Source organism: Oncorhynchus masou, chromosome 1 (assembly GCF_036934945.1).
Source record: "Oncorhynchus masou masou isolate Uvic2021 chromosome 1, UVic_Omas_1.1, whole genome shotgun sequence".
NCBI lineage: Eukaryota > Metazoa > Chordata > Actinopteri > Salmoniformes > Salmonidae > Oncorhynchus > Oncorhynchus masou.
Window position 1 is genome coordinate 46,298,969 of NC_088212.1, and position 288,358 is coordinate 46,587,326.

At 42.8% G+C, this 288,358-nt stretch overlaps 8 protein-coding genes and 1 long non-coding RNA gene across 23 annotated transcripts; 2 read left to right on the forward strand and 7 right to left on the reverse strand.

Annotated features, from left to right (window-relative positions):
• Positions 1-7,863: 7,863 nt before the first annotated feature.
• LOC135526619 (kinase suppressor of Ras 2-like) lies at positions 7,864-21,424 on the reverse strand. The gene is made up of 3 exons (XM_064955526.1): positions 21,257-21,424; positions 8,813-8,848; positions 7,864-8,411 (listed from the first exon to the last, which is right to left on the reverse strand). Exons 1-3 carry the CDS (start codon positions 21,402-21,404, stop codon positions 7,864-7,866), a joined length of 732 nt encoding a protein of 243 aa, XP_064811598.1. The 5' UTR covers positions 21,405-21,424.
• Positions 21,425-22,527: 1,103 nt separating this feature from the next.
• On the reverse strand, positions 22,528-32,536 carry LOC135527538 (kinase suppressor of Ras 2-like). The gene is made up of 2 exons (XM_064956404.1): positions 32,022-32,536; positions 22,528-22,677 (listed from the first exon to the last, which is right to left on the reverse strand). Exons 1-2 carry the CDS (start codon positions 32,196-32,198, stop codon positions 22,528-22,530), a joined length of 327 nt encoding a protein of 108 aa, XP_064812476.1. The 5' UTR covers positions 32,199-32,536.
• Positions 32,537-34,480: 1,944 nt separating this feature from the next.
• On the reverse strand, positions 34,481-35,400 carry LOC135545335 (uncharacterized). The gene has a single exon (XM_064972954.1). It carries the CDS (start codon positions 35,320-35,322, stop codon positions 34,849-34,851), a length of 474 nt encoding a protein of 157 aa, XP_064829026.1. The 5' UTR covers positions 35,323-35,400; the 3' UTR covers positions 34,481-34,848.
• On the forward strand, positions 35,384-57,082 carry LOC135545347 (replication factor C subunit 5-like). Of its 3 annotated transcripts, none has more exons than XM_064972975.1 (8): positions 35,384-35,633; positions 41,295-42,102; positions 42,292-42,425; positions 50,413-50,485; positions 50,884-51,004; positions 51,131-51,212; positions 56,273-56,328; positions 56,465-57,082. In XM_064972975.1, the coding sequence occupies exons 2-5, from the start codon at positions 42,006-42,008 to the stop codon at positions 50,919-50,921; spliced, it is 342 nt and encodes a 113-aa protein (XP_064829047.1). In that variant the 5' UTR covers positions 35,384-35,633; positions 41,295-42,005; the 3' UTR covers positions 50,922-51,004; positions 51,131-51,212; positions 56,273-56,328; positions 56,465-57,082. The 3 variants fall into 3 exon arrangements, with proteins under 3 accessions (XP_064829047.1, XP_064829035.1, XP_064829042.1); XM_064972963.1 differs by having other exon boundaries at positions 42,038-42,102; XM_064972970.1 differs by having other exon boundaries at positions 42,038-42,102; positions 50,416-50,485.
• Positions 56,856-64,550, reverse strand: wsb2 (WD repeat and SOCS box containing 2). The gene is made up of 9 exons (XM_064972945.1): positions 64,217-64,550; positions 61,795-61,963; positions 61,403-61,614; positions 61,166-61,297; positions 60,914-61,017; positions 60,570-60,766; positions 60,380-60,469; positions 60,178-60,294; positions 56,856-58,122 (listed from the first exon to the last, which is right to left on the reverse strand). Exons 1-9 carry the CDS (start codon positions 64,254-64,256, stop codon positions 57,912-57,914), a joined length of 1,272 nt encoding a protein of 423 aa, XP_064829017.1. The 5' UTR covers positions 64,257-64,550; the 3' UTR covers positions 56,856-57,911.
• A 1,242-nt stretch (positions 64,551-65,792) lies between these two features.
• Positions 65,793-73,423, reverse strand: vsig10 (V-set and immunoglobulin domain containing 10). The gene is made up of 9 exons (XM_064972935.1): positions 73,058-73,423; positions 72,574-72,876; positions 71,727-72,032; positions 71,272-71,420; positions 70,995-71,145; positions 69,774-70,058; positions 66,591-66,704; positions 66,203-66,364; positions 65,793-65,939 (listed from the first exon to the last, which is right to left on the reverse strand). The coding sequence occupies exons 1-9, from the start codon at positions 73,137-73,139 to the stop codon at positions 65,854-65,856; spliced, it is 1,638 nt and encodes a 545-aa protein (XP_064829007.1). The 5' UTR covers positions 73,140-73,423; the 3' UTR covers positions 65,793-65,853.
• A 9,304-nt stretch (positions 73,424-82,727) lies between these two features.
• On the reverse strand, positions 82,728-184,754 carry taok3a (TAO kinase 3a). Of its 2 annotated transcripts, none has more exons than XM_064972983.1 (21): positions 184,611-184,754; positions 126,144-126,240; positions 115,378-115,605; positions 113,419-113,490; positions 112,687-112,788; positions 112,100-112,145; positions 111,313-111,409; positions 108,265-108,378; positions 106,457-106,548; positions 104,639-104,732; positions 101,822-101,903; positions 99,363-99,530; positions 98,684-98,878; positions 97,321-97,452; positions 92,733-92,969; positions 92,155-92,283; positions 88,244-88,447; positions 87,087-87,326; positions 86,461-86,673; positions 85,792-85,974; positions 82,728-84,241 (listed from the first exon to the last, which is right to left on the reverse strand). In XM_064972983.1, exons 3-21 carry the CDS (start codon positions 115,507-115,509, stop codon positions 84,080-84,082), a joined length of 2,694 nt encoding a protein of 897 aa, XP_064829055.1. In that variant the 5' UTR covers positions 115,510-115,605; positions 126,144-126,240; positions 184,611-184,754; the 3' UTR covers positions 82,728-84,079. The 2 variants fall into 2 exon arrangements, with proteins under 2 accessions (XP_064829055.1, XP_064829062.1); XM_064972990.1 differs by lacking the exon at positions 184,611-184,754 and adding an exon at positions 184,100-184,303.
• A 15,289-nt stretch (positions 184,755-200,043) lies between these two features.
• LOC135545388 (sin3 histone deacetylase corepressor complex component SDS3) lies at positions 200,044-227,279 on the forward strand. 12 transcript variants are annotated; one of them, XR_010456461.1, is made up of 13 exons: positions 200,044-200,240; positions 207,242-207,311; positions 207,641-207,696; positions 209,833-209,904; positions 210,102-210,121; positions 210,247-210,403; positions 210,863-210,958; positions 211,184-211,270; positions 211,492-211,597; positions 219,923-220,126; positions 220,476-220,516; positions 220,616-220,700; positions 222,073-222,098. XR_010456461.1 is itself a non-coding variant. In XM_064973051.1 (12 exons), the coding sequence occupies exons 4-12, from the start codon at positions 207,642-207,644 to the stop codon at positions 222,169-222,171; spliced, it is 777 nt and encodes a 258-aa protein (XP_064829123.1). In that variant the 5' UTR covers positions 200,204-200,240; positions 204,533-204,635; positions 207,242-207,311; position 207,641; the 3' UTR covers positions 222,172-227,279. The 12 variants fall into 12 exon arrangements, 6 of the variants coding, with proteins under 6 accessions (XP_064829070.1, XP_064829095.1, XP_064829123.1 ...); XR_010456462.1 differs by having other exon boundaries at positions 219,923-220,088; XR_010456458.1 differs by having other exon boundaries at positions 219,923-220,516.
• LOC135545443 (uncharacterized) lies at positions 203,039-204,541 on the reverse strand. Its single transcript, XR_010456465.1, has 2 exons — positions 204,069-204,541; positions 203,039-203,948 (listed from the first exon to the last, which is right to left on the reverse strand). It is a non-coding gene; the product is annotated as an uncharacterized LOC135545443 (long non-coding RNA).
• Positions 227,280-288,358: the final 61,079 nt, after the last annotated feature.

Sequence of the window (288,358 nt, forward strand, 5' to 3'; positions counted from 1 at the left end):
AGTTCAAGATGACGGACAATCACCCTCGGTCTGGGGCTCCATGCAAGATCTCACCTCGTGGGGCACCAATGATCATGAGGAAGGTGAGGGATCAGCCCAGAACTACACGGCAGGACCTGGTCAATGACCTGAAGAGAGCTGGGACCACAGTCTCAAAGAAAACCATTAGTAACACACTACGCCATCATGGATTAAAATCCTGCAGCACACGCAAGGTCTCCCTGCTGAAGCCAGCACATGTCCAGGCCCGTCTGAAGTTTGCCAATTACCATCTGGATGATCCAGAGGAGGAATGGGAGAAGGTCATGTGGTCTGATGAGACAAAAATAGAGCTTTTTGGTCTAAACTCCACTCGCCGTGTTTGGAGGAAGAAGAAGGATGAGTACAACCCCAAGAACACCATCCCAACCGTGAAGCGTGGAGGTGGAAACATCATTCTTTGGGGATACTTCTCTGCAAAGGGGACAGGACGACTGCACCGTATTGAGGGGATGATGGATGGGGCCATGTATCATGAGTTCTTGGCCAACCACCTCCTAAGAGCATTGAAGATGGGTCGTGGCTGGGTCTTCCAGAATGACAACGACCCGAAACACACAGCCAGGGCAACTAAGGAGTGACTCCGTAAGAAGCATCTCAAGGTCCTGGAGTAGCCGAGCCAGTCTCCAGACCTGAACCCAATAGAACATCTTTGGAGGGAGCTGAAAGTCCGTATTGCCCAGCGACAGCCCAGAAACCTGAATGATCTGGAGAAGGTCTGTATGGAGGAGTGGGCCAAAATCCCTGCTGCAGTGTGTGCAAACCTGGTCAAGAACTACAGGAAACGTATGATCTCTGTAATTGCAAACAAAGGTTTCTGTACCAAATATTAAGTTCTGCTTTTCTGATGTATCAAATACTTATGTCATGTAATAAAATGCTAATTGATTACTTAAAAATCATACAATGTGATTTTCTGGATTTTTGTTTTAGATTCCGTCTCTCACAGTTGAAGTGTGCCTACTCAGAAAAGGTTGGTGACCACCACTGTAGACTCAGATTAAAGATATGACGGATACGAGTGGCCATAGAGTCAGCTATCATCCTCGGTAGCATTTCAGCTAAGTTGACAATGCCAGGAGGTTGTCATTATCGATCAATAACAATCATTTTTAAAACCTCTCCAACACTAACTTTACAAAATTTGAACATACATTGCTTTTCTTTCATTATTTGTTTTTTAATGCATGAATACAATGGCTCAATATTCGCTGTTGGCATTTCCTGTCTCAGTTTGGCCATTTTGCCAATGATTCATTAATCATCAGAATAATTGCCAACATCAAATGGTTTTGTGATAAATAAGCCATCTAATTCGATGGAGTGGAATTTGTCTTTCTGCCCATCATTTTATTTAAAGTACTCAAAAGTTTTGATATAATTGATATTGGCTTAATAATACAGTTTCTCCTTTTTATTGAGTTTAGTCACATCATTTCTCAATTTGCAGTAAGTCAGCCAGTCAGATGTGAAGCCAGACTAATTAGCCATTCCTTTTGCCACATCTCTTTCAACCATACAGTTTTCATTTCCTCATCAATCCATGGAGCCTTAACAGTTCTAACAGTCAGTTTCTTAACAGGTGCATGTTTATCAATAATTGGAAAGAAGCAATTTCATAAATTCATCACGTGCAGCATCTGGATACTCCTCATTAATCACATCAAACCAACAAATATTTTAAATTCATCCACATAAGAGTCACAGCAAAATCATTTGTATGATCTCTTATACACTATTTTAGGCCCAGCTTTTGGAACTTTGGCTTTTCAGGATATAGCCACTATATTGTGATCACTGCATCCAATGGGTTACACTGAGAATCTTCCTCTTGTGCGGACAACTTGATGAAAATCCATCAATATTCAGATCCCCAAGAAAGTAGACCTCTCTGTTTACATCACATACACTATTAAGCATTTCACACACATTATCATTATTTTATTTGTTTCATTTTAGAATAAGTCTTTACATTAACAAAAAGTGGAAGAAATAAAATTCCTCAGCAATCTACTCACAATACTCCATAATGACAAAGCAGAAAAAGTTTTTTAGAAATTGTAGCAATTGTTTTCCAAATTTTCTTACGTTAGACTTATTCTAAAATGTATTAAATACAAATAAATCCTCAGCAATCTACCCACAATACCCCATAATGACAAAGCGAAAACAGGCTTTTAGAAATGTTTGCTAGTTAATTCAAAATGATAAACAGAACTACCTAATTTACGTAAGAATTCAGACCCTTTGCTATAGGACTGTCACGTTCTGACCTTAGTTCCTTTGTTTTGTCTTTTGTTTTAGTATGGTCAGGGCGTGAGTTGGGTGGGTTGTCTATGTTAGTTTGTCTATGATTTTCTATTTCTGGCCTTCCTGGCCTTTCTGGCCTGGTATGGTTCTCAATCAGAGGCAGCTGTCAATCGTTGTCCCTGATTGAGAACCATATTTAGGTAGCCTGTTTTCCATTGTGTTTTGTGGGTGGTTATTTTCAGTCTTTGTGTGTCTGCACCAGACAGAACTGTTTCGGTTGTTTCTCTGTTGTTTGTTATTCAGTGTTCAGTTTTTTCATTAAATAAGATGAACACTTACCACGCTGCACCTTGGTCCTCTCTTTCTCCCGATGACAACCGTTACAAGGACTCAAAATTGAGCTCACGTGCATCCTGTTTCCATTGATCATCCTTGAGATGTTTCTACAACTTAAACTTCTACAACTTAAACAATTCAATTGATTGGACATGATTTGGTAAGGTACACACCTGTCTATATAATGGTCCCACAGTTGACAGTGCATGTCAGAGCAAAAACCAAGCCATGAGGTCGAAGGAATTATCCCTAGAGCTCTGAGACAGGATTGTGTTAAGGCACAGATCTGTGGAAGTGTACCAAAAAATGTCTGCAGTATTGAAGGTCACCAAGAACACAGTAACCTCCATCATTCTTAAATGGAAGAAGTTTGGAACCACCAAGACTCTTCCTAGAGCTGGCTGCCCGGCTAAACTGAGCAATCGGGGAGAAGGGCGGTGATGAAAGAACCCGATAGTCACTCTGACAGATCTCTAGAGATCCTCGGTGGAGATGGGAGAACTTTCCAGAAAGACAACCATCTCTGCAGCACTCCACCAATCAGCCACTCTTCAGTAAAAGGCACATGATAGCCCGCTTGGAGTTTGCCAAAGGGCACCTAAAGGACTCTCAGACCCAACCAAATTCTCTGGTCTGATGAAACCAAGATTGAACTCTTTGGCCTGAATGCCAAGCATAACGTCTGGAGGAAACCATGGACTGGGAGACTTGTCAGGATTGAGGCAAAGTCGAATGGAGTCCAGAGAGATCCTTGATGAAAACCTGGTATGGAGCACTCAGGACGTCAGACACAGCCAATACAAAGCAGGAGTGGATTCGGGAAAGGTCTCTGAATGTCCTTGAGTGGCCCAGCCAGAGCCCGCACTTGAACATGATCGAACATCTCTGGAGAGACATGAAAATAGCTGTGCGGCAACGCTCTCCATCCAACCTGACAGAGCTTGAGAGGATCTGCAGAGAGGAATGTTAGAAACCCCCCAAATACAGGTGTGCCAAGCATGTGGCTTCATACCCAAAAAGACTCAAGGTTGTAATCACTGCCAAAGGTGCTTCAACAAAGTACTGAGTAAAGGGTCTGAATACTTATGTAAATGTGATACATCAATAGTTTTTTTTATCACAAATTTGCAAAAATGTTTTTTTGCTTTGTCATTATGGGGTATTGTGTGAACTGTAGATTGATGAGGATTTTTTTTAGACTGCATGTAACGTAACAAAATGTGGAAAAAGTCAAGGGGTCTGAATACTTTCTGAATGTGCAGTATATAGCAAGAAATCCTCCACCATAAGAATTCCTGTATCTTCTATAGATGTTATATCCTTGTATTGCTACTGCTGTATCATCAAAGGAATTTTCTAAGTGAGTCTCAGAAATGGCTAAGATATTAATGTTATCTGATGTTAACAAGTTATTGATTTCATTAACCTTATTTCCAAGGCTACATATATTAATATGGGCTATTTTCAGCCCTTTTCTGGCTAGCTTCTCAGAGATAGACATCTTAGGGAAAAGAACAGTTTATGTATAGGTGTGTGTGCTGTGGGGTTGAAGCTAAGAACACATAGGCTTGGCTCTCTCCTCCCTTCAAGACTTTTGGGAGGGAGGGTGGACAATGAGCCTGTCATAGCGGATGTCCCCACACATTCTGGCAGCTTTCATGGCTGGAATAAGTTATTTTCTCTTCTTGCGCACAGCTTCAGGATAATCCTCGTTGAGGAAGATGTACAATCCTCTCAAGTTCTTGGTTCTTTCTTGAACAGATACCTTGTCCTTGAACCTCAGGAACTTGACCACTGTCGTGCCTGTCACCTGGGCTAGTGGGGTTTTCCAATCCTGTGGGCGTGCTCCACTTCAATCTTCCTGTGGTCCATCTTTAGTATCTCCGTGATCATTTCCCTCACTTTGTCCTCAGGTCTCATGTGGAGATTCTACAATTCTGCCCACAACAATGTTGTTCCACCTTGATTGTCCCTTTAGATAATCAGATTTCTCCATCGTTGTTATAATGGAATCACATTCAGAACTGATGTCCTTTCTCAATAACTTACAGATTGCTGTCACCTTTCCGTTTTCCTATTTAAACTCATCGAGCTGACCCTGGGAGAAGAGCAAACGGTTCTTCAGGTCCTGGACCTCTATGGTCAGGCTGTCCATTATTTTATTAGGTGACTCCACCAGTATTTGGACACAACACTTGAAGCTATTTTCTTGTTAATGTAACAACTGCTTATAGAATATACACTACCAGTCAAAAGTTTGGACACACCTACTCATTCAATGGTTTTCCTTTATTCTACTTTGTAGAATAATAGTAAAGACATACAAACTATGAAATAAAACATATAGAATAATGTAGTAACCAAAAAAGTGTTAAACAAATCAAAATATATTTTATATGTTAGACTCTTCAAAGTAGCCACCCTTTGCCTTGATGACAGCTTTGCACACTCTTGGCATTCTCTCAACCAGCTTCATCAGAAATGCTTTTCCAACAGTCTTGAAGGAGTTCCCACATATGCTGAACACTTGTTGGCTGCTTTTCCTTCACTCTGCGGTCCAACACATCCCAAACCATCTCAATTGGGTTGAGGTCAGATGATTGTGGAGGCCAGGTCATCTGATGCAGGACTCCATCAATCTTCTTCTAGGTCAAATAGGCTTTACTCAGCCTGGACAGCGTTTCGCTGCAGAATGCTGTGGTAGCCATGCTGGTTAAGTGTGCCTTGTCATGGAAAGAGCAGGTGTTCCTAATGTTTTGTATACTCAGTGTATAACCCACTGAAGAACAAGGGGCCATATTTACTTTGTACCTGCCCAAGGTTTGCCCCTACTATTCTAAGGAGAGACTGAAAAATAAAGGTAGAACCAAACATGAAATCAGATTAGGAGAAACAACTGAGCTATTTGAACCAAATGTAGACTTCTACTTATCCTCTGTGTGCCATGTATAATGCAAGCAGAGGAACAGCACTAAGCCAGTGTTTCCTATGCTTTCAATAAACCAAGGGCTAGCTGATTAATCCACTAGTTCAATCAGGTGTGCTAGTTCAGGAATAGATTGGAACAGTATAACTGGCTGGGGGAACCTGAGGAGAGGTTCGTGAAACACTGTACTATGCTACTCCCCACTGTGTCCAGATCAGTCCTGGGTTCAAATACATGTGCATTTGAGAATTTGTTATTAAATCAAATTGTATTTGTCACATGCTTCGTAAACAACGGGTGAAATGCTTACTTTACGCGTCCTTTACCAACAATGCAGAGTTAAAGATTAAAATTTAGATAAAAAGTGGAAAAAAAACAGTGAATAACAAATAAAAATAACAAGTAAAAATAACATTCCTACATACAGGGAGTACCAGTGCCGAGTCGATTCAAATTCAACTACTTGTCTTTTCAAATAAAAAAATACAACAAATACTTACTTCCAAATGTCTTTAAAAGTAATTGAAATACCCTAAATAGTATTTGAACCCAGGTCTGGTCCAGATGAATCCTAGTGTTTCCAGGCATGGTCCTGTACAGTCATTGATTAGAGAACTTAACTCTGAGCCTGCAGTCTATCAGTGCTCAGGGACCGGTAATCAATTCTCTAATGCTGTGTGAGTCCCTATTCACTGCCCTGCTTATACACTATCTCACAGGAAAGACAAGTACGTGCACAAACACAAACAAACACACACGAACTGGGGCAGAACACAACCCAGATGGCGGTCATAAAGAAGGAATATAACCTTCAAATATGAACTCACCAAAGTAGGCAACGATGGGCCACTGTCATAATTGTATTATAAAAATGACCGTTACTCTCCTGAGGGGCACTCCTTTCCTGGCTGCTGATGGTTCCTGATTACCCTGGGTACTCTGGTGGATCCTCTCTGGCCTGGCCCGTTAGTAGAGGATACAAGCTGATCTGATCTGATCAGCATTGCACCAGACCAGACGCACGGTCGGTTTGGTCAGGAACTCAGCGCCTTGCTCCCAGCCAAGCTCTCTGTTATCTCTGTTCTGTTGACAGGCCATTGTTTTTCTACGGGCGCTGGTGGACGTGAATTCAACTGAACGAATTAAGCTGATTGGGCCTCGGGCAGGAAGATAGAGGAGTAAATAAAGTACTGTGAGTGAGAGAGATAGAGAGAGAAGCAGAAAGGAGCTCCATCTTGCATTTATTGTCTAAGTGTTTTATTAAATGCAGTTAGAGACAATACAAGATTTCCTATGAGTGCCCTCTTCCTCTCTTTTATATAGAAGTCTATCTTAATATTATTCTTATTTTATTAAAACAGTTTGACAGTAAATGCAAGATTGAGTTGTTTTCCTGGGAATGGCCTCTGTCTTAAATAGAACTTAATCTTACTATTTTTTAAATACTTGCTGTATCAAAGGGCTAGAAATCAGATTCTGAAAGTTTAAAGTGTGCCTCAAGTGGACCACCTCTTGAAGCAAGTTAACTCCACTATATATAATTGTACATGCTTTATTATAAAAACATATAAAACATTTTTGTAACTTTGACCACTTTTTCGTGGTATCCAATTGGTAGTTACAGTCTTGTCTCATCGCTGCAACTCCCGTAAGGACTTGGGAGAGGTGAAGGTCGAGAGCCACGCGTCCTCTGAAGCACGACCCAACCAAGCCGCACTGCTTCTTGACACAATGCCCGCTTAACCCGGAAGCCAGCCACACCAATGTCCTGGCACGCCACAGGAGTCGCTAGAGCACGAAGGGACAAGGACATCCCTGCCGGTCAAACCCTTCCCTCACCTGGACGACGCTGGGCCAGTTGTGTGCCGCCCTATTGGTCTCCCGGCCGCGGGCGGCTGCGACAGAGCCTGGACTCGAACCAGGATCTCTAGTGGCACAGCTAGCAACTGCGATGCAGTGCCTTAGACCACTATGCCACTCAGGAGGTCCATGCTTTAGTTTTATTGTACTGACTGCAAGCTCTCTCTCTTTATCCATAAACTCATTGAAACCCTTGTCCCCCAGCAGAATCAAACTTGTTGGTACAACAAACAAACTGCTCTAAAATCACAACCAAAAAGCACAATTGTTATTGTAGTCGACCAATAGCCCCACAAAAGTCAAACACTTTATCACAATAGTTGCCATTTCTGACAATTTACTCAAAATGGCTGTTGTATCATGTGGGCAGGTCACCCTGTGTGGTGCCTTGCAAAATTGGTTTCTAACCTAAAGGATCCAGATGTTTAAAAAAAAATGGAATAAAAAAAGACTCACTTGAGTGTCTGCATGTCAGCTGCCTCCAGACCTATGCGGTTGCCCTGCTGGAAGTCGTGTGACTTGGAACGGTGCAGCGCCGTGAAGCCCGGCAGCAGGTGGATGAGCTTTCGGCTGGGCGGTGGGGGCGTCCCGGGGGCCTTCACCTTGTTTCTGCGCCTCATGGGGGGCGTGCCCGGGGGGGTCATGGTGTTCACCACCAGTGGAGTCCGGGGAGGGGTGTGGGCAAAGTGCCTCTGACGGGGCGAGGGGGGCAGGGATCGATGACCCGTGTCCATGGGTGTGAAGGCCCCCAGTCCCAGGTGGCTGTCCACGGTGAGGCGGTCTGGCTGGACATAGGGGCCATACGGATAGGGTAGCAATGACTGGGGGCTGTGGCACTGGCTGTGGTGCTGCTGGTTGTACTTGGCCTGGACCATGGGGCTTTGGGAGAGCTGGAAGCGGACCCACTGGCTGGGTTCTGGAGAGGGGAAGGGAGTGTTCTCCTTGCCAGACTCAGAGGTGGGCCACTGGATGGACCAGTCCTGCTTGGCATGGCTGCCTGCTGTGGAGGAGGAGAAGGAGAAACAAGAAGGAACATGTTACAGATAACATTTAACCACAAACAATTACCTGATACCTTGACCCTGCTTAATTATTTACATTTCTACATGTCATTTAAGGATAATAAAAACTCATATTTGATTAGAAAGAAATGGCCTGATGATAAGAGCAAAAAAGCGAGAGAGCTTGGATCTGACATCAATAGCAGACAATGTAGCATGGGCTCAGATAGGAGAGGGGTGGAGGAGAGGGATGCTTGATTAACCACAGCCACCTTGATCCCTAAACATTAGATGAGAAGCTGGAGATGAGGTTCATGTTGAATAAGTGAGACAGAGGAGTTTGGTTTGTGAGAGCAGAGAAGAGAGAAATTATATTTTCAGCTTAAATGGAAATATTCACCTCCGTTATTGGGCAATGAGTCATCCTCGAGTTGTTCTTGAAAGAAAAGAGAAGGAAACAAACGTTTAATTGATTTGATAAAAAGATGGCGAAAATATTGTTTGTTTCCTCTCTCTTTCTGTCCATCAGAGACCCAGCCATTGTACTAATCACAGTCTCTAAAACTCAACTCTGATCTGAATGCAGTATCCGAATTAGCTCAACAACACTAGTGGCTATGCATTCTCCCGAAAGTCTTGAAGGAAAAAAGTATTCCTTAGGAGTATTTCTTCCCTGTGATGTTTTAAGACTTTAAGACTTCTGGAGGGACAGGGAGGGGGATAGAGAGATGTGGAGTAGAGGGAGACACATTGGGAGAGGAGAGAGAGAGGGAGAGGGCTGAAGTAACAAGAGTGAGCGACTGAGCGTCTTCTTAAGGCCTCTCGTCTTAGGTCAGGGATCAAAGTTTATCTTCAGCGCGAATGTACATGTTCCCTCCGCGTCTGACTGAGACACTCCTCAGGACAGTACTGTATACACACACACACACCACGCACAACACTCCACCCACGCACAGCGAGAGACAAACAGTGTCCCCGGGATAGTAGAGTACAGTGTATACTACATGTTCAAAACATTAGGAATACCTGCTCTTTCCATGACATAGACTGACCAGGTGAATCCAGGTGAAAGCTATGATCCCTTATTGATGTTATTGATGTCACCACTTCAATCAGTGTAGATGAATGTAAGGAGACAGAAGGATTTGAGACAATTGACACATGGATTGTGTATGTGTGCCATTCAGAGGGTGAATGGGAAAGATAAAATATTTAAAAGCCTTTGAACGGAGTATGGTGCACCGGTTTGAGTGTGTCAAGAAATGTTTTTTCACGCTCCACAGTTTCCTGTGTGTATCAAGAATGGTCCTCCACCCAAAGGACATCCTGTCAACTTGACACAACTGTGGGAAGTCAACATGGACCAGCAACTATGCGGAGTCAACATGGACCAGCATCCCTGTGGAATGCATTCGACACCTTGTAGATTCAATGCCCTGACAAATTGAGTATGTTCTGGGGGCAATAGGGGGTGCAAATCAATATTAGGAAGGTGTTCCTCATGTTTGTACACTCAGTGTACACAGACTATAGGAGTCCTAAGGGATGTGTCCACTCATAGGCACAGACTGGGACTGGGAGACGGGTTGGTTGTTAAAAGACATCACTCACGACTAGCAGAAAAGTCTGTATTTTAGAGGGGTATTTTACAGCCAGGCCAGAGTTCAAACTGCACTGGACATTAGAATTAGTCATTGCAGTTCTATGGTGGACGTAATGATCTGTTGTTCAGATAAACAACACTATGGAAGGTTTACGATCTGATCACATAGGCTACAGTGGACTGCCTGCTTGCATGGCTCTCCAACACACAATCACTATCAGTGCTGCACTCAGTCTCAACATACAATAATACAACGTTGCACATAGTTACTCATGGTGTTGCATATTAATCAACTTCATGCATAAGCCCACATGAGTTAACCCCTGAGATGAGAGAGACTTCTAACTATCGAGGAGAACTGTATACGGGGTTAAACAGTATACAGGGGTATTGGGGTGGAGACGGCCTGTTTTAATGGAGTACCTCTGTGCTCTACTCTCTCCTGGAGAGGCACTAGCCTCCTTCCCGCACTTCAAACACACACTGTGGGGACTCTGAAAGTGTGCTGCACAGTGCACCAAGCTCCTCAGACAAGACCAGGATGCAACAGGGAAAGAGCCAGACGGAGCGCTCCTCAACTGCTCAGAAAGGAATAGAAGGTTGAAGATGACACACGATCAAGCCTGCTTCATTAGCAAAAACGTACGACAAACAAGCCACTCGAAATTAAAAAGTTTGGCATCTCCTCACTTGAAATGTTTCGAAATCATCAAAGAGCCTTCTTCACCCTTGAATGCCAGTAAACTGACATGGGGTCTGTAAATATAGATGATGACGAAACACACACACACACACACGCACACACACACACACACACACACACACAAAGCTTGCGATACTGAGGAGGATTTTAGTCAAATTACTAATTAAACACAAGACCTGCATAATCCAAAATGATTTGCAGACATCCATGTGACTGATGAATAGTGTGAATAGTCCACGTCTTAGAGTATCCATTTCCTTGGTATTCATTAATGATATGTACCCACTGATTCTTGAAGAGCATCATGTATTAATGCCTCATGGGCTTAGTTTAACTGCCGTACCCCATCAGAACCCAAAATCTAAGCTTGTTTTACTCCCATGTCATGTTTGTAAACAAAGTCAATGTAAACAAACACTTTATAGCCTCAAAACATGGCCCTTGCATCCATAGCGCTGTCTATGAATTTGAGAGTGGTTACATTTCTCCAGCTCCATCTCTCAGCTTTTTACCGAAACAGGGGCGGGGAGACGCTTTGTTGTTGTTTCAACTGCTTATTGGCCCTTTAATTTACCAACCATACTAGTATTTTACTTGCTCGGCTAGCCATCCACTTCACTCTGGCCAAACGCCAAGCCCACTAACGTTTCTTCTCCACGATGAGTCTGGAATTTATCTCCTCATCGTGTGTATGCGAACACATTCAAAAAACTGTTCTGATTCATCCCAGAAACCAATGAGTTGGGCCAGAGCCTGAACACAAGTGTGGAAAGCCAGAGATAGAGAAAGGAGGAAATACGAATCCTATTGGGCAATGAATGAAGGAACATATAACACCCCACCCATCACACTGTCGACAAATCGCATTCATATTGTCATGCTGCATCATTCAATTGCTAAGCTAATCGTCGCACAATCCCTTCTCAAAGTCAGGCTATCAGTCGAGAAATCTGCCTATTTTCCTCTAAAATAACTAATGTCACCATTCCAACGCTACGTGATATTACAGAGAACAAGTTAATTACCTCACATCTCAGAAAATATTTGTAATGTACTTGTTCACGAAATTCATTCTAATGTTGGGTTTTTGAGTTTACGCCCAATTAAGTTCCATTCACTCCTTGAAGGAGTGCTCTCCTTATCCCAGAATCGCCCAGAATGCACCACGCGGCCTATTAATGACGCATGGGCAACTTACAAAATGGCTGTTAAATACGATTCCAATGGAGTTTCCCATCTCCTCCAAAGTGTCTCTGGTAACGTGCCATTTCGGGAAATTAGTCAATGGCTTGGATCCTCTGATTGTTAAGAGATGAGTCTCAGACAAATCTATGCAGTGACAGATAGAACAGGGGAATACAATTCAATATGAGTCTTAGCAAATGGTCAATCAAAATTCTAACAGAACTCGACTGCAGTTAGTTCATGTGATCTCACTTGTAATAACAACAACAAAATATATATATTGTTCATTATGTAGCTCTTCTTTATCCCATTTAATCCTTCTCTATGGGGCTCCCTATTGCTCAACAAGACTCCCCCATAGCTTACAATGACGTTATGTTGCACCCTATGAGTCCCCATAGCTCACAAATGTTCCAAAGCCCATTCATTCCAGTACTTTGGTTCCACCTGTCTGTAGATTGGCATGTGCAGCCAGTGTTCTCTGTGTTGACACTTTGCAGTAGCAGAGGCCCTATACAGTACAGTAGCCTGAATTACCTCCATAGTGCTTCACAACACTTTAGCTCAACAATACACCAGTCAGAGGAGATGTACTGTATGAGTAATTATCCAAGATAATGATTTTTGGTAAATGGCCAACACATTATACATCCCCATTGTCAATAGGAGATCTTTACATGAGGACAGTGTTGGGAGAAAAGGTGGTTAACAGCATACTAATTGGACTAATTAGGACCAGGCTTTCGCTGTTGTGCGGTAAATGGCAGAGAAAGGCCACTGGGATTCTATCTGGTCCATTAAACTGCCATAATAAGGCTGCATGGCAAATGACACCCTATTTCCTACATAGGTTCCTACATAGGGCCCATAGGGCTCTGGTCAAAAGTAGTGAATAGGTTGGCATTTGGGATAAACCCTTTGTGAAAGGATGCCATATGCTCCTCGGGAAGAATCCCTGGAAGGATTGTTTTTTAATTCGTCTTTTGAATTGGATGACTGTGGACGATGGTGGTTCTACGGCATCATCAGTAGCTAGATAGCACTTTATGTTGGCTAACTAATCTATCATTGTCCAGGTGATAGGTAACCTAAAAGTTGTTTCTCCACCTTCTGGCATCTGTGAACATCCCCTGATTTCTCTCCCTTATTCTCGCTCTTCATTCTCCTCTCATAAATGGAAGAAACTTGCTCTCCTTTCCCTACTCCTTCTCTCTTCTCCCCTGTTCGCTTGTCCTCTCTTTTCCTCCTATCGTCTTCTCTTCTGCCATACTCCTTCCCTCTCCTCCTCTCCTCTTCTCCTCTACCATACTCCTTCCCACTCATCCTCTCCTCTTCTCCTCTACCATACTCCTTCCCTCTCCTCCTCTCCTCTTCTCCTCTGCCATACTCCTCTCGTCCCTTCTACCCTACAGCTTTCCTCCTCTCCTCTTCTACCATCCTCCTTCCCTCTCCTCCTCTCCTCTCCTCTTCTACCATACTCCATCCCTCTCCTCCTCTCCTCTTCTACCATACTCCATCCCACTCCTCCTCTCCTGTTCTACCATACTCTTCCCACTCCTCCTCTCCTCTTCTACCATAATCCTTCCCTCTCCTCTTCTCCTCTTTTCTTTGCTGCTCCCTCCTTTCCCTTCCCCATTCACTCCTCCTCTCTTCCTCTCCTGTACTGTCATCTCCTCTCCATGTCTCTTCTCCCATACGCCTCTGCTCTCCTCTCCTAATCTCCTCCTCCTCTTTTTTTTCTATACTCAAAGATGGCATTTGAAGACAATTAATAGTGAGTGTAATTGAACCGGTCTTAAGGCATGACAAGCGTGGGGACAGTCCATTTAATGACGAAAAGATGAGTGAGGACAGATACTGAATCTGAGACTTCAGGGCACGAATTGTCTCTCTCATGTAAACTTAACTCTAAGCGTTAGGACTAGATCAATACTATTAGTAAGGACAAGCCAGGATGTTGGGTTTACAGTGTGTGTGTGTGTGTGTGTGTGTGTGTGTGTGTGTGTGTGTGTGTGTGTGTGTGTGTGTGTGTGTGTGTGTGTGTGTGTGTGTGTGTGTGTGTGTGTGTGTGTGTGTGCGCGTCCGTGTGTGTGTGTGTGGGCGCCTGAAGAGGGGCAAGCTGGGTCATAGAATGTGTGGATATTGCAGCAACACAGAGGACCGACTGACGAACCCCTAGCTGGAATAATATGAGTCATTACTAAAGCAACTTGTGCGCTGAAATACAAACCAAGAGCTTTGTTGAAAGCGACAATCACCGTGCATTTGTTTTTAGCGTAATAAACCATTCTAAGCTATTCTACGTGTTCTTAATAGCTGACATTCTCATTTACTGTGTTTTACTTAACTCACTTTTTACTATGCATTTATGTGTTATGCTTCTCTATTTGACCCTTTAAAACCTTTTTATGTATGCAACTGTGACAGACATCCCTGTACTTCCTTAACCATACGTCTTCCCCACTAACAAGCTCACATAGAGACTGAAACGCGGGACCTCTGTCTCCGCAAACACACCCCACTGGGCACAAAATGGTGGAATCAACGTTGGTTCAATGTAATTTGTCAATGTATTGTGAACGTGGAATCTACATGGAAAATACATAGGATTTTTTTTAAGTCGTCAACGTAAACTGCTGTTTCGAGGGTGAAATTTCAACCACAGGATTGTCATCATGGTAATCAAATGTTATATATATATATAATGTTGAATTTGTACCTTTAAAACAATGTCAGATTTTTTTATACACACTATCAGAAGAAGAAAAGACAGTCTGGTCAGCATCTCCTAATGGAGGACTGATCTATCAACTGCTACCCTTTAGACTCCCATCCAAGGTTTTAACCAAGCCCAACCCTACTTAGCTTTGATATTTGTCGCTAACTATTAGCAATGTGCTATTGTGAGCATGATTGTTAAGAAATCTCCCATTAAAAACTAAATAGATTCACTTTTGCTATCGAAGTCAAGGGAGCAAGAAAAATGTTACCATACTTTATCACACATCAATGATGATATTTAGGCCTACAGTTGAAGTTTACATACACCTTAGCCAAATACATTTAAACTCAGTTTTTCACAATTCCTGACATTTAATCATAGTAAGAATTCCCTGTCTTAGGTCAGTTAGGATCACCACTTTATTTTATGTGAAGTGTCAGAATAATAGTAGAGAAAATGATTTATTTCAGCTTTTATTTCTTTCATCACATTCCCAGTGGGTCAGAAGTTAACAAGTTAGTATTTAAATTGTTTAACTTGGGTCATACGTTTCGAGTAGCCTTCCACAAGCTTCCCACAATAAATTGGGTGAATTTTGTCCCATTCCTCCTGACAGAGCTGGGGTGTAACTGAGTCAGGTTTGTTGGCATCCTTGCTTGTACAAGCTTTTTCAGTTCCACCCACACATTTTCTATAGGATGGAGATCAGGGCTTTGTGATGGCCACTCCTATACCTTGACTTTGTTGTCTTTAAGCCATTTTGCACATCTTTGGAAGTATGCTTGGGGTCATTGTCCATTTGGAAGACCCATTTGCCACCAAGCTTTAACTTCCTGATTGATGTATTGAGATGTTGCTTCAATATATCCACACATATTTCCTGCCTCATGATGTCATCTATTTTGTGAAGTGCACCAGTCCCTCCTGCAGCAAAGCACCCCCACAACATGATGCTGCCACCCTGTGCTTCACGGTTGGGATGGTATTCTTCAGCTTGCAAGCATCCCCCTTTTTCTTCCAAACATAACCTTGGTCATTATAGCCAAACAGTTCTATTTGTGTTTCATCAGACCAGATGAAAGTACGATCTTTGTCCCCATGTGCAGTTGCAAACCGTAGTCTGGCTTTTTTATGGAGGTTTTGGAGCAGTGGCTTCTTCCTTGCTGAGCGGCCTTTCAGGTTCTGTCGATATAGGACTCATTTTACTGTGGATAGAGATACTTTTGTACCTGTTTCCTCCAGCATCTTCACAAGGTCCTTTGCTGTTGTTCTGGGATTGATTTGCACTTCTCGCACCAAAGTACATTCATCTCTAGGAGACAGAACGCGTCTCCTTCCTGAGTGGTATGACTGCTGCGTGGTCCCATGGTGTTTATACTTGCGTACTGTTGTTTGTACAGATGAACGTGGTACCTTCAAGCGTTTGGAAATTGCCCCCAAGGATGAACCAGACTTGTGGAGGTCTAAAAAACATTTCCTGAGATCTTGGCTGATTTCTTTTGATTTTCCCATGATGTCAAGTAAAGAGGCACTGAGTTTGAAAGGAGGCCTTGAAATACATGCACAGGTACACCTTCAATTGAGTCTAATGATGTCAATTAGCCTATCAGATGCTTTTAACGCCATGACATAATTTTCAGGAATTTTCCAAGCTGTTTAAAGGCATGGTCAACTTGGTGTCTGAAACTTCTGACCCACTGGAATTTGTGATACATTGAAATAATCTGTCTGTAAACAATTTTTGGAACCATTACTTGTGTCATGCACAAAGTAGATGTCCTAACCGACTTGCCAAAACTATAGTTTGTTAGCAAGAAATGTGTGGAGTGGCTCCAACCTATGTTGGACTCCAACCTATGTGTATGTACACTTCCGACTTCAACTGTATATAGCATTTGCAAAGTCATCAACAGCAATTGTTGGAATTAAACCAGGAATTAAACTAAAAATAGACAACACAATATGCTTAGGGTTTCAAGCTCTGGTTGATTTCAAATGTAATGATATTTAGGGATATTTAATTATATTTGGTTGTCAACGCAAACAAATATCAACATATGAAGAAGATGAAGAAAAGTTTATTTAACGTTCATTTGAAGTTTGACTTGATTTAGTCATATTCTATAACTTAGATTTTAGGTTGAGATGGAGACTTGAATCGAACCTATCAATTATTAATTTGTAGACAAACTGGAATTAAATCCAGACTAAGTCAGTGGCACAAATGGAACTATCCAAGCAGAAGATACATGTAAATGTTGATATGTGGTTGCACTGTCAACCAAACACAATTCAATATTACCTTTGATTACAGCAGATAGCCTACAGTTAAGGCTATCTTACAAACTAATGTAACATTCAACCTTAAAATGAATAACACATCCACGGCCACATTTTGATGTTAAAATAACTACATTTCTTCTTATCTAATCATATAAAGCGCAGGTCGGCAGAGATCGTCGCAATTCCTGTAATAATCTGCACAGAATCTCTTATGGCATTAATCAATCAATCACTCAATCAAGGAAATGTATTTATAAAGCCCTTCTTACATCTGCAGATGTAACAAAGTGCTGTACAGAAACCCAGCCTAAACCCACAAACAGCAAGCAATGCAGGTGTAGAAGCACGGTTTCTAGAAAAAGCTCCCTAGAAAGGCCAGAACCTAGGAAGAAACCTAGAGAGGAACCAGGCTATGAGGGGTGGCCAGTCCTCTTCTGGTTGTGCCGGGTGGAGATTATAACAGAACATGGCCAAGGTGTTCAAATGTTCATAGATGACCAGCAGGGTCAAATAATAATAATCACAGTGGTTGTTGAGGGTGCAACAGGTCAGCACCTCAGGAGTAAATGTCAGTTGGCTTTTCATAGCCGATCATTCAGAGTTTCTCAGAGTATCTCTAATACCTAAACATTTGAACTGTGTTGTGCTTTTAAAATGGTTGAAAGCGCAGTAATAGATATTTTGGTGACAACTAAACCAAAAATCTGACATTTGTTTTTGCTTTTAGACCAACACATTGGATCTTCATCTAACTTTTAGCTGTCTTTGTCAGTGAGTGAATATAGGTTGTAATCTCATCGATCAACGTCTCAACTAAATATTACCCGATGAGCCACATTGAAATGACGTAATGTGCCCAGTGGGGGCGTTATACTATCCCTTTTGAAAACATCTTAACCAGCTACGCCACCAAAAAGCTAGCAATTCAGCTGTGCGGGTGGAGATTTTTTCAAGCTAAAGAGTCTGAGTGAGGTTACAAATCCTGTACACCACAAAGTCCTCACTAGTCACTGTCTGCTGCTGCTGGCCAACAAAGTCTGCGATGGCCTTAAGAGTCCTTACAAAATAATGTGACAATTATTACTTTTTCATGTGATTCGAGGCAAGAGAATATTCTGCGTATTCATGTTCTGCGTAGGAGTTACAAAGACAGGCTTCCATAGAGGACGATGACGAATCCTCCCAACGGACCCCGTTCCTCTCAGATCATTTAAAAAAAAATGTAATATTTAAAAGTGGTGGCTGAGCGTGATGGTGTAGTGATGGTTATATTCTTTCCCTTTAGGGTTTAAAGAAAGGGCTGGGAGATAGAATAGGCCTTTCTCTCCCCTTCGCTCTGAGTATGAGTGGCCATTATAGCAGCAGCGCAGTGTGTGGTGTTGCTATTACATTCACACCTCTCCCCAGCCATCCGTTTGAAAAGAGCCCATTAATGTGTGTGTGTGTGTGTGTGTGTGTGTGTGTGTGTGTGTGTGTGTGTGTGTGTGTGTGTGTGTGTGTGTGTGTGTGTGTGTGTGTGTGTGTGTGTGTGTGTGCCCGTACTAGTGTGTCTGTGTGTGTCCGGCGCCTTTTGCTGCCTTTGTGAACCAGGAGGACTGGAGAACAGGCACAGCAGGAGTAGCAGCATTTTCTAATGGAACTGTCTGTATAACACAGAGCTACAGTCTTAGTTATCCATGTTGTGCATTGCTATCTAATGAATAGCTGGGGTGAGTTGGGCTGGGTTGAATCTATTTCATGTATACACCTAGCCTATGAGTGATAATCTTTCAGGCTTGACGCACAAACACGCAGAGAGAGAGAGAGAGAGAGAGAGAGAGAGAGAGAGAGAGAGAGAGAGAGAGAGAGAGAGAGAGAGAAAGAGACACAAAACATACACACAGAAGAAGCACGAACACAAGGACACACACACCCAGCTGGACCCTGTATGGGCGTCCTACCGCCTTGCCGGCTCCTGTGGAGGAAGTCAGAACTCAGTCACCAATCAGCTACCGGCTACAATCTAATCATGCCTCAGGAACAGACTCACAGACCAGGCCAGACCAGTGTGTGTGTGCGTGTGTGTGTGTGTGTGTGTGTGTGTGTGTGTGTGTGTGTGTGTGTGTGTGTGTGTGTGTGTGTGTGTGTGTGTGTGTGTGTATATAGCCACTATCTCACCCCAGCCCAGAGCCTATTCAACACCCACAGGTTACAATGAACCTGCCTACTGCCTTGCGTAGGGTGCCATCTTTCGGATTGGACGTTAAACGGATGCCCTGACTCTCTGTGGTCATTAAATATCCCATGGCACCCTACGCAAGGCAGTAGGCAGGTTCATTGTAACCTGTGGGTGTTGAATAAGCACTGGGCTGCGGTGAGATAGTAGCTGGATATACACACACATACACACACACACACACAAAAGTAGGGGTGTTAATCCCGGTAACCTGGCCCCATTCCATCATGGCCACCTAATCTTACCCTCAATCCTAATTGGCATATATCCCTCCTTACCGCTCCACCATGCTCGCTGAGTGTTCTGGAACAAAAAATGGTTGCCGTGCAATACCCAAGTGGGTGCCACACATTAGTGGTGGATGAGGTGTGTTTCCCCCTTCCCCCTTATGTAAAGCACTTGGTGTACCTCAGTTGGTAAAAAGGTGCTGTATAAATCCAATTCATTATTATTATTATTATTATTATTATTATTACTGGAGTTAGCTGTGTGTAGAATCAAAGGAGGGAAGGGCAGTGAGCCGATGATGAGCATTTGGGCCGACGGGGCGCTGTGTTATCTGACAACAGTTTGGTACGTGAACAGGTTTTCCTGAAGCAAGATCTGCAGTCCTTTTTCACTTGGAGAAAAGAAAACTGTGTGTTATGGCTTTAATGAGGAGAACACTGGGGTGACAATGCAACTCTTCTCAGCTAGGCTTGACAACATGTCCTAAAGTATTCCCAGTGAAACATATGAGAGACACATCTGATGGGCATTGATTCAAACATTTAGGTGTGTGCGCGTGTGTGTATGTGTGTGTAGGAGGAACACACAGCATATAACATGACAGGTTATCAAACCGAGTGATAGTGCTGGTTTCCTGGTGGTCTAGTGCCCCCTTCTGTTCAGCCCGCAACACTACAGCACTATGCTGCTCAGTTCAGAAAATAAACATGTGGTCTTTGCTGCCCTCTATTGGACAAAGTAGCATTGGACTAAATGCCCTGTGTGCTCAGAGGGTGCATCACAATAGTCTACAGCAGTGGTTCCCAACCTTTCTCAGTTACAGTACCACCAACAAAATGTTGCTCTGCCCTGAGTACCACTGAAGTACCCCCTCAAGTGCATTATCCCCTCGTGTGCATTTTACCAGTAGGCCTATGGTCTCATGAATCTTCTCAAGTACCCCTTGTGGATAGGCCAAGTACCCCCAGGGTCCTAGTAACCCTGGTTGGGAACCACTGATCTACAGCAGCCTCCTCTCCTCGTATCCACCCTTCATCTATGCTAATCTGAAAACACTGGACAGGTGAAAGCAAAATGTTTCACCTGTCTGATTATTTTACAACAGTGGAGATTAAGAAAAGGAGGCTAGGAGAGCCTTTTAACAATTGAGATACACCCATGGAGAGGAATGAGGAGACAAGACTACTATGAGAATATCACTCAGTCACAGATAAGGGGTTGACTAGCTCTACTTGTTACAGTTTATGAGGGCAGAGAGACTAATGCTGAATTAATACAATAATGGCAAGAGTTATTAATGACTCAATATCGATCATTTATCCCCTAGATATTTCCCTTTCTGTTCCATTCTGGGCTTTTGCCAAATCAAGCCTTGTATTATTTGAACCTTGCAGGATTTTGCCCTAGTCCAACACAATAAACTAGCAGAATCAACAGATTTTTTTTGACAGTTTCCACACTGAATGCACATTTCTGAGACTGCAGCCTACTGAATTCATAATATCTTGCAAAATCTGGTCAACAGGGGGCGACATTCACCATATTATGAAAACTCATGAACTGTACGTATAGATAGCCTAGTACTACCATCCTGATCGCACGAGCTACGTAAATATGTTTTGCGTGTAGCTTGTAGTGAAACATACGTAAGCTCGCGAGATCAGGAATGGTAGTATGAGGCTACTGTATAGTACACTAACTGAAAGCTCCCCAAGAACTGGCTGTGGGCCTTGCTGAGGCAATAACAATCTGGAGAAGAGTCACGGTTACATTCCAGAGTGCCCTCCCTCTCTCTGTCCCTTCCTCAGCGATTGCATGTGTTAGGGCCCTACCTGACATGTCCCCACTGTCTGCCTTTCATCCCTCCCTCCCTCCCCCCTCCCTTCGTGTGTGTAGGGTTCCTACCGGACTGGTGGGCCTTCCTGAGGCAGGACAGAGAGGCGTTGAGCCGGGCACACTCCTCGTCGTTGGCTCCAAACTTCTCCATGGCCTTACACACCTGCTCATCACTCATCTCCAGCAGCCCCTCCAGAGTCACGTCGCCCGGATCCATCTCCTACAGAACACACACAAATAACCTGGTCCCAGATCTGTTTGTGCTTTTGCCTACTCCATTGTCATTGACAATTCCATTAAGGAGCTGGCAAAAAAGCAGAAACAGACTGGCACCCAAGGGTAACACTCAAGTACTATAAGTCAAATTCCAGTTATTGCAGGCAATAGCGACTGCAGGTTATAATTTCTCACACACAGGGAGTCAGCATACCTGGTTTCCCAGGTCTAAATCAGACACTGATTTAAAGGGAAAAAACGAAAACCAGCAGACTACTAACACTCCTGGGCCCGTATTTACAAAGAGTATCAGAGAATGCTGACATAAGACCAGGTTTGCCTTTTACATGCTCATCATTATATGGACTTGTAAATCCTTGATCCTACATCAGCACTCCTACCATAAGACACTTCGTAAATATAGGCCCTGGTCTAGACCCACTGACACTGAGTGGCTCCATTCCTATTGTAACTGTGTTGATTCCATCCCTCTCCTTGCCCCAACATATCTTTCTCCTTTGTCAAATAAAGTCTTGATTATTATATTGCTGAAATTCCAATTTGAATCTTTTGATCAAGTGGTTATAGCCCGCTGTTATACCTGACATATTTGTGTCAAATTCCTGTTGCACCCCATCATTTATTAAAAACCATTTGAATGCATCAGTTTGATTTTTCCCATATAGAAGTGTTCTGTATAGATATGTCGCATTTATGACAAAACGCAACCTTGTTGGTGGCAGCCGACCTGAACGTATGGCCTATAGCAGTTATTTATTCAGATCCACTCAATCCTCATGAAGAGAAGTGAAAGCCGTCTGAGCCTTATTCGAGAGTCCTATGTTTTATTCAATGTTAAGAAAAGTCACCCATGAAAAAGGTCATGTTTCAGCTTCTGTCATGCATAGAGCACTATCTAGCCATTTCACATCGGCTACACTACCAGGGTAACACCCCCGGCCCAGACCCATATAGTGTCTTTCAACCTACTGCCAGAGGGATTTCAATACTAAAAACATAACTATTTTCTTGTTTTCCCTTACTCTTACTGGCACAAGTTTTGCAGACCATCGGCTATTAATAAGATGGAATTCCTTGCATTGATAGAGATACGTAGATGTAAATCAATGTACCTCAGTGACCTCCTTCCTCAGGTTGACGATGCGGAACCAGTGTCCCAGTCTGGGGAAGTCCTGTAGCTCAGTGTTGTCCTCCTGTGAGGCCACTCTCACCTTACAGGACAGCTGGCGACTGAAGTACTTCACCAGCTTTCCCTGCAGGGGGAGACAGATGGACATGTGTGAGTTAGAGATGGTGGAGCACAACCAAAAGTTTTGGATGCATGGAATCATAGTCCATTAGAGCAGTACTTTTCAAATCTCACTTTTGGGACCCCAAGATGTTTCACAAATATGTTGTAGTGCTGAACTAGTTTGATAATTAGTTGATGAGTTGAATCAGGTGTGCTATCTCTGTAATTGTTCAAATACATGTAATGGCCGGGACAGGTTTGAAGTAGGCAGCATTCAATAAAACATATTGTGAAGCTATACATTGTTTGTTTACAAAGACTTTAATGACCTCCAAAACAATAGAATAATATACACTACATGACCAAAAGTATGTGGACACCTGCTCGTCGAACATCTCATTCGAAGATCATGGGAATTTATATGGAGTTGGTTCCCCCTTTGCTGCTGTAACAGCCTCCACTCTTCTGGGAAGGCTTTCCACTGGATGTTGGAGCATTGATGCGGGGACTTGCTTCCATTTAGCCACAATAGCAGTAGTGAGGTCGGGCACTGATATTGGGCGATTAGGCCTGGCTCGCAGTCGGCGTTCCCATTCATCCCAAAGGTGTTCAATGGGGTTGAGGTCAGAGCTCTGTGCAGGCCAGTCAAGTTCTTCCATGCTAATCTTGACAAACCATTTCTGTATGGACCTCGTTTTGTGTAAGGGGGCATTTTCATGCTGAAACAGGAAAGGGCCTTCCCCAAACTGTTGCCACAAAGTTGGAAGCACAGAATCACCTAGAATGGTATTGTATGCTGTAGCGTAAAGATTTCCTAGCCTGAACCATGAATAACAGCCCCACACTATTATTCCTCCTCCACCAAACTTTACAGTTGACATTATGCATTCGGGCAGGTACCGTTCTCATGTCATCCACCAAACCCAGATTCATCCATCAGACTGCCAGGTGGTGAAGCGTAATTAATCACTCCAGAGAACGCGTTTACACAAGTCCAACGGTGGCGAGCTTGGCCATGGAAACCCATTTCATGAAGCTCCTGACGAACAGCTCTTGTGCTTCCAGAGGCAGTTTGGAACTCGGTAGTGAGTGTGTTGCAACCCGAGAACAGACGATTTTATGTGCTACTCACTTCAGCACTCGGCGGTCCTGTTCTGTGAGCTTGTGTGCTTACCACGTCGCGGCTGAGCCGTTGTTGCTCCAAGACATTTCCACTTTACAATAACAACCCTTACAGTTGACCGGGGCAGCTCGAGAAGGGCAGAAATTTGACGAACTGACTTGATGTAAAGGTGGCATCCTATGATGGTGCCAAGTTGAAAGTCACTAAGCTCTTCTGTGAGGCTGTTCTACTGCCAATGTTTGTTTATGGAGATTGCATGGCTGTGTGCTCGATTTTATACACCTGTCAGCAACGGGTGTGGCTGAAATAGCCAAATACACTAATTTGAAGGGGTGGCCACATACTTTTCTATATACAGTGTATTCAGAAAGTATTCAGACCCCTTGACTTCCACATTTTGAAAATTGATTAAATAGTTTCTTTTCTCATTATTCTACTTATAATAACCCATAATTACAAAGCAAAAACTGTTTTTTTGAATTTTTTGCAAATGTATTAAAAACTAAAAAATGAAATTTTACATTTACATAAGTATTGTGTTAATGACTGTACATTTGTTTATGTGTAACTCTGTGTTGTTGTTTTTGTCGCACTGCTTTGCTTTATCTTGGCAGTTGTAAATGAGAACTTGTTCTCAACTGGCCAACCTGGTTAAATAAAGGTGAAATATAATATAAAATAAAAAGTATTCAGACCCTTTACTCAGTACTTGTTAAAGCACATTTGGCAGCGATTACAGCCTCGAGTCTTCTTGGGTAAGATGCTACAAGTTTGGCACACCTGTACTTGGGGAGTTTCACTCATTCTTCTCTGCAGATCCTCTCATGCTCTGTCAGCGATTTTCAGGTCTCTCCAGAGATGTTTGATCGGGTTCAAGAAAAACATCCCCACAGCATGATGCTGCCATCAAAATGCTTCAGTGTAGGGATGGTGCTAAGTTTCCTCAAGATGTGACACTTGGCATTCAGGCCAAAGAGTTCAATCTTGGTTTCATCAGACCACAGAATCTTGTTTCTCATGGTCTGAGTCCTTTAGGTGTCTTTTGGCAAACTCCAAGTGGGCTGTCATGTGCCTTTTACTGAGGAGTGGATTCTGTCTGGCCACTCTACCATAAAGGCCTGATTGGGGTTCTGCAGAAATGATTGTCCCTCTGGAAGGTTCTCCCATCTCCACAGAGGAACTCTGGAGCTCTGTCAGAGTGACCATTGGGTTCTTGGTCACCTCCCTGACCAAGGGAATTCCCCCCGATTTCTCAGTTTGGCTGGGCGGCCAGCTCTAGGAAGAGTCTTGCTGGTTCCAAACTTCTTCCATCTAAGAATGATGGAGGACACTGTGTTCTTGAGGACCTTCAATGCTGCAGAAATGTTTTGGTACCCTTCACCAGATCTGTACCTCGACACAATCCTGTCTCGGAGCTCTACGGACATTTCCATCGACCTCATAGCTTGGTTTTTGCTGTGACATGCACTGCCAACTGTGGGTCCTTATATAGACAGGTGTGTGACTTTCCAAATCATGTCCAATGAATTTAATTTACCACAGGTGGACTCCAATCAAGTTGTAGAAACATCTCAAGGATGATCAATGGAAACAGGGTGCACCTGAGCTTAATTTCGAGTCTCATAGCAAAGGGTCTGAATACTTATTTTAACAAGGTATTTCTGTTTATTATTTCTAATACATTTGCAAACATTTATAAAAACCTGTTTTGGCTTTGTCAATACGGGGTATTGCGTGTGGATTGATGAGGAAATGTTTTTATTTAATCAATTTCAGACTAAGGCTGTGATGTAACAAAATGTGGGAAAGGGGAAGGGGTCTGAATACTTTCCGAATGCCTTGTATAGTGTAGTTTGGATTAACTACCAACTACCAAAACTGCACTCTCAAAAAGTGAAATCCATCTATTCCATACTCTGCCCATGTTCATTAATCACACGTGTTAAAGGTTCAGTGCAGTAAAAATGCATTTTCCTGTGTTTGATATACTATTGGACAACAGCTGATGAAACTAACACTGCAAAAGTGTGAAAAAATGTGATCATTGTTATTTCCTGGTAGTTGCTGGTTGAAAATACAATCTACACAGGACCTTCTAATCCCTACTACTGCAAATAATGGTTATAATAATATTTGCACATCAGTTCTGTGAACAGGATATACGGCAGGAAGTTAGATATATAAAATAATGACCCTGACTTCTGGTGTATTTGCAGAACCACATTAAAGGTCTCGACCCACTTTGCCAGCAGCATACCAACCAGCATCCCACTGCTGGCTTGCCTCTGAAGCTAAGCAGGGTTGGTCCTGGTCGGTCCCTGAATAGGAGACCAGGTGCTGCTGGAAGTGGTGTTGGAGGGCCAATAGGAGGCACTCTTTCCTCTGGTCCAAAAAAATAATATCCCAATGCCCCAGGGCAGTGATTGGGGACATTTCCCTGTGTAGGCTGCTGTCTTTCCAATGGGACGTTAAACGGGTGTCCTGACTCTCTGTGGTCACTAAAGATCCTACGGCACTCATCATAAGAGTAGGGGTGTTCACCCTGGCATCCTGGCTAACTTCCCAATCTGACCATCAAGGCCACCTAATCATCCCCAGCTTCCAATTGGCTCATTCCTCCCCTGTTCTCTCCCCTGTAACTATTCCCCAGGTCGTTGCAGTAAATGAGAATGTGTTCTATGTCAACTTACCTGGTCAAAATGTATAAACTTTACACCAAAACAGAATTTCTCTAGGCCTTTATGAAACTATCATTTATTTGTTCAAAGCAATTTGAGATAATTCACTCTCAATTAAATGTCCTTTACTGGCTGTGCCAAAATATCAATAGAACAACAACAAATTCCTGGACAAACTGAACGACGGTACATCTCTCCACTTTACCCTGCCCATGGCATGGATTGACATTGTTAAGCACACTGATTACCATCTATTTCCTTTTTTTAACCATTAGAAAACAAAGTCTGAATCGTAAATAATGAAATGTCCCTTTGGTAAAGCTATGGTGGCGCGTCCCAAATGGCACCCTATTTCCTATACAGTGTACTACAAAATACACTACAAAAATTAACTGCAACAACTAGCCACTAGCACTACAATTACTGAAACAGGTCTAAGCTATTGTACAATATAAAAGTAAAGTAAAGTAAAGTAAAGTAAACATTTGACATGGATACTCACCAACAAAAACATAAACAATCTAGCAATATTCCATTTCATGACATTTCTCATGGGAGGAAGGAGGACTGCTATCTCTAACTCATTACACACAGCAATTGAATTATCTAAGTCTAAAACACTAAACCTCCACAATGTGAATCTTTTATATGTCAGTAGATCTCTAAGGAGCTTGGCAGATTCATAGACACTTGTTCCTGTGCTCGCATTGCCATGAGAATACTTTATTGGTTCGACAGTTTCTACCCACATCTTTAGTTGAACCAAATTTTTTAAAGATCTTGTTCATGGGCATGGATAGTGGTGTATGAATCGTCCTCTGTCCAATTGTATTTTTTTTAGAACTAGGTCAAAAGCTTGTTTTCAATAGGAGAAGACTCCATTATTCAAGGGGTGAATGGCAAAAGTGGGTAAGCAGCAGTCAATACCACCAGAGAAACAGAAGTAAACACTGGTTTGTGTGAAGGTTGTCTTTTCACACTAATCCTAGGACCCCGTGAGTGTGTTTGAGCTCATAACTAGGGTGAGGAGTTTTCAAGGAAGCGTGCAGTAAAGATCATCATCGACCACGCCCACCCCGGACATCCCCTATTCCAAAAACTCCCCTCTGACAAATGGTTCAGGTCAATCATGACCAAAATCACCCGCCACCTGAACAGTTTCTTCCCCTGTGCTGTGGCCATCACCAACCGGCCATCGGGCTCATAGGGATAAAGAGACACTGCACTCTGTACCAAACACTGCACCTTGCCATCATTGACCTGCAAAACGAATAACTTCACTATGCTGCATTTGCACTATGTATACCTCTGCACAACACTGGTTATGCACTGGATATATACACATCATGGCAGCACCCCACCCTCTGCATATATACATATATCCCCACTGCAAATTGTATATCCTCACTGTAAATCAGCATATACTCTGTTTGTGTTTATTTTGTATTTTCTGTTTGTTGAATTTGTGTAAATTCCTCTGTCTGTGTTTTGTCTGTACGGTTGTCTATTGCTAGCAGCACCAATTCACTGAGTCAAATTCCAGGTATATGCAAATGTACTTGGCAAATAAAAGTGGATCTGATTCTGAGAACCTAATCAAAATCTTATATGATGAAAAAGGCATCTGAGATACAGTATAGTCAAACCTATCCCACGTGCATCTTACTTTACAACAGAGAGATAATGGGAAACATACTCTGACACACATCAGGCCTATTTCTGGACTAAAAAGCAAGCTCAAAGGAGAATCACCAGTGAAAGTGCTTTTTAGTCCAGGGCTATAGGCTTAATCTGCCAGGGAAACCGCCCCACAGTACATTAGATGAGCCATCCAAACATCCAGAAACCTCCAAGGGATAAATTAAGTTGTATTGTATTGAATTGTACTGTACAATGATAACTTTGGTTTAACAATGGTTAAATTGTCCTTCAAATTAGCATTGCACAAAAAGTCAAGACAGCTCTTTTGTGCACAACTAAAAAATCTAAGTGAACCCAAAGCTCCTCAAACCTGTGATGTAAGAACAAGTTCAAAGTATTGAACAGTGCAGGTGGACATTTTACAAATGAAGTAATATCCCAAAATTGCAATGCTTTCATATTCGAAATAGTAGTTTCTATAATAATGCATATATCAGGGTTAACACAGGACTTTGTCCGAAATTCAACAAAGAAGCAACAAGTGCAGCAAAGATATATGGAGTGCAACTGGTGCATGATTCTGCTATAAGTGCATAAGTCACCTGCCAATGAGTCTACACACTTGACCCGACTTGGAGGAGACAAGGTAAAGGGGCAATCTGCAGGTCAAACAATAACAAAGCATACATACTGTACCGCCACCACTTTTTGCCACTGTTATGGTAAAAAGCTGAGGGATGGGGCTGGAGAAATGTAACCAATGTCATAGACAAAGCCATAGATGCAAGGACTCCATGATATGTATTTCCACTATGTTTTTAAGCTAGGCCTACAATATTTGTTTACATTACATTGTTTACAAACAATGGAGTAAAACAAGTTTATTTTTAGGGCTTGAAGGGGTACAACAGCTATATGTAAAAAAAAAAAAAAAAATGGGTATACAGTGCCTTCGGAAAGCATTCAGATCCCTTGACTTTTCCCACATTTGGTTACGTTACAGCCTTATTCTAAAATTTATTAAATAAATGTTTTTGCTCAGAAATCTACACACAATACACCATAATGACAAAGCGAAAAAAAAAATTTAATGTTTGCAGGTGTATTCAAAATAAAAGACATAAAATACCTTATTTACGTAAATATTCAGACCCTTTGGTATGAGACTTGAAGTTGAGCTCAGGTGCATCCTGTTTCGATTGATCATCCTTGAGATGTTTCTACAACTTGATTGGAGTCCACCTGTGGTAAATTCAATTGGTTGGACATGATTTGGAAAGGCACACATCTCTCTATATAAGGTCCCACAGTTGACAGTGCATGTCAGAGCAAAAACCAAGCTATGAGGTCGAAGGAATTGTCTGTAGAGCTCCGAGACAGGATTGTGTCTAGGCACAGATCTGGTGAAGGGTCACAAAACATTTCTGCAGCATTGAAGGCCCTCAAGAACACAGTAGCCTCCATCATTCTTAGATGGAAGAAGTTTGGAACCACCAAGACTCTTCCTAGAGCTGGCCGTGCGGCCATAAAGGAGAAATCGGGGGGAATGCCCTTGGTCAGTGAGGTGACCAAGAACCCGATGGTCACTCTGACAGAGCTCCAGAGTTCCTCTGTGGAGATGAGAGAACCTTCCAGAAGAACAACCATACCCTACCAATCAGGCATTTATGGTAGAGTGGCCAGACGGAAGCCACTCCTCAGTAAAAGGCACATGACATCCCACTTGGAATTTGCTAAAAGGCACCTAAAGACTCTCCGACTATGAGAAACAAGATTCTCTGGTCTGTTGAAACAAAAAATTGAACTCTTTGCCCTGAATGCCAAGCGTCACGTCTGGAGAAAACCTGGCACTAATCCTACAGTGAAGCATGGTGATGAAAGCATCATGCTGTAGCGATGTTTTTCAGTGGCAGGGACTGGGAGACTAGTCGGCATTGAGGCAAAGATGAACGGAGCAAAGTACAGAGAGATCCTTGATGAAAACCTGCTCCAAAGAACCCAGGGCCTGAGACTGTTCACCCTTCAACAGGATAATGACCCTAAGCACACAGCCAAGACAACGCAGGAGTGGCTTCGGGACACGTCTCTGAATGTCCTTGAGTGGCCAGCCAGAGCCCGGACTTGAACCTAATCTAGCATCTCTGGAGAGACCTCAAATAACTGTGCAGCAATGCTCCCAATCCAACCTGACAGAGTTTAAGAGGATCTGCAGAGAAGAATTGGAGAAACTCTCCAATTACAAAAATGTCTAAAAACTTGTTTTTGTTATGTCATTATGGGGTATTATATGTAAATTTATAAGGGTAAAAAATGATATAATCCATTTTAGAATAAGGCTGTAGCGTAATAAAATGTGGAAAAGGTAAAGGGGTCTGAATACTTTCCGAAGGCACCGTATGTCATTAATTGAAAAGTCCAAAAATGGATGTACCAATCACAGATTGTCCTTTTTATGTAAACAATCTAAAGCTTTTGTCCAACACAATCAATCAACCAATCAAAAAAATAATAAGTCAATGAAATGTATTCATAAAGTTCTTACATCAACAGCCTGCGAGACAGGCAACTGCTTGACCACTTGTGAATACATTATTACATCATGCTAAGGAAGTGTTATTAGAACTAATCAGGAAGAAGAGCAACTTTATGTAAATCCTCTACTGTGCCCTCTGCCTCAGAAGGCCCAAACAATGTGCATGCAAACACCTGCACATACACTACACCTAAATGGGCCTTAAGAGGCCCATTGTCAATGGTAGAAATTATTTTTTTTGTTTTTAATGCGACCATGTTTTTCCTGACTGAAGATACTTGCATGACACAGCACAGTTTCGCTGAGTCAAACTATTAGCCCTACATTTCAAAGTGGTGTTTTTGGTTGGTAGCTAGGGAGTGAGGAACTTCACACTGTGAACTTCTGTTAGATCAAATAATTGTGGCAGCTAGACATATCATGGTATCTATTCAGCATGTTCTATTCACACTAACATGTAGGCTAATGAGTTAATTTGTGGCCATACTGAAGGCCTAGTTATATATGCATACTATTCCTTAATCTGTGGTCACGTAAACGTCATTATACATTTATTGCAGGCCAATGCCATCTCATCATGTTTAGGATAATGAAGTTTCCCTATTTTACTCACACACATCAAGTCCCATCACATTGGGCCTCGGGTTTATATAGTTCCATTTGAAATCACCGCCTGGAACACACCAGGGAATGTCTACGTAGTCTAAACCACATTGGGGCCTAAGTGCATCTGAAATGTACACAGGGTATGCAGACCCTATTTTATTAATTTGACAAACAAATATATCTATGTTTTGATATTAAAAAACACAACATTGGATTTGGATAATATCTTGGCCATTACATAACGCAATTTACGGAATACCCTGTGGGCCAATTAAATCAGATGACAATTTGAAGCAATTTCACTAATACACACTTGCATAACAGTCGTGGCAATATAGCCTGGCGGATAATAGAGGCGCGAGCTGATGATAATGGCAATGATGACGATAATAATATATATCATACACATATCATGTTTAGGCCTCAAAGTTCTCATGGAGAATTCGGGTGGAGAAGAGTGCACGGTGCTAAAGCTGAACATTCCACCTTCCTTCCACCACCTGCAGAATGCGCAAGCCCACAACAGCTCGCTCACTGCAGCTACAGCTTCTTGATTTATTACACTGCATAAAACACATTTAGGCTGTAGGCATATAACATATAAATAACACAGTATTCCAATTGTATAGTAGTCAGCCGTTTCAACGACATTGAATAATGTACATTGATGTTGATTGACAGACGTGACAGCCAACCCCACATTGATTTAGATCCAAATGCATAGCTTGGTTAGCCTCAATGTAGCCGTAGCCTATTCATTCTACAGAATGGGTGCTTTTGCTTACCTCCAGCGTTCGTATTTCTTTTTGTGTCAAGTCGTTGGATGTGGCACATTTGGTCCTCAAACCCTCCAAGCTGGAAATGCTTATGTCTATCATATTTTGAACCAACTCGCACTGCTGCAAAGCTTTTTGCAAACTCAAATGCTGCTCGTCGCTTTGTGTCATATTCTCCTCGTCCATAGTTTGCGAGCAGTGGTCGTTTTTATGTGTACTTCAACAAACAATACTCTACTCGGGGACAAAAAGGTGGAAATAGCTCCATGTAATAAAGTACCCTGCAAAACGCCAGCCAACGTGGTGTTATAATCTATTATATACACTGGTTTAGAAACGAGATGTGATCTATGTGAAAGTCGACTTCATTGTAATAGTCCTTGTATTCCAGGTGGTGGTTCATCAAGGTGTTTCTGATTGAGCCTGGTACTGATGCTGAGGGTTATATCGTCAAACACATTATGCAGATAGCCTAGGCTATACCTCCTCAACAAAAATCAGAACACAACCGATCAAGTCTTATCTAATAAATCCAGTCATAACTGATCAATAACGCTAAAGCAGCTTCTTATAATCATTTTTAAAGTGATGCTGTGTGGATTGGGTACAGGTTCTACCGTCACACATGCCAGCAGCTGCATCCCGGTTCGCTCCCACCACCACACCGACATGTTTCACGTCAATCAAATCCACAGCAACAGCATTACCCATGGAAGCTGCGGGAGAAGGGGGGGCACCGTTTGGGGCACCATCAACGAGTGATGCTGCGTGTAGGAGGAGTTATCGCGAGATTATATCAGTGCAGTGAGCGTGAATTCAGTTTTAACTTCATATCAGTAGGTAGTTTCCATCATCAGCTCCACATTATAATTGTAATATATTGTCAGTCTGGTAGGGCCTGTATGTCATTGGATTGGGAGAATTTTTTTATCTAGGCTTTTCTAAAACTGCCCTTGTAAGGCTACTTGTATCTTGGTCAATTGACACACACACACACAGATGTGGTAGTAAAAAAGAACTGATCACTGCTTGCAGTGAAAAAGGTTTATACCTTCAATATATTTTTTTTAACAAAAGTGAGCAAGCTGTTGTGCAAAAAAAGTACTTGTGTTTACCCTCCACTGCACACACACACAGACAATAACCATACATTTTATGTTACAATTGTATACTCCAAATTCACTGCAACAGTTATTGCCTGTCTGTCCAAATTAAATCACAGAACGATGAGTGAGCCTGAGTAGGCCAGGCCAACATCTCTCACTGAATTATACTTTATGACAGCTCTTTCTCTTGTGGGTGGAAATAAACAGGGGGGCAATATAGAGCATTTACAAGTGAGTGTCATCTTGAATGAGGCAGGGTAGTGGGGAACCAGTGATTTTTATGACATTTCCTCCATCATCTGCAGAGACAGACAGCATTGTGTCTCACTGCTGGACTGAACAGGCATGGTGCTGTGCTGCCTGCTGGAAATCCCTCATCACACAATTAAAAAGTGATACTTGGCTTCCAAGGCTACACTACATTGTTGCCCAGTTTCTAGTGATTTCTAGAATGAGTGTGTTGTGCCCCATGTAGAGTATGTGATCAGAAATACAGCTAATCAAGCAATCAAAATAGTTTATTGTAGGCTGTCAGCCTCCAACAAGACAGGATTCTTTAGGTTAATGATTTTTGGCACCCTGTGTTGTCTCTTGAACTAAATACTTTGATTCAACTGCCAGATTAAAAGACAAATGTCAATCACTTTTTGATAAGAGCACATCTAAGTGCTACTAGGCTACATTTGCATGTATTTCAGTGAGTCAAATTTATTCACAAATTATTGATTAGCATAACTATCTGTACAATCCAAATGGCAGTATACATTGCGGTCCACAATTAGTTTTGAAACTTGACCGCACCAACATACTTTGTTTGCATTCATGGTCACGATATACCCGATTTTGCCTTTGGTAACTAGGGGAAACTGGCAGGGGGGGCACAACTAAATTTAAGTCAATCGTGGGATTACCTCTCCCACCAATGCATTCTACAATGGAAAGATGACCTTAATCGTAAAAGGCTTTGGCGTTTCGGTAAAAAATAAGACACGCTTATCACAAAGGGAGTAGCTTCTGGCGTGTTTTTGCTATTCACCGTTGAACTGAAAATTATCCTAGCACCGCCGAAAGTGATTACCACATCCGCTTTACTTCCGGATTGAGGTTCGTATTGTTTGAGAATGGGCGTCAATACTATGTAAAATTTATGAACACCGCGTGGTCATTTAGCTAAAATATGACCATGTCAGAATTTGCCCCATCTACTACTTTCGAGTGAGTAGTCCTTTTCGTCGTTAATGGACCGATCTCTTGAATGTGGTAAATCTGTAGTGAATAAAATGCACAAAAACCGTATACATCACATCAACGCTGTTTCGTTAATTTGAAATGGCAGAATGGCTTCACTAATGACTGGTGAGATATGTTTCAACAAATCGTTTTAATAGGCGCAATGAAGACAATTGACAAAAAATAATCTTAAATGTTGAGGATACACAGACCAGAAATACAAAATCGCCCCCAGGTGGAATGTTATTGGGGCAAGACCATGAACATGGTTTGTAAATCAATGGCCGACACACGTGGCTAAATGTAAAGATGCTCGAGCTAGATACTTAAACACAGAATAGGACTAAGATTACAACAAAAGTCTTTCGGTCAACACGGACATTTCTTGAAGAGTCAGCCAAATGATCTTGAATCGGAGTGTTACTCGTTTACAGCATAGCTAGAGCTGTCGTAACTGTCCCTTTAGGAGCCTCAAGAGGTACCCGTAGCATCCTTAGGCCCTAATTATTGTCCCTGTAGCCACCGCCGGAGGAGTATCCACCGCCTCGGCCTCCACCACCGCCGCCGCTCCTGTATCCGCCACCACCTCCGTAACCCCGGTCTTCGCCGCCATAGCTACGGCCACCGCCGCCACCATATCCACCACCGCCGCCACCACCATATCCACCACCGCCTCGGGAACCTCTGAATCCACCGCCTCCTCCACCGCCGCCACGACCGCCACCCTGGCCTGCCTCATTCACACGGATGGTTCTGCCGTCAAGAGACTGACCGTTCATTCCCTCCATTGCGTCCTTAGCATCCTCGGCATTGTCGTACTTCACAAAGCCGAAACCACGAGGCCTTCCTGTTTCTCTGTCCATGATGACATCACATTTTGCGATGTTTCCGTACTTGGAGAAAGCTTCCGCAAGAGATTGCTCTGTGGTGTCGAAGCTCAGGCCACCGACGAAAAGTTTTCCTTCGTCGGACATGTTTCTTTGTCTTTTACGAACAGAACGAGAAAAGCTGCTGCTTGGAGAGGTACGTCGTCGGAAAAGAAATGGAGGCTTGCCGCGAAATATTATAAAGATTAATTTGACTCCGCCCACATTAAATAAACGGATACGATTGGTTGCAAACATGCCGTAAAACCTAGTTTAGTGACGTAAAACACATTTTGTTGAAGTGAAGCGCGCCAAGAAAATTTTGCCGATTAGTGAAGCGCTCTTTTCTTGCTAACTAAATCAACGATTCAAATGGCAACGACTAGCAAGATACTGTTGCAGTCAAGAAATTTGCCGTGGTAAGTTGAATCAGCAAGCTAGTTTACGTTTTGCCAGCAAGGTAGTTACGTTACGTTTAGCAGGATTTAGCTAGGGTTGTCACTAGTTAACACAGCCACAAACTCATAATTCTGGCTAAACCCCGCCCATTTCTACAAGTTATCTCCTTAAAATGATTTAAGACCTAACCACACTGCTAATCTTATGTCTATCTATATTCATAAATGAAGACTACATAGCTAATTGTTGTAGCCAATGTTTATTTTGTGGCTGTGTAATGACTGTGGTTGTGTTATCTAGTGGAAACCGTTAGCTACTGTAGCTCGCCGAATCAATCAATGTTTCGCTTGTGTGTGATGAGTATTTTAGCTGACTTGTAAACGTTATTGTCATGAACATCTTACCATGCATGTAAGATGTCAATGAATATGACGTTACTTTTCGTACCGCTCCCTGACTTATTGTCCGACACATACCAGCTCTAGCAAGAACTGGTCCCGCAATGTTATGTTAAATGTATGTGACGCAGTCCCGGTCCCAGCAATTTTTCAACCCCTAGTCAAGATCAAAATGCTCAAAAGAGATTCTCACGTAGCCAAATGTATTAGGCTATCGGTATTATTGGGCTTTATCAGCCAATAGGGTAGAGGAAGTTTGAAAGATAGAGTTGGGGCGAAATATAGGAGATCAAACACTTGACTTGAGCTACACTTTACATAACATTTAGAAGCGGAACAATTTGCAAACTGAGTAAAATATATGTGTTATTAATATTTAATTCCTGTCAATGTTTCATATAATGTTTTTCTGAATCAAAACGGGCTTTAGGTGGGCGTGGCAAAGGGCGCAGTCGCCATATGACCTACAGATGCACATGCGTTTTGCAGTATGTTGTTTTTGCCGGATGTCTAAACCCCATTTTCCGTACGTGATGCACACGTGCTTCGCAAGGTCAGTTGGCGAAGAGCAGTTGAGCCCTGTTCGACCAAAGCTAATATTAGAACAGATGAACGTTATTATTTGGTCGTTTTACGGGTTTCATATGCTAGCTGAGCTACCAACAGACTGGCGCGTACAATGGCGCATTACAACAATTAATTTATTTATATTCTTCTGTCACATTCATCTCTAGCAACATCAATAAATTGAACTGGTTGTTTTCATATAGAGTAGTGATTTCAAATCACTAGCTTGCCCAGCATGATGGCATGCTAAATTATGCACAGAACAGTTGTGTGTATTGATTTTGCACGCCATTATGTTGTCTGGTTTACAGTACCCAAGTGTAGTAATGATGAATTGTCCCAGTGTCATTCTTACAAGAGACACATTTCCATTTACACAATCGTCATGATCATTTTGACCTCTGTATGGTCCTTCCCAATAGATCACTTTTACTTCCATCTGTACCGCCGCATGGTAATGCCACACATTATTGGGCACAGACAACACCACAAAGGGCAAGAAGGTAGAGATAACTATACATCACGCGAAGCAGCCACAACTGTCAGTATGAGTGAGTCTTTGAATGAGGAGATAGAGATAAAACTGTCCAGTTTGAGTGTTTGTTGCAGCTGGTTCCAGTTGCTAGCTGCAGCAAACTGAAAAGAGGAGCGACCCCAGGATGTGTGTGCTTTGGGGACCTTTAAGAGAATGGGACTGGCAGAATGGGTATTGTAAGTGGAGGATGAGGGCTGCAGTAGGTATCTCACATAGGGGGCAGTGAGGCCTAATAGGGTTTCATAAAGAAGCATCAACCAGTGGGTCTTGCGACGGGTATACAGAGATGACCAGTTTACAGAGGAGTATAGAATGCAGTGATGTGTCCTATAAGGAGCATTGGTGGCAAATTTGATGGCCGAATGGTAAAGAACATCTAGCCGCTCGAGAGAACCCTTACCTGCTGGTCTATAAATTATGTCTCCGTAATCTAGCATGGGTAAGATGGTCATCCGAATCAGGGTTATTTTGACAGCAGGGGATGAAAGAGGAGCGATTTATGATAGAGGAAACCAAGTCTAGATTTAACCTTACCCCGCAGCTTTGATATGTGCTGAGATAAGGACAGTGTACCGTCTAGCCATACTCCCAAATGCTTGCATGTGGTGACGACCTCAAGCTCTAAACCCTCAGAGGTAGGAATCACATCTGTGGGGAGAGGGGCTTTCTTCTTACCAAACTACATGACCTTTGTTTTGGAGGTGTTCAGAACAAGGTTAAGGGCATAGAAAGCTTGTTGTGCACTAAGAAAGCTTTGTTTTAGAGCGTTTAATACAAAATCCGGGGAGGGGCCAGCTTAGTATAAGACTGTATCATCTGCATATAATGGATGAGAGAGCTTCCTACTGCCTGAATTTTAGAGTAGGGTCTATCTGCAGATGGCGTTTACTACATGCCGGGGGCCTCTACACGTCATAAACGACATGCTTTACCAACTGCCACTGAGGCTGCTAGCTAGCTAGGACGCCGGCACACACTGTGCAACAAAAGTTCAACATTCACCTTCTGCTACCATTTTTGTCAAGCCGTCTTTGCATACAATTTGATGCATATATTCGATAAATCCAACATACGCACCACACAGAACACACTGCAGCTGCCTCTGCAACGCAATGCTGCAAGGCAAACACAGCGTTTCATGGAAATGAATGTACTTATGGTGTACCAAAACGCATGCTGGTGTGACCGAGGCGTTACAGCGAGGGTAATCACTACCTGGTGGTTTGAAACTATTCTGTGAAATACGGTTTGATTAGTGGAAGGAATCAATGTGATTTGGGTTGGCTCCACTAGCTAGCTACTTCCCTTGCCGCAACATTAACATAATTGCGGAAAATCAGTGTTCGGCAGGCAGGGGCAAAAGACACTGTACCGGCGTCCCCTAGCCTAGCTAGCTAGCAGCCTACTTCGGTGGGTTTTTTCGGTGGTTGGCATCCAATGTTGGTGCATTACTGCCACCTACTGTGCTGGAGTGCTGGCCAGAGATGGCGCTAGCAGCCTCAATGGCAGTGGGCGCGACATGTAGTTAGTGACACATAGTGGGCACAGAATGTAGTGGGGGCGTGGCATGTATACTGAACAAAAATATAATCTAAAAATGCAACAATTTCTTTACAATTTTACTTAGTTACAGTTCATATAAAGAAATCAATAAATGTAAATAAATTGGGCCCTAATCTATGGATTACACATGACTGGGAATACAGACATGCAGCTGTTGGTCAGAGATACCTAAAAATAAAATGTTTTAACAAGTCAGCATCTGGTGTGACTACCATTTGCCTCATGCAGTGCAACACATTTAATTCGCATAGCGTTGATCTGGCAGTTGATTGTGGCCTGAGGAATGTTGTATCAATCCTCTTCAATGGTTGTGCGAAGTTGCTGGATATTGGCGGGAATTGGAACACGTTGTTGTACATGTCGATCCAGAGCATCCCAAACATGCTCAATGGGTGATATTCTGGTGAGTATGCTGAAACATGAAGTGATGGCGGTGGATGAATAGCACGACAATGGGCCTCAGGATCTCATCACAGTATCTCTGTGCATTCAAATTGCCATTGATAAAATGCAATTCGTTGTCCGTAGCTTATGCCTGCCCATACCATAACCCCACCGCCACCATTGGGCACTCTGTTCACAACGTTGACATCAGCAAACCACTCGCCCCCACACGACTTCATACAGTTATGACTTCTGCACACGACTTCTGCAGCTATGAGGCCGGTTGGACACACTGCCAAATACTCTAAAATGACGTTGGAGTCGGCTTATGATATAGAGATTAACATTACATTCTCTGGCAACAGCTCTGGTGGACATTCCTGCAGTCAGCATGCCAATTTCATGCTCCCTCAAAACTTCAGACATCTGTGGCATTGTGTGACAAAACTGCACCTTTTAGAGTGGCATTTTATTGTCCCAAGCACAAGGTGCACATATGTAATGATAATGCTGCTTAATCAGCTTCTTGATATGCCACACCTGTCAGGTGGATAGATTATCTTGGCAGAGAAAAAATGGTCACAAACAGGTATGTAAACACATTTGTGCACAGAATGAGAGAGAAATAAGATTTTTATTTCAGCTCATGAAACATGGGACCAACACTTTACATTTTGCGTTATTTTTGTTTTGTGTAGTAACCGCAGTCTGCAGATAGACATTTTTAGAATTTTAGAGAACATTTTAGAGACCTCCATCTTGGTGGTGTAGAGACATTTTTGCATTTTAAAGCCAATTTCCTGCAGTTCTACACATTTTGTTTTTTGCTCAAACATAACACCTAAAACGGTTAATTCATTGTTTTTGGAATTTTTCATTTTCCCTGACTGACTAGCTTCTTTTTTTTTGGTGATTGTGGAGTTCTCAAAGATTATATTATAAAAAAAAATATAGGTCCATTATCTTTTCTGCATACTTTATTTTAGTTGTTAATGTTTACAAAGAAAGTGTTTTTCAATCCAAAATATTTTATATTTATTTATTTTTACTAGAGGTTGACCGATTATGATTTTTCAACACCGATACCGATTATTGGAGGATCCAAAAAAACGATGTCGATTAATCTGCCGATAATTTTTTTTTTTTTCTTTTTTTGTAATAATGACAAATACAACAATACTGAATGAACACTTATTTTAACTTAATATAATACATAAATAAAAATAAATTTAGCCCCAAATAAATAATGAAACATGTTCAATTTGGTTTAAATAATGCAAAAACAAAGTATTGGAGAAGTAAAAGTGCAATATGTGCCATGTAAAAAAGCTAACGTTTGAGTTCCTTGCTCAGAACATGAGAACATATGAATGTTGGTGGTTCCTTTTAACATGAGACTTCAATATTCCAAGGTAAGAGGTTTTAGGTTGTAGTTAATATAGTATTTATAGGACTATTTCTCTCTATACCATTTGTATTTCATATACCTTTGACTATTGGATGTTCGTATAGGCACTATAGTATTGCCAGTGTAACAGTATAGCTTCCGTCCCTCTCCTCGCCCCTACCTGGGCTCAAACCAGGAACACATCGACAACAGCCACCCTCGAAGCAGCGTTACTCATCGCTCCACAAAAGCCGCGGCCCTTGCAGAGCAAGGGGAATAACTACTCCAAGTCTCAGAGCGAGTGTTGTTTGAAACGCTATTAGCGCGCACCCCGCTAACTAGCTAGCCATTTCACATCGGTTACACCAGCCATTAGGCTGATAGGCTTGAAGTCATAAACAGTGCTGTGCTTGTGAAGAGCTGCTGGCAAAACACACTAAAGTGCTGTTTGAATGAATGCTTACGAGCATGTTGCTGCCTACCATCGCTCAGTCAGACTGCTCTATCAAATCATAGACTATATTGCCTGCTAACCTGGATTTCTTTTAGCTAAATATGCAGGTTTAAAAATATATACTTCTGTGTATTGATTTTAAGAAAGGCATTGGTGTTTATGGTTAGGTACAGTCCTCCAACGATTGTGCTTTTTTCGCAAATGCGCTTTTGTGAAATCATCTCCCAGCATTGCATCGATTATAAGCAACGCAGGACACGCTAGATAAACTAGTAATATCATCAACAATGTGTAGTTATAACTAGTGATTATGATTGATTGATTGTTTTGTTATAAGATACTTTTAATGCTAGCTAGCAACTTACCTTGGCTTCTACTGCATTTGTGTAACAGTCTTCTTGTGGAGTGCAACGAGAGGCAGGTGGTTATAGCGTTGGACGAGTTAACTGCAAGGATACAAGATTGCAAGAATGGATCCCCGAGCTGACAAGGTGAAAATCTGTCGTTCTGCCCCTGAACAAGGCAGTTAACCCACCGTTCCTAGGCCATCATTGAAAATAAGAATGTGTTCTTAACTAACTTGCCTAGTTAAATAAAGGTATAACATTTTTTTTAAATTGACGCCCAAAAAATACCGATTTCCGATTGTTATGAAAACTTGAAATCGGCCATTCCGATTAATCGGTCGACCTCTAATTTTTACACTATTTGGACTTAAGTGACCCAAAAGCCCAAGGATTTACATGGCATAAAAACCCCTCATATTTAGGAAGTTAAAGGCAACTGCACCGTGCTTCTCCGCTCATATATCCTAGTCTACAGACTATTTAAGTGAGACCACACATATAGGCGCACTTGATCTCGCACACCCAACAAAAGAGAAGAAAGGTAGGCTACTGAACTTGAAGCAGAATTTTCCTTTGAGAGTTTTGAATAGTACGACAAAGATGTGCTTTTATTACAATATATAATGCATACTAAACAGAAAGACAACTGTTTGAATTAATCTGTGGGACACATTTTTTTTCTTCATATTTTCAGCAGGAATGCAGCTCTCTATTCCCACCTCCGCTTCTCTGACTCTAATGTAGGCACTATGTGCGGATGCTGGCTGACATTTTTGCACATATTTTTAGGGTTGAGAAATACAGACCACAGACCCTAGATGACTTGATTTCTCACAAGAACATATTAAGCACCAGTAAGTATGTTTTTGTTAATCTTTGAAACAGCAGGGACGGAACGACTATTGAAAACCTGACCCTTATCCATTCCAGCCACAATTCAATTGTATGGTTCAAGTGAATGTATTCCAAATAATGTTTTCATGCTCAAATGAACTATAACATGTTTTGCATAATTTCTATGTAACAACCCTGGCTTTCTTCAGTCCAGAAGTTTATCAGTGAGGACAAACTGCCACATCTCTTCTATGGACCTCCAGGTACAGGGAAGTCGTCTACTATTCTAGGTACTGCCAAGCAGCTCGACAAGGACAATGAGTTCAACGCTATGGTCTTGGAGGTACGCTCCAACTCAGCACGTAGAATTATCAGAAATAAATGTAATGCTCATAACACTTTACTTGAGGGTTGTCCTGTTTTCCAGTCAGCTAGATTGATTCTTAACATTTAAATGTTAGTGTGGGGCATAAAGAATTGTTCTCGGTTGCAATCAAGGTTATGTTCCAATTTACAGTGAATTCAGAGAGTATTCAGACCCCTTAACTTTTTCCACATTTTGTAACATTTCAGCCTTATTCTAAAATTGATTAAATGTATTTATTTTCTCATCAATCGACACACAATACCCCATAATGACAAAGTGAAAACAGGTTTTTAGATTTTTTTGCAAATAAAAAAATACCTTATTTACATAAGACTTGCATACCAAAATTGACATGCTAATAACTTCAGATCTATTGAATGCTCAAAAATATCTGAAATTCATTACACAAAGTGAGAGACATGGCATAATTACACAATTATTCATTTGGTGTGATGGATATCAGAAATACTCTTTGGAACTCTGTGTCCTTTGGAAAAAGTACAATATAAGGTTTTTGTCATTTGTTTTGCAGCTTTTCACTTTAGCAATCCGGTCCCTTGGTATCACCCAGGGCCTACACTCTGCAACATCTCTTTGTCGTGCTAACGTAAAGGACCTCCCATTGATTGGGAACCATTTGGGGCAGCCTCCACGAGGATAATTCCTTTGACATTCAAACTGTGGCCATTTGACGGCCAGGTTCTTTCTTAGCTGGTTGTCTTCCTGGATGACGTGAAGCCATTGAAGAAGAATGGGGATCTTTCTCCCCCATGGAGAGTTGTCTCCTATGAATTGAGGAGTTTTATTGTCACATTCACTGGATAGGTTTAGTGAAATGTGTTGTATTATGGGGTCAGCCATGGTAGTAGGGGGCCCCTGGAGCAAATTAGGATTCAGTGCCTTGCTCAAGGGCACATCGACAGATTTTTCACCTTGTTGGCTCGGTTACTGGCCTAACGCTCTAACCGCTAGGCTACTTGCTGCCCTAGTAGATGCCTCAATCCTGTGTTGACTGTAGATGTTGATTGGAAGAAGGTGTCCTTCCGAGTCAGATGGTGTGGACGAGGTCGGGGGGAGGGGGGGGGGGTGTGACTCTGCTCTACCGCCTCAATCAGATCGACAGCGTCATTGCGTTTTGGTACACCAGCTTTGGATTTCGGCCCCTTCTCAAAAGTGAAGGGTTTTGACCTTTTGAAACTTTATGGAGCAGAGCTCTGCTCCCGCTCCAACTGAGTGCAGCTTGCAAAATTATTGCTGTCCTTCTTGTGAAATTATAACTTTACCCTGTTCATGTACAAATGACCAATGCACTGACAACTGTTTAAAGCAAAACTACCAAAGCTACAGTGCCTTGCGAAAGTATTCGGCCCCCTTGAACTTTGCGACCTTTTGGCACATTTCAGGCTTCAAACATAAAGATATAAAACTGTATTTTTTTGTGAAGAATCAACAACAAGTGGGACACAATCATGAAGTGGAACGACATTTATTGGATATTTCAAACTTTTTTAACAAATCAAAAACTGAAAAATTGGGCGTGCAAAATTATTCAGCCCCCTTAAGTTAATACTTTGTAGCGCCACCTTTTGCTGCGATTACAGCTGTAAGTCGCTTGGGGTATGTCTCTATCAGTGTTGCACATCGAGAGACTGACATTTTTTCCCATTCCTCCTTGCAAAACAGCTCGAGCTCAGTGAGGTTGGATGGAGAGCATTTGAACAGCAGTTTTCAGTTCTTTCCACAGACTCTCGATTGGATTCAGGTCTGGACTTTGACTTGGCCATTCTAACACCTGGATATGTTTATTTTTGAACCATTCCATTGTAGATTTTGCTTTTTGTTTTGGATCATTGTCTTGTTGGAAGACAAATCTCCGTCCCAGTCTCAGGTCTTTTGCAGACTCCATCAGGTTTTCTTCCAGAATGGTCCTGTATTTGGCTCCATCCATCTTCCCATCAATTTTAACCATCTTCCCTGTCCCTGCTGAAGAAAAGCAGGCCCAAACCATGATGCTGCCACCACCATGTTTGACAGTGGGTATGGTGTGTTCAGGGTGATGAGCTGTGTTGCTTTTACGCCAAACATAACGTTTTGCATTGTTGCCAAAAAGTTCAATTTTGGTTTCATCTGACCAGAGCACCTTCTTCCACATGTTTGGTGTGTCTCCCAGCTGGCTTGTGGCAAACTTTAAACAACACATTTTATGGATATCTTTAAGAAATGGCTTTCTTCTTGCCACTCTTCCATAAAGGCCAGATTTGTGCAATATACGACTGATTGTTGTCCTATGGACAGAGTCTCCCACCTCAGCTGTAGATCTCTGCAGTTCATCCAGAGTGATCATGGGCCTCTTGGCTGCATCTCTGATCAGTCTTCTCCTTGTATGAGCTGAAAGTTTAGAGGGACGGCCAGGTCTTGGTAGATTTGCAGTGGTCTGATACTCCTTCCATTTCAATATTATTGCTTGCACAGTGCTCCTTGGGATGTTTAAAGCTTGGGAAATCTTTTTGTATCCAAATCCGGCTTTAAACTTCTTCACAACAGTATCTCGGACCTGCCTGGTGTGTTCCTTGTTCTTCATGATGCTCTCTGAGCATTTAACGGACCTCTGAGACTATCACAGTGCAGGTGCATTTATACGGAGACTTGATTACACACAGGTGGATTGTATTTATCATCATTAGTCATTTAGGTCAACATTGGATCATTCAGAGATCCTCACTGAACTTCTGGAGAGAGTTTGCTGCACTGAAAGTAAAGGGGCTGAAAAATTTTGCACGCCCAATTTTTCAGTTTTTGATTTGTTAAAAAAGTTTGAAATATCCAATAAATGTCGTTCCACTTCATGATTGTGTCCCACTTGTTGTTGATTCTTCACAAAAAATACAGTTTTATATCTTTATGTTTGAAGCCTGAAATGTGGCAAAAGGTCGCAAAGTTCAAGGGGGCCGAATACTTTCGCAAGGCACTGTATTTCTTATGGTGAACACGCCAATCGAAAAGCTCCAATCAGCAGTTAGATGTGAGTTGTGTCCACTCCGATAGCCTAGCCTACACAACTTCACTGGTAAAACACCATTTTCTACACCGCATTTGGTAACAATGACCGAGCAAATTACATTGGATGTCACCCAACTAATAAAGCCTATGATTTGACATTGCGAAAGCCATTTTACAAGCATTTGAATGCGGAAGGTGCTGCACAGATGTACAAATATTAGATCAGGGATAAGCCTACCTCTCGTTGGCACGAGCAGCTATGCTCTGTGCGCACAGCTGTTAACTGACTTCGAGATCAGTGACTGTTATGTACATTTACATGCTTAATTAAATTTTGGCTAATGGTTGAGATGATGCATAAATTCAGTCACAAAAGATTAGATGTATTTTCAGGGGGGGTACAATTAAATGAGTAAAACATTTTAGTGAACTGGCGGTTCATAATGTTTGAATTAATTTTCTGATGACACATGCAACTTTTGGATCGGTTTGGGCTCCCATGGACCCGGCACACTCCTATCTTAAACGATCCATATCAGTAAATTGTTACAATCCCTAACAATAATCCTTTTAGAGAAGTATATCTTTTAGCTACCATATCGCAATCAGTTTCCCAGTCTTTTCAGCAAGGACAAGGGAATGTATGTTTCATGATTAGCGACTCATGGTGTAATTGTAACAGCATACAAGAACTCAAGTCCTTTTGTTCACCTGACCTAGAATTCCTCACAATCAAATGCCGACCGTATTATCTCCCAGGAGAATGCTCCTCTGTTAATGTCACAGCTGTGTATATCCCCCTCAAGCCATTACCACGGCCCTCGATTAACTTCCCTGGACTTTATGCAAACTGGATACCATATATCCTATGGCTGCATTTATTGTAGCGGGGGACTTTAACAAAGCAAATTTGAGAACAAGGCTACCTACATTCTATCAGCAAACTCTGAATCACTGCTACTCTTTCTTCCGCGATGCAGACAAGGCCCTCCCCCGCCCTCCTTTTGGCAAATCTGACCACGACTCCAATTTGTTCCTTCCTATAGGCATAAAATCAAACAGGATGTACCCGTGTTAAGTAATATTCAATGCTGGTCTGACCAATCGGAATCAATAAGACATTTAAAAGTGTTAACCCTCGCAAGGCTGCCAGCCCAGAAAGCATCCCTAGTCGCGTCCTCCGAGCATGCTCAGACCAGCTGGCTGGTATGTTTATGTAAATATTCCATCTCTCCCTGTCCCAGTCTGCTGTCTCCACATGCTTAAAGATGGACACAATTGTTCCTGTACCCAAGAAGGCAAAGGTTTTATTTTATTTATTTATTTCACCTTTATTTAACCAGGTAGGCAAGTTGAGAACAAGTTCTCATTTACAATTGCGACCTGGCCAAGATAAAGCAAAGCAGTTCGACACATACAACGACACAGAGTAACACATGGAGTAAAACAAAAATACAGTCAATAATACAGTATAAACAAGTCTATATACGATGTGAGCAAATGAGGTGAGATAAGGGTGGTAAAGGCAAAAAAAGGCCATGGTGGCAAAGTAAATACAATATAGCAAGTAAAACACTGGAATTGTAGATTTGCAATGGAAGAATGTGCAAAGTAGAAATAAAAATAATGGGGTGCAAAGGAGCAAAATAAATTAATTAAATACAGTAGGGAAAGAGGTAGTTGTTTGGGCTAAATTATAGGTGGGCTATGTACAGGTGCAGTAATCTGTGAGCTGCTCTGACAGTTGGTGCTTAAAGCTAGTGAGGGAGATAAGTGTTTCCAGTTTCAGAGATTTTTGTAGTTCATTCCAGTCATTGGCAGCAGAGAACTGGAAGGAGAGGCGGCCAAAGAAATAATTGGTTTTGGGGGTGACTAGAGAGATATACCTGCTGGAGCGTGTGCTACAGGTGGGAGATACTATGGTGACCAGCGAGCTGAGATAAGGGGGACTTTACCTAGCAGGGTCTTGTAGGTGACATGGAGCCAGTGGGTTTGGCGACGAGTATGAAGCGAGGGCCAGCCAACGAGAGCGTACAGGTCGCAATGGTGGGTAGTATATGGGGCTTTGGTGACAAAACGGATTGCACTGTGATAGACTGCATCCAATTTGTTGAGTAGGGTATTGGAGGCTATTTTGTAAATGACATCGCCAAAGTCGAGGATTGGTAGGATGGTCAATTTTACAAGGGTATGTTTGGCAGCATGAGTGAAGGATGCTTTGTTGCGAAATAGGAAGCCAATTCTAGATTTAACTTTGGATTGGAGATGTTTGATATGGGTCTGGAAGGAGAGTTTACAGTCTAACCAGACACCTAAGTATTTGTAGTTGTCCACGTATTCTAAGTCAGAGCCGTCCAGAGTAGTGATGTTGGACAGGTGGGTAGGTGCAGGTAGCGATCGGTTGAAGAGCATGCATTTAGTTTGACTTGTATTTAAGAGCAATTGGAGGCCACGGAAGGAGAGTTGTATGGCATTGAAGCTTGCCTGGAGGGTTGTAAACACATTTACATTTACATTTAAACACAGTGTCCAAAGAAGGGCCAGAAGTATACAGAATGGTGTCGTCTGCGTAGAGGTGGATCAGAGACTCACCAGCAGCAAGAGCGACCTCATTGATGTATACAGAGAAGAGAGTCGGTTCAAGAATTGAACCCTGTGGCACCCCCATAGAGACTGCCAGAGGTCCGGACAGCAGACCTTCCGATTTGACACACTGAACTCTATCAGAGAAGTAGTTGGTGAACCAGGCGAGGCAATCATTTGAGAAACCAAGGCTGTCGAGTCTGCCGATGAGGATGTGGTGATTGACAGAGTCGAAAGCCTTGGCCAGATCAATGAATACGGCTGCACAGTAATGTTTCTTATTGATGGCGGTTAAGATATCGTTTAGGACCTTGAGCGTGGCTGAGGTGCACCCATGACCAGCTCTGAAACCAGATTGCATAGCAGAGAAGGTATGGTGAGATTCGAAATGGTCGGTAATCTGTTTGTTGACTTGGCTTTTGAAGACCTTAGAAGGGCATGGTAGGATAGATATAGGTCTGTAGCAGTTTGAGTCAAGAGTGTCCCCCCCTTTGAAGAGGGGGATGACCGCAGCTGCTTTCCAATCTTTGGGAATCTCAGACGACACGAAAGAGAGGTTGAACAGGCTAGTAATAGGGGTGGCAACAATTTCGGCAGATAATTTTAGAAAGAAAGGGTCCAGATAGTCTAGCCCGGCTGATTTGTAGGGGTCCAGATTTTGCAGCTCTTTCAGAACATCAGCTGAACGGATTTGGGAGAAGGAGAAATGGGGAAGGCTTGGGCGAGTTGCTGTGGGGGGTGCAGTGCTGTTGACCGGGGTCGGAGTAGCCAGGTGGAAAGCATGGCCAGCCGTAGAAAAATGCTTATTGAAATTCTCAATTATGGTGGATTTATCAGTGGTGACAGTGTTTCCTATCTTCAGTGCAGTGGGCAGCTGGGAGGAGGTGTTCTTATTCTCCATGGACTTTACAGTGTCCCAGTTAACCTGTTGAAACTCCCCATCCCGGATCCGGGATCGTGACTAAAGCCTCAGGCTCATTAGCATAACGCAACGTTAACGATTTCTGAAAATCGCAAATAAAATGAAAATAATGCGCCTGCTCTCAAGCTTAGCCTTTTCTTAACAACACTGTCATCTCAGATTTTCAAAATATGCTTTTGAACCATAGCAATTGACTAATTTGTGTAAGAGTATGCTAAGCTAGCTTAGCATTTTGAGTAGCATTTAGCACGCAACATTTTCACAAAAACCAGATAACCAAATAAATAAAATCATTTACCTTTGAAGAGCTTTGGATGTTTTCAATGAGGAGACTCTCAGTTACATACCAAATGCGCAGTTTTTCCTGAAAGCGTCTGTGTGTAGGAGAAATCGCTCCGTTTTGTACATCACATTTGGCTACCGAAACTAACCGAAAATTCAGTCACCTACAATGTCAAACCTTTTCCGAATTAACTCCATAATATCGACCGAAACATGGCAAACGTTGTTTGGAATCAATGTTTTTTCACATATCTCTTCATTGATATATCGTTCGTGGAAGCCTGCACTCTTCTCTAAATTCCATGGAAAAATACTTGCAGCTGACTTTTGCGCACCAATTTCGGCGCAGGACACCGGGCGGACACCTGGTAAATGTGGTCTCTTATGGTCAATCTTCCAATGATCTGCCTACAAATACGTCACAATGCTGCAGACACCTTGGGGAAACGACAGAAAGGGCAGGCTCATTCCTCTCGCATTCACAGCCATATAAGGAGACAATGGAAAACAGAGCCTCAAAAATCCTGCTCATTTCCTGGATGCCGTCTCATCTTGGTTTTGCCTGAAGCTCACGTTCTAGGGCACGCACAGAAAATATCTTTGCAGTTCTGGACACGTCCGAGTGTTTTCTTTCGAAAGCTATCAATTATATGCATAGTCGAGCATCTTTTTGTGACAAAATATCTTGTTTAAAACGGGAACGTTTTTCATCCAAAAATGAAATAGCGCCCCCAGAGCATCAACAGGTTAATAATTGATTCACTAGTCACTTTAATAATGCCACTTTAATATTGTTTACATATCTTGCATTACTCATCTCATATGTATATACTGTATTTTATACCATCTTTTGCATCTTGCCTATGTCGCTCTGTCATTGCTCATCCATATATTTATAGATATATGTTCTTATTCCATTCCTTTACTTAGAGTTGTGTTTATTAGGTAGTTGTTGTGGAATTGTTAGATTACATGTTAGATATTGCTGCACTGTCGGTACTAAAAACACAAGCATTTCGCTACACTCGGAAGAACATCTGCTAACCACGTGTAAGCTACCAATTAAATGTGATTTGATTTGAACACGTGGTTATTTAAAGTCCCCGTATCCTACACAGGCAGCCCTTACTTCAATTCACAAAATGTGTGTTTATTTTTTTGTCTTTGTCTTCCAAGAAGGGTTTCAAGTTGGTGATACTGGACGAGGCCGATGCTATGACCCGGGATGCCCAGAATGCATTGCGGCGAGGTAACCATCTGCTTTGATGTGGTCACCTGCTGTGCACCAACTGGCCAAATGAGCTGCCTGCCAGCTATCCAGTCATTTCCAGTCATTCTCACTGATTAAAAGATGTGCTTACTGTAACATGAGATAAGAGACGACAAACAAAATGTTGAATGCATTTAGGAGGGGGATACTGCATATTACCCTGTTATTACTACTTATGATTTACAATATGAATGTGCTGCAATTGCTTGTAATTGATCCCACTGATTTAACAGCGGGTTAATATTTTGTATTTTACATTTTTATGAGGTTATGTCCGCTGATCTTCAGAACATTGACATCCATTTCTCCCTTCCTCTCTCTCCTCTTGCTTCCATCTCCTCCCCGATCTCCTCCACCTCGCTCTTCCACTCCTACAGTCATTGAGAAGTACATAGAGAACACGCATTCTGCCTGATCTGTAACTCCAGATGCACCAGGTTCCGTCCTGTCTCAGGACCAGATGATCCCCAGGCTGGAGTATGTTATCCAACAGGAGAGGTGAGGGGGTCTAGAGAGGCCAGAGGGTATCTGTAGGGGCAGGCTTTTAGTGTCCCAGAAAGACACTCTGTGCTGGGTTTTATTCTTGCCTTTTAATCAGAGGTGTGTCTGATCTTGTCCCCGCAGCATTGATATAACTCCAGATGGAATAAAAGCTATTGTGACCCTATCATCGGGAGATATGAGAAGATCACTCAACGTACTGCAGGTACGGAAAAACCTATTACCAGTGTGTAGCTAAATGTAGTCAATTGCATCACTGTGTTCAGTTTTTATTGCTGATCAAAATTAATGAATGTATTAACTAGTGATGGTCACCAATATGGAATATCGATATTAGTAGCATTTTTTCGATTTCATATTGATGTATCAGTTTGTAAAAAATACATTGCAACTGTGTGAATGTTCACTTTTCTGTAAAGTCTAGACTTCTGCTTGTGGATTGCCCATTGGGACAGGTTTAAATGTTCTGGTAGCATAAACCTACCTAACCAGTTTGAATACAATGGGAAGCCCACAGTTGATGGCCTATCAGCAGGTAATTTAATATGCTAATTAAAGAACCTGCCTTGTGAGAAGGTCTGTGAGAGGGTTTTCTGCATACAGGAACAGTCATTTATACATTTTTACAGAACAGTGTAGGTTAAAGCTAGAATCCTTCATTTCAAAATATCAAAGTGCCTCCCCGCCTCTGTTTTGGTAAAAAGCTGAGGGATGGGCCTGGATAAATGTAACCACTGTCAAATTCATAGACCGAGCTGCCTACGGGTGCAAGGACTAACCATCCATGATATCAAAATTTGAATTTTAATCAAACATTGAGGCTATACTGTTTTTATTTACATTGTTTACAAACATTGGAGTAAAACAAGATGATATTTTGGTTTCTGATGGGGTATGATAGTTGAACTAAGCTCATGAGGTATTTATGTTATATTCTCCAAGAATCAATGGGTATATATCATTAATGTATAAATCCAAAAATGGATGTAGCAACTAAGGATTATAGCTTTAAAGACGTCCTCCAGAGATTTTTTTAATGTTCCAGTGGAAAAGCGATATCCTAAATAATGTACACATTAAAGGTAAAACAATATGTTTTGAGCAAAATAGTGATGTTTTTTTGACACAACTGCAAACTTTTAAGGAGTAAGGCATTCAAGGAGTTGGTCCGATGTGATGTCATCGGCCTCCCACTTGCTTGAGGAACAATAGAGGACAAAATAGGAAAGGCCTACCCACTGGTGTCAGATCATACCTGGACCACCTATTGAGATGTACCTTTTGTTAAGTAAATTTGGGTGTTTAATGAGGTCAAAAGGAGACTGGAGTAGAACCTCCTGTCAAGTTGGTTGTTGATCATTGCTAGACAGCCATTTTCAAGTCTTGCCATAGATATTCAAGCCCATTTTATGTCAAACTGTAACTAGGCCACTCAGGGACATCGTCTTGGTAAGCAACTCCAGTGTATATTTGGCCTTGTGTTTTAGGTTGTTGTCCTACTCAAAGGTTACTAGTCCAACTCTCTAACCACTAGGCTACGCTGCCACCCCTTAAGACATATCATTTTTTACATTTTAAATTAATTTGTAAACATTTCCAGAAACATAATTATACTTTATGGGGTATTGGGGTATTGTGTAGGACAGTGACACAAATTCTCAATTTAATACATTTTTAATTCAGGCTGTAACACAACAAAATGTAGAAAAAGTCCAGGGGTGTGAATACTTTCTGAAGGCAATGTATATTGTCATGTTATATTTGGTAGATCTATTCTAAACAGACACAGTATATGAGAGAAGACCTACCAGGCCAAAATTTGATACTATCTGCACTGTGACTAGATGTTTTCTTGGTCTGGTGTCCTGAGAGACCCCTCGCGGTTGCCATGACTACCAGTGTTTTCACGGTAGGAGGAATGGCTTGCCCTCGGTAGTGTGGTACGCACCACTACTGCTACGATTTTGCATTGAAATGAACAATATAGCGAGATTTAGTTTTTTATGATTTTGAATAATTGTCTTATTTCTGAGGTTATGCATTTCTGTTCTTATGTAATTATCTTGGCAGATTCATCAGGCCTTACCATAGAGGACTTTATAGTTATTTATAATTCTCGTCAATTTTATGATACACTTCTGTAGGGTATATTAAAGAGGTGTCCCTCGATATATAAAGAGGCAATGGTGATAATGTGGTTTGTGGTTTGGTTATTAGTTATGAAATATACGGGGCACCGTCCATAATCTTGAGGCTATGGAAAAAATCTGGTCTTAAATGAATCTTTTATCAATTATCATCCAAGACATCGTAAATACTTTTGAACTGTTTGGTACCAGAACCACACGCTTGTAAACACGCAACATCTACTAACAGATCAAACAAACAAACGATGCAAACTGTAAAATGATGCAGAATAAAAGAATGGGGTTTCCTGAGTGGAAAACAGGAATGGGAGAGCTACATGTAAGTCAGCACTTGGCAAAAGGTGTAGGCAGAGGCATACATTTGAAAGAGAATGGCTCGTCTGTGGGACATCATACATTTATTTTATTTTAACAAGGCAAGTCAGTCAAGAACAAATTCTTATTTACAATGACTGCCTACCCCTGACCAAACCCTAACCCGGACAACGCTGGGCCTATTGAGTGCCGCCCTATGGGACTCTAGGCTTGTGATACAGCCTAGAATCGAACCAGGGTCTGTAGTGACGCCTCTAGCACTGAGATGCAATGCCGTAGACCGCTGCGCCACTTGGGAGCCCAGATGATGATCTAGTGATCTATTAGCATTTTCACTGTAGCAGTCCGGTCCCTAAAAAGTGCAGTACATTAATCAATACACAAAATCATAAGATTAGGCCTACAGTTTAACACCAATGCATTTGAGGAAAGTAAGGCAATCCACTTGTATACTTATTCATCTGTGTTGAAGTCTGATTGGCCAAGCTTCAGATCACTCACTCACTCGAGTCCAGGTGTGAAAGAAGTTGTGGTTTAGTTAGGTTTAGTTATATATATATATATTATGTCCATAACGGTCTGTACCTTCTTTGTGCAGTCACAAAATTTATTTAAATTTCATGTAATTTCCTTGTGGTTGACATGGCAATAACTTAATATTCATGATTGCTTGAAAATATCTGAAATTCGTTACACAAAGTGAAAGACATACAGAATTACAGTCAGTAATTTGTTACGATGGCTATCAGAAATAATAGTTTGTGTCTTTTCATTGTAGTCGTCCAGTCCCTTGGTATTACCCAGGGTCTTCACTCTGCTACGTCTCTTCATTGTGCAAATGTAAAGGACCTACTATTGATTGAGAACCATTTGGGGCAGACTCCACCGAAGCTAATTCCTTTGACATTCAAACTGTGGCCATTTGACGGCAGGGTTCTTTCTTAGCTGGGTGTCTCCCTGGATGAAGTGAAGCCATTGAAGAAGAATGGGGATCTTTCTCCCCATGGAGAGGTGTCTCCTGTGACTTAAGGAGATTTGTTGATGCCTCAGCCCTGTCTTGATTGTAGATTTAACATATTTTGATTGGAATAAGGTGTCCTTCCTGGTCAGACAAGGACGGTGTGTGTGTGTGTGGGGGGGGGGGTTCAGGCCGACAGCGCCATTGCGTTTTGGTACACCAGAAGTACATTCATTTCCAGCAGAACACTGTGTTTGCCTTACAGCATTGCGTTGCAGAGGCAGTTGCAGTGCGTTCTGTGTGTGTGTGTGCCTTCGGAAAGTATTCAGACCCCTTGACTTTTCCACATTTTGTTACGTTACAGCCTTGTTCGAAAATTGATTTAAAAAATAAATTAATAAAAAAAACATTTTCCTCATCAATCCACACACAATATCCCATAATGACAAAGCGCAAACTGTTTTTTAGAAATGTGTGCAAACGTATGGGGGAAAAAACACCTTATTTACACAAGTATTCCGGCCCTTTGCTATGAGACACGAAATTTAGCTCAGGTGTATCCTATTTCCAGTGATCAGCCTTGAGCTGTTTCTAGAACTTGATTGGAGTCAATTGATTGGACATGACTTGGAAAGGCACACACCTGTCTATATAAGGTCCCTCAGTTGATGAAACCAAGATTGAACTCTTTGGCCTAAATACCAAGCATCACTTCCAGAGGAAACCTGGAACCATCACTATGGTGAAGCATGGTGGTGGCAGCATTATGATGTGGGGTGATTTTTCAGCAGCATGCTGGGAGCAAAGTACAGAGAGAGAAAACCTGCTCCAGAGGGCTCAGGACCTCAGACTGGGGTGAAGGTTCACCTTCCAACTGGACAACGACCCTAAGCACAGGCAAAACAGAAGTGGCTTCAGGACATGACCTTGACTGACCCAGCCAGAGCCCAGACTTGAACCCAATCAAACGTCTCTGGAGAGACCTGAAAATAGCTGTGCATCAACGCTCCAACCTGACAGCTTGAGAGGATCTTCAGAGAAGAATGGGAGAAACTCTCCAATTAAAGGTGTGCCAAGCTTGTAGGGTCATACCCAAGAAGACTCAATGTTGTAATCGCTGCCAAAGGTGATTCAACAAAGTACTGAGTAAAGGGTTTTGAATACTTATGTAAATATGATATTTCTGTTTTTTATTTGTAATAAATTAGATAAATTTTCAAAACCAGTTTTTTTTATTTTGTCATTTATGGGGTATTATGTGTAGATGAGGGGGGAAATATAATTGTATCAATTTAAAAATAAGGCTGTAACGTAACCATGTGGGAAAAGTAATGTGGTTTGAATACTTTCTGAAGGTATCCAAGGTATGCATTGAATTGTATGTGTACATTTCCCAAAAAACATGCGACTGTCTGCACACGTGTGGTAGATACATTAATTCAGTATAGTTGCATAGCTACTAGGGCTGTTACAATATCAGTATTGTAATATTTTGTTCATGGGAAACCATGAAGCAGACCTAATTCTTTGGTACTTTAAAAACCTATGGAAAATGTTGTGCTATAGCTTAGAAAATAAATATGACTCCAAAAAAACAGCCCAACTCCAGGGCTGTGTTCCTGAAGAAGCTAAATCCACTTTTTTTTGTTTCCTTGCCATGATACTAACGAGTTTCGAGATACTGGTGTCATCCCGGCTGAATGTTCCACATCATCGATGCTGTCGGTCTGAGGCGTAGGATCAATGCGTGACGTTGCTACACCTGTTAATTTTACAATGCAATGTTTTGAGGTATTTGAAACACTTTTTTGGTATAAATTAACCATGTATTTTGGTTTCTTACAGTGGGCGTTTCATCCAGTGTTTCAGATGGGTTTGCTTATCAAGTTGGCAGATATTGAGTAAGTGCTTATGTATCTTCAGTATTGCTGTTGCTTATATATCCAACAAATTGTAAGTCGCTTTGGAACACAGCGTCCGTTAAATGTGAATTAGGATGACTATGTTACACTTTTTTGATGTGTTTTGTTCTTACAGGTACCGGCTGGCCTCGGGACTCAACGAGAAGACCCAGTTGTGTTCGATGAGAGAGAGATTTGGGTTAATGATGCCACCCAGACCAGTGGTCCCCAAACAGTCACAACCATCTAGTACAGTGCTTCCCAAACTGTGCCCCTCCCCTCAAATATTATTTTTTTATTTTTAAGGAACTCAGTGCAGCTTTCAACTTACTCTTAAAAGTTGTAATAGTAGAATGCACAAGATGCAATTTCAAAAATGGGTAGTGCATCAGTTTTCCTCTTGTTATTTCAGTCATTGCATACCTTAGCTATTTATAACTTGTCAGAAATGTCCATGTCAGCTAATGTTTTTTTAGCCCATAGATTTTGTTGTAATGTTTGAGACTCAAATAACATAAATACACAAGACATGGTAACATTTTATAGAATTCCATGAAAATGATTGAAACCGCAACATTTTCTCTGCACCCCTTCACAAAATGTTTGAATTGCAGGAAAAAAAAGCTTTAAACTTGCCACATTTTCTCTCCAAGAGGGGTGTGAACAGTTTGTCATGAACAGTGCTTGTGCCCAAAGAACTAGTCGTGGCGCAAACGAGGGAGGGGGCGGCTGTTCCCCATTGCTGGAAGGGGGGCCTGAGTGAAAAGGTTTAGGAACCGCTGATCTAGTACACATTGGTCACCTACCAAGTTCTTGGAGAGCTACGGGGTGTGCATGATTTTGTTCCAGCCCATCTTTAACACACCTGATGCAATTAATACATTGCTGGTCGAGACCATGGTTACTTGAGTCAGGTGTGTTAGTGTTGGGCTGGGACAAAAGGCCTGCGTACCCTGTTCACTAAAATATAAAATGTATCAATGAAAGCGACAGGGGAGAGAACTCTTGAGACTAACGTCATAAAGACACACTTGTGTTGTCCCCGTTTGCTCAATATTCCTTTATGTACATTAAGTTGAATTTGTGTTTAATAAAATTGTAATTAGTGTATTTTTTAGACTGTCATGGAATTATGATTTAATAGACCAATTTACACAATGCAAAATTACACAAATGTCACTTTACATACTATAATATATCCGTAGCACAAAATATAGATCGAGTAACTTCCATTTTTTTTGTGCAATTTATGTAAATTTCTTAAGTTCATCTATAATCACTAGCTAATTGCATCCAGGTGAATTTCCATTTTGACATCCTGAGAGATTTCCTTGGACAAATAGCTGATCAGACATGACTGATTTTGTGTAAACCACAAAGTATCCACCCCACTCAAGGTCCTAAAAAGTCCCATCATTTCAGTCAGACAACATTCCCACCAACTCTTTATGCATTTGTAAACGAGGCAAATAATAAGCTCTCCTCCTTTGACGGTTCCATCATTAATCAGTCAATACATCCATCAACTCAAATGCATTACAAATGGAGTCCAGAAACATTCCCTCCACCCATTCCAAAAGTCACTATTCCTCCTCATCCGAGGAGCGGTCAGATCGTGCTTCTGAGTGGTCCGGGATGTCTCTGTAGGTGAGGAACTCCAGGATCCTGCGTGGTATGGGGAGGGCCTCCACCTGGTGTGTGGAGACTGAGTGGCGCAGGACGGAGCGGCACAGGTGGCACAGACTGGGCACTGCCCGGGGAACCATCCAAAACCTCACGTGGCCATCTCTGGTCCTGCAACAATAACACACAGGGTATTAGCCCATTTGTTTGCCTCGTTTTAACCTTCCTACATGGATATGCTAACTAAATAAGAAACATTTCTAAAAAAGACAAACTGCAACAAAACTGGGTGTCGTGTCCAAAATCTGTCTTGCCCACTACTTACTTAAACTGCATACTGTGTACTAATCATACTAAATACTATTTAGAACGTATGGTTTAGTATGTAGTAAGCAACTAATATCAGCATACTAGGCTCATCCTAATTAGAATACGTCATCTAATGTGCAATTGCGTTCCTTCCCAACATTAGTTTATTTTGGTACAGCGCGTCCCCTCAGCTGATTATAAGCTGTTGTCAGACTAGGGTTGCAAAGCTACTGGTAATTTACTATAGTAATCTTTGGTAATTTTGGTAATTAACATAGATTTTTTGGCAATCTATCGTAATGGTCATTTCTACTTGAATAACTTTTAAAAACTGTATTCATATATGATTCATTTTTCATCTGTGTCCATATTGTCCATGAGTTTCTAGTAGATAGACCATATGGTTCAAGAGAAAATCGCCTAATTAATGAAAAAAGCATCGACCTAACAATGGCATTATCAATTAACTCTATAATTACAGACACCTGTGATAATCTGAAGTACTCAGAAGGGCCACTAGATGTCTTGTGATATATTATATAAAATCCTTGAAAGACACCAAAATTCTAGTAGTTTACTGGTAAACTTTGAAAGTTTCCAGTAATATACCCATGTCAGACACACATGGGTCTCAAAAGACGATTCCCTTAATAGTGTGCAGCGAACTGTATGAAAATTCCAAATGAGTATGACATCCTGGCATTTAAAGCACACTAAACCTATAAAACAAAACAATTCTGCATACCTAAAATGCCTACTATTTAGAAAATGCAAGTACAGTTATTCGGATACGGACAGGATCTTAGAGGTGCATCTGAAGGAGCTTTCTTTCCTTGTTTCCTGATCCCCATCTGCACTGCTATGAGAGACAGGTGAAGGCAAATTCCTAGGACCGTATTCACAAAGCCCTCTGGAAATTGCTTTCAACAGTCTCACAACAGTGTAAAAAAGAGGGGTATTGTCTTCCCCATCTCTCCAATGTTATTAACTCTACCCTTATAATTCATAGTTGATTATATCCAGGCCTGACAGCTTGGATGCATCTAAAATGAGTTAGTGGTCCAAACACACCAAGACAATCATGAAGAGGGCAGGACAACACCTTTTCCCCCTCAAGAGACTGAAAAGATTTGGCATGGGTCCCCAGATCCGCAAAAGAGTTCTACAGCTGCACCATTGAGAGCATCCTGACCGGTTGCATCGTCGCCTGATATGGCAACTGCTCGGCAGCTGACTGTAAGTCTCTACAGAGGGTAGAAAGTTACTACTCAGTACATCACTGGGGCCAAGCATCCTGCCATCCAGGACATATATACTAACCCTATATACTAGGCGGTGTCAGAGGAAAGACCAAAACAATGGTGAAAGACTCCAGTCACACAAGTCATAGACTGTTCTCTCTGCTACTGCACGGCAAGCAGTACCGGAACACCAAGTCTATGACCAAAAGGCTCCTTAACAGCTTCTACCCCTAAGCCATTAGACTGCTGAACAATGAATCAAATGGCCACCCAGACTATTTACATTGACCCCCCCACCCCCCCCCCCCCATTTGTTTTTACACTGCTGCTACTCACTGTTTATTATCTATGCATAGTCACTTTACCCCTACCTACATGTTCAAAATGACCTTGACTAACCTGTACCACTGCACATTGACTTGGTACCGGTACCCCTTGTATATAGCCTTGTTATTGTTATTTTATTGTTACTTTTGATTATTTTTTACTTTAGTTTATTTGGTAAATATCTTTCTTGAACTGCATTGTTGGTTAAGGGCTTCTAAGTAAGCATTTCACGGTAAGGTCTACCTGTTGTATTCGGTGCATGTGACAAATAAAGTTTGCTTTGATTTGTAGGAGGCTCATGTTTGTATCAAGTTATTCTAATGAGAATGAGCCAGTAAAGTAAATCTACCCTGTGACTACGACTCCCCCTTGTGGATGGAAGTTGCAGCACAGCCCATTGGAGGTACGGTCCTCCTTGGTCTGCATCACCATACCCCTCTGTCCTGGCTCCCACATCTGGAGGGCTCTGTGAAACACATGAAACAGAAGGCCTAGCACTTTCTCTTTTAAATTTGTTGAGAAGGGTGCAAAGCTCTTAACTAAACTCTTACCTGTCTTCAGTAACAATGGCCAGTTGCAAACCCTCGGGGGAGAATCTCAATGATGAGATTTGGTTCTGTCCATACATCTCAGAGCAATCCCTAATTGGAAAGAAAAAGCAACAATGTGTCAACTAATGCACCACACATATCACACCATTATCCTGCTACACATATCAAGTCATTATCCACACAGATGTACATTAGAGAAGACAATTTCTGTGCAGTGTAGGGATCCCACAGATCGATCCACCAACGGGAACCACTGAAGGCTGCAGTGGCGAGCAGTGCCCCATCGGGAGAGAAGTCACAGGAAGCTAACAGGTAGAATGTCTTGTGGTTGATCCCCGTTAAGTTCCTGATGAAGGTGTATGACCGCAGGCTCCATAGACACACCATCTGGTAAAATAAAAAAACTTTTATAGCCTTTTCATACTACCATGCTGAGTCAAACCAAACTCTGCTTGCTCAGACATTTCCTTTTCAGCACAGTTTCAGCAACTATTGTGATTCTCTTGGAGAGTCCTCTGCTGAGGGGCAACTCACTCTGTCAAACCTGCCTACCGATGCGATCATGCTGCAGTCTGGTGAGACACTACAGCAGCTGACCCAGTCCTTGTGGCCAGAGAGGACGTGTGGCTCCTTTTCACCTATGGAGGGCAGAGAAAAAGATACCGTATATAGACGTTTAAGGTAAATTCCATATGCAATAAAAAATTAACATGAATTTCAGCATTGAAGAAGATGAGAGAAATGTCCTTCGGGGGAATGATTTTTAGATGTATAACAATAGCTGACCTTTCTGGGTTAGATCCCATATCCTTAAGGTTTTGTCTCGAGAGGATGATACAAGGGTGAGCTTTTCGTTGGGAGTGAAGACCAGGTCCCTTGCAATACCCTCATGTCCTTTGAGGTCAAACCGAGGCTGACCTGAAAATGTAATCAGGGCACTGTGAGTTGCACGTTAACATTAGAGACTTGGCATCATGTGGTCAATAAATGAAATAGAGCATTGTCCTAAGTTGCATATCCCACCAGTTTCAACATCCCAAATCTTGATCACTCCATTCTCTAAGCCAGTTGCCAGAAGCAGTCTGGATGATTCTCTCTCACAGGATGCTGCCTTTTCTCCAGGTGCTGGTGTCTTTGATGGACGTGGTCCAAACGCCAGCCCCCACACTGTCTGACCACAGTTCAGGGTCTTGTCCTGTCTGTTGCTCTCTAGGGCAATCTCAACCCTATTGACCCTATATGGACAAGCATTGACAGTAAACAAATGAAGAATAAAACTCAAGAGTTGCTGATGAATAACATCAAGACCTTCAAATGAGGAAGGAGAGGAAGCAAGGAAGAATGTTAGGAAGGAAGGAAGAATGGAAGGAAGGAGGAATATTTACAGGCCTATAGTCTTTAAAGGCTCGACATACTTATCATGCCGAAGCGGCCAGGCAATCACCCACACAATCCCGTGTCCCATGGACCATGCAAACCAGGATCCATCTGGAGAGAAATCAACGCTCCACGTCTCGCAGCCAGCGCGCCCCTCCAGCGATGGAGGGTGGGCGGATTTCAATTCCAATATCAGCCCATCGGAAGCTGTGAGAGGCGAGAAGTTACAATAGAAAAAATGTCTGTTGTTGGACTACCACAATGCAGTACATTTGAGTGTATATTCCACATGAACTCAGCAAAAAAAGGACCCTGTCTTTCAAAGATAATTTGTAAAAATCCAAATAGCTTCACAGATCTTCATTGTAAAGGGTTTAAACACTGTTTCCCATGCTTCAATGTACCATAAACAATTAATTAACATGCACCTGATGGACGGTTATTAAGACACTAACAGCTTAGACGGTAGGAAATTAAGGTCACAGTTATGAAAACTTAGGACACTAAACAGGCCTGTCTACTGACTCTGAAAAACACCAAAAGAACGATGGCCAGGGTCCCTGCTCATATGCGTGAACGTGCCTTAGGCATGCTGCATGCTGCCCGCTGCATGAGGACTGCAGATGTGGCCACGGCAATAAATTGCAATGTCCGTACTGTGAGACGCCTAAGACAGTGCTACAGGATGGACAATCGATCGCACGTGTAACAACAAGTACACAGGATTGGTACATCCGAACATCACACCTGCGGGACAGGTACAGGATGGCAACAACTGCCCGAGTTACACCAGGAACGCACAATCCCTCCATCAGTGCTCAGACTGTCCGCAATAGGATGAGAGAGGTTGGACTGAGGGCTTGTAGGCCTGTTGTAAGGCAGGTCCTCACCAGACATCACCGGCAACAACGTTTGGAGGTGGAGGGTCTGTCATGGTCTGGGAAGGTGTGTCACAGCATCATCAGACTGAGTTTGTTGTCAAACGCTGTGCGGTACAGGGAAGACATCCTCCTCCCTCATGTGGTATCCTTCTTGAGGGCTCATCCTGACATGACCCTCCAGCATGACAATGCCACCAGCCACCCACCAGCCATGTGCGTGATTTCTTGCAAGACAGGAATGTCAGTGTTCTGCCATGGCCAGCGAAGAGCTCGGATCTCAATCCCATTGAGCACGTCTGGGTCCTATTGGATCGGAGGGTGAAGGCTAGGGCCATTCCCCCCAGACATTTCCGGGAACTTGCAGGTGCCTTGGTGGAGGAGTGGGGTAACATCTCACAGCAAGAACTGGCAAATCTGGTGCAGTCCATGAGGAGGAGATGCACTGCAGTACTTAATGCAGCTGGTGGCCACACCAGATACTGACTGTTACTTTTGATTTTTAGCCCCCTTTGTTCAGGGACACATTATTCCATTTCTGTTAGTCACATGTCTGTGGAACTTGTTCAGTTTATGTCTCAGTTGTTGAATCTTGTTATGTTCATACAAATATTTACACATGTTCAGTTTGCTAAAATAAATGCAGTTGACAGTGAGAGGATGTTTCGTTTTTTGCTGAGTATATTTGTTAGTGCACCAGCTGTTCAGTTAGCAATTTTTCCCTTTCCTTTCTACCAATTTCTACATGGGATTGACTGTTTCTGAAAGCTATAAAGGAAACAAAAACATAAGGTGTGTTAACAGGGTATTTGGTCCCTGCGAGGCGCCAGAAAAGCCTTGGCATAGATTCTACAAGTGTCTGGAACTCTATTGGAGGGATACTACACCATTATTCCACAAGAATCAAAGTGTTAATTTGAGTTGAGATCATGGGATATGGTTTACATCAGGGTTCCCCAACTGGCGGCCCCCATTTTCTTTGCCCCCACCCCCAACAAAAATAAAATAAATAACACACCAGCAAATCAGCTCCAAGTGATTTTACTTTTGGAAATCTGTTCCAAAGTATTCCCACCCATAATACAGAGATATATGTGATCATATACACATGACAGCAATGTTCGAAATTATTGTTTTAGTTAGACGTTATATCTGTGTGGGCTTCTTGCGGTCAATTTGCAGTCTACAAACTATTGGTAATTATGTCCGTCTCCTGACCATCCGCTCAAAGAGAAAATCGTCCCGCAGCTGAATCTAGTTTTACATCGTTTTCATGCTCATCAAATCATTCATTGACCACCACTTGTGCCCTTTGAATGGGGTCATTGTCATCCTGGAAGAAACCATCTATCCCACCAGGATAGAAATGATTAATCATAGGTTGAAGGTGATCCACTCAGTATGGCTGTGTATGTATTTATTGGCGTTTACCTTGCCCTCAGTGGACCTAAACCATGCCAGCAAAATGCACACCACACCATAACAGAGCCGCCAGAACCCTAATTTACTTAAGTGTTTCCTTTATTTTGGCAGTTACCTGTATATTGTTTTATTATAGTCCTATAAATTAAATGGAACGTACCTGGCCGTATGCGCCGAATGTTGTCTTTCAATGAACACATTTTTGCAAATTTTAGATGTTGACGGAAGCAGGTTATCACATTCTTGATCGGGTTACTGTCTATACTTCCTGATTATCTAACAATGACGTCTAGTCAATAATCCCATGTTAAAATGCCATATTCCGAGAGAAAAATAGAGCGCATACTGTATATTCGGAACGCTAAATTACGTGATATAGCCAAATAGTGTTTTTTAAGCTTTCGGTAGAGAAATGTAAGTCAAAGAAGAATTCATCTGATTTCCTGTACAGTAAAATTCCATCCCTCAAATGCGATAGGATTGGCTACCTTGCCACACGTGCCCTTGTTTTCTATTAAGTAACATGGACTCGTCATGGGCTTGTTTGATCTATTGATAAGCATACTCATTCACAGGGACATGTCCGCCCCACATTTTGAAATTGCATTTTTGTCCCCACCAGTTTTATCATTGTAATGTCATACAAAATAGGGCTCCGTGAACTTTAGGACCATGCGGACGTCGGGTAGGCTGAATGGAGTGTTTATCCAACTGGATACAAAAATGAATTATGTTCCCACCACTTCTTAAACTAAAGTTGCACCCCTGCTCATTACAACTTGTAAATTGTATACGTTGTTCATTAATAAAAAAGAGAGAGCAAAACAGTGTACAAAACATTAGGAACACCTGCTCTTTCCATGAAATAGACCGCTCATACTTAACTCTGGATCTCGAAGCCAGCTCCTCTTCATTGTTTCATTGTTCCCCTCTAATCAGGGATTGATTTAGACCTGGGACAACAGGTGTGTGCAATTCATTATCAGGTAGAACAGAAAACCAGCAGGCTCCGGACCTCGTAGGGTAAGAGTTGAGTATCCCTGAAATAGACTGACCAGGTGAAATGCAGGTGAAAACTATGATCCCTTATTGATGTCACTTGTTAAATCCCCTTTAATCAGTGACAATGAAGTGGAGGAGACAGGTGAAATAAGGAGTTTTAAGCCTTGAGATATGGTTTGTGTGTGTGCCGTTCTGAGGATGAATGGGCAAGACAAAACATTTTAGTGCCTTTGAATGGGGCATGGTTGTAGGTGCCAGTCAGTTTGAGTGTGTAAAGAACTGCAACGCTTCTGGATTTTTCACACTCAACAGTTTCCCGTGTGTATCAGTAATGGTCCACCACCCAAAGGATATCCAGCCAACTTGAAACAACTGAAGCATTGACATCAACACGGGCCAGCATCCCTGTGGAACGCTTTCAACACCCTTTTTTTTGTCCATGCTCCAACGAATTGAGGCTGTGCTGAGGGCAATTGGGGGTGCAACTCACCCTGCCTATGCTTTTTTTTATTCAGGTTTATTTTGTGTTTGAGTGATACAAAATGTTATGAAATGTTACATTATTGTGAAAAATGTCATTTGAGACGAATGGCAACAATTCATTTAAATAACCCTGTTAATTATTAATTCATCAGCCAAAAAAGTGAAATGGATGATAAAAAGCTGACCCATACATCTACATCGGCTACTGTGAAAGCCAACCACCAATAATTACGCATTTTTTCAGTTTCATAGGTAGTAAAATGTTATCTTTGATATTCTTTAAAACATTACATGAAAACAATCTTCCAACACCTAAAATGTGACAAGTTCTTCCATATCTGTATGTTCTAGCTGTAATGGATGTTCAACAATTTCTTCATCTTCATCTTCATGGTCATCTGAAAAAGAGATGGGTTACAGATTTGGGTTTGAGCTGCATATACAGCATGAGGTCAATACAAAACAGAAACAGAATAGTTACAGTTCTATCCACTGTATATTACAGATACATGCAATTACAACATTACAATCACATTACTTGCCTTCATAATGTAATATAGAACAGGCCTACACCTTTTCAAAACAATTATATGCAGCTAGTACCCCAGTGGGCAATCCTCCCCCCCTCTACAAGCAGGGAGCAGCTAGAATCATGTCTTACTGGATGAGATTCGATGTATTTGTACAAGTGTAGTAGTGTTGTGTCCGTTAGTCAGAGATAGAGGTGGCAGTCTGGGTACTGCTTCAGGAAACACTTCTTCATCGGACTCTACCAGGCTCAACACATCTTCCCTGTCCTCCTCCATTCGCTCAAATCCATTACCTGTAATCAAATTTGGCTGTTAGTATTTAAATATATATTTGAGCAAGTCAGTAACTTTCCCAGTCAGTCGTCATCAAAGTATATCTTATCTTTAATGTTAGGTTGATGGATCTTTTTCTTTCACCTTTCATGAAATGACACAATAACAAACAAAGACAGATGAGCGAACTTAAAAGCTCTTGTAAGAAAAGGGACAATGCAATTCATGGGGAAAAAAAGGTTTTACCCAAGCAAATTCGGTCACGGCTGGAATATACTGTTTTAGCGATAACAATCCCAGATCCTACGATCAAAATGGCTAGGAATATCCCAATGATTGCTCCAGTGTATTGAGATGAGGCTGAGAAAGAAAAGAAAAAACTAGATTAGACATGTTTTCGTCTCTCATTAGGCATGTTTACATGTCGCTTATGGGACATGAATGTACAAGAATCTCTCACAAGGAGAGGCAACAGGTTCATCAACATTCCAAAGAAGGTGTTGCCTTGCTACCTTCCTGCACCTGCCTTTGTTAGGTTTTGTTCATAAGTATGATCTTCTGTGTCTATACCTCTATTACAAATCAAATCAAATGTTACTAGTCACATGTGCTGAATACAACAGGTATAGTAGACCTTACAGTGAAATGCTTACTGACGAGCCCCTAAACAACAGTGTAGCTTAAACAAAATATATGGATAAAAGTAACAAGTAATTAAGGAGCAGCAGTAAAAAATATATACAGTGCCTTGCGAAAGTATTCGGCCCCCTTGAACTTTGCGACCTTTTGGCACATTTCAGGCTTCAAACATAAAGATATAAAACTGTATTTTTTTGTGAAGAATCAACAACAAGTGGGACACAATCATGAAGTGGAACGACATTTATTGGATATTTCAAACATTTTTAACAAATCAAAAACTGAAAAATTGGGCGTGCAAAATTATTCAGCCCCTTTACTTTCAGTGCAGCAAACTCTCTCCAGAAGTTCAGTGAGGATCTCTGAATGATCCAATGTTGACCTAAATGACTAATGATGATAAATACAATCCACCTGTGTGTAATCAAGTCTCCATATAAATGCACCTGCACTGTGATAGTCTCAGAGGTCCGTTAAAAGCGCAGAGAGCATCATGATGAACAAGGAACACACCAGGCAGGTCCGAGATACTGTTGTGAAGAAGTTTAAAGCCGGATTTGGATACAAAAAGATTTCCCAAGCTTTAAACATCCCAAGGAGCACTGTGCAAGCGATAATATTGAAATGGAAGGAGTATCAGACCACTGCAAATCTACCAAGACCTGGCCGTCCCTCTAAACTTTCAGCTCATACAAGGAGAAGACTGATCAGTGATGCAGCCAAGAGGCCCATGATCACTCTGGATGAACTGCAATGATCTACAGCTGAGGTGGGAGACTCTGTCCATAGGACAACAATCAGTCGTATATTGCACAAATCTGGCCTTTATGGAAGAGTGGCAAGAAGAAAGCCATTTCTTAAAGATATCCATAAAAAGTGTTGTTTAAAGTTTGCCACAAGCCACCTGGGAGACACACCAAACATGTGGAAGAAGGTGCTCTGGTCAGATGAAACCAAAATTGAACTTTTTGGCAACAATGCAAAACGTTATGTTTGGCGTAAAAGCAACACAGCTCATCAACCACAACACACCATCCCCACTGTCAAACATGGTGGTGGCAGCATCATGGTTTGGGCCTGCTTTTCTTCAGCAGGTACAGGGAAGATGGTTAAAATTGATGGGAAGATGGATGGAGCCAAATACAGGACCATTCTGGAAGAAAACCTGATGGAGTCTGCAAAAGACCTGAGACTGGGACGGAGATTTGTCTTCCAACAAGACAATGATCCAAAACATAAAGCAAAATCTACAATGGAATGGTTCAAAAATAAACATATCCAGATATTAGAATGGCCAAGTCAAAGTCCAGACCTGAATCCAATCGAGAATCTGTGGAAAGAACTGAAAACTGCTGTTCACAAATGCTCTCCATCCAACCTCACTGAGCTCGAGCTGTTTTGCAAGGAGGAATGGGAAAAAATTTCAGTCTCTCGATGTGCAAAACTGATAGAGACATACCCCAAGCGACCTACAGCTGTAATCGCAGCAAAAGGTGGCGCTACAAAGTATTAACTTAAGGGGGCTGAATAATTTTGCACGCCCAATTTTTCAGTTTTTGATTTGTTAAAAAAGTTTGAAATATCCAATAAATGTCGTTCCACTTCATGATTGTGTCCCACTTGTTGTTGATTCTTCACAAAAAAATACAGTTTTATATCTTTATGTTTGAAGCCTGAAATGTGGCAAAAGGTCGCAAAGTTCAAGGGGGCCGAATACTTTCGCAAGGCACTGTATATACACAGGGGGGTGCCGGCACAGATTCAATGTGCGGGGGGCACCGGTTAGTTGAGGTAGTATGTACATGTAGGTAGAGTTATTAAAGTGACTATGCAAAGATGACAACAGAGAGTGGCAGTGTGGAGAGGGGAGTGGAGGGGGGGGGGGAGACAATGTAAATAGTCTAGGTAGCCATTTGAATAGATGTTCAGGAGTTTTATGGCTTGGGGGTAGAAGCTGTTTAGAATCAAATATAATTTATTCATAAAGCTTCTTACATCAGCTGATATCTCAAAGTGCTGTACAGAAACCCAGCCTAAAACCCCAAACAGCAAGCAACGCAGGTGTAGAAGCACAGTGGCTAGGAAAAACTCTCTAGAAAGGCCAGAACCTAGGAAGAAACCTAGAGAGGAACCAGGCTATGAGGGGTGGGCCAGTCCTCTTCTGGCTGTACCGGGTGGAGATTATAACAGAACATGGTCAAGATGTTCATAGATGACCAGCAGGGTCACATAATAATAATAACAGTGGTTGTCGAGGGTGCAATAGGTCAGCACCTCAGGAGTAAATGTCAGTTGGCTTTTCATAGCCGATCATTCAGAGTATCTCTACCACTCCTGCTGTCTCTAGAGATTTGAAAACAGCAGGTCTGGGACAGGTAGCACGTCCGGTGAACAGGTCAGGGTTCCATAGCCGCAGGCAGAACGATTGAACAGTTGAAACTGGAGCAGCAGTTTCAAGCCTCTTGGACCTAGACTTGGTGCTCCGGTACCGCTTGCAGTGCGGTAGCAGAGAACAGTCTATGACTTGGGTGGCTGGAGTCTTTGGTCAGAGGCCAAGCCGTTGCCATACCAGGCAGTGATGCACTAAGCATTTTCACAAATGGTTTTGTTCTGATAAAGATCCCCCACACCTGGCCTTTATGTTTATAAACAAACTATCACTAGGGCCATAATCAATCTCTAGATAAGTTTTCTATACAATTTCCCATAGTCCCACAATTTTCTTACAGGAAGGAAAATTAGGCGCATGCACACACAGACGCACCGACACTCAACTCAGTCTTAACTCACTTTTAACTGTTAAATAGATCTCCAGCTCGCGGACCATCAGTGGGTTCTCGCTCCTGCAGAAGTAGAGGCCCTCGTCCTGCTTGGTGATGTTGACTATGGTGAGGGTGAAGGTGGGGCCCTGTCGTGACAGGACATACTTGGGGCTGGGTACCACGTCCTCCTGCTGTGCTGTCCTCTGCCAGGTGGTGAGGGCTGGAGGCATGGAGCTGGTCTCTTTACAGGTTAATGTGATGTTGGTGCCTTCGAGAGCTGTGACCAGTGGTTCCCCTTCAGGATAGGGAGACTCTGGGAGATGAGAAGAAACATGGTGTTAGACTGGGCCAGGGATATAATTACACATAATTACAATTGAGCCAGAAGCATACCACCCTGCATCACACTGCTGGCTTGCTTCTGAAGTTAAGCAGGGTTGGTCCTCGTCAGTCCCTAGATGGGAGACCAGATGCTGCTGGAAGTAGTGTTGGAGGGCCAGTAGGAGGCACTCTTTCTTCTGGCCTAAAGAAAATATCCCAAGGGCAGTGGTTGGGGACATTACCCTGTGTCGGGTGCTGCCTTTCAGATGGGATGTTAAACAGGTGTCCTGACTCTCTGTGGTCACGGAAGATCCCATGGCACTTATCGTAAGAGTAGGGGTGTTAATCCTGGTGTCCTGGCTTTATTACCAATCTGGCCCTCATACCTAATCATCCACAGTTTACAATTGGCTCATTCATCTCCTCTCCCCTGTAACTATTCCCCAGGTTGTTGCTGTAAATGAGAATGTGTTCTCAGTCAACTGAACCGTTAAAATAACGGATAACATTTTTTTGTTTGTTACATTTAGATTAGATATAAGGATGCACACACGCACTGGAGAGGTGTGGCTGAGTAAGAGATTCTTTGGCACTTTTTCATTGTTCATTGAGTAAACTTTCATGGTGCTAAGATAACGCTTCAAAATATCCCTCGGCACGCCTTTCTTGAATTGCAAAAACACACTTGCTGTGTGCCACTGAATGGTTTCATACCTGGCTAACATTCTGAGCTTTGTACAGTTGCAGAAACCATAGTTGTTTATAAGCTGAAATAAAAAAAGAGTTGAACTGAACTGAAGTGAACTAAACATTGATACGTTTCAGGGCGTCTTTCTACAGTATTTGGAATACAGAAACCATAAATCTGAAAAGTAAACAATCATAGCAGATGTTGACTAGTTTGCATGGTGCCTCTTGTATGTCTTACTGAGCGTGAAGGAGCAGAACTTCTCGTCTTCGGTACTACTCATAGGATGATGCCCATCACACTTCAGCGTCTGCCCCTCGAACAACAACGACCTGTTCAGATTTACCACTAGACGGTCTGTCTTCTCCGACCTCATCAGCTGTCCAGCCACCTAAGAGGACCACAATGGAAATAAGTTGTTACACTTTTGTGTTACCATCAATGATTTCAAATGCATTGTATCCCATTAAATTGTGTTTTTAAATTGTCCACCAAAAAAAAACACACAAATACACACCTGGTTCCCCTGGCTCGATGGCACTTGATGTTTCTCCCCCCAGAGTAATGTGGGAGAGGGGTAGCCTCCAAACCAGCTGCAGTTAAACTGGACATGGGACGGGTCCTTCCCAATCTTCCACTGACACTCCGGGTGCTTCTCTGGGGAATCTAGAGGAGAAATGGAAGCAGTTCATTTTACGGTGTAGAATTGATTTGGTATTTGAGTAATTACACAGTAATAATAAACCAGGTACCATTTAGATTTTTATGATAATATGATTTATTATTTTGGTTAATCTAATCAATTAGGGCACCATTTGGTGCCAGGTACCAGCCAGTGGCATCTGCAGATAAACAAAACAGTAATGACATTGAGATTTTATTTCATTTTATTATCACTAAGCCCATGGCAATCACAGAAGACAGATCCCAGTATCAGAGACAAGTGAGTCTATTACCCTTATAGCCACCTACAGTATACAAGCAGCTCTTTGCTCCAGCCAACTTCCTTCTGGGAAACTGAGTTCTGGGCTCTACATATGTAGTTCCCCTGAGCTGTGGGTTGGATGTCCTCTATCCTGAAGTCCAGCCAGGACCCACTGCCCGCTGTCAGGGAGTCATTTCTGGACACCACACCCTGAAACCCCCAGGACAGACGCTGGGAGGGATAGGACCAGCTGGAGCAGTTGAACAACACCGTGGAACCCCTGTGGACGATGAGGGTTCCATTGGAAAGGGTTGTGGCTGGGTGGATGTCTGTGATGCCATTGGCAGGACCACCTGATAGAGGTCAACATAAGGTTGTTTAGTAGGCATACACATTCCACTTGAATACAGTGTTCACATTATCCCCAATCAAGCATTGTTACAGTGTTTCATTAATGAGCAACATACACACGATAGCACAACATACACAAGAGGCATTCTCTTTAGAGATCCTTCACAGTCCTTATTGGTTAATATCAGACAGTTCAACGCTCTTCAAGGTACAGTATTTAAGCTCACCCGCAAATACCCTCTTATCACGCTCATTCAAATGGCTACAGGATACATGAACATACTACTACAGTAACGGTTATCCACAAAACTAGCCACTGCAGCAAATATTCCGGAAGAACCAGTTTCAAGGAATTTGGAGCCAGGAGCAATAGACCAAAATACTCGATTCTATACACCTGTCAGCAAAGGGTGAGGCTGAAATAGCCGAATCCACTCATTTGAAGGTGTGTCTACATACTTTTGGCAATGTAGTGTATATACAATTCATTATACAATAATGACACCAACACAAACACTGTTACATTAGGAAACATATACTTACTGACTATTTGCAATGTCAGACTTGTTTGAGTGTTGTTGTCATGGGGTAAGGAATCACAAAGATATATCCCCTCATCTGATAAAGCTAGTCCATTGATGTACAAGCTTTGATTGTACATTATCGTCAGGTGCCCTTCACTTGAAGGTGTTAGAATTATGGAATGATTTCGGCCAATGATAAACTGTCCATTCTGCATCCATCGCGTGAAGGTGGGAGTCACGTTCATCGCAGTGTTCCAACACGGAAGTAGAATATTCGCCCCCACAGTTTTAATTACAGTAGTTTTATCTGAGCGCCCATTTGCTGCAAATTTCATAAAAACAATAAGCAAGAGATGAGAAGATGATCAAATAGTAGAAGTGAGCACCACATAGATCAAAACATTGACCTAATATAAACTAATTTCACTGTATCACTTATTAGGCTAAGTCCACCTTTTAGGTTACATAGTCTATTCATAAACATGTCACAAGTGGACACTCACCTGTCTGATCCATGAACAGAAGAAGAAAAATTGCAACTGAGAATGCCTTCATGATTATTCCTGCTGTATAGCCCGATTTCATGTTAAACAAAAGCTTGGTTGCCAATGTCAGCAGTTTACCTGATTACCTGTTGTACGTGCTATGATACAAGACAACTCGACACGTAGTTTACAAGAGACTGCTTAGAGTAAATAATAGATACACAGGCCATCATTTAACATGTCTCTTTTCCATGGAACTGCCACATGCTACACATTTTAACCTATTTGACTACCTGGCTGTTTACTCCGGGAGAGGCATTATGGACACGCCTCGTGCCCAAATGGATGACGCATGTCGCGTAGCTGAGTCGAGTGTGGAGACAAAACGGTTCAGCCCGTTGTCCGGATAAGCCCTACCCAGTTGCAATATGTAACCTTTTGAGCGACCAGACCAAATTCACATAGACAGAGTTATAGATATGTCATTCCCATTGACAACAAGTCTAACAATTATGTGTTCTATGTGCTGTATTTCTATGCTTCCCGAACTTTTGTTTCGTTTTTGCATCTTTTACTTTCAGCTTTGTACACCAACTTCTAACTGCTGAAAATACTATATTTTAGGTTATGGAAAATATATTTCTCACCGGTTAAGATGGTAAAATGAATATCTACACAATGACTGCTTGTTTTGTCACAAACTGAAATTAGGCGAACTATTATAATTTTAGCATCCAGAAATTCATGGCGGCGCGATTGCCGCATAGTGCTTGTTATCTGGCTAAACCAAGTTATCTAGCACTTATTAAAACTTGTAAAGTGATTATGTCGAAGGGCGAGGGCGTAATAACAATAAGTATTGGTCACCATCTGGATTTGATCATCATCTCCAATTTGTTCCATCCCACTTGATTTTATTTCAAGTAGGATAGCAGCTTACACAGATGGTAGTAGGTATAACTATCTGGATTTCACCATAAGAGTCAACACTGCTCCATAAGAGAGTATACGCTGCAAGCCGACAACACAGGGCACCTTATTCGCGTGCCGCAGTAGGGAAGTATCTAGTGTAGCCAATATCAGGCCAGGGTGACAGCTAAAGCACATGTATTGTATTGATTTTCACCGAAAATATACAACTAGGCCATTAACGTCTAACGTTACATTTTTGTTAAAAAACAACTAACAGTTACACTACATGACCAAAAGTATGTGGACACCTGCTCGTGGAATATCTTATTCCACAATCATGGGCATTAATATGGAGTTGGTACACCCTTTGCTGCTATAACAGCCTCCACTATTCCAGGAAGGCTTTCCATTAGATGTTGGAACATTGCTGCAGAGACTTGCTTCCACACAAGAGCATTAGTGAGGTCGGGCACTGATGTTGGGTGATTAGGCCTCGCTCACAGTTGGCGTTCCAATTCTTCCAAAAGGTGTTTGATGGAGTTGAGGTCAGGGCTCTGTGCAGGCCAGTCAAGTTCTTCCACACCGATCTCAACAAACCATTTCTGTATGGATCTCCCTTTGTGCATAGGGGCATTTTATATATATATATTTTTTTTTCACCTTTATTTAACCAGGTAGGCCAGTTGAGAACAAGTTCTCATTTACAACTGTGACCTGGCCAAGATAAAGCAAAGCAGTTCGACACATACAACAACACAGAGTTACACATAGCATAAACAAACATACAGTCAGTCAATAATACAGTAGAAAACATTTCTGTATACATTGTGTGCAAATGAGGTAAGGCAGGCAATAAATAGGCCATGGTGGCAAAGTCATTACAATATAGCAATTAAACACTGGAATCAAATCAAAGTTTATTTGTAACGTGCGCCGAATACAACAGGTGTAGACCTTACAGTGAAATGCTTACTTACAGGCCCTAACCAATAGTGCGAAAAAAATGTGTTTGTGTGTAGGTAAGTAAAGAAATTAAACAACAGTAAAAAGACATTTGAAAATAACAGCAGCAAGGCTATATACAGACACCGGGTAGTCAGGCTTATTGAGGTAGTATGTTAGTAGGTATGGTTATAGGGACTATGCATATATGATGAACAGAGAGTAGCAGTAGCGTAAAGAGAGGGGTTGGCGGGTGGTGGAACACAATGCAGATAGTCCGGTAAGCCAATGTGCGGGAGCACTGGTTGGTCGGGCCAATTGAGGTAGTATGTACATGTATGTATAGTTAAAGTGACTGCATATAATAAACAGAGAGTAGCAGCAACGTAAAAGGGGGGGGGGGGGGCGCGCAATGGAAATAGTCCGGGGAACCGTTTGGTTACTGGTTCAGGAGTCTTATGGCTTGGGGGTAAAAATGTTGAGAAGTCTTTTTGTCCAAGACTTGGCACTCCGGTACCGCTTGCCATGAGGTAGTAGAGAGAACAGTCTATGACTGGGGTGGCTGGGGTCTTTGACAATTTTTAGGGCCTTCCTCCGACACTGCCTAGTGTAGAGGTCTTGGATGGCAGGCAGCTTTGGCCCAGTGATATACTGGGCCATATGCACTACCCTCTGTAGTGCCTTGCGGTCGGAAGTCGAGCAATTGCCGTACCAGGCAGTGATGCAACTGGTCAGGATGATCTCGATGTTGCAGCTGTAGAACCTTTTGAGGATCTCAGGACCCATGCCAAATCTTTTTAGTCTTCAGAGGAAGACCCCAAAAATAGTTTAATCCTATTAAAAATTCCCTTTCTTAGGTCAGTTAGGATCACCCCTTTTTTGAAGAATGTGAAATGTCAGAATAATAGTAGATAAATCATTCTATTTTGGCTTTTATTTCTTTCACCACATTCCCAGTAGGTCAGAAGTTAACATACACTCGATTAAGTATTTTGTAGCATTGCCTTTAAATTGTTTAACTTGGGTCAAACGTTTCGGTAGCCTTCCAGAATAAGTTGGGTGAATTTTGGCCCATTCCTCCTGACAGAGCTTGTGTAACGGAGTCAGGTTTGTAGGCCTCCTTGCTCGCACATGCTTTTTCAGTTCTGCCCACACATTTTCTATGGGGTTGAGGTCATGGCTTTGTGATGGCCACTCCAATACCTTGACTTTGTTGTCCTTAAGCCATTTTGCCACAACTTTGGAAGTATGCTTGTCCATTTGGAAGACCCTATGCGACCAACCTTTAACTTCCTGACTGATGTCTTGAGATGTTGCTTCAATATATCCACATAATTTTCCTTTCTAATGACGCCATCTATTTTGTGAAGTGCACCAGTCCCTCTTACAGCAAAGCACCCCCACAACATGTTGCTGCCACCCCCGTGGCATGACAACGATGGTCATTATGGCTTACAGTTCTATTTTTGTTTCATCAGACCAGAAAACATTTCTCCAAAAAGTATGATCTTTGACCCCATGTGCAGTTGCAAACCGTAGTCTGGCTTTTTTATGGCAGTTTTGGAGCAGTGGCTTCTTCCATCCTGAGTGGCCTTTCAGGTTATGTCGATATAGGACTCGTTTTACTGTGGATATAGATACTTTTGTACCTGTTTCCTCCAGAATATTCACAATGTCATTTGCTGTTGTTCTGGGATTGATTTGCACTTTTCACACCAAAGTACGTTCATCTCTAGGAAACAGAACGCATCTCCTTCCTGAGCGGTATGATGGGTGCGTGGTCCCATGGTGTTTATACTTGCGTACTATTGTTTGTACAGATGAACGTGGTACCTATAGGTGTTTGGAAATTGCTCCAAAGAATAACCTAGAGGTCTACAATTTTTTTCTGAGGCCTTGGCTGATTTCTTTTGATTTTCCCATGATGTCAATCAAAGAGGCACTGAGTTTGAAGGTAGGCCTTGAAATACATCCACAAGGTACACCTCAATTGACTCAAATGATGTCAATTAGACTATCAGAAGCTTCTGAAGCAATTACATAATTTTCTGGAATTTTCCAAGCTGTTTAAAGGCACAGTCAACTTAGTGTATTTAAACTTCTGACCCACTGCAATTGTGATACAGTGAATTATAAGTGAAATAATCTGTCTGTAAACAATTGTTGGAAAAATTACTTGTGTCATGCACAAAGTAGATGTCCCAACCGACTTGACAAAACTATAGTTTGTTAACAAGAAATTTGTGGAGCGGTTGAAAAACGAGTTTTAATGACTCCAACCTAAGTGTATGTAAACTTCTGACTTCAACTGTATATATACACAGTGCATTCGGAAAGTGTTCAGACCCCTTGACTTTTTTCATATTGTTACATTATAGCCGTATCCTAAAATGGTAACAAACAAAGTAATCTACACACAATACCCCATAATGACAAAGTGAAAACAGGTTTTGACATTTTTTCTAATTGAATAACATCTTTAAACAGAAATACCTTACTTATGAAATTGAGCTCAGGTGCATCCTGTCTCCATTGATCATCCTTGAGATGTTTCTACAACTTGATTGGAGTCCACCTGTGGTAAATTCAATTGATTGGACACAATTTGGAAAGGCACACACCTGTCTATATAAGGTCCCGCCGTTGACAGTTTATGTCAGAGTAAAAACCAAGCCATGAGGTCAAAGGAACTGTGTCGGGGTACAGATCTGGGGAAGGGTACCAAAACATTTCTGCATTATTGAAGGTCCCAAGAACACAGTGGCAACCATCATTCTTAAATGGAAGAAGTTTGGAACCACCAAGATTCTTCCAAGAGCTGGCCGCCCGGCCAAACTGAACAATCGGGGGAGAAGGGCCTTGGTCAGGGATGTGACCAAGAACCCAGTGGTCACTCTGACAGAGCTCCAGAGTTCCTCTGTGGAGATGGGAGAACCTTCCAGAAGGGCAACCATCTCTGCCGTACCCCATCAATCAGGCCTTTATGGTAGAGTGGCCAGACGGATGCCAGACCTCAGTAAAACGAATTTGACAGCCCGCTTAGAGTTTGCCAAAAGGCACAAAGGACTCACACCTTGAGATACAAGATTCTCTGGTCTGATAAAATCAAGATTGAACTCTTTGACCTGAATGCCAAGCGTCACTTCTGGGGGAAACATGGCACCATCACTACGGTGAAGCGTGGTGGTGGCAGCGTCATGCTGTGGGGATGATTGTCATTGGCAGGGACTGGGAGACTAGTCAGGATCAAGGGAAAGATGAGCGGAGCAAAGGACAGAGAGATCCTTGACGAAAACCTGCTCCAGAGCAATCAGGACCTCAGACCGGGGGCGAAGGTTCACCTTCCAACAGGATAACAACCCTAAACACACAGTCAAGACAACGCAGGAGTGGCTTCAGGACAAGTCTCAATGTCCTTGAGTGGCCGAACCAGAGTCTGGACTTGTACCCGATCAAACATCTCTGGAGAGACCTGAAAATAGATGTGCAGTGACGCTCCCCATCCAACCTGACAGAACTTGAGAGGATCTGCAGAATGTGAGAAATTCCCAACATACAGGTGTACCAAGCTTTTAGCGTCATACCCAAGAAGACTCCAGGCTGTAATCGCTGCCAAAGGTTTTTCAACAAAGTACAAGTACAGGGTCTGAATACTTATGTAAATGTTATATCTTGTAGAAATGTCAAAAAAATCTGTTTTGACCTGGAAATCACGATCACAAGGCATGAATTAACAGGATGTATAGAGCAAACATCACAATTACATAACACATGTTGTAATATGACATTTTTTGGGGGAGGGAGGGGTTGACTTCCCCAGTGATTTTAACCATGCACCGCTACTGCTTTGTAGTTGGCACTTTGCATTCGGGCAGGTAGCGTTATCCAGGCATCCACCAAACCCAGATTCATCGGTCGGACTGCCAGATGCATGATTTATCACTCCAGAGAACGTATTTCCACTGCTCCAGAGTCCAATGGCGGCGAGCTTTACACCACTCCAATCAACGCTTGGCATTGCGCATGGTGATCTTAGGCTTATATGCGGCTGCTCTGCCATGGAAACCCATTTCATGAAGCTCCTGACTAACAGTTTTTCTGCTGATGTTGCTTCCAGAGGCAGTTTGGAACGTGTTAGTGAGTGATGTAACCGACGCTTCAGCAGTCCCATTCTGTGAGGTTGTGAGGCCTACCATTTCGAGACTGAGCCGTTGTTGCTCCTAGACGTTACCACTTTACAATAACAACACTTACAGTTGACCTGGGGCAGCTCTAGCAGCGCAGAAATGTGATCAACTGACTTGTTGGAAAGGTGACAGTGCAACGTTGAAATTCATGGAGCTATTCAGTGGAGCTATTCCATTCTACTGCCAATGATAAAACTACATGCCACCCCCACTTCGTGTCACTTTCTACATACCGAGCCCACTGTCATTGAGGCTGCTAATGCTGTCTCTGGCCCATACTCCAGCACAGTAGCTGGCGGTAATGCACCCCCCACCCAGCACTGCTTTCCCACAGTTCTGTTACGGCAAGGGGAGTAGCTAGCTAAGGCACCGGTGCCCTACAGTGTCCTTCACCTGTGCCCACTGCCATTGAGGTTGCTCACGCTGTCTCTGGCCCACACTCCAGCACAATAGGTGGTGCTAATGCACCAACATTGGATGCTAACCACTGAAAAACCCCACTGTAGAAGGAGGCTGCCAGCTAGCTAGGCGACACCTATACCTCAGTGCAGTGTTGCCAACTTAGCAACTTTGTCCCTATATTTAGCGAGTATTCAGACCCCTCTAGCGACAAATTTTCAAAAAAGCGACTAGCGACAAATCTAGTGACTTTTTCTAGTGTTTTCGGAGACTCTGACTTGAAAGCACCTATCGTTCTTACTCTTCTCAATGAGCAGCGGGTGCTGCATTGGGCCCCACCCCTGTCCCAAAGCACTCACAGGCGGCCCAGTCCTTGCGCAGCAGTCCCTCCCAGCTGCAGTCAGAGCAGGAGATGTTCACCCCTCTGCGCCCAAACTGCAAATTAATCGCGCCCAAACTGCAAATTAATCGCGCATGCGGGAAGCCGCCACAGGCTGATCCCGCCCTGGTTTACATTAACATTTTTTTTTTACCTGAATTAGGGCCAGACTAGTTACCATAATTTTCTCACATTGCCATTGACAGTTGTTTCTATTCTCTCTTTTTGGTCCATTTAGATTGTTAATGTAGATTGCATACAAAAAAAATGTAAAAAATGTTATGGTTAAAAATGTTCATGTTTTACTGTGACTTGTTGTAGGCTCCTACGTGGACCATAAGGTTAAAAACCAAACCAAATTAAGAAAAAATAAATAAATAAATAAAAATAAAAACAATTAAGTAACACCACCAGTGTCTCTTTTGGGTCACTAGCCCGGATAAAGGAGGGTTGGAATTGTGACATAAACAAAACAAGAATCGACAGAAGTTAATTTGTAGTTATAAACATATTTAGTTTTTTTTACTCACTTTTTATCTCTCCCACTGTGTTATTCCTCTCTCCTTCAGCGACCATCACAATTACATGCATATGGACAATTAAGCAAATCAGGTGATGACGTCATTCAGCGACTTTTAGGACAGCCAATAGCTACTTTCCTTACTGAGGAGTGAGTTGTCAACACTGCCTCAGTGGGGGACACCGGTACACACCGCACTGATCGAAGAGGCAGGGTTACTCAAGTTAATTGACTGGCTGATAGACAACTACTACTGAGAATAATTATAGGCGTTCCTGACAATGACCAATAATTGTTGGAAATAGGACCTCCCTCCCTCTCTGGGATTTTTCCCCCCCAAAATAATAATACAATCTGGTCATAAAAAAATACATACATTATAAGAACAAAGTGCCATTATCCCGAGCCTATCAGCAAAACGTGACAACTCAAGCAAGAGTGGGGACATAAATCTAAAAATCTAGAATGGCAAATTTGGGTCAAGCAGTGCGCTGTTGAAGTGCAGTGAAGTGAGAGAGATTGATAGCACTTGTGATTGGCCAAAGGTTCTAACTGTAGAGCTAAACATAATGTGATTGGCACAAAGGCAATCCATATGACAGTCCGGCCTCTGTCTTAGTAGTGGGGAGATGGATGTTGAAGTCTCAATGAGCAAGGCAGAGCCAAAAGGACTGATATGGACAGTGGTGATGCAGAGATGGCAGCAGAAGTGGAACAGAGACACTAAGCCAGGACAGGCATCCATTCCGAGGAATGTTGGGTAGGGGAAGACGGCAGGAAGAGACAGAAGAGAGGAGGCCATCTTTACAAGACTAAGTGTGGGACACAGCCGGTTGAATACGACATTAAATATGATAGGAAAGCATCCAACAGGAATGTATGATTTCTGGCAGGAAACAGAGAAAGTGGAGCATGTACTGAAACAGTGTGGATATGAGCGGGAAAGAGAGAATGAGATCCAGTATAAGGGAGAAGGGGATACAGAAATTGAGTTTAAAGAGCATACTGAGTAGAACATCATTAGATACAGTCCCAAATATATTTTAAGAGAAACAGGGCTGGCAGGTAGGATTTAGTTCCTCCCTCTCTGGCCCACACTCCAGTACTGTAGGTGGCGGTAATGCACCATAACATTGAATGCCAACCTCAGATAAACTCCACTGAAGAAAAAGTCAGGCCTCTGTCTGCCACCTTGTGTTGTTTTTGTGCAACCAAATCCAGTGTGCAGCCCCCCGAATCAGTCCTTGCATTTCCTCATTCAGGAAAATAACTGCTTTGAAATGGTATGGGGGTAACTTACTCCTTCCATAATCCTTTTAGAGTATACTAACACCCTCTATCCATCATTGACCATGTCACATCGCTGGTCCTGTCCATCTGTCCTCCATGTCTACACAGGTATGTCTGGTCTATGAGCAGTCAGGCTGCCTCTTCTGCACCGAGCTGGTCCTCACCAACCTCTCCGGAGACAACCCTGAAAAGATCAAGATCCAAGTCTTTCGACAGACATACGGACTGGGAACTCCCGTAGTTGGGACCTGCTATCATCCAGAATAGGATGACTATGTCCCTAAACTCCATGAACAACTGTCTGGAAAATAAACAAGACTTGTGAGATACATGAGTATCCTGAAATTGGCTGCAATATAAATTGACTTGTGAGTATCGTGGGATTCACATTATGTAGCTAAACTACAGAAACCCCAACAATTAAGCCTTGTTTGTTTGTGCCACTCGCTTACTTTACCATTGTGTACGGTGAGCAATGACCTATATTTCCTCATTATGACCCATTGAAAATTCATCTCACTATCCCCATGATCAGTCACAATAAAACAACTCAATCTAGAGTTGTGTTCTATTCTCTGTAAGCATTCTCATTTACTAGTGTGTTTACAGTTTGAATTAGTTACTCCCTATAGAATCAGTTTTCCTTTTTGTAGACACAGGCAATGGTGCTGCAGATAATTCATATGAGAACGTGCCGAAGTGCCCCTGAAAATTAAACCTGAGCCTGCACAAGCCATGGAACAATTCCAAAAATAGAAAATGCATTCAGTAGTGGACCTTGAATGTGGCCAAGCTGACCTGTATCTGTAAAATAACAATCAATGTCAGCTGACAGTATATGTGAAAAAAAATACATATTTACTGCCTTGCACTTTGAGCATTAAGGTGCTGTTTATCTATTAAACATATACTTTACTGTAACCAGTCGGATCTAATAAATCATCATCTATTAAATACCCATAGTAATAAACCACATGGGAGCATAGATTGCAGTGTGAGGAGTCTCTCTACCATGTGCGGATAAGGAAAATATTAAAATAAACATCCAATGAGGTCAAATCTTTGTGTGATGAGCACTTTATTTACAAATATAATTAAAAGCTTGGATGACAGACTCATGCTCTCTCTTAATCCTGAAAAACTAAATTAAAGTGCATGCAATAATAAAGCATTTATTTTACTCATCTGGTTTATAAGAAAATACACAGCTTGTAGAGTGTGGAGGTTACAGCAAAAATAAGGATTCATTTCGGTTGGAAATGTCAGAGCAAGAAACCCATTGCCCGATTGATTCGACTTTCAAATACTGAACGAAGAGGAAGGAGAAAAATGTAATTATTATTATTTTAAATCGATTTGAGTAACAGTTAAAATAGTACAATACGAAAATAAGTAAAAGCTCTCCAAAAAAAATCATTCTATACACAAAATACATGTCCCTCCCCAAGCCCCGACAAAGCCCTTTGTACTACCTGGGAGTAGGGATTCACATGTGTCTGTGTCTGGAATGACACCCTATTCCCTACATAGTGCACTATTTTATATACTATATAGTGCACTAACCAGAGCCCCAAAAGTAAGGCACTACATAGGGAATAGTGTGTCATGACTCAACCATGTGGTATTCACATTACCTGCCAGTGCAGAGAATCAGTATGATACAGTGGTATCAGGGTGCATTGCAAGTCTCCCTCTTCAGTGTCTCATGTCAAGTCAATAATCAAATTCTCTCCAAAGGAGGACTCACATTTATTTACTGTACCATTACATAGACTATGACTTTAAACATGTTCTCAACCTATCAAATTGCTTTAAATTTTCCATAAAAATTTCCTGATGAATATAAAAAGCAAAAAGAGTTGAAGGAACTGGAAGCAGGGACAAGAAGACAATAAGGCTGCAGAAGGAGGACCAGTTTGTTTTTAGTTTTTCGGCTTTAGGTTTTTGCACAGCTTGAACAAATTATTAACCTCTAATGCATGATTATTGAGCAACACAATACTATTCACTCCTATTGTCCTCTTATTCTCTCCCTCTGGTTTCCACTTTCAGTTACACTAAAAGTGTCATCATTGCACAAGAAACAGGAACACCGTGACAATGTAATGTTATTCTTTAAAACAAAGACAACCTCGGAAGTTATCCAGCATTTTTTCTGTCATCTTGTGACGGACACCACGAGAGAGGGGGGCCCGTTGGCTATAGACCAGCGCAGGCACTGGGCTGGTTTGTATGTGGCTGGTGTGTGTGTGTACACACATTTATGTGTATAGCTGTGTGTGTGTGGGAATCAGTAGCTAAAGACCCTAACTGCCCGGTCCAACCAAAACCAGACCAGGTCACGAGGCTGAGGAGGAACAGGAGGGTCGTCACACCAGACGACGAAGACGAAGTCACCAGGGCTGACCTAGTCATCTGTAGTCATCCTTGGGGGGGTCCAGGGCCCCCAGATTACCAAAGCCCAGTCGGAGGCTCTCCATGTCGAACGTGTCGATCTCTCTCTCCTGGCGATCCAGCAGGTGCTTGATCCTCTCTGTACGCTCCTTCTGAAGAGAAGCCAGCTCCTCTTCAATCTAAAAAAACACAACTTAGTTAATTAAACTAGTGGAAGCAAGAGCGTTTAGAACCAGTAAGGTATGAGTATTGCAGAGTTCGACCAGCAAGTGGCACTATAGTGTGTGTGCAGGCTTTTTCAGTTTTTTGCTTAGCTTAGATGTTTGGGTCAGCGTTGATTTGAAATTCAGCATAATTCTGTAACCACTCCGTCAACTAACTACAGACAGAAATATGCCTGAACTAGCCATGAGTAGAGCCAGACACAATTTACTGTCAATCAATCCATTACAGCCGTTGTCTGCATCTTAAATCAATAAATATTAGCTGTTCATCCTTCATTTTCAGCGTTTGGTACAGATTGATTCCATTCCATAAAGCCTCTAGATACAGATTACATCTGGCCCCTGCGACACGCTATCTAGACAGTGGATCGAAATCAGCAGAGAGCACTTCTCTGGAAGTGTATAAGTCTGGGGTGTGTTCATTAGGAACCAAATGGAAAAAGACAAACTGAAACAGGGAGGGACCACCTGAACTGGTCCAATAAGAAATGCACATTTTTGTTTTCCATTGCAGAACAATTTAAAACATCTTCTTTTGTGTGTCCTGATGAATACAACCCTGATACAGGGTTAACAATGATGTCACCTGATCCAGAAAGCCTGCAGGGCAACAGATAGTCACCAGATGGCGCCACACCACCACTGGTTGCATAATACTGTAATGATACTACTATAGGCTACTGCCTGGGCAACAGAAACTGGATCAGGGCTGCATGTTCCTTTGTTATCAAGGAGCGATATAGCGATGACATCATTGCCTTGGAAAAACATATTATTCAAGAATAATCTTTTTTTTTTATTCTGACTGATAAAGTGGCCTACAGTGATTTGAATGTATGCAATGCCAGGCCATCAGCATCCACTGTTCAGATGTAAATTGTCAACAGCGGTGTACAGAAGAAGTATTGAGTGGGGAGAAGAGGTGAGAGAGAAGGTGTTGTGACACCAGACTGAAGAACACAGAAAGGAGTGCATAACTCAATGACTCAATTAATACAATAGTAAGTAAAGTCTTATTGTTATGGAGGACCATGTTACATAATCTAATATCATAAATCAATTATTCATTTTTAACACACTGGGTAGGATTTAAATATAGAGTATGTTGTAAGAATAATACAACACTAACATGATATGATTTTGCAACCAAAACTGAGTGCATGACACATTTTCTGGGCCTCAGTTACAAATTAGTAGAGTGAAATGTGTGTCAAATGAAAGTGAAGTCTGTCTCTGTGGGTGCATGTTGATTCTGCTTCCAGCACATTGTGCTCCGCAAAGGCTCTGCCTGCATGAGTGTGAGTATGTGTGTGTATATCTGTGTCTGTCTGCGTTCTGCGCATCTGTCTGGGTATCTGTATCTGGTTTTGCTCCTCCCTACCCCTCAACCTTTTGTTCTAGGTGGGCTCTGTGTGTGTGTGTGTGTGTGTGTGTGTGTGTGTGTGTCCGTATAGGTCCGTCTCTCTCTCCATATCAGTCTGTCACTCCCCCCTCGACACCTCTACCTTTTGTTCGAGGTGGGCTCTGCGCAGCGAAACCTTCTGCTCCAGCTTCTGCTGCTCTCTGTCGTGCTGGGCCTCGGTCTGCATCTTGATCTTACTCTGGTAGGCATTCAGCAGCTCCATCTCCTGCTGCAGCTGCTGCCTCAGAGCCTGGCACTCGGCTTCCTGGGCCTCGTCCAGACGCAGCTGACGGGGAGAAAGAAAGAGAAGAACCCAACAGAGAAAGGGGGAATAAAGAGAGAGTGAGAGAAAAGGAAACACAGGGGGAGGGGAGGGTGAGGAAAAAGGGTGGGAGAGAGAATAGAATAAGAGTGGTGAAAGAGATGAAGGGAGAGGGGCAGTGAAGAGAAGAGAAAAGAGAGGAAGAAGTGAGGAGAAAAGGAAATAGAAGAAGAGACCGGACGAGTGATGGGAATAAGAGAAGCAAAGAGGGTTACAAACTCCTACAACGACCTAATCTCCTATGCCTTGGGGCCTAAGATTATTTCATTCCCATATGGAACTATTCTTAATGTCAAATATTAATAAGATATGTGACATTTATATGAATGAGTTTTTTGAGATTGTCAAAGGAAAGGATCAAATATTAACTTTCTTAGTTACAAAAAAAACGTAGTTAGTAATCCCAACTCGGTCATCAAATCACCCGTTCTCCATTTTGTGCTGACTCACCGCCTGCGATGCCATCATCTCGTTGATGCTCTGTTCGTACTGCTCAGCCAGGATGGCCAGTTTCCTGGTCTGCTCCTCCTTCAGAGCCTTGAGCACCGTCTTGTGCTCGCTCTTGGGCGTAACCTCCATCTGGTGGTGTCTCAGGGCCTTGTACTGCTTGGTCTGGACCTTACATGTGTCCTGGAACTGCTTCTTAATCTGCAGCTCCATGGCCTGGTGGAGATGGAGATTGGAACAGGTGAGGTGAATGAGGAGAGTGTTAAACACAAGCACACACACAGATGGATTTGAGGGATCCTGTTGACCCATTAAATTCCGTTTCTACTGTATGTTCTTTGCCTGTCGTAACACGGTGCAACTTCTGATGAATGCAATGGTTTGTTACATTTAAGTGTTTTGTACCCAACAGTTAGGATTTCCCCCTTTCCAGGACTGAGTGCACTGGCTGCACATCCCTAACCCTCACCTTGAGGTTAATGGTCTGCTACTTCACTGTGTCTTGCTCTATATAATCTGCTACCTGGTTAGATCAGAGCCTGATCCTGGAGAACACCGAATGTAGCTACCAATGTAGCCATCACATTACCAGGGTTGCATTTGCAATCTGTTCCTGGCCTCACCCGCACCTTGAGGTTCTTGGGCTGCTGCCGTAGCTCCAGGACGTGTTTGCGGTGGAGCTCTCTCTCGCGGCGGTTGTTGTACTCTATCTGGTTCTCCAGTTCTGTCTGGTGCTGAAGGCGGATCAGGTCCATGCGGAGCTTCTGAAGGGTCTTCAGCTGACGATGCTCCAGCTCCTGGGTCGATTCATCGTGTCTGATCAGCATGGCATGCTCCATCTCCTTCTGGGTCTTCTTCTTGTTCAGCTCCTGATCAGAGTGGGAGAGAGAGGGGGAGGGAGCGAGAGATATGGAGAGATAGGGAGGGATAAATTGAGAGAGAAAGGGGGAAGGGGAGGAGAGGGAGGAAGAGATGGGAATTATAATGGTCATCCATGACACAAACTTTGCTTTTGTATGAGAAAGGACTGGCGCATCAGTGTCACGTGGTGTTGCCCTTATGGACATTGCAGACACAAGACTACACTTCAATTCTTTGTGCATTTGTTTTCTTCTTTTTCAAGGTTCCTATTGTTCTACTATGCTATGGCAATGTCACTAGGTAAATAACATCTCAAGCACAACAGTGCCACCATACAATTGGCAATAACACACAGACACTATATCCAAATACTCTTAAAAACCTCCCTCGTTTCTATCCTTCAAGCCTATGAGAGGAGAAGTTTCAGGGCTGGCTGGGTTTTGGTAGCCTGGTCCCAGGGCTGTTTGACCAGGCTAGCTTTAGGGTATCATCCAATGTGCCCCTAGGTTTCGGATGGACGCCCATATAAGGTCTCAGACCTCCTAATATTTTCCTACCCCCCCCCCCCTGATTTACAGAGCAGATTAGGAGATTACTGCATTGTTGCCTTGCTTATACTTTCTAATCTGCTTTCCACGAGATGCAAAACCCATTTTCACAAAACAATTGGAATACTGGTATTGGTCAAAGGAGTCTATGATTTGGCAACAACATTGGCCATGTGAATGTTATCGATAATCAGTTGGAGTTGACAGTCATATCCCTATTGGATTAAATAGTGTTCACTGCACATCACTACAGACTGAACTTGAACTAAAATGTGTGTACATCCAAAAAAAACACACATCCCACTGATTCTCCACACGTCATCCACTCCTTCTCGCCTCTCGTTTGAAATATCTATCTGTACATCTATACACTGTACCTCTCGTATCTGCTCCTGTTCAAACTCATGCCTCTTGATCATGACTTTGCGTTTGAAGCCTCTGCAGTTCCTGTCGTAGAAGACTCTCTGTTGGCCGAGGAGATGGGCCTCCTCCTCAGCCTGGCTGTGCTGCAAGTTCTCCTTGTGCTTCGACAAACGCTCCTGTTTCTCCTTCTTAGGGGTGTGGTGGTCTTCGTTCATCTCCTGAAGGGATGGAGATTGAAGACAGATTAAGGTTAATAAATATATATACACAATTCTCAACTTTTTCATATTTTTTGATGTTGAATATTATCAGATCTTCAACCAAAAAATATTATTAGATAAAGGGAACCTGAGTGAACAAATAACACAACAATGCCATACTTATTTAATGTATTAACAACACCCAATGCCCCTCTGTGAAAAAGTAATTTCCCCTTACACTCAATAAATTATTGTGCCACCTTCAGCTGCAACGACTCCAACCAAACTCTTCCTGTAGTTGTTGATCAGTCTCATGTCGCTGTGGAGGAATTTTCACCCACTCTTCCATGCAGAACTGCTGTGGGTTTTCAAGAATGAACTGCTCGTTTCAAGTCCTGCCACATCATCTCAATTGGGATTAGGTCTGGACTTTGACTAAGCCTTTCAAAAACTTCAAATTTGTTGCTTTTTAGCCATTTTCGTGTAGACGTGATTGTGTGTTTTGGATCATTTGTCTTGCTGCATGACCCAGCTGCGCTTCAGCTTCAGCTCACAGACAGAGGGCCTGACATTCTCCTGTAGTCTAAGACACTGCATCTTAGTGCAAGAGGCATCACCTCAGTACCTGGTTCGAATTCAGGCTGCATCACATCTGACCGTGATTGGGAGTCCCATAGGGCGGTACACAATGGGCCCAGCGTTGTCTGGGTTTGGCTGGGGTAAGCCGTCATTGTAAACAAGAATTTGTTCTTGACTGACTTGCCTAGTTAAATAAAAAACAAAGGAAAAAATTAAAATAATTATCTGACAGAGCAGAAATCATGGTTCCTTCTATTAAGGCAAGTCATCCAGGTCCTGAGGCAGCAAAGCATCCCCAAACCATCACACTACCACCACCATGCTTGACCATCGGTATGAGGTTTTTATTGTGGAATGTAGTGTTTGGTTTTCGCCAGTTATAATGGGTCTGAATCAAAATGGCTAAAAGCATGGTGGTGGTAGTGTGACGGTTTGGGGATGCTTTGCTGCCTCAGGACCCGGACGACTTGCTTTAATAGAAAGAACCATCCTTTCTGCTCTGTATCAGAGAATTCTACAGGAGAATGTCAGGCCATCTGTCTGTGAGCTGAAGCACAGCCGGGTCATGCAGCAAGACAATGATCCAAAACACACAATTAAGTCTACATCAAAATAGCTATAAAGTAACCGTTTTGGAATGAACTAGTTAAAGTCCAGACCAAATCCCAGTTGAGATGTTGTGGCAGTACTTTAAATGAGCAGTTCATGCTTGAAAACCCACAAATGTCTCTGATTCAATGCAGTGGGCCAAAATTCCTCCATAGCAATGTGAGAGACTAATCAACAACTACAAGGAAGCAGGTGGTTGCAGTCATTGCAGCTACAGGTGGCACAACCAGTTATTGAACGTAAGGAGGCAATTCATTTTTCACACAGGTGACTTGAGTGTTGCATAACTATGTTAATTAAAGAAATTAAAATTAAAAAAAAAGTATAAATATGCTTTGCTATTTGTCAACTCAGGTTCTCTTTATCTAATATTTGGTTTTGGTTGAAGATCTGATAACATTCAGTATCAAAACTACGCAAAAATAGAGTAAATCATAAAGGGGGCAAATACTTTTTCACAGCACTGTACTTTGTTCCTACATCTTTATTTGGACTAATGGTCAGGTGTGCAGCAGGTCATCTCATTATCTAAGAATGTATTTCAGGCAAAAAGACAGCAATAGATAGTGGGAATTATAGACACACTCACTCAAACACTTTTGAGGTGTAAATACAGACATATTTTACATTTTGGGGTGAACTATCTAAATGTATAGTAGTGTAGAAAACAGAGTAAAATAAATGATCAGTAGCTGTCGGAGAAGCCAGACGTCCCTCTGTCACCATATTCGGACAGGCTGTATCACAGAAATTCAGTTTTTGGGTGAACTATCCCTCCAGATCAGTGGAGGTTGCAGAGGGTAGGATGAATGGAGTCAATGGAATGGTGTCAAACATGTGGTTTCCAATGGTTGACACCATTCCATTGATCCCATTCCAGCCATTACTATGAGCCATCCTCCCCTCAGTATCCTGCACTGCTACAGTTAGTGTCTGTCCCCATTCGGTTCCATGGATGTTATGATAAATCCATGGTTGTATCCCAAATTGTACCCTATTACATTTTTATTGCACTACTTTTGGACTCTGGTGAAAAGTAGTGCACTATATAGGGAATCCATGTCTTAGTACACTCTCAAGCTAAAACACTTTGTTAAGTGTATTAGATCCCTGATCTTTCTGTGTGGAATGACTCATCTCTACCTACAGTTTGTTGGGATATATATCAGTCCAGGCCAACAATGCCTGCTAACGGAGATGGCCTTGTTCCTGTCACTAAATGAAACATGATGTATCTAACAATCCACAACAATGGCTCCTGTTTTGAGAAACAGTGTGTCAATGTTCTTAGAAACAAAAACACAACTTGTGTGTGTGCGCGTAGTGAGTAGGAGGGGTGACGAAGGTCTTCTTTTTTTTTACGGCCTTTTCCTCCCCAATTTTGTGATATCCAATTAGTAGTTACAGTCTTGTCCCATTTCTGCAACTCCCGTACAAACTCGGCAGAGGCGAAGGTCGGGAGCTGTGTGTCCTCCGAAACACGACCCTGCCAAGCCACTCTGCTTCTTGACACACTGCTCGCTTAACTTTAAGCATCAGCTATCTGAGCAGCTTAACGATCTCTGCAGCTGTAAATAGCCCAACAAACTACCTACCTCATCCCCATATTGTTTTTTATTTACTTTTTGCTCTTTTGCACACCACTGTTTCTACTTGTACATTATCACTTCAGTGTTAATTTGCTAAATTGTAATTACTTCTCTACTATGGCCTATTTATTGCCTTACCTCCTTACTCCATTTGCACACTGTATATAGATTTTTCTATTGTGTTATTGACGGTACTTTTGTTTATCCTGTGTGTAACTCTGTGTTGTTTTTTGTCTCACTGCTTTGCTTCATCTTGGCCAGGTCGCAGTTGTACATGAGAACTTGTTCTCAACTGGTCTACCTGGTTAAATAAAGGTGAAAAAAATAAAAAATAAACGGAAGCCAGCCGCACCAATGTGTCGGAGAAAACACTGCTCAACTGGCGACCGTGTCAGCATGCATGCGCCCGGCCCACCACAGGAGTCACTAGAGCACGATGGGACAAGGGCATCCCGGCCGGCCAAACCCTCCCCTAACACGCTGCCTCATGAGTTTCCCGGTCGCGGCCGGCTGTGACACAGCCCGGGATCGTACCCGAATCTGTAGTGACACCTCTAGCACTGTGATGCAGTGCCTTAGACCGCTGGGCCACTCGGGAGGCCAAAACTCAGCTCCTTCTCAGTAAAAGGCATGACAGAAATACTGTACTTGTGTATTTGCAGGTTTGTGTGTATGTATGTATGTATGTATGTATGTATGTATGTATGTATGTATGTATGTATGTATTTGGAGGAGGGCTGATTCCATCCAGCACAAAACACAGCGTACCAAATGTATCATTCTATAGTCTGTTGTGATTCAGGGTGCTGAGATCAGTCATACTATACAAGACGCAGGGGAAGAGGGGGTACAGTGGACACAAACAGCTGGTGGACACAAACAGACACACAGCTAGAGGCTGGAAACAGGGGCTGGCTAGAGGACATAAACAAACATAGCGTTGCGGACCTCTTTAATCTTCTCCTTGCAGAGCTTGTACTGCTTCTTCTGGTTATCTAGGAAGGTGGTGAGTTCCTTCTTCTGCTGGGCCACTATCTGCTGCTGGAACTTCTTCTCGTCTGCTGACGTCGTCTTCATCTGAGGGGAGATAAGACGACAGGGGGAGAGATAGGCAGAGATGTTAGTGAGCTGTGAAGGGGCCTCATATGGGATAGAGGAACGGAGTGAGAAAACACATGCCTAATGTTGTTTCGCTAGCTAGCCTTCTGGCTTATATTCCTCCAGGTGTTCTTGTATGACAAGGAGGGCATGCTGGATCATGGATGTTAGCCTAGTCTGCAGAGTTACAGATGACCTAGTTAGCTTTTTAACTTCTACTCGACATTGGGTGGCAGCAATGCCCAACCCATAACATGAGTGAGTTGCCCTCTCCCCAAAGTAAGAAGGTTAACAATCCCCCCCCGCCCCCCCTCCCAGACACCTTTTCTGTGAGGACGGCATGGCACTTCTCTAGGACAGGCCAGCTTCTCTAGGTCAGGACCCCCAACCACTCCCCTCCCTGGACCCCCCCACCCAACCAACCCTACCTCTTTGTCACAGTGGACGGTGTGTCTCTTAGCCAGTTTCTCCAGCTCTATGTAGGCATTGTTGGCCTGGGTCTCCACCTCCTTCTGCAGCTTCAGTCTGTGTTCATCCATCTCAGCCTTCAGCTTGTTCTCCAGAGCTATCAGCTGCTTCTGGTGCTGCCGTCTCATACGTTTATACCCCGACATCTGCTCCCGCAGCTCATTCTCTTGCTCATGCTCATGGATCTGCTTGGTCACCTGGCGAAAGGAAAGGTTCAGTGAGGCCAATGAGGGCAGAGATCAGAGGTCAAGAGTGAAGGTGTACAGCCAGGAGCGGTATACAGGAAATGGATGGTATGCAGGCAACCACTAGTGGGGACACTGGAACGGAGCCCTAGCAGGTATACCATGCTACGCTAGGAGAACCTCCACATTTGGTCTTCAAGGTTTAGCAGTTCCCTGTTCATGCAGATTTGATTTCATTCTAACTGGTTACTCAGCATAGATTTTCCTTATGAGTGGACTAAGATGTAATGTGAACCATGAATGAAGTGACATCTAACTGCAAACAACATTGGATGCATTACCAAAGCCCGGATCAACATTGGGAAACATCAAAGCAACACCAAGCTAGAGAGCATGGAGTTAATACTGTAAGAAACAGGACAACGCAACAAAAAAACATCTTAATCTGGCAGTCAAATATGTACATTGTAAACACTCAATAGGACAGAGCTGGTTAAAGAGGTTTGAGAGGCTTTAACGAAGTCACACCGACCGCTTAGCTTATAACACCGCCCTGCCGACGGATCAATCCCCCTATACAGTACAAAGCCAACCAACACCAATGCTCTTGACCGCTGCATTATTACCGGCCTCACAACAATCTAACAGGTGCAACCTGTAAAAACTAGCCCAAAACCGAGTGAGATGGAAGACATTTGTCAATGGCCGATGTTCCTCATAAGTGCCAAGGGCTTAAGCCAAGTAAATCAAAATCACAACAATATAAAGAGTTGAGGACAAACAAACCAAACCTGACAAAAGGGACTATCCAGGTCCCCATAGTAGTCGTTCATCTTCTCATAACTCATCTTCTTAAGGCCAAGCATCATGGCGACGTTCATGTTCAACAACCGTGCAAGCATCCAGAAACCCTGTGTGGCATTTCCTACACTCAAACTCCTCAGCTCAGCTTTACCCAGCCCAGCAACAAATCGGCAAGAACTGCGCTGGTTGGTTTACGTTTAGACAAACGACGTTGGACAAACACGGCGGCTGTGGGCTACACAGGGGCAGCTACACAGGGGCAGCAACACAGGGGCAGGCGTGTGAACTGTGAATGAGGGAGGGAGAGGGAGCGGGCTCCATGGGAAGGCAGAACAGAGGGGGCTCTTTGGGGGCCGAGCGTCGCTCGTTCAGCAGGTGGGTCACATGAAAGCCTCATTGAGAGAGGGAGAGGAGGGAGAGAGAGAGGGTGAGGAGAAGTGTTGTCAGAAACGAAGACAGAGGGGGGGGGGCTGAGAAAAGGAGAGGGAGAGAGGGTGAGAAAGAGGGAGATCCCCTCCTAATCTATCTGAATCAATACCCCTACTGTAATGCAGAGCCAATCCTAGTCACTTGCTTTCTGCCACGCTGCCACCAAGGGCCAAGTCACGTCATGTGACCGCCATTCACACAGCCTGGCTCAAAGGAGGGAATCACGCTCCAGAGGGAACACTTCCAGGTCAAAGGTTATTAAGACATTGGGACACAATGGTGGAAGGACCTTTTGGTTGGTTTATTTGTTTGTTTTATTTGTTTGTCAGGTCAGCCACTAAGTCAATGACCTGGTTAATCAAGGGAGTCTTGTGTGTAAAGTTTGATTTATTTTGTGTTTATTCTGTGTTAACATTCGGAAAGTATTTAGACCTATACTTTTCCCACTTTGTTACGTTACAGCCCTTTTCTCATCAATCTACACACAATACCCCATAATGACAGAGCAAAAACAGGGTTTTAGAATTTTGTAAAAAATAAATAAAGGCCAAACAAAGAGTGTTTGAGGAGTGGATAGGGGAAACAGAGCTTAAGTGACATATGGTGAAGTGATCAAGATGAAGAGAAGAAACAGCGGCCTCAGAATGCCCCCGTCAGACAGTAGTCCTCTCTTTCTGTGGATAAGCTTGGGGCCTCTACATCTCCGTCTGTCCCCATAGAGAGGACCTTGCTCCTCCTCTCAGTTTGTCCCTCTCAGTCTGTCCCTCTCAGTCTGTCCCTCTCAGTCTGTCCCCATAGAGAGGACCTTGCTCCTCCTCTCTCAGTCTGTCCCTCTCAGTCTGTCCCTCTCAGTCTGTCCCTCTCAGTCTGTCCCTCTCAGTCTGTCCCTCTCAGTCTGTCCCTCTCAGTCTGTCCCTCTCAGTCTGTCCCTCTCAGTCTGTCCCTCTCAGTCTGTCCCTCTCAGTCTGTCCCTCTCAGTCTGTCCCTCTCAGTCTGTCCCTCCTCTGTCCCTCTCAGTCTGTCCCTCTCAGTCTGTCCCTCTCAGTCTGTCCCTCTCAGTCTGTCCCTCTCAGTCTGTCCCTCTCAGTCTGTCCCTCTCAGTCTGTCCCTCTCAGTCTGTCCCCATAGAGAGGACCTTGCTCCTCCTCTCTCTCTCTCTCTCTCTCTCTCTGTCTGTCCCTCTCAGTCTGTCCCCATAGAGGACCCCCTCTCTCTTTTTCTCTCACTCCCCCTCTCTCTAGATCCCTCTCGGTCTCTGTCCCTATAGAAGACCACTAGATAGACTGACATCCTAAACAGGGGACTGTTACTGTCCCTCTCAGAACCAAAACCTTTGTCTGTCCCTCTCAGATTCACTCCCCCTCTCTCTAGTCCCTCTCGGTCTCTGTTCCTATAGAAGACTTCAAACCTAAACAGGGGACTGAACCATTCATCCGTCTTCAAACTGCCAACCAACGTTGGATTGAAACTGTTAGCATTGTCTATAGAATAGAGCCATAGATATTCTAATGTAAATAAACAAACTAAAGTACTGTATATGTGGACTAAACCAAAACATATACAGATCTCAGATGGGCATAAAAAGTGTTAATACATGCTATGTTATATTAACATCTCTCGGTCTCCCCAGTCTGGCTGACCTGTAATAACCCCATTCATCCTCTCTCCTCCAGATGGGGCTCACTATCCCTCTCTTCTCTTTCCCTCTCCATCCCCCCCATTGCTCTCTCCTCTTAACCGCCATCTAACACTTCATTCAGTGAGACCAGACAGAGCACACCACACTCTCCTCTCCCGCTTTTTTCTCACTTTCTATCTTGCCTTCAGTCTCATTCCTCTCTGCCTACTTGACTCGCTCTCTTGTCCATTTGTCTGTCTGTGTCGGTCTCTCCTCTCTCCCGCTCTTTCTCGCTTTCTTTCTTCTTCAGTCTTTCTCCCTCCCTCTCCATCTGTCTCTCTTGTCTGTCTGTCTGCCTGTTTCTCTCTCTCCTCTTTTCTGTTCATCCCATCCGCTCAGCTCTTCTCCCTCCCTCCCTTTTTCTTTGTCATTATATATTGCTTATCCTCCCCCCCCCTCTCCCTGTCTCCCTCCACCTGCTCTTTCCAGTCTGAGCGAGAGCCGTGCAGGGTCCATCTGGGGCCGTGTGCTCGCCTCGCGCCAGCCAGAAAGAGATGATGTCATCGAGTCGTCGCAGCAGCAACAGACGACACGCTGTCTGAATGCAACTATAACCTGCCTCTTTTGGAGAAGAACTAAAACAGCCCATTCACTCGGATTAACTGATGAACACAGTCAACAACAAAGAAAGGGTCCGTATTGACAAATGATAAAGAAAGCACTAAACGGTGGAAAACACTCCACTATCAGTCAGTAAAGCTCTGTAACACATGGCATGTTAAGGACATAGACACACAGAAACCCTGTTTCCTCCCAGTGCTATAGCTAGTCCAGAAACCAGGAGATCGGAAGGAAACAAATACCACAATTAAAACCAGTGGTAGACAGACCTTAGACACCATTACCACTCTAGATAGCTGCTTACTGGAGCCCTGTAACCATGACAACAGACATGGAGAGGGCGAGAGAAAGAGAAAGGCAAGGATGGTAATATTACTCCATACTGCCTGCCCCCCCCCCCCAACCATCGAGGGGGTATGAGACTGATATTAGTGAGGGGAAAAGTACAGGAGAGAAGAGAGGGAGGGAGGGGAAGAGGTGAAGGCGAACGGAAGGATAGTGAAGGACCGGGAGAAGACAAAGGGGTCTAGTGAGAGGGAGGGAGGGGCGAGAGCAATATTAAAGAGCAGGAGGGGAGGACAGGAAGGAAAGTACAGAGAGGAGAGAGAAAACAATAGGAAGAGAATGAGAAGAATGAGGAAGGGAAGAGAAGGAGGATGCTAGAGAGAGAGAAGGATAGTGAGCAAGACACGCAAAGGGAAATAGAGACGGACAAAGGGGGAAAAAAGAGAGGGAAAGATGGACAGAGAATGGGGGAGACTTGATGTCACCCAGGGAGAGCAAACTATGATGTTAGCCCTTACACGCAATGCTGATTTGATGGTGGATAGTGGACACAGAGACAGAGTGAGACAGATGAAGCTAGAGAGACAAAGGTGTGTTGACCCTTACCAGCGATGCTGATTTGATGGTAGAAAAGTTGTTGTGGCGGTAGTTGTGTGCCTGGCTCTTGTCTGAGGAAGCTGGTCTCAGCTCGGGCCTGTGGTCACGTTTCACACCATCATCCCAGTTATACCCGTGGTCCTGACGAAAGAGAAGATACACTTTTGAGTTTCATGGCCTGTCACTACAATAGTATAACTTTCACTGTGTACAGAACCAGATGAGAAAATGGCAAAATCCAGGGGCACTTTTGGATGGTACTGAACAGGTTTTGGATTAAACTCAACCCGAAGTGTGATGGTTATAGTATAAACCCGGAGCTTTAGTAATCTTTTATTGCCATAATGCCAATACTGCACTTCACTACAGTACATAGTTCCTTTTCTTATGTAACCGGTCATGAACAATAATCTATAGACAAGACAGTAGTCTGTCACCTCATGTTCCGCTACATCCACGGTTGTCTTGTGACACATCATCAACCTAGACACCAAGTGACATTTTTAATAACAGTCCATCATTGCAGGCAGATGAATGGACACAGACGAGGAACAAGACGTGGCTGAAGATGAGGAATGACAGGCATCTCATAATCTGCTGCTGTTTGATGCACGTGTGTGTGTGTGTGTGCTGTGCTACGATGCCCGAGACAAAGAGTATTCAGAGTGAATGTCAGGCATTCAGCAGTGTGTCAAACTCAGCCTGCATGGAGATGCCAGCGGAGAGGAGAAGAGAGGGCATCTTTGTTCTGAGGGTGTGATTCACAGCACTGATGAACTCCGGCTCTGTGTATCTCCGTGTGTGTGTGTGTGTGTGTGTGTGTGTGTGTGTGTGTGTGTGTGTGTGTGTGTGTGCGTGTGTGTGTGTGCGCGTCTATCAAGAGCATATTTATAGGAATCAAGCTTAGCTGGATTTTGGAGCGGGAGAAAAATGAGTCTGGTTTCCATGGTGTCAATGTTTAACAGCGCTAGGTTTGTTTGTGAACAGTGTGATCATATGATTACCTCGGAGGTTGGTTGTGTGTGTTTGTGTGTTTCTTTGGACGTGGGTTGGAGTGATAGTGTGGAAGCTCACTCGTTAGTGCGAGTCTTCCTGTTTGTGTGTTGATGCACCCCTGAGAGCTGTCAATCTTGAGGACGTGGGTTGAAGTTTGGTGTAGGTGGCTGCTGGCTGAGGGTACTAGATGAGCAGTACCTTATTGGCATGTGTGTTCCTGTTTGTTTGTGCTATCCTTGAGGACGTGAGTAGGTTTGGAGTGGGTGACTACCTGGCGGTTCACTGATAGATGAGTCTTACCTTCTTCCTGTGTATACACGCTAGCTTGTGTGTGTGTGTGTGTGTGTTTCTCTCCCTCTCGCTCTGTCAGTGTTACCTTCTTGGTGTGTGCGGAGGACTCAAGGGTGCTGTCGTAGTCATGGTGCATCATGGTCATGTCGGAGCAGCTCTCGTCTAGGACCTCCTGCATGCTGTTAATGCTGCTACTCTGGCTACCTGTACTGACCGAGGTGCTGGGGATGGAGTGATTACTGCCCAGGCTGTTCATCTTACAGCTGGCCTGCTCAGATTCCTGGAGACAGACAGAAGCAGGAGATGGGGATCAGTATTCAGTAAGGGAATTGTGGGAAACACACAAACAGTTTTGTGCCACACGCTCCTATTTGTGTGACACACTCAAGCATAATGCCCTGGTTAGGCCAGACACATGACTGTAGGACACAGCTACCGTCTTGTCTGTCTGTCTGTCTGACTGAAATGGCCTCGTTTGAGACAAATGGGTGTTAATGGTCAATTTGACATGACTTCGAATGTGTGAGTACTACTTTACCCGTGGGCCTGGTTCAAGACCTGTAAACAGAAGAATAGGTATCTTCTCCATGTCAACCTTTGCTGACCTCAGACACATATTTCTCCTCTGTGACAGTTATCTTTTTTTGTTGTGCGAAACAGGAATAGGAGTTCAGTTGAGGTTTAAGCCTTTCTTCTATCCTCACACATACGCTACTCATTTTATCTTTGGTGAACATAGTTTGTTTAAGTGGTGTTAAGCCCACCTCCTCCTCCTCCTGGCTCTCCCCCATGGGTCCGTTGTGTTTCTCCTGGTAGAGGATCTTCTTCATCTTGCGGTACTGCAGGTTGTCGAGCTCCCGCACTGCATCCTTGGTCCTCTGGATGAGCTCCGTGAGGACCCGTGGGGGACGCTCCCGACGGACGAAGTCATGCTGGGTAGAGGAGAGAGGGCGGAGGGCTTAGAGGTTAGGATTCATGAGGATCCGCAGGAGGCGATTCTGATACACAAAGTCATGCTGCAGGTGGACAGGAGCAAAAGAGGGCAGAAGTTATACACAGTGTCTGTCTGTTTGACTGTCTGATTATAAAGTATGTATACATGTAAGATATGTACCAAATAAATAGTCTAAGGGTGTTGACAGGGCAGTCAGGGTAAGTGTAGAAACAGGTCCACAAAATGGGGGAAGACCTCTTTTAAATGTTTAATCTGATATAACACAGCCCTATAAATCCATGGTATTATAAACATGTTTTCTATATCAATAATATATCAATACTCCATGTGATTATTACAGATAATTATTTCTCTCTCGCTCTTTTCCCATCGGTCACTAGAGGGCGCCTGTGGGTTATTCAACCTAGATAGAGTTTCTTGTGCTGGCTTACCAGAAAAAATAAAATTAAAAAATGTGTAAAAAGAAAATACTCCATCCAATAGTGTTCATATGGGACTGACCGGTAGCGCACACACACACACACATCTTTTCTTGCTAAATGCCTGCTTAGTGGAAATGCAATGTATGCAACCACTTGGGGGCTGAAACGGCCATGTATGTCTCGCCCTACACACCTTCCCTTCTATCTGACAGATGCTGGCTGGAGTAATGTAATGGACTCTCTGATTCAGAAGGATGACATCATCGTCTGGAAATAGAGAGGAAACATTTTCCCGTTTTCAAACAAACGGACAGAGGGAGCGAAAGTGTGAGTGAGAAAACCAGAGCTGCCATGTACCAGGGGGCTGGGAGAGAGAGCGATAGAAAAGAGAGAGAGAGAGAGAGAGAGAGAGAGAGAGAGAGAACTAATCTTCAGAGTAATCCCTTCCCGAAAAAATTAACTATCCTGGGGACCATGAACGGAGTCGGACCGATGGTTCCGATTCTTGTCTTCCTTTCCCTTCACCCCATTACATTTTCCTCACCCATATTTTCAATGCATGCACCCAACCATGCGATTCTCCAAAGATCATGGGAACAGTGTGGTAGTGTAGTTTTGGTTGGGTGTAGGAGTAAAGGAGTATGGGAAGCGAAGTTTGACTCTATATTGAGGAAGTGGAACCTGAAGGGAAAGAGATTAGTGACCTGATTTCTCCTAAAGAGCTCAAAGAGGGGCAGAGGGCAATGAGTGTGTGTGTGTTTGTATTAATCAGGGGCTTGAGGGGCGGTGATCTGGATGCCCCCTGCCCCGACTCAGATTAGGAGCAAGTTGCCTACTAGGCACTGATCTATGGTCAGTTTAGCCTTTTCCCCACTAATAATTAAGGTTAGGATTTGGGAGAGGGAAAGCTTATCCTAGATCTGCACCTAAGGGATAAGGGTTACTTCTACCCAGAGCTCCAGACAAGCCCCCACCATCTCATCCCCTCTAGCCCACTAACCCCTCCTTGGGCAGCCAGGTAAGACCGACAGGCCAGTGAGAGAGTGTGACAACCAATCAAGAACATAAAACTCTTAGCAGGCCAATAGGATTACTTCTCGGGCCAAACAAACAAAAAGATCAACTCCACATTACATGGTCAGACACACACACACACACACTGGATTGGCCAATCATTATGTACAAACAAAGGCTAGCTAGCAAAATACCTTGACACACAACTGACTGATCATGTACTGTAACACATGGGTCTGTGGGGCAGTCAGTCTGACTTTAGCTTTCATTGTGTGTCAAGGGGATATGGTCACACACACACACTATGGATGTCTTATGAACCTCCAACACAAGGTGTACTACAGCGCAAGATAAAAACAAAAAAATAAAAGGGTTCAAAAATGCTTAACAACAAAACCCTAACCCTTGTGGGATCAGTGTATGTGTGTGTGTGTGCGTGCATATGTGAACAACAAATCTTCACCCCTGTGGAATCTTTCATTCCTATTTTCTCTACAGCTGTGGGAGGCAGTGAATCATCAGCTGTATCTGAATGGCACCCTACTCCCTACAGAGTGTGCTACTTTTGACCAGGTCCCATTGGGTTCTGGTCAAAAGTAGTGCATTACAGTGCCCTTTGTAATTATTGGGACAGTGAAGCATTTTTTATTCTATTGGCTCTACACTCCAAATGTATGTAGCATAGCTGGGGGTGGTTGATATTTGTGAGTCTAACTCTCTCACTAGGGAATAGGGTGCCATTTTGGAAGCATTCATCCAGATGGTCTTTGAGAGACTGGACACAGGAAGTGAGGCCACAGCCTCTGTCAGAGATAACAGGAAGTGCACTCACTCGCAGCAGCTCCCCCGACGAGAGTCTGTCCTGAGGAATTTTGAGTAGGCAGTAGTCAACGAAGCTCCGGAAGGGGTCCGACCTTGTAGAAAGATAGAGGGATGGACAGGTGGAGCGATGGAGAGGTGGAGGGATGAGGGAAGGAGAGATGGAGTAGAGGTGAAGAGGTGGAAGGATTTGGAAGAAAACAGAATATAACCATGATTAGACAGGAATAAAAAGGCAATAGCTGTCTCACCTTGCTATCTTAAGATGAATGCATTAACTAACTAAGTCGCTCTGGATAAGAGTGTATGCTAAATTACTCAAATGTAAAAATATATACACTCCCCCACGTATTTATTTGTACAGTGAAGCTAAAACGTTAATGAGGTGACTGACAGTACAGAATGTCACCTTTTGTTTGATAGTATTTTCAAACATATCCATTTGACCTTTTATAAGTGAACACTATTTATCTAGTCCCTCTATTTGAAGATGTCATAAGTATTTGGACAAATTCACTTGTAGCCCTTTCAATCTAATCAAAAGTTGAGTATTTGGTCCCATATTCCTAGCACGCAGTGATTACATCAAGCTTGTGACTATACAAACTTGTTGGATGCATTTGGAGTCTGTTTTGGTTGTGTAGAAATTAATGGTAAATAATGTAGTGTCATTTTAGAGTCACTTTTAATTGTAAATAACAATAGAAAATGTTTCTGAACACTTCTACATTAATGTGGATGCTACCATGATTACAGATAATCCTGAATGAATCGTGAATAATGACGAGTGATACATTTAGAGGCATAAAGATCATGCCCCCAAAACATGCGAAACTTTCACCATTACCAATAAAAGGGAGGTTAGCATGTTTTTGGGGGGGGGAATGACATTTATGCCTCTAAATGTATCACTCATCATTATTCAGGATTCATTCATGATTATACATAATCATAGTTGGGTCCACATTCATTTGAAGTGTTCAGAAACATATTCCATTCTTATTTATAATAAAAGGGACTCCAAAATGACACGACATGATTTACCATTCAATTCTACTGGGCATAACAGAACCCGAAACACAACTAAAACAAACTGCAAATGCATCCAACAAGTTTGTGAAGTCACAAGCTTAATGTAGTCATTGTGTGCTATAGGAATAGGGGACCAGATACTAAACGTTGGGACTACATTCAATACACTAAGTGAATTTGTCCAAATAGGTATGATATCCGTCAAATGGTGGGACCACAAAGTGCTTTCTTTTCAAAACGGGACAAACATTTGATCTCAAATCCTAAATGCTGGTTGGTGTATAGAGCCAAGTTAAAAGTTTGAGCTTCACTGTCCAAACACATACATAGGGGAATGTAAATCCACTTTCCCACCTTTCAAGCCTTAGAGTCAGGGTAAAGCCAGGGTGCTTCTATAGCTATTCATCATGATGGTTAGGGGCTTGTAAGTAAGCATTTCACTGTAAGATCTACACCTGTTGTATTCGGCGCATGTGACAAATAACATTTGATTTGTCTGTGTGGCGATGCCACGCAGTCTACATAGTGGTATACATTTTGAACTAGTCTCAGCTAATGAGAGAGAGGTTGGTGTATAGAGCCAGAGGTTCATGCCAGAGGCCTATTTGGAGCACCTCCAACAATACACTGACTACTGTGTGTGTGTGTGTGTGTGTGTGTGTGTGTGTGTGTGTCATTTGTGTGTGTGTGTGTCTCATGTGTGTGTCTGTGTGTGTGTCTGTGTGTGTGTGTGTGTGTGTGTGTGTGTGTGTGTGTGTGTGTGAAATAGAAAACTAAATCATATTGGGAGAACCATGGGAGAAGAACCATTACCTTGCTTCACACACACTTTCTTCAGTACAAGACTAAGGTTTGCTTTTAATGCTAATTTGTCAAAATATGATAAATCTTTGCATACTGTAAAGACCAACAAATACTTATTTATTGGACTGTAAACTACTTGTGAATCTGTTTGCTTTGGGTTTCTGGAATCACACAACTCGATTTTCTCAGTAAGGAACGTGGACTATGAAAATAAACAACACTTACACCCTCATGCAAATACTGCAACTTGTTTTAGCTGTATTATAGATTCTTCATTTGTTGAAAGGAATGTACTCCTAGAGCCATATAAGTCTAGTTGCCTTGCCTAGTTAAATGAAGGTTAAATGGTTCAATTAAAAAATTAAAAAGTCCTATATCCATCATTATTTGGGTCAAGTAGAGTACAACATTTCCACCCCCCCCCCCCCCCCCAAATAAACATACACTGGCTGTAGTATCATGATATTGTAAATGTTGACAGAGTCATGTTTGACTGGAACTTCCTCTTGACCTGACTGGCAGTCAGCACACCAGCAATTCAAAGGGCATCAACAGCACAATAAAGAGGGGGGCGAGTGTGATTGCCACCTGTCTGTCTCTCTCTTCCTCCCCATCACACTCTCTGCCTCGCTCCCTCCAAACCTGCATTTGTCTAGCTGTCTGTCTACATCCAGGGAGACAGGCCTCTCTCTGCCTACCTCCCATCTTTCGGTCTCACGCTCCCACTCTCATTCCTCCCTCTCGCCCTACCTTCATCCGTCCCTCCCGCAGAGTGTGGTTTGGTGTATGGTACAGTACAGTAGTAGGCTGTGAGTTTAGCCTGAGGCTTGGTTCTTTAAATAGGAAAGGCCTTAGCTCGGCCCCTCAGGTAATTACACAAGAGACAGACTGGGACTTCCAGGGAATTGAGAGGGTGTGTGTTTGTGTGTGTGTGTGTGTGTGTGTGTGTGTGTGTGTGGTCACACAGCTCAGTAGAGGGATGGTGAGGACTTACCACTCGTTGGACTGCAGCGTGGGAGAGTCGTTCTGGGCGATGTGATATAAGGCACTCATAGCGTTCATGTTGAACAGGGGAGGCTTGCGCTCCGCTATGAAGAGGAAGAGAGGTCGAGAGAAGGAGAAAGATATGGAAAGGGGGAGTAGAGAAAGAAAGAGGAAGAGAGAGAAAGGGAGGGGGTTATCATATCTGGTTGAACATGAGGAAAGATAAGATATTATTTTGACCTTGACAATGTTATTCTATCTGTGTGTGTGTGTGTGTGTGTGTACATGTAGCACACAAGGGGCCATGGTAATCACATGACAAACACATGATTGAGCAACATTGTGAATCAACTGTCATGTGTCAGTCAGGAGTGTGTCACTGCTCTCTCTAGATGGGGAAGTCCAAGATGGTCTAGCTATGTCTGTTTGTTTCTTTGACATTCTGAGGAAGGCCATAAAAAGTACATTTTCCTAACAAGTAATGATGCCTTCTGAGATGTGGACTAGTTGCAGGACAATGCTCGACAGGGAGCGAACTACAGTAGTGGCACAATGCCTTCAGAAAGTATTCATACCCCTTGACATATTTCACATTTTGTTGTGTTACAGCCTGAATTCAAAATGGATTAAATAGATGTATTTTCTCACCCATCTACACACAATATCCCACAACGACAAAGTGAAAACAAATGTATTAAATACTGAAATATTTATTTACATAAGTATTCACACCCGAGTCAATACATGTCAGAATCACCTCTGGCAGCGATTACAGCTGTGAGTCTTTCTGGGTAGGTCTCTAAGAGCTTTGCACACCTGGATTGTACAATGTTTGCACATTATTCTTTGAAAGATTATTCAAGCTCTGTCAAGTTGTTGATCATTGTTAGAAAGACATTTTCAAGACTTGCCATAGACTTTCATGCCGATTTAAGTCAAAGTGTAACTAGGCCACTCGGGAACATTCAATGTCCTCTTGTTAAGCAACTCCAGTTTATATTTGGCCTTGTGTTTTACGTTATTGTCCTGCTTTTGGAATATTTTTATTCTGTACAGGCTTCTTACTTTTCACTCTGTCATTTAGGTTAGTATTGTGGAGTAACTATAATGTTGTGGATCCATCCTCAATTAACTGTTTGCCTCATGGTAAAATCCCTGAACAGTGTCCTTCCACTCAAGCAACTATTAGTTATGAAGAACCCCTGTATCTTTGTAGTGACTGGGTGTATTGACACACCATCCAATGTATAATTAATAACTTCATCATGCTAAAAGGGATATTCAACGTCTGCTATTTTTTATTTTTTATACCCATCTACCAATAAGTGCCCTTCTTTGCGAGGCATTGATCTTTGTGGTTGAATCTGTGTTTGAAATTCACTGCTCGACTGAGGGACCTTACAGATAATTGTATGTCTGGGGTAGTCATTCAAAAATCATGTTAAACACTATTATTGCACACAGAGTCCAATACATATTATGTGACTTGTAAAGCATACTTTTACTTGTGAACTTATTTAAGCTTGCCAAAACAAAGAGGTTGAACACTTTTTGAATCAAGACATTTCAGCTTTTCATGTTTTATTAACTTGTAAGCATTTCTAAAAACATAATTCTACTTTGACACTATGGGGTATTGTGTGTAGGCCAGTGACAAAATCTAAACGTAATCAATTTTAAATTCAGGCTGTAACACAACAAAATGTGGAAAAAGTCAAGGGTTTGCGAGTACTTCCTGAAGGCACTGTGTCTGCTAAATGACTGAAATGTAAATAAGCCAGTAAAGACTGAGAAAAGCCTGTTACAGTAAAAACAGATGTACACTAACCCAGTTCAATACAGGTGATTCCCAGGGACCAGATGTCCACCTTCCCCTCATATTGGCCCTCGTCCATTGCTAGGATCACTTCCGGGGCCATCCTGGGACACACACACAGACACACAGACACACAGACACACACACACACACACGTGTCAGTAATTAACCACCAGTGTTAAATTTGTGGAAATTCATAATCTGTTAAGCCTGGATATCTTAAAGTCCCTTTGGTATGCAGTGATAGCCTAGCTAGAAGCTCAGGTCTGAGTAATGTGCTGCTGGAAGACTAGAGGGTGTACGTTATGTGTCGAATTAACAGCCTGGCTGGATACAAGTAGCACACTGTGAGCTTAGAGTATCATGAAGAGAGAGTATCAGGAGAATCGACACAGTGTTCTGAGAGTTCTCCCTATGTTTTGTTTGTTTGCTTGTTTGTCTCCAGCGTTACTATGAGGGTTTGTGAATGACCATTGTTTTTTTAACATAATAAATAGTTGTAAATTATGATGCATAGTCATCTGGTCCCAGTGCGTCCCGCATTCGTGTTCCAGCTGAACATCTGATTCAATTAATCAACTAATCGTCAAGGCCTCGAGTAGTTGAATCAAATGGGATATTGGTGGGCTGGAACAATAATGTACATCCTGGGGAGGCCCCAGGACTAGTAATGGAAATGCCCTATTGTAGTGCGTTAGGGACTGACAGGTATGTCACATAATTCCCACAAAGGAGATGTTTTGGACTAGGTCTCAATGAGATGAACCTAGGCAAATAACAGCTACAAGAACATACAAGAGTATACAAATACAATACAAGATATAGCTTTACACTGCATCAGTGTTAAGATATTGACCACTAACATTGGCACACAATGGACATGGTGTATAAAACATTAGGAACACCTACTCTTTCCATGATATAGACTGACCAGGTGAATCCAGGTGAAAACTATGATCCCTTGTTGATGGCACTTGTTAAATCCACTTCAGTAGGTGAAGGGGAGGAAACAGGTTAAAGAAGACGTTTTAAGCTTTGAGAAAATCGTGACATGGATTGTGTATGTTTGCCATTCAGAGGGTGAATGGGCAAGAGAAAATATTGAAGTGCCTTTGAACGGGGTATGGTAGTAGGTGCCAGGCACACCGGTTTGTGTCAAGAACTGCAACGCTGCTGGGTTTTTCACAACCAACAATTTCCCGTGTGTATCAAGAGTGGTCCACTACCCAAAGGACATCCAGCCAACTTGACACAACTGTGGGGAGCATTGGAGTCTACATGGGGGGGGGGGGGGGGGGGGGGGTGCAACTCAATATTAGGAAGTTGTTCTCAATGTTTTGTACACTCAGTGTATTCCTACATGATTAGTACCTCATCCCAAAGACTAAGATATTGGCCAATAAGTTGTCCCTACGAAAGAGTTGTCAGGAGAGGCTATAGAGGCAGAGCTATGTTATATACTACTAGACTAGCTATATATTATGTTAGTGTGGTGATACTGAGCAATAAGGTGTTTGTGTCTGTGTTGAGGTACTGTTAAAAGGTAGACTCAGTGAAATGATGTTGCCACGAGCAGCACCGGACATATTACGATGAGCAAGATGCAAGACTTCGCTCCCACAGTCACACACAAGATCTGCGCATGTACACGGGCTCACTTCACACTTTTCCAACATGGTAGCCACAGGACCAAAACAGCAGAGAAGTTGAGCCTCGCGCTTCAGCGCTCTTAGTTGTTGCGGAAATTGACCCACTATGCTGTTTACTTTATGCATCTACGTCATATCACTGACTCTACCTTTAAAATGGTAGGTACTGACCAGTAAGGTGTTCCTACGAAGGAGTTGGCAGGAGAGGCGATTGAGGCAGAGCCGAAGTCTGCCAGTTTGACCAGGCCTGGCTCGGTTAGCAGGATGTTTCCAGCTTTCACATCTCTGGAGAGAGAAAAAAATAAGCGATTACACGTCAAACAGGGTTAGAATAGGGTGGTGGGATATGGTTCAGAGTGATATGGGCTACTTTAGGTGTATTAGCTACCTCTTGGGAGTGATACGTTTGAAGTGCACTGGCGTCTGTCTTTTTCATGCATATGCTTGTAAAGCAGGTAGAAAGGGAAATATTGTCTCACTGTCGGGTTGAAATGCAAATAACTCAAGCTTAATAAAGGCCTTTCCTTGAGCTCAGCTGAACAGTGAGAGGAGCACACATTTATTTAGGCCTTTCCTTGAGCTCAGCTGAACAGTGAGAGGAGCACACATTTATTTAGGCCTTTCCTTGAGCTCAGCTGAACAGTGAAAGGAGCACACATTTATTTAAGCCTTTCCTTGAGCTCAGCTGAACAGTGGAGGAGCACACATTTATGTAGGCCTTTCCTTGAGCTCAGCTGAACAGTGAGAGGAGCACACATTTATTTAGGCCTGTACTTGAGCTCAGCTGAACAGTGAGAGGAGCACACATTTATGTAGGCCTTTCCTTGAGCTCAGCTGAACAGTGAGAGGAGCACACATTTATTTAGGCCTGTACTTGAGCTCAGCTGAACAGTGAGAGGAGCACACATTTATTCAGGCCTGTACTTGGGGAGGCATACAATCTCACAATTAATTTATGTGGTGAATAAATATACTTATTTCTTTCCTTTCGGTTTCATAACTTTTAACATGGTAAAACAGTAATATTTGTCTTTATGGGCCATGGTGGTAAAATGATAAAGGTTTCACATAACATTCTCTGTAAGTGATGTTCAAGAAAAGGGCCTGTTGGAATGCACATTGAAATACAGATTAGGGTTGGCAGATGACAATTCTAAGAATGTTCTCTCTGATGAGTTCATTATTACTTAACAATGAGACCAGAGGCGCCACATATCTAGTCTCAGCAAGAGCTCAAAAGTGTTTAAATTTATTATTATTTTTTGTATTTTTTCCCCCACCTTTATTTAACCAGGTAGGCCAGTTGAGAACAAGTTCTCAATTACAACTGCGACCTGGCCAAGATAAAGCAAAGCAGTGAGACAAAAACAACAGAGTTACACACGGGATAAACAAACGTACGGTCAAAAACACAATAGAAAAATATATGTACAGTGTGTGCAAATGTAGTAAGGTTAGGGAGGTAAGGCAATAAATAGGGCATAGTGGCTAAATAATTACAATTTAGCATTAACACTGGAATGATGGATGTGCAGATGATGATGTGCAAGTAGAGATACTGGGGTGAAAAAGAGCAAAAAATATAATAATATGGGAATGAGGTAGTTGGGTGTGTTATTTACAGGTTGGCTGTATACAGGTCCAGTGACCGGTAAGCTGCTCTGACAGCCGATGCTTAAAGTTAGAGAGGGAGATATAAGACTCCAGGTTCAGTGATTTTTGCAATTCAATTCCAGTCATTGGCAGCAGAGAACTGGAAGGAAAGGTGGCCAAAGGAGGTGATGGCTTTGGGGATGACCAGTGAAATAAACCTGCTGGAGCGTGTGCAATGGGTGGGTGTTGCTATGGAGACCAGTGAGCTGAGATAAGGTGGGGATTTACCTAGCAAAGACTTATAGATGACCAGTGGGTTTGGCGACGAATATGTAGCAAGGGCCAGCCAACGAGAGCATACAAGTCGCAGTGGTGGGTAGTATATGGGGCTTCGGTGACAAAACGGATTGGCACTGTGATCGACTACATCCAATTTGCTGAGTAGAGTGTTGGAGGCTATTTTGTAAATGACATCGCCGAAGTCAAGGATCAGTAGGATAGTCCGTTTTACGAGGGTATGTTTGGCAGCATGAGTGAAGGAGGCTTTGTTGCGAAATAGGAAGCCGATTCTAGATTTAATTTTGGATTGGAGATGCTTAATGTGAGTCTGGAAGGAGAGTTTACAGTCTAGCCAGACACCTAGGTATTTGTAGTTGTCCACATATTCTAAGTCAGAACCATCCAGAGTAGGGATGCTAGGCAGGCAGGAGGGTGCGGGCAGCAATCGAAGAACAAGCATTTACTTTTACTAGCATTTAAAAGCAGTTGGAGGCCACGGAAAGAGTGTTGTATGGCGTTGAAGCTCGTTTAGAAGTTTGTTAACACAGTGTCCAAGGAAGGGTCAGATGTATACATAATGGTGTCGTCTGCGTAGGAGGTGGATCAGAGAATCACCAGCAGCAAGAGTGATATCATTCATATACAGAGAGAAGAATAGGCCCGAGAATTGAACCCTGTGGCACCCCCATAGAGACTGCCAGAGGTCTGGACAACACTGAGCTCTATCTGAGAAGTAGTTGGTGAACCAGGCGAGTCAGTCATTTGAGAAACCAAGGCTATTGAGTCTGCCGATAAGAACGCGGTGATTGAGTTGAAAGCCTTGGCCAGGTCGATGAAAAAAGAAAGTACTGTGCAGCAGTTATCTATGACGGTTATATCATTTAGGACCTTGAGCATGGCTGAGGTGCACCCATGACCAGCTTGAAAACCAGATTGCATAGTGGAGAATGTACAGTGGGATTCGAAATGGTCGGTGAACTGTTTGTTAATATGGCTTTCGAAGACTTTAGAAAGGCAGAGCAGGATGGATATAGGTCTGTAACAGTTGGGGTCTAGAGTGTCCGCGGCAGCTTTCTAATCTTTAGGGATCGCAGGCGATACGAAAGAGAGGTTGAACAGGCTCGTAAACAGGGGTTGCAACAATTTTGGCTGATAGTTTTAGAAAGAGAGGGTCCATACTGTCTAGCCCAGTTGATTTATAATGATCCAGATTTTTCAGCTCTTTCAGAACATAAGCTGTCTGGATTTGGGTGAAGGAGAAGCCGGGGGGGGGGGGCTTATTTAAGATGTTGATGACAAACATTTTAACGAGGGGGAAGATGGAAGACAGGTAGACCGGAAGCTCACCTGTGAATCATATTATGGGAATGGAGGTAAGCCAGTCCTAGCAAGGCACCGTGGGTTATGGCAGCAATTTCAACCTCTTGGAGCGGTTTCTTATGAACTGGAATGGAGGGTACAAAGAAGAGAAAAATACATCAAGGGGGAAAACCGTCAGTGCTTTCTAGAGACACAAGCAATCTGCCCTTCCTGATATGACACACAACAACAAACCCCAGAAGCATCTGTTAAATGTGTAAAGTCTAACAGGGTTGGGATAAAAGGGTTATAAAACACATTCCCGGTGGGTGGATTGCTGCTCTGAAAGCCTGGCCCCAGATCTGTTTGTGCGGTCTTACCAACTTGATGACAATATGAGTTGGCAAGACAGCACGAACAAATCTCGGACCAGGCTAGCAGAGCGACGCCTTGCCTTAGAGTTAAAGGAAGCAGAACTACAGTGGAGGAATTTCAGAAGTGCTTCACACACACAAAAATAGGTCAAAACCAGCCAACTGTCATGGCTGTTTAAAACAGTTTCCATGACAGCCAGGACGTGACACAAACAGAAGTGCTAAATATATCACGTAGGCCAAGGTGCGGAATATTTGGAGACCCTGAACAGGAACATTCACAGTGGAATATTACACACCCTGTTTAGAGATAAAAGGTTCCTTGCTTACCATGCATGTTGCATTACTAATGGGTGTATAAAGCACATGCTCAAAAAGAACCCCGATATTCTCATTGCGATTTTGTAACTTCTCTTTGAATGAACTGTGTGTGTTTGTGTGTGTGCGTCTTTACTACTCACCCTCTAGTAAATCTGATGCGGAGCCTAGGCAGTACTCCATCACCAGCTGGAAGAGACAGAAAGGTCATAGGTCAGAGACAAGTGGACACCCAAAAACACACACAAGATTGAGAGTTGCCTCCTTAAACAAATGGCCAACAACCCCAAATATCTATTATATAATGACTCAGACAAAAACAAGGAAGGCCTCATTTATTACCATCATAGCAGAGGTGGTGGAAACCAAAAATAAGAGGAAGTGCTGTCAAGCGCAAAGAGATTCTCCTAACGACTTTTACACTGGAAGTGGTTGGTGCATATTTTAAAAGGTCATGACATAAACCATGTTGTAAAAGGGATGTTTTAGAGAAGGAGACAAATGGTGAAAGACAGAGAATCAGAGAAACTATGCAAAAGAGGGATGAGAGAGACAAAAATGGGAAAGATAGAAAATGGTGAGACCGAGAAAGAGAATGAGCGAGATTATGAGAAAGAGAGTCAGAGTGAGAGATGAAAAGAAAGAAAGAGAGTTGAAAGAAAGATAGAAGCAGCCTGATGAAGAGGGGGAAAAAGTGGTTTCCCTGGCAGCTCTGCCACACTCCACTGACCCAGGCAGTGTTATCCTTCAAGTAGCAGCCTTTGTACTCAATGGTGTTTGGATGGCGCAGCTGTTCCAAAAACTTGACCTCCTTAATGATGTCCTGCCATTTCTGAGGAGAGAAGGAGGGAGAGAATGAGAGAGAGTGTGTAAGAGTCAACAACATCAACACATCTGCAAAGAGCCCTATTCACAGCATGTTGGCCCTGACATATTGGCCAGGGCAGTGGGTTTATGGATAGGTCAGTTCCATTTACACAAGAGAGGAGTTTGAACCCAACCCTTGACCCCAACCCAAGGCCTTGTGGATCGCAGGGAATGTTGAACCTCTGTTTAACGCCCTTAGGTGTGACCATACTGTGGCCAGAGTGGGAACAGTGTGTAATTTCAAAGTGTTTGTGTTAGTTGTTCTCGTCTCATTTGACCTCTGCTACAAGGCCTAAGTTGTGACCATTCCAGTGGCCAGGTTGTGATTTCAGAGATACCGAGTTGTGACCATCATAGCGGCCAGAGGAAGGGACTGCCCATGGAATATTGAACCTCTGTTTCAAGTCCTGAGTTGTGACCGTCCCACTGGCCATAGAGGGAAGAGTTTGAGAAGGAGTTCAAAACATTTGTATTAGTTGTCCTCTCATCTTGTTTAACCTCTGTTTCAAGGCCTGAGGTGTGACTGATAAAGCAGACAGAGTGGCAATTAGTTCAACTTGTGTTTAAAGTGAGTAAAAGGCTGCAGTCCTCTCACCTCGGTGGTCTGTTTGCCATTGTAGGACATCTTCTTGATGGCCACCACCTCGTTGGAGTAGGAGTTTCTGGCCTGAGGGAGAGTAGAGGGCAGTGAGAGTAGGCAAGAGAGAGGAGGGGAGTGAGTGAGAGGAGGGAAAAGAAATGTAGAGCGAGAGAGAAAGGTGAATGTGAGAACAGGCATTTCTCGTAGAAACACACAGCTGTAGTCTGGATACAGGATATAGGCCTATATTTAACAGCTGGCTAGAATCCAGTTGGTAGCCAAAAACTGGTAAAAGTGGGTCATATGACTGAGATGTAGCCACTCTCTATATATATGGCTCTGGGTCAAATGAGGGTAAATGGGAAACAAGAATCAAATGTCTCTTCAAAAGATGACAATACTGAACATATGTAGGAAACTGCCTGTTGTTACAAATATGAGCATAGACGAAAACAAGCATAGAGGAAACAAGCAACTCAGAGAAGCTCGCTAGCTATGTACTTAACCACACAGTAATTAGCACATTGCGCGTGTTAAAACCCCTAAGGCTATTAGAACACATGGATGGCTTCCTCATACAAACGTTGATGGTGCCTCATTCCATTTCAGTAATTTCCCCCCATACACATGCCTTTGGTCAGAAGGAATGTGAATGCATAGTAAAGCTATGAGCTAGCCACAGCAGCGAGCAAACACTTGCAGTTAGCTATCCTAGTAGCTCACAGCGGGTAAAGAAGTGTATCAATGACCAAAAAGGCACTAGGATTTCATACTAGCCAGCCAAATCAGCCAGACAAGACTGATGGCCTCATCATGTGGCATGCTGACATACAGTACCATAGCCATATAAATAGAATTACTAGAATGGGCAAATCCCTTCAGACTATGGCAATTTGACTGGAACATTTTGAAGGGCTACTCTGGGATTGGCTATATCCATTTTGGAATGTTAAATTATTGATACGCAGCCATTGACCTCAAATCCAGATTGCCACTTTAAAACCATTTCCCATTCTAATAAGTACATTTCTATGAATGTAGCCCTGTCCGGTAGATGACTGGACTTAGAGGAGCACTAATGTCAGTCAACCAGGCCAGGTAAAATCTCCTGCCTGCCCTACTATCTATCTATCTATCCATCCATCCATCACCAGCTGGCCTCGCCACTTAACGCGCAGAACAGCTGTCTTAGGAGGAAAGGCTTCCGTTTATCCCTCTCCCCCAGCCTTGCATATGGACAGGCTGGGGGATGGAGGAGGGGGGGAGGGATGTTGGAGGTGGAAAGAAAGGGGTGGGGGAAAAGGATGGATGGATGGAGGGGGGGTTGAAAGAAAGAGGACGGAGGGAGGGGAGGAGGAAAAGGAGGAGAGGGCTAGAGGGAGGGATGAGAGGGGTGAAGAGAGGGGAGGAGGAGGATGGAGGGATTGGTGCTAGCAGATTCATCCTCCCCTCTCTCCCGCTCTGCGTTGATTTAGATTTAAAGGCTTTCTGTCATTAGTGACGACCAGATTAAGAAATGTGGCAGAGACAGAATTTAACAGAAATGGCAGCAGAGTTATTATTAGACAACCTTGAGAGAGCGAGTGATCTTGTCCCTGGACTCTGACATCTATAGCCACAGACAGCTAGACTGGGTGTCTAACATGATCCTGACAGTGAATAGTAGGGATTGCACTCACCCAATGCATATAACACACACACTGACCAGGGCCAGTCCTGGACTAAATAGCACATTCAATTGACAATCGCCATGAAAGCATCTCCTTTGGTTGAGAAATTGAAATGAAATAGGCCCTGCTCAATGGTTAGTCAATAACTTCAAATTCTAAATGTATTGTGAAAAATCTCCCAGTAATGCCTAGCTAAATGAAGGTTACATTTAAAAAATAAAATGTTTTAATTAAAATTTACGAAATTTAAATTTCTGAGTTAGACAAAATTTAATTTAGTATCCAGCCCTGAGGTACTACTCACAAAGTAGACGGCCCCAAAGCTGCCATGGCCGATCTCGTGCAGGTCACAGAAGACTTCCTCGGGGTCATCTTTGAAGAAGAGGTCGGCCAGCTCGGGGTCCTTCAGCGCTCCCTTCCGCGTGGACGAGGGCATGGTGGGCGGGGCTAGACGGTACCGTGGTTACCGCGATGTTCCACCTCACTGCAGCTGCTGCTCCTCATCCACGCGCCGGGCATTTACCATACCCACCTGGACGAGAGGAAACATACAGAGAGAGCGAGAGAGAGAGTTACTAGAATCTGTAATGTTTGTGACTGTAATGTTTACTGTAAAATTGTTATTATTTATTTAACTTTTGTTTATTATCTATTTCACTTGCTTTGGCAATGTACACAGGTTTCCCATGCCAAAAAGTAGAGAGAGAGAGAGATGGTAATAAGTTAGGACGTAACCGTGCAGACAGACAGCATTTATGATCACTACCTGGATGGAAGACCCACACACACACACAAACACAATTTTAAATACTTTATGAATCCACAAATCATAATTCATACAATAAGCATTCAACCATTTCAGGACAGTGATATCTGGACACCTAAGGAAACAGATAGCACCGTCTCCACACAGCAATGCTGCCCATAACTGCTGACACAGAGTAGTAACTTGCTAGCTGCTTCGTCTTATGCAGGCCTGCTATCTGAAGGCCACGTACTATCAGCCTGTGAACATGGCCGGGACAGCGAGCTTGCACTGATAGCCGAGGCGTGACATGAGGGGCTGGTATTTAAGCAGCTTGTCAGGAAAGGCACGATCCATGTAGCAGACACACACACACACACACACACACACACACACGTGTATGATGGAGTTACTGGACGCCTACACACAACATAGAGATTACATTTACAATCAGGACCTAAAGACCAACACAAACATGCACATACACACAGTCTGATCAAGAGACTGAATCGGTACAACCTTGTCTGCTCCCATATCCTACTCATCCCCATATAACCTGATTCTTTCTAGGAATTACAAGCTGAATGTGTGTGTATGTCACATGAACAGTTGGCAGGATAGAGGGGGCAAAAGAAGATGGTAAGGCATGGACTGCTCACTGTCTGCTCCTGTTGCTCATCCAAGCAGAAGATCAGACACACAGTTGGAGGAAAATACACACATGCACACACACTCACAGACCCACACAAACTGGACAGCTCGATCACCGTGAGTCATTGGTGCATCCCTTCCACACATGTGCACACACTCGGATGCACAGGCTAGCAGCAGCAGGTATGGCTGTTGTGAGTCACCAGACTACAGCTGGGCCATCAAACATGTGACATATAGCCTGAGCTTTGATCCAGTTAGTGACACACCAATGACTGTATATATAAATGGACAATGCCATCGATCACGTGACAGCATTCCTCCCATGCGAAGACTCAATAGCGCATTGAAGCCAAATTAAGTCAGTTAAGATGGCATCTCATGGAGACTTAACATGCGCAGTTTGAGCTACTCCAGGAAGTGACGTTGCAGGCTAGCTCACTGCTGCCCCCTCTCATTGAGTAACTAAAGTTGAAGGCCGACTGGGGTACTGCAGGCTGGTATTTGCAACTAAATTATCCTTATATCTTCTGTGTTCAATTTTAAAATAATCGGTTCAAGGACATACACCTGGAGTATTTAAAGTTATTATTGGTACCATGATTGTATTCAATTAATTGTTTTAATTTACACGAAGATGTACTTTTTTCCATTCACTATAATTGGGGATCCTGTTTTCTGCTAACGATGCCTGCAGTACAGCGGTCAGCCTTCAACATCCATGACTTCCATGGGAGAACCCCTAATCACATTGGAGGGAGGGACGGACACACAGACAGAGAGAGCAGAAAAACACGGTGTACACAGGCAGAGACAGGACATCATAATTCTCACGAGTTTCTTCTTACTAAAGAGTTAAGTCTTCTTTACAGATACAAAAATATATCAAAAACCTTGTTACCACTGTAGGGGGTTTACGTTAGTTTCAAGTTATATTGTTTTGTCCTTGTCGACTCCTTTATTATTATTTGAATTTCATTTTTAAATGGGTATTAAATGGGTAATTGCAAACACCTGGTGTCCCAGGTCAAAATCAGTCCCTAATTAGAGAGGAACAATTGAAAAATGCAGTGAAACTGTCTTCGAGGTCCAGAGTTGAGTTTGAGGACATTACGGTGTGAAAAACAAGATGGGATTAGTAGGAAGTATCCAAAATAAAATCAAATTGTATTTGTCACATCCGTGGAATACTTACAGTGAAACGCTTACTTACAAGCCCTTAACCAGCAATGCAAATAAGAAAAAAAATGAAATAATAAATAATTAAGGAGCAACAATAAAACAACAGTAGTGAGGCTATATTCAGGGGGGCTCCAGAACAGAGTCAATGTGCAGGGGCACCGGTTATTTGAGGTAATTGAGGTAATATGTACATGCAGGTAGAGCTAAAGTGACTATGCATGGTTAATAAACAGAGAGTAGCAGCTGCATAAGAATGGGGGGGGGTGAGAATGCAAATAGTCAAGATAGCCATTTGATTAGCTGTTCAAGAGTCTTATGGCGTGGGGGTAGAAGCCGTTAAGTAGCCTTTTTGACCTAGACTTGGCACTCCGGTACCGCTTGCCGTGTGGTATCAGAGAGAACAGTCTATGACTAGTGTGGCTGGAGTCCTTGGCAATGTTTTGGGCCTTCCTCTGACACGCCTGGTATAGAGGTCCTGGATGGCAGGAAGCTTGGCCGTACGCGGTTGGAGGCCGAGCAATTGCCATACCAGGTGGTGATGCAACCAGTCAGGATCCTCCCGATGGTGCAGCTGTAGAACCATTTGAGGATCTGAGGACCCATGCCAAAATCTTTTCAGTCTGAGGGGAAATAGGCTTTGTTGTGCCCTCTTCTCGATGCATGACAGCCTGGGTACAAGGGTTCTAATGTGTACATTACAATACTGTGCATTGTGTTAGATTCTTGCTATACACTCAAAACATGATGGGTTCAAGAAGATCCTCTCAGTTTTTTGAAGAACCTTAGGGTTCTTGGCACTGAAAATGGCCCCCAAAAAGGTTATTCCAAGAACCCTATAGGAGGTGGGGTTCATCAAGGAACCTCCTTAGTTGGTGGGTGTTCTTGCAGGAACCTAACTGCCCAACTGAAATATTTGGATTAGAAGTTGAAAGAACAACAAGCGCAGGCACTTAAATGAACATTTGTAAGATCTCCTCAATTTAAGGTTGAGGTTTGTCCCATGTATGTCTACATTTATATTGTTTTATGATGATACCATCTATCTTTTTATGTTTGTGCCAATCTTTCTAAAAAATAGAAAAAGGACACTTCAATGGATATCAACCAACAAAGAGGTAAGAATATGTAGGCTATAAGATTGTGTTGAAGGCTAGCTGTATTGGGTGAGGATGACTGAACTGCTCACTTTTGTGTCTGTAGGTATACAGACGAGGATGCATACAAGAGGTATGTCTATTGGTATGTTATGCAGATCACATTTACCTCATCCCATAGGCCTCTACATTATGGACAAGGTGAAAAACATTATCAAAACATTATTTTTTTTCATTCACAAGGTATGAATGCTGTCGTGTGCATATTTTGTTAATGATCTGTATAATTACTATTTTTGGGATTCACAGACTTCACCCTCCCTACACCTCTGATAAATATAACAGGAAGCCCGTTCGATTCACCATGCACTGCAAAAATCATTCTGGCTATGGATGCGGAGAACATCAATAGCAACACACCAGTGGATATACCCATTGGACTTGGAGCCCTGCTGGGAGTTTACCTCATACTTGGATTTTTTATTCTGCTTTGCCACTAAAATCATTAAACACTGACAACTAAAATATTGTGTTATTGATATTAGTGTTATGCATATTACTATGAATAATAATAATAATAACAATAATAATTAGGTGAAGGGGCTAGTTCAAAAATGAACCGCAAAAGGTTATTCAAAAGGTTCCTTGAGGACCCATTAAAAGGGTTCTTCGAAGAACTTTAGGGGTTCCCCCACAGTTTCAATTTGAAGAACCCCTAAAGGATACACAAGGAACCTTTGCTTTTTAGAATGATGCGTTACTCTGTTGAACTAAAGTTCAGTTCACACATACAACTTACATAATTACTGCTTTGCAAAACCTGTGAAAAATATGGGTTGGATGTTTTTGAAAACATTGATTCATTCCACCACTGATATGAGACTTAGGAATGGGTAAACTACTGGCAACTTCTCAGTTCATGGTCAGATAATTCTGAATGAAATAGGTGCCATGTTTCTTACTGGCTGTTATAGACCTTACATAGAACGATAAATACACCCTTTAGCTATAGAAAAACATAATGTATTCAAACATCCTGCAATCGTTCACTGGCCCTTCCGACATGCCAACAGGGAAAACACACCGTGTGTGTGTGTGTGTGTGTGTGTGAGAGAGAGTGTGTGAGTGTGGAGACCGTGTTTTTGTTTCCATGATTATAGGATTGACAGTGAATCCAAATAAAGTATTCCAAATGTGTGTGTGTGTTAGTGTGTGTGTCTCTTCATTGCATCATCCTGGTCGGTCTCCCCTCTCCTCCTGTTGAGCTCAAACCTCTCCAGTAAGAGCTTCAAATAAAACCTGACGTAAGCCCCCCGCTCAATCTGGATAGACAGCTTCCGCCAGATAAAAGAACACAGAGAGACAGAGAGAGGTGAGATAAAGAGAGAAAATAAAGGAGAGAGAAGAGCGCACGAGAGAGAGAGCATCAGTGATTTTACCCACGTGGTAGGGGTTTCAAAAGGTTTCAAAGCCACAGTGCACAAAACATTCTGAACACCTTCCTAATATTGAGATGTACCCCTTTTTGCACTCAGAACAGTCGGGGCATACACTCTACAAAGTGTCGAAAGTGTTCAACAGGGATGCTGGCCTATGTTGACTCCAATTCTTCCCACAGTGTGTCATGTTGGCTGAATGTCCTTTGGGTGGTGGAGCATTCTTGATACACACGAGAAACTGTGGAGCGTGAGGATCCCAGCAGCGTTGCAGTTCTTGACACACTCAAACCAGTGCGCCTGGCACCCAATACCATACCCTGTTCCAAGGTACTTAAATCTTTTGTCTTGCCCATTCACACAATCCATGTCTCAATTGTCTCAAGATTTCCTTCTTTAACTGGTCTTTTAGACAGATTTAACAAGTGACATGAATAAGTGATCATAGCTTTCACCTGGATTCACCCAGTCAGTACTAGTCAGTTCCCTCTTTTTTTGCTCATCCTCTCCTCTCCTCCTCCTCAGTAGAAATGTGTGATATGACGTAACGAGGCAACAACAGGTTGTAACAGTGTTGTTGGGTTGGTTCAACAATTGCTTCCATGTCCTCCCTCTACCCACTTACACCGTTTGGTGTGTGTGTGTGTGTGTGTGTGTGTGTGTGTGTGTGTGTGTGTGTGTGTGTGTGTGTGTGTGTGTGTGTGTGTGTTCGGGAATAATTTGAGGATCTATGAATGTCGTTGTGCTAAGGGAGGTGTTTAGGGAAGCGGTTTAGATTTGTGTGTGTGTGTGTGTGTGTGTGTGTGTGTGTGTGTGTGTGTAAATATGCTCACGTGTGTATGGGGGAGTGCACAAGCATGCATTTGGGTCCGCGTGAATGAATGAGTGGGTGCATATAGTACAGAGCCTTCAGAAAGTATTCACACACCCTTACTTGTTCCACATTTGTTGCGTTAGTCTGAATTTAAAATTGATTACATTTAGATTTTGTGTCACTGATCTACACACAATACCGCATAATGTCAGTAGAAATCTGTTTGTAGAACATTTTTGAAATTCATTAAAAAAATTAAGCTGAAATGTCTAGAGTGAATAAGTATTCAACCCCTTTGTTATGGCGTACCTAAATAAGTTCAGGAGTAAAAATTTGCTTAACAAATCACATAATAAGCTGCATGGAATCACTGTGTGTGCAATTATAGGGGTTAACATGATTTTTGAATGACTACCCCATCTCTGTACCCCACACAAACAGATAATTACAAGATCCCTCAATTGAGTAGTGATTTTCAAGCACAGATTCAACCACAAAGACATTTTTCAATGCCTCGCAAAGAAGGGCACCGATTGGTAGATGTGTAAACATTTCTTTAAAGCAGATGCCGACTATCCCTTTGAGCATGGTGAAGCAATTCTACCTTCCCAAATCAGATGCTGGAGAGGGATTTCACCATGAGGCCAATGGTGATTTTAAAACAGTTACTGAGTTTAATGGTCGTGATATGAGAAAACTGAGGCTGGATCAACAAGGGCTGTGGCGGTCACGACATTTTGTAAGCCGGTTAATGTCATGCAAAAGACTGTCGGTAACATGGTAATTCACCGTTAATTAACAAACATGTTTAGCATCCATGCATGCAAGCAGCTGATATGCGCCTTTGGAAAAAGTCAATTGAATATACACCATCAAAACAAATCAACTTTATTTTAGGCAGGTCTAAAGAAACATGATATGAAAAAAATGTATTTCAGGAAGAACAGAATATGAGTTGGCTTACTGAATGTTCTGGCTGTGCACCATGCCATAGGCTTGCTCATTTACCAGACAAGATATGCTTAAGTCCCGTGCCATTCTTTAGTATCATGTGGTTTTATAGTAAGACGACATATAATTGAGGTTAGCTGAATAAAATAGAAAGGATATTTGTGCGAGTGCACATATGAAGTGGCTATGTTGAGCGTAAAAGTGGTCATTTGAAACAGCTCTTATATGCTAGATTTAGAGTTATTTGGCAACTTTAGCTGTGAATGATACAAACCTTAGAAATCAAAAGGATATATGATATGGGTTACATGATGGGGCTATAGGCTGCACCCACTGTTCCCTTTTCAAGTGATCACATTTTCACCCATCAGACTATTCTCAATTTAATCTAGTCTTTACTCATTTGTAAAAATAGTTTTGATTTAGAATGGCTCATTACCAAATGGGCAGGAGAAAAAATGCAAGTCATCTGTATGCACTGGAATGGCGGCCATTTTTAAATGTTTCACTCATGTCTGGAAGTCTATTCCGGTTAATTCCCTCAATGCATCAAGCACTGTTTGAGGTGCATGCAGCCTTCCATAGGCTCTCGAACCCTGCTCCTGAAGCTACCCAGTCCTTCATTTGGGAAACCAAGTTAAATCTGTCCAGGAACATCAACAGTAACATGTTTTCACAACAAAACATATTTCATTAAACTGTTGACAGCCCTCTTTCTGCCCGCTTTAGAAAGGAATGAGGGGAGAAGATGGAGATGCTCGGTGGTGAGATTTTCTGTAGCTAAAAGGTAATGTATATAAATATAATATATATAATATGTATATAATATAAAAATGAACATATTTTTAAAATGCCCTTTTACTAGGCTATTCAAAATAAAATACAAATTCACTTTAATTGTAGGCCAACTCTGAATTTGTTTAATTTAAGCCACCAATTATGTACCAAAGACTTCAAATCATTTTAAAAATGTTTTTCTGCCATGCTTAATATGTCTTGGCTATGCATTGTGTAACAGCACAATTATTATTTTAATTCAGGTTTTATTTGGGCTTATATATAGGCCTATGATTATGCATAAACTATAATATGCATATAGTAGTTTTGAATTAATTATCACCTTAAAAACTCTCCATTTCATGTGCTAGGCTTTGAAATAACATCCACAACAACCATGTTTTACACTCAGTTTCAATCTGCTGTTGAACTTCTTTCTTCAAATTGATCAATCACAGTGAGGTGAGTTTTAAAAAGCACATACTGTTTTAATGATAAGTGTTTGGTGTGATTTTCAATTTCATTTGCATTGATGTCAGAGTGGTTAGAGGGACAATCAAGCCCTGAGTACCAGGCCATTAGCTACCTCGTTAGCGAGTTGGAGAAGGTGAATTCACCAATTTGTAAGTCGCTCTGGATAAGAGCGTCTGCTAAATGACTTAAATGTAAATGTAAATGATACTACTAACACGTGTCCAGAGTGCATAAAAGGAGATTACTGCGACTCAACAGTCATTTAGAATTTTACTGCGGTCATGACTCATGACTGCCGGTGTGGCGGTAATACGGTCACTGCAACAGCAACAGATCAACAACATTGTAGTTACTCAACAATACTAACCTAAATGACAGAGTGAAAAGAAGTAATCCTGTACAGAATATAAATATTCCAAAACATGCATCCTGTTTGCAACAAGGCACTTAAGTAATACTGAAAAACATGTGGTTTGTCATCGGCAAGGACTAGGGAGTTTTTTTTTAAATATTCTATTTTACCTTAATAACTAGGCAAGTCAGTTAAGAACAAATTCTTATTTTCAATGACGGCCTAGGGGGTTAACTGCCTGTTCAGGGGCAGAACGACCTTGTCAGCCCGGGGATTTGTACCTTGTCAGCCCGGGGATTTGAAATGGCAACCTTTCGGTTACTAGTCCAACGCTCTAACCACTAGGCTACCCTGGAAGACAGCTAAGCACAGGCAAAATCCTAGAGGAAAACCTGATAGTCTTCTTTTTAACTGACACTGGGAGACAAATTCACCTTTCAGCAGGACAATAACATAAAACACAAGGACAAATCTACACTGGAGATGCTTACCATGACAACATTGAATATTCCTGAGTGACCTAAAGTTTTGACTTAAATTGGCATGAAAATCTATGGCAAGACTTGAAAATGGCTTTCTTGCAATGATCAACAACCAACTTCACAGAGCTTGAAGATTAAAAAAAGAATAATAATTGGGAAATATTGTACAATCCAGGTGTGCAAAGCTCTTAGAGACTTGCCCAGAAAGACTCCCAGCTGTAATCGCTGCCAAAGGTGTTTAACATGTATTGCCCAGGGGTGTGAATACCCATCTAATTCATACATTTTTAGTAAACATTGACAGAGTATTTTGTGTATATCATTGTCCAAAAATTAAAACAAAAATCCCACTTTCTAAAAACAAAATGTAGAAAAGGTCAAGGGGAGAAATACTCTTTGAAGGCACTATATGTGTGCGTGGGTAGGCGTGTGGGTAAAGAGCGAGAGGGGGGAGGTAATGTAATTGCGATGGACCAGTTTATTAGAGTTATAATGATGATCGGGCGCACGCACGCACACACACACCCTCCCATTACAAATATTCATAAACAGACATGCCCTCATCTCCTCTTGCCCAAATACACATGCAAGCACGCACACAGTTGTTTCTCACGCTGTGAGTTCCCTGAGGTCCCTGCACTGCCATTACTAATTCATCTCTAAACGTGTTGCTATGAAAGACCACCATCAGGCTGCTGAATATTATATTCTATAGCTCTGCTCTGACATGCACACACGCATGGATGTGCGTGCACATACACATGCACCCATGCATGGCTACTCACACACATGCAGTAACACATATGCCAGAGCTCTACTCCGCTGATCGCTGCCTGGTACAGTGAGATTGATGTAGATGGACTGGGTGAAAACACACTGAGGAGTTCTCTCTCTTTCTCCTCTCTTACACTCGGCCAAACATGAACACTCTGAGGAGGATGCAATGGCTCTCTCTCTCTTTCTCACTCACTCCATCCCTCTCTTCTCCTCTGTTCCTCTCTCCATCTCTCCCAATGATTGTGTATTCCATTTGAACTCCTACGAGTGAGTTGAATGCGAAGGCAGCGGGTTTAGTGGCTCACGGCCCTCCGCATTAAGGAATCAGGAATTAGACTGTGGGAATTCTTAACGGATTCAAACGCAGCCGGGGACTTGTAATAAAAGAAAAAGATAAACTTGGCAAATTGTGCGTTGAGATAACATATGGTGGGATAGATAGCGAGAGAGAGGAGAGAGGAGGAAGGAAGGAGAGAAAGAGTGAAAATTACTTCATGATACCATGATATAACAGAGTAGAATTAGGGCTTTTCATAGGGTATTCTACTATGGTATTTATTCCCATAGAGAATCAATTCACATTATAAAAGCCATACTAATCAAGACAGACAGCCTTGGACTCATCAGCCCTGGTGGCAGGTGGACTAGCAGCTAAGTGTCATTCCAGTAACCGAAAGGTTGCTGGCTCGAATCCCCAAGCCAACTAGTTGAAATATCTTAAGCAAGTCACTCTGGATAAGAGAGCATGTTAAATGACTGAAATGTAAAATGGGTACATGTGTTCTTGAAAATAACACACTATAAAACAGGGGTTAGGTCATTCAATCTCACACAGACACACATAGGGACACTCCCCCCCCCCCCAGCACTCTGCCTGGGCTCTGCACTACTCTGACTCAGCAGCCAGCTTTCCTCCGAGCGATATTGGTCTGTGTGTGTGTGAGGGGAGAGAAACTGGAGCAAGCTGTGGCAAGAGAAAGCTTGCTGCTCTTCTCCCAGAGAAGAGTTGAATTCTGAGTGATTGGTTCACGAAGGCAGCAGCATCACGCCGGCTCTCATATGTAGAGCAGCAAGAGATGAGCAACCATTACAGTCGCCTGCTTGGTTGCAATACAATATGGAGGGAGCAGGCTTGATTGACAAAGGACTAAATGGTTCAAAGTGAATACATTTATCGATCAGAATGGATTGAATATTGATTTTGAGGACATGTTCTGACGGTTGACTCTGATGATTCTGGTACAGAACGCATACAGTACAGACTAGTCTGAATATAGGTTACCTGGAGGTGGCATTGGACAAAAATGTTCTACTAGTGCTAGATGACCACATTACCTTAGAAAGTGTATGAGGGGCTGCTGCTGTTCTCTGGGCTCAGAGTGGGTCTACAGCCCACTCCGCTGCTCCATGACTGGAACAGATGGGGGAAAACCTGAGGGAACACAGAATGGGAGAAGATATACTTAAAGAATGTGGTCAAAAAACGCTTTACATATCACATAGCTTAAATACAGTCAGACTCCTGATAAATGCATTGGTGCTTCGAAATGTTGTGAAATTGTTTGCACTTATCCAATGCGCACTTATGAAGGAATAGGCTGTATAGCCTAGTTGTGATTCTCCACAGACCTGCGTTCAATGAGTATTTGAATGCATTTGGATATACACTGCTCAAACAAATAAAGGGAACACTAAAATAACACATCCTAGATCTGAATGAATGAAATGTTCTTATTAAATACTTTTTTCATTACATAGTTGAATGTGCTGACAACAAAATCACAAAAAATGATCAATGGAAAATAAAATGTATCAACCCATGGAGGTCTGGATTTGGAGTCACACTCAAAATTAAAGTGGAAAACCACACTACAGGCTGATCCAACTTTGATGTAATGTCCTTAAAATAAGTCTCAGTAGTGTGTGTGGCCTCCACGTGCCTGTATGACCACCCGACAACGCCTGGGCATGCTCCTGATGAGGTGGCGGATGGTCTCCTGAGGGATCTCCTCCCAGACCTTGACTAAAGCATCCGCCAACTCCTGGACAGTCTGTGGTGCAACGTGGCGTTGGTGGATGGAGCGAGACATGATGTCCCAGATGTGCTCAATTGGATTCCGGTCTGGGGAACGGGCGGGCCAGTCTATAGCATCAATGCCTTCCTCTTGCAGGAACTGCTGACACACTCCAGCCACATGAGGTCTAGCATTGTCTTGCATTAGGAGGATCCCAGGGCCAACTGCACCAGCATATGGTCTCACAAGGGGTCTGAGGATCTCATCTCGGTACCTAATGGCAGTCAGGCTACCTCTGGCGAGCACATGGAGGGCTGTGCGGCCCCCCAAAGAAATGCCACTCCACACCATGACTGACCCACCGCCAAACCGGTCATGCTGGAGGATGTTGCAGGCAGCAGAACGTTCTCCACGGCGTCTCCAGGCTGTCACGTCTGTCACATGTGCTCAGTGTGAACCTGCTTTCATCTGTGAAGAGCACAGGGTGCCAGTGGCGAATTTGCCAATCTTGGTGTTCTCTGGCAAATGCCAAACGTCCTGCACGGTGTTGGGCTGTAAGCACAACCCCCACCTGTGGACGTCGGGCCCCCATACCACCCTCGTGGAGTCTATTTCTGATCGATTGAGAAGACACATGCACATTTGTGGCCTGATGGAGATCATTTTGCAGGGCTCTGGCAGTGCTCCTCCTGCTCCTCCTTGCACAAAGGCGGAGGTAGTGGTCCTGCTGCTGGGTTGTTGGCCTCCTCCACGTCTCCTGATGTACTGGCCTGTCTCCTGGTAGCGCCTCCATGCTCTGGACACTACGCTGACAGACACAACAAACCTTCTTGCCACATCTCGCATTGATGTTCCATCCTGGAACACTACCTGAGCGACTTGTGGGTTGTAGACTCCGCCTCATGCTACCACTAGAGTAAAAGCCCCGCCAGCATTCAAAAGTGACCAAAACATCAGCCAGGAAGCATAGGAACTGCGAAGTGGTCTGTGGTCACCACCTGCAGAACCATTCCTTTATTGGGGGTGTCTTGCTAATTGCCTATAATTTCCACCTGTTGTCTATTCCATTTGCACAACAGCATGTGACATTTATTGTCAATCAGTGTTGCTTCCTAAGTGGACAGTTTGATTTCACAGAAGTGTGATTGACTTGGAGTTACATTGTGTTATTTAAGTGCTTTTTTTGAGCATTGTATATATTTATATATTTTTTTACCTTTATTAAACTAGGCAAGTCAGTTGAGAACAAAATTCTTAATTCCAACGACGGCATACCCAGGCAACACACCTATTATTTGAAAATACTCAAATACACAGAAAATAAGTATATAATCTATTTTAACCCAGATCTGATTTTCTCAAGTTGTTAAAGCAAAATATTCCTGCACATAGGCGAAACACTGGTTTTATTATTTATTATAATAAGAATGGAACCGAAACTACCTCAAAAAGTACTAAATCGCTCAGACTAGAGTATAGTGCAGTCCTATCATACACTGAGTTGACAGGTAGTGGAACATCCTCATCCACAAAGACACAAGAACAACCCCGTTCTGGCACCTAGCTAGAGTCTGGTCATGTTGTCAGTGGCCAAACACCACCACAACACGTTATGAACACCCACCCAGACAACATCAGCCAAGAGAAAATAGACTATTATTCAACCAAGGACCCCTGACCTCTTACTCAGAGAACTAGTTCCTCTTTTCTCCAAACGACTGTTCGATACCACAAGCCTCAGGATACGGTTTGGTATAAAAAGATTGAAAAATAAAGGAAAGTGATAAAATTGTATTGTGCTTCTTGTGAGTGTTGCTGCATGATTTATAACAAAAACTGACTCAGGAGGCAGGAGCCTCGGGAAAGTTAAGTCCTCAACTCTTCTCCTCAGAGAGACAGTGAGAGAGAAAGAGAGATAGAGGGGAGAAGAGGAGAGGATGATAGTGGTCAAAGGGCAAGAGAGGGAACGAGGGAAAGAGAGGGGGTCCTATATTGGGTGATGTAACTAACAGAGCTAGGTCAGAGAAGGCCTCGTAGCCAATGGCAGGAGAAGGCCTTCGGACACTGTTATTGGTGTGTAACCGTGTGTGTGTGTGTATGCACGCGAGTGATCTATGAGCAGGACAGACAGTGTACCCGCACAGAAGTCTTTCAGACACTTATTGGCTAACAGAGACACAGCCTGGCTGAATGTGTCTGAGTGAGTGTAACGGATGTGAAACAGCTAGCTTAGTTAGCGGTGGTGCACGCTAAATAGCATTTCAATCGGTGACGTCATTTGCTCTGAGACCTTGAAATAGTAGTTCCCCTTGCTCTGCAAGGGCCGCGGCTTTTGTGGAGCGATATGTAACGATGCTTTGTGGGTGACTGTTGTTGATGTGTGCAGAGGGTCCCTGGTTCGCGCCCGGGTATGGGCGAGGGGACGGTATAAAGTTATACGGTTACATGAGGACAGATAGGAAAGAAGGATGGCTGGTGTGTGTGTGCGCGTGTGTGTGTCAGTGTCTTCGGTAGGGCCACAGAGACAGTGATTTGTTTTTGGCATGGCCTATGTGAATTGAAGCAATTGTTCACGAGATGGCTTGTTACACATTTTTTAGCTGGCACCTTGCATCTAAGACCACAGCACAGCTGTGCAAAAAAAAATTTTTATTTAACAGTGATAAAAAATGTGTTTAGGAAAGTGCTTTTTTTTTACAATGAGTTACCAATTAAATAAAAAACACTATTTTGATCAAATGTATTCACAGGCTACTATTTCATCATGCGAATAAAGACCCAACACAAATCTAGGGCCAACTGGTACATTAGTTTGAGTTACTATCATTCAAACCGACAGGTCGTTTGTTTGATTGGCATCGTTGTCATCCAACCCCTCTGTGTAGTTAGTTCCATTGGCAATGTCCGTTTGGGCAGGTTGCTATGGGCAGGCAGGCACTGCTAGTGCTGCTGCTGACAGTGATAGTGCTGTCAATGGTGCTGAATATAGTGCGTCAATCATCGATACTCATCAAGCAGAAATACAGTCTACACTTGTAGCCACTTCCATTTTGCTAGCTGGAGAGACACCAAACCAGTTGCATTTCGTTTAGTTTGACTTGTTATTCGATTGACACGTCTTTGCATTTTTATTTTTATTTTACTTCACCTTTATTTACCCAGGTAGGCTAGTTGAGAACAAGTTCTCATTTACAACTGCAACCTGGCCAAGAATAAAGCAAAGCGGTTCGACACATACAACAACACAAGAGTTACACATGGAATAAACAAACATACAGTCAATAATATATTGTATTAAATTATATATATATTTATATATATATATAATATATTGTATTAAATATATATATATATATAATATATTGTATTAAATATATATATATATATATATATAATATATTGTATTAGCATTTTCTCCTTATATAATATATTGTATTAAAAATATATATATAAAAAATAAATAAATATATATATATATATATATATATAAATATAAAAATATATAAAGTATGCTAAAGCATTATTTTGCCAGCATCAGAAAAGCTGTCTGTCCTGACACGTTCATATGGGCCAGTGGAGATCGCTATTCAAAATTGAAACAATGATGCAAAGGTGAGGAGGCAAACAGCAACATTTGTACAAGCCCACGTTGTTGCAAACCAAATGTTAGGCTAGAAGTAAGGAGAAAAATGCTTTTCACAGTTGACATCAAGTTAACAAATTGCATGGCTGGGCTGATGGGACAGTGGATGCACAGGGATCATACTCGTAGCCTATTTTTGTGTTGTAGGCCTACCTGTTGTAAAACAGCTTTTTATTTAAAGCACGTCTTAAAATGCGTCCAATCACAAAGCTTGTTTTGACCAATGCTTGCTTTTTGACACAGCATGTACAAACATGGCAGTTAACTCTCAGAGTCCTGTTTTGGTCCCAGCTGGGATTTTATAGAAGTGACTCATCTCAGATACGGTGAATAATAACACACACACACAGTCTCCTGCTACAAAGCAGAATATTTTAGATTTTCAGAGCAGTCTGAGCAGCTCACATCTCAACAGCTTAGTGACACTGTGAACATAATATGCCTACTCTATGAAGATTCACTACAAATCAAGGGAGTTAGGCTAAAATAGATCTCATTAAATGCTCTAGGATCAGTTTTGCCTTTTAGATCATGATGAATACACAGAGAACCTGATCCTAGATCAGCACTACTACTCTGAAGCACTGCATTTATGAATATAGGCACTGCCCCACGACTTCTACCCAATAAAGGCCCACCTCTACAGTTCACTTTCCCTTTACAGTAATATACCTATACTATGAGTGACCGCTTCACCAGGGGTTAATATAGCTACTAATAGAGTGTGTGTGTGTGTGTGTGTGTGTGAGACTCGTTTCAAGAAACTAGGCGTATGCCGCACGTCACTACTTCACAGGAGAGGCATTTTAACGTTAACACTATTTTTTTTATCAAAATGCTTCTTTTTTTCTGGAACGTGAACTTTCATGAATCTTAATAACAAACGTGCATTCCATCCATAAATAATAATACAATTGTTAAATTGCAAACCTGGTTGGTTAAGCATGTAGAATGCTTTTGTAACGTGAGCTGTTCAGTATGCATTTGCCAGTCCTTTCAACCACGCCGTTTTTGAAAGGTATAATATTAACCATCGAGAACGACAAAAGTTTTGCTACGTTCAGTGTGAACCGGAGTGACTTGACACAACGCTGGCCACACAAGATGTAGCTACAAACAAAACAGAGTTAAATGGCTAGTCTGCCGTGAAGCGTTCATCCATGTATAAAAGGTAAGAGTCGAGCTACATTTCCAGATAGAAGTTCCTAATTTTGTCAGAAAGTCATTTTCATTGCAATGTAAAACTTACTGTTAGTTAACTACCAAACGATAGCTTGCTGGCTCGCTAGCTAACGTTACTTGTATGATCTGTGTAGTAATATTATTCTTATCAGAAATCCATTTGCATTGCTAGTTATAGCCCAATGTTAGCTAGCTAATATTGAACCTAGTTTGTTAGCTTTAGCTACCTGCAGATTCACACAACAGCTATGACAATCCGTTTGTATTGGTAGTAGTATGAGTTGGGATTATGCCGGTTCATTGTTTAGCTAGCTAGCTACATGTCTAAACAAGACTCCACTTTGGCCAGATTATTACATGACCCATCAAATATGCCAGGTATGTCTGGTGGTGATTAAGGATTTTTGATTGTACTTCATGAACGTGTGTACATGTCTAGACAATAGTGACCCATCCACTAAGCTAGATGGAGCTGGAGGGGGGTTATAGCATTTTCTTCACCCATCAATTTCGACAAGTGTGTCGGGTAAGCGTAATCTAATAATGATCAATAATTTATATCTGGACATTTTATGTTTTTGATATTGCAACCCGTTTCACTGTACCGTTTTACACCTTCTGTATCCTATGCATGTGACAGATTCACTCATCACTGTAAAACGCTCCCTGAAACACTTCAGCGAGCAGGACTTTCTAATCGACCTGGCCGGGGTATTCTGGAAGGATATTGATCTCATCCCGTCAGTAGAGGATGCCTGGATATTTTTAAAAAATGCCTTCCTAACCATCTTAAATAAACATGCCCCATTCAAGAAATTTAGAACCAGGAACAGATATAGCCCTTGGTTCTCCCCAGACCTGACTGCCCTAAACCAACACAAAAACATCCTATGGCGTTCTGCATTAGCATCGAACAGCCCCCGTGATATGCAGCTGTTCAGGGAAGCTAGAAACCATTATACACAGGCAGTTAGAAAAGCCAAGGCTAGCTTTTTCAAGCAGAAATTTGCTTCCTGCAACACTAACTCAAAAAGTTCTGGGACACTGTAAAGTCCATGGAGAATAAGAACACCTCCTCCCAGCTGCCCACTGCACTGAAGATAGGAAACACTGTCACCACTGATAAATCCACCATAATTGAGAATTTCAATAAGTATTTTTCTACGGCTGGCCATGCTTTCCACCTGGCTACTCCTACCCCGGTCAACAGCACTGCACCCCCCACAGCAACTCGCCCAAGCCTTCCCCATTTCTCCTTCTCCCAAATCCGTTCAGCTGATGTTCTGAAAGAGCTGCAAAATCTGGACCCCTACAAATCAGCCGGGCTAGGCAATCTGGACCCTTTCTTTCTAAAATTATCTGCCGAAATTGTTGCCACCCCTATTACTAGCCTGTTCAACCTCTCTTTCGTGTCGTCTGAGATTCCCAAAGATTGGAAAGCAGCTGCGGTCATCCCCACTTCAAAGGGGGACACACTCTTGACCCAAACTGCTACAGACCTATATCTATCCTACCATGCCTTTCTAAGGTCTTCAAAAGCCAAGTCAACAAACAGATTACCGACCATTTCGAATCTCACCATACATTCTCTGCTATGCAATCTGGTTTCAGAGCTGGTCATGGGTGCACCTCAGCCACACTCAAGGTCCTAAACGATATCTTAACCACCATCGATAAGAAACATTACAGTGCAGCCGTGTTCATTGATCTGGCCAAGGCTTTCGACTGTCAATCACCACATCCTCATCGGCAGACTCGACAGCCTTGGTTTCTCAAATGATTGCCCCGCCTGGTTCACCAACTACTTCTCTGATAGAGTTCAGTGTGTCAAATCGGAGGGTCTGCTGTCCGGACCTCTGGCAGTCTCTATGGGGGTGCCACAGGGTTCAATTCTTGGACCGACTCTCTTCTCTGTATACATCAATGAGGTCGCTCTTGCTGCTGGTGAGTCTCTGATCCACCTCTACACAGACGACACCATTCTGTATACTTCTGGCCCTTCTTTGGACACTGTGTTTACAACCCTCCAGGCAAGCTTCAATGCCATACAACTCTCCTTCCGTGGCCTCCAATTGCTCTTAAATACAAGTAAAACTAAATGCATGCTCTTCAACCGATCGCTACCTGCACCTAACCGCCTGTCCAACATCACCACTCTGGACGGCTCTGATTTAGAATACGTGGACAACTACAAATACTTAGGTGTTTGGTTAGACTGTAAACTCTCCTTCCAGACCCATATCAAATATCTCCAATCCAAAGTTAAATCTAGAATTGGCTTCCTATTTCGCAACAAAGCATCCTTCACTCATGCTGCCAAACATACTCTTGTAAAACTGACCATCCTACCAATCCTCAATACCCTACTCAACAAATTGGATGCAGTCTATCACAGTGCAATCCGTTTTGTCACCAAAGCCCCATATACTACCCACCATTGCAACCTGTACGCTCTTGTTGGCTGGCCCTCGCTTCATACTCGTCGCCAAACCCACTGGCTCCATGTCATCTACAAGACCCTGCTAGGTAAAGTCCCCCCTTATCTCAGCTCGCTGGTCACCATAGCATCTCCCACCTGTAGCACACGCTCCAGCAGGTATATCTCTCTAGTCACCCCCAAAACCAATTCTTTCTTTGGCCGCCTCTCCTTCCAGTTCTCTGCTGCCAATGACTGGAACGAAAAAGCACTGAAACTGGAAACACTTATCTCCCTCACTAGCTTTAAGCACCAACTGTCAGAGCAGCTCACAAATTACTGCACCTGTACATAGCCCACCTATATTTTAGCCCAAACAACTACCTCTTTCCCTACTGTATTTTATTTATTTATTTTGCTCCTTTGCACCCCATTATTTTTATTTCTACTTTGCACATTCTTCCATTGCAAATCTACCATTCCAGTGTTTTACTTGCTATATTGTATTTACTTTGCCACCATAGCCTTTTTTTTGCCTTTACCTCCCTTCTCACCTCATTTGCTCACATCGTATATAGACTTGTTTATACTGTATTATTGACTGTATGTTTGTTTTGCTCCATGTGTAACTCTGTGTCGTATGTGTCTGCTTTGCTTTGCTTTATCTTGGCCAGGTCGCAATTGTAAATGAGAACTTGTTCTCAACTTGCCTACCTGGTTAACCTGTTGAAACTCCCCATCCCAGATCCGGGATCGTGACTAAAGCCTCAGGCTCATTAGCATAACGCAACGTTAACGATTTCTGAAAATCGCAAATAAAATTAAAATAATGCGTTTGCTCTCAAGCTTAGCCTTTTCTTAACAACACTGTCATCTCAGATTTTCAAAATATGCTTTTGAACCATAGAAATGGACTAATTTGTGTAAGAGTATGCAAAGCTAGCATAGCATTTTGTGTAGCATGTAGCACGCAACATTTTCACAAAAGCCAGATAACCAAATAAATAAAATCATTTACCTTTGAAGAGCTTCTGATGTTTTCAATGAGGAGGCTCTCAGTCACATACCAAATGCGCAGTGTTTCCTGAAAGCGTCTGTGTGTAGGAGAAATCGTTCCGTTTTCTACATTGCGCCTGGCTACTGAAACGAACCGAAAATGCAGTCACCTACAACGTAAAACTTTTTCCGGATTAACTACATAATATCGACCGAAACATGGCAAACGTTGTTTGGAATCAGTCCTCAAGGTGTTTTTTCACATATCTCTTCATTGACATGCAGTTCGTGGAAGCTTGCTTTCCTCTCTGTATTCCTTGGAAAAATACTGGCAGGTGACTTTTGCGCACCAATTTCGGCGCAGGACACCGGGCGGACACGTGGTAAATGTGGTCTGTTATGGTCAATCTTCCAATGATCTGCCTACAAATACGTCACAATGCTGCAGACACCTTGGGGAAACGACAGAGAGGGTTGATTCATTCCTCTTGCGTTCACAGCCATATAAGGAGATCATGACAAACAGAGCCTCAAAAATCCTTGTCATTTCCTGGATGCCATCTCATCTTGGTTTTGCCTGAAGCTCACGTTAAAGGGCACGCACAGAGAAGATCTTTGTATTTCTGGACACGTCAGAGTGTTTTCTTTCGAACAGTAGCAATTATATGCATAGTCGAGCATCTTTTTGTGACAAAATATCTTGTTTAAAACGGGAACGTTTTTCATCCAAAAATGAAATTGCGCCCCTAGAGTTCCAAGAAGTTAAATAAAGGTGAAATAAAAAAAAAAAACAGAAACTAATTTGATTTGATATAGCATGCGTTTACCACATGGCCTCATGTGTATCCTTAAATAGATGGGTGGGGTTAAGGCTTAAGAGGGTGTGAACGATGCTGAATGGGTGTAGACAAAAAAAAGAGCTCTACAGTAGGTGTTCCAAAATATTCCAGGGCCATTTTCTCAAAAGTGGGGTGACAAGTTCATCAACATTCAAAGCATAATAACTTTCCCATTGTTCCTCAACAGCAGTGTATGACATGTAACTTTCTAACTTTGAGTCTCTACTTTTATCCAATGTAAAAATAAAAATAAATATTTCAAATGTTCCTACATAAGACCAAATCAAGGCGGTCGGTCACATATATGATCCATCTAAGTGGCAATATGCAATATTCAGTCCTGTCCCAGCTTAAAAACGTAGCTGCTCTGGCAAGGCTCTAGGGACTGCTCCATGTTCTTTAACACCTCCCATGCAACACCTCGTCTCTGGGAGCATAGGCACTCAACACACTCAATAATAAATACACACGGTCTCACTCACACAAACGTTAAACTTACCGGGCCACTATCCCCCTCCATCTCTCACCCTGTGCAAAGTGTAGTTGGATATTAAAGCCATAGAGCTTCTTTCGGGTCAGAGAAAAGATTCCAAGTTGAGGTCGTTTGTTGAGATCAATATGGCTGTGGTCATCATTTTGGAATACAGGGTGTGTATTTGCATGTGTGAATAAGTGCAAGACTAGTCAAACGGATGCACAGTACACCCACATACAACAATGTGATTGTCTGAATGCGGTGTGTGCAGGGTTTGTGTGTGTGTGAGTGTGTAGTGTTTTAGTGTGTGTGAGTAAGTGCAAGACATGTCCTCAAACGTAGAGTACACACACAACATGAATGAAACAAACAAGCAAAGTGCCCTATCACTACACACCCAATGGAGTAAATATTTAAACAATCACTCACAGCTAGTTTTACACATTCAGTTGAGAATGTGTCCCTGTGCCATTCACAGTGGATCATTACACATTCAAAGAATCGGGGAGGGCGAGAAGGGATGGAGGAGAGAGGGACTTAGAGAGAGAGAGAGAAGGGGTATGGACAGATGGAGAGAGAGAGAGAGAGAGAGAGAGAGAGAGAGAGAGAGAGAGAGAGAGAGAGAGAGAGAGAGAGATATGGATGGAAAGGAGGCAGAAAGAGAAAAAAAGAACAAGCCATCATACCTGATCAAGCACCTATGACAGGCAGGCAGCCGTAAACAGCTGAGTCAATAGAGAGTGACGTGTGAGGCGGGGTGCTACTATAATTACAGTGCTACTACAGTACTGCAGCTCCTCATAGAGTACTAAAAATACATTGACCCTTACTCTGGTCTAGACCCATTTGATCTGTGTCTAATCTAAAAACGGTAGCCTAACCTTAGCGTCAGGACACCCTGGGTGAAAGGGGTCCATATCAGGGGATATCTTTACATGACACATTTTTTATATTCTAGAGCCTTCAAACTCAACTCTGGACCTCGAAGCCAGCTCCACTGCATTGTTCCCCTCTTATCAGGGACTGATTTAGACCTGGGACACCAGGTGTGTGCAATTAGAACAGAAAACCAGCAGGCTCTGGACCTCGTGGGGTAAGAGTTGAATACCCGTTAATGAGAATAAAGAACATTTCCATAGTTGCAGTTTTGTGGATGTGCACCATATCCTGACAAATTCGGAATCCAGATATGTCTTTTAGACATACAGTGCCTATAAAGTCTACACCCCTTTGAACTTTTTTCACATTGTTGTGTTACAGAGTGCGATTGAATTAAAAATGTAATTTTTTGTCATTGATCTACACAAAATACTCCATAATGTCAAATTGAAAAGAAAATCACAATTATACAATAGAATACAAATGTTATCAATAAAATAGCTGCATAAGTATTCACTCCCTTTTTTTAGGAAAGTCTAAACTAGTTCAAAAGTCAAATTTGGCTTAACTCACAATTATATGGTATGATTTTTACATTTTTCTCATACATACAGTGACTTCAGGAAGTATTCAGATCCCTTGACCTTTTCCGCATATTGTTTCGTTACAGCCTTATTCTAACATTGATTTTAAAAAAATCCTTAGACACACACAATACCCCATCATGACAAAAAAAAACAGGAAATGTCACATTTACAAACAATGGGGCAAAAAAAGTATTTAGTCAGACACCAATTGTGCAAGTTCTCCCACTTAAAAAGATGAGGCCTGTAATTTTCATCATAGGTACACTTCAACTATGACAGACAAAATTAGATTTTTTTTCTCCAGAAAATCACATTGTAGGACTTTTAATGAATTTCTTTGCAAATGATGGTGGAAAATAAGTATTTGGTCACCTACAAACAAGCAGGATCTTCTTTAAGAGGCTCCTCTGTCATCGACTCATTACCTGTATTAATGGCACCTGTTTGACCTTGTTATCAGTATAAAAGACACCTGTCCACAACCTCAAACAGTCACACTCCAAACTCCACTATGGCCAAGACCAAAGAGCTGTCAAAGGACACCAGAAACAAACTTGTAGACCTGCACCAGGCTGGGAAGACTGAATCTGCAATAGGTAAGCAGCTTGGTTTGAGAAATCAACTGTGGGAGCAATTATTAGGAAATGGAAGACATACAAGACCACTGATAATCTCCCTCAATCTGGGGCTCCACGCAAGATCTCACCCCGTGGGGTCAAAATGATCACAAGAACGGTGAGCAAAAATCCCAGAACCACACGGGGGGACCTAGTGAATGACCTGCAGAGAGCTGGGATAAAAGTAACAAAGACTACCATCAGTAACACACTACGCCGCCAGGGACTCAAATCCTGCAGTGCCAGATGTGACCCACAGCTTAAGCCAGTACATGTCCAAGCCCGTCTGAAGTTTGCTAGAGAGCATTTGGATGATCCAGAAGACGATTGGGAGAATGTCATTTGGTCAGATGAAACCAAAATATAACTTTTTGGTATAAACTCAACTCGTGTTTGGAGGACAAAAAATGCTGAGTTGAATCCAAAGAACACCATACCTACTGTGAAGCATGGGGGTGGAAACATCATGTTTTGGGGGCTGTTTTTCTGCAAAGGGACCAGGACGACTGATCTGTGTAAAGGAAAGAATGAATGGGGCCATGTATCGTGAGATTGAGTGAAAACCTCCTTCCATCAGCAAGGGCATTGAAGATAAAACGTGGCTGGGTCTTTCAGCATGACAATGACCCCCAAACACACCGCCTGGGCAACGAAGGAGTGGCTTCGTAAGAAGCATTTCAAGGTCCTTGAGTGGCCAAGCCAGTCTCCAGATCTCAACCCCATAGAAAATCTTTGGAGGGAGTTGAAAGTCTGTTGCCCAGCAACAGCCCCAAAACATCACTGCTCTAGAGGAGATCTGCATGGAGGAATGGACCAAAACAGCAGCAACAGTGTGTGATAACCTTGTGAATACTTAGAGAAAACATTTGACCTCTGTCATTGCCAACAACGGGTATATAACAAAGTATTGAGATAAAATTTTGTTATTGACCAAATACTTATTTTCCACCATCATTTGCAAATAAATTCATTCAAAATCCTACAATGTGATTTTCTGGATTTTTTACCTATGATGACAATTACAGGCCTCTCGTCTTTTTAAGTGGGAGAACTTGCACAATTGGTGGCTGACTAAATACTTTTTTGCCCCACTGTACATCCACGGGTACACCTCCAATTGACTCAAATGATGTCAATTAGCCTATCAGAAGCTTCTAAAGCCATGACATAAGTTTCTGGAATTTTCCAAGCTGTTTAAAGGCACAGTCAATTTAGTGTATGCGAACAGCTGACCCACTGGAATTATGATAATGAATTATAAGTTAAATAATCTGTCTAAACAATTGTTGGAAAAATTACTTGTGTCATAAACAAAGTAGATGTCCTAACCGACTTGCCAAAACTATAGTTGGTTAACAAGAAATTTGTGGAGTGGTTGAAAAACAAGTTTTAATCACTCCATCATAAGTGTATGTAAACTTCCAACTTCAACTGTAAGTAGTTTTTTGGGGTATGTGTACTTTAATTTACTATTTATATTTTTGACTACCTTTCCTTCACTAGACTCAAGAAAATGTTGAACTTTTTACTCCATAGATTTTCCATGACACCCAAAAGTACTCGTTACATTTTGAATGCTTAGCAGGACAGGAGAATAGTTCAATTCACACACTTTTCAACCGAACATCCCGTATTGCCTCTGTTCTGGGGGACTCACTAAACATACATGCTTTGTTTGTAAATTTTGTCTAAATGTTGGAGTGTGCCCGTGGCTTTCTGTAATTTTTCTAAAAATGGTGCCATCTGGTTTGCTTAATATAAGGATTTAGAAATTATTTCTACTTCTACTTGATAGTTAAGTATATTTTAAACCAAATACTTTTACTCAAGTAGAATTTTACTGGGTGACCTACCTTAGTAGAAAATGATTCAAGTAAAAGTATCTTTAGGAGGGAAAAGAAAGAGTGAGAGAGGAGAAGATAGAGGATAGAGGAGAGAGAGGATAGGAGGGAAAAGAAAGAAGGAAAGAGTGAGATAGAGAGGAAAGGAGGAGAGGGAAGGATGGGCAAGGAATAGAGTTAAGGAGGAGGAGGGAGAAAGGAGTGATTCAAGATTTGGGATTGCGAGAGAAGCGGGGGGGGGGGGTGCATCTCAAAGTCCAAAGTAGCACCTCCTCTCCACGTCTCCTCTCTCTGGGTAGAGGAAGCAACATTTCATTGTTGAGATGCATCCAGTCAGGGAATCCATAGGGCAATGATAGTGGGCTGTAGGGTCATCTATTTCAAGATCTACTATAGCCTCCTCCATGTTTTGTTATTTTTTTCTTATTCATCTACTTACTATTGATTAGCTTTGCTGCTTTACATTTATTCTGCACTGTTGATGGCGAGCGGCAACTAAGCATTTCACTGTACCGTTTACACCCGCTGGTTCCTGTGCACATGATGAATCAACTTTGATTCCATTTTTGATTTCATCAACAGCCTACACAACGGTGTACATACACACTGCACAAGGGCAAGGCAGTAGATAGGAGTTCTGATTTCTGAGCATCTACTACCACCTCTGCTTAGCTGAATCACTGGCCTGACATACACACGATGGTGTGGGATTTGAAGATGACTTTTGCAAAAACACTCAATCTGTGTTTCTTGGAGTTGTGTGCTTCAACAACTAGTCATTTTCCCCAGGAGAGCAAGAGGGGGGGGGGGACACATCTACTTCCACCCCAGGGCTGGAGCTAACCTAGATTTGTCTTTCCAACTTGAATATACAAAATACATAAGTACCCCATGCGTAGAGAGTGAAGGGGAGGCTTTATGGTTTCTCTGCACCTGCCCTCTCGCTCACCCTGCTCCTGTAACTATAGTTTACAGTCAGAGGCAGGGCGAAGGGGAGCACATCTCTGCTCCAAAAGTCTCACACACAGTCACGCACAAACAGACACAGACATACACAGATGCAGGAAGACTCAGACTGTCTGTGTGTGTGTCTTGCACCAAAAAGTAAATGCACTGTAAAAGTAGAAGGGAAAAAAAATCTGGCCTAACAGTTATTCTGATAAATGACAAAAAAATGCAGCCAGCCTTGACTGTCATCCTCTAAACTTTGTAATTCTCCACTGGCATCACACACACACACTAATCTGTTCACTCACTGACACACTTATTCCAATTCAGTGTAACAGATCAAGCCAACACAAACACATCTCTCTCGGACTCTGCAAGTGAAGTACTATAACGCACCCAGCATTGGACAAGGTGCTTGGGGATTGGGATTAGGGCTGTAATTGAATAACCGTGTAACTGATTTGTGGATGAAGGCCACCATGAAAATTATAATAACCGTCAAAACCGTTTAAATAGGCCTTTTATTCATTTATATTAACTTTATCTTCACGTAGATAAGCTTCACCTAACCGCATGTTTACGAATTATTATAAGCAATTGATTTGCTTCTATAGTCCGTCTATTAAATGGTCTATAACTCCGTATTTCCAACTGTCGTTTGATGCTCGAGAAGCTAATCCGCTAGATGTGCGGGGGTGTAGAAGCGCTAGCCTATAGGCCAGGGCTCACCAACCATGTTCCTGGAGAGCTACTCTCCTGTAGGTTTTCAATCGGACCCCAGTTGTAACTAACCTGATTCAGCTTATCAACCAGCTAATTATATCAAATCAGGTGCGCTAGATTAGGATTGGAGTGAAAAACCACAGGATGGAAGCTCTCTAGGAACAGGGTTGGAGAGCCCTGCTTAGGCTATGGCACTTCAGTAAAACAAATAGTTTGATGTGTACACTTTCTTTTATACAATGCAGATTTTCATTGCTTGCTAGTAAATAAATAGATATTTTAAATGTTGGATGTGTCTGCCTATTCATTAATTATTCAACAGCAGTCGACAAAGTTGTTCATGCTTGAAGGCCTAGAATGTGCTAGTGTTGTGTCAAATGGACAATGTGCCAATCCTATCCAATCTGGTATGGTATAATTTGATACGGAATCTTTTCTTAATTTATAGACTAATCAACGCTGATAAATACTATCGGGAAAGGGGATACCTAGTCGTTTCGGTTGAATGCAACTGAATGCATTCAACCGAAATGTGTCTTCCGCATTTAACCCAACCCCCTCTGAATCAGAAAGGTATGGGGGGGATGCCTTAATCGACGTCGACGTCACTGGTGCCCGGGGTGCAGTTGTTGCTCAGGGGCACCTTGCCGGCGTGGGGATTCAATTTCATCTTCATGCCCATCACAGCTGTCTCTATATAACCTTCTTAAAAATGTCCTCGTCAATTTATATGATGGGCTACACTGATTTAGCATTATCCTATAATTTTGGGGGATATCGTACAGAAAGGATTTGAAGCTAAGGCAAGGTTTTTCATACATTTTTGGGAAAGGACAAATGTGATTTGCTTTTGTATCTGAGTGAGTCGGCTTTGATTGATGGATGGTCCTTTTAGGTGGGTGTGCGTGTGTGAGTTTGCTAATATCGCCATTCCGAGAGCTTCCTAAAGTAGGCCAAGCTTGTCTGGATTTCATCTTTGACCACAGGTGCCAGTTTTGCATTTCCGCTCTCATTAAATGGGTTGCAACTGAATGATCCGTCGCCAAGCTCCTTTCATGATTCATCCTATAGGATGCATAGCCTGTAAACTAATATTTTAGGAAGCACATTTTTCCAGTAGTATATGATTTTTCTCCCATTGCTGCGTCCTCTCGTCACTTTGAACATCGTATTGCCACAGAGAATGACCACAGTAGTGTTATGCAAATTGATGAGAAAAGTAGAGGGAAAAACACATCGGACTTGGTGCGTCAAAAAATCAGAATCTGTATTTTTCAGAATTCCTCTCCAATCTGACAGTTCTTAATTTGTATACTAGAATAATAATGAAATGCTACTGATATTAACGAAGTGTAAAAGTAATAGTAAAGCTGCAGAAAAAAAGCCATGTGTTTATTTTTAACCCAACAGTTATGTCGATGACCGTGTACATTGGCCTGGCTAATTACCGTAACCTAAAATTCCAAAACGGCTCTGATTGGAATGAAGTCAAAACTGTAGGCTATGATGATCGTGTGTGTGTGTGTGTGTGTGTGTGTGTGTGTGTGTGTGTGTGTGTGTGTGCGTGCTGCCTGTTTGTTCATGATTGCTGCTGGCGGGTTGGTAAACAAGCAGAGGCAGCAAAAGGGCAAAAGCTCAGTGTTTATGTTGCCCGCCTACACACCCACACATTGGAGCAGTCCCCTGACATGACACCCCCTTCGTCAGAGACAGGATCCCGAGGCCTGAGTGAACTCACGTCATCGTACGGGGGCGAACCACCGTCACAGATCCCAAAATATTCGGTGAACTTTTCACTGACAGTTTGGTTCTCTGGGAAGATGACCTTACCAAAACAGAATGGAAGAATAATTCATACATAAACTAGCCCAACTATTAGACTGATATACTCTCACTTAGGGCCAAGACATTTTCCTGACTATGTGACAAACTCTTAATGCATGTGGCCTTGTTTTCTGTAACTGGCTATGGCCTAATACAGAGTGCACCAGGCTACTTACTCCTCCTACTGTCCAATTAGGCTACCGTCCAATCACGTCCTCCATTGCCTCTCCCAGGAGTAGTGACCGTTGATCAGGGGGGTTTGATGAATGGACTGTTTGTAAATCAGGGGTTGACTGGGCATTAAGCCAAAAGGTTGGCATGAGGTAAGTAGGTCTTAATGACATTCTAAAAGGGGTTAGGCTTTAATTGCCAAATCTCTCAATCACCATCCTAACCAGACCAATGGATCTAATTCACGAGCTGGCCATTGTCGTTCGAAATCCAGTACAGCAGGATCAGAAACTGAAGTCCTACATTGAAGTCAATTCCTTTGCTCTGGGTGAAGAGGTCTAGGATCAGATTACTTATCCCTTGAATCCTAACCTTCACCAATACGGGAAAATGCATGGCTGACCCTAGATCAGTCAAGGGAGAAACTTCACTTGACCTCAATTTGCACATCCATTCCAGTTAATGAAGGAATTAGACTTTAGTAAATATGATGGGGAATTTGGAGCTGAACAAATTACCCCATGTTGCTGTTGTCTTGCTTTGGCTATTGAAAGTCCATGTCCACTTCACTTCCTGAATTGACTGGGATTAAATACATTTGGGACTGACCAACCTCTTCTAGCCAGCCTGTCCAACTCTACTACATCATTGCAGACAGAGCCACCTCAGACTATTGAGACGCAGCCAACCCGAGACTACTGCATTAATAGGGTCATGGAGGTAATTGCATTTTCCATTTTAACTGACAGGATCCATACAAGTAGGAAGCAACTTTAGACTACTGAGATGTACCCCACCCAAGACTATCATACTGGGGATATTGAGGTCATTGTGATTCCCATACTGGATCCCAGTCTTCTGATTGACAGCCATGGTTTGACACGGGGCTGCCTTTGCAGTTATAGATATAGCAAGACCATTGAAATAAACATCAGACCATTTGATAAGTACTCATTCCCATCAGTGTGGAAAACAGCTCAACTGTATTGCCATCGACTAGGACTGGGCAATGACCCTAGGTCTGTTTATGACGCTATCAATTCCCAGCCACATCGATTTTCAACAGCCCTGCAAACGAGATACTGGCGAGTGGTGCAGAATAAAATCTGCCCCATGTGAGTCCGTCACTGTATGGATTAACTATGAATTACACCCACTGTGTCATGGCTAGGGTTTGGTTTCAGGCAGCTTCAGCATCGACTGACAGGCTGGCTGCTACAAGCCTGCCTAGCTCTGCCAACTACCAACTGCAAAGCTGATACAGTACATGGGGGAGGAGTAGACACACAGTCCCATGGATGCCCCTGACACAACCATAACAAGTGCTTGTGTTGAAATGTCTACAGAAGCCAGTGAGTCAAGTTGCTGCTACAGCTCCCACTAGGCCATGTAAAATGCATGAGAAGAGAGTGTGGATGAGCAAACACACACACACACAACACACTGGACAGTACTGTGTACACACAGTCAAACACAAACACTCCTGTACACACTATATTATAACATACACCTACGCAATTTACACACACAATTCCACTTGTGTCCCAACACACACTAGCACACTAACTGATCTAGTTTCAGAGAGGATGAGGAAGGGGAGAGGGACTGGAGTAGAGGGCTGCGCTGATGCTGAAGCCCAACAGGATTTTCCAATCAAGAGAACCAGGAAGATTAATAGCGGTCTGCTTGCACGGCTGCACCTCAAATGGCACCATATTCCCTGTATAGTACACTATTTATGTTCAGGACCCATAGCGCTCTGGTCAAATGCAGTGCACTATATAGGGAACAGGGTGCCATTTGGGATGCAAATCGTGTTTCACAGCGAGCACAGAATCAAGTGCAGCGCAAAAAGACAAAACCCACCACAGTAAAATCCCAGGGCAGGCTCCGGCATACACGCAAACCCAGAGCCGCTCATGAGCTTTACACCATTAAATATTTAAAATATCAAATGAACAGCTACTACACTTTGGCTCGACACATTAGATCAGTGTGTTAACGGGGTCAATGTCCCCGCTGCAACGAGATGAGGTGTCACGACTAGATCTGTCACGACTAGATCTGTTCGTGTGATTTGGGGTTTGGTGGAGAGGGTGGCGTAACTAGGGCAGGATGAGAGGACAGGAGTTGGATTTCATTGACTGATCCACAGTATGGAGGTCAGTAGGAGAAAATGTTGGACCTAGAGTCCATCTCAATAGTTTAATGTTGCTTTCCTCATCTTCCCCTGTACTGATCGGAACACACACTTGATAGCGCATTGATACTAGGAGTGAATCTCAATAGTGTCTTCTTTTTCTCTTCCACACAGGATATGGGACAGCAATATGGAGGACAGCACGAGAACCTATTGGGAATTTACAGTCAGTTTCATAAGTGCAAATGAAGGAAAGGAAGCAAAATGTATAGTATTGAGACGCAGCCCCAGATTCTCTCTCTCTGCCTTGTTCTTGAAGTGGGTGTAATGATGTCATGCTGTGACCAGCTCTCAGATAGGTTGTGATTCATTGGCAAACATTTATGAACTACCATCTATTCAGCTCTATCAACGTTATAATATGCTGGATGAAGTAGATTTATAGCCACCCTTCCAACAAGGGGGCAGACATTTTGAAAAGAGGCAGTTGATTTTGGTTAAAAAAAAACATCTGTAGACATGCAAAATTTAACCGCCAAAAAAATCCCCTGCAACTTCCTCCTTAAGTCTGTCAAACAAGGGAAATACGTGTGGTGTGCACTCTCATTCAATTTGCAAACAAGTGTGTAAGCGAAGACGCAAGTCAACAGACGAGTTTGACCTGAAGAGAAAACGTACCACTGAAGTGGTTGGTTGTGAAAGCAAAGTGCAAGTGTTGTGTGTTGCGCAAATGAAAAGGATCGAGACATGGCCTAGGCATGACGATGTAGCAAGCCTTGCCTACATCCTTGCATTAGTTCTCCTAGCAAAATATATATAAGAATGAAAAATAAAGAACAAGAGAGAATGATCAACATAGGCATAAAAAGACAGAAATGGAGAATGACAGAACAGAGAAAGATGAAGAGGGAATAAAATAGACAAAAGTGTGCACGAGAGAGATGTGGTGAGAGAAAACGAAAAAGCTACAGAATGAAAGAATGAGAGAGAGAGGGGTGGGAGGAAACGCCAAAAAGGAAACATTGCATCTAGGCCACTGAGTCATTTCCCCTGTGCTCTTCTGCGCCGCCTGTTTCTTTAATATACACTGACAGTATAAATTATGTACATCATGGTTAGGAGTTTACAGGGGAGAGAGGAGAGGGAGCAGGCCCATGGGTTTAGGGCTGGGATTTCAGCTTTTATCCCTGTAAAGTCTGCCTGCAATTAATTTGGGAATTAATGCAAGCTCAGAACTCTACAGCTAGGAGATTCTCTTTTTTCTCACAGCTGCACTGTTTCGGTTTCATCCCAGCATCATCGTGTCTTTCAATAAAACGGTTAGAATTCAGCCCTGTGGTGCTGTGTGAATTTACGTATTATTTGACCCACAATGGTTTCTAGGTCGGCTAACACCCGGTGGTAGTAGTAGTAGCATTGACTGAAGTATGACTACTAATGTGGCATTGTGCCGCTGTAATTGTGCAGTTCCCTGGAAATGATTTACGCTAGGAAACATCATGCTAGGGGTAATTTACTGACGTGTAATACTGAGGACCATTACATTTAAAAAATCAATATGCTTCAATATGCTGTAGAACTATATTTAACCATGGAGTCTTTCAACCTAAGGCACTGAAATATTGATGGATCCCTTTAAAATTATCAACAGTGAGTGAGTGACACTGGCCTATACAAAGACACTACAGGCATGGACTTCCTGGTATAGTGAGTACCACTAGAACCCCCTTAACCCGACCACACACCCCCCCCCCCCCCCCCCCATCTTCACTGCACACACAAACAGGCACATGCACACAATTCTCCTTGTGCGCTCAGCCATCAAAACATCTTTTCACCTCAGTGAGTATGAGTGAGTGTGTGTGTGTGTGCGTGTGTGTGTCAGGGTTTCCGTTAGCCAGCAAACTGCCGGCTTTCGGCAGATACAAAAAAAATGAAAAGCTGGTAAATGAAACTGTTGCAGAAAAGCCCATGCATAAAAACATGGTGAGTGAAGACAATCAGAAATCCCCAAATGGGCACTTTGATACATTTCCGCCAGCAGGCCAGGTACTTCAGGCCAGGTACGCTCCCTCGACATTATCAAGACAGAGAAACCAGACATACTCATTGCTCACATGGAGCAATCCAAACAAAAGACAACTAAAAAAAAAAGTACACATTTGTAAAAGATTGTTATGAAATGAACCAAAATGTGTTTCTCACAAGTGTAGAAGGTTGTGAACTCTGCAAACAAAGTTTCCACTCTGAGAATGAGAACGGTAAATTAGAATACAGGCAGTATGTAACCAAAGGACGGAGATTAACGGTACATTTACTATTGAGGACATATGTAAATGGGGAACTGATCAAAATAAACAATCAAAGGGCAAACCATTCACACAATGAACACGCAAGAATTGACAGCAGACAGCTGAGCCATTCTGGAGAGAAACTCACCTATATCGTCGCCACACCACTCTTCTTCTTGACTGAAAATGTTTAATCAGCTAGGCCTATTGCTACGCACGCTTGCCAAATAGGCATAGGCCTACGAGCTTGTGATTTGAAACGATCCACAATAGAAGCTAATGATCCTCGACTCCTCTGTGGCCAAGTCTTGCTTTCTGGTGAAGTACATAGACAGGAGTAATTATATAATTGTCAAATTTATTACAATTTACTTCCCTATTGGGCCCACTATGCCATTTTCTCATGTTACATTGTTTTTCTTACGCTGTCCAGAATCAAAAGGCAAAATCCAAGTCATTAGGAGCAACCCATCCTAGTTGTTGCATCTTTAAATAGCCCTCCTCTCTTCTGGTCAGTGTACAGCCAAACCAGTCAGCTGTGAAGTGCCAGCTTTTGTACACATTAACCTTTCTCTGTTGTCGGCTATCCTCAATATCATCACTCTATGGCCCATATTTATCTGTTATGACAGTCTCTGGTGTCATCCTTTCTGCCTAGTCAACCTTCCACCTTTCCTCTGTCAATTTAACACAACTGTATTTATTCCAACATGGAAAATTAAAGGTGAACCTCTTAAAATGTAAGTACCCATATTTGGGGACCCTGTTAGATTCTTTTTTAAATTCAATTCAGTCTGGTATGAGAAGCAGGGTGTCTGTGGAAGCTGAGTATCTTGGCTATTGACTGGTGCATTCAAAATCTTTTGTGACTTACTACCATATGTGTAACGGATGTGAAACGGCTAGCTTAGTTAGCGGTGCGCGCTAAATAGCGTTTGAAATCGGTGACGTCACTTGCTCGGAGACCTTGAAGTAGTAGTTCCCCTTTGCTCTGCAAGGGCCGTGGCTTTTGTGGAGCGATGGGTAACGATGCTTCGAGGGTGACTGTTGTTGATGTGTGCAGAGAGTCCCTGGTTCGCGCCCGGGTATGGGCGAGGGGACTGTTTAAAGTTATACTGTTACATATGGGCACAAGAATGTATATGGGCAGGCAGAGCCAATAACCTAATTTCAAGATGGCTGCAATGTAAGCTTCGATTTGGTCTGTGCTTCAGCTATAGCTCAAAGGGGGGTATCAAATGAATCCTTAGGCTGGTAGGAACAAATCTAGCCTATTGCCAATGTTATCTGAAGACGTATGACTTAATAGCAACGTCCCGAGTGACTATCTTTGAGCATCAAAAATATGATGTTGCCTGCATAAGCACTGTAGGCATCCATTACACAGTGCGTTGGCTACTATGCACATTGACATTCTTGTAGCCAATGACATAAGCTTTCCAGGGATATACCGTTGACCTGGGTGGGACAAAGCAAAGCCTAGTACCTTTTATGCGTAATGCAAACTATCGCTACCTGGCTCAGAGAGACTTGGAAACGTCCCGCGACCACACCTGACATCACTTACTAAAATATCTGCCCAGTTCTAGTTTTTAGGTCTATCAATCCCATTTTTATGTAATTGTTCATATGTTGTGGAAGCCATCTGATGTGTTTCCAGCTCTCATCATTAATAATTCACTTATAGCTTGTCAATGAAAGATAACTTTCAAAATAAACAAAAATAACATTGTGTGCTTGATCTTGTGTATTCTGAACTATGTAACGCCTATCTTCTGATCATTTCCTCACAATCTCCCAGATGTCTTCTTTCCAAATATACCACATTTTTGCATGTCACAATCATGTAATTACACATGAATAGCAGTTACTTTTGGGTATGTCTGTTTTGCCATTACATTGAAGAGGTTTTAAAGGGTGAAATTGCCAGGTCACAAATAATAATATACCCCACATATAATATGCTGTTATGGTGCTTTAGCTCCACTCTGGCAGTGGTTCATAGAAATCAAATGGGGAGCAATATCTGAAGAAGCTGGAAGAATTAGACACGTCAGCACTGCTACTAGCAATTGCGACTGTGTACTGGAACTGTGTATCCTCCTAGTTAGTGTTTCTCTGCCTGGCTAGCCACCACGGCTAACAACCTTCTCAGAGGATCACCAGCACTTTTACCACTGCCCCTATCCCCAATCAACCTCCCACCCTCATGAGATCTAGCACATGCTCTGCTTAGGTCAAGCATCCAGGGAGATGACCACACACACACTCACACACACACACACACACACACAATCTCCTCTTGTGTTTCACTTCAATAATTCATTGGGTAAATCTTCTTTGTACTGCAAATATTTCATGAAGACATACAAGGCCCTGAATTAGTCATGGAGAGCCACTTCATTCAGAAGAGCGAAATATATCACAGGGAGCAGAACAGCATCAAGGTTCAATATACAGAGAGCACTGCCCCGGAGGCTCAATATACAGAGAGCACTGCCCCGGAGGCTCAATATACAGAGAGCTCTGCCCCGGAGGCTCAATATACAGAGAGCACTGCCCCTAAGGCTCAATATACAGAGAGCACTGCCCCTAAGGCTCAATATACAGAGAGCACTGCCCCTAAGGCTCAATATACCGAGAGCACTGCCCCTAAGGCTCAATATACCGATAGCACTGCCCCTAAGGCTCAATATACCGAGAGCACTGCCCCTAAGGCTCAATATACCGAGAGCACTGCCCCTAAGGCTCAATATACCGAGAGCACGGCTCCTAAGGCTCAATATACAGAGAGCAAGGCTCCTAAGGCTCAATATACAGAGAGCACTGCCCCTACGGCTCAATATACAGAGAGCACTGCCCCTACGGCTCAATATACCGCGAGCACGGCTCCTAAGGCTCAATATACCAAGAGCATGGCTCCTAAGGCTCAATATACCCTAAATTTTATCAGCATATCGATTGCGCAACCAGGGGTGGAAAAACCTTGGATCACTGTTACTCTAACTTCCGCGACGCATATAAGGCCCTGCCCCGCCCCCCTTTCGGAAAAGCTGACCACGAGTCCATTTTGCTGATACCTGCCTACAGACAAAAATTTAAAAAAGAAGCTCCCACGCTGAGGTCTGTCCAACGCTGGTCTGACCAAGATGACTCCACACTCCAAGACTGCTTCCATCACTTGGACTGGGACATGTTTCGTATTGCGTCAGATAACAACATTGACGAATACGCTGATTCGGTGTGCGAGTTCATTAGAACGTGCGTTGAAGATGTCGTTCCCATAGCAATGATTAAAACATTCCCTAACCAGAAACCGTGGATTGATGGCAGCATTCGCGTGAAACTGAAAGCGCAAACCACTGCTTTCAATCAGGGCAAGGTGTCTGGTAACATGACTGAATACAAACAGTGCAGCTATTCCCTCCGTAAGGCTATCAAACAAGCTAAGCGTCAGTACAGAGACAAAGTAGAATCTCAATTCAACGGCTCAGACACAAGAGGCATGTGGCAGGGTCTACAGTCAATCACGGACTACAGGAAGAAATCCAGCCCAGTCACGGACCAGGATGTCTTGCTCCCAGGCAGACTAAATAACTTTTTTACCAGCTTTGAGGACAATACAGTGCCACTGACACGGCCTGCAACGGAAACATGCGGTCTCTCCTTCACTGCAGCCGAGGTGAGTAAAACATTTAAACGTGTTAACCCTCGCAAGGCTGCAGGCCCAGACGGCATCCCCAGCCGCGCCCTCAGAGCATGCGCAGACCAGCTGGCTGGTGTGTTTACGGACATATTCAATCAATCCCTATACCAGTCTGCTGTTCCCACATGCTTCAAGAGGGCCACCATTGTTCCTGTTCCCAAGAAAGCTAAGGTAACTGTGCTAAACGACTACCGCCCCGTAGCACTCACTTCCGTCATCATGAAGTGCTTTGAGAGACTAGTCAAGGACCATATCACCTCCACCCTACCTGACACTCTAGACCCACTCCAATTTGCTTACCGCCCAAATAGATCCACAGACGATGCAATCTCAACCACACTGCACACTGCCCTAACCCATCTGGACAAGAGGAATACCTATGTGAGAATGCTGTTCATCGACTACAGCTCGGCATTCAACACCATAGTACCCTCCAAGCTCGTCATCAAGCTCGAGACCCTGGGTCTCAACCCCGCCCTGTGCAACTGGGTACTGGACTTCCTGACGGGCCGCCCCCAGGTGGTGAGGGTAGGTAACAACATCTCCTCCCCGCTGATCCTCAACACTGGGGCCCCACAAGGGTGCGTTCTGAGCCCTCTCCTGTACTCCCTGTTCACCCACGACTGCGTGGCCACGCACGCCTCCAACTCAATCATCGAGTTTGCGGACGACACGACAGTGGTAGGCTTGATTACCAACAACGACGAGACGGCCTACAGGGAGGAGGTGAGGGCCCTCGGAGTGTGGTGTCAGGAAAATAACCTTACACTCAACGTCAACAAAACTAAGGAGATGATTGTGGACTTCAGGAAACAGCAGAGGGAACACCCCCCTATCCACATCGATGGAAGAGTAGTGGAGAGGGTAGCAAGTTTTAAGTTCCTCGGCATACACATCACAGACAAACTGAATTGGTCCACTCACACAGACAGCATCGTGAAGAAGGCGCAGCAGCGCCTCTTCAACCTCAGGAGGCTGAAGAAATTCGGCTTGTCACCAAAAGCACTCACAAACTTCTACAGATGCACAATCGAGAGCATCCTGGCGGGCTGTATCACCGGCTGGTACGGCAACTGCTCCGCCCTCAACCGTAAGGCTCTCCAGAGGGTAGTGAGGTCTGCACAACGCATCACCGGGGGCAAACTACCTGCCCTCCAGGACACCTACACCACCCGATGTTACAGGAAGGCCATAAAGATCATCAAGGACATCAACCACCCGAGCCACTGCCTGTTCACCCCGCTATCATCCAGAAGGCGAGGTCAGTACAGGTGCATCAAAGCTGGGACCGAGAGACTGAAAAACAGCTTCTATCTCAAGGCCATCAGACTGTTAAACAGCCACCACTAACATTGAGTGGCTGCTGCCAACACACTGACACTGACTCAACTCCAGCCACTTTAATAATGGGAATTGATGGGAAATGATGTAAATATATCACTAGCTACTTTAAACAATGCTACCTTATATAATGTTACTTACCCTACATTATTCTTCTCATATGCATACGTATATACTGTACTCTATATCATTGACTGCATCCTTATGTTATACATGTATCACTAGCCACTTTAACTATGCCACTTTGTTTATATACTCATCTCATATGTATATACTGTACTCGATACCATCTACTGTATCTTGCCTATGCTGCTCTGTACCATCACTCATTCATATATCCTTATGTACATATTCTTTATCCCCTTACACTGTGTATAAGACAGTAGTTTAGGATTTGTTAGTTGATTACTTGTTGGTTATTACTGCATTGTCGGAACTAGAAGCACAAGCATTTTGCTACACTCGCATTAACATCTGCTAACCATGTGTATGTGACAAATAAAATCTGATTTGATTTATTTATACCGAGAGCATGGCTCCTAAGGCTCTCCCATTTCCACTAAGGTACAGTTTAGGCTTTACTCTCCCATTGAATATCACAGGGGTATAATAGATTAGGGATGTGTCTGAAATGGCACCCTATTCCCTAAGTATAGCACTATATGCTATGAAAGTGACACAGCATTTTCCAGGAATTAGTCTCTAAAATAAGCTTTGTTGTCAAATTTAAAAAAAGGTCAAATGCCCTGCATTTGAAACAGTTAGCAATAATCTAATGAATTCAGGGCTTGTGAAATTATACCTAGGGTAAATATACAGTGCCTTCGGAAAGTATTCAGACCCCTTGACATTTTCAACGTTTTGTTAAGTTACAGCCTTATTCTGAAATTGGTACAATTGAAAATTGATACTATAATACATAAAGATACATAAAGATACTAAGCAATCTACACACAATACCCCATAATGACAAATATATTCAAAATAAATAAAAACTTTTGTTAGGAGACTTGAAATTGAGCTCAGGTGCATCCTTTTTCCATTGATCATCCTTGAGATGTTCCTACAACTTGATTGGAGTCCACCTGTGGTAAATTCAATTGATTGGACATGATTTGTAAAGGCACACACGTCTATATAAAAGGTCCCACAGTTGACAGTGCATGTCAGAGCAAAAACCAAGCCATGAAGTCGAAGGAATTGTCCAAAGAGCTCAGAGACAGGATGTGTTGAGGCACAGATCTGGGGAAGGGTAGCAAAACATTTCTGCAGCATTGAAGGTCCTTAAGAACAAAGTGGCGTCCATCTTCTTAAATGGAAGAAGTTTGGAATCACCAAGACTCTTCCTTAAGCTGGCCGCCCAGCCAAACTGAGCAATTAGGGGGAGAAGGGCCTTGGTCAGGGACATGACCAAGAACCAGATGGTCACTCTTACAGAGCCCTAGAGGTCCTCTGAAGATGGGAGAACCTTCCAGAAGGACAACCATCTCTGCAGCAATACATCAAATCAGGCTTTTATGGTAGAGTGGCAAGACAGAAGCCACTCCTCAGTAAAATTCATTGGAGTTTGCCAAAAGGCACCTAAAGATTCTCAGACCATGAGAAACAAGATTCTATGGTCTGATGAAACCAATTTTTAACACCTGAATGCCAAATGTCACATCTGGAGGAAACCTGGCACCATCCCTACAGTGAAGCATGGTGGTGGCAGAATCATGTTGTGGGGATGTTTTTCAGGGAATGGGAGACTGGACAGCATCGAGGCAAAGATGAACGGAGGAAAATACAGAGAGACCCTTGATGAAAGCCTGCTCCAGAGCACTCAGGACCTCAGACTGGTGCGAATGTTCACCTTCCAACAGGACAATGACCCTAAGCACACAGCCAGGACAACGCAGGAGTGTCTTTGAGACAAGTCTCTGAATGTCCTTGAGTGGCCCAGCCAGAGCCCGGACTTGAACCTGATCTAACATCTCTGGAGAGACCTGAAAATAGCTGTACAGCAATGCTCCCCATCCAATCTGACAGAGCTTGAGAGGATCTTCAGAGAATAATGGGAGAAACTCCACAAATACAGGTGTGCCAAGCTTCTGGCGTCATACCCAAGAAGACTTGAGGCGGTAATTGCTGCCGAAGGTGCTTCAATAAAGTACTGAGTAAATAGTCTGAATACTTAAAAATATATATTTAACTAGGCAAGTCAGTTTAAAACAAATTCTTATTTACAATGATGGCCTAGGAACAGTGGGTTAACTACTGTGTTCAGGAGGAGAAGAGATTTTTACCTTGTCAGCTTGGGGATTCGATCTAGCAACCTTTCAGTTACTGGCCCAACGCTCTAACCACTAGGTTACCTGCCACCCCAATGTATATATGATATTTCAGTTGTTTAATTTTAAAACATTTGCAAAAATGTCTAAAAATATTTTTTTCTTTGTCATTATGGGGTATTGTGTGTAGATTATTTAGGGGGAAAAAACAATTGTATCCATTTTAGAATAAGGCTGTAATGTAACAAAATGTGGAGAAAGTAAATGGGTCTGAATACTTTCCAAATGCACTGTAAGGCTTCCACAACCATAAGACCCAATAATAATGTAATTATTTTTTCAAAATAGTTTAATAACCTGCTTTTTTGGAAATAATCATTGATCTTTCTTTCAAGTCTGTTTATCAAAATGTCCTTTTTGTTACAAATTTAACCAGAACCATGCATATGCACATTCATTAATAATTACCAACTTGTAGCAGGCATTCTCTCTCAAGCATAAGCCCATGTGCTAGAGAATAGCCAGCTAATCTTTATATTTCAAGTATAGCCAACTTGGATCTATTTGCTAGCTAACAATGTATAACAGTTAAATTGTTATATGCACACCCTTCTGTCTGTCTCCAACTGTTTGAACAGCATGCTAGCTTGTCCACTTTTTTCAGATGTTGAAATCAAGTGGGCAACCTTATTTCTCAGAATGAGTTGCCAATTACTTATATAAGTGTTTTATGCTAATTTCAAATTTATAAAAACACAGGACTAGATAGCTAGTTAGTATAAGTCTGTGGCTAAAATGCTGCTAGCGGTACCAGCGCACGACAGAAATGGCACATTCGTTTAGCAAAATCAATGTTCATTGATACTCCCATTTTAGTAGGATCTGCTTGTCGCACAATTTGAGGAGTTGAGACATAAAAAGGGTATCGTTGGAAATTTAAGTTCTCATCTATTACAGTAAAATAATGTCTCAATGTGTTTCGATGTCCATATGAGAGATTCTGTTGGACCAAACCTCAAATGCAAATAGCGAGTTGAAACCGCTTGTCAGAGAGGAACAAGTGCTTTCATCTTTGTTGTTGTGAGTGGCAGGGGGAGGAGTATGGTGTGTGTGTGTTTTAAATGGGAAGGTGCACAGTCACAGCAAAAGGAGCGAAGGAAACAAGACCAAAAAAACAACAACGAGAACAAGCGGACAAACGCTCATAAAAATGAAAAAAATTAAAATAAATTGATTCTTGTGATACAGGCATTTGGAATATCACGTTAAAACAAACTACTTAATTTGATATATCGCCCAGCCCTAACCTAGGACAATGATACTGTCATACCGTATATAGGGAGTAGGGTTCCATGCGTCCGAAATGGTACCCTATTTTCTATATAATGCACTATTCTCGACTGGATAAAAGACCACTAAGTTGTGCACTAAGCTAGAGGATAGGGTTCCATTTCAGATGCAGATGAGGTTTTCCTTTATAAAGTCCATTTATGTCCATAATATTATCTGGCCATAATACCAGGAAGAATTAAGCGGACTGTGAGGTCATAAAGGCCAGTGTGCAGGATGAGGCAGAGATTGGCAGTCTGTTGGTTCTCTTCATTGTCTTGCCTGCTCTCTGTTTCCTTCACTCTGATTCTCAGAAAATCACATTTCCTACAGAAGAATTTATGTAGGGTTCAGAGCCCATCAGCTGTGCAGAGCAGCACATCTATTCCCGTGTGTGTGTGTGTGTGTGTGAGTTGGTTCTTCTATCCTTGTGGGGATCTAAAATCCCCAAAAGGATTGTAAAACGAGGAAAATTCTCCCTCGTGGGGACATTTCCCACATCCCCATGAGGACAAAGGCTATGTTAAGCTTAGGGGTTAGGGTTAGAGTTAGTGGTTAGCTTTAGGGATAGTAGTTAGGATAAGGGTTAGGTTTACGTTTAGGGGTTAGGATTTTTAAAATTATGAATGGAAATTAATTTTAGGTCCCCACGAGGATAGAAGAACAAAATGTGTTTTTGTCTGTCCGCAAGAGAGGGAGAGAGTGTGTGTGTGTGTGAGAGAGAGGATGTCACAGTTTACAGCGAGTCACAGTTTAATTGGGCTATTGTTCAATTCAACCTCAGGCTCTTCAGACTCACAAAGGCATATAAAACCTAGGCAGTATGGACTACTAAGCAAGAAAAGGATAATACATTACCCTTTACATATGAACTGTGTTTGTTTACTCAGAGCATGAAAACACCATTCAATAGATTCTAGAACAACTTTCAAATACAATGCTTAATAAAAAGGATCCTAGCGGCAATTATGGGAGGGCTAATGTTAAAGTCCAACATATCAGTTACTAAGACTGCAAAACAACAGAAGTAGAGCCCAGTGGTTCAAAATAGGGGGTTAAACTCAAATTATTTGTTGGCATTTTGATGCATTATGGATAAAGAGAGGGAACTCACACACACAGACAAACAGGGTTGTTTCCTGCATATTCAGTCCCAGGAATGGCAAAAAAAAACAGAGAGAGAGAGAGAGAGAGAGACAGAGAGAGAGACAGAGACTTAAATAAAATCACATTTAGCCTGATTCACTGCCGGCTCCCATTGAGCACAACGCAGTCTCCCCAGATTCATCATAGGCCAGGCAAATCTCCACTTGACCCAATGGAGAATATCCAGTCCTAGCATTACATAAGGCTACATCCACCGACAGACCAGGGCACAGAGAGTGAGAGAGCTTGGGAAGGGACCTAGTTTCTGCCCTGGGAAACCAACTCCAACAGATGATGATCAAGCATCTTGACCTACATCATCAGGCCCAGAGTCAGCTTTATGTAGGTATCGCTAAATTAGAAAACTTATCATTAAAAGAATATAAGTCAGCAGCACACTATAAATGAGGGAAGGCTACATTATTGCCACCATCTGGTCACAGTGTCACTCCAGCTATACCAACCAATAAATAATCAAATATGAGTCTCTCAAAAAGCACACTTCATAAGATTAGAATAGGTTAAAAGCTTATGTTGGCCAGCCAGAGAAGCGAGTAGCTCTGTTGTGGAGTGGTGGAGTGATGGTGAGGCAAAGCGCTTTAGGCAGACTGAGGGAGAGCCCAAAAATAGACAACCATCCGCCACGACCGACCGACGCAGTGCATTACCTCACTTCCCACTCACATCAGCAAATGTGTCCATCACAATCACCTACTCTAAACCAAGCTGGCATCCCCTCTCTGCAATGCTAGCTAGCTAGAAGCTCGTACTGTAGCTGCTAGCTACTCCGCTGTGGGTTCGATTGGTTTGCTCGGGAATCCAACCGCAGCATGGCACATAAAAGCCATGACACGTACATTTTTCAACAGGCCCTCTATACGGTATATGTGGTCTAAAAATACTGAGCTTCTGCCTTATTCTAATGAGCTAAATTAAACCTAGGCCCAGGGGCAGTGCACAGCAGCACAGTAGGCAGAGCGGAGACAAGTAGAGCCATCAGCAATGTCTCTTTTTCAAAAGTCAAAAAAATCTCATGCTCTCATCCTCCTCTCATTCCCATCTCCTTCCCTTAATCGGGAAAATACTTGGAGGGAAAACAATATGGTGGAAGACAGCTCATTATTTGTCTGACTTTTAGATCAGTCAGCGGGTACATTTATTTCTGATCAGTACTGATGAAGGAGAGGAAGCCAGGAGGAGTAAGTGAGAAGGACTGGAGAGGATATTTAGACGATTGGGGAAAAAAAGCTAAATGTCTGAAATAGACTCATTTGGAATGTAGTAATCTGTGGACATATAAAGAAGTAGCCTTACCCTACAAGTGGGCAGAGAAGACAAGTACAATCGTCAGCCATGCCTCTTTCTCTGGGTGATGACAGCCATGGCGGCCTATTCAACTGAGAAAGTACAGTATGGCTTCATCATGTAGGCTCAGTCACAGGCAGCTTTCGTGGCAGAGGGGGGACAGATGCAAACACGCACAGAGCGTTTTTCCCCCCCAGCAGAAAATCTGAGGCAGCGCATTTTGTACTGGAAATGTAGCAATTAAGTTCCTCGCCAGCGTTGCGTCCCTCACCCAGTCATTGTAGGCCGATTTGCCAAGAATGCCTCTCTCATGAGTCATGACTGAGCGGGTTGTACACGTCTACGCACTCGAAGAAAACATACGGGGAGAAGAGCAGTAGATGTACAGTATGACAAGCCTTGACCTACTGCTTTTCTGCCAATATAGTAGAGATGTAAGGATTCACTGATGCGTAATCAGTCCCGGTACAAATGTTTAAGATGCCAACATGCATCGGTCAGAAAACCGATTCAAACATTAGAAATCCCCAGTTCACTAATGTTTTTAACTCGCATTGTTCTATTCCCGAAAATACATCTTATCTCGTGATTAAATTGATGCGTTCCTCTCCTTCAGTTCAGTAGTCCATCAAACGTTTGTGCACGTAACTGCTTATGACTGTCATAACAACTGCGCACAGTGCTGGAGACAGCTGCCCGTGCTAACGAGAGGTAGGCATATCCCTGTTCTAAAGCCTTGCTCAGACTGCAGGCCTTCATGCTCCATTCAGTTCTGTTTTTCAAATCCGTTTTGGACTACTGACTGTCCAAACAACAAGGTACAAGTGACCAAATCGGATTTGAGTGTGTTCAGGCCACAGTCATTTGCTTTGAATGTTCCAAATCAACGTGTAAGAACACTTTTAGAGCCTCAAAAGATAAGGTCCAACTTTCAAACATTACTTTGTGGCTAGCCGCAGCAGTAAACTAGCTAGCTACAGTTGAAGTTGGAAGTTTATATACACTTAGGTTGGAGTCATTAAAACTCATTTTTCAACCACTCCACAAATTTCTTGTTCTATAGTTGATCTATAGTTTTGGCAAGTCAGTTCGGATATCTACTTTGTGCATGACAAGTAATTATTCTAACAATTGTTTACAGACAGTGTAATTCACTATCACAATTCCAGTGGTTCAGAAGTTTACATACACTAAATTGATTGTTCCTTTAAACAGCTTGGAAAATTCCAGAAAATTATGTCATGGCTTTAGAAGCTTCTGATAGGCTAATTGACATAATTTGAGTCAATTGGGGGTGTACCTGTGGATGTATTTCAAGGCCTACCTTCAAACTCAGTGCCTCTTTGCTTGACATCATGGGAAAATCTAAAGAAATCAGCCAAGACCTCAGAAAAAAAATTGTAGACCTCCACAAGTCTGGTTCATCCTTGGGAGCAATTTCCAAATGCCTGAAGGTACCACGTTCATCTGTACAAACAAACACCATGGGACCACACAGCCGTCATATCGCTGAAGGAGACACTTTCTGTCTCTTAGAGATGAATGTACTTTGGTGTGAAAAGTGCAACTTAATCCCAGAACAGCTGCAAAGGACCTTGTGAAGATGCTGGAGGTACAAAAGGATCTATATTCACAGTAAAATGAGTTCTACATCCACATAACCTGAAAGGCCGCTCAGCAAGGATGAAGCCACTGCTCCAAAACCGCCATAAAAAACCAGACTACGGTTTGCAACTGCACATGGGGAAAAAGATAGTACTTTTTGGAGAAATGTCCTCTGGTCTGATGAAACAAAAATAGAACTGTTTGGCCATAATGACCATTGTTATGTTTGGAGGAAGAAGGTGGAGGCTTGCAAGCCGAAGAACACAATCCCAACCGTGAAGCACGGGGGTGGCAGAATCATGTTGTAGGGGTGCTTTGCTATTGGAGGGACTGGTGCACTTCACAAAATAGATGGCATGATGAGGAAGGACAATTATGTGGAAATATTGAAGCAACATCTCAAGACATCAGTCAGGAAGTTAAAGCTTGGTCGCAAATGGGTCTTCCAAATGGACAATGATCCCAAGCATACTTCCAAAGTTGTGGAAAAATGGCTTTGTAAATTTGTGGGCAGAACTGAAAAAGTGTGTGCGAGCAAGGAGGCCTACAAACCTGACCAGCACCAGCTCTGTCAGGAGGAATGGACCAAAATTCACCCAACTTATTGTGGGAAGCTTGTGGAAGGCTACCCGAAACGTTTGACCCAAGTTTAAATTGTTTAAGGCAATGCTACCGAATACTAATTGAGTGCATGTAAACTTCTGACCCACTGGGAATGTTATGAAATCCCTTTTCTATTATTCTGACATTTCATTCTTAGAATAAATTGGATACTGACGTAAAACAGTGAATTTGTACTCAGATTAAATGTCAGGAATGATGAAAAAATGATTTTAAATGTATTAGGCTAAGGCATATGTAAACTTCCGACTTCACCTGTAGGTCGCTGTTTAGCTTTCTAGCACATTATTAAGCTAGTTATCTACCACACGTTCCTGTCAGAGTACCTAGCAAGCAACAAGATATGTCAAATAATAGTCTAAAAACAATTTAACCTGACTTCACAGGTGGTTTGAAATATCCTATGCCATGTCTGTTTTTGGCCGTTCAGACTGCAGGAAAAATGAACAGATTCTAAAACAGATAAGCAAATAAACAGGAGTGATTTCAAAATGGCTAATGTGAACACGGTTTAATAGGCTATTCTTGCATTCAAATGCTTGTAAAATGACTTTTGCAATATCAAATCATCGGCTTTATTAGTTGAGTGACAACCAATATAATTTGCTGGGTCATTGTTACCAAATGCACTTTTAAAAAAAAAACTGTTTTACCAGAGTTGTATAGTCTACCAGAATGGACAAAACTCACATCCAACTGCTGATCAGGGTTTTCAATCATTCAGATTTTATTTTAATTGTTAAAGTTCTCCATAATAGTTAGTGTGTATTAAGTCATTTTCACATGAACATGGTAATTCCCTACAGCAATCATTTTTGCCAGCTGTGCATGGTCACATTCATTCACTGGTCAGAGCAAGAGAAGCTCACTTTAAAATTCCAAATGGTCATAACCTTCACTTTTGAGTTTGGGATCAAATCCAAAGCTGCATTATATTAATTTTCTAAATACCATGCTAATTTCTAAATATAAACATTGACATGGAAGTACCTTAAAACATAGTTTAATCTGCAAAAATGACAAGTGAATCAGTGGGTGATGCTGATTTCAGATAAAAAAAAGTGGGGGGACAAAAATAATAAAATTGCCCCCACCCCTAATCTGATAGTGGGGTGTTAGGTGCAGTCTGCCCTATGGCTCAGCTCAGGTGCCTACACACACAGTTTAGAGCAGTTCTCAGAGGCCCAGCTCCTGAGCTCCCATCAGCAGCAGATATTCATTTTAAATGGAAATTGAATCAGTTCATGCAAAACATTTTAGTGCATCGAATTGTATCAATTTGCTCCCCTAATCAAACAATAATTTCAAACTAAAAGTATCGTTCCTGTATCGTATTGGGGCCCATGTATCTAGATGCGTATCGAATCAGTCATGAAGGGGGAGATGCACATTCCCACATGTAGGCTCAGTCACAGGCAGCTTCGTGGCAGAGGGGGGACAGATTCACAGAGCGTTTTCTTCCCCCCAGTAGACAATCTGTTCTATATCTGTAAAGACAGGGGGTAGGTAAGGTGAATTAAATGTCAAGCCAGCCAGGAGACTGGCTAGAGTCTACATTGGTGTGGAAGAAAATTATGACATTTGCCTGGCGCAAATAGGTCGGCATATGTACATAGCCGTTGGTTAGCCTACATTAGAGTCTCAATGGCTGCTGCTGCTCTACTGAATATATCTGCTCCACAGCTCTGTGTTCCTGTCTGATGACAGCTGCACCCTACTGCTCCCAAAGTTCCAACCAAGTATTTCAGATTAAAATGGTCAGTTCAGAAAGACACTGAGAATGGATGGATCCTCTGGAGTGTGGGTTGGGTGGGAGTACAGTCACTGGGACAGCATTCCCAATCACTAGACACAGACCATACCTTCCTTAGTGAACATAGGGTGAATCTCAAATGTATATATTTGATTCCACATGAGTCACATCCACTCTCCTCACCCTCAAACCTTCTCATCCAATGTCTTTTGAGGAGTCGAGAAGAGGACACAAGGAAATACAATTGAAATTCTTCCCATGAGTGTGCTCAACTAGCCCCTGCATGTGATTTAGGTTTGACTGGGGCAACTGGTGGACCATGATGAGCCATAAGCAGACACATTCACATGTCCCAATGACTCCTTCCTTCTTTCCACAGTCATCCATCCAAGAGGCAAATGCACACTTTCCACCAGACGATGAAGAGAGAACTAGGGTAAGGGATGTCTCGGAGCGACAGCTAGGCCTCCAGGCATTGAAACAAACAGTGGAGCAGCACATTAGGAGAGAGGGAGAAGAAGCTAGGCATGAAACCAGAGCAGACAGAGCATCCAATCTTCCACACACACACACCCCTTTGATTAGGCTGACATTATGGCTGGCAAGCTTTCTGGTCTGGTGTTCAAACAATAGGTTATGCTCCGACGAAGGTCATTAGACATACTGACTAAATGTTTAAAGCGAGACTGAAATTGCATCTCTTGGCTATTACATACTGAAATTGCATCGGTGTGCAGAGACACCTTTTTCACTTGTGTATCTCCTGCACGTTTCCTAACAAAATGGTCGGGTGTGTAGCAGATCACCTCGTTACACAAACAAATGTTGCCTTCATGGCACCCGTACAGTGACCAAGAGGAACACCCGTTCTGAATAGGGTGTCTATTGTGAAGTGGTAGTAGGATGCGGTCAATATTAGTAATTAAATATAGTGGTGCTGGCAGAGTAGCCGTTACCCAACATCTGTACCCACTCAGCATCCAAAACAGCACCCTGGCTATTCCCTATACAGTGAACCATTTTTAACCAGATCCTATGGGCCCTGGTCTAAAGTAGTGGTCTATATAGGGAATAGGGTGCCATTTGGGACAACCTGTCTGCTTTCGCACGACCAGACCTCTCGCCTCAAACCCCCAGAGTACGCAGGGTTTGCGGTCTTTTCAAATCATAATTAATAACCCTTTAGAACCCATATCGGCCTTCGATGGACATTCTTTAAATTACTATAGCAGCCGCGTAAGGTCTGGTTTTTCTAACATTAATATCTTGGTCAATATTGCAAAATAAACTTGCCAACAACCTGGTGTCTTATTCGCATGGCTGTTGTCATCAACCAGAAACAAGGTATGCCGTCATGACTTTTTACTATTTTGTCCTACTTCATTACTCAAATTGAAAGGCCTGAAGCGGACTCGACTTTCACTGTGCAAGATGCTGTATTTATGTTGGTTGGTGAAAATGAGTAAGACACATCCTTGGACTTCAGAAGTGATGACGTAGAGGTGAGTGAAATAAGTAAACTGCAGATATGCGTTTGGTGTTGTCGATGTTTGATGCTGTGTAATTTAGGGAGTAGCACTCAGATTAGCAAATCCTGTCATGATTACCGGGTTGATACAGGTGAGTACATCAGCAGTGGAACAGTGTTTAGCTGTAGGTCCAGTATAGACAGTTAACTAGTTGGTTGTTTCGTCTTGTTTTTACTGAAGTAATTCACATGGAAATGACCCAGGCTGCTTGCTATAGCTGGCTAACTAGCTAGGGAACTGTCAGGATAATCTGTCAAGCAAGAAAAGTTGTGTAGCTGTAAATGTGTGCCGCGCTCGAAGTGTCAAGCTGTCACTTTCCCTACCTAACGTTAGCCATACAGACAACCAGCTAACTAGACAAAAAAATAGAGATTAGAATAATGTGTTTATCTGATGGTTTGTGATCTTTGCAAATTACAGACATTCATAAAATCTATACATTGCTTCGATTTCCTTTTACAGTGCCTTGCAAAAGTATGCATCCCCCTTGGCGTTTTTCCTACTTTGTTGCATTACAACCTATAATTTAAATGGATTTTTATGTAATGGACAAACACAAAATAGTAAAAATTGGTGAAGTGAAATGAAAAAAATTACTTGTTTCAAAAAATAAACAGAAAAGTGGTGCATGCTTCTGTATTCACCCACTTTGCTATGAAGCCCCTAAATAAGATCTGGTGCAATCAATTACCTTCAGAAGTCACATAATTAGTTAAATAAAGTCCACCTGTGTGTAATCTAAGTGTCACATGATCTCAGTATATATACACACACCGGTTCTGAAAGGCCCCGCTTCTGAAAGGCCCCAGAGGCTGCAACACCACTAAGAAAGGGGCACCACCAAGCAAGCGGAACCATGAAGACCAAGGAGCTCTCCGAACAGGTCAGGGACAAAGTTGTGGAGAAGTACAGATCAGGGTTGGGTTATAAAAAAAATATTAAATTGTTGTTGTTTTTTATGGAAAGAATAATGGCACCACAACAAACCTGCCAAGAGAGGGTCGCCTACCAAAACTCACAAACCAGGCAAAAAGGGCATTAATCAGAGGCAACAAAGAGACCAAAGATAACCCTGAAGGAGCTGCAAAAGCTCCACAGCGGAGATTGGAGTATCTGTCCATAGGACCACTTTAATCCGTACACTCCACAGATCTGGGCTTTACAGAAGAGTGGCCAGAAAAAAAAACATTGCTTAATGAAATAAATAAGCAAACACGTTTGGTGTTAGCCAAAAGGCATGTGGGAGACTCCCCAAACATATGGAAGAAAGTACTCTGGTCAGATGAGACTAAAATTGAGCTTTTTGGCTATCAAGAGAAATGCTATGTCTGGCGCATACCCAACTTTTCCCATCACCATGAGAACACCATCCCCACAGTGAAGCATGATGGTGGCAGCATCATGCTGTGGGGATGTTTTTCATTGGCTGGGACTGGAAATATGGTCAGAATTTAAGGAATGATGGATGGCGCTAAATACAGGGAAATTCTTGAGGGAAACGTGTTTCAGTCTTCAAGAGATTTGAGACTGGGACAGAGGTTCACCTTCCAGCAGGACAATGACCCTAAGCATACGGCTAAAGCAACACTCTAGTGGTTTAAGGGGGAAAAATGTAAATGTCTTGGAATGGCCCAGTCAAAGCCCAGACCTCAATCCAATTGAGAATCTGTGGTATGACTTAAAGATAGCTGTACACCAGTGTAACCCATCAAACTTGAAGGAGCTGGAGCAGTTTTGCCTTGAAGAATGGGCAAAAATCCCAGTGGCTAGATGTGCCAAGCTTAGAGACATACCCCAAGAGACTGGCAGCTGAAATTGCTGCAAAAGGTGGATCTACAAAGTATTGACATGGGGGAGGGGGTGAATAGTTATGCACCCTCAAGTTCATTTTTTTTTGGTCTTATTTCTTGTTTGTTACACAATAAAAACATATTTGGTTCTTCAAAGTGGTAGGTAGGTTGTGTATCAAATGATACAACCCCCCCCAAAAAATATATATTTAAATTCCAGGTTGTAAGGCAACAAAATATGAATATTTGCCCCTCCTGGCATTTCTTTCTCAAGCCACTGCATTTGACTGCTTGCTTAGCTGTCGCGTTGTGGTAGAAGCCCGTGCAGTGGAGCTCCAATGATATTGAGTTGCAGTGATATTTGTTTACATAGCCAGCTAACAAGTTGATGGTTTTGTCATGTTTCTACTGATGCTATTCAATTGGAAACTGTCCCAGCTTTGTAACTAATCAGCTAACTCTGTAGTTGGCTGTCGGGCAAGAAAACAAGCTGAGTGGAGATGGCAACATTGTGCTTCGCTCTCGAACGCTGTCACATGATCATCTCACTCCCCTCCACAATGACAACCAGCTAACTAAGTAATCTGACCATGGGTCTTGAAGTGCGTGTGCCATATATCGCCTTTACAGTTATAATCTACTAACATCGTTTTGTGTGCACACAATGAACTGAGAAACAATCTGGCCACTAAGGGCTTAATAAAATCATTTTCATTGATGATTGATTGGTTGACTGAAAGTGCTGTATAGCATCATGATTTAGTTTATTAGGATTACCATTCGCTATTGCAAATGCAGCAGCTACTCTTCCTGGGGTACCACATGGTTGTGTTGTGTTGTGTTTAATAGGTGTGTTGTTACTAACAATTTAAGACTGTCTCCCAAACTCGGTCCTGTGGACCCCTAGGGGTGCATGTTTTGGTTTTTGCCCTAGCACTACACAGCTGATTCAAATAATCATCAAGCTTTGTTGTGTAGTGTTAGGGCAAAAAAACAAAACGTGCACCCCTTGGGGTACCGAGGACAGAGTTTGGGAAACACTGCCCTAAGTGTTGATTATTAGATAATATGTGTGCAGCGGAGAAAAAGAAAGGTAAGGAGAGAGTGTGTGTGAGTGAAAGAGATTATGATCCAGACCACAATTGTATCCTTTTTGTTCCTCCCACTCTCTCCTCCTTGGTCAGTGAAACCGAGGGAAGTGATGTTGAGAGTCAGGGCTCAGCAGCAGAAGGCAGGGAAGAAGAGGAGTTAAAAATGAGGCACAGGGAGGGGTGGAGAGAGGAAGAGGAGAGAGAGGAGAGTGAAGAGGGAGAGGAGAGTAGAGTTGAGAGGGAAAGGAGAGAGAAGGGGAAGAGTGAGAGCAAGAAGCACAGGAAGTGGAGGAGCAAGAGCACATCAGAGGGGAGACTAAGTTTCCATGAAATGCTTCTGCCCCAAGTCCCACCATTCACCCTTGTACCACACCTTGTACCACACAGCCTTGGCCTAAAGTGACAGTGGCAGGGGTTTTGGAGTTGTTTTTAAAACAGTGGTAGGAGTCCGTTTTTTCTTAGCACAAACCTGTCCGCCAACACATCCAATGCCTCCCCATCATGGTTTGGCACGTTTGAAGAGGAGATTAAATGCTTCATAGGCATCAATATTCTCGTGGGCATCCACCGCTTACCCTCTCATCGGCTACTGATCTACTGATGCAGCCCTCAGGGTTCCATATATAGCTAGCAAAATGCCACACAACCGCTTTGAGCAGCTAAGTAGGTACATGCGGGGATGAAGCAAAAGAGCTCAGCTTAGCCTACAGAGTTGTAATGGAGCTCATAAGAGGCTACCTATTGTCACACCACCAGCTTTACGCAGACAACTATTTTTCCTCCATTCCTCTGGTGAGAGGCTTGCTTGACGCCAATATCTATTATTGAGGCACAGTAAGGGCCAATCGAAAGAACTTCCAAGGCCATTATGGAGGTCAAGCTCCAGAGAAGTGTGAAATGGTTTGAAGAGTGTGAAATGGTTTGCAGATAATGTAAGGCCATGCTTCCAGAAGTTCCATGGCATGTTTTAGGTGAAATGCAAACACTAAAAAGTGAGTGTGAAATATGAATTTATCCTACATATATTATTAGGGAAATAGTATACTAAAATTGTCTCTGAACAGATCTAATACTTGGTACATTTGGAGTTTTTCTGAATATTTCTTCATCTAAAACGTTTTGCATTCACTGAATTGTTGTCAAAGGAGGCAACTATTTCTATATTTTGTACTAAATCTTGAGACATTAGATTTTTTTTTTGCATTTTTACATTGTTACAGAAGTAATCATTGTCAATCAAATAGCCTACTTTGTGTGGGTTTTGAAATATTGTTATCTGGTCACATTTTGGTTTATTCTTATAATATGTAAATAATATTGTACTTGAGTAAGTCTAATGTACTACAATTTAAATACTCTGGTTTTTTGTTTAGAGTTAACAATTGTCTGATAATGTCTTTACACAAGGGAAGGCAAAATTATGGTATTCTTATTACCATGATCTTGGTGCCATTATAGAAGAGGTTGTGCTCTTTAAAACAAAGTTAACTTGTAATTGTCAATTGTTTTTGAGCCATGTCTGCTTGAAATGTGTGAGAAAATGAGTTCTTAAACTCTTAGTAATCTACAGCAGCATTCTAGAGGCCTAGAGGGTTAAAAGAAAGGAAAAGATAAAAAGAAAAAGTAGGATACTTAGATTGGAGGAGCATAATTTTCCTAGTCATCCGAGAAAGCATTCGTATAGTTAAACCCGACCTACATCCCAAATGGCACTCTATTCCCTATATAGTACACTACTTTAAACCAGAGCTCTATGGGCCCTGGTCAACAATAGTACACTATAAAAGGGAATATGGTGCCATTTGGGAGACAGCCCAGTTCAGTGCAGAACATTAAGCTTGACAGCGCAACGCTTTAATATTTGATGTGCCTTGCTACTGTCTTGGTGTAATATATATATATATATATATGATCATCTCACTCCCCTCCACAATGACAACCAGCTAACTAAGTAATCTGACCATGGGTCTTGAAGTGCGTGTGCCATATATCGCCTTTACAGTTATAATCTAGGAACATCATATATACACACACTGCTCAAAAAAATAAAAGGGAACACTTAAACAACAATGTAACTTCAAGTCAATCACACTTCTGTGAAATCAAACTGTCCACTTAGGAAGCAACACTGATTGACAATAAATGTCACATGCTGTTGTGCAAATGGAATAGAAAACAGGTGGAAATTATAGGCAATTAGCAAGACACCCCCAATAAAGGAGTGGTTCTGCAGGTGGTGACCACAGACCACTTCGCAGTTCCTATGCTTCCTGGCTGATGTTTTGGTCACTTTTGAATGCTGGCGGTGCTTTTACTCTAGTGGTAGCATGAGACAGAGTCCACAACCCACACAAGTGGCTCAGGTAGTGCAGCTCATCCAGGATGGAACATCAATGCGAGCTGTGGCAAGGTTTGTTGTTTCTGTCAGCGTAGTGTCCAGAGCATGGAGGCGCTACCAGGAGACAGGCCAGTACATCAGGAGACGTGGAGGAGGCCAACAAACCAGCAGCAGGACCACTACCTCCGCCTTTGTGCAAGGAGGAGCAGGAGGAGCACTGCCAGAGCCCTGCAAAATGATCTCCAGCAGGCCACAAATGTGCATGTGTCTTCTCAAACGGTCAGAAACAGACTCCACGAGGGTGGTATGAGGGCCCGACGTCCACAGGTGGGGGTTGTGCTTACAGCCCAACACCATGCAGGACGTTTGGCATTTGCCAGATTACACCAAGATTGGCAAATTCGCCACTGGCGCTCTGTGCTCTTCACAGATGAAAGCAGGTTCACACTGAGCACGTGACAGACGTGACAGTCTGGAGACGCCGTGGAAAACGTTCTGCTGCCTGCAACATCCTCCTGCATGACCGGTTTGGCGGTGGGTCAGTCATGGTGTGGGGTGGCATTTCTTTCCCTCCATGTGCTCGCCAGAGGTAGCCTGACTGCCATTAGGTACCGAGATGAGATCCTCAGACCCCTTGTGAGACCATATGCTGGTGCGGTTGGCCCTGGGTTCCTCCTAATGCAAGACAATGCCAGACCTCATGTGGCTGGAGTGTGTCAGCAGTTCCTGCAAGAGGAAGGCATTGATGCTATGGACAGGCCCGCCCGTTACCCAGACCTGAATCCAATTGAGCACATCTGGGACATCATGTCTCGCTCCATCCACCAACGCCACGTAGCACCACAGACTGTCCAGGAGTTGGCGGATGCTTTAGTCCAGGTCTGGGAGGAGATCCCTCAGGAGACCATCCGCCACCTTATCAGGAGCATGCCCAGGCGTTGTAGGGAGGTCATACAGGCACGGAGGCCACACACACACACACTACTGAGCCTCAATTTGACATGTTTTAAGGACATTACATCAAAGTTGGATCAGCCTGTAGTGTGGTTTTCCACTTTAATTTTGAGTTTGACTCCAAATCAAGACCTCCATGGGTTGATAAATTTGATTTCCATTGATAATTTGTGTGAATTTGTTGTCAGCACATTCAACCATGTAAAGAAAAAAGTATTTCATAAAAATATTTAATTCATTCAGATCTAGGATGTGTTATTTTAGTGTTCCCTTTTTTTTTAGTATACATACACAGACCCCTGAACTTTTTCCACATTTTGTTACATTACAGCCTTATTCTAAAATGGATTAAATAAAAATAAAAAAGCCTCAGCAATCTACACACAATACCCCCATAATGACAAAGCAAAACAGGTTTTTAGAAATTTTTGCTAATTTATTAAAAAGAAAATTACCTTATTTATTACCTAATTACCTAAGTTAACAAATAATTATTACCTAAGTATTAAGACCCTTTGCTGTGACTCGAAATTGAGCTCAGGTACATCCTGTTTCCATTGATCATCCTTGAGATGTTTCTACAACTTGATTGGAGTCCCCCTGTGGTAGGTTCAATTGATTGGACATGATTTGGAAAGGCACACGCCTGTCTTTACAAAGGTCCCACAGTTGACAGTGTATGTCAGAGCAAAAACCAAGGCATGAGGTCGAAGAAACTGTCCGTAGCTCTTCAAGACAGGATTGTGTTGAGGCACAGATCTGGGGAAGGGTCCAAAAAAAACATTATGCAGCATTGAAAGTCCCCAAGAACACAGTGGCCTCCATCATTCCAAAATGGAAGAAGTTTGGAACCATCAAGAGCTGGCTGCCAGGCATAACTGAGCAATCAGGGGAGAAGAGCCTTGGTCAGGGAGGTTATCAAGAACCCGATGGTCACTCTGATAGATCTCTACAGTTCCTCTGTGGAGATGGAAGAAACTTTCAGAAGGAAAACCATATCTGCAGCACTCCACCAATCAGGCCTTTATGGTAGAGTGGCAGGATGGAAGCCTCTCCTCTGTAAAAGGCATATGACAGCCCACTTGGAGTTTGCCAAGTCACCTAAAGACTCAGAACATGAGAAACAAGGTTCTCTGGTCTGATGAAACCAAGATTGAACTCTTTGGACTTAATGTCAAAGGTCACGGCTGAAGGTAACCTGGCACCATCCTTACAGTGATGCACGATGGTGGCAGAATCATGCTATAGGGATGTTTTTCAGCGGCAGGGACTGGGAGACTAGTCAAGATCGAGGGAAAGATGAACGGAGTAAAGTACAGAGAGATCCTTGATGAAAGCCTGCTCCAGAACACTCAGGACCTCAGACTGCGGCAAAGGTTCACCTTCCAACAGGATAACGACCCTAAGCACAGAGCCAAGATAATGCAGAGGTGTTTTCGGGACAAGTCCTTGAATGTCCTTGAGTGGCCCAGCCAGAGCCCGGACTTGAACCCGATCGAACATCTCTGGAGAGACCTGAAAACAGCTTTGCAGCAATGCTCCCCATCCAACATAAGAGCTTGAGAGGATCTGCAGAGAAGAAATGGGAGAAACTACCCAAATACAGGTGTCAAGCTTGCAGCGTAATACCCAAGAACACTCATGCTGTAATTACTGCCAAAGGTGATTCAACAAAGTACTGAGTAAAGGGTCTGAATACTTATGTAAATGTGATATTTGGGGTTTTTAATTTTTATAAATTAGCAAAAATATCTAACCTGTTTTTGCATTGTCATTATGGGGTATTGTGTGTAGATTGTTTGATTACATTGAGAAAAATAAATAATTTTAGAATAAGGCTGTAACATAACAACATGTGAAAAAAGCCGAGGGGTCTGAATACTTTCTGAAGGCACTGTATGCACACACACGGCTATAACTGACAATTCTCTCTCTCGAAAACCATCCCCTTAATATATATTTTTCAAAAGTAAGGCTTCTCTCACATGGCAGAAGGGAGGAGGCGGAGAAGGAAAGAAGAGAAACAAGTTCAAGGCTTTCAGCTGAGACGCATGACAGAGTTGTGTTGCGCATCAGCAGAAGAGGGGGAGGAGGAAATGTGAATGCAATGCACTAGCAGGGACTCACTCGCAACAGGTAGCCCCCGCCACCAACTCAGGGAGGCCTACAGTGCCCTAAACACAGGAAGTACACATGATGTCAGTTTATAGGCATGGGGGGGAGGCAGGCCGTTGCCAGTTATATTGCATTGCACATACTGGGTCTCTTATCAAAATGTGTGCTTCTCACTGTTAATAAAAAAGTGTATAGGGTCAATCCATCAGCCCTTGTTTAACACAGATAAGCACGATGGCGCTAAACTTAAACACAGCATAATAAATAAGAGAAAATTATACACACACACAGTGGGGCAAAAAAGTATTTAGTCAGCCACCAATTGTGCAAGTTCTCCCACTTAAAAAGATGAGGCCTGTAATTTATCATCATAGGTACACTTCAACTATGACAGACAAAATGAGAAAAGAATTCCAGAAAATCACATTGTTAGATTTTTTTATGAATTTATTTGCAAATTATGGTGGGAAAGGATTTGGTCCCAAACACACCGCCCGGGCAACGAAGGAGTGGTTTCATAAGAAGCATTTCAAGGTCCTGGAGTGGCCTAGCAAGTCTCCAGATCTCAACCCCATAGAAAATCTTTGGAGGGAGTTTAAAGCCTGTGTTGCCCAGCAACAGCCCCAAAACATCACTGCTCTTGAGGATATCTGCATGGAGGAATGGGCCAAAATACCAGCAAGTGTGTGAAAACCTTGAAGACTTACAGAAAACATTTGACCTCTGTCATTGCCAACAAAGGGTATATAACAAAGTATTGAGATAAACTTTTGTTATTGACCAAATCCGTTCCCACCATAATTTGCAAATAAATTCATAAAAAAATCTAACAATGTGATTTTCTGGATTTTCTTTATTTTTGTCTGTCATAGTTTAAGTGTACCTACGATGAAAATTACAGGCCTCATCTTTTTAGGTGGGAGAACTTGAACAATTGGTGGCTGACTAAATACTTTTTTTGCCCCACTGTAAATATTGATACATTACCAGTTGAAACTCTTAAATCTGGAAAAAAGACGATGGTGGGTGATGGTGATTTTGGATCAAGGAGAACGAGGAGTATGAGGAGAAAAAAAGCATAGGCTACATTTGCCCCCACCCCCTTCCCCCTGCACCTTAAACTATTAGTGAGGTGTTGGATGACCACTCGTCTGCCTCCATTACAGCTCAGGTGACTACATACACAGAGTGTACAAAACATTAGGAATAACTTCCTAATATTGAGTTGCACCCCCTTTTGCCCTCAGAACAGCCTCAATTTGTCAGGGCATGGACTCTACAAGGTGTCAAAAGAGTTCCACAGGGATGCTGACCCATGATAACAGTGGGACGCAATGGAGTCGTTTCAAGTTGGCTGGATGTCTTTTGGGTGGTGGACCCTTCTTTATACACACGGGAAACTGTTGAGCATGAGAAACCCAGCAGCATTGCAGTTCTTAACACACTCAAACCGATGCACAAGCCATTATACTCCTGAACAGCTAATCAAATGGCTTCCCAGACTATTTGCACCCCCCCCGTTTACGCTGCTGCTACTAGTCTGTTTATTATCCATCTATGCATAGTCACTTTAATACTTCCATACCCCATTCAAAAAGGCACTTAAATATTTTGTATTGCCCATTCAGCTCACGAGCTCAATCAGCAGCAGATTTTTATTTGTTAACGGAACAAATGTCAGCACATCACATCGATTCGTTCCTCTAATCAAACAGTATCGCATCGAATCGTTTCAAACTAAAACGGATCCTGCACCGTATTGGAGCCCATGTATCTCGATATGTATTGAATCGTCTTGAAAGGGAAGATGTATATCCCTGGTGGGGTAGAGTGACAGTGGGAGGAAAGAAAGACATAAGGTGAGAAAGAGAGAGAGCGCTAGAGATGAGGCTTTCCTTGGAGCACTGTTATCAGTGCTAATTAGAATGGGCCCAGGTCCTCTCAGGCCACATGCTGGCCCTTGTAGCTCTGCTCACCTGCTTAGTGGCTGACTGCTCGCTGCTCTTAAAATTTGCCTATTCAGGATTACACTAAAAGTGATTTGCTGTTAACCGCTGTTTGACATACAGTGCATTCGGAAAGAATTCAGACCCCTTCACCTTTTCCACATTGTTACGTTAGTCTCATTATAAAATGGATTAAATTGTTTTATTTTCCCCTCAGCGATCTACACACAATACCCCCTAATGACAAAGGAAAAATACATTTAAAAAAACAAATATCACATTTACATAAGTATTTGGGGAGTTTCTCCCATTCTTCTCTGCAGATTCTCTCAAGCTGTGTCAGGTTGTCTTTGTGGTTGGTGAGTCTTGGTGGTTCCAAACTTCTTCTATTTAAGAATGAGGCCACTGTGTTCTTGGGGACCTTTAATGCTGCAGAAATATTGTGTTACCCTTTGCCAGATCTGTGCCTCGACCTCATAGATTGGTTTTTGGTCTGACATGCACTGTCAACTGTGGGAGCTTATATAGACAGGTGTGTGCCTTTCCAAATCATGTCCAATCAATTGCATTTACCACAGCTGGACTCTAATCAGTTTGTAGAACCATCTCAAGGATGATCAATGGAAACGGGATGCTTAGCTCAATTTCGAGTTTCAGAGCAATACTTTTTTTGTATTTTATTTTTTGTTGCCAGTGTATAAACCTCCCCCTAAAATAGAGTATGCCTGCCTGTGAGAGAGACCTGGAGGCTGGGCCTGCCATTGTCCCAAATGGCACCCAATTTCATTTGGGCATTGGTCAAAAGTAGTAGGCACTGGTCAAAAAAGTTGTGCACTATAAAAGGGAATAGGGTGCCATTTGAGACACAAGCTCAGTCTCTTTCTCTCCCTCTCTCCGACAGCCACCTGTATGTAATGCACACATACCATATACTCACAACACAATATGTCAGTGACAGGGTGTGCATCCCAAATGGCACCCTATTCCCTATGTAGTGCACTCTGGGCCTTTGTCAAAAGTAGTACACTACATAAAGAGCCATTTGGGAGGCAGAGAGGATGTCACATCGGAATATTCAACAGATAAGCTGAACTAACAGTGTTCAGATGACAGGGGGCGGTGAATGGAAGAAAGTTCTACAGCTGCACCATCGAGAGCATCTTGACTGGCTGCGTCACCGCTTAGTATGGCAAATGCACCGCCTTCAAAAGCTACAAATGGTGGTGCGGATGGCCCGGTACATGACAGGGACAGCTACCTGCCATCCAGGACCTCTATATCAGGCAGTGTCAGAGGAAATTGTCAAAGACTTCAGCCACCAAAGCCATAAACTGTTCACTCTGCTACTGTCAAGCAAACGGTGACGGAACATTAGCTCTTGGAAGAACAGGCTCTGACATAGCTTCTATCCCAAGCCATAAAACTACTGAATTGTTAGTCAGTGTAAACATTTAATTATCTTGTACTGACTATACACACACACACACTCACAAGACATACAGTACCAGTCAAAAGATTGGACACGTCTACTCATTCAAGGGTTTTTCGTTATTTTTACTATTGTATACATTGTAAAATAGTGAAGACATCAAAACTGTGAAATAACATATATGGAATCATGTAGTAATCAAAAAAAGTGTAAAACAAATCAAAATATATTTTAAATTTGAGATTCTTCAAAGTAGCTACCCTTTGACAGCTTTGCACACTCTTGGCATTCTCTCATATGAGGTATTCACATGGACTGCATTTCAATTAACAGGTGTGCCTTGTTAAAAGTTAATTGCATTCCATCTTAATGCGTTTGAGCCAATCAGTTGTGTTCTGACAAGGTAGGAGAGATACAGAAGATAGCCCTATTTGGTAAAAGACCAAGTCCATATTATGGCAAGAACATTTCAAATAAGCAAAGAGAAACGACAGTCAATCATTACTTTAAGACATGAAGGTCAGTCAATCCGGAACATTTCAAGAACTTTGAAAGTTTCTTCAAGTGCAGTTGCAAAAACCATCAAGCTCTATGATGAAACTGGCTCTCGTGAGGACTCATGAGGACTGGCTGGGTTGTGTTTCGAAGGATGCACGGCTCTCAACCGTCGCCTCTCCCAAGTCCGTCGTACGGGTGTTGCAGCGATGGGACAGGACTGTAACTACCAATTTGGATACCACGAAATTGGGCAGAAAAAGGCAAAAAAAATGTATTACGAGCCTAGTTGGTTTAGCCACATAAAAAGACACCAACCTTCAAGCTAGCCATGATTGGCAGAGATCATGAGAGGGCTTGACATGCTGGGAGATCAGTCTGCCATGTAGCATGTTTCTGACTATTTGAGCTGGTCAGTAAGTCTAGGTAATTCCGTCTAACGCAGCTTTTTTATGTATCGTGTATCAAAACAGCGTAAATTTTGCTCTCCACTTTCTGGAGGACCAGGTTTTGAAAATCTGTGGAATTTGATTATAATAGCTAAGGAGACGGAGAAAACACCTGTCTCCGGATTACATCTTCAAACTAAGGGCAACCATGGCAACAGGAGACACGTCCATCCATGAATGATGTAAAACAGTCTAGCTAACGACATTTTCAGATATTACACATTTCTAATTTTGACAGAAAGAGCCATGTGCATAGCTTGCTATAGCCTAATGTTAGCTAGTTAGCATTGAACCTGGTAGGTTAGCTACCTGCAGATTCATGCAGATTAGTAACATCAGTTGTGATTATGGTTCCTTGTTTACCTAGCTAGCTGTCTTAACTTCTGAAGGTATAGGGGGCAGCATTTTCACTTTTGGATAAATAGCGTGCCCAATTTCAACTTCCTGCTACTCATGCCAAGAATATAAGATATGCATATTATTAGTAGATGTGGATAGAAAACACGGAAGTTTCTAAAACTGTTTGAATCATGTCTGTGAGTATAACAGAACTTATGTAGCAGGCAAAACCCAGAGGACTAACTGTTCAGAATATTATTTTTTTTTTAGGTCTCCGTCTGTTCAGTGAGTTCTCGTTGGGAAACAATATTTCTTAGGGACTTGTTCAGTTCCTACCGCTTCCACTGGATGTCACTAGTCTTTGGAATTTGGTTGAGGTTATTCCTTTGTGCAATGAAGTATGGCCATCTAGGAACTGCGTAACACTGTTGAGAGTTGTGCTAGACTTGAAAAGTAGCTTGGTTTGTCTTATTGTATTGAACACAGATAGACCAGTCTTCAATTTGATCGATTACTAACGTTAAAAAAATACCTAAAGTTGTATTACAAAAGTAGTTTGAAATGTTTTGGCAAAGTTTACAGGCAACTTTTGAAATATTTTGTAGTGACGTTGCGCAATTTGGAAGCGGTTTCTTTCTGGATCAAACGCGCCAAATAAATTGACATTTTGGATATATATGGACGGAATTAATTGAACAAAAGGACCAATTGTGATGTTTATGGGACATATTGAGTGCCAACAAAAGAAGCTCATGAAAGGTAAGGCATGTTTTATATTTTATTTCTGCGTTTTGTGTAGCGCCTGCAGGGTTGTAATATGCTACCCTCTTTGTTTACTGTTGTGCAATCATCAGATAATAGCTTCTTATGCTTTCGCCGAAAAGGCTTTTTAAAATCTGACATGTTGGCTGGATTCCCAACGAGTGTAGCTTTAATTTAATATCTTACATGTGATTTAATGAAAGTTAGATTTTTATATAAATGTATTTGAATTTGCCGTGCTGCATTTTCCCTGGCTTTTGGCCAAGTGGACGCAAGCATCCCCTATACCGTTTGTAAATTCAGTCTGGCCATCTACTGACTTCAGAGCACTCTCTTCTGAGTGTGCCAGAGTGCAGAATAACTGATGAATTTATGAACACAACACCTGTTGAATATAGCCAGTGTCAGTAAACGTTGTCAAAAAAAAGTTATTAAATTTGTAAGTCGCTCTGGATAAGAGCGTCTGCTAAATGACTTAAATGTAATGTAATGTTGTTGCCGGCAGCACAGTCATCAACACTCTTGATGCCTAAACAGCCTAAATACATTCATGAGTAAAAATGTGCTTAACAAGTCACATAATAAGATGCATGTACTCACTGTGTGTAATAATAGTGGCTAACATGATTTTTGAATGACTACCTCTTCGCTGTACCCCACACATACAATCGTAAGGTCGAGCAGTGAATTTCAAACACAGATTCAACCACAAAGACCAGGTTTTGCAATGCCTCACAAAGAGGGGCACCTATTGGTAGATGGGTAAAAATAAAAAAGAACGCATTGAATATCACTTTGACCATTTTGAAGTTATTAATTATAATTTGGACGGTGTATTAATACACCCAGTCGCCACAAAGATACAGGCGTTTTTAACCCAGTAACCCACCAAGAGGCCAATGGTGACTTTAAACAGTTACAGAGTTTAATGTCTGTGATAGGAGAAAACTGAGGCTGGATCAACAACATAGTATTGTGTTGTAACTACAAACTAGTGATGCACCGATATTACATTTTTGGCCGATACCCAATATTTTCCTTGCCAAAAAAAAAAAAAACTGATTGATAAACGTTTTTTTTTGCGACCTTTTAAGTATTCTAGTACAGTTAAAGTTAAAAACACAAACACACACACACACGGACGCAGCGGTCTAAGGCACTGCATCTCAGTGCAAGAGGCGTCACTACAGTCCCTGGTTCAAATCCAGGCTGTATCACATCCTGCTGTGATTGGGAGTCCGATAGGGCAGCACACAATTGTCCCAGCTTTGTCCGGGTTAGGCCATCATTGTAAATAAGAATTTGTTCTTAACCGACTTGCCTAGTTAAATAAAAAGGTTACACACACAAAAAAAGTTATTTTGTTGGCATTTACGCATGTCTCCAATACCAGTAAAACATCATCAAAAACTAATTTATTTCACTTACTTGCTGTGCCGTTTCATTGTGCATTTGATCAGTCGTTTCATTCTCAACCAGGACTTATGGAACGCCGTTTGGGTCTTTGCATGTCAAATAACAGTTTTTGACCAATCAGGACCTGAATATGACTGCATGTCACATAATAATTAAACACGTTCTTGAATTTTTTACATAGTTCTTACACAATCACTCGTATTTCATGTCACAACGATTCACCGATACGTATCCTATGATGCTGGTAATGTCTCGTGCACCTACAGTGCTGTCATAATGTTCTGTCAATGTTCTTCCCCAAAAACATGGCAAAACGACAAATCTGTTTCAGCAGCTATAGCTAGCTAGCAAACTATATAGCTAGGTGTCATCTAAAATAACCCTAATTTATGAGACAGTTCTTATTTGATTAATGGTGGTAAGACCCATCTATGTGAAGCTAGCCACAATAAGGATTAGCCACAACAGTGGGCTTTAGCCTTCAAAATAAAATTGTCAATGACGTTATTTTATTTTGAAGGTAAACCACAAATTCCACTATTGTGCTTAATCCTTATTGTGGCAAGCTTCACAACACATAACCCGGTCCGGTTGAACCTCACTAGCCAGATGAAGCTAGCTGGCTGCTTATAACGTTAGCTCTGGGCAACAGGGTTAAGTAGCTGGCTAGCTATTTATTTTCATGAACTGAAGTTCCATTTCAATAGGAGAACACCAAGTGGCAACCAAGCAAATACTTACTCACAAGGATTCCTAAATCATTGCTAAGAGTAATGAAAATGACTGCAGTTTCTACTGGTCATTGTTTTCAGGCTAGTTGTATTGGTGCAAGCAAGGTACTAACCTAAACTAGCTACCCTACAAGTTGCGGTCGAACAAATGATGCTTTATTACCAACGCGGTACTGTAAACACAGCGTTTGTGGCCGGTGTTTGCAGATTAGTGCTGTGAAGCTGTACAAAACACTGTATCTTTTTTGACATGACAGTGACGCAATTAATGTGTTACTCCGGTAGGGCAACATCTGAAAAATAGCGCACTTGGTAGTGTGTACCGGTGCTCCACCAGTCGGCGAAAGCCAACATCATCCACGACAGAGAACGGTTGATTGTCAAGGGCAATGAATTCCATTATCTTGGCTTTAATGGATTTCGCCTTCGAGTTGTATCACTGAAATGTTCTTACTCTTTCAAATGACTGCTTGATCCACACAGCAGACTGTGGGCTAAGTTAGGAATGCTGTGTTGCACAACATTTTACTTGGCGTCATTAGTCATGTACCTACGTTTTATTAGGTATGCACGTCAGCTTTGACATTGGTTTTGCACATCAGCGTTAAATTAAACAGACATCGGCCGATTCCGATATGTTCACCGCTACATTGTCCATCCCTAAAACTAACCTAAATGACATTATGAAAAGAAAGAAGCCTGTAATGAATAAAAATATTCCAAAAACATGCATACTGTTTTCAATAAGGCACTAAAGTAAAAATCCAAATAATGTGGCAAAGAAATGTACTTTGTGTCCTGAATACAAAGCATTGTTTGGGGCAAATCCAACAACACATCAGAGTACCACTCTTCATATTCTCAAGCATTGCTGGCATTATCATGTTATGGATAATGCTTGTCATCGGAAGGACTAGGGAGTTTTTTTTAGGATAAATCGAAAAACAATAGAGTTAAGCACAGGCAAAATCCTAGAGGAAAACCTGGTTCAGGTGGCTTTCCAATAGACACTGGGAGACAAATTTCAGCAGGACAATAACATAAATACAAGGACAAATATAGTTGCAGTTGCTTACCAAAGACAACACTGAATGTTCCTGAGTGGCCTAGTTACATACGACTTAAAATCTGCTTGAAAATCTTTGGCAAGACTTGAAAATGGCTCTCTAGCAATGATTAACAACCAACTTGACAGAGCATGAATATTTTTTCAAAGAATAATGTGCGAACATTGTACAATCCAGGTGTGCAAAGCTCTTAGAGACTTACCCAGACATAGTCACAGCTGTAATCGTTGCCAAAGGTGATTCTAACATGTATTGACTCAGGGGTGTGAATAATTATGTAAATCATTTATTTCTATACATTTGCCAAATTTTATAAAAACATGTTTTCACTTTGCCATTATGGGGTTGTTTGTGTAGATGGGTGAGAAAAATATATATTTAATCCATTTTGAATTCAGGCTGTAACACAACAAAATGTGGACCAAGTCAAGGGTATGAATACTTTCTGAAGGCACTATATAAACACACCACCAAAACTCTTTCACACTCATCATATACTCTGTTTTAATTCTTACTTTCATTATCCATACTAATACCTAGTCTCTTTACTGTGCCTTAATGTACATATCTACCTCAAATACCTTGTACCCCTGCACACTAATCTGGTACTGGTACTCCCTGTATATAGTTCGAATCCAGGCTGAATCAAATCCGGCCATGATTGGGAGTCCCATAAGGCGGTGCACAATTGGGCCCAGCATCGTCCGGGTTTGGCCGTCATTGTAAATAAGAATTTGTTCTTAACTGACTTGCCTAGTTAAATAATGGTAAAAAAATATATATTTAGCTTCATTCTTATGCATTTTATTCCTTGTGTGTTTTTTTAATACTCTGAATCGTTGGTAAGGGCTCTGAAGCAAACAATTCCCGGTAAAGGTCAAGTTCAGTTGAACTTTGGCCACACACACCTATTTTCAGGCTATTGTCTTCAATTAAACATTCATCCTGATACAATAAACATTTAACTGGCCTAGATACCAGTATTATCAGCTAGATAGCCAGGCGATGCAGGCCTCCTTATGGAACGAAAAGTAGGCCTGGCACTGTAACTTTTGGTTCATAGCTACTTCTCTCTCAGAACCAGAGACTTACTGATGACCTAGATGGCCTACTTGAGGTTACTGTATGGGAAAGCATAGGCTTATGCAATTTATGTAATGAAAGAATATATTTATTTATGAATTAATTTGTTTCCTTAACTCAAGTTGTTTTTTAAATTTATAAATAAAATAGACAAACCCCTCTAAAAGACGAATATGATTTCAACAAACACCTGGCAACCAGAATAAACAAGACAAGCTCTGAATACCAATATGCTAAATATGGCAGTTCATGACCTCACATGGCTAAGGCAATATCTTGGGAAATTGCAAGCTATTGCATGTTCATTAAAAACATATCTGTTAGTTTGCTCCTCAAGCTGTATACATAAAGAGATGACATCATGAAGTCAGGTTGCTTTTTGTAGGCTGTTCCACTGGCTGCTATTTTAGCCATTTAAAATCATTCATTTCAAGCGGGTCATGTTAACCTACATTTACTTTTATGCAGATTACGGAAACAAAAGCTCTGTATTAGTGGCTAAGCTCTGCTTGAAATCATTGCACGAATGACAAAAGACGGGAAATGAAAACAGAATAATGTTTTGAATGTAGCCGTCAATGTCATTAAACTAGCCTACCCAGTGTACACAAGTCCAACATTTGCTTCGAGCACAAATAGAATAGGCGCACTAGACTCGCGTACTGTACTTTTTTTCTGTCTGTCAGTTACTGTATTGCCTATATCGGCTCATTCCATTGACATTATCTAACATGTGCATTGCGCTATGCCATCGTCGTCGATGTGTGGCAATCAATCAATCGTAGAATGTCCAGAAAATGATCAAGTAGATGGTTGTAGAGCGTTCACTCGCAACAATGTGTCTGCTGGAAAACAGTCTGTCACAGCCAGACAGTCTGGCTACACTGTAGACCCATCTGTCTAGTGACAATTCGCCAATGATCAAGTAAAACGTCTCTTGGAACAAAAATGACCATTTTCAAAATTGACAGCAAAATAAAGTTTAAATGCTTTTGAGCAATTGAATACAGGTTTGAAAACATGGTGTACTATTTATCGAGCGATTCAGTTTGCGTGTACCACACTGGCTTGTCATTTGTCGGCAATACACTTACCCATGAGCTCAGGTGCTTTTATGAAAACGCGTCCTCTGTTCCTCATTTGCCAAGCAATACTTTCATCGATTAAATAGCCTTGTATGTACAAACAATGTTCAATGAAACCGATAGTGAGAATTGTTTTGCGAGCAGGTGTAACCAACAAACAGAACAGTTAACTGGCTTGCATAGTTTAACTACCATACGCACTCCACTGGCTGCCTATCTGGTCACAGACTGACGTTAATACAACAGATGCGTTCAAATCTTAACTTTGGCAGTAAGTCATGTTATCTGGCAAGCTGTGAGTCATGATGAAGACGAATCTACATTAGCCTGGTAGCATGACTAGGGAATACTCAATTCACAGTAACATACTTCGACTTCAGCTTGTGGAAACTAAGGCACGATGGCAGCGTTGTAGGAACTTAAGTGTCTCTCGTACTGCATGAGGTCAGCAAATTACAACAGTAAAACGTTTAAATCAATAAGATATACACATCATGAATAAACCAATGTAAAAACTGACCAGTGATGAATCCCACGTCTCCAATAACATTTAGTCCAACTCCGGAGAAGATGACTTGACTTTCTGAAGAGTTGTCAGGACTTCCTGAATGAGGGCTCGAGAGTCCTCTGCTAACACACGAGTACAACCCCTCGTCACTGACAGCTAGTTTGACAGGCTGAAAATTAAATTCGTAGATTGTGTCAAGAAGCAGTTCGATGCACCTCCAGAAATGTTATGGTTTGGCACAAAAACAAGCATTCAACCTTTCTTCCCCTATATGTGCCACAATTGTGTAGATAATGTCCATTGATTATTGATCAATAAAGTGCACTGATCAGATCGCTTCTGGTCAAATTTGACATTTAACTCGACACAATTTGACATAATATTATGTGCAATTTATTACAAGGCAAAACAATCGAGTTCAGAGTCACAGAAGAGGACAACAATTTAATCGGTTATCTGCTATAGGCGATCATCACAGACATCCTTCCTTTGCTTTAAATAAATATAAAATGTTAAAAACGATCATGAATACTTGGGCAGACTGTATGAGGTCTCAGTCCATTATTCATGCCCACATCAAACGAACATGTTAATTGAACACTGAAATCGTGAATGTCGGTCACAGAAATATGTCAATTCTGACCGAATGTGTCACGTGGCAGTGTTCATAAAATCTGAGGCGACACTGCCATCTGGTGTTATACCTGAGAATTATAGATCCAAAAACAGGCAACAAATTAAATGAATATGCCTCATGGCTCCCTTGCAGTCCAGGGCAGCAGTGATGCGTTTTGACAGGGTTTTTTAAATGAAAATGTATGCGCACCAGGCACAGATGCATCCCATAGTGCATGTGTATTATGGTCTGGGGGTGGTTCGGAACCAAGTTTGCATAAGCTCCTTGAAGGACCTTGAGACTTGCATTGGCTGCCAAGCTAATACCTATGCTTTGGTTAGCGAGAGAAAGCGAGAAAGACGAAACAGCAGTTCCCAGGGCGAGATAGCACAACCGGTGAACAGGTCAGGGTTCCATAGCTGCAGGCAGAACAGCAGAAACTGGATCAGCAGCACGTCCGGTGAACAAGTCAGGGTTCCATAGCTGCAGGCAGAACAGCAGAAACTGGATCAGCAGCACTTCCAGGTAGCAAATCCCTTGAACAGGTCAGGGTTCCATAGTCGTAGGCAGAACAGCAGAAATGGGATCAGCAGCACGACCAGGTTGACTGGGGACGGGGACATCCAGGAGTCGTCAGGCCAGGTGTTCCTGAGGCATGGTCCTAGGGCTCAGGTCTTGGTGTGAAGAGGAAGTGACGACACTGTGGCCCTTTCCAAATTTACCCCCGGACAGGGCCAACCAGACACGATATAACCACACCCACTTTGCCAAAACACAGCCCCCACAACATCAAAGCGATATAAAACAAACCATTAACTTACTACGCTGAGCCAAGGCAGTGTATAGCCCACGAAGGTCTCCACCGCCACACGAAGCGCAAGCCTGCCAGAGACAGCAAGGGTGGTTCGTCACTTTAGTGTCAGGCCCATGCTGCTTCGCACCCCTGTGCCAGACTACACTCAATCATAGGACGTACTGAAGAGATGAGTCTTCAATAAAGACTTAAAGGCTTTATTGACTGACTGAGTCTGCGTCTCGCACATGGTTCGGCAAACCATTCCATAAAAATTGAGCTCTATATGAGAAAGCCCTGCCTCCAGCTGTTTGCTTAGAAATTCTAGGAACAATAAGGAGGCCTGCATCTTGTGACCATACCGTATGTGTAGGTATGTACAGCAGGAACAAATTAGATATTTAGGAGCAAGTCCAGGTAATGCTTTGTTGGTTAGCAGTAAAACGTGGAAATCAGCCCTAGTCTTAACAGGAAGCCAGGCTAGCACTGGAGTAATATGATCACATTTTTGGGTCCTAGTCAAGATTCTAGCAGTATTTTGCACTAGCTAAAGCTTGTGTAGTGCCTTGTCCGGGTATCTAGGGAGTAGAGCATTGCAGAAGTCTAATCTTGAAGTGACAAAAGCATGGATTAGCTTTTCTGCATCATTGTTGGACAAAAAATAATAATATCAGATTTTTGCAATGTTACAAAGATGGAAAAAGGCTGCTTTTGAAATATTTTTGATATGTTCATCAAAAGAGATGTCAGGGTCCAGATGCATGCCGAGACCTCTCCTCATTGACACCTCTCCTCATTCCAGTGCCGATGTGTCTGGCTGAAGATCTCACCTCCCCTGTCCTTGGTCAACTGACCTCTGATTGGTTGCCATTTAGCCTGGAAAATATCACTGATCACCAGACTGATGCAACCAATCACCATTAAGGAGTTATCTGGTCTGGACCAGTTTAGGCTGCTCTAACCTCAGCCGACTCCAGCTGCACAGGGAGATTGGATGCGCCTGTGTCTCTAAACTGCACCCTTCACATCTGGACTTCCACATCCAAGGACTAAAACTGGTGAACACCTTTTGTGCTACAACCTCTGGACTACTTTGATAGAGCTGTCTGACTGAGGGGTGGTAGGCAGCAGCAGGCTCGTAAGCATTCATTCAAACAGCACTATTGTGCGTTTGCCAGCAGCTCTTCACTGTGCTTCAAGCATTGAGCTGTTTATGACTTCAAGCCTATCAACTCCCGAGATTAGGCTGGTGTAACCGATGTGAAATGGCTAGCTAGTTAGCGGGGTGCGCGCTGATAGCGTTTCAATCAGTGACGTCACTCGCTCTGAGATCTTGAAGTAGTTGTTCCCCTTGCTCTACAAAGGCCGCGGCTTTTATGGAGCGATGTGTAACGATGCTTCGAGGATGGCTGTTGTCAATGTGTTCCTGGTTCGAGCCCAGGAAGGGGCGAGGTGAGGGACGGAAGCTATACTGTTACACTGACAATACTAAAGTGCCTATAAGAACATCCAATAGTCAAAGGTATATGAAATACAAAATGGTAGAGAGAGAAATAGTCCTATAATTCCTATAATAACTACAACCTAAAACTTCTTACCTGGGAATATTGAAGGCTCATGTTAAAAGGAACCACCAGCTTTCATATGTTCTCATGTTCTGAGCAAGGAACTTAAACGTTAGCTTTCTTGCATAGCATATATTGCACTTTTACTTTCTTCTCCAACACTTTGTTTTTGCATTATTTAAACCAAAATGAATATTTCATTATTTATTTGAGACTAAATTGATTTCATTGATGTATTATATTAAGTTAAAATAAGTGTTCATTCAGTATTGTTGTAATTGTCATTTACAAATAAATTTAAAATAAATGTAAAAAAAAAAAAATAGGCCGATTAATCGGTATCGGCTTTTTTTTTAGTCCTCCAATAATCGGTATCGGCGTTGAAAAATCATAATCGATCGACCTCTAGTACATACCAACCAGAAGCCATAGATTACAGGAACTACCGCACTGAGCTAAAGGGTAGAGCTGCTGCTTTCAAGGAGAGGGTCTCTAACCCGGAAGTTTATACGAAATCCCGCTATGCCCTCCAACAAACAATCAAACAGGCAAAGCGTCAACACAGGACTAAGATCTAATTGTACTACACCGGCTCCGAAGCTCATTGGATGTGGTAGGGCTTGCAAACTATTACAGACTATAAAGGGAAGCTTACCAGATGAGCTAAATTTCTTCAACGCACCCGTCGAGGCAAGTAACACTGAAACATGAGAGTATCAGCTGTTCCGAACGACTGTGTGATCACGCTCTCCGCAGCTGATGCGAGTATGACTTTTAAACAGGTCAACATTCACAAGGCCGCAGGGTCAGACTGATTACCAGGACGTCTACTCCGAGCATATGCTGACCAACAGGTAAGTGTCTTCACTGACATTTTCAACCTCTCCCTGTCCGAGTCTATAATACCAACATGTTTTAAGCAGACCACCCAAGTCCCTATGCCCAAGAACACGAAGGTAACCTGCCTAAACAACTACTGACCCGTAGCACTCACATCTGTAGCCATGAAGTGCTTTGAAAGGCTGGTCATGGTTCACATCAACACCATTAATCCAGAAACCCTAGACCCACTCCAATTTGCATACCGCCCCAACAGATCCACAGATGATACCATCTCTATTGCACTCCACCCTGCCCTTTCACACCTGGACAAAAGGAACACCTATGTGAGAATGCTATTCATTGACTATAGCTCAGCGTTCAACACCATAGTACCCTCAAAGCTCATCACTAAGCTAAGGAACCTGGGACTAAACACCTCCCTCTGTAACTGGATCCTGGACTTCCTGACGGGCCACTCCCCAGGTGGTAAGTGTAGGTAACAACCCATCCGCCACGCTGATCCTCAACACTGGGGCCCCCTCAGGGGTGCACGCTCAGTCCCCTCCTGTACTCCCTGTTCACTCATGACTGCACAGCCAGGCACGACTCCAACACCATCATTAAGTTTGCCGATGACAGTGGTAGCCTGATCACCGACAAGACAGCCTATAGGGAGGAGGTCAGAGACCTGACCGTATGGTGCAGGACAACAACCTCTCCCTCATCATGATGATTGTGGACTACAGGAAAAGGAGGACCAAGCATTCCCCCATTCTCATTGACGGGGCTGTAGTGGAGAAAATTGAGATCTACAAGTTCCTTGGCATCCACTTGACCAATAAACGAACATGGTCCAAACACACAAGACAGTCTGGAAGAGGTACGACAACACCTTTTCCCCCTCAGGAAACCAAAAAGATTTGGTGTAACGGATGTGAAATGGCTAGCTTAGTTAGCGGTTCGCGCTAAATAGCGTTTCAATTGGTGACGTCACTTGCTCTGAGACCTTGAAGTAGTAGTTCCCCTTGCTCTGCAAGGGCCGCGGTTTTTGTGGAGCGATGGGTAACGATGCTTCGTGAGTGACTGTTGTTGATGTGTGTAGAGAGTCCCTGGTTCGCGCCCGGGTATGGGTGAGGGGACGGTCTAAAGTTATACTGTTACATTGGCATGGGTCAGATCCCAGATCCTCAAAACGTTGCACCATCGAGAGCATCCTGACAGGTTGCATCACTGCCTGGCGTGGCAACTGCTCGCCTCCGACCGCAAGGCACTACAGAGGGTAGTGCGTACGGCCCAGTACATCACTGGGGCCAAGATTCCTGCCATCCAGGACCTAAAAATTGTCAAAGAGTCCAGCAATCCTTGTCATAGACGGTTCTCTCTGCTAACGCACGGCAAGCGGTACCGGAGCGCCAAGTCTAGGTCCAAGAGGCTACTAAACAGCTTCTACCCCCAAGCCATAAGACTCCTGAACATCTAATCAAATACCTACCCAGACAATTTGGATTGATTCCTCCCCCCCCCTTTACTCTGCTGCTACTCTGTTTATTATCTATGCATAGTCACTTTAATAACTCTACCTACATGTACATATATCAATTACCTCAACTAACCGGTACCCCGGCACATTGACTCTGTACCGGTACTCCTTGTATATACTGTAGCCTCACTATTGTTATTTTACTGCTGCTCTTTAATTATTATTTTTTATTTTTTTGTGGCATTTTTCTTAAAACTGCATTGTTGGTTAAGGGCTTGTAAGTAAGCATTTCACTGTAATGGTCTACACTTGTTGTATTCGGTGCATGTGACAAGTAACATTTAATGTGCCCGGTCCAGCTGCGAATCAGAAGCCAACACCTCCGATTCCATTGTATCCCTCAGTAGGTTGGCAAAGAAGTTGCTGGGTCGAGAGCCAGCCTCCACTCCCTCTTCCAGAGCAACAATGAGAAGGTTAGGACTTCTGGACCGGCCCTCCAAGTCGACCACATTCACGGAAAGCCTCTGTGCACTGTCCTGCAAAGATGTGCATAGCTTCTCGAACTCGTCGATCCTACCAGCGTTGAATTCAGAAGCCTTCAAGGTCCACAATATTCTGGCCCTACCAAGCAACTGTTCGAATGGTGCTCTCGATTTCAAGTCCAGTTCATCAATAGCAGCCTTGAAATCCTCAGCTATAGCAACACATAGTTCTCCCAGAGCCAGGGTAAGTTCTGAAAGTGTCATGTTATTACCTGTGCCTTCCGCCATGCCTGTCTCGTTGTTTGGTGGGGAGGAGGCCTCCGATGGAGATTTCTTGTCCTTTAGTCGCCTAGTACCGGTTCACTTCAACATGCTAGCGCCACTCCCCTATTATTCTACAATGTAGAACATAGTAAAAATGTAGAAAAACCCTTGAATGAATAGGTGTTCTAAAACTTTTGACCGGTAGTGTAGGCATGTGGGAGAGGGAATTGAACAGGTAGAGGTGTGGTTGGGAACATGGTATAGTGAACTTTTACAACCTGTGTAAGAGAGTTGATGGCCCTTGGGAATGTAGAAGGTCAAGATAGGAGACAGATGATGTGGTGTGGGGTTTTTAATGCTCATAGTACGCTCTGGGGAGGGTTACGGACTGATGTCAATAGACACGTGGAGGAACTACTTGATGAGAAAGGGCTTGTGGGTCTTAATGATGGCATGGGAACAAGGACTGACCCAGTAACTACAAATTAATCTGCTCTGGATCTAACTGAAGTTCAACGGCAGGCAGATGTGTTTGGGAGAAATCTACAGTGGGTAGTGATCACTATCATATCATGTGTATTGTAGGAATGAGGCTGGAAGATTCAGTAGGAAATGGATTGAGGAGATGGATATTTGGGAAAGCGGAGTGGGGGTCAGTTTCAGGAGTGAAGCAATATTTGATCTCGATTCAAATATAGACACAGTAGATGATCGAGTAAGAGGAGCAATAGTAGGAGCCGCAAGGCAGGTGATTCCTATGGGTATAAGGGGGAGAAAGAGGAACACAGTTCCCTAGTGGACTGAAGAGTGTAGAGAAGCTGTGAAGAATAGGATCAGGGCTTTCAGAATGTTGAAAAGGTCCCATAATTACCAGCACCTGATTCAGTATAAAGAAACATAATCATTAGTGAGGAGGATCATTGGCTGAGATAAAGAGTGCAGTAGCTTAAGCTGAGTTATCATCTCCTGGAAATGATGAGATGTATTACATCATGATGGCTCAGTTCAGTGACGGGGAAAGTATTGGGCCTTTACAATAAGGTGTGGCAGGAAGGGAAACTGTCTGGAAGTTGGAAGCAGGCTGTAGTGTCAATATGGAAACCAGGGAAAGAACCTACTAGTCCTTCAAGCGATTGGCCGATAGCGTTGGCATCTCATGTATGTAAACTTATGGAAAGGATGATAACGGAAAAGCCGACTTACTTTCTGGAGAGTAGACGACTAACATCCCCAAATCAAAGTGGGTGCCGGAAAGGCAGGGGAACGATGGATCCTGTACTGTAACTTGAGTCAGTAATACAGAAGGCACAGGCAAATAAGGAGGTGGTGGTAGCTGTTTTCTTCATTGTTAAGAAGACCTATGATTTGGAAGAAAGGCCTACTTAAAGCTGGATATGATGGGGGTTGGTGGAAGGGTTTTTAACTAGATAAAGGATTTCATTTTTGGGCGATCAATACATGGGGAGCTCTATGTCAGAATGCTATGAGGTAGATAATGGTAACCCCCAGGGAAGTGTCAAGTCATTTTTGTTGTTCTCCATAATGATGATGTATTCTACCAGGTGAGACCTGATATTGAGATGTCATTGTTTGTGGATGACGGGGCACTGTGGAAGAGCTAAAGAAATATTGTCCATACAGCCAGGAGAGTTCAAGAAGCAATCAGTGAAGTTGAGCAGTGGTCCCTCAGGTGGGGCTTCAAGTTTTCAGTTGAAGTTTTCTAGAAGGGATTTTGGGGTGGAAATATACTTGAAGTTGTATGGAAGGAATCTGGAGAGGATAGGAGTGTTTAGGCTCCTGGGGGTCTGGTTTGACACTCAAATGACATGGACAGAGCATATTAACAGAGTAGTTGTCAAAGGGGGAAAAAAATATTGAATGTGATGCGTTGTCCATCAGGAATGGAGTGGGTGGCAGATAGAATGGTGTTAAATGCTATATATAGCGCTGTTAAGGTCATCACTGATTATGGAAGTGTAGCATATAGATCAGCAGCTCAGGCATCTTTAAAAAAGCAATATGTAATCCAGACCCAAGCCTTGAGAATATTTTGAGGAGCACTCAGGACCTCTCCAGTGGCAGCGATGCAGGTAGAGTTGGGAGTGATGCTGTTAAAGTTAAGAAGACAACAGCTAACCATGACATATTGGGTAAATCTACAACAACATATGGTTACACAGTCTACAGAAGAAGGTGCTCACAGTGCTAGGAACAGGAAAAAAAATCTGAATACAAGTTTTGGGTGGATAGGCAATGGCATGGAGAGAGAGAGAGAGTTTAGCCCCTCTGTGGTTCTTTCTGCTATCCCACCTTGGTTGCTCCCTAAGCCAGTGATATATCTAGGGTTGATTGAGAGGGTAAGAGCTGTTGAGGAAGGAGTAGATTCAGTTGTACGTGAACATTGAACACAATACTATGCTTTCTTGAATATATTCACAGATGGATCTAAGGACCCTAAGCAGGAATGACAGGTGCAGCTTTTAGTGTTCCTGAGTTTTAAGGTGGCAGTGATAAAAAGAGCAACAGGTAATTTATCTGATTATACAATGGAGTTGATGGGCCTACTCTTGGCTGCAGAGTGGGTGGAGGTGGTGAGGTCAGACAGAGTAGTCATCTGCTCAGACTCCTGTGCAGCACTGATGAGCTTAAATTAATTTGCGTTTCAGCAGACAGGATGTGTTGTATGAAGTTTTGCAGTGCTTGTATAAGGTGAGACAGATGGGGGTATTTGTGATGTTCCTATGGGTACCAGCTCATGTGGGAGTAGAGGGGAATGAGGATGGCAGGTTATCACCAAGCAGGCTCTTAAATATCCTAATGTTGAGATGGAATTGTCAAATCAGTGAAGCCATGAGGTTAATTAAAAATAGTGGTTAAAAACAAAATGGCAAGGGTTGTGGAAAAGGAAGACACTTGTATAAGATTCAGGAACAGGTGGGGGCAGTGAGGTCATCAGGCTGAGAGAGAAGGGAGGAAAGTGTCATCACAAGGCTGAGACTGGGACACACAAGGCTCAATAGTACATTGAAATTGGTGGGGAAATATCCGACTGGGACGTGTGATCATTGTCAGGAGGAGATGGACAGTGGAACATGTTTTGTTTCAGTGCCAGAAATATGGGAGGGAAAATTAGCGATTTATTAGATTTGAGGCGTAAATGAGGTTGAAGAGCCAAAATTAAATGAACTGCTGGAGAAATCTTCAGGGGGTGTTGTATTTAATTATATATTTTGTTTCCTTAGGGAGACGAGAATATTGGGTAACATTTAGACCTTAATAGGTTATTAAAATTATTAGGTTATTAAATTATTGCATCTGAGCTCCTAGAGTGTGCGGAGCTGCTTTTCTTTTTCAAGTGTTCTACTCCACTAGCCAGCACCTTGCCTAAACAGGTGTGGGTTTCTTTCGCCTCCAGAATTTAGACCTTCCCTGTCTCTGGTCCACACTCCAGTTAAGTTAGTGGCAGTAATGCACCTTAAAGTTAGCTGCCAAAATCTACAGAAGAATAGAGGAGGTGTGACAGTTTGGCCCTTTCCGACAATACCCTCGGACAGGGCCAACCAGGCATGATATAACCACACCCACTTTTCCAAAGCACAGCCCCCACACCACTAGAGGGATAGCAACAGACCACCAACTTACTGACCTGAGACAAGAGTGAGTATAGTGAGTATAGCCCATGAAGATCTCCTCCAATGCACTTGCCCGAAAGGGAGCAAAACCGGACAGGAAGATCAAGTCAGTGACTCAACCCACAAAAGTCAGTATAGCGGAAAAAACCCTGGCATGAGGTGATGCACTTCCGACTTCAACTGTATACATATACATTGCTTATACTCACTTCTTAATCCCCACTGATGCATATCAAAGTAGTGTAGGTATATGACTTATCAATTATGTAGTACAATCTATGTAGTACAATCATGCACAAATTAACCTACACAATCACAAAGTATGTGAAATAAAGTCACATGCGCGCAGCACACAGCCTAGTTTCAACAGAATATCATCTGCAGGCAGCAAGACCAACTGGTTTTGGCATGGAGCTCACAGAAGAATGTCATCGGTAGGGTAGATAGAAAACGCTAACTAAGACAACAATGAGTATGCAAACCATGTATTGAATGAGTTTGGTCCAAAAGCTTTTTGTGATGTGCAGGTCAGTCATTGTGTACTGTTTGCATCAGGGGCGTGGGCATGAGTGGGCCTGGACACATGGCCTCACACTAGTGAGCCAGGCCCTGCCAGGCTCTGCCAGGCCCACTAAATCAGATTGAGCAAAAACAAATAAAGAGTACATTATTATTACAAAAATACTCCTCAGATCTCCAAAATGGTCTCCATATTTGGTTTAAGCATTGTTGTGGACTTAGTTAGAAAAACAACAAATGTTATGTTCTATTTTTTTTTGTTTTAAGTGTGATTGAGTGTTTAAATATATAGGAAAACTTTTCACATACGGACCCTTTCCTTCACTGGGTGGGCCATTTGAGAAATCTTGGCCAAAATTTGAGTACCGTAATTGCTGGACTATTAAGCGCACCTGAATATAAACCGCACCCACTGAATTATTAAAAATTTTATTTTGTACATAAATAAGCCACACATATCTATAAGCCGCAGGTGCCTACCGGTACATTGAAACAAATTAACTTGGTCACTATCTTCCTCCTCCTGTGCACTGAAACCACTGAAGTCATCTCCTTCGGTGTCGGAGTTGAATAGCCTCAGAATTGCTTCATCCGATGTTGGATCGTTTTCATTGTCGCTCTCCTCACTTTCATCCGGAGGCAAATACCCCGCTGAGCTCATGCTGCCCCTTCAACACGCAGCAGTCCAGCCTTTCGAAACCCATTGATGATAGTGGATTTTTTGACAACGCTCCATGCTGTCAGGACCCACTGGCAGACTTGACCATAAGTTGCTCTTCGCATGCAGCCCGTTTTAGTGAAGGATTTCTCCCCACTTGTCATCCAAGCCTCCCACTGAACAAGGAGCGCCACCTTAAATGCACGATTTACACTGATGTCGAGTGGCTGCAAATACTTTGGGCCATCTGCTTTTCTTCCCTCTGAAAGCTTTTGTTGTCTTTTTGCACTGAGTCAGTTCCTCACGTTGCTGTTTCCAACGTCTTATCATCGACTCATTAAGGCCAAGCTCCCGTGCAGCAGCTCTATTTCCTTTTCCAACAGCCAGATCGATCGCCTTCAACTTGAAAGCTGCATCATATGCATTTCTCCGTGTCTTTGCCATGAGGGTGACAATTACTACAGTAATGAGAATGATGGGAAGTTTGAGCGCGCTCGATTTATGTCACATTATGTGATGGTGCTCAGTTTTTTGGCGGCATGAATCTTGTGAAAGCGGGAAAAATACATAAATTAGCCGAGTCATTGTATAAACCGCGAGGTTCAAAGCGTGGGAATAAAGTAGCGGCTTATAGTCCGGAAATTACAGTATACCCACTTCTCCAGGCACCACAACACCACTGCATAGGGCCGATGGAAAGACAACAGTCAAACACAGCATGATGTTAAAGGATAAGCAGTCCATTCCTTTGGACATAATAAGCCAGTAGGTCCCTATAATAAGAATACAAAAACACAACCATTAGGCTAAGCATTTCCCAATCAAAATTGACCAAACAAAACATTTCACATTAAGCACAAAGTAACTAGGGACCTAAAGTTTAAATGCAACAATGTTACACACGTTATTTTCAAAGAGATGGCTAACAACAGCTAGCGAGCTCCAATAACAAACACAGTTCCACTCACCAGATGACGATAATTTTAAAATGAACTTCTTGTTGAAAGTTATTCTTGAAAAGGGAGAAGCTAACAAATTACAAACAACATCCTATTCAATAACACCTGCTGCAGCCACTGCAAACTAGCCTATAACAAAAGATGGCTTTCTAGTCTGTGGGAAAACTACAGCTTGCAATTGCACAGTGACCTGTTGGCCTTTGAGAAGGCAGAAGTTTCCATTTGTTTTTGTAAAAACGGTCCCACCCTTTAGAAGTCACAATGTGATTGGTTTATTACCTCACAAAGTTTGCCCGAATACAGTTAAATGGCAGATGCCTTCTATCTAGCTTCTGATGGCCTAGCCAATCAATGGCTTCTTCTTCGATGCGGTTTAAAGGCGATGGGCATCCAATGTTAATGGTGCATTACCACCACCAGCTGGACGTGGTATTGAATAAGAAACAAAAAACATTGCGGGAAAGGGGGAAAATGACACCATACAAAATTCAAAATTAAACACATCAACTGACAAAACCCATCCCACTTCTTCAATCACAGTCCACTCCAAAATGCATCCCTACACAGGCTCATAAGCCAGTGGTGGCAGAAGACTTACCGACAGGATTTCTTACACATCCTCGGCTCTGAAATCACAAAGACCCCAAAAACGTAAAGAGTCCACCTTTTTAACTTGCAGTATTTCACTATCCCTTGTTTGATGAAAAACCCTTACTGCTCATGGTGATGACTACTACAATTGTTTCTTCCTCGCTACTCATTCCTTCCAATCTTCGCACCACCTCAAACAAGGAGACATGCTGGACACTCCTTACCCTTGCGACCTCACTCTCCCTCACCCTAACGGAGCATTCCTGGAACTCAGGTGAATGTTCACCTCCACAGTTGCAGCATTTCACTTCATCTGGCATACAATACTCTTCCCTTCTGCACACACTTTGGGGCGGCAGGGTAGCCTAGTGGTTAGAGCATTGGACTAGTAACCGGAAGGTTGTGAGTTCAAACCCCCAAGCTGACAAGGTACAAATCTGTCGTTCTGCCCCTGAACAGGCAGTTAACCCACTGTTCCCAGGCCGTCATTGAAAATAAGAATGTGTTCTTAACTGACTTGCCTGGTTAAATAAAGGTAAAATAAAAGAAAAATTTGACATTTATGAGACTGAAGGGGATTGTGCACAAAAAAATATTACAGGACATGAATCCTAACTTTATATGAGAAGGGAGAGACTCTTCAAAGAGCAGTAGCATGGATGAAGTGAATTTATTTGCCATACAGGTCAGTTGACATGCACCAAACACTCCATCAATGTCTTCAGTAATATAGTCTGCCTTTATTTCTTACGCAACCCCAGAAATAACCCCCTTGATAGGTGCCCGGCTACGAAAATCCATACAAGAAACATTCCATCATTTTGAGACTTCTTCTCCAACACATTTCAGATTTTCCTTGGTTTCCTATTTTCCCACTACAGCTTTACTTCTCGTTTCTCTTTTTCTTCGCCAATGTAACCCACTCATTCCTACTTTCTGTACTATTAGCTTCACCCGACTCACTAGCAATTTCAAACAAAACTTAAGTTTCTGCCATCTACTCCCCGTCACACCCATCCTTGATCGGCTTTTCTTCCCACCCTCTTTCCTAGCCAATGGCTGATTTAGCTAGATAGAATTTTTCTCCCCAGAGACCACCAAAGAAAAATCCTGATTGGATATTTTTGCCTCGCTTCAGTGTTAACCATTTCCTTTCCAATAAAAACTTAAGAGATTAAATCAGAACATCATTGAAAATAATAGTAGAATTAGAGTTATTCATATTTTATATTTATAAGTCCTAAAAAGGCCCTCATTGTTTCCCACTGGGTTTGAGTTAGTAATACTTTGTAGAGTGGCTCTAATTTCCCTCGGCATGCATTTTTTCACCATTCTGAATGTCTTTTCCATATGTTTTTTCTGAAATATGAACACAGAAATACTGGACATTTTGAACTCTTATTACTGTGTCGATTTGATAAAAATTCAATCATGGTCTTAAATTCGGGTTTTGGTCTTGACTCGGTCTTGGGACTCCTTGTCCTCCTCCCGGACTCGGTTTTGACTTTTTTTTTTTTCGGGTCAAGTTTTGGATTTTTACAGGAGAGGCTTTATTACTGCCACTTTTAGTGAGTTTGGTACAGATCCAGAGGATAGGGAGCCAATTATTATGTTCAACATAGGTGGGCCAAGCACAGGAAGTAGCTCTTTCAGTAGTTTCATTGGAATAGGGTCCAGTAGGCAGCTGGAAGGTTTAGAGGTCATTACTATTTTCGTGAATGTGTCGAGAGATACAGGATTAAAAAACTTGAGGGACACCATTGATCTTAGGTCCTGACAGTTCTGTGCAGACTCAGGACAACAGAGTTTTGGAGAAATATGCAGATTCAAAGAGGAGTCCGTAATTTGCTATATAATGATCATGATCTTTTCATCAAAAATGTTCATGAATTCATCACTGCTGAAGTGAAGGCCATCCTCTCTTGGGAATGCTACTTTTTTAGTTAGCTATGCGACAGTAAAAAAAAATGTTGGATGGTACTGTCTTTCCAAGCTACTCGGAAAACTTCCAGTTTGGTGGAGCGTCATTTCCGTTGCAATTTTCTGGAAGCTTGCTTTAGGGCTCGGATATTTTCTGTATTTCAGGGAGCTAATTTCTTCTGACAAATGTTTTTTGTTTTTAGAGGTGTGACTGCATCTAGGGTATTACACAAGGTTAAATTTAGATCCTTGTACTTTTTGTACTCCAACGTCCTTTGGTGGGTGGTAGGATTCTGGAAGGGACCGTTACAGTGTCTTGAATTAAAAAAATTGGGCCTTGTGGCAAGTGTGTGCAGACGGAATAAATATGTTGTGGAAGAGTCAGTGGATACACAGTGCTGCAATTGTGGTGGAAACCACGTTCCCGAGTTCCAGGAATGCCTTGTATTGGTGAAGGAGGTCGAAGTAGCAAGAATCCGGGCTTTCCACCAAGTCTCCTATACAGAGGCAGGCAAATGGCAGAAGGAGCAAGTGCAAATGAGTAAGAAATGGCAATGGATGCCCCGCAGCCTGCAGAAAGTGTTGTTCATCAGTTGAGGGATCCTGAAGTGCTGAAAGTTTAGAAGGTTTATTTTGTTGTGTTTATTGTGCAGGTGATACATTGTACAAGTAAAACTAGCAAGAAATCGAAGAAACTTGACATAATTGTGAATGCAACAAAAAGGCTTTTGGATCTCCAGGACGTTATGGCTGAAACAATGCATTATGTTTTCGTTTTTCCCCCTGTGTTTTCTGCGTTAAAGTTCCCCAGTTTTCACCCCACGCAGTAGGTGGCGGCATGCACCTCTAAATACTATAGAAGAAGAATCATCACAACAATTACAACAACAACAACAACAACAACACCTCGAAATCGTGGCGCTCTGCACGAGGACTGACCTCGTAAATGCCTACTTAGACATCACACATCAGGTGCAGTTATAGGGAAAACGGCTATTTAACGTACACGTGATTCATTTAGTACATGATTTAACCACAACGGTGTGATAAAATCACCCCCCAAAAATATATATTTAGTTTTGTGAATTTGAGATTTTGGTCAGGCGCGTTGGCGGCCATCTCACATATATTGGGGTCTTAACAGACGTAGGCGCTGTTTTGTTATGTACAGCAATTCAAATCGATTGTTTATCTAACGTTTGTTTACAATTTTACTAGCTAGCCATCATATGGCTTCCACTTTACTATCACCGATGGTAGATTATTACAATGATGAAGAAGACCTTGATAGTGTGGACGAGGACGATGATCGAAGCTTCAGGGGAATAGACTCGGAAGAAGGTAACGTTAGCTAAACTAGCTAGGTTCACTGACGCGTTAGTTAGCTTTAGCTGGCTAACGCGTTACACTTGTTATATTTACTAAGGAACATTAATATAAAAAAAATCTAACGTTAATTAACTTTTTTATATTTTTATAAACTCATTCACATTGAACTGTAAAGGCAGTGCGTTTGAGCTGACGTTCGCTTGAGCAACGATAGCTACAGTACCGTAGTTAACTAACTAGCTAACCACACATTATGGAATATAGCTTTATTTGTACACTTTTACAAGGCTTTTGATACAGTTGAACATTTTCTTTTTGAGACTTCGATTTTGGGGGTTTGGTCTATTTTCGAAGTGTAGTTAAGACACTTTACAATAATAGTAACAGCTCTGTTAAATTATTTCAATGAACTTCAGAGATTCGACATTAGGCACGGAATTAAACAAGGATGCCCAGCTTTTATATTTTGGAGTCACACAAGTTATGGCAAAATATCAATATATATGTAGTTTTAGGGGTATTCAGATACAAGATAAAGAGAATATTCACAATTTGCTGACACCCCATATTTTTAATAACATATTGAAGTCAGGAAAGCTATTGAATGTATTAATGCCTTCTCACGTGTCTGGTTTATCCCTGAATATTAGAAAATGTGAATTATTTGCGTTGAAAAAAATGTGACCTTAAACTCATTATGTAATATCCTTGTAAAAGATGTGCTCACATATCTTCGTATTAAAGTTAGCAACGAGGAGAAAGAAAGGGACAACTTAAATGTATCTCATATTGTAGAGAAAATTGTAAAGAGATTTAACTGCTGGTTATTAAGAGATCTTTATCTGGACGTGTACTTTTGTCAATCTGAAGGTCTGTCAAGGTTGGTGTTTACCTCCCTTGCCTTGGATGTTCCTCTGTAACTAAAATGGTTGATACTAAATTATTTTACTTCATATGGTGGACTAAACCTCATTATTTAAGAAAAGCAGTAATATGTAGAACCCAAAGTGAGGGAGGGTTGAATGCTCTGGATTTTAAAACCTATAATATATAATCTAAGTTAAAATGGATACAAAACTATTTAAGCAATAAGGATTGCATTTGGAATATAGTCCCAAATGTAATATTCCAACAGATTGGTGGTCTAGAATTCTTGCTCAAATTCAACTTTGATGTGGGTTAGATCTCTATTAAGTTTGCTAACTTTCATAAACAAGTTCTTCTAACTTGGAACCTCATGTACAAACACAATTTTCCCCCACATAGATATACAATCTGGAATAATAGACATAAGATACAAAAACAAGTCTGTTTTTCCATAACTGGTTTGACAACAGCATTATCTGGGTTAAACAATGATTGAATAATGATGGACAACTATATGATTTTCCAGAATTCATGAGAACACACAAATCCCGAGGAGTTTCAAATAGTTGTTAGAGCTGTCCCTAAAGGTGCTATTTTTCTTTTATGAGAATATAACAGTACTCCAAGCGCTACTGTTGAGGATTTTGTAGCCTCCGTACGACTAGAATGAATTGACATTTTAAACTATAAATGTAATAACGTGTATAAAAGAACTGTCAAGATGTTACTATTCCCTCTGTTAGAATATACTAGAATGCAGCCCTAGGACAAATGAACTTGAACAAAGTCTTGTTGTTGTCTGGGAAATACTGTATATCTAAAAAGGTGAAAGAAATATCATACAAACTAATTCAAAGAATCTACCCTGTAAAAACCTTTTTATTATACACAGTTTCAAAATAACTATTGATAATGTGTATTTTGTGGTTGTAGCCCAGAGACTCTTGACCATTTATTTTGGGATTGTTCTTATGTCAGAAGATTTTGGGTTGAGTTAAAAGAAACTAGCTACTATTAATGTTCATTTGAAAGACTCTTATATTGTTTTAATTTGATCCAAATGATTTGGACCCTGAGTTAACTTTTAATTGGTAATTTGTTTATTTTTCATGGCAGATAATTTATCCATGAAATGAAGTGGGCCGAGAACAAACCCCTCTACACATTTGTCTAAGAAAATTTCAAAATTACATTTAAATTCTATCAGTAAGTGTAAAAAGCAATTGGTATCATAAACCTTTTTGACAAATTGAAAATGTATCAGTCACATCGTGGCCATGGAGAGGCTTTTATTCTCTATTATGGTTAGGCCAGGGTGTGACTAGGTTTGGAATTCTAGTTTCTTTATTTCGATGTTAGTGTGGTTCCCAATCAGAGGCAGCTGTCTATCGTTGTCTCTGATTGGGGATCATATATAAGTTGTCCTTTTTCGTTTGGGTTTTGTGGGTAGTTATTTTCTGTTTAGTGTCTGCACCTGACAGGACTGTTTTCACTCTTTGTTATTTTGTTCGAGTGTTTTGAGTAATAGATTTATCATGAACACTTACCACGCTGCGCTTTGGTCCATGCCTTCTGACAAGAGACATGACAATCTCGATATGTAACACTGTTAGGTGTATGTACTCTTGTTTGTATATTTCTGTTATTGTATTTGTTTTGTTACTTAATAGAAAAAAATACAAAACAAAAAAAGATGACTGGCCAGTTTAATCAACAACAACACAGAAGCTCTTTTCAGTGAGTAGGCTCAGCTCACCAAAAAGAGACTGCTCTTTTGGCTCCCTAATGGCTCTTTAAAAAAAGTTTTGTATTTTTTAAGTCAAACAGTTTGCAATAGTTTGACTATAATTGATAAAACAATTCTAATTAAATTATTAAATGAAATTATATTCTACCTTCTATTTAAAAATGCATTGGTTTATGAAAAAGAATGCTACTAAACATTTGCATTTAAAGTATAACTTTAATGTATATAAAAAGTGCATAAATCTAACCATTTAAAACTAATACAATCTGAACATAATAGAATATTGCACAATATCAAATAAATAAATAAATGTGCATAACTGCAGCAACCCACTTAAAACATTAAACTAGTCCCTCTTATCGCTCTTCTTTAGTGCCATGTTATAACCAGCAGCACACAGCAATGCTGACCATATTTTGCTTTTATGAGAGATTTGCATTCAGAAATGCAAGCTGCTTCACTTGAGGGGCTGATGCGGTTTCTTCTCTCAGTAATTATTTGTCCCGTTTTCGAGAAGACAATCTCAGAGGGAACCGATGTGGCCACTATGCAGTGTCTCCCTGTCATGACTTTAGTAAGCCGTGGGTAGACAGAGGCCTTGTTCTTCCACCAGCTCAGAGGATCTGCAGATCTTTGGAGGGGGCTCCTCCAAATAGGATCGGACCTCCATTATGGCATCTACTGAGAGATCCTTCGTGCTGCATCCCCAGTTTCTCTCTCGTCAAACAGCATCCAAACAGCAGATATGTGTGGCACTACTGCTGGTGCTTCTGCTCCTTCTGATCCCTCTTCTTCCTGTTGCCCTGGTGCCTGAGCCAACTGACTGCTGGGGCTGTCCCTCCCTGCTGCTGAGGTTATTCTTTGAAGAGCCTCATCAATCGCTCTGGCATCACTGAAGGCTAACTTCTTAAACCTGGGGTCAAGTGCAGCAGTTTCAGATAGCACGTGATTATATTCCATTCTGTGGAACTTTCTGTCCATTGATGAAAATAGGGTGTCCATCAACTCTGTCGCATGTCCTGTGGTTACATTTGCTTCTCTCTAGCGGCTGGCTGTGATTCGCTGCAGACCCTGTCACAGGAATATAATTTGAGGCTGTCACATAGCTGAAAAAAGAACAGTAACTTATTAGTTCATGTTTTGTCTACTGATACTACATTCTCATCTACTGCTCATATAGATATAATACTGGATTAAATGATGTAGTAATAAATTGCTTACTGTACCTCTCCAGTGACCTGCTCAAAGGGTTCCTGGACTCTGCACACCTCCTCCACCACCTCCCATTCCTCTTGGGTCAGAGCATCAACAGGTGCATTGACAATGGCCATGGTAGAGATGATGGCATCCTTTGACTCAAGAAACCGCTTAAACATATAAAATTTTGAATTCCACCTTGTAGTGCAGTCTTGTTTAGGCCTCAGCTCGGCTATCACCATCCGGCGTTGTGTAGACTTTAGTTTTTCAGCACCTACTGTGCTGCTGTGGAAGTATTCCACAGCTGCTTTCACTTTGTCCACAGTGGGCTTCATCACCTTCAGAGCATCTCTTACAATCAGGTTGATTGTGTGGGCAAGACATGGATGATAGGTCCATTTAAACATTTATGGCTTTGGTTATGTTAGCTGCATTGTCGCTAACACAAGACTACTTTTCCATCTACTTGGCATTCTCTGGCCACTCTCAACAGTTCCTCTGCCAAGTTCTCTGAGGTGACTGTCGCTGAACTCCAAGCAGTCCAGAAGACAGCAAGACATCGAAAAATCTTCATTGAAGTGACGTGTAACCAACATGTAAGAACTGGTTACCCTTGATGTCCAGCAGTCAGGCAAACTGCAGTAGCTTTTTGGACTCCTTCCCGCACTGAAGCCTGTGTGCTCTCTTACAGTTGTGGAATAAGTGATTTTGAAAGGGTTTCCTGCTTAGAAATGATAGCAATAGTCTAAATCCAATGTACACAATTCCAAAACCTCGGTCCTCCACGATCGAAAATCGGTGGCAATCATTTTAGCCAATGCAATATCAATTTGGCCTTGTTTTGCTACAGACAGACTTTGGCATAAACCGGTCCATAGAAGACTGTGTTGCGGAGTAGGCCTACTTAACTGAGTGGATACATCTCCACGTGTGGAGGTGCTGGCTCCACCACTATCACGAGCAGGCTCGCTAGTTTATCGAAGCTTCGCTAGCTTTCACAGTTCGCATATGCCGGTGTAGGTTGTGCGTAGAACTGGCTTTATATGAGATTTTGTTTTGGTAAATTCTACACCATGCTCTAACATTGTCTACATTATTAGATTGCATCCAAATGCTACTGTGCTTCCGACTAATTTTCCAGCTGTTGTTTTCACAGCTGTCCTTCCTCTCTCTCCTCTGCTGCTAAGTGTGTGACTGAGTGAGTTGGCTCTGCCTTCCTTCGCGCATATTTGGTCATTGGTTGACATTGTCTGATTTGACAGGAACAGGTGAGGCTGTTAGTCTGAGCAGAGGGTCAGAACGAATGTGTGCGCGCTTGAGCATTTAGGCTTATTATCCATTTATTTCGTATTTTGAATTAGTTAATTATATTAATTAAAATATTTGGATTATTCCTATCTTCATTTGTTTAGATTTGTATAAATAGATTCGGCTCTTCTGATATGCGAGACGGCTCTAGATCCGACTCGTTCGCGAACGACCCATCACTACACCACAGGCTTCTAATTCGTGGTGGATCTGGCACCACGACGAGTGAACCAGAATCAGGCAGGAGACGTTGAATATGGCGATTTTCATTTTAAACGCCATATTCTGGTTCACACGAGGAGTAATGTTAGTAGATAGCTGGCAAGAAAGCTACCTGTCACGGGGAGGAGTTCATGTATTTTTCAACTTTCATGGTTTACATCCAAGCCTGGTTGTAAAGTCTTCTAACGAGTTAACGTTACAGCTAACCGTGTTCTGGTCTGGTGGTGGACAGATTGCTGAAGTTAACGTAGAAAGCGTTCATCTTGTTACCCCCTCCATGCACTGGAGTCTCGATTCTGCCATCTGGCTCATTTAATGTTACAAATATTAGTAGTAAAGTTAGGAACAAGTCGGGGCAGGCAGTAATTCTCAGTAACGTTGGAACATTGACTGACACGTGACAAGAAAATGGCTTTACCACCTATGATTTAATTGATTGGCCTGTTCTGACACATTCTTGGCGTGAAATCTATATGAAACGTGTTTTATTTTTGTAATTATCCTTGCATGTCCATGAAGGTGGTTGGATAGTTACATTTTGAGGCCCAGCCAAGCTCATTCAAAATTTCAGCAATGACGCTAGCCAACAATGTTAACTGACTTTGATGGATAGTTGTTTTATCAAAGGTAAGGTCATCCATTTTTAAACTGTCTAGCTCGCGTAATTTTTGTCGACTAGTAGATATCTAGCTAACGTTAAAGTACAATCCGCTGACAAGTAACCGGCAAAACCTTTGCGCTTGCAAGCTCAGTAGCTTGGCAACCAACGTTTGCTAGCTGACTAACGAGCTAGTCAGGGTAGCTAGGTAGGTAATGTCACGCAACGTTCGGCAAAACACAGGTCAAGCTCACGAGATTGAATCTAAGAAACTCGCTTAATTAGTTAGCTAACCAAGTCTTCTGAGTGAGTCGTTGCTAAGCTAGCTAACGTTAGCTTGCCACATCACACCGCAGTCCTGGAACTTGGCTCCATCAGCTACGCAATAGCAACTGTGCTAGCAAGTCAACATGCGGCAAACGTTCGGCGCTCAAGGTAAACAGTTCGCTATTGAGAATTAGTTGGCTGGTCAAATGAGAAACGACTAATTACTTGAGTCGGTAGCTTTCTGCCGTAGTACATTACTTTCTGTGACGTTTCAGCGAGAAGTTGTTGATACAAACGAGCCAGGTTGTTCGCGGAATGTCTAGCGTGCTAGTTTACCACTTTGCTTGTGACCGTAGTAGCCTGTTAAGTCAGTTAGGTGGCGAACTACCTAGTTTATCCTATGACATAAACTTACTTAGCTACTACCCAAGCTATATTTGAATGTATCAGTGGGGGGGAACCTGTGCCCTTTTATCAGCCTCCGCACCTCGTTTTCTGTGTTTTGGTATGCATTTATATAAGTTTAAACAAATGGCTGGTATCCGAGTCATGGGTGACGCAAATAATGTTAACTTTACTGTGTGCATATGTTTTTATTAGTCTAACGTTAATACGATTTCCGGTCTCTTTATGGAGGACCGCATGTCCTAAAAGTATTCATATCATTGGTTTGGGAATGGGATTGACCAACGTGTTCTGAAAATGTCTTGGCATGCCATATGATATTGCACACTTTGGTACTTTAGGTTTAAGGTTTTAGCTAGTATACTTTAATAACTGACATCGGGCTTTTTTGTCCTTTTTCAGACACTGAAGACGCCAGTGAAACTGACCTAGCGAAACACAACGAGGATGACTATGTGGAAATTAAAGAACAGTGAGTTTTCCCCAAAATGCATGGTTACGCTGGATAGATTAATTAGGGCTCTCCAACCCTGTTCCTGGAGCGCTATGTCCTTCACTCCAAATCTAATGTAACGCACTTGATTCTAATAATTTGCTTGTTGATAAGCTGAATCAGGTTAGTTACAACTGGGGTAGGTGCGAAAACCTACAGGAGGGTAGCTGTACAGGAACAGGTTTGGAGAGCCCTGGAATAGATGACAACATGGACCAAATGGGATGTTCAAAATGTAGCCCAATCTTGAAGGACTAAATGTACAGATACAGTAGTTGGTTGTGATAATCATGTTTGTTTTGTTGCAGGATGTACAAAGACAAGTTGGCATCATTGAAAAGGCAGTTGACGCAACTCCAAGAAGGTAATGTCACTGTTTCTAATTATCCTCACTGCAGTTATTTATTTATTTATTTTTAAATTTAACTAGGCAAGTCCATTAAGAACAAGTTCTTATTTACAATGATGCCCTACCCCGTCCCAACCTGGAAGACACTGGGCCGATTGAGAGTCCCATAGAGCGGCACACAATCAAGTCCGGTTGTGATATTGAACCAGGGTCTGTAGTGACGTCTCTACCACTGAGATACAGTGCCTTAGACCGCTGCCTCTCTCGGGAGCCCTTTCATTTATGAATTCAACCTACTCCGTGGCCTTGTGGTTAGTGTCCGCCCTGAGATTGGGAGTTTGGGTCCTAGCTGAGTCATAACCAAGACTGTAAAAATGGGACCCGGTGCATCTAGGAGATTGGCGGTAAAGCCCTGTGATAGACTTGTATCCTGTCCATGGGGTATATTTGTACATCAAGCTGCCTCACGCTACAGACATATGCTCCTGCTCCTATGAGCTGTTCTGTCTCGCGCAAGCTAAGGCATGTGCAAGGCTACTTTATTTATGAATTTGGCCTATCCTATACTCTATTAATCATCCTCACTGTAATAACAATCTATTTGATTAACAATGTCATAAATCCCTCAACATGCTGAAGTAGTAGCTTAGCAGACCTTGATCATTTGACACAACTGTTACGATGACACTTCAGAGGTACTGTTGTTCCTTGCAAAAATTGGTTGAACGTTGGACGTTACATGCTGTTTTCTCATCTCAAATCAAATTTATTTATATAGCCCTTCGTACATCAGCTGATATCTCAAAGTGCTGTACAGAAACCCAGCCTAAAACCCCAAACAGCAAGCAATGCAGGTGTAGAAGCACGGTGGCTAGGAAAAACTCCCTAGAAAGGCCAAAACCTAGGAAGAAACCTAGAGAGGAACCAGGCTATGTGGGGTGGCCAGTCCTCTTCTGGCTGTGCCGGGTGGAGATTATAACAGAACATGGCCAAGATGTTCAAATGTTCATAAATGACCAGCATGGTCGAATAATAATAAGGCAGAACAGTTGAAACTGGAGCAGCAGCACGGTCAGGTGGACTGGGGACAGCAAGGAGTCATCATGGGGCATGGTCCTAGGGCTCAGGTCCTCCGAGAGAGAGAAAGAAAGAGAGGAGATAATTAGAGAACGCACACTTAGATTCACACAGGACACCGAATAGGACAGGAGAAGTACTCCAGATATAACAAACTGACCCTAGCCCCCCGACAGACAAACTACTGCAGCATAAATACTGGAGGCTGAGACAGGGGGGGTCAGGAGACACTGTGGCCCCATCCGAGGACACCCCCGGACAGGACCAAACAGGAAGGATATAACCCCACCCACTTTGCCAAAGCACAGCCCGCACACCACTAGAGGGATATCTTCAACCACCAACTTACCATCCTGAGACAAGGCTGAGTATAGCCCACAAAGATCTCCGCCATTGCACAACCCAAGGGGTGGCGCCAACCCAGACAGGACGACCACATCAGTGAATCAACCCACTCAGGTGACGCACCCCTTCCAGGGACGGCATGAGAGAGCCCCAGTAAGCCAGTGACTCAGCCCCTGTAATAGGGTTAGAGGCAGAGAATCCCAGTGGAAAGAGGGGAACCGGCCAGGCAGAGACAGCAAGGGCGGTTCGTTGCACCAGAGCCTTTCCGTTCACCTTCCCACTCCTGGGCCAGACTACACTCAATCATATGACCCACTGAAGAGATGAGTCTTCAGTAAAGACTTAAAGGTTGAGACCGAGTTTGTGTCTCTGACATGGGTAGGCAGACCGTTCCATAAAAATGGAGCTCTATAGGAGAAAGCCCTGCCTCCAGCTGTTTGCTTAGAAATTCTAGGGACAATTAGGAGGCCTGCGTCTTGTGACCGTAGCGTACGTGTAGGTATGTACGGCAGGACCAAATCAGAGAGATAGGTAGGACCATGCCCAAGTAATGCTTTGTAGGTTAGCAATAAAACCTTGAAATCAGCCCTTGCTTTGACAGGAAGCCAGTGTAGAGAGGCTATCACTGGAGTAATAAGATCAAATTTTTTGGTTCTCGTCAGGATTCTAGCAGCCGTATTTAGCACTAACTGAAGTTTATTTAGTGCTTTATCCGGGTCATCTCTGCAGGAACACTTCAGGAGTACCAGAAGAGAATGAAGAAGCTGGACCAGCAATATAAAGAGAGACTTCGCAATGCTGGTAAGATCTCTGTGCACTGTTTTTGAACTTGATGGGTGTTTTAGTAGTTTTCCACGTGTAGAGTCCATATTCTTTTAATTTGATCTTGAACTCACCCAAAGATGTGCAGGTTTTGTGACAAGTCAATGTGACATACAGGGAGTAACTGATGTTTCAGTTAACATGAGCGTTACCGTTGTGTTGTCTGTTTCCTACAGATCTCTTCCTCCAACTCGAGGTAATACATGTTTGATATTATTACCTAACATTGTAATTCCATTGAATAATTAGCCTTCCATGATGTCCTTTTGACACAGTGAACATCCCTGGGCCTCTCCTCCTCTCTTTTTCTGTCTATCACAGACAGAACAGGTGGAAAGGAACCACATCAAAGAGAAAAAGGCGGCGGTGAAGGAGTTTGACGATAAGAAGGTTGAGCTGAAGGAAAATTTAATTTCTGAGCTGGAGGAGAAGAAGAAGATGATAGAGAATGAGAAATTAACAATGGAGTTGACCGGCGGTAAGGAGAATCACTGAAAAATATAAGATTACAGAGAAATCTTCCCCCCTCATGTGGGGATTAAAAAGAATGAGTGAAAGAGAACATTTGAGGAAAGAAGACTATGTAGGCTAATTTATTTCTGTTCATGCAGTGGAAGTGTTTTAGAGATGAGGGAGAGCTTTTAAGCCAATCTCAGATCTCACAGCCTTGGTATTAACATGGGTGCCAGTTAAAATGGCCTAGTCTTAGATGCATTGTGTTCTCTTACTCAAAATGTGCATATTTCATGCTAATCACTCAGCTGATGATCTTGTTACTGTGTAGTAATGTTATTCAAACCTGTAAGGTTATGTAACTTTACGTAATGAGAATACTTTACATATATTATAGTTATCAATATACTGATATACATTTAATCTGTTTTGGTTATTTCTTTGAGTGTCAGCTGCAGTGAGCTCATGGTTTGTTTCCCTCTAGATTCTATGGAGGTGAAACCCATCATGACCCGGAAGTTGAGGAGGAGGCCCAACGATCCAGTCCCCATTCCAGACAAACGAAGGAAACCTGCACCTGATATCCTTTACAACTCTCTGCTTGTTTATATAAGGGTTGACCCAAGCTATGCGCTGTGCAGAATCCATCTGTCTTCAATAACAATCTTGTCTTTACTTTCTTTAGTTACAGTACACTTCCAATTTCTAATTTGCACAGCTGTTATAATAGATTGTTATTTACAGAAATATTATTTGGAGTATCTGGGTACAAATTATGATACGAGTTGTCCTTAACTAGGCACACCTCAGTTAAACTATTTGCTAACAGACGAACAGATAATGGAAGATCTGCGAACACTGAACAAGCAACTGAAGTCCCCCAAGCATCCAGGTTTTACTACTCTTATGATTGTTTCAGTTAGTCTAAAGACCTATTCAGCTAAAATGGGAAAAAGTACATCAAGTTATTAAAGGATTTTAGTTCAGAAAATATATTAATTTTAGATACCATTGTTTAATATAAAAACCTGCCCAGGCCGTGTTAGTAAGTTAACTATTTACATTGAAATGACTAGATAGATTAATGTTCTCATGCCATGTTTTCTCCCCCAGTGTCTCCGTCTTCTCCAGACCATATGCCCATCACTCCAGTAGAGGCCCCTTCACAGCGCTATGAAGCCCGCATCGAAGAAGGAAAGCTCTACTATGACAAGAGATGGTACATACAGTGCATTCGGAAAGTATTCAGACTCCGTGACTTTTTCCACATTTTGTTACATTATAGCCTTATATTAAAATGGATTAAATTGTTTTTTCCCCCCAATCTACACACACTACCCCATAATGATAAAGCAAAAACAGATCTCTCCAGAGATGTTCGATCGGGTTTTGCGCTCTGGTTCTGCCACTCAAGGACATTCAGAGACTTGTCCAGAAGCCACTCATGTGTTGTCTTGGCTGTGTGCTTAGGGTTGTTGTCCTGTTGAAAGGTGAACCTTCACTCCAGACTGAGGTCCTGAGCGCTCTGGAGCAGGTTTTCATCAAGGATCTCCCTGCTCCGTTCATCTTTCCCTGGATCCTGACTAGTCTCCCAGTCCCTGCTGCTGAAAAACATCACCACAGCATGATGCTGTCATCACCATTTTTCACCGTAGGGATGGTGCCAGGTGACGCTTGGCATTAAGGCCAAAGAGTTAACTCTTGGTTTCATCAGACCTGAGAATCTTGTTTCTCATGGTCTGAGAGGCCTTTAGGTCACTTTTAGCAAACTAAGTGGCTGTCATTTGCCTTTTACTGAGGAGTGTCTTCCATCTAGTCACTCTACCATAAAGGCTGGATTAGTGGAGTGCTGCGGAGATGGTTGTCCTTCTGGAAGGTTCTCCCATCTCCACAGAGAGTGACTCTGGAGCTCTGTCAGAGTGACCATGTTCTTGGTCACGTCCCTGACTAAGGACCTTTTCCTCCGATTGCTCGGGCTGCCAGCTCGAGCCTTGGTGGTCCCAAATGTCTTCCATTTAGGAATGATGGAGGCCACTGTGTTTTTGAGGACCTTCATTGCTGCAGAAATGTTTTGATACCCTTCCCCAGATCTGTGCCTTGACACAATCCTGTCTCAGCACTCTAATTCCTTCAACCTCATGGCTTGGTCTTTGCTCTGACATGCACTGTCAACTGGGACAATATGTAGACTGGTATGTGTATTTCCAAATCACGTCCAATCACTTGAATTTACCACAGGTGGACTCCAATCAAGTTGTAGAAACATCTCAAAGATAATCAATGGAAACAGGATGCACCTGAGCTCAATTTTGAGTCTCATGGCAAAGGGTCTGCATAGTGAAGGTTTAAAAATAGTGCCTTGCGAAAGTATTCGGCCCCCTTGAACTTTGACCTTTTCCCACATTTCAGGCTTCAAACATAAAGATATAAAACTGTATTTTTTTGTGAAGAATCAACAAGTGGGACACAATCATGAAGTGGAACGACATTTAATGGATATTTCAAACTTTTTTAACAAATCAAAAACTGAAAAATTGGGCGTGCAAAATTATTCAGCCCCTTTACTTTCAGTGCAGCAAACTCTCTCCAGAAGTTCAGTGAGGATCTCTGAATGATCCAATGTTGACCTAAATGACTAATGATGATAAATACAATCCACCTGTGTGTAATCAAGTGTCCGTATAAATGCACCTGCACTGTGTTAGTCTCAGAGGTCCGTTAAAAGCGCAGAGAGCATCATGAAGAACAAGGAACACACCAGGCAGGTCCGAGATACTGTTGTGAAGAAGTTTAAAGCCGGATTTGGATACAAAAAGATTTCCCAAGCTTTAAACATCCCAAGGAGCACTGTGCAAGCGATAATATTGAAATGGAAGGAGTATCAGACCACTGCAAATCTACCAAGACCTGGCCGTCCCTCTAAACTTTCAGCTCATACAAGGAGAAGACTGATCAGAGATGCAGCCAAGAGGCCCATGATCACTCTGGATGAACTGCAATGATCTACACCTGAGGTGGGAGACTCTGTCCATAGGACAACAATCAGTCGTATATTGCACAAATCTGGCCTTTATGGAAGAGTGGTAAGAAGAAAGCCATTTCTTAACCTGTTGCGTCGCGCAATCCCGGATCCGGGATTCTATTTATAGCCTCAAGTTCATTAGCATAACGCAACGTTAACTATTCATGAAAATCGCAAATGAAATGAAATAAATATTTGCTCTCAAGCTTAGACTTTTGTTAACAACACTGTCATCTCAGATTTTCAAAATATGCTTTTCAACCATAGCTAAACAAGCATTTGTGTAAGAGTATTGATAGCTAACATAGCTATAAGCCTAGAATTCAGCCAGCAACATTTTCACAAAAACAAGAAAATCATTCAAATAAAATCATTTACCTTTGAAGAACTTCAGATGTTTTCAATGAGGAGACTCTCAGTTAGATAGCAAATGTTCAGTTTTTCAAAAAAATATTATTTGTGTAGGACAAATCGCTCCGTTTTGTTCACGTTTGGCTATGAAAAAAACCTGTATCCAGTTATAGCCTCAATCTCATTAGCATAACGTAACGTTAACGATTTTTGAAAATCGCAAATAAAATGAAAATAATGCGCCTGCTCTCAAGCTTAGCCTTTTCTTAACACTGTCATCTCAGATTTTCAAAATATGCTTTTGAACCATAGCAAATCACTAATTTGTGTAAGAGTATGCTAAGCTAGCTTAGCATTTTGAGTAGCATTTAGCACGCAACATTTTCACAAAAACCAGAACCAAATAAATAAAATAATTTACCTTTGAAGAGCTTCGGATGTTTTCAATGAGGAGACTCTCAGTTACATAGCAAATGTTCAGTTTTTCCTGAAAGAATCTTTGTGTAGGAGAAATCGCTCCGTTTTGTACATCACATTTGGCTACCAAAACGAACCGAAAATTCAGTCACCAACAACGTCAAACTTTTTCTGAATTAACTCCATAATATCGACCGAAACATGGCAAAAGTTGTTTGGAATCAATCCTCAAGGTGTTTTTTCACATATCTCTTCATTGATATATCGTTCGTGGAAGCCTGCTTTCTCCTCTGAATTCCATGGAAAAATACTTGCAGCTGAGGTTTGCGCACCAATTTCGGCGCAGGACACCGGGCGGACACCTGGTAAATGTGGTCTCTTATGGTCAATCTTCCAATGATATGCCTACAAATACGTCACAATGCTGCAGACACCTTGGGAAAACGACAGAAAGGGCAGGCTCATTCCTCTCGCATTCACAGCCATATAAGGAGACAATGGAAAACGGAGCCTCAAAAATCCTGCTGATTTCCTGGATGTCGTTTCATCTTGGTTTTGCCTGTAGCTCACGTTCTAGGGCACGCACAGAGAATATCTTTGCAGTTCTGGAAACGTCAGTGTTTTTTTTCCAAAGCTATCAATTATATGCATAGTCGAGCATCTTTTTGTGAAAAAATATTGCGCTTAAAACGGTCTTTTTATCCAAAAATGATATAGCGCCCCCAGAGTTTCAAGAGGTTAAAGATATCCATAAAAAGTGTTGTTTAAAGTTTGCCACAAGCCACCTGGGAGACACACCAAACATGTGGAAGAAGGTGCTCTGGTCAGATGAAACCAAAATTGAACTTTTTGGCAACAATGCAAAACGTTATGTTTGGCGTAAAAGCAACACAGCTCATCACCCTGAACACACCATACCCACTGTCAAACATGGTGGTGGCAGCATCATGGTTTGGGCCTGCTTTTCTTCAGCAGGGACAGGGAAGATGGTTAAAATTGATGGGAAGATGGATGGAGCCAAATACAGGACCATTCTGGAAGAAAACCTGATGGAGTCTGCAAAAGACCTGAGACTGGGACGGAGATTTGTCTTCCAGCAAGACAATGATCCAAAACATAAAGCAAAATCTACAATGGAATGGTTCAAAAATAAACATATCCAGGTGTTAGAATGGCCAAGTCAAAGGCCAGACCTGAATCCAATCGAGAATCTGTGGAAAGAACTGAAAACTGCTGTTCACAAATGCTCTCCATCCAACCTCACTGAGCTCGAGCTGTTTTGCAAGGAGGAATGGGAAAAAATTTCAGTCTCTCGATGTGCAAAACTGATAGAGACATACCCCAAGCGACTTACAGCTGTAATCGCAGCAAAAGGTGGCGCTACAAAGTATTAACTTAAGGGGGCTGAATAATTTTGCACGCCCAATCTTTCAGTTTTTGATTTGTTAAAAAAGTTTGTAATATCCAATAAATGTCGTTCCACTTCATGATTGTGTCCCACTTGTTGTTGATTCTTCACAAAAAAATACAGTTTTATATCTGTATGTTTGTAGCCTGAAATGTGGCAAAAGGTCGCAAAGATCAAGGGGGCCGAATACTTTCGCAAGGCAATATATATATATATATATATATATATATTTGCTGAAATACACTGCTCAAAAAAATAAAAGGAACACTAAAATAACACATCCTAGATATGAATGAACTATTCTTATTAAATACTTTTCTTTACATAGTTGAATGTGCTGACAACAAAATCACACAAAATTATCAATGGAAATCAAATTTATCAAACCATGGAGGTCTGGATTTGGAGTCACACACTCAAAATTAAAGTGGAAAACCACACTACAGGCTGATCCAACTTTGATGTAATGTCCTTAAAACAAGTCAAAATGAGGCGCAGTAGTGTGTGTGGCCTCCACTGGCCTGTATGACCTCCCTACAACGCCTGGGCATGCTCCTGAGGTGGCGGATGGTCTCCTGAGGGATCTCCTCCCAGACCTGGACTAAAGCATCCGCCAACTTCTGGACAGTCTGTGGTGCAACGTGGCGTTGGTGGATGGAGTGAGACATGATGTGCTCAATTGGATTCAGGTCTGGGGAATGGGTGGGCCAGTCCATAGCATCAATGCCTTCCTCTTGCAGGAACTGCTGACACACTCCAGCCACATGAGGTCTAGCATTGTCTTGCATTAGGAGGAACCCAGGGCCAACCGCACCAGCATATGGTCTCACAAGGGGTCTGAGGATCTCATCTCGGTACCTAATGGCAGTCAGGCTACCTCTGGCGAGCACATGGAGGGCTGTGCGGCCCCCCAAAGAAATGCCACCCCACACCATGACTGACCCACCGCCAAACCGGTCATGCTGGAGGATGTTGCTTGCAGCAGAACGTTCTCCACGGCGTCTCCAGAGTGTCACGTGCTCAGTGTGAACCTGCTTTCATCTGTGAAGAGCACAGGGCGCCAGTGGCGAATTTGCCAATCTTGATCTCTGGCAAATGCCAAACGTCCTGCACGGTGTTGGGCTGTAAGCACAACCCCCACCTGTGGACGTTGGGCCCTCATATCACCCTCATGGAGTAGGTGTCTGTTTCTGACCGTTTGAGCAGACACATGCACATTTGTGGCCTGCTGGAGGTCATTTTGCAAGGCTCTGGCAGTGCTCTTCCTTGCACAAAGTCGGAGGTAGCGGTCCTGCTGCTGGGTTGTTGCCTGATGTACTGGCCTGTCTCCTGGTAGCGCCTCCATGCTCTGGACACTACGCTGACAGACACAGCAAACCTTCTTGCCACAGCTCGCATTGATGTGCCATCCTGGATGAGCTGCACTACCTGAGCCACTTGTGGGTTGTAGACTCCGTCTCATGCTACCACTAGAGTGAAAGCACCGCCAGCATTCAAAGTGACCAAAACATCAGCCAGGAAGCATAGGAACTGAGAAGTGGTCTGTGGTCACCACCTGCAGAACCACTCCATTATTTGGGGTGTCTTGCTAATTGCCTATTTCCACCTGTTGTCTATTCCATTTGCACAACAGCATGTGACATTTATTGTCAATCAGTGTTGCTTCCTAAGTGGAAGTGTGATTGACTTGGAGTTACATTGTGGTGTTTGTGTTCCCTTTATTTTTTTGAGCAGCGTATAATAAAACATGTTTTGTCTTTGTCATTATGGGGTGTTGTGTGTAGATTGAGGGAATTAAATGTCTTCAATCAATTTTAGAATAAGACTGTAACATCAGAACATACGTACTCTAAAACTTAAATTAATAGCCCAGTAGTTTTCACTTTTTTTCAATCATTGAACACACCAGCGGTTATTGGAGACGGGCTTCTATTTTAGCCACATCTATTTCCTTAATGCACACAGCTTTTGCTTAATACATTTTTGAAAACTCAATGTGACAGTATAGACATTGTAATGACAAATCCATCAAAAGTCAGATTTGGCTGCCTATCATGCACCCCTGATTTTCGAGCTTCAACACCATTCTCATTCTGCGTGCCTTGAATCCCATGTAATTGCAGTGAAATGTTTGTTTAAAGGTAAGTAGGTTAAGAACAAATTCTTATTTACAATGACCTCCTAGTTACAGTGGGTTAACTGCCTTGTTCAGGGGCAGAACGACAGATTTTTACCTTGTCAGCTCGGTGATTCGTTCCAGCAGCCTTTCGGTTACTGGTCCAACAATCTATCCACTAGACTACCTGCCGCCCCTTTTAAAAGGGACCGGTGGCTATCCGAGACTGCTTTTAATTTAAGTTTAATGTAAATGCATGCGAAGCTTGTTCAATCACAATGGCCTTTGTTTATCTTCACTTTAATTTGTTTTATTAGACTTTTTAAACGCAGAAGAAAAAGGGGATTTTCATTTAGGTTGATAGTCAAAAACAGGTCCACTGTGGTCCTTTTTGACACATTTTTAAAATCCCAAAAAATGGGGCAAAACATGTGACCTACTAAACTGGTTTATTATAGAATTTTGAGTTTTTAATCCATGATGCAGTTGACTTATTAGCCACTAGATGGCCACACATCCGTATAAATACTATACAACAGGAATTGTAGCCTTTACTGGCTGTATTTCTGGCATGTCTGCAAAGGTTTTAGTATTTTGTAGGTAAGTTCACTATCTTCCCTCTGGTTAATAGAGAAAGGTAATGTCTTACTAATGGTGGGAATGTTGGTTATCTGCTACCATGGATTTACATTCCACTATCATGGAGCAAGAACATGGCATTGGCCATTCTAACAGAAAGGACCTGAATGTTGGCTTTACTTGGATAATCCGTCCTCTCGGGCCCTTTGGGTAGAGAGGGAGAGTCTAGCGCTCCCTGCATAGGACATCAAACTTCAATGAATAATTCCTTTTGAAGAGTGGAAATGTGTTCCTTTTCCATCACTTTCATGTCGCCTCTAAATTTTGAAATGAGGGAGGGCTCAGGTGATGGACCACTAAGTAGTGCTTGCTGCTATCAGTCTCACTCTGTTGTTAACCGTGAAACTATATGGCTTTGGTGAGGATACTGGATATACCACGTCCATGGGGAAATGTACGATCTACATCTCCTTTCAAAATGATTACTGTCTGTTCCACCTGCTTCTGCTCTTACCTCAGGATGACTCTCCCCAGACAGAGTATATGATAATCCAAGATTACCTGGTTGGCTGTCATACAGGACAAGCAGATTCTGTTAGATTACCTTTAAAATTACATTAAATAGATTGGTACTGCACATGCACACTGTCAAAAGTTTGGACACACCTACTCATTCCAGGGTTTCTTTACTATTTTCTACATTGTAGAATAATAGTGAAGACATCAAAACTATGAAATAACACATGGAATAAAGTAGTAACCAAGAAAGTGTTAAACAAATCAAAATATATTTGAGATTCTTCAAAGTAGCCACCGTTTGCCTTAATGGCTTTGCACACGCTTGGAATTCTCAACCAACTTCATGAGATAGTCGCCTAGAATGCATTTCATTCAACAGGTGTGCCTTAAGTTAATTTGTCGAATTTGTGTACTTAGTGTGTTTGAGCCAATCAATTGTGTTGACAGCCCTGTTTGGGAAATGACCAAGTCCATATTTGGGCAAGAACAGCTTAAATAAGCAAAATGAAATGACAGTCCGTTACTTTAATGACATGGTCAGTCAATCTGGAAGATTTCAACTTTTTTTTAAAAGTTTCTTCAAGTGTAGTCGCAAAAACCAAGCGCTATGATAAACTGGCTCTCGTGAGGACCACCACAGGAAAGGAAGACCCAGCGTTAACTCGTCTTCAGCGGATATGTTCATTAGTTACCAGCCTCAGAAATTGCAGCTCAAATAAGTGTCAGAGTTCAATTAACAGACACAACTCAACATCAACTGTTCAATGGAGCATAAATCAGGCCTTCGTGGTTGAGTTGCTGCAAAGAAACCACTACGGTCACCAATAAGAAGAGACTTGCTTGGGCCAAGAAACACGAGCAATGGACATTAGACTGATGGAAAGCTGTCCTTTGTTCTGAGTCCAAATTTGACTTTTTTTGGTTCCAACTACTGTGTCATTGTGAGAAGCAGAGTAGGTGAACGGATGATCTCCACGTGTGCTTCCCACCGTGAAGAATGGCGGCGTCTGATGGTGCTTTGCTGGTGACACTGTCTGATTTATTTAACCAGCATGGCTACCACAGCATTCTGTAGCTGTACGCCATCCCATCTGGTTTGTGCTTAGTCCCACTATCATTTGTTTTTCAACAGGACAATGACCCAACACACCTCCAGGCTGTGTAAGGAATATTTGACCAAGGAGTGATGGAGGGCAGCATCAGATGACGTGGCCTCCCACAATCACCCGACCTCAACCCAATTGAGATGAGTAGGACTGCAGAGTGGCGGAAAAGCAGCCAACAAGTTCTCAGCATATGTGGGTACTCCTTCAAGACTGTTGGAAAAGCATTCCAGGTGAATGCCAAGAATGTGCAAAGCTGTCATCAAGGCAAAGGGTGGCTACTTTGAAGAATATTAAACAAATCAAATTATGTTTTATATATAACACTTTTCTGGTTACTACATGATTCCATATGTTTTTATGACATCACTACTATTCTATAATGTAGAAAATAGTAATAATAAAGGAAAAACCCTTGAATGAGTAGGTGTCCAAACGTTTGTCTGGTACTGTATGACATTCTTACCTGAATGGACTGATCCCTGCTCTTACCCCCTCACTCAATGTCAGTCGATTTAAACATTAGCGGAACTACATTTTAAATATTTTGCCTTTTTAATTTAAATGTCCGTTTTTTTTAAGGACACTGCTTAGAAATGTCTGAAATGGCTACTGACTGCAAGGTAAGATAATGATCATACTTTCATTTCCAGCATGAGAAGTGTTTAATTGCTACTGTTTTTTTGGCTCATGTAGTTTTGTTCTTGTCTTGACCCTGTCAGGTACCATAAGGGCCAAGCCATCTACCTGGAGTCAAAGGAGAATACCAAGATCAGCTGTGTCATCAGCTCTGTGGGAACAAACGAGGTGGGTGTCAGACCCTTATAGCACAAATATCTTAGACCAAGCTACCGGCTGTCTTTAGTCCTTGCATACTACACTGAACAAAAAATATAAGCGCAACATTTAAAGTGTTAGTCCCATGTTTTATGAGATGAAATAAAATATCTCATATGTTCCATACTCACTAAAAGCTTATTTCTCTCATTTTGTTTACGTCTCTGTTGGTGAGCATTTCTCCTTTGCCAAGATAATCCATCCACATGACCAGTGTGGCTGAAGAAGCTGATTAAACAGCACAATCATTACAGATGCAAATTTTGCTGGGGACAATGAAAAGACCCTCTAAACTGTCACAGAACACAATGCCACATATGTCTCAAGTTTTGAGGGTATGTGCTATTGTCATGCTGACTTCAGGAATGTCCACCAGTTGTTGCCAGAGAATGTAATGTTAATTTCTCTACCATAAGCAGCCTCCAATGTCATTTTAGAAAGTTTGGTAGTATGTCCAACCAGCCTCACAACCGTAGACCATGTGTAACCACATTAGCCCAGGACCTCCACAATCGGCTTCTTCACCTGCGGGATCGTCTGAGACCAGCTATCCGGACAGTTGATAGAACTGTGGGTTTGCAAAACCAAATAATTTCTGCCGAACCCTCTCAGTGAAGCTCATCTGCGTGTTTGTTGTCCTCACCAGGGTCTTGACCTAAAAGACTTCAGTGGGCAAATGCTCACCTTCGATGGCCACTGGCACGCTGGGGAAGTGTGCTCTTCCCGATGAATCCCGGTTTAACTGTACCGGGCAGGTGGCAGACAGCTTGTATGGTGTTGTGTGGGTGAGAGGTTTCCTGATGTCAACAACGTGAACAGTGTGCCCATGGTTATGGTATATCCAGGCATAAGCTACAGACAATGAACAGAGTAGCATTTTATCAATGGCAATTTTAATGCACAGAGATAATGTGACGAGATCCTGAGGCCCATTTCGTGCCATTCATCCTCTGCCATCACCTCATGTTTCAGCATAAAATGTAAGGCCCGATGTCGTAAGCGTCTGTACACAATTCCTGAAATCTGAAAATGTCCGAGTTCTTCCATGGCCTGTATACATGTCACCCATGTTTGGAATGCTCTGGATGGATGTACGACAGCGTGTTCCAGTTACCGCCAATATCCAGCAACTAAGCACAGCCATTAAAGAGGAGCGGGACAACATTCCACAGGCCTCGATCAACAGCCTGATCAACTATATTTGAAGGAGATGTTGCATGAGGCAAGAGTTGGTCACACCAGATTCTGACTGGTTTTTGGAGCCTTGTGATTTTCCCCTACATATGCTCTTTCTTATTGCATGGAGAGCTAATGAGTAATTTGTTCTGTTTCCCCCTCACAGATCTGGGTGAGGAAGACCAGTGACAGCACAAAGATGAGGATCTACCTGGGACAACTACAGAGAGGAGCGTTTGTCATCCGACGGCGGTCGGCGGCATAGAACAAATGCCCCTTCTGTTTCTCCATCCATCTCTATAGCATTTCTCCATCCATCTCTATAGCATTTCTCCATCCATCTCTATAGCATCTCCCTCATTCTCTTTTTGTAAGTAAAGTATGTGGCTTCCCTCATGTTGATCCCCCGCCCTACTGTGTGCCTGAGGAAGTTTCCTCAATGACTTCCTGAAGGTTCAACTAGGGATGCGCCGATATAACATTTTTGCCCAATATTGATATTTTCCTTGCCAAATAAAACGATACCCGATATTTAACATTTTTGCGGTCTTTTAAGCATTCTAGTACAGTTAAATAGTTAACACGCAAACGGGGGCAGCGGTCTAAGGCACTATATCTCAGTGCAAGAGGTGTCACTACAGTCCCTGGACCCTACAGTCCCATAGGGCCCCATAGGGCCCAGTGTCTTCTGGGTTTGGCCGGTGTAGGGCGTCATTGTAAATAAGCATTTGTTCTTAACCGATTTGCCTAGTTAAAAGTTACACACACCAAAATAAAGCAAAGCAGTGCGACAAAAACAACAGTTACACATAAATGTACAGTCAATAACACAGTAGAAAATCAATGTACAGTGTGTGCATATGTAGAAGAGTCAGGCGGGGCGGTAAGGCAATAAATAGGCCATAGAGGTGAAATATTTACAATTTAGCATTAACACTGGAGTGATAGATGTGCAAATGATGAATGTGCAAGTAGAGATACTGGGGTGCAAGAGGGTAAGTAATAATATGGGGATGCTGTAGTTGGGTGTGCTATTTACAGATTGGTTGTGTACAGGTACAGTGATTGGTAAGCTGCTCTGACAGCTGATGCTTGAGTTAGAGAGGGAGAGGCTTCAGTCATTTTATTTTTTTTGCAATTCGTTCCTGTCATTGGCAGCAGTGAACTGGAAGGAAAGGTGGCCAAAGGAAGTGTTGGCTTTGGGGATGACCAGTGCAATATACCTGCTGGAGAATGTGCTACGGGTGGGTGTTGCTATGGTGACCAGTGAGCTGAGGTAAGGTGGGGCTTTACCTAGCAAAGACTTATAGATGACCTGGAGCCAGTGGGTTTGGTGATGAATATGTAGCGAGGGCCAGCCAATGAGCATACAAGTCGCAGTGGTGAGTGGTGACAAAACGGATGGCACTATGATCGACTACAGCTAGTTTGCTGAGTAGTGTTGGAGGCTATTTTGTAAATGACAGCGCCGAAGTCAAAGATCGGTATTATAGTTTTACAAGGGTATGTTTGGCGACATGAGTGAAGGCGGCTTTGTTTGCGAAATAGGAAGCAGATTCTAGATTTAATTTTGGATTGAAGATACTTAATGTGAGTCTGGAAGGAGAGTTCACACTAACCAGACGCTTAGGTATTTGTAGTTGTCAACATATTCTAAGCCAGAACCGTCCAGAATAGTGAATCTAGTCGGGCGGAGGGTGCAGTCAGAAATCGTTTAAAGAGCATGCACTTAGTTTTACTAGCATTTAAAAGCAGTTGGAAGCCACAGAAGAATGTTGTATGGCGTTGAAGCTCTGTTGGAGTTTTGTTAGCACAACGTCTAAAGAAGGGTTGGATGTATACAGAATGGTGTATAGGTGGATCAGAGAATCACCAGCAAGAAGAGCGATAACGTTGATATATACAGAGAAAAGAGTTTGCTCGAGAATTGAACCCTGTGGCACCCCCATAGACTGCCAGAGGTCCGGACAACAGGCCCTCCGATTTGACACACTGAACTCTATCTGAGAAGTAGTTGGTGAACCAGGCGAGGCAGTCATTTGAGAAACCAATGCTATTGGCTCTGCTGATATGCGAATGCGGTGATTGACAGAGTCGAAAGCCTTGGCCAGGTTGATGAAGACGGCTGCACAGTACTGTCTTTTATCGGTGGAGGTTATATCGTTTAAGACCTTCAGCGTGGTTGAGGTGCTTGGGCAAGTTGCTGCAGGGAGTGCTGAGATGTTGGCCGGGGTAGGGGTAGCCAGCTGGAAAGCATGGCCAGCTGTAGAAAAGTGCTTATTGAATTTCTCGATTATCTTAGATTTATCGACTGTGACAGTGTTTCCTATCCTCAGTGCAGTGGGCAGCTGGGAGCAGGTGGTCTTTTTCTCCATGCACTTTAGTGTCCCAAAACTTTTGGGAATTGTCCTACAGGATGCAAATTTCTGTTTTGAAAAAGCTATCCTTAGCTTTCTTAACTGACTGAGTAAATTGGTTCCTGACTATATTGGTTCCTGACCTGATTATTCAACGCTTATGCAGAACGCCACAGGATGTTTTTGTACTGGTCAAGGGCAGTGAAGTCTGAAGTGAACCAAGAGCTATGTCTGTTCTTAGTTCTACATTTTTTTGGAATGGGGCATGCTTATTTAAGATGGTGAGGAAAGCACATTTGATGAGGTCAATATCCTTCCAGGATACCCGGGCCAAGTCGATTAGAAAGGCATGCTCGCTGAAGTGTTTAAGGGAGTGTTTGACAGCGGACCCATTACGCACGCAGGCAATGAGGCAGTTATCGCTGAGATCCTGGTTGAAGACAGCAAATGTCTATTTAGAGGGTGAGTTGGTCAGGATGATATCTAAGAGGGTGCCCATGGTTACGGATTTAGGGTTGTACCTGGTAGGTTCCTTGATCATTTGTGTGTGATTGAGGCCAACTATCCCAGATTGTAGGACAGCCGGGGTGTTAAGCATGTCCCAGTTTAGGTCACCGAACAGTACGAATTCTGAAGATGGATAGGGGTGATCAATTCACATATGGTTTCCAGGGCACAGCTCGGGGCTGAAGGGGGTCTATAAGAGCGGCAACGGTGAGAGACTTGTTTCTGGAAAGGTGGATTTTTATAAGTAGAAGCTCAATTTGTTTGGGCACAGACCTGGATAGTATGACAGACCTCTGCAGGCTATCTCTGCAGTAGATTGCAACTCCGCCCCCTTTGGCAGTTCTAACTTGTTGGAAAATGTTATAGTTAGGGATGGAAATTTCAGGATTCTTTGGTGACCTTCCTAAGCCAGGATTCAAACACAGCTAGGCCATCCGGGTTGGCGGAGTGTGCTGAAGTAGGGATATTTTTTTTTTTTAGGGAGGAGGTTTCTAATGTTAACATGCATGAAACCAAGGCTTTTATGGTTACATAAGTCAAAAAATGAGAGCGCCTGGGGCAATGGAATTGATGCTGGGGGCTGTAGGGCCTGGGTTTACCTCTACATCAACAGAGGAGTAGGGTAAGCGTACGGCTAAAGGCAATAAGAACTGGTCGTCTAGTGCGTTTGGGAACAGAGAGTAAAATGAGCAGATTTCTGAGCACGGAAGGATAGATTGTACAGACAAGGGTATGGTAGGATGTAAGTACAGTGGAGGTAAACCTAGGCGTTGAGTGAGGATGAGAGAGGTTTTGTCTTTAGAGGCACCATTTAAGCCAGGTGAGGTCACCGCATGTGTTGGGGGTGGAACAAAATGACTAGATGAGGCATTTTGAGCTGGGCTGGAGGCTCTACAGTGAGATAAGACAATCACTAACCAAAACGGCAGTAGACAAGGCATATTGACATTAGGGAGAGTCATGTGTAGCTGAGTGATCATAGGGTCCAGTGAGTAGTTAGGCTGGAGACATGGCGATTCAGACAGCTAGCAGGCCTGGGCAAGCAGATGGGCCTGCGGGGGACATCAACGGAAGAGCCTGTAGAAACCCCATCGGATGCTTTCGTCGGCAGATCAGTCGTGATGGATCGGCGGTGCACCGTGTCGGCAGTAAAGGGGTCCAGGCCAATTGGCAAAAGAGGTATTAAAGCCCAGGAATTGGCTGATGGATCTCTTCAGCTAGCCGGGAGATGGTCCTAGCTCCAGGCTAACTGGTGCTTGCTTCGGGACAGAGACGGAGGCTGTCCCGAAGAGGCTGGCTTATGTCCAAGCTAACTGACTACTAACTAGTTAGCTGGCTAGCTACTGATTGGGGTTCCAGTTCTAAAGTATAAAAAAAATTCAGATCCATACCACATTGGGTGAAGCGGTTTGCAGGAGAGTATGTTCAGTCTAGATAGAAATTGATATATATATATTATTTTTTATTTATTTAACTAGATTTGCCCGGTACAAAACAAAAACAGAAGTCCGAGTGCAATCTTGGAACAGATGTTTAGTTGGGAAGTGTGCGCTTAGTATTTTTCTGCTTTTCTGTGTAGTGCTGTATTTTTCGTGACGTCATCTTCCTACATTATATAGGTATGCACGTCAGCTTTGAAATCGGTTTTGCACATCATCGTTAAACTAGACACAGGGCCAATGCCGATGTTGGCATTTTTAGTTAATATCGGTAGATTTCTGATATGCTCACAGATCTATCTTGCATCCCTAGTTGCAACCAATCAGGACCATTGGAAGGGAAGAGCAAGACTGTAACCAAGCATTCTGTCCATTATATTTTTTTTAAACATTTTTTAAATTTCTTTTTAAATTTTTGGCAATCTTCCAGCACAGGTGGAACCATTTTACCTAGAAGGTTTTTATTCTATTGTCATGATTCAAGACCTGTTACAAATAGCCTGTAGGCTTTGTGTAGAGCTGAAAGGAATGGATTGCCCTGGTATAAGACATTTTGTAATAGCTCCACCATGCCTGAGAGACTTCTGAACTATTTCCATTTTGCTTACACTATCCACTCCTCTCAGATCTACACAAGTGCATAGGGGCTCAAAGCTGATGGATAGGACTTGCATTTCTTTCTACACTTAACACATTTCTGTAACAGTTTCCTTGATCTGCCGTTCAGCCGGAATCATGCCATGTTTTCTAAGAGCGACGCTTGTCTGAACTGCACCATCAATACGTGGAGGAGAAGGAAATGGACACATTTTAATATTGTCTTTTCATCTGGTAAATTGTCTGTTTATAGTTTTTTTGCTCCTGTTATATTGACCTTTTTATTGCTTATAAAAAATATATATAATGTATTGAATTGACTTAAGGTTTTAATTTGTATCTGTGATATTGACATTAGATGAGTCTAATTCACTTGTGGAATAGCTATCGGACTTGGCTGGGAAGATGAAACTTAACAATTTCTATTTGTACGTTTTGTGCGTTCCATTTATTAAAGATGTTATTGCCTTTGAGTTGACAAATCTGCAAACAATACCCAATAATAAGGAAGTGAAAAGATTTTAAGAATTTTGTAATTTTATTTTTTTAAAGAAACACCTTATTTACAAAAGTATTCAGACTCTTTGCTATGAGACCAGAAATTGAGCGCAGGTTCATCCAAGACAACGCAGGAGGGACTTCAAGACACGTCTTTTAATATCCTTGAGTGGCCAAAGCCAGAGCCCGGACTTGAACCCGATCGAACATCTCTGGAGACCTGAAAATAGCTGTGCAGCGATGCTCCCCATCCAACTTGACAGAGTATGAGATGATCTTCAGAGAAGAATGGGAGAAACTCCTCATACAGGTGTGCCAAGCTTGTAGTGTCAAACTCGAGGCTGTAATCGCTGCTGAAGGTGCTTCAACAAAGTACTGAGTAAAGGGTCGGAAAACTTACCAGTACCAGTCAAAAGTTTGACATCTCATTTAAGGGTTTTTCTTAAATGTTTTTCTATTTTCCACATTGAAGAATAATATTGAAGATATAAACTATGAAATAATCCACATGGAATCTTGTTAAAACAAAGTGTTAAGCACATCAAAATATACATTTTAGATTCTTCATAATAGCCACCCTTTGTCTTGACAGCTTTGGACACTTTTGGCATTCTCTCAACAAGCTTCACCTGTATTGCTTTTCCAAGGGTCTTGAAGGAGTTCCCACATATGCTGAGCACTTGTTGGCTGCTTTTTCTTCACTATGCAGTCCACCATCTCAATGAGGTTGGGTGATTGTGGAGGCCAGGTCATCTGATGCAGCACTCCATCACGCTCCTTCTTGGTCAAATAGCTCTTACACAGCCTGAAGGTGTGTTGGGTCATTGTCCTGTTGAAAAACAAATTATAGTCCAACGAAGTGCATGCCAGATGGGATGGCGTATAGCTGAAAAATGCTGGGGTAGCCATGCTGGTTTAGTGTGCCTTGAATTCTAAATAAATCCGTGTCGCAAGCAAAGCACCACCAACTCCATGCTTCACGGTGGGAACCACACTTGCAGAGTTCATCTGTTCACCTATTCGGCGTCTCACAAAGACTGGTTTGAACCAAAAATCTTACATTTGATCTCTGACCAAAGGACAGATTTCCACTGTCTAATGTCCATTGCTCGTGTTTCTTGGAAAAAGCAAGTGCTCTTATTGGTGTCCTTTTAGTAGTGGTTTCTTTGCAGCAATTTGACCCTGAAGGCCTGATTTCACGCAGTCTCCTCTGAACAGTTGATGTTGAGAGCACAAGCATTTCGCTACACTCGCATTAACATCTGCTAACCATGTGTATGTGACAAATAAAATTTGATTTGAGATGTTACTTGAACACTCCGAAGCATTTATTTGGGCTGCAATTTCTGAAGCTGGTAACGATAATGAACTAACTCGGGTTCTTCCTTTCCTGTGGCGGTCCTCATGAGCGCCAGTTCCATCAGAGCTTGATGGGTTTTTGCGACTGCACTTGAAGAAACTTTCAATGTTCTTAATTTTCCGCATTGACTGACCATGTCTTAAAGTAATGATGGACTATTGTTTCTCTTTGCTTATTTGAGCTGTTGCCATAATATGGACTTGGTATTTTACCAAATAGGGTCATCTTACGTATACCACCCCTACCTTGTCACAACACAACTGATTGGCTTGTCCGTAAACTTTGCGGCATTTTACATGTATTATTTCTTACATTGTTAGCCCAGGTAACCTTAAGTGTTTATACATACAGCCGGGAATAACTTATAGGATATCAGAGGCGTCAACTTACCAGCACTACGACCATTCATACGGCTTTCCCGAAGTTGATCCATTGTTCTGACCAACCAAAGCATTCAAACTGATTCCAGAGGCTGACCCAAAACAACATTGCCGCAGATGATGTAGACTTGAGGGACTTTCTGGTCAGACTTCAGAGGCGTGCACACCTCCCACCGCTTCTGAATATATTACTCGCAAGTGTCCAGTCTCTAGAAAACAAGGTAGACACAATTAGGACAAGGTTTGCTTTCCAGAGAGACATCAGGGAATGTAGCATACTCTGTTTCACGGAAACAAGGCTCTCTGGGGGTATGCTGTTGGAGTTGGTACAGCCACCGGGATTCTTTGTGCGTCACGCCGACAGAAATAAGCATCTCTCTGCGAAGGAGGGCTGGGGTGTATGTTTCATGATGAACGACTCATGGTGTAATTGTAACAATGTACAGGAACTCAAGTCCCTTTGTTCACCTGACCTAGAATTCCTCACAATCAAATGCTGACTGTATCATCTCCCAAGAATTCTCGTCGGTCATTGTCACAGCCGTGTATATCCCCCCCTCAAGCTTGATTCCACGACGGCCCTCAATGGACTTCACTGGACTCTATGCAAACTGGAAATCATATCCTGATGCTGCATTTATTGTAGCTGGAGATTTTAACAAATCAAATGTCAGTCAATCAGCATATTGATTGTAGTACCCGGGCTGGCAAAACACTGGATCACTGCTACTCTAAATTCCGTCATGCATACAAGGCCCACAAATGTGTGTTTATACTCTATTTTATACCATCTATTGTGTCTTGCCTATACCGCTCAGTCATTGCTCCTCCAATATTTATATGTACATATTCTTATAGGTAGTTGTTGTGGAATTGTTAGATTACTTGTTAGATATTGCTGCACTGCCTGAACTAGAAGCACAAGCACTTCGCTTCACTTGTAATAACATCGGCTAACCATGTCTGTGACAATACATTTTATTATTATTATAACTTTTAAGGCACACCTATTTGATGCATTCATTGATGCATTCCATTCCAGACTACCTCATGGAGCTGGTTGAGAGTGCCCGTGTGCAAAGCTGTCATCAATCTTTTTTTTGGGGTTACTACATGATTCCATATGTGATATTTCATTATTTTGATGTCTTCACTATTTTTCAACAATGTAGAAAATTATCAAAATAAATAAGAACCCTTGAATGAATATTCCTGTCCAAGGTTGACTGGTACTGTATGTAAATGTGATCTTGCAGGTAATTTTAAAAAATACATTTGCTAAAATTTCTAAACATATTTTTGCTTTGTCATTAAGGGGTATTGTGTGTAGATTATTAGGGGGATAAATCTATTTAATCAATTTTAGAGCAAGGCTGTAATGTAGCATATGTGGAAAAGGTCATGAGGTCTGAATACTTTCCGAATGCATTGTACTTACTGTTGAGCAGTGGTAGAAAAAGTACCCCCCCCCAAAAAAAAAGTACCCAATTGTCATACTTGAGTAGAAGTCTCTCTTTTTTTTATAGAAAATGGCTCAAGTAAAAGTCACCCAGTAAAATACTACTTGAGTAAAAAGCAAAACCGCACCATTTGCTAATTTTTAAATGTATGGCTAGCCGGGGACAGTCCAACACGAAGACATCTTTACAAAAGTAGCATTTGTGTTTAGTGAGTCTGCCAGATTGGGGGCAGTAGGGATGACCAGGGATGTTCTCTTGATAAATGCGTGAATTTTACAATTTTCCTGTCCTGCTAAGCATTACACCCTAGAGTAATAGTTACATTTGTAAGGGAAAATGTATGGAGTATTGTCTCTAGGAATGTAGTAAAAGTTGAATAGTAAAGTACAACTGCCCCAAAAAAACACGTTATACCACTATTTTCAATGGCTAGTACTATAATTATAAGCCCAAGTCATCCCAAATTGCAGTTCCTAGGGCTTCCACTAGAAGTCAGTCTTTAGAAAGAGTTTCCAGCTGAAAGTATTTTTACTTAAGTACTTTACACCATTGCTGTTGAGGATACATTTATTATTCTTTATATACAGTACACCTGTCAGTCACCACCGATCTAGTATTCTATACTGGTATGTTAACTCTTCATATCCACTTTAACTTAGCCAACAGGTCAGTTTCTACCTTACCTGTTGCCTCACCATCTCAATTCTATGACCCTGATTGTTGAGGTAGAAATGGCCGACAAGTCCTTCCCCACTAGAATCCAATGTCCCCCCCTCTCCCAACCTTTACACTCTGAATCAATAGGCCCTGCGCATTAGTCTCCCCTTGCCAGGAGTAATATTCATCAATGTCTTCAGTGCCTTTTTGTTGTTTGTCTCATGTCTCCGTTACACCCCTCATCTGAATTAAACCCGATGAGAGGTTTGTTTGCCTCGCATAATGGAGCGTCCTTTCAAGGATCGGCAATTCACGTGTTTTTGCTGCTTAGTTGGCGCTAAATGCAAGGCCCTGACCTCTGTTTGTGGAAGCCCCATATGTGATCAGAGTGCTCAGTGTCTCTCCTTTTTTAAATGAGCCTGTAACAAATGGCTTTCTCCTGTCTAGTTGATTTTAATCAATAATTGGTCTCTTTGTGGATTGCGATGGGGTAGCAATGCTAATGGCAGAGCATTTACTTGAAAACCACAGTAATAATGGCTATCTTTCTGCTGGCTGGGCCTTTCTCTGTGCGTATCATCAGTCATAAATCTACTGTTGGCGTGTGTCTGCAGTCACAAATCTAACTACCGCATGTTCGCTTTCACCCAAGCCATTTTTTTAATTGATCCTGGATCAATGGCTCATCTCTGTGATTTGCAGATATTTCAGAGCAAAGTGTAATGGGGGTTTTGAGCAGGAGTGTGAATATTGATATTGACATTCCCCTGCTGTACTACTGACGTCAGTCTTCTCTAAATGGATGTAATTACCTGTTCAGAACCTGTATTACATATCTTCTCAAAGTAGAAGTGCTGATCTAGGACCAGGTTTCCTCCTGTCGTATTCATGATCTGAAGGGCAAAGCTGGTCCTAATTCAGTACTCCTACTCTGAGACACTTTGTTGAATACAGAGCTCTACACCACATGGTTCCTAAAACCGAAACCGGAGTGATGTGTGTAAACTTCTGATTAAATTCTGTAGCCTAATCTCAGCGAGCTATCTGACCAAACCTGCATGTGACTGCTGCTGTTAACACGTACACACACTCGCCTGGCTCAGAGGGAAACTGACATGGACACTTTGGTTGAGGACAATAGAATCTGCTACGTGGGCAGACAGTGAGTGTAAAAATCCACGTGTTGATTTTGTTTGAGTACAGGACCATTGTTTTAGGCCAGAGCCATATTTACATATTGCTCTGCAGGACTGAAAGCTCTCATGGATGATGTTGATTTATTTAAGGAGCTGGCTGTTGAAAATGCATATTGACTGTGCTATCACCAGGTGGCCTATAAATGGGCTAGTAAATGAAAATCAGCATCACTTCCACTCACAGTGTATGTGTTGGGAAACTCTCATTAGAGACATTTTGCACTGTGGTTATTGCTTGTGTGCATAAAGGCACACCCAAGGCATCATTAAAATCCGTCAGCTTCACCCCCCCCCCCCCTACCCCAGCAGCCTCCTACTGTGTGTCTGTATGTGGCAGCCTCTTCCTCTCCTTAAACTGTATTCACTCCACCCTGTGTGTGTGCAGCGCATCAGCCCAAAGCTCTCTTGCTCAGTACTATCTGTTAGACTTTCCTTTGGTGGTCTTAAGAGAGGTCCTATAAAATCAGATTTAAGTATTTCAAGGGGAAAATTCATTCTGTTTTCTCTTTTTTGTTAATGTTTAATTGAGAAGGTTTTTGGGAAAGCCTTTCCATCTATTCGCAGACAGTTATCGTTAGCATTATTGTTAACGGCTACACAAAGAGTAGACTAGACATAGGAGCACAACGTGCACACGGGCATTCTTGTGTACATTTTGTTCATGTCTTATGGGCAAATAATGAAGTTCAATACATATTTTGAGTGTTGCTGAATTTGGATTTAATGTCTGAATTACGTGATTCTGTCCATGTTTTCTGCAACTCAAATTTTATAGAGCTGTCTGGGACTGGTCTGAATGGGGAGGGGAAAACTGAAAACTAGCTGTTATTGGCGGAGAGGGTTAGAACTCTTTCTTATTGGTCTATTAACTAGTTTAGCACTTGGTTATTTATTTAGCCTTGATGACACCAGGCAGGCCAAAACTCCATCCCACCAAAAACAGGCCAATTTTAGGCGGTCTCAAAGTATTATTCCAACCTCAGCGTGGAGATATGCACTACCGTTTTTAAAAGTTTGCTCTCTTAGAAATGTCCTTTTGTTTTTGAAAGAAAAGCAAAAAATGTTGTCCATTTTTAAAATAACATCAAATCGATCAGAAGTGCAGTGTAGACATTGTTAATGTTATAAATGGCTATTGTAGCTGGAAACGACTGATTTAAAATAATTTTAAAAAGGGTTTTATTGAATATCTACGGAGGCCCATGATCAGCAACCATCACTCCTGTGTTCCAATGGCACGTTGTGTTAGCTAATCCAAGTTTAGAAATTTTGAAAGGATAATTGTTCTTTAGGAAAGCCTTTTGCAATTATGTTGGTACAGCTGAAAACTGTTGTGCTGATTTAAAGAAGCAATAAAACTATTCTTCTTTAGATTAGCTGAGTATCAGTATTTTATGGGTTCGATTAGGCTCAAAATGGCCAGAAACAAATACACTTTTTCTGAAACTCTTCACTTTATTCTTGTTCTGAGAAATGAAGGCTATTCCATGTGAGAAATTGCCAAGAAAGAAACTGAAGATCTCATACAACGTTGTGTACTACTCCCTTCACAGAACAGCGCAAACTGTCTTTAACCAGAATAAAAAGAGTGGGAGGCACCGGTGCACAACTGAGCAAGAGGACAAGTACATTAGTGTCTCGTTTGACAGACACCTCACAAGTCCAACTGGCAGCTTCATTAAATAGTACCCGCAAAACACCAGTCTCAACGTCAACAGTGAAGAGGTGACTCCGGGATGCTGGCCTTCTAGGCAGAGTTTCTTGCTGGCCAATAAAAAGAAAAGATTAAGATGGGCAATAGAACTCAGACACTGGACAGAGGAACTCTGCCTAGAAGGTAAGCATCCCTGAGTCGCCTCTTCACTGTTGACATTGAGACTGGTGTTTTGCGTGTACTATTTAATGTTACGTTACAGCCTTATTCTAAAATGTATTAAACACACATCACCCCATAATGACAAAGCGAAAACGGTTGATTTTTGTTTGCCAAAAATAAGTATTCAGATCCTTTGCTATGAGACTCGAAAATTAGCTCAGGTGCATCCTGTTTCCATTGATTATCCTTGATGCTTCCACCCATGGTAAATTCAATTGATTGTACATGATTTGGAAAGGCGCAAACACACACTTGTCATTTCTGCAGCATTGAAGATCCCCAAAAACACAATGGTCTCCATTCTTAAAAGGAAGAAGTTTGGGACCACCAAGTCTCATCTGAGAGCTGTCCACCTGGCCAAACTGAGCAATCGGGGGAGAAGGTCCTTGGTCAGGAAGGTAACCAAGAACCCGATGGTGACTCTTACAGAGCGCTAGTGTTCATCTGTGGACATGGTTTCCCTTCTGGAAGGTTCTCCCCATCTCTGCATCACTCCACCACATCAGGCCTTTATGGTAGAGTAGCCAGATGAAGCCAGTCCTCAGTAAGAGGCACATGACAGCCCGCTTGGAGTTTGCCGAAAGTCACCTAAACTTCGACCATGAGAAACAAGATGCTCTGGTCTGATGAAACCAAGATTGAACTCTTTAGCCTGAATGCCAAGCTTCACGTCTGGAGGAAACCTGGCATGGCAGGTGGCAGCATAATGTGGAGATGTTTTTCAGCGGCAGGGACTGGGAGACTGATCAGGATCGAGGCAAAGATGAACAGAGCAAAGTACAGAGATACTTGATGAAAACCTGCTCCAGAGCGCTCAGGACTACAGACTGGGGCGAAGTTTTTCACCTTCCAACGGGACAACGACCCTAAGCATACAGCCAAGACAACGCAGGAGTGGCTTCAGGACAAGTCTCTGAATGTCCGTGAGGGGCCCAATTAACAGGTGGGCCTTCTTAAAAGTACATTTCTGGAATTTATTTCCTTCTTAATGTGTTGGAACCAATCAGTTGTGTTGTGACAAGGTAGGGTGGTATACAGAAGATGGTCTTTTACCAAATAGGTCTAAGTCCATATTATGTCAAGAACAGCTCAAATAAGCAAAGAGAAACGACAGTCCCCCATTACTTTAAGAAATGAAGGTCAGTCAATACGGAAAAGTTTTTTTTTCAGGTGCAGTTGCAAAAACCAAGCGCTGTGATGAAACTGGCTCTCATGAGGACCGCCACAGGAAAGGAAGACCCTGAGTTCATTAGAGTTACCAGCCTCAGAAATTGCAGACCAAATAAATGCTTCACAGAGGAGAAGTAGCAGACGCATCTCAGAATCAACTGTTCAGAGCAGACTTGGTAAATCAGGCCTTCATGGTCAAATTACTGCAAAGAAACCACTGCTGAAGGACACCATTAATAAGAGGCTTGCTTGTGCCAAGAAACACGAGCAATGGACATTAGACCGGTGGAAATTTGTCCTTTTAGTCTGAGTCAAAATTTGAGATTTTTGGTTCCAACCATTGTGACTTTGTGAGACACGTTGTGGGTGAGTGGATGATCTCTGCATGTGTATTTCCAACCGTAAAGCATGGAGGAGATGGTGTTATGGACTAGGAGGGAGGTGTGCTCAGGGCTTGGTTTGCATCCCTCCTGGAGAGGGTGTCCGCATTGCCGTGCTGGGCCCCCGACCTGTAGATGACAGAGAAAGAGAATCGCTATAAGGATAGGAACCAGCGGGCGACACTGTCATTCGTGTCCTTACCTCTTGCCACCCACATAAGCGGGGGGCATGGTCAGTGATCAGGGTGAACTTCCTCTTGAGGTAATACATGAGGGTGTACAGTGCCCACTTCACGGCGAGGCACTCTTCGACAATCAAGGAGCTTCCTGCTGACATACATGAGGTGCGCCTTGCCTTCCTGCTCTTGGGACAAGACAGCCCCTACCCCTGTGTCAGACGTGTCTGTCTGGACTAGGAGGTGTTTTGAGAAGTCCAAGGTGATGAGTACTGGTTGCGAACATAGTGGAACACCACCTCGGTGCGATGGACGGAAGACACAGTCTGGGGTAGACGTGCCTTCATTCGGTCTGTGAGTGGAGAAGCTATTGTGGCATAGTTCGGTACAAATTGACTGTAGTAGCCTGCTAACCCCAGGAACTACTTTACCTGCCTCTTGGTTCGGGGGACCAGCCATTCCCTAATGGCAGCGTTTTTTTTCTTCCTCTTGCGGCTTCACATTTCCCCTTCCGATTTGATAACCCAGGGACTCCAGCTCGGCGTAGCACCAAGACCTTCTCACCCGGGTGGAACTCTCGTGGTTGGTCACCTCCGGTGGTATACGTGCTCCTGGGAGTGTTGCGCCTGGGCCATGTGTTCCCTCACTACTGGCCAAATCGCCCTCATCCTCTCCCTCATCTCCACCACACTGCGCAGGGGGATTGGTTGCTCTTCTCAGACCTCCTTGGATAGGTCCAGCTGTCCACGGGGTTGATGGCCATACAGGAGCTCAATGTCGAAGAACCCAGTGGACGCTTGGGATACCTCGCGCACCGAGAACATCAGGTGGGGTATCAGCTGGTCCCAGTTCCTCCCGTATCTCGATGACCTTCTTCAGCATCTGCTTTAGGGATCTTATTGAAGTGTTCGACTAGCCTGTCTGTTTGTGGATGGTACACGCTGGTCCTCACCTGTTTGATTTGTAATAGATTGCAGACATTCATTACATGCGACATGAATGCAGTGCCCTGGACAGTCAGAATTTCCCGCGGAATACCCACCTGGCAGAATAAATGGAAGAGCTCCCGTGCGATACCTTTCGCTGCCGCCATGCGTAACAGGATCGCCTCAGGATTCCGCGTGGCTTAATCCACAATTACCAGGATGTTGGTGTCCCCTCGTGGTCTTCACCAATGGACCCACCAAATCCATCGCCACCCGCTCAAACGGCACCCCTATAATGGGCAAGGGAACTGAAGGGTTTCTATAATGTGCCCTCAGAGCTGTGATCAGGCACTCCGGGCAGGTACGGCAGTAGTCCTCCAAGGCGTGCTTGACTCTGGGCCAGTGGAACCGTTTGCCGATCTGCTCCCTGGTTTTCTCCATCTGCTAGACAGTCCTTGTTATGTACTTGAGTGAAGACCCAAAAGCGGTTTTAACAGAAAACAGAGTTCTTTAATGAAAAACAGGAATGGCATAAATCTTCTTCCAACGTAGTCAATGGAACAAAAAGAACGTTAGTATAATGCAGGATGCACCTGCCAGGCAGACTCCGACAGGATAGGACAAGGTGGAAGCAAACGGGACGACAGCTTGCTTCTGGCATCAAAAACACAAACAAGAATCAGACACTGAAAGTAGCAGGAACGGAGAGAGAAATAGAGACCTAATCAGAGGGGGAAGAGAGAACAGGTGGGGAAGAGTGAAAGAGCTAGATAGGGGAGATGTAGAACAGCTGAAGAATGAGAGACAGAGAAGGTAACCTAAAAAGACCAGCAGAGAGAGACAGAGTGAAGAGAAAGGACAGGAACAGACATAACAAGACATGACAGTACCCCCCCCCACTCACCGAGCGCCTCCTGGCGCACTCGAGGAGGAAACCTGGCGGCAACGGAGGAAATCATCGATCAGCGAACGGTCCAGCACGTCCCGAGAGGGAACCCAACTCCTCTCCTCAGGACCGTACCCCTCCCAATCCACTAGGTACTGATGACCACGGCCCCGAGGGCGCATGTCCAAAATCTTACGAACCCTGTAGATGGGTGCGCCCTCGACAAGGATGGGGGGAGGGACGAGCGGGGGCGCGAAGAACGGGCTTAACACAGGAGACATGGAAGACCGGGTGAACGCGACGAAGATAGCGCGGAGAAGAAGTCGCACTGCGACAGGATTAATGACCTGAGAAATACGGAACGGACCAATGAACCGCGGGGCCAACTTGCGAGAAGCTGTCTTAAGGGGAAGGTTCTGAGTGGAGAGCCATACTCTCTGACCGCAACAATATCTAGGACTCTTGGTCCTACGCTATTAGCGGCCCTCACAGTCTGCGCCCTATTACGGCAAAGTGCCGACCTGACCCCCTTCCAGGTGCGCTCGCAACGCTGGACAAAAGCCTGAGCGGAGGGGACGCAGGACTCGGCGAGCTGAGAAGAGAACAGCGGAGGCTGGTACCCGAGGCTACTCTGAAAAGGAGATAGACCGGTAGCAGACGAGGGAAGCGAGTTGTGGGCGTACTCTGCCCAGGGGAGCTGTTCTGACCAAGACGCAGGGTTACGAAAAGAAAGACTGCGTAAATGCGACCAACAGTCTGATTGGCCCGTTCGGCTTGACCGTTAGACTGGGGATGAAAGCCGGACGAGAGACTGACGGAAGCCCCAATCAAACGGCAAAACTCCCTCCAAAATTGAGACGTGAACTGCGGGCCTCTGTCGGAAACGACGTCAGACGGAAGGCCATGAATTCGAAAAACATTCTCGATAATGATCTGAGCCGTCTCCTTAGCAGAAGGGAGCTTAGCGAGAGGAATGAAATGAGCCGCCTTAGAGAATCTATCGACAACCGTAAGAATAACTGTCTTCCCCGCTGATGAAGGCAGTCCGGTGATAAAATCTAAAGCGATGTGAGACCACGGTCGAGAGGGAATGGGAAGCGGTCTGAGACGGCCGGCAGGAGGAGAGTTCCCAGATTTAGTCTGCGCGCAGACCGAACAAGCGGCGACAAATCGACGCGCGTCACGTTCCCGAGTGGGCCACCAGAAACGCTGGCGAATGGAAGCGAGCGTACCCCGAACGCCGGGGTGGCCGGCTAACTTGGCAGAGTGGGCCCACTGAAGAACGGCCGGACGAGTAGGAACGGGAACGAACAGAAGGTTCCTAGGACAAGCTCGCGGCGACGGAGTGTGAGCGAGTGCTTGCTTTACCTGCCTCTCAATTCCCCAGACAGTCAACCCGACAACACGCCCCTCAGGGAGAATCCCCTCGGGGTCGGAGGAGACCTCAGAAGAACTGAAGAGACGAGATAAAGCATCAGGCTTGGTGTTTTTTGAGCCCGGACGATAAGAAATAACAAACTCGAAACGAGCGAAAAACAGAGCCCAACGAGCCTGACGCGCATTAAGTCGTTTGGCTGAACGGATGTACTCAAGGTTCCTATGGTCAGTCCAAACGACAAAAGGAACGGTCGCCCCCTCCAACCACTGTCGCCATTTGCCTAGGGCTAAGCGGATGGCGAGCAGTTCGCGATTACCAACATCATAGTTACGTTCTGACGGCGATAAGCGATGAGAGAAAAACGAGCAAGGATGGACCTTGCCGTCAGAGAGAGAGCGCTGAGAAAGAATGGCTCCCACGCCCACCTCTGACGCGTCAACCTCAACAACAAACTGTCTAGAGATGTCAGGTGTAACAAGAATAGGAGCGGATGTAAAACGATTCTTAAGAAGATCAAAAGCTCCCTGGGCGGAAACGGACCACTTAAAGCACGTCTTAACAGAAGTAAGGGCTGTGAGGGGAGCTGCCACCTGACCGAAATTACGGATGAAACGACGATAGAAATTAGCGAAGCCCAGAAAGCGCTGCAGCTCGACGCGTGACTTAGGAACGGGCCAATCAATGACAGCCTGGACCTTAGCGGGATCCATCTTAATGCCCTCAGCGGAAATAACGGAACCGAGAAAAGGAACAGAGGCGGCATGAAAAATGCACTTCTCAGCCTTCACATGAAGACAGTTCTCCAAAAGGCGCTGGAGGACGCGTCGCACGTGCTGAACATGAATCGAGAGAGACGGTGAAAAAATCAGGATATCGTCCATGTAAACGAAAACAAAAATGTTCAGCATGTCTCTCAGGACGTCGTTAACTAGTGCCTGAAAGACAGCTGGAGCGTTAACGAGGCCGAAAGGAAGAACCCGGTATTCAAAGTGCCCTAACGGAGTGTTAAACGCCATCTTCCACTCGTCCCCCTCCCTGATGCGCACGAGATGGTAGGCGTTACGAAGGTCCAATTTGGTGAAAAACCTGGCTCCCTGCAGGATCTCGAAGGCTGAAGACATAAGAGGAAGCGGATAACGATTCTTAACTGTTATGTCATTCAGCCCTCGATAATCCACGCATGGGCGCAGGGACCCGTCCTTCTTCTGAACAAAAAAAAACCCCGCTCCGGCGGGAGAGGAGGAGGAGACTATGGTACCGGCGTCGAGCGAAACCGACAAATAATCCTCGAGAGCCTTACGTTCGGGAGCCGACAGAGAGTATAATCTACCCCGGGGGAGTAGTTCCCGGAAGGAGATCAATACTACAGTCATACGACCGGTGTGGAGGGAGAGAAGTGGCCTTGGAACGACTGAACACCGTGCGCAGATCGTGATACTCCTCCGGCACCCCTGTCAAATCGCCAGGCTCCTCCTGTGAAGAAGAGACAGAGGAAACAGGAGGGATAGCAGACATTAAACAGGTCACATGACAAGAAACATTCCAGGATAGGATAGTATTACTAGACCAATTAATAGAAGGGTTATGGCGCACTAACCAGGGATGACCCAAAACAACAGGTGTAAAAGGTGAACGAAAAATTAAAAAAGAAATGGTTTCGCTATGATTACCAGAGACAGTGAGGGTTAAAGGCAGCGTCTCACGCTGAATCTTGGGGAGAGAACTACCATCTAAAGCGAACAAGGCCGTGGGCTCCCTAACTGTCTGAGAGGAATGTCATGTTCCCGAGCCCAGGTCTCGTCCATAAAACAGCCCTCCGCCCCAGAGTCTATCAAGGCACTGCAGGAAGCAGATGAACCGGGCCAGCGGAGATGGACCGGAAAGGTAGTGCGTGATCCAGAAGGAGAGGCCTGAGTAGTTGCGCTCACCAGTAGCCCTCCTCTTACTGATGAGCTCTGGCTTTTACTGGACATGAGGTGACAAAATGACCAGCGGAGCCGCAGTAGAGACAGAGGCGATTGGTGATTCTCCGTTCCTTCTCCTTGGCCGATATGCGGATACCCCCAGCTGCATAGGCTCAGCATCCGAGCCGGCGGAGGAGGGTGGCAGTGATGCGGCAGGTGGCAGTGATGTGGAGAGGGGAGCAACGGAGAACGCGAGCTCCCTTCCACGAGCTCGGCGACGAAGATCAAACCGTCGCTCTATGCGAATAGCGAGAGCTATTAAGGAGTCCAGACTGGAAGGAACCTCCCGGGAGAGGATCTCATCCTTAACCTCGACGAGGAGACCCTCCAGAAAACGAGCGAGCAAAGCCGGCTGTTCCAGTCACTAGAGGCAGCGAGAGTGCGAAACTCAATAGAATAATCCGTTATGGATCGATTCCCCTGACATAGGGAAGACAGGGCCCTGGAAGCCTCCTCGCCAAAAACAGAACGGTCAAAAACCCGTATCATCTCCTCCTTAAAGTCCTGATACTGGTTAATACACTCAGCCCTCGCCTCCCAGATTGCCGTGCCCCACTCACGCGCCCGTCCGGTAAGGAGAGAAATGACGTAGGCGATGCGGGCTGCGCTCCTGGAGTAAGTGTTGGGCTGGAGAGAGAACACCACATCACACTGAGTGAGGAATGAGCGGCACTCAGTGGGCTCCCCAGAGTAACACGGCGGGTTGTTGATCCTGGGCTCCGGAGACTCGGAAACCCTGGAAGTGGGCGGTGAATCGAGGTGGAGTTGGTGAACCTGTCTTGTGAGGTCGGAGACTTGGACGGCCAGGGTCTCAACGGCATGTCGAGCAGCAGACAATTCCTCCTCGTGTCTGCCTAGCATCGCTCCCTGGATCTCGACGGCGGAGTGAAAAGGGTCCGGAGCCGCTGGGTCCATTCTTGGTCTGATTCTTCTGTTATGTACTTGAGTGAAGACCCAAAAGCGGTTTTAACAGAAAACAGAGTTCTTTAATGAAAAACAGGAATGGCATAAATCTTCTTCCAACGTAGTCAATGGAACAAAAAGAACGTTAGTATAATGCAGGATGCACCTGCCAGGCAGACTCCGACAGGATAGGACAAGGTGGAAGCAAACGGGACGACAGCTTGCTTCTGGCATCAAAAACACAAACAAGAATCAGACACTGAAAGTAGCAGGAACAGAGAGAGAAATAGAGACCTAATCAGAGGGGGAAGAGAGAACAGGTGGGGAAGAGTGAAAGAGCTAGTTAGGGGAGATGTAGAACAGCTGAAGAATGAGAGACAGAGAAGGTAACCTAAAAAGACCAGCAGAGAGAGACAGAGTGAAGAGAAAGGACAGGAACAGACATAACAAGACATGACAGTCCTAACATACAGGGTGGGTATGGGTAACAACTCTTTTGTCTTCCCTTTGTGCTTTACTATCTGTTACAATAAATTATGCTTGATGACGAAGTTGGGTTAGCGTCACTCCCTTACCCCAGGTAACAGCATGCCATCCACCGCAATCACCTGGCCCCTCACATTCTGGAGGTTGGGGTCTTCTAACTGGGCCATCCAGAACTGACCCGTGAGACTTTCCCATGTCAGGAGGTCCGTCTGGTGCTGCCAACTCCATGAAGAGGAGCCTGAGGTCCTCCTTAGACGATGGCTCGCTTCCCAGCACATTCTCGTCTCCCTCATCCGGGTTCATCTCAGGACCTGTGGACACCTCTCGCTGCGGTGTGTGTGTTGCACAGGTGACTGTCCTTTTTCCTCTCCTTCCAACCTCGTGTGCGTGCCTCCCCAGGTCCCTCCTCCACAGTGCCTGGAAAAGAGGGAAATCTCTACCGGGGAGAATGGGCACGGGCAGGTTAGAAACAGCCCCCACGCGCATCTGGCACTCTCCCCTTGGGGTGGTTATCCACACCGGCACAGTTGGGTACCTCTTTGTGTCCCCGTGTACACACAACACTCATCACAGGACACTCAGCCACTGCGGGTGGGCCAGGGTCACCATGTTGCCGGTGTCCAGTAGACCACTGGTGTTGACGCTATCGATTTATACAAGAATCTTCGGCGGGGCTGTCTCGGTGTGCGCCCAACAGGTAACAAAACTCGCTATCCGGTTTACCCAGGAGCTGGGGGATGCGGAACTGATTCGGGCTAGACTCCTGGGACATCCCAGCCTACAACTGCACTACCTCCTCTACCAGTCTGAGGTTTTGTTGGTGCTGCTCTTCCAGTGCTTGCTCCTGGAGTGCCTGTTGCTTCTGCTGACTAAGGATAAACTGAGCCACCAGTTCCTTTGTACGCTTGACCCCACGGCACCCAAAGTTACTGAGTTGCCTGCATTCTCCACCGTTTCTGGTAAACTGTGGGATGTTGGGTTGAGCGTGCAGAGATTAACACCGAGGGGGAGGTTCTACTCAGCAAACACGACTTTACTAGACAATACAATTAACATAATGAAATCACGTAGCTTTGGCTCGGTCCTTCTTCTCAGCTTCTGTTCCGTGTTTGTCTCTCTGTTCTCTCCCGCAGTGTGCCACGGTGCTCCCTTTATGTGGCCTCCACAGCTGGTTGGCACTCTCCCCTAATTACCTCTACTTGGAGTCATCCGTGTCGGGGTGCCCAGCCCGTGTACTCCCAGCAGAGGGAGCCAATGTCGATACCACATAGTGGTATCCCGGGAGGTCTACACCTGGGGTTGGTGATAGAGGGGAGGTACGTGCCATGACGTTGGCTCCCTCTGATGGGAGTACACGGGCTGGGCACCTGTGTACTCTCAGCATAAATATTATAATATTTTTCCCCCAGAGGTTACTGTGATTGCAGCAAATCATGAAGCTTGTTCCATTTATGATTACACTTTCTTAATGATTTGTTTGTAAACAGACCATTTGAAACTCTCCTTTATTAGCAACTCACTGACATGTACCTGAAAACCTTTGTACAACACAGTACAAAATCAGGCATCCTTGATAGAGTGATGATCATTGCACTTGTCATTTGCGGTGACTGATTTTCCCCTCAAATGACTTTCCTGCACATCAAGTCATCTTTGTATCCCAAATGGTAACCTATTCCCTATGTAGTTCACTACTTTTGACAAGGGACCATTGGGCTCTGGTCAAAAGTAGTTCACTATATAGGAAATAGAGTACCATTTGAGAAGCAGATTTCTCTCTGTGAATCACAAGGGCCTTGGTTATTATGCGACAAGCAATTGTCAAGAAGGCAGACAGTATAGATGCTTGCTCTTACAAGGAATTACAAAACAGTGCCAATCCAGCTGTCACTAAAACCAAAATATGTCTACTACCAATTGAAGAAAACACAGCCAATCCTGGGCCTAGTGGACCATTTTGTAAACGTGACGGACCATATTTTCCTCTTGTTAAAGTAAGAGAGAGGCACCACTTGCTAATGCGCTGCTTGAGATGGTAGATATCAACAGATGCAGGTCAACAGGCACAGAGATAAAGCCAGAGATTTGAGAATGTCTATGGTTACATGTCAGTTCTGATAGCTTCCAACATTCCAGAGAAAATGTCTCCCTCCCTCACCACTCCCTGTTCTCCACCCTCCTCTCTGTCTCCGCCTCTTTCTAAGGAGCTGTACATGGGTGATGTTTCTGACATTTTCGGACTACTAAACAACTCTTGATTTAGAACCATGGAGAGTTAACGCAAGTCGCAAAGAAAACAACATGAGTTGCCTCCACTATTCCAGCACCATTTCAACATCAAATCACCTATGCTTAGTCTAATGCAGTGACAACTAAAAGATACCAAAAGTACTTTTGTCCAACATAAGCTAAATATGATGTGGCTGGCCATGGTTCTGATTTCTGTGTGCGTTTGTGCAAGTAGAAAAAACAAGTTGACCCACCCTACTTGCAGAGAAACGCCAATGCCATCTTCTTTCATGTTGGCAAAATAGTCTCTGACTCTGTCATACAGTGCACGCTTTTAGTTTTTGTTATCCTAACCTACTTGGCTAAAGTGCCTGCTCGCTAGCCTAACTTCCTTTTCATGGGCAACAATAAGACAGCTAGTTAACATTGGCCTACTACATCTAGCTACATATTGAACTTCCATTTCAGGCCAGTGGCACAACAATGTATGAATTTATGTTTGGATCGAAATCGCCTTTATCATTGGCCAGTACGGAGAATTAAGTATACCACATGTTCAAATCTGTATCTCCATCCATGGCTAATTTAGGAAGGGGCAAATTTTAACTAGCTAGTTAGCCACCGGAGGACAACGACACAACGAGATGCAACAATTCAAGTTTCCCTTGACACTTTATCTTGGTGTGCCAGGACCATTCAAAGTTGAGTTCATTCAGTTTAGCCCGACACCGATTGGATATTATTTGACACTTTTTAGCAATGGAGGCCAAATGCTCACTGGCTTCCCTTGCATTCAATCTTACAGGGGGCAACAATGTCCTCCTAATTTTGACCAGACAGAATCCGATAGATGGGCTACACATACAGAGACAGAGGGGCGCTGTTTCGCTCGCTCGGATGCTTTCTCCGGTGAAATACATTCAGCCTCTTGTAAATTGAAGGGAAATTATGAAACACAGAGCGGACTAACAATAAATTAAATTTAAAAAATCTCTCTCTTGATACATTTTTTGGGGGGAAGCCTGGCTCCCTTGGCATCCATGAATACACACCACTGCTCTCCCTATCCGTCTGTGTGTGTGTATCTCTAACCCTAGTCTCGCTACGAGATATGAAGGAGAGTCTGAGGAGCTTGGTGGCGAAAGATAATTCTACTTTCAATTCACATTACAACCTTGCCTTACCTTTTATTATGACTGGAAACTAAACATTCTTGGTCCAAATCTCAGATTGACCATAAATATCACAGTAGCCTCTACTAGCCAGTAATCACAAACTATCCAACAATGACAGACTTTTCATATTTACATATGAAACATAACATATTACACTCTTGACTAATTGCAACAATTCACAAGCATGTATGTGCTAACAATTAAAGGCTTTATTTTCTCGTATGTAGGCTACATATAACATTTCAGCTTCAAGACTAAAGCACAGAGGATATTACAGCATGTCTTCATCAAGTAATGTTAGCCTATCAAAAATGAACAATTAACCCTCTTATCTGAATATAAAAGTACAGGCTTAACTTGCAACATTATAACAAACCAGGCTTCATTTTTATTAATATCGTGCAAGTCTTTACATGTGGTAAAAGCAAATTGCAACTGAAAATGTGGGTATAAGTGAAAGTCGAATACCCGCCACCCAAAACATTAAATACAATTCCTCATGATTTGTCAACATGCAAAATTACTCTGCTTCTAATCCAAACTAAGCTAGGAGGGTTATTAAAATACTGATTGAAACATGTTCTCAGAACATTAAAACCACCTAGGAAAACATTCAGGGAACCATAGTAAAACATTCACAGTACTGATGGGGTCAAATTGGGGTCATGATAGGGGCTGCACCAAATGTTTGATGTATTATAATAATTGATTATTCTTATGTTGTATTAATAGAAGGGGAGGGGCTATGGGACCCCTCCTCTACATTTTACAGGGTCCTAGACTACAGATGAACAATATATATATTCATTGTACGGTTTTAGAATTGTTCCAATCTTTTCTAAGTCTCTGCCTCTTATAAAGAAATGGGGTCTGTGAGAAAGCATTACAAAGATGAACAAAGAGCCCTGCAGGGGAGTAGAAGAGATAAGAGGCTAGTCAGACATACCTCTATAAATCAACTTGGAGGAGTGGACATTTACTGCCGAGGCCTTAGAAGACACTGGAACTATTGTTTCTCTTGCAAGTTAGTATAGCTGTGTATGCATGGGCTTGGTCTGAGAAGTAGCAGGTAATGACATATGCAATGACATCACAGGGGGTTGACGACAGGCATGATAAAAGCAACTTGGACTTTCCCTATGGGGCAGAACTCATGAGAGACATCAGTTGTATGTGTGATTGTTGATCTTTGACTTCTGTCTACAGCTGTATTATGATTTAAAAAATTATGATTTATAAGTGCACATTCTGAGTGTTTCTTATTTGTTAAGTAAATAAAATGGAGCACAGAAAAACAGTACCTACCTGCAATCTAAAAAATGTTTTCCCAGAACAGGCAATGTTCACTTTTGTTCTCAGAATGAAAAAAACAACACTTTTTTTTACCGGTCAGGAAATGTATGGCTTTGTTCCCAGAACCAATGGGAAACCAAAAACATTCTATCCCACAACTACCACGGAACCAAATGTGCCAGCTGGGAAGGCCTACACAATGCAACCCTGCATACTGCGAGCGAGCTCAGCCCTGTTAGTTTTTGTTCAATCGCAGAAGTCTGGAACCAACAGCTTCTACCCCCAAGCCATAAGACTTCTAAATAAGACGGCTAAATAGTTAATCAAATAGCTACCCGGACTACTATTTATTTATCATGTCACTATTTTAATGTTTTAATTAATACAACTCTGCATTGTTGGAAAAGTAAGCGTTTCAGTGTTGGTCTACACCTGTTATCTGCGAAGCATGTGACAATTTGATTTTGATTTGTCTGTAAACGGTTTTATTGTTTTCATCCTCCCTCGGGCCAGGAGTTTTTAATTTTAACCTTATGACCTGATTAGAAAAAAAAATCTGGTCCCATTGTAGCACAGCACAGCTGATGTATTACTATGGCCCTAGGAAAACCATATTGTATGATCTACATTTGACATGTTTCTGGTGGTGGGGGATGGGCTTCCATAATGTAAGTGACTCAGTCCAGCAGGCAGCTACTGTGACAATTTCAGATTATAACAGGCTGTTACTGCAATTTCAGTTAACTCAATGAAACACAATTCTTTAAATATCAGGAAAATATCTATACATTTCAGCTGTTTCAAAAACATTGCTCTATTATTACCATTCATGTAATGTAGGATAGTTGGCTCAACTGGACAATTCTGTTTACGCTGCCCTGTTTCAAGTGGTGCAACAGTTGGGTGAGTGTCATGCGCTACTTCCAGAGATGTTGGTCGAGACTTAGAAAGTACGCAAGTTTGCATTTGAGTAATAGAAAAGCTGACGGTATTTTTATAAAAAGTTTGAAGAGGCTCTAAATCAAAGAGAAATGCCTAATGATAATCAACAAGTTTAATGTCTACTATCAAGTACTATGCCTTGCACCCTATTTTGAGACAGTTATTTTTGTTTGTTTTTAAATCTATCATCTTTAGATTCTAATGGAAGCTGGTGGTATGTTGTGCGAAACACAAGCATTACATTTCTGTATCGTCCATTGAGTGGGAGTCTATTCTCTTAGTGTGACTATATTAATTTGCATATTTTCTTTTATATTTGAAGCATGCTCAAGAGCTTGGCTTGGTTTATAATAATATGTCACCATTTACTAATCAAAACAAAAACAACTCATTGAGGAGAGAATAGAGATCATAGAAAAGTCAGAAGAGGACAGAATTCACATTTGGTTGCTTGGCAGCAGAATATAATGTTGGTGCCTGTATACAGTATTCTTTTGAAATAAATAAATACATGTAGAAAATTCTGCCATAGTACATGTCGTGGCATTCAGAATAGTTCCATTTGAGAGGAAAATAAGGGTCTTTTGAACAAGGTTTTTGTCATTTCAAGGTTAGTACGTTTTCCAGAAAGCTTTTTGTAAGATTTATGTTTGCAGGATAAAGTAGGTAACTATTCTGTTCTCCTCATACTTTCATTTATTCAGAACTGTCTTAAACTGGGCATAAATTGATCAGTGATTTTACTAGTTAACCTCTACTCAGACATTGCCCTAGACATACTTCAGCTTGCAACGTTCCGGAGCATGCATGCCACTTTAAGAAATAACCTTAGCAATGACTTTGGGTCCTGTTGGAGAAAGTGAGATCACTATTGTTCTGATTTGATCTGATGGGGCAGGGAGGGATATCTGGACAGCTTTCTTGTCACCAGGAACCCTGTGCACCCAAATGGAATCAGAATACCAACTCCTTTCCTCACCCTACCCCTCAGCGGCCACGTCTCAGCTTCCTCCATATATTATTCAGTAAGGCCAGGGGTGAGAGCAGGAGAGAGACTGTGGTAGTGTCCCAAATGGCACCCTATTCCCTATATTGCACTACTTTTGACCAGAGCCCCTGTCAAAAGAAGTAATGCACTAAATAGGAAATAGGGTGCCATTGGGACATAGACACTGTCATAGTGTTGAGGGATAGATGTTAGGTGGGTACAGATGTCTTTGATGACAGCCTCTCTCATGGAGTCATCAGTCTGAATGAGCTTGTACCAGCACATACTCGCATTTGTGCATACACACACACACACTAGCAGCACTGCAGAAACCACAGGGGTCTTCAGGGGCCCTTCAGTAAAGGTCTCTCGCTTTTTGAAGACAGATTAGGTCTGGCCTTTTGGGAGGCGCGGGCATATGGAGTATGTTCTCTATAAATGTCCTTCAAAAGCCTGCGTCTGCTTTCAACATAGTGACAGACAGACAGAAATCTGCCCTCTTTCACTCTTTTTAAAAAATATAATAAAAGCAAGCTGATGACGTAGGGCTTGATTCAGTTGAACCCATACAGTCGTGTCATATTAAAAAAGTAGCTGTTTTTCACCAAAGTCACAGAGGGGTTTTGGGCTAACCTACTACTGCTGCTACCAGGTACACTCCCTCCACTTTCTTTATTTTTTAAGATGGCATGTCGGATTGAATTCCAGCCTCAGTCATAGTATGTTATAAATGATAGTGTCATCATTTGAGATCATAGTACTGCATGACAGACAGGACTCTTTGTTGTTGTTTACCATTAATCTCATAAATACGACCCTAGGCAACAGCAGTGACTAGGCTCTGGTGGATATGCATACATACTCTTTTGGTAACTTTGAGGAAAAGGTGGGTCCTCTTCAGACAGACCACTGTCCCAACAAATCATGAGGCAGACGTGCAACAATGTCGCAATTCGAAACCAAAGTTGGTAGGCAAAGCATTGGCAGTGAGTTTTAGGGAAGATAATTGATGCAAACTAGCGGAAGGTAACCTAGTGGTTAGAGCGTTGGGCCAGTAACTGAAAGGTTGCTGGATCGAATCCCTGAGCCGACAAGGTAAAAATTGCCCCTGAACAAGGCAGTTAACCCATTATTCCCCGGTTGGCTGTCATTGTCAATAAGAAATTAGTCTTAACTGACTTGCCTAAATAAAGATTCAATAATGAAAATGTGGTGTGGGGATACACACAGCTACGGCAGTGATTTAGTTCCTCTTATGCCAAACTGATGTTCTATTATGTGCATACATGTATGCTGGAACATTGGATACTTTGTGGGAGGCAACCCGTCTGCCTATGGAGACTAGTTTACCGTAGGGTCAAGCCTCTCTCGTTGAATGTCTCAGTGAGGGATGGCAGCGTCAAGGATAATCGATACACTCTTATGTCAATGTCAACACCACCCTCCTTTACTAACAATGGATACTAAAGGCGGAGGGGGGGGGGGGGTGAAAGTAAAACGTGAACCACATCCTGCTCCAACTCTGGCTCCTAAACATTTTAACACTGGTGCTACTGACTGGAATAAAGTCCGGCAGGATTTCAAACCCAACCAATTCATCTCCACCCCCTGTTTCATTAACAGTTTACATGACCTGGTTATCTAGCCTTGTGACTGCTTTTAGAGTCAGTAGCTATTAGTTGTGTCCCCTGTGTTTTAATGATAGGTGTTGTAAATATGTATTTTGCTTTTTCTGGAGTTTTTTTAGGAAATGGGTGCATGGTAATGTCCTCACCTTTCTTCTTTGCTGCACAGGTTATTGCCTTGGTCGGGTCGTTATTGTAAAAAGAGAATGTGTTCTCAATGACTTGGTTAAATAACGGGGGGGAAATACCATGTAATTAAGGCAATAAATTGAGAGAAGTCTGCTAAATACAGCTAATCCCCGGCCCTAGAAGACATATTTAGGGACCATCTACACCCTCTCATGGCTATTATATAGGTAATAGACGAGTGTGACACCAAACTAACGACACTCTTCCTTCTTCAATGCTCCCCAGACACTGCATGAAACATTTCCCTCTCACATACCGCTATTAGCAGCTATTGACCTGGGGACATTTTCCTGGCTTTATTGAAGGGGAAAGAGGGAAAATGGATGTCATTAAAGCCCATTGATTGGGAGAATGTCTGCCTGTGTGAATGTGAGAGCAGGGTGTTGGTTGTCGAGGGCTGGTTGCTGACGCTGCATTCCCTCAATCCTGATAGGTGATAATGGTTCCAGAACCCTCGTGACAGACAGGCTGAATGTCAGTTTGTTGCTTCCGTCCTATCGGGGCGGGGTGAGTTGTGGCTCTTCTCTTCCTCTGTTTGCTATGACTGTCCTCCTCTCTCTCTGGTTGGTGCTACTGCTCCTCCTAAGGACCCATCCATCCCTGTGTCTCTCTTCCTCCTCCACCATCTCCTCCTTCTTCCTGCCTCCTCCTTTCTCCTTCTCCCTCCTGATACGCACTAATCTCTGCTCTTTCTCTCTGGCTGGTGCTCCTATAGGGGCCAACTCCCTCCCTGTGACTCCTCTTATCGTCCTCCCCTTCCTCCTCCCTTTCCTCCTCTTTCTCCTCGTCCCTCCCTGTACACCCTAGTGTCCGCTCCTTCTCTCTGGCTGGTGTCGCTCGACTCCTCGGGCCTTGCCCGCTTACTGATGGTCCCCACTGGAGTCGTATGTAAACGGCTCTGCTCCCCATATTCAGCATGTCACTCCCACCCTACCCCAGTCCTAATGACTGTGTTTGTGTGTGTCCTCGTCTGTCACTCCTGTCCCATTCCTAATGACTACATGTGACACTCACTCTCTCTCGTCTACGTCAAATCTACATGCTGCATCACCCTAACACCGCCATCCTGCACGCTCACACACACACACGCACACACCGCTGCCATCCCGCTGCTATGGTTACCAGATAATGGGAAGAGAAGTGTTGTGTGATGCGACAACACTGCTCCCTTCATTAGCTTTATTAAAATTGAGCGAAATGAACTCCAATTAGCTTTTCCAAGACCACACGCCAACCGTTTAATGATATTATATGTCTCCCTCCTTTCCTTCACTTGTTTTTGCCTCTTGGCTGTTCAAATGCAATTTGGTGCACAGCTATGTCAGGGCTATTGCAGAAGGCAGTGTGTGTGCGTTTCTGTGCCTGCTTGTGAATGTGTGTGTTATACATTACAGGACCTCACTTGTCGTGCACATCCCCTCTGTTATCAATAAGAGGTATTGTTTCCTGCTTTGTTCAGGAAATGCATCTATTTGTTGTGGAATCAGGAGGGAGGGCAATTGTTACTTATTTGAAGCATCAAGACAATGTCTCTCCTCTCCCATCACGTCCTGTTATAGGCTGGCAGTCTGTGGTAGATGTTAGAAATGTAATGTCTTATGGAACACCACATCTGTTGCCATTACAGTCTATTTTACAACTACTCTGCTCTGCCTCAGAATACAGTGCATTCTGAAAGTATTCAGACCCCTTGAATTTTTTAAATATTTTGTTACCATACAGCCTTATTCTAAAATAGATTAAATTGTATTTTTCCCCTCATCTAATACCTAATTTAATTTATGCAGCATTGAAAGTGCCCAAGAATACAGGGGCCTTCATCATTCTTAAATGGAACAGGTTTGAAACTTCCTACAGCTGGCCGCCCGACCATCATGAGCAATTGGGGGAGAAGGGCCTTGGTCAGGGAGGTGGCCAAGAACCTGATGGTCACTCTGACAGAGCTTTAGGTGGGATAACCTTCCAGAAGGACAACCATCTCTGCAGAACTCCAATCAGCCCTTTATGGTAAAGTGGCCAGACAGAAGCCACTCCTCAGTAAAAGGCACATGACAGCCTGCTTGGAGTTTGCCAAAAGACACCTAAAGACTCTCAGACCATGAACTCTTTGTCCTGAATGCCAAGCGTCACATCTGGAGGAAACTTAGCACCGTCCCTATGTTGAAGCATGGTGGTGGCAGCATCATGCTGTTGGGATGTTTTTCAGCGGCATGGACTGGGAGACTAGTCAGGATCAAGGCAAAGATGAATGGAGCAAAGTACAGAGAGATCCTTAATGAAAACCTGCTCCAGAGCGCTCAGGACCTCAGACTGGGGTGAAGTTTCACCTTCCAACAGGACAAAGACCCTAAGCACACAGTCAAGTCAATGCAGGAGTGGCTTCGGTACAAGTCTCAGATTGTCCTTGAGTGGCCCAGCCAGAGCCCGGACTTGAAGCTGATCGAACATCTCTGGAGAGACCTGAAAATAGCTGTGAAGCAATGCTCTGCTTCTCAGCCAACCTGACAGAACTTGAGAGGATTTGCAGAGAAGAATGGGAGAAACTCCCCAAATACAGGTGTGCCATACCCAAGAAGACTCAAGGCTGTAATCGTTACCAAAGGTGCTTCAACAAAGTACTAGGGTCTTTACTAGAGTAAAGGGTCTGAATACTTACACTACTGTTCAAAAGTTTGGGGTCACTTAGAAATGTCTTGGTTTTTGAAAGAAAACACTTTTTTGTCCATTAAAATAATGTCACATTGATCAGAAATACAGGGTAGACATTGTTAATGTCGTAAATTACTATTGTAGCTTTTTAATGGAATATCTACATATGTGTACAGAGGCCCATTATCAGCAACCATTACTCCTGTGTTGTTCCAAAGGCACGTTGTGTTAACTAATCCAAGTTTCAGAAATTTTAAAAGGATAAATTTTCATTAGAAAGGCCTTTTGCAATTATGTTAGCAAAGCTGAAAACTGTTGTGCTGATTTAAAGAAGCAATAAAACTGGTCTTCTTTAGACTAGTTGAGTATCTGCAGCATCAGCATTTTGTGGGTTCGATTACAGGCTCAAAATGGCCAGAAACAAATACCTTTTTTCTGAAACTCGTCACATGTTCTCATTTACAACTGCGACCTGGCCAATATAAAGCAAAGCAGTGCTACAAAAACAACAACACAGAGTTACACATAAACAAATGTAAATTCAATAATACATTTAGAAAAATATATAGGCAATAAATAGGCCATAGTGGCGAAATAATTACAATTTAGCATTAACACTGGAGTGATAGATGTCATGATGATGAATGTGCAAGTAGAGATGGTGGGGTGCAAAAGAGCAAGAGCGTAATAAATAATATGGGGATTAGGTAGTTGTATGTGCTATTTACAGATTGGCTGTGTACAGGTACAGTGATCGGTAAGCTTCTCTGACAGCTGATGCTTAAAGTTAGAGAAGGAGATATAAGACTCCAGGTTTAGCGATTTTTGCAATTCGTTCCAGTCATTGGCAGCAGAGAACTGGAAGGAAGGGTGACCAAAGGAAGTGTTGGCTTTGGGGATGACCAGTGAAATAAACCTGCTAGAGCATGTGCTACGGGTGGGTGTTGCTATGGTGACCAGTGAGCTGAGATAAGGCAGGGCTTTACCTAGCAAAGACTTGTAGATGACCTGGAGCCAGTGGGTTTGGTGACAAATATGTAGTGAAGGCCTCAGTACATATACAGGTCGCAGTGGTGAATGATATATGGGGCTTTGCTGACAAAACGGATGGCACAGTGATAACTACATCCAGTTTGCTGAGTAGAGTGTTGGAGGCTATTTTGTAAAGGACATTGCCGAAGTCAAGGATCGGTAGGATAGTCTGTTTTACGAGGGTATGTTTAGCAGCATGAGTGAAGGAGGCTTTGTTGTGAAATAGGAAGCCGATTCTAGATTTCATTTTGGATTGGAGATGCTTAATGTGAGTCTGGAAGGAGAGTTTACAGTCTAACCAGACACCTAGGTATTTGTAGTTGTCCACATATTCTAAGCCAGAACCGTCCAAAGTAGTGATGCTAGTCGGGCTGGAGGGTGCAGGCAGCAATCGGTTGAAGAGCATGCACTTAGTTTTACTAGCATTAAAAGCAGTTGGAGGCCACAAAAGGATTGTTGTATGGCGTTGAAGCTCGTTTGGAGATTTGTTAGCATAGTGTCCAAAGAAGGGTCAGATGTATACAGAATGGTGTCGTCTGCGTAGATGTGGATCAGAGAATCACTAGCAGCAAGAGCGACACCATTGATGTATACAGAGAAAAGAGTCGACCCAAGAATTGATCCCTGTGGCACCCCCATAGAGACTGCCAGAGGTCCGTAACAACAGGCCCTCCGATTTGACACACTGAACTCTATCTGAGAATTAGTTGGTGAACCAGGTGAGGCAATCATTTGAGAAGTCAAAGCTATTGAGTCAGCCAATAAGAATGCGGTGATTGACAGAGTCGAAAGCCTTGGCCAGGTCATTGAAGACAAATCAAATCAAAATCAAATCAAATTTATTTGTCACATACACATCAAAATCAAATCAAATGTATTTATATAGCCCTTCGTACATCAGCTGATATCTCAAAGTGCTGTACAGAAACCCAGCCTAAAACCCCAAACAGCAAGCAATGCAGGTGTAGAAGCACAGTGGCTAGGAAAAACTCCCTAGAAAGGCCAAAACCTAGGAAGAAACCTAGAGAGGAACCAGGTTATGTGGGGTGGCCAGTCCTCTTCTGGCTGTGCCGGGTGGAGATTATAACAGAACATGGCCAAGATGTTCAAATGTTCATAAATTACCAGCATGGTCAAATAATAATAAGGCAGAACAGTTGAAACTGGAGCAGCAGCACGGTCAGGTGGACTGGGGACAGCAAGGAGTCATCATGTCAGGTAGTCCTGGGGCATGGTCCTAGGGCTCAGGTCCTCCGAGAGAGAGAAAGAAAGAGAGAATTAGAGAACGCACACTTAGATTCACACAGGACACCGAATAGGACAGGAAAAGTACTCCAGATATAACAAACTGACCATAGCCCCCCGACACATAAACTACTGCAGCATAAATACTGGAGGCTGAGACAGGAGGGGTCAGGAGACACTGTGGCCCCATCCGAGGACACCCCCAGACAGGGCCAAACAGAAAGGATATAACCCCACCCACTTTGCCAAAGCACAGCCCCCACACCACTAGAGGGATATCTTCAACCACCAACTTACCATCCTGAGACAAGGCTGAGTATAGCCCACAAAGATCTCCGCCACGGCACAACCCAAGGGGGGGCGCCAACCCAGACAGGATGCCCACATCAGTGAATCAACCCACTCAGGTGACGCACCCCTTCCAGGGACGGCATGGAAGAGCACCAGTAAGCTAGTGACTCAGCCCCTGTAATAGGGTCAGAGGCAGAGAATCCCAGTGGAAAGAGGGGAACCGGCCAGGCAGAGACAGCAAGGGCGGTTCGTTGCTCCAGAGCCTTTCCGTTCACCTTCCCACTCCTGGGCCAGACTACACTCAATTATATGACCCACTGAAGAGATGAGTCTTCAGTAAAGACTTAAAGGTTGAGACCGAGTTTGCGTCTCTGACATGGGTAGGCAGACCGTTCCATAAAAATGGAGCTCTATAGGAGAAAGCCCTGCCTCCAACTGTTTGCTTAGAAATTCTAGGGACAATTAGGAGGCCTGCGTCTTGTGACCGTAGCGTACGTGTAGGCATGTACGGCAGGACCAAATCAGAGAGATAGGTAGGAGCAAGCCCATGTAATGCTTTGTAGGTTAGCAGTAAAACCTTGAAATCAGCCCTTGCTTTGACAGGAAGCCAGTGTAGAGAGGCTAGCACTGGAGTAATATGATCATATTTTTTGGTTCTAGTCAGGATTCTAGCAGCCGTATTTAGCACTAACTGAAGTTTATTTAGTGCTTTATCCGGGTAGCCGGAAAGTATAGCATTGCAGTAGTCTAACCTAGAAGTTACAAAAGCATGGATTAATTTTTCTGCATAATTTTTGGACAGAAAGTTTCTGATTTTTGCAATGTTATGTAGATGGAAAAAAGCTGTCCTTGAAATGGTCTTGATATGTTCTTCAAAAGAGAGATCAGGGTCCAGAGTAACGCCGAGGTCCTTCACAGTTTTATTTGAGACGACTGTACAACCATTAAGATTAATTGTCAGATTCAACAGAAGATCTCTTTGTTTCTTGGGACCTAGAACAAGCATCTCTGTTTTGTTCGAGTTTAAAAGTAGAAAGTTTGCAGCTATCCACTTCCTTATGTCTGAAACACATGCTTCTAGCAAGGGCAATTTTGGGGCTTCACCATGTTTCATTGAAATGTACAGCTGTGTGTCATCCGCATAGCAGTGAAAGTTAACATTATGTTTTCGAATAACATCCCCAAGAGGTAAAATATATAGTGAAAACAATAGTGTTCCTAAAACAGAACCTTGAGGAACACCGAAATTTACAGTTGATTTGTCAGAGTACAAACCATTCACAGAGACAAACTGATATCTTTCGGACAGATAAGATCTAAACCAGGCCAGAACTTGTCCGTGTAGACCAATTTGGGTTTCCAATCTCTCCAAAAGAATGTGGTGATCGATGGTATCAAAAGCAGCACTAAGGTCTAGGAGCACGAGGACAGATGCAGAGCCTCGGTCCGATGCCATTAAGATGTCATTTACCACCTTCACAAGTGCCGTCTCAGTGCTATGATGGGGTCTAAAACCAGACTGAAGCATTTTGTATACATTGTTTGTCTTCAGGAAGGCAGTGAGTTGCTGCGCAACAGCCTTTTCTAAAAATTTTGAGAGGAATGGAAAATTCGATATAGACCGATAGTTTTTTATATTTTCTGGGTCAAGGTTTGGCTTTTTCAAGAGAGGCTTTATTACTGCCACTTTTAGTGAGTTTGGTACACATCCGGTGGATAGAGAGCAGTTTATTATGTTCAACATAGGAGGGCCAAGCACAGGAAGCAGCTCTGGTTAGCAGATGTTAATTTGGGTGTAGCGAAATGCTTGTGCTTCTAGTTCCGACAATGCAGTAATCTAACCTGACAATTCCAAAACTACTACCTTATACACACAAGAGTAAAGGGATAAGAATATGTACATAAAGATATATGATGGAGTGATGGTACAGAACGGCATAGGCAAGATGCAGTAGATAGTATCTAGTACAGTATATACATATGAGATGAGTAATGTAGGGTATGTAAACAAAGTGGCATAGTTTAAAGTGGCTTGTGATACATGTATTACATAAAGATGCAGTAGATGATAGAGTACAGTATATACATATACATATGAGATGAATAATGTAGGGTATGTAAACATTATATTAAGTAGCATTGTTTAAAGTGCCTAGTGATATATTTTACATCAATTTCCATCAATTCCCATTATTAAAGTGGCTGGAGTTGAGTCAGTGTGTTGGCAGCAGCCACTCAATGTTAGTGGTGGTTGTTTAACAGTCTGATGGCCTTGAGATAGAAGCTGTTTTTCAGTCTCTCTGTCCCAGCTTTGATGCACCTGTACTGACCTCGCCTTCTGGATGATAGCGGGATGAACAGGCAGTGGCTCGGGTGGTTGTTGTCCTTGATGATCTTTATGGCCTTCCTGTGAGATCGGGTGGTGTAGGTGTCCTGGAGGGCAGGTAGTTTGCCCCCGGTGATGCCTCAATACCCTCTGGAGAGCCTTACGGTTGTGGGCGGAGCAGTTGCCGTACCAGGCGGTGATACAGTCCGACAGGATGCTCTCGATTGTGCATCTGTAGAAGTTTGTGAGTGCTTTTGGTGACAAGACAAATTTCTTCAGCCTCCTGAGGTTGAAGAGGCGCTGCTACGCCTTCTTCACGATACTGTCTGTGTGGTTGGACCAATTCAGTTTGTCTGTGATGTGTACGCCGAGGAACTTAAAACTTACTACCCTCTCCACTACTGTCCCATCGATGTGGATAGGGGGGTGCTCCCTCTGCTGTTTCCTGAAGTCCACAATCATCTCCTTAGTTTTGTTGACGTTGAGTGTGAGGTTATTTTCCTGACACCACACTCCGAGGGCCCTCACCTCCTCCCTGAAGGCCATCTCGTTGTTGTTGGTAATCAAGCCTACCAATGTAGTGTCGTCTGCTAACTTGATGATAGAGTTGGAGGCGTGCGTGGCCACGCAGTCGTGGGTGAACAGGGAGTACAGGAGAGGGCTCAGAACGCACCCTTGTGGGGCCCCAGTGTTGAGGATCAGCGGGGTGGAGATGTTGTTACCTACCCTCACCACCTGGGGGCGGCCCGTCAGGAAGTCCAGTACCCAGTTGCACAGGGCGGGGTCAAGACCCAGGGTCTCGAGCTTGATGACGAGTTTGGAGGGTACTATGGTGTTAAATGTTGAGCTGTAGTTGATGAACATCATTCTCACATAGGTATTCCTCTTGTCCAGATGGGTTAGGGCAGTGTGCAGTGTGGTTGAGATTGCATCGTCTGTGGACCTATTTGGGCGGTAAGACAATTGGAGTGGGTCTAGGGTGTCAGGTAGGGTGGAGGTGATATGGTCCTTGACTAGTCTCTCAAAGCACTTCATGATGACGGGAGTGAGTGCCACGGGGTGGTAGTCATTTAGCACAGTTACCTTACCTTTCTTGGGAACAGGAACAATGGTGGCCCTTTTGAAGCATGTGGGAACAGCAGACTGGGATAAGGATTGATTGAATATGTCCGTAAACACACCAGCCAGCTGGTCTGCGCATGCTCTGAGGGCGCAGCTGGGGATGCCGTCTGGGCCTGCAGCCTTGCGAGGGTTAACACGTTTAAATGTTTTACTCACGTCGGCTGCAGTGAAGGAGAGTCCGCATGTTTTGGTAGCGGGCCGTGTCAGTGGCACTGCATTGTCTTCAAAGCGGGCAAAAAAGTTATTTAGTCTGCCTGGGAGCAAGACATCCTGGTCCGTGACAGGGCTGGTTTTCTTTTTGTAATCCGTGATTGACTGTAGACCCTGCCACATACCTCTTGTGTCTGAGCCGTTGACTTGCGACTCTACTTTGTCTCTATACTGACGCTTAGCTTGTTTGATTGCCTTGCGGAGGGAATAGTTACACTGTTTGTATTCGGTCATGTTTCCGGTCACCTTGCCCTGATTAAAAGCAGGGGTTCGCGCTTTCAGTTTCACGTGAACGCTGCCATCAATCCACGGTTTCTGGTTTGGGAATGTTTTAATCGTTGCTATGGGAATGACATCTTCAATGCACGTTCTAATGAACTCGCACACCGAATCTGCGTATTCGTCAATGTTGTTGTTCGCCGCGATGCGGAACATATCCCAGTCCACGTGATGGAAGCAGTCTTGGAGCGTGGAATCAGATTGGTCGGATCAGCGTTGAACAGACCTCAGCGCGGGAGCTTCTTGTTTTAGCTTCTGTCTGTAGTTAGGGAGCAACAGAATGGAGTCGTGGTCAGCTTTTCCAAAAGGAGTGCGGGGGAGGGCCTTATATGCGTCGCGGAAGTTACAATAGCAATGATCCAAGGTTTTACCAGCCCTGGTTACGCAATCGATATGCTGATACAATTTAGGGAGTCTTGTTTTCAGATTAGACTTGTTAAAATCTCCAGCTACAATGAATGCAGCCTCAGGATATGTGGTTTCCAGTTTGCAAAGAGTCAAATAAAGTTCGTTCAGAGACATCGATGTGTCTGCTTGGGGGGGAATATATACGGCTGTGATTATAATCGAAGAGAATTCCCTTGGTAGATAATGCGGTCGACATTTGATTGTGAGGAATTCTAAATCAGGTGAACAGAAGGACTTGAGTTCCTGTATGTTGTTGTGACCACACCACGTCTTGTTAACCATAAGGCATACGCCCCCGCCCCTCTTCTTACCAGAAAGATGTTTGTTTCTGTCGGCGTGATGCGTGGAGAAACCAGCTGGCTGCACCGATTCCGTTAGCGTCTCTCGAGTGAGCCATGTTTCCTTGAAGCAAAAAATGTTACAGTCTCTGATGTCTCTCTGGAAGGCAACCCTTGCTCGGATTTCATCAACCTTGTTGTCAAGAGACTGGACATTGGCGAGGAGTATGCTCGGGAGTGGTGCGCGATGTGCCCATCTCCGGAGCCTGACCAGAAGACCGCTTCATTTCCCTCTTTTACGACGTCTTTGTTTTGGGTCGCTGGCTGGGATCCAATCCGTTGTCCTGTGTGAAAGGCAGAACACAGGATCCGTTCCGGGAAAGTCATATTCCTGGTCATACTGATGGTGAGTTGACGTTGCTCTTATATTCAGTAGTTCTTCCCGACTGTATGTAATGAAACCTAAGATGACCTGGGGTACCAATGTAAGAAATAACATGTAAAAAAACAAAAAATGGCATAGTTTCCTAGGAACGCGAAGCGAGGCGGCCATCTCTTTCGGCGCCGGAAGACCGTACAATGGCGGTTATGATATCGTTTAGGTCCTTGAGTGTGGCTGAGGTGCACCCATGACCAGCTCGGAAACCAGATTGCATAGTGGAGAAGGTACAGTGGGATTCTAAATAGTTGGTGATCTGTTTGTTAACTTGGCTTTTGAAGATTTTAGAAAGGCAGGGCCTGATGGATATAGGTCTATAACAGTTTGGATATAACAGATAACAGATATAGGTCTATAACAGTATAACAGTCTAGAGTGTCTCCCCCTTTGAAGAGGGTTATGACCGTGGCAACTTTTCAATCTTTGGGCATCTCAGACGATACGAAAGAGAGGTTGAATAGGCTAGTAATAGGGGTTGCAACAATTTTGGCTGATCATTTCAGAAAGAGAGGGTCTAGATAGCCCAGCTGATTTGTAGGGATCCAGATTTTGCAGCTCTTTCAGAACATCAGCTATCTGGATTTGGGTGGAGAAGCGGGGGGGGGGGGGACTTGGGCAAGTTGCTGCAGGGAGTGCTGAGATGTTGGCCGGGGTAGGGGTAGCCAGGGCGAAAGCATGGCTAGCCGTAGAAAAATGCTTATTGAAATGATTGATTATCATAGATTTATCGATTTTTCGGCGGTGACAGTGTTTCCTATACTCAGTGCATTGGGCAGCTGGGAGCAAGTGCTCTTATTCTCCATGGCCTTTGTCCCAAAACTTTTTGGAATTAATGCTACAGTATGCAAAATTCTGTTTGAAAAGGCTAGCCTTAGTTTTCCTAATTGACTGAGTATATTGGTTCCTGACTATTCGATGCTAATGCAGAATGCCACAGGAAGTTTTTGTGCTGGTCAAGGGCAGTCAAGTCTGGGGTGAACCAAGGGCTATATCTGTTCTTAGTTCTACATTTTTTTGGAATGGGGCATGCTTATTTAAGATGGTGAGGAAAGCACTTTTGAAGAGCAACCAGGCATCCTAATGACAGGATGAGGTCAATATCCTTCCAGGATACCCGGGCCAAGGTCGATTAGAAAGGCCTGCTCGCTGAAGTGTTTTAGGGAGTGTTTGACAGTGATGAGAGGTGGTCGTTTGACTGCGGACCCATTACGCACACAGGCAATGAGGCAGTGATCGCTGATATCCTGGTTGAAGACAGCAGAGGTGTATTTAGAGGGCAAGTTGGTCAGGATGATATCTAAGAGGGTGCCCATGGTTACGGATTGAGGGTTGTACCTGGTAGGTTCCTTGATAATTTGTGTGAGATTGAGGGCAACTATCTCAGATTGTAGGACAGCCGGGGTGTTATGCATGTCCCAGTTTAGGTCACCTAACAGTACGAACTCTGAAGATCGATCGGGGCCATCAATTCACATATGGTGTCCAGGGCATAGCTGGGGTGTCTATAAAAAGTAGCAACGGTGAGAGACTTGTTTCTGGAACGGTGGATTTTTAAAAGTAGAAGCTCAAAGTTTTTGGGCACAGACGTGGATAATATGACAGAACTCTGCAGGCTATCTCTGCAGTAGATTGCAACTCCGCCCCCTTTGGAAGTTCTATCTTGTCGGAAAATGTTATAGTTAGAGGTGGAAATTTCAGGATTCTTTGGTGGCCTTCCTAAGCCAGGATTCAGACACGGCTAGGACATCCGGGTTGGTGGAGTGTGCTGAAGCAGAGGCACCATTTAAGCCAGGTGAGGTCACCGCATGTGTTGGGGGTGGAACAAAATGGCTAGCTAAGGCATATTGAGCAGCGCTGGAATCTCTACAGTGAAATAAGACAATCACTAACTAAAACGGCAGTAGACAATGCATATTAACATTAGGGAGAGGCATGTGTAGCCGAGTGAACATAGGGTCCAGTGAGTAACTAGGCGATCTGTAGACACAGTGATTCAGACAGCTAGCAGGCCGGGGTTAGCAGGTAAGCAGATGGGCCTGTGGGGGATGTCGCAACAGAAGAGCCCCTCAGATGCCCAATTGGCAAAAGCTAGCTCCAGGCTAATTGGTGCTTGCTTCGGGACAGAGACATTAGCCAGGAGTAGCCACTTCGATAGCAGCTAGCTAGCTGTGATGATCCGCTGTAAAGGTTCAGAGTTTGAAGTAGGAATCCAGTGATGTGGTAGAGAAAAGCAGTCCGATAGGCTCTGGGTTGATATCGCGCTGAGCAGACTGGCATGAATTGACCGAGCTGACGCTGGCTGATGTCTGAGTGTTGTGGTTAATATCTGTTTTATCAAAAGAGGAGAGACAAACTTATCATACGAGTCAGAGTTATACTTAACCTCTCTGAACCACCCATACCGGATCCGGGATAATTGTCATTAGCAACGCTGAATAGCATAGCGCCACAGTCAAATAATATTACTAGAAAATATTCATATTCATGAAATCACAAGTGCAATGTTGCAAAACACAGCTTAGCCTTTTGTTAATCCACCTGTCATCTCAGATTTTGAAATTATGCTTTACAGCGAAAGCAATACAAGCATTTGTGTAAGTTTATCGATCGCTCGACAAAACAATAAGTACACTTAGCATCAGGTAACTTGGTCACGAAAATCAGAAAAGCAATCAAATTAATCTTTTACCTTTGATGATCTTCGGATGTTTTCCCTCACGAGACTCCCAGTTAGACAACAAATGTTCCTTTTGTTCCATAAAGATATTTTTTATATCCAAATACCTCCGTTAGTTTGGTGCGTTATGCCCAGGAATCCACAGGAAAGAGCGGTCACGACAACGAAGACAAAAATTCCAAATTATATCCATAATGTCCACAGAAACATGTCAGACGTTTTTTATATTCAATCCTCAGGGTGTTTTTCAAATATCTATTTGATAATATATCAACCGGGACAGTTGGCTTTACACTAGGACCGGGAGTCCTAGTGAAAAGTGACCGGGAGTTCCTGGTACTTCATAGCACAATAACACCAACTCATCCAATGGCATAAATCAATTTTCAACTCCAGATACTCCCATCTCAAGTAAAACCCCTTCTTGACCCCACTCCTGGACAAGCTCACTGAGGGGAGTGAGCCTCTAGGTCATATACTATCCCAGGATAAGTGCAACATCAGAGTGGACATACAATGGTTCCAGACACTACCATACACCTCCCCCAGTGCCAAAGGAGAGAGTGACTTGCACACAGACATTGTGGAGACAAGTAATTGGTTCCCCATTAATCACGTCATCCTTTCACATGGTTTAAGAATAGGTAAAGACACATTCACATATGAAGACAATGTTCCATCCTGTCCTCTTCCCTTTCTGATATTCTGCATAGCAGAACATGGACATGTGAAAGACACGCCTGACCTCTCCCCTCTCTGGGCCCCAAGTGACTGAGCCCCAGCTGAGGGAAGAAGTGCAACTGCCAACACCAAAGTCCAAAGGGATACATTCTAATAACAAGTATATCACATAAGCATATTATGCAGATAAGACATCTTAATTATCTATGTTACCCAACTAATTCTGATTCATCCGCCACACGAGTTAATGGTGATGACCGCTAGCAGTGGCTAACTGACTACTAGCTAGTAGCTAGTTAGTTAGCTGGCTATCTTCTGATGGGAGTTCTGGTTCTAAAGTATTAGAAATAGCAGATCCATACCACATTGCGTGTGGCGGTTGTAGAAGAGTATTTTCAGTCCTTAGATGGAAATTGTGATTAAAAATATAAAAAATATATACGAAGAAAACGATATATACAGGGGACGGGACAAGACAAACAAAACAGGACTGCTACGCCATCTTGTAAGTCAATATCTCAGATTGGCTAATAAAAATGAAAGATTAAGATGGGCAATAGAACACAGACACTGGACAGAGGAACTCTGCCTAGTTGGCCAGCATCCCGGAGTCGCCTCTTCACTGTTGACGTTGAGACGGGTGTTTTGCGGGTCCTATTTAATGAAGCTGCCAGTTGAGGACTTGTGAGGTGTCTGTTTCTGGCACCATCCGTCTGTTGAAGCTATTGATTGAGGCTGTTTTAATGATACTGCTGTGTAATTATTGTTGACATGGTTGCAAAATTGTGCTGTTTATATGCAGTGTAAGCACTTGGATGAGTTTACTCAGGGATATTTCACTGGTGTTTGTGTTCTTACCAACCAGCTTGTCTGCTGCACTGGCTGTGAACAAAGCACTTCAAACAAACATATTGCCATATATTTATAGGCAGAGCATATGCCATGTCTTAATTCTTAGCCAAATGTCCTAGTTTTTGATATTTTGTATATAAAGATGATACAGTAGACACTCTGTCATTTTAGGCAGCTAATGATTATCTTGGTAAACGTGGTAGATTATGTTGAATATATCTCAGCAAACTCTTGTGGAGACATAATGTTGGTCAAATCAAGGAGGAAAGCCACGGTTCTTGCATGGATGTAAGATAAGTTGATTGTGCAGTGCACACTCATTATTTCACCTTCAGACACATCTGGAAAAGCAAACACCACAATAATTAGAAATACATTGGTTGTGATTGTAGTGTGCTATGAAAACATTCCCTATGGAAGCCTCTGTCTGAAGTGTGAATGTTATAGCACAGACAGATATACTAGTATGTTTAACCCCTCTCTTTTTTGACCTCCTTCCCCCTTTACACCTGGTTACTGTGGTAGCCTAATAATCCAGTCTATTTATGATTCAGTCTACAACTCTCATTCGCAGAAAAGTTGACTACAGTATATGGTATGGATCCAGCAGGCTACCTGTTTTGTCTCTTTTTCCTTCTCTCTCCTTCTCTTAAACCACCAGTGTTTGTGTCCCCTCCCACCAGTCCTCCCATGTGAATACACCCGAGGCCTGTAAGCATCCCAGCCTTGACATTAGCAGGACTGATGGCATGGCAGAGAGGCTCCCAGGGCCTCCTAATCACACACTCATTATTGGTCCATTTCTCAACTATCTGTGAAAAGCTAGCGTCAGCATCATTATAGTTTGTCACTAACTCACCAGACTAAAGTGTGTGTGTGTGTGTGTGTGTGTGTGTGTGTGTTTGTGTTGTGTGTGTGTGTGTGTGTGTGTGTGTGTGTGTGTGTGTGTGTGTGTGTGTGTGTGTGTGTGTGTGTAACAGAAGAGCAAGATTATTCATTTAAGGATCTTTCAATATAGTTCAATATTTAAATATTCAGTTTCAATATGGTAGATGTTGCTTTCATTGTCTGTGTATCAAGTTTACAAACTATCATTTCAAGTTTATCAAAGTTTCAAATTCAACTTCTCAGATGCAGTTTTCAAATTCAGTTCTCTAAATTCAGATTCAAAGCCAGAGACAACGTCCTGGTACTTTGCAAGCCAGGACAGGTAGAGGAGAACAGAGATTCAAACGCTCACTGTCGTAAGTTTCTGAAGCCAAGGTGGCATGTTTAATTTATTTTCCTTCAATTAATTTGGCTCTAGTGTTTGATACATTTTGGCTAGGAGCTATTCCTGAAAGCTACTACTCTCTGGAGCAAGGACGTGCCTTCTGTTCCCTTCTATGATGGCATGCTGCGTTAGAAAACTCAAATCTGGCCCCTATAAGAATATAGTTGAAATGCCCAGTTATAGTCCTTCTAAGGATAGCCTCTCCACTACCTATTTAATCTTGTTCTTGTGATTGACTGGGTTCGAACCAGGTCTCCTGCATGTCTGGATGTCAGAAGGTGAATTCACCAATTTGTAAGTCGCTCTGGATAAGAGCGTCTGCTAAATGACTTAAATGTAAATGTAAATGTAAATGTCACTAGGCTGTGTTAGCCCCATGACGGTTTGTAGACAATGAATGCAATAATTACCATATTGAAACTGAATGTAGAAATATCAAATTTGAAAATTCAATTAAATATAGATTTTGAAAACTGAATGCAAAATTAATTCAATTCAGTCTCAAATGATGAAATACTAGTCAAATTTATGATATTTATAAATTTGTGCATTAAACATTCAAACATATTAAATTAAAATTCAATATCCTAATACAAATTATAAATTATAAAATTCAAACACAATTTCTGTTGGCACTGAAATTGCTCCATATATGTGTCTCTAAACTAGCATTTAGCAGTATGCAGTTAGACCTTACATAGTAGCCTGTTTGTTTGTATATTTCTTCGATCTTTAAAAATACATGAAAGATGTATTCAAAGAACACCACATGTATGCCTATGGCAGCATATAGATCAATGTAGCGTACAATGTAATCAACATTGAACACTGGCATGATAGTTTTTCTGAAATTATGCCATTAAGAATAACAAGATCAAGGCAAATAATCTCTCATATTTGATAACTGCAATTATCACTTCGGAAAAAAACCCACCATGCACAACCCTGAGGGAAATAATATAGTCATGTGTAATATTTCAGATTTGAATATAAGCAGGACCACATCTTCAAACATTTTCAGACAACTCGATTGAGAGCTTAAGTTTCAGAAATATATTTGTTGTTGCAGACAATGCGAGTAAAACAGCCATGTTAAATTGACAACAATTTCCTAGTCCATTTAGCTACTCTGTAAGAGTGGGGTCACTAAATGTGTAGATATACACCAATTTGCCACACTATTTTAGTTGAATTCGTTGTTTGTTTTAGGTCGGAAATTGGTGTGTCTTTGTAGCCTCTTTAAAACCCAGCCCAACAGTTTAAACAACTGCATATTCCTTGAAAATAAAAAAAGTGCTCCCTGATAACTCCCTAAAATCATAGTTAACACCCTTGAAGTGCTGTGTGATGATAGATAAACGCAGATCTCTCGCTGCCAAAGTCTCAGCCGCATTTCAGCACCAAGGACAATGGTGCTGTTGCAATCAGCTTGCGTTGTTTATTTCTCCCTTGAGTGCTTATACACAGCATATGGATCAACTTTATGACCCGGCACCAGCTGTTGCTCCCGAGTCCCGAGACACTCGAGGCATGTAGGAGATGTAACTAGAGTTCCTCCCATCTGCATGGTCTTATAAATGACTATAACATCTATAATGTGCACGCCTATATATCGCTATGTTTTCTACAAACAGGTCGCTGCATTTTTCGTCCTTCAAACAATAGCACATGATATGCAGAGAGTAAATCACAGAGAAATGTTGTTTTTATTACATTATTAGTGACTGAATATGTCATTCTTTCCCCACCGCTCTCGCACTCTCTGTCTGTCTCTCTCTCTCCCTCCCTCTCTTTCTGTGTCTCTCGCTATCTCTGTCTCTGTAGCTGTTTCCATTCACTTGTGCAGTGATTTTTAGTCGACATTTAGAAAGTTCCCATAGAAAATAGATGCAACAATTCCCTGCTAGGGTGCGTTTCAAATTTAACTATCTTGTGTCGACCAAAACAGCTGGACATAATGGCGTCACACCTATAAAAAAACACACCTAGTGTCGAATAGAAATGTAGTGGTTGAAGAGTTTCCATTACCCATTTAGGCAAATTACGCATTAAAAAAATTGTCCATAGCCTGTATGCCCTCCCACCTATCTGTTCCATATCTCAGGTAGCCTGCGAAAGCCAGCAAGGATAGAATGCAATAATTGACAAAGATTTGCCATATTCTAATAATTCTGATGTGCCAAAGGAACTTGCACTCCTCTAGATCTGAAATAATTGGATGGTGAAACTTGCCAACCAACCAGAAAAGAAAGACGAAGTAATTCAGGCATTCTTGAAAGTGAGGACAATCCTTGCCCTGCAAGGAAACTTTATTTTTCATAGTTGAAAAAATGTATTTCGCAAGCAGTAGGCATTTAGAGTTAAATGTGGAGTGGGGCTTTTTAGTTACGTTTGACATCATGTGACCCACTTCAAATGAATTCAGCCCCCCAAAAATCAATAAACACCATTCCATCATAATTTGTCACAATAAAGAAGGTTCGATAAAATTAAAATCCACCCCTGTCAACATTTTGTTGATCTTTAGAAAAATTGCTTTTGTAGAATAAACCTGGGTCAATGGAAACCTGCCTACTGTCTCTGTCCCCCCCCCCAACTCTCTCAAGAGATATAATGCTTATGCAATAACAGACTCAAACTTAGTTGACCATGCTGTCAAATTTAGATTTTGTGTTTTGTTTAGAGTACTCTACTCCCTGCTTAACAATAGCCTAAAGATGCATGATGGATTATGGTGTCTAGCTAGTCTCTAAGGGCACAAGGCGAGACCCAGATGCAGACACAGGAGGCAGATAGTTAGAGTCCAAGATGTTTATTAACAATCCAAAAGGGGAGGGCAAGAGAATGGTCGTGGACAGGAAAAAAGTCAAAACCAGTTCAGAGTTCCAGAGGTAAAGAATGGCAGGCAGGCTCGAGGTCAGGGAAGGCAGAATGGTCAGGCAGGCGGGAACGGAGTCCAGAAAAACAGGCAAAGGTCAAAACCAGGAGGACTAGTAAAAAGAGAATAGAAAAGGAGCACAGGAAAAACACACTAGTTGACTTGAACATACAAGATGAACTGGCACAGAGAGACAGGAAACACAGGGATAAATACACCAGGGAAAATATGTGACACCTGGAGGGAATGGAGACGATCACAAGGGCAGGTGAAACAGATCAGGGCGTGACATAGTCAAGTATTTTGCTCTGCTACCAAGAATGAGAACTGCAATCGTTCATGGACATGAGCTAAGCGTTATTTTTTTGCCTACAGGGAAAAAAACATAAATCTCGAGTTAGATTGCCATTTGAAGTCATTGCCCCATCTCTGCTCCCTGCTTCCTAACTCACTGCAGTGACTTCAAAACATTATCAGCAATCGCAGCCGAGTGTGTCTTCGCACGGTTCCAACGGGAGTTTTAATCAGTGCAAGATAAAAGAGGAAATGCTTGACAAAGTAACAGGCTCTTATAATTTGATTTGTTTGCTCTGGAGATGAGCGGGAACACTTTTTTCTCTTTCTGCTCATAAATGAGTGCTTTTATCTCCCCGCCAGAGATGGGGACAGAAAACAGCACAAAGCAACAAAATAACAATCGGACCACTCAGTGTATTAGTGTTAGCAGTGGCGGCTGCCCACACATGTTAGGCACTTGTGTTTTTGCAAACACAACACAGCAAGCCGATTAGCTGTAGTCTCTCCGGATTAGTTTAGTGTGTTTCATATCTCTAATGTTCCGGCTAATCACGTGAATGACCAAAATGTTTTATTTTGTTTACAGCAAAGAGAGGGCATTTTCAGTTTACAATAGAATGACAAATCAACAAATGGGGCTCATCCCACGATGATACTGTATAAAGTAACTATAGGCCAATAGCTACATAAGCTGTTTGAGCTATGCTGTGATTTAAGGACTTACAGCATTTTGCAATAGAAAACAAACCGTGAACAATCATCTCACATGATCAAATGAAGCAGCTAGAAGCCTACATATTGTCTTTAATCTTGTTGTCCCCTCCCATGTTCAAGTGAAACCTCTGCCATTTATATATAGTCTCTCAGATCAAAAATTGAGAAAACGTGTGACTAAAACTGAATGAAAAGAACAAACTATACTATGAAACAAAGATCAATTATATAGAGAATGGTAGTAAAAAGCTTTGAAGCACCTAAAATGAAATTGCTTTTTGATAGATTTTTTTTATTGCTAATATTAGCAAACTTAGGCATGACATGCCAGCAACAAACTCCGACCCTACACATCCAAGAATAACTGACCAAATTATGAAAGACAAGCATTGTGATTTTGAATTACGTAAAGTGAGTGTGGAAGAGGTTAAAAAAGTATTGTTGTCTATCAACAATGACAAGCCAACAGGGTCTAACAACTTGGATGGAAAATTACTGAGCATAATAGTGGACAATATTGCCACATCTTTAATCTAAGCCTAAAAGAAAGTCTGTGCCATCAGGCCTGGAGGGAAGCAAAAGTCATTCAGCACTTTCAGCACGGTTATAGAGAAGGGCATTCAACATGCACAGCACTTACACTTTTGACTGATGATTGGCTGAGAGAAATCCATTAATTAAAGATTGTGGGAGCTGTTTTGTTAGACTTCAGTGCGGCTTTTGACATTATCCATCATAGTCTGCTGCTGGAAAAATTTATGTGTTATGGCTTTACACCCCCTGCTACATTGTGGATAAAGAGTTACCTATCTAACAGAACACAGAGGTAGAATCAGGTAAAGGTAGAATCTAGGTAGAATCAGGCATTCCTCAGGGCAGCTGTCTAGACCCCTTACTTTTTAAAATATTTACTAATGACATGCCTTTGAGTAAAGCCAGTGTGTCTATGTATGCGGATGACTCAACACTATACAAGTCAGCTACTACAGCAAGTGAAATAACTGCAACACTTAACAAAGAGCTGCAGTCAGTTTCAGAATGGATGGCAAGAAATAAGTTGGTCCTAAATATGTAAACGAAAAGCATTGAATTTGGGACAAATCATTCACTAAACGCTAAATCTTATCTAAATCTTGTAATGAATTATGTGGAAATTGAGCAAGTTGAGGTGACTAAACTGCTTGGAGTAACCCTGGATTGTAAACTGTCATGGTCAAAACATGTTTTATTTATTCATTTTTATTTCACCATTATTTAATCAGGTAGGCCAGTTGAGAACAAGTTCTCATTTACAACTGCGACCTGGCCAAGATAAAGAAAAGCAGTGTGACAAACAACAACACCGAGTTACACATAAACAAATATACACTCAATAACACAAAAGAAAAGAAAAAAAAATATATGTACAGTGTGTGCAAATGTAGAAGAGTAGAGAGGTAGGCAATAAATGGGCCCTAGAGGTGAAAACATGTTGATGCAACAGTAGTTAAGATGAGAAGTATGTCCATAATAAAGCACTGCTCTGCCCTCTCAAGTCTTACAGGCCCTAATTTTGTCACACCTGGACTACAGTCATGTGGTCAGGTGCCATGAAACGGGACATAGAAAAGTATCAATTTCATCTTTTTTTTTACCCAACTTTTATCCTAAATCCAAACGAAAGTGCCCAGTGGGGAGAGACTGCAGTGACTAAAGACTCTATCCCACAAAAAAGCATGTTTGGGGATGGGCAATATTGGATTAAAAAGTTCATCAAACTTAGTCCCTACAACAACATCTGTTCCCAACTCTCCTAATAATTCATTCTGATTATTCAATACAGAATAGATGAATAGTTGTTTTGTTCTCTTATTTAAGTAATAACTATGCAGTTAAAATATTAGAGAACTATCTTTGTCCAGTTTGTTGTTATCTGATCCCAGATCAGAACAGGGCTCCGGGCAGCCGAGCGGAAATGGAGGAAAACTCGCCTCCCTGCGGACCTGGCATCCTTTCACTCCCTCCTCTCTACATTTTCCTCCTCTGTCTCTGCTGCTAAAGCCACTTTCTACCACTCTAAATTCCAAGCATCTGCCTCTAACCCTAGGAAGCTCTTTGCCACCTTCTCCTCCCTCCTGAATCCTCCTCCCCCTCCCCCCCCTCCTCCCTCTCTGCAGATGACTTCGTCAACCATTTTGAAAAGAAGGTCGACGACATCCGATCCTCGTTTGCTAAGTCAAACGACACCGCTGGTTCTGCTCACACTGCCCTACCCTGTGCTCTGACCTCTTTCTCCCCTCTCTCTCCAGATGAAATCTCGCTTCTTGTGACGGCCGGCCGCCCAATAACCTGCCCGCTTGACCCTATCCCCTCCTCTCTTCTCCAGACCATTTCCGGAGACCTTCTCCCTTACCTCACCTCGCTCAACTCATCCCTGACCGCTGGCTACGTCCCTGCCGTCTTCAAGAGAGCGAGAGTTGCACCCCTTCTGAAAAAACCTACACTCGATCCCTCCGATGTCAACAACTACAGACCAGTATCCCTTCTTTCTTTTCTCTCCAAAACTCTTGAACGTGCCGTCCTTGGCCAGCTCTCCCGCTATCTCTCTCAGAATGACCTTCTTGATCCAAATCAGTCAGGTTTCAAGACTAGTCATTCAACTGAGACTGCTCTTCTCTGTATCACGGAGGCACTCCGCACTGCTAAAGCTAACTCTCTCTCCTCTGCTCTCATCCTTCTAGACCTATCGGCTGCCTTCGATACTGTGAACCATCAGATCCTCCTCTCCACCCTCTCCGAGTTGGGCATCTCCGGCGCGGCCCACGCTTGGATTGCGTCCTACCTGACAGGTCGCTCCTACCAGGTGGTGTGGTGAGAATCTGTCTCCTCACCACGCGCTCTCACCACTGGTGTCCCCCAGGGCTCTGTTCTAGGCCCTCTCCTATTCTTGCTATACACCAAGTCACTTGGCTCTGTCATAACCTCACATGGTCTCTCCTATCATTGCTATGCAGACGACACACAATTAATCTTCTCCTTTCCCCCTTCTGATGACCAGGTGGCGAATCGCATCTCTGCATGTCTTGCAGACATATCAGTGTGGATGACGGATCACCACCTCAAGCTGAACCTCGGCAAGACGGAGCTGCTCTTCCTCCCGGGGAAGGACTGCCCGTTCCATGATCTCGCCATCACGGTTGACAACTCCATTGTGTCTTCCTCCCAGAGCGCTAAGAACCTTGGCGTGATCCTGGACAACACCCTGTCGTTCTCAACTAACATCAAGGCGGTGGCCCGTTCCTGTAGGTTCATGCTCTACAACATCCGCAGAGTACGACCCTGCCTCACACAGGAAGCGGCGCAGGTCCTAATCCAGGCACTTGTCATCTTCCGTCTGGATTACTGCAACTCGCTGTTGGCTGGGCTCCCTGCCTGTGCCATTAAACCCCTACAACTCATCCAGAACGCCGCAGCCCGTCTGGTGTTCAACCTTCCCAAGTTCTCTCACGTCACCCCGCTCCTCCGCACTCTCCACTGGCTTCCAGTTGAAGCTCGCATCTGCTACAAGACCATGGTGCTTGCCTACGGAGCTGTGAGGGGAACGGCACCGCGGTACCTCCAGGCTCTGATCAGGCCCTACACCCAAACAAGGGCACTGCGTTCATCCACCTCTGGCCTGCTCACCTCCCTACCACTGAGGAAGTACAGTTCCCGCTCAGCCCAGTCAAAACTGTTCGCTGCTCTGGCCCCCCAATGGTGGAACAAACTCCCTCACGACGCCAGGACAGCGGAGTCAATCACCACCTTCCGGAGACACCTGAAACCCCACCTCTTTAAGGAATACCTAGGATAGGATAAAGTAATCCTTCTCACCCCCCCCTTAAATGATTTAGATGCACTATTGTAAAGTGGCTGTTCCACTGGATGTCATAAGGTGAATTCACCAATTTGTAAGTCTCTCTGGATAAGAGCGTCTGCCAAATGACTTAAATGTAATGTAAATGTAATCAGTTGTTCCTGTTAATCAGAGCAGCTTAAAAGTGTTCCTGAGGTACTCTGTCTGAATCCCAATTGACACGCTATTCCCAATATACTTTTGAACAGAGCCCATACTATATAGCACACTTGGCACACACATTAGGCTCAGAGTAGCCCTCACTGATTCAAGAAATAGGAATGGCCAATGACTGTTTTTAAGTATTTGCTTCTATTGTCTGCTACATTCTCAACCTCTTATACCTCAAGGCACGGAAGGAAAATAGCAGGATCTTTAATGGAATTTATGAAACCATAAATAGCACAGGGGCGGCTGTAACTCTTGCTTTCTTTCTTTCTTTCTGGACATACTTTGTCTTACGCTTCCACTAAAGTAGTCCAAAATAGCTCAGTTAAAGCCCATCAAAGACGAGTCTGGGATTTGCCCAGGGTATAGTTCTTAAGAGGGGCCATGAGCAATCGTTCCCATTCTTAAAGCGGCATTTTCTCGTCGTAATGTGTTTCCTCAGGACAAATCCAGCTGAGCAAATGATTCCCCACCATGAGTAGGGTTATGGGTTTGTACTGTAGCTAGCTATACCCACCTTGGTGACTGCTCTGTTGGTTATGTAAGCAGCTCCCTTTCTATTGATCCAAGTTCTCACCCTCGAGGTCAGTCCCACAGAACATACCACTCTTTAAAACCTCACATCACTCTCTCTTTTTCATCAGGCTGTGTGGGTTGTGTTGATGTGCCATTAAAGGGCCCAGTCGAGAGGTCATAGGCACCAGAAGAGAATTTCTCTCTCCAATGAGATGGCCTCTTATGAAACAGTTTTCCACTAATGACAATATACACAGCGATCAGGCTAGTTCCATCAGGTTAACACACTGTGTATTTGCGTCACAGGACCAGGTTGATAATTACTTATGTAACTAGATTGCTCTCATAAGGGGGATGAATGTTGAGTACTTTGTATATCATTTTCTACCTACATAAAGGAAGCAGTGCTCTGGGAATGTAACTGTATAACTGTAGAAGTAGTCTCGTCCACCAGCCGGCTTACTTTTAATGCACGCAGCAATTAGGTTGAGGTTACTATACAAGTACTGTATTTCAGTTCTGTACTCAGGTACTCAATTAAAATGAGAAAAACACAACATTACCAGCTGGAGTGCTTGCGTCCATCTCGATATTACAGGTTATATTTGATCCCCAATTGTACAGTCTCTGTCATACTCTGGACATCTGCAGTTTCCAGTCAGTAGTTTGGACACCTACTCATTCAAGAGTTTTTATTTATTTTTTATATTGTAGAATTGTGAAGACATCAAAACTATGAAAGTGTGTTAAACAAATCAAAATATATTTAATATTTTTGATTCTTCAAAGTAGCCACCCACTCTTGGCATTCTCTCCACCAGCTTCATGGGGAATGCTTTTCCAACAGTCTTGAAGGAGTTCCCACATATGCTGAGCAATTGTTGGCTGCTTTTCCTTCACTCTGCTTTTCCTTCACTCTCTCACATAACAGTACCTTCTACGCATAAACACAGGAACAATACTGACTGAGGAAAGAACAAGGGAGTGACAGATATAGGGGAGGTAATCAGGAAGGTGATGAAGTCCAGGTGAGTATCATGATGACGTGCAGGTGTGCGTAATGATTGATGCCAGGTGTGCGTAATGATGAATCCCAGGACCGGTGGTTAATATCTGTTGCTCGTGTTTCTTGGCCCAAGCAAGTCTCTTGTTTTTATTGGTGTCCTTTAGTAGTGGTTTCTTTTTAGCAATTCGAACATGTGGCCTGATTCACGCAGTCTCCTCTGAGCAGTTGATGTTGAGATGTGTCTGTTACTTGTACTCTGTGAAGCATTTATTTGGCCTGCAATCTTAGATGCAGTTAACTCTAATCAGCTTATCCTCTGCAGCAGAGGTAACTCTGGGTCTTCTGTTCCTGTGGTGGTCTTCATGAGAGCCAGTTTCATCATAGCGCTTGATGGTTTTTGCGACTGCACTTGAAGAAACTTCCAAGGTTCTTGAAATTTTCCTCATTGACTGACCTTCATGTCTTAAAGTAATGATGTACTGTCATTTCTCTTTGCTTATTTGAGCTGTTCCATAATATGGACTTTTACCACACAGAACTATCTTCTTTATACAACCCCTACCTTATCACAACACAACTGATTGGCTCAAACGCATTAGGAAGGAAAGAAATTCCACAAATTAACTTTTAAGAGGGCACACCTGTTAATTGAAATGCATTCCAGGTGACTACCTCATGAAGCTGGTTAAGATAATGTGCAAAGCTGTCATCAAGGCAAAGGGTAGCTACTTTGAAGAATCTCAAATCTCAAATATATTTTGATTTGTTTAACACTTTTTTTGTTACTACATGATTCTATATGTGTTATTTCATAGTTTTGATGTCTTCACTATTATTCTATAATGTAGAACATTTAAATAATAAAGAAAAGCCCTTGAATGGGTATGTGAGTGTGTCCAAACTTTTGACTGGTACTTTATATGTGTAATTTTAGATTGTAGAAAATAGTAAAAATTAATAAAAACCCTTGAATGAGTAGATATGTCCAAACTTTTGACTGGTACTGTATTTCTGTTTGTTAAAGCCAAGTAGCTCCCATGTAACTCAACTTTTAATTTCAGAGGAATATGAGAGGAGGCTCAATGTCGATACAGGGTGAATTGTTGTCATAACTAGCTGGGTGAGGCAGAGGGAGAGAAGAGGGGAGGGAGGGAGGTGGGAAGGGGTACAATCCATGTTCTCTTCTGAGTGAAGGAATCGAGGGGGAAAGAACAGAATCTTACCGTCACGGCATGAAATTCTAATGAGAGAACAAGTGAAGAGAGACGATGGTTGAGGATGTGCGCGGCATGCCATCAGGCTGCATTATGCTTTTGAGCTATTTCAATTCTATAAAGTCATGGTAGGGAATGGGTTCGACAACCCAATCAAATTACCTTTAATAAGAATTTGACAAAGCAGTATGTTGAGAAATTGAAAGGGGTGAGTTATATCCTGCTGGTTTACAAGGAACAAAGAACAGAGGGTGGATTTTGTGTTTTTATTTCAATTTATCTGTAACACTTTTGATTGTGGGATGTGTTGGTGGTTTTGCTGCAGTTTGTGTGTGTGTGAGTGAGAGAGAGAAGATTGAGCCAATAGAGAACACTTAGAAACATTGATGGGAACGCAATCAAATGCACCCTCCATCACCTACAGCATAGATTGATCATTTCTTCACAATATCCTAAAACACAATTACTAACATTCAAGCATTCCATTTCAGACAGAATGGTGGCCTTTAACATATTTAGATTGACAACTGTAAACGGCATCTTTAAGGTGTGGAGAGAGCGAGAGAGAGAGAAAAAGAGAGACTGAATTCTGTAGTGCAGTACTCCAACAAACGCCTCAAAGATCCGTCCTTGGGCGGCAGCTTTCCAGCGTTTCCACTCCATATCAGGTATGAATCGTGTGAGGATCAGAGAGCGACAGGCACAGCTGTGGTTCTGGGAGACAGGAGGCTCCACAAAATTCCCAAAGCTTACTCAGATTTGATTTTATGACAAAAGCCCTAGAATGTAATGGAAGGAAATTATGATAGTTGAAGAAAATACTTGAGAAAATAAGTTTTGTTGAATATTACGTGTTAGAGTACCACTATCAACCAACAAACAAACATTGTAGAGTAACGGAATGCACATGTATTCTTAACGATAGCAATATATTAAAACATGAGGATGATGGTATTCTCAAGTAGTACTGAAGTATTTCTTAAGTAGAACATACATTGAGGGAAAAAATGTGTTGATACCCTTGCTGATTTTGTACGTTTGCACACTGACAAAGAAATGATCAGTCTATAATTTTAATGGTGGGTTTATTTGAACAGTGAGACGGAATAACAACAACAACAAATCCAGAAATATGCATGTCAAAAATGTTATGAATTGATTTGCAGTATTTAAATAAGTATTTGACCCCTCTGCAAAACATGACTTAGTACCTGGTGGCAAAACCCTTGTTGGCAATCACAGAGGTCCGATGTTTCTTGGAAACCACCAGGTTTGCACACATCTCAGGAGGGATTTTGTCCCACTCCTCTTTGCAGATCTTCTCCCAGCTCCTTCCACAGATTTTCTATGGGATTAAGGTTTGGAGACTGGCTCGGCCACTCCAGGACCTTAATGAGCTTCTTCTTGAGACACTCCTTTGTTGCCTTGGCCGTGTATTTTGTGTCATTGTCAAGCTGGAATACCCATCCACGACCCATTTTCAATGCCCTGGCTGAGGGAAGGAGATTCTCACCCAAGATTGACGGTACATGGCCCCGTCCATCGTCCCTTTGATGTGGGGACGTTGTCCTGTCCCCTTAGCAGAAAAACACATAATGTTTCCCCCTCCACGTTTGACAGTGGGGATGGTGTTCTTGGGGTCATAGGCAGCATTCCTCCTCCAAACACGGCGAGTTGAGTTGATGCCAAAGAGCTCCATTTTGGTCTCATCTGACCACAACACTTTCACCCAGTTGTCCTCTGAATCATTCAGATGTTCATTCGCAAACTTCAGACGGGCATGTATATGTGCTTTCTTGAGCAGGGGGACCTTGCGGGTGCTGCAGGATTTCAGTCCTTCACAGGGTAGTATGTTACCAATTGTTTTCTTGGTGACTATGGTCCCAGCTGCCTTGAGATCATTGACAAGATACTCCCGTGTAGCTCTGGGCTAATTCCTCACCGTTCTCATGATCATTGCAACTACACGAAGTGAGATCGTGCATGGAGCCCCAGGCCGAGGGAGATTGACAGTTCTTTTGTGTTTCTTCCATTTGCAAATAATCGCACCAACTGTTGTCATCTTCTCACCAAGCTGCTTGGCGATGGTCTTGTAGCCCATTCCAGCCTTGTGTAGGTCTACAATATTTTCCCTGACATCCTTGGAGAGCTCTTTGGTCTTGGCCATGGTGGAGAGTTTGGAATCTTATTTATTGATTGCTTCTGTGGACATGTGTCTTTTATACCGGTAACAAACTGAGATTAGGAGCACTCCCTTTAAGAGTGTGCTCCTAATCTCAGCTCGTTACCTGTATAAAAGACACCTGGGAGCCAGAAATCTTTCTGATTAAGAGGGGGTCAAATACTTATTTCCCTCATTAAAATGCAAATCAATTTATAACATTTTTTGACATGCGTTTTTCTGGATTATTTTGTTGTTATTCTGTCTCTCACTGTTCAAATAAACCTACCATTAAAATTATAGACTGATCATTTATTTGTCAGTGGGCAAACGTACAAAATCAGCAGTGGATCAAATACTATTTTCCCTCATTGTACATGGTACCTGGTACTTGATTATTTTTCACAGTGGTCATTTGATTTTCCCTTCCATCTGGAGAATAGTTTGAATTGTAGGAAAATGCCTGAGAAATTCTGCTCTGTTTGATATTTTGTGAAGAATTTCCATGTTACCTGAATGTAGGATGTTCCTTTTCCTGTACTTGATTTAGCAAGCAGAGAAAGACATGAAAACCTTGTCCTTGACCTCTGTGTGATTTCTATGATTGACAGGTTTCCCCCTCAAACTAAATGACTATATTTCCCCTCTGGGAAGGATTAGAGAGGACGACATAAGCTTGAGGTATAAGCTTGCTCTGTCATTCTGTACCTGAGAGGGACAGACACATTCACACACGCGCATGCACATACACACTCGCATACACGCACACACATACACACACGTGTACACACACACACCTTTACTTGACAGCACGTGTCCCACTCTGCCAATCAAGCTCTGGAAAGCACCTATTCTGAAAGTGTCCCTCTTTACCAATACTCACCCTACACACGAGCAGACACACACACACACACGCACACACACGCGCACACGCACACGCACACACACACACCTTCAATTAAGCCAAAAGCAAGCAGGCGTACATGTGTTGCCTGTTGTGGTTAAATAATATACAGGAGTGAATAAAACCACTTTCTTGCTATTAGTTCCTGTTATATCACAACTCAAACATGTCAGTCCTATTCCATTCCACTTGACAGGTAAATATACTCATAACCCGAAATCTACATCGATATTTATAGTACAATTATTACAGTCGTTGGTATATAAGGCTGCCTATGGCTCTAGAGGATGCAAATTATTCATTATTTTAGCCCTACATTTTGGTGTCCAATTGCCCTGGTTGGCACATAAGACTGCCCTAAATGGCACCCTATTCATTACACAGTGCACTGGACAATATGAGTGCACTATATAGGGCATAGGGTGCCATTTGGGAAGCAACCAAAGATACATTTTATTATGAACTAGCTTTTACATCTCCTGTGTAGCAAAGAAGCAGGGCGATCAGAGATGCTTTATGTCGACTATCATTGGAGATGAGTGCTTTCTCCATTGTTCATGTATTTATTACATCTAAATCCCTATCCTTCCTGGAGAGAGAGATAAACAGAGAGAAATAGCGAGAAAGAGATAGAGAGAGAGAGTCAGTATGTTCCACCAGACAGAAGTAGAGGTGGCTGACCTGAGATAGGTCCACTGTTGAGTTATACATTTTGCTCCTGCTGCCGCTGATGCACTTTATTTACTTAATCTGAAGATCCTACAGTTTATGTCTCTTAGAAAGGACTATTCTGCTGAAGTAAATAACAGAATCTAACAGAGCCTTCTGTTCTGACTGGTACATTAGTGAATGTGGTTATGCTGTTTGCAATAACAAATAATAAAGCTTTTTTTTATTGTATTGGTTTTCCTTTCTTTTAATAGTGTTTACCTCAGTGTTTAAACTTTAACATCAGGAGATTGAGTAATCTGTTTTAAAATACAGGTTTGAGAAAGTTTTCAACTGTACCTAAATAGGAATATTTGTGCATGTATCTGGTATTCCCTTCATCATTTTATATACAGTTCATTCAGAATGTATTCAGACCCCTTGACTTTTTTCACATTTTGATACGTTAAAGCCTTATTCTAAAATGGATGACATAATTTGTCCCCCTCATCAATCTACACACAATACCCCATAATGACAAAGCAAAAAATGGTTCTCAGAAATGTTTGCACATTTATTAAACTAAAAACAGACCCTTTACTATGAGACTCGTAATTGAGCTCAGGTGCATCCTGTTTCCATTGATCATCATTGAGATGTTTCTACAACTTCATTCGAGTCCACCTGTGGTAAATTCATTTGATTGGACATAATTTAGAAAGGCACACCCCTGACTATATAAGGTCCCACAGTTGACAGTGCATGTTAGAGCAAAAACCAAGCCATGAGGTTGAAGGAATTGTCATTAGAGCTCTGAGACAGGTTTGTGTTGAGGCACAGATCTGGGGAAGGAAACCAAAACATTTCTGCAGCGTTGAAGGTCCCAATGAACACAGTGGCCTCCATCATTATTAAATGGAAGAAGTTTGGAAACACTAAGACTTCCTAGAGCTGGCCTCCCGGCCAAACTGAGCAATCGGGAGAGAAGGACCTTGGTCAGGGAGGTGACGAAGAACCCGATGGTCACTCTGACAGAGCTCGAGTTCCTCTGTGGAGCACTCTACCAATCAGACCTTAATGGTAGAGTGGCCAGATGGAAACCACTCCTCAATAAAAGGCACATGACAGCCAGCTTAAAGGACTCTCACACCATGATAAACAAGATACTCTGGTCTGATGAAACCAAGACTGAACTCTTTGGCCTGAATGCCAAGCGTCTCATCTGGAGGAAACCCAGCACCATCCCTACGGTGAAGCATGGTGGTGGCAGCATCATGCTGTGGGGATTTCAGCGGCAGGGATTGGGAGACTAGTCAGGATCGAGGGAAAGATGAATGGAGCAAAGTACATAGAGATCCTTGATGAAAACCTGCTCCAGAGCGCTCAGGATCTTAGACAGGGGTGAAGGTTTACCTTCCAAAAGGACAATGACCCTAAGCACACAGCCAAGACTACACAGGAGTGGCTTGAGTGGACTAGCCAGAGCCCAGACTAACCGATCAAACATCACTGGAGAGAGCTGAAAATAGCTGTGCAGCAATGCTCCCCATCCAACCTGACAAAGCTTGAAAAGATCTGCAGAGAAGAATGGAAATAACTCCCCAAATACAGGTGTGCCAAGCTTGTAGTGTCATACCCAAGGAGACTTGAGGCTGTAATCACTACCAAAGGTTTTTCAACAAAGTACTGACTACATAATAATGGCACCGGAGGGGATGGCTGTCATTTAATAGGCTCCTAACCACCTGTGCTATTTTGTTTGTTTTTTTCGCAACTTATTTTGTACATAAAGTTGCTGCTACCGTCTCTTAGGACTGAAAACAGCTTCTGGACATCTGAACAGCTATTACTTACCTCGAACTGGACAAAGATTTGAAAAAATTAGGAGTCCGACAACATCTTTTCCCCCTCAATAGACTGAAAAGATTTGGCATGGGTTCCCAGATACTCAAAATGTTATACAGCTGCACCATCGAGATCATTCTGACCACTTGCATCACCGCCTGGCATGGCAACTGCTCGACATCCGACCATAAGGTGCTACAGAGGGTAGTGCGTACGGCTTAATACATCATTGTGGCCAAGCGTTCTGCCATCCAGGACCTATATACTAGGCAGTGTCAGAGGAAGGCCCCCCCAAAAATTCAAAGACTCCAGTCAGTCATAGACTGTCACCCAAGTCATAGACTGTTCTCTCTGCTACCGCACGGCAAGCGGTACCGGAGTGCCAAGACTATGTCCAAAAGCATCCTTAACAGTTTCTACCACCAAACTATATGACCGCTGAACAATTAATCAAATGGCCACCTGGACTATTTATATTGACCCCCCTTATTTTTAAACTGCTGCTACTCTCTGTTTATTGTCTATGCATAGTTGCTTTACCCCCTACCTACATGTACAAATGACCTTGACTAACCTGTACCCCCACACATTGACTCGGTACCTGTACCCCCTGTATATAGCCTCGTTATTCTTATGTAATTCTATTGTTTTACTTCTTTTTTTACATTAGTTTATTTTGTAAATATTTTCTTATCTCTATTTATTGAACTGCATTGTTGGTTAAGGGCTTGTAAAGTAAGCATTTCATGGTAAGGTCTACATTCGGCGCATGTGACAAATACAATTTGATTTGAGTAAAGGGTCTCAATACTTGATATTTCAGCATTCTATTTGTAATAAATGTGTTAAAAATGTCTAAAAACCTGTTTTTGCTTTGTCATTAGGATGTATTGTGTGTAGATTGATGAGGAAAATGTAACATAACAAAATGCAGAAAAAGTCAAGTGGTGTGAATACTGTCCGAATGCACTGTATGTACATATATAACTCAATTACCTTGTACCCCTGCACATCGAATTGGTACTCCCTGTATATACTGTAACCATGTTATTTTTTACTTGTTATTGTTATTCATTTTTCACAATGTATTTATTCCTCATGTCACTATTTCTGTTTTTATCTTTATCTTTAACTCTGCATTGTTGGAAAAGGACCCCTTAAGTAAGCATTTCACTGTTAGTCTACACCTGTTGTTTACGAAGCATGTGACAAATACAAATTGTTTTGAATTTCATCACACCCGTCATTATTATATTTCCCAGCATGCTCTATTGCAGGTTGATTTTCAAAGTTGTTTATTTCAGTATTTGTGTTTTTGCCTGAACATTGATTGGTTGATTTTATGTTATGTTACATAAATAACATCAATTTCTCTAAACTAATCCAATCTGTTACTAGTTGGACTTATTTAAAAAAAACTTCATTTAACTAGGCAAGCCAGTTAAGAACAAATTCTTATTTACAATGATGGCCTGAAAACAGCGGGTTAACTGCCTTGTTCAGGGGCAGAGTTTTTAAATACTTTGTCAGGTCGGGGATTCAATCAAGCAACCTTTCAGTTACTGTCCCAATACTCTTAACCACTAGGCTACCTGCCACTACCTTATTGCACCCATTACTGAAATGGTTGTTCCAGTTTAGATGATTTCACCTATAAATCCACCGTACTCTGGCTGTCATTGAAAGTGACGAAAGTGTAGAGGGAAGTGGTGTGGAGGGAAGTGGTGTGGTGGGGATGGTTGGTTGTCAATTGCAAGGAACTGCATCTCCATGCTAGAGGCATCACTACAGACCCTGGTTTGATTCCAGGCTGTATCACAACCGGCCATGATTGGGAGTCCCATAGGGCGGCGCACACGTGGCCCAGCGTCGTCTGGGTTAGTTAGGGTTTGGCTGGGGTAGGCCGTCATTGTAAATAAGAATTTGTTCTTAACTGACTTGCCTAGTTAAATAAAGGCTAAGTAAAAAAAAAAAAACATTTCATGAAGAACAAAGTGGAGGATTTGGAAAAATACTTCACAATTGTCCTTGTTATTCAGGAACAATTCAGATGTGTAAGTACAAAGTATATTGTTCTGCTTTTTGTTGTCATCAACACGTGTAAAATCAATGGTGTAAAATTCTTAAAATACTTTTCCAAAACTTTTGGTGCATGTGTGATTGTGTATGTGTGCATGTGTTTGTGATAGTGTGCATTGCATCCGCATGTGTGTCTGTGCGCACAACTGATGTGGGTGGCTTCACGAAAACTTTGAGATTATTGTTCTAACAAGCCCTTGCTACACCATGTTGCAGGGCTTGCTACACCATGTTGCTCCCATCCAAAATAGATTGCGACGAAGGAGCTAAGTTTATAGTGCGCCAGTTGGTTTTGTTTACCTGGGTAAAAACATATCCAAGTGTGTGTCCCAAATGGCACCCTATTTCCTTATAGTGCACTACTTTTGACCAGGACACACAGGGCTCAGGTCAAAAGTATAGGGAATATGGTGCCATTTGGGATGCAAACCACACTGGAATGACCTCAAACCATTTGTATGTCTCTTTGTGTGCCATCCACTCAGTGTAAAGCATCTTTGCTAGCAGCTCTACAATATACAATGCCACCCCCCATAACACAAGCCATGGCCTTATTAACAGACTAGAGATCATTATTAAACATGAATGGAGAGACACAATGCATGGAGAGTGAGCAGGTTATTTTCAGTGTAATGAGGTTGTTTATGTACAAAGCCTATGAGGATCCCTCCATATGTACAGAATAAATGTACCAGACACAATCTCAAGGTCTCTGTACTGTGAAAAGAGCTTGGAGCATCTGTAAAAGCACTATATAAATATAAATGTGTTATTATAATATACAGGTGAATCCATCTGACATAGATGTGTTATTACAATATGAAGGGTTTAGCCCTCTGACATAGATTTGTTATTACAATATGAAGGGTTTAGCCCTCTGACATAGATTTGTTTTTATAATATACAGGTTTAGCCCTCTGACATAGATTTGTTTTTATAATATACAGGTTTAGCCCTCTGACATAGATTTGTTATTACAATATGAAGGGTTTAGCCCTCTGACATAGATTTGTTTTTATAATATACAGGTTTAGCCCTCTGACATAGATTTGTTTTTATAATATACAGGTTTAGCCCTCTGACATAGATTTGTTTTTATAATATACAGGTTTAGCCCTCTGACATAGATTTGTTTTTATAATATACAGGTTTAGCCCTCTGACATAGATTTGTTTTTACAATATGAAGGGTTTAGCCCTCTGACATAGATTTGTTATTACAATATGAAGGGTTTAGCCCTCTGACATAGATTTGTTATTACAATATGAAGGATTTAGCCCTATGGCATAGATTTGTTATTACAATATGAAGGGTTTAGCCCTCTGACATAGATTTGTTATTACAATATGAAGGGTTTAGCCCTCTGACATAGATTTGTTATTACAATATGAAGGATTTAGCCCTATGGCATAGATTTGTTATTACAATATGAAGGGTTTAGCCCTCTGACATAGATTTGTTATTACAATATGAAGGGTTTAGCCCTCTGACATAGATTTGTTATTACAATATGAAGGATTTAGCCCTCTGACATAGCATACTACAGAATGACAACCTTGTACTGGATATTTTCCAAACCTGTCTTTATAGCACTACAACCAATGTCATCACAAATAAAAGTCACATTGTCCATTTCCAGTGAGTCAGTGGAGATTCACTCTGTTTTGAACCTTTCACTCGTATGTTGGTCCTGGTCAGTTCCTGGATGGGAGACCAGATGCTGCTGGAAGTGGTGTTGGAGGGCCAGTAGGAGGCACTCTTTCCTCTGGTCTAAATAAATATCCCAATGCCCCAGGGCAGTGATTGGGGACACTGCCCTGTGTAGGGTGCCGTCTTTCGGATGGGACGTTAAAAGAGTGTCCTGACTCTCTGAGGTCATTAAAGATCCCATGGCACTTATCGTAAGAGTAGGGGTGTTAACCCCGGTGTCCTGGCTAAATTCCCAATCTGGCCCTTAAACCATCACGGTCCCCTAATAATCCCCAGTTTACAATTGGCTCATTCATCCCCCTCCTCTCCCATGTAACTATTCCCCAGGCTGTTGCTGCAAATGAGAATGTGTTCTCAGTCAACTTACCTGGTAAAATAACGGATAAATAAAAATAAATGTTCGCAGACTTTATTTCACTGTGTTTTTCACTCACTATTTCAGATCTGGTGTACTGATACAATATACATTTTCCCTTTTAGATCATATATAAGATTCGATAGGGGACCTTGATCCTAGATACGCACTCCTACTCTAAGATGCTTTTTGAATAGTGGCCCTGAGACACATTTGACATCTTCTGGCTTTATTTGAGTTTCACACTGTTGACAGTTAGTTCGTATTGGTGACAATCGCCGTGTTTATTTAAAAAGTTCCACAGGTATCTATAGCAATAGCATCGTGCAATTAGACATCAAAGAATGAAGTGTTCTGGTAAGTGGTATGCTTGTCCTCATTTACAGTTTCTATGTATGTCTGCTGCCGTGCTGGATGGGATCTGGTAGCTTACACTCCCAGCTCTTAGACGTTTGTGAAGGCAAAGAGGAAGCTAGGGTGTCTTAAACACATTTATGCTAAATAAGGATATGCAATTTACCCACCAGTTTGAAAAAGCTGTAGATGACCAAGTATCAAGTGTCTCACAAAATCCATGTCAACAACATCTCCACGGGTGGCAAAAAAACAACAACCGAAATCTCCCTTTCTTTCTTTGAAGGTCAATTGCAACTGTCTGAAACCCTAACATGCTGACCACACCGCTCGCGTAGCAAAATAAATGTACACATACATGTTATTCAGTCATTGCACCCACACTGCTAGCGCGAGAGAGCGAGTGTCTGCATGGCCAGGCCCAAAATAGAAATTGGTTATTTTTGTGACGCTCAATGAGCAGCAAGTACGGCCTCTCCCATCTCATCTTTGGTTTTTAGGAACATATACCCACGTGCCATCTCCTAATTGGTTTTTAGGAGCATATACCCATGTGGGTGATTGATGAACTTAGGTCCACTTTCCGGTTGGTTGTAATAATGCTGTAAAGTTGGTTGCCAACCGCCATATAAAGTCCAAAGAAGAAAGAGAAGGCTGAAGGAAGGAGAGATGATGAAACAAATTCGGTTCATAATTTTATCTGTGGATTATTTGTTGGAGTAAAGGACCTTGTGCATTTCAGGTAAAATAACCCAAAATAATACTTATTTCCCTCATTAAAATGCAAATCAATTTATAACATTTTTGACATGCGTTTTTCTGGATTTTTTTGTTGATATTCTGTCTCTCACTGTTCAAATAAACCTACCATTAAAATTATAGACTGATAATTTCTTTGTCAGTGGGCAAATGTACAAAATCAGCAGTGGA

Bases quoted from the DNA above. Each gene is read 5' to 3' on its own strand.
- LOC135526619 (XM_064955526.1), bottom strand. From the start codon at position 21,404: ATGGATCCGGGCGACGTGACTCTGGAGGGGCTGCTGGAGATGAGTGAT. The intron at 8,849-21,256 runs GTAGGAACCCTA...TTTTCTTTCAAG, and splicing joins CAGGAAGGCCCACCAGTCCG to AACAACTCGAGGATGACTCA. The intron at 8,412-8,812 runs GTGAATATTTCC...CCTCCTCCACAG, and splicing joins CTCATTGCCCAATAACGGAG to CAGGCAGCCATGCCAAGCAG.
- LOC135527538 (XM_064956404.1), bottom strand. From the start codon at position 32,198: ATGGACGAGGAGAATATGACACAAAGCGACGAGCAGCATTTGAGTTTG. The intron at 22,678-32,021 runs GTAAGCAAAAGC...CTCCCCCTGCAG, and splicing joins AAGAAATACGAACGCTGGAG to GGAAAGCTGGTGAAGTACTT.
- LOC135545335 (XM_064972954.1), bottom strand. From the start codon at position 35,322: ATGTCCGACGAAGGAAAACTTTTCGTCGGTGGCCTGAGCTTCGACACC.
- LOC135545347 (XM_064972963.1), top strand. From the start codon at position 35,587: ATGGCAACGACTAGCAAGATACTGTTGCAGTCAAGAAATTTGCCGTG. The intron at 35,634-42,037 runs GTAAGTTGAATC...ACATATTTTTAG, and splicing joins CAGTCAAGAAATTTGCCGTG to GGTTGAGAAATACAGACCAC. The intron at 42,103-42,291 runs GTAAGTATGTTT...GGCTTTCTTCAG, and splicing joins CAAGAACATATTAAGCACCA to TCCAGAAGTTTATCAGTGAG.
- wsb2 (XM_064972945.1), bottom strand. From the start codon at position 64,256: ATGTGTTCATTGAAAGACAACATTCGGCGCATACGGCCAG. The intron at 61,298-61,402 runs GTGGGATATGCA...TTACATTTTCAG, and splicing joins GATTTGGGATGTTGAAACTG to GTCAGCCTCGGTTTGACCTC. The intron at 58,123-60,177 runs GTAGATTTACTT...TTATTGTTGCAG, and splicing joins GGGGGAGTCGTAGTCACAGG to GACCAGAGATGGCCACGTGA.
- vsig10 (XM_064972935.1), bottom strand. From the start codon at position 73,139: ATGAAATCGGGCTATACAGCAGGAATAATCATGAAGGCATTCTCAGTT. The intron at 72,877-73,057 runs GTGAGTGTCCAC...TGAAATTTGCAG, and splicing joins TCTGTTCATGGATCAGACAG to CAAATGGGCGCTCAGATAAA. The intron at 66,365-66,590 runs GTAAAACCTTTT...ATTTGATTACAG, and splicing joins CCGTGACCGAATTTGCTTGG to GTAATGGATTTGAGCGAATG.
- taok3a (XM_064972983.1), bottom strand. From the start codon at position 115,509: ATGCCCTCGTCCACGCGGAAGGGAGCGCTGAAGGACCCCGAGCTGGCC. The intron at 87,327-88,243 runs GTACAGTGTATA...CACTCTGATCAG, and splicing joins AACAGGAGCAGATACGAGAG to GAGCTGAACAAGAAGAAGAC. The intron at 86,674-87,086 runs GTGCGGGTGAGG...CATCTCCACCAG, and splicing joins AGCAGCCCAAGAACCTCAAG to GCCATGGAGCTGCAGATTAA.
- LOC135545388 (XM_064972998.1), top strand. From the start codon at position 200,129: ATGGCTTCCACTTTACTATCACCGATGGTAGATTATTACAATGATGAA. The intron at 207,697-209,832 runs GTAATGTCACTG...TCATCTCTGCAG, and splicing joins GTTGACGCAACTCCAAGAAG to GAACACTTCAGGAGTACCAG. The intron at 209,905-210,101 runs GTAAGATCTCTG...TGTTTCCTACAG, and splicing joins AGAGAGACTTCGCAATGCTG to ATCTCTTCCTCCAACTCGAG.